This window comes from Emys orbicularis, chromosome 5 (genome assembly GCF_028017835.1).
Source record: "Emys orbicularis isolate rEmyOrb1 chromosome 5, rEmyOrb1.hap1, whole genome shotgun sequence".
Classification (NCBI taxonomy): domain Eukaryota; kingdom Metazoa; phylum Chordata; order Testudines; family Emydidae; genus Emys; species Emys orbicularis.
Genome location: NC_088687.1, coordinates 84,621,110 through 84,909,467, shown reverse-complemented (window position 1 = coordinate 84,909,467; position 288,358 = coordinate 84,621,110). Strand labels below are relative to the sequence as shown.

The following is a 288,358-nucleotide window of genomic DNA, read 5'->3' as shown; positions in this document are numbered from 1 at the left end:
CTAATTTTCAAAAGGCTCTCCATCAGCTACCCCACCTGTGTCTCCAAACTCAATTTTCCCTACAGTTTTTCTCACTTGTTATGCCTCCCAACATCCTCTTTCTTAACCACTTCCTTACTATTGGCTTCTTCTGCATTGGGACCTTTTCATTTCTCCCTGTGGTTGATACTGATTCTACTATCTCTGTGTCCAGTGCCTTTCCTTTCCTTCGCTAATTTAGCCCTGTAACAAGACACGTGGCCTTTTATGAACAGACCACAGGTGTGCAGCGCTATTCTGTTTCACCCAAAACAATGGCATTCTGGAGGCTGTACATCCCAGAGGGACCATTGGATTCTAGGCTATGGGAAGAAATAACCTATTATCCCTAGCCTACTCTGCCACAGACTCCCTGTTTGGTCTTGGCTGCCCTAACCTTTGGTTTATAGAATGATTCTTGCTCTTACTCTCTGGCCCAATGAATCAGGCAGAGGAGGGATTTGACCAACAGCCTCCCACACGCTGGGTCAGTGGTACCACTTCTTCTGGTTGCGCTTTGTGCAGAGCCCAATCCGGTTGGCATGCTCTGAGACACCTACCAAACTGGGGGCCCCCAGGCAAGATAGGTGTGGGAATGCAGAGTTTCAGAATTCTGCTAGGGCTTGGGCATGAGCTATATGCTGGGCATCAGGACTGAGGCAGCACTCTTAATGCTCACCTGCAGAAAGTTAAGTGTCTAGGGAGTTTAGGCACCTACAGGGTTAGCAGAACCCTAGCAGGGGTTTTGAGGAGCTCACTTTTGGATTTAAGTGCCTTACATGGAAGTTAGGCACCTAAATCCCTTTGTGGATCTAGCCGTTAGCCTCTCTGTGCATCAGTCCCCATCCATAAAATGAGAATAGCAGTACTTTCCTGCTTCCCAGGGGTATGTGAGGATAAATAGATTAAAAGATTGTAAGGCACTCAGATACTATTGTAATGGGAGTTATACAAGTACCATAGATAAAAATGCTGGGAAACGGGGCCAGAATACAAATAAGCTCCTTTTTCGTCAGAACAAGGAGATACGTGGAAGGAGCAGGAGCTCTGCCTTGCTCCACTCACAGACAAAAGGATAAAGAACCCAAGAGAGGCACTGGGTGGCCCTGTGAAAGCCTAGGAAGAGAACTGTTGGATTTATTTATCAGTGGAAATATTGTTGACTGAGAATTTTGTATTGGAAGCCCAGTACGGGAGAAAGTTTGAACAAGGTGAAGGAACGGCCTTGGGCAAAGAGGCAGAGTGGGCTTGAGGCCCGGAATGGGCATCTGCATATTTAGCTGCCCAAGTTTCTTCCCATCGTGTCCAGTTCCACCATGAGGAGAAAAAAGCCTGTACCCTAGGTAAAGACTGAGAAAGATTTATTTTTTTACCTTGTTAACATGGAAGGGGTGGAGGTTTTGGTTTAGCTGGATGACTAAACTACCCAACCAGCAAGAGGGAAGCTGAGGCAATGGCTGCAAGCACTAAGCCACTGCAACACCTTTTTCTAGTTTACAAACCTTTGAATTGACTAAATGGAATTCTGTGTCACAGGTATTCAGTGAATAATTTCTGTGTACAAATTTCATCCCAAGCATTGTGCAATTTAGCTATTTACTGGTCTCTGTTTTTGGTGTGTGATTGGTCATATAAGCCATGCAGTATTGTTTCCTGTTCCTGACAGGGTGACTAAAACTTTTAAACATAAAATAATAAACAGTGTGAATAAAGTATTTCTGGCACAAATTTTTGAAAGAATGATGATTTGTGCTAAAAAACATTAAACTTTCAACTATTCAGATATTAACATTTTCACAAAACCTCAGCACCTGTCTGAATACAACAGCAAGCTGAACTTGCTATTTTTGTTCATGAAATTATTTACAAGCCACTTTTTGAATTATTCAACCAGCTCTAGGATGTGACCTCTGAATTTTATATTAGAAACAATTAATCTTCTCTGAGTCTTTCATGGACATCTTTCAATTCCTGGCTTGCACACCCATACACACAGTATGTATGTACTTGTATTTGCATTTCTCAAAGACATTTGTAATTAGAAAAATATTAAAAATCATTGCATTAACTGTCACAGTACAAACAGATTGAATATTTTGTTTTATTGATCTAGGGAGCAATGTAGCAAATTCAACATTTTATAAACAAATTCACAACACTGTAAGGCAACAACGTATTAAGTGTCCCTCTTTTGCATTTTTAATCTCTCCATTTTGTAACATCACCACTATGTTTTCACATGGAAACGTACACTGTGTAATATTTCTTCAGTTTAAAATATCTTTAATAAAAACTTTATTGAAAAATAATGTATATTGTGCAGATAGCTACAAATAGACCAAGGTTAGGTACATTAAATACATTACCAATATTTCCTATATGAAAGTATTGTAAGGTGGGGGATTCCAACAATTGGGAGAGGGGTCCCAGGTCCCAGCCACACACCTCTGCACAAACACCAACCCTCTCTCCTACAGGGATCTGAGTTAGCCCCTGGAATATGAACTACACTTAACAATAGAACAACACTTATCTAACCCAAGCAAACCAGGAGTAGAACTAGGTCAGGATCTCTAGCAGGGGTTATACAGACTTTCTTGCCCTGATAGAGCCACAGCTCCTCCCCCACTGGCTGGCTAGACACACACAGACTCTCAGCCCCATGCCAATGCACTCCCACCCCTTCCCCTTTGGGCCAGTCCAACCTGTGAGCTCAGAATAGTGGTCTCAACTGTCCTGTGAACTCCAGGCTGTGCATTTATGAAAGTCCCCTTTTGCAAGCAATTGGCTCCCCTTCAAGCAGCTCCAGGTTCAGTCTCTCTCTCTCTCTGCCCCAGCTCAGGGATACTGCTTGCTGGCCAGCTTCTTCTTTATTCTTTCTCTAAATCTTCCCAGGCTGATGAACCATCCCACTTCCTGTCTGCTCATTGGCTCAAACCCTTTCAGAGTTAATTCGGTGTCCTTGTTTTTGAGGAGCACTCCCCCCACAGCCAATCAGGTTTGTGCTGCATGGAGTTGGGGAGAGAAAGAAGAGCTTTCTGCCCAGCCCCACAGTACACAATCATCATAAACTGCCATGATATTTCACTTCTGTGTCAGCTCTTTGTCCACCCTGTGAGAATAGCAGCAATTTATGGCTGTGGGTCAAATTCTATTCTCAATTACTAGATGTAGCACCAACTGACTCAAGTAGGATTTGGACCAGGAGTTGGATCTCATAGCAGACTTTGACCCTGAATGTCAAATTGTTACAATTATTTGTGCTGGGAACCAAAATTCTCATTTTGTGCACAGGCCAGGCAAACACAGATCCACCTTGTGCTGGTGTAACTGCTCTATTAAGGGAGGTAGCTCAGCACCCAGGCTACCTCGATTTTCTTCTTCTCCTAAGGAAAGAAGCCCATCTACTGATTGCTTTTGTGAGCCAAGTGCCAGAAACTGAACAAAAAATCCATTCTAATAATTTATAACCATTTGTAAAGGACTTCAGTATCATTTAAAGTACAAAAACAACAAGGAGTCTGGTGGCACCTTAAAGACTAACACATTTATTTGGGCATAAGCTTTCGTGGGTAAAAACCTCACTTCTTCAGATGCATCGTTTTTACCCACGAAAGCTTATGCCCAAATAAATCTGTTAGTCTTTAAGGTGCCACCAGACTCCTTGTTGTTTTTGTAGATACAGACTAACACGGCTACCCCCTGATATTTAAAGTACAGAGGTTTACATAAATCTCAACCAGATTTGACTGTTAGCTGAATGTATTATATCATACTGTATAAGTTATGTTACAAATTAATCTAATCAATAACATTAAAAGATAACTGTGAAAAACACATGCATTGTGGAAAATATATTTTTCTCCCTTCAGTAGGCACACTGGAAGTCATTTGTGAAATTCTCCCCTCATTCACACAGAGATAACTCTATTGAAGCCAGTAAAACTGCTCTGCTTTAAGTGAGAGGAGAGTTTGGGACATGCCATAAATTGCAGAATGAACTCAATAACAACAAAAAACAATGTTGGATGAATAATCACTAAATATACTGAACCAGATCCTGAGCTGGTGAAAACTCACACAGCAACACTGTAGACCATAGAGCTAAGTTGATTCACACCAGCTGAGGATCTGGCTCATTCTTTTCAGGTAGCTCCAAATTCACATAAAGTTTTCTACATTTAGCCTGTCAAGGCTACAGTTCCATGCAAGAACTATAGTTGTCTGATTTCTCTCACATAAGCTATGGAGTTGTCCACCAAAAATATTCTAATGAAGACTGTAACAGTACCTTGTGTTGGCAATTAAGAGACTATGGATGGAAGACCACCTTCATACCCTCACCCTTGGGAGAGTGGAAGCTGGACATGTCCTGCAACTTTTCCTCAAGGGTGAGAAGTCAGTCAGCTGACCATTTCATGGAGCAACATGAATGGTGGTCTCAGAGAAAGTGATGTAAAGTGCCAAGACAATGGTTAGTAAGGATATAAGATGTTCAAATGTCAACGCTACTTTCTGAGACATCCTGCCATCTGAATGGGAGGGAAAGATCATATCCTGAGATAAATATTTATAGTACAAAAGGCCTAGAGATTCTGAAATATTTTGATATATTTACAATTCTGTTAAATCTTTTTGTGTCATCAAAGATCAGTGAACTACAGGATACTGCTGAGCACATGTTTTAGGATCTAAAATCATTGTGAGCTTTCTTCTTATAACACACACTCTCTTCTCCTCTTCAGTTGGATCCATATGCCCTTATTTGGACGAAGAATTAGTTCTGAGACCAAACCAAGTTCTTCTCTCTTTTGACTTGTCTCCACCCAAAAGCGCCGTAGGATGATGGCTAGAACAGCTTTCTCTTCCATCTGTGCAAAGCGCTGGCCTTCAGGTTATATTGGAACATAAACAATAGTAGTTTAGTACTAACAGCCATCATAATTACACTTAAAGATTTCCCACAAAATGCAGCAGGGAATAACTGTGTATCTGTAGTCAAAGATTATAAGCCAATATGGGCCAAATTCAGGATAGTACAAATGTTACCAAGAATGGGATTTGTGATAGATCTGTTTCCTTCCATATCTACAGCAGGAAAGAATCAGCTTTAAAATATTTATGGCCTCCAAGCAAGAGGAGCTTAAAGTTGGCCCTGTATCATGGAGGAAAAGCTAATATAAAATGTGACCCTGTTATGTCACATATAGGCCTAATGAGGAGGAGGAGGAGGAGGAGGAGAAGGGCTTAGCTCCAGGATCACAGCACATGGACGGCAGGAAGAGGAAGAGCACAGATAGAAGGAAAAAAGACAGAGCTTTGTTGATTTCATTTTATCCTAAAAGTAGAGTGTGCTGGTGAAATAGGGAGGGGAATAAATTAAACAAATAATCAAAGGTTTAAGAGAAAAGTGGAGGGGGGAGAAAATAGAAATAAAAAGGAAAAGGAACTAAGCAAATTGACAAGGGTCACAGACCAGACAGTTAGCCAAAGATTATATGGAAAGAGGCAGAGGATTTTAAAAGTTGTGTTGTGCTGTCTGTGAGAGATATGGCAGTTTCATGCAATATCTTTAGGAGATGTTACTGTATTAAGTGTATGTATCATTCTGGGCCAGGGATTGTATGTAATTCCACAGGAGAGGTAACCACAGGAACTAAGAACAGTTGCAAGGTGATAAGGAAAATTCACTCAGGCTTTGTCTTCACTACCCGCCGATCCGGCGGGTAGCAATCGGTCTATCAGGGATCGACTTACCGCGTCTAGTGAAGACGCGGTAAAATCGATCCCTGATCGCTCTGCCGTCGACTCCGGAAATCCACCTCGGCAGGAGGCGGCAGCGGAGTCGGCGGCAGCGGTCGACTTTCCCGCGTCCTCACCGCTAGGTAAGCCGACCTAAAATACGCAACTTCAGCTACGGTATTCACGTAGCTGAAGTTGCGTATCTTAGGTCGGACCCCCGCTGCAGTGTAGACCTAGCCTCAGATAGTAAAGCCTCCAGTGAGTTACCACCACCTGGAGAGGCCCACATATACTAGTTCAGACTGGGTTCTCCAGAGGCCAACAGACAAAGAAAGGACTTTTGGATAAATAGTCTGAATTTAAACTGACTCAGGACCTTCTTTCTGATCCAGCAAACAGACAGGACCTGCTGTCCACGGGAAGGGCCCCAATCCTTAGGGAATGGTTGGAAGGACTGACACCAACCAGAGCCCTTGAGGAGATGGGGATAATCTTTGATAAGTTTTTTAGCACATGTGTAGGTTCTTTTTTTGTTTTTAATATGTTTTCTCTGTAATGCTTTTACCTTAAGAAAAAGTGTGCTTGCTTAGAAATAGCTGTGTGATAACTTATAACAGTGGGTCATTTTGCTGTTTATAGTCTCTGAGGAGAAAATCAAAGCAGCTCTGCTTACGCAGTCCAAGTTGCTGGGAAATTCACAGTAGGCAGGGAACAATGCAACCTGGAAAAACCCTGGTCAGGAGGGAGAGAGTCATGAGTCGCCACCCCAGAGATGTGATGGCTGAGGAGCTGGCAGCCTAGAATAGGTCAGAAGGGGAAAAAACGTGTGCAGTTGCCCTGAACTCTGACAGTGTCTCTCTCCCTTCCCTCAACCCCTTCTCTGTACATTGTCTGTTCAGACTGCAAGCTGCCTAGGCAGGAATCTTTATGCCTGGAAAACACCTAAAACAATTTGGGTGCACTAGAAACAATAATTAGCCTGATTATGATAAGTTAGTTCCCTCTTTCAATGCGCAAAGATCTGATCAAGAATAAAGAGTAATCTTTGGCTTTGTTAGTTTGTTTTGGGTTTGTTTTTTTAAAATTAACTTCATTTGTATTTGGACTCCCGAGAATGTCGACTATAATTTTGCATTGCTGACAGAAGAGTCGCAACAGCTGTTGCCGAGAGCTTTGCCTACAATGGTGCTTCTGGCATGGAGACCAACCCATTCAAAATGGAATGAAATCCTGAAAATGAAATGAGCTCAGAACAACAGAAATTTGCCGCCTTCTCTAACTATGAATGGTGCAGAGTATTATGTGGTAGAATAGTGCCTCCGAACTAAGGATCCATAAAGGGACAGCTCCTTTGATGTCACACCAACTATATAACACATACAATTCTCCAAAAGTTGTTTATTTTTGAATATACACAACTGTGTTAGGTGCTTCAGAAAAACAAGTGCAGACACAGTCCCTTCCCTGAACAGCTTACAAGTTTTAGGAGCTCAGTGACCGCCCCAGCAGTTACTGCAGAAGACCGAAGGGGGGGTCTTAAATTTTCCCCTCCAGCCTGCAGTCCACCGGTGGTTGGGATCATAGTATCACCAGCAAATGTATCCCATGGGGAGGGAGAGAAAGAGTGGCTCATGCTGTTCCCTAGTGAGCTGTTGGGGTGTCTCTCGGTGACTCTGAAGTCTGACGGGAACCATGTCCAGCCCTTTTGAGCTAGAACTGATGTTAGCATGACACTGAGTTACATGTGGATCAAGTCCCAGTAAGGAGGAAACAAAGTGTACTCTGAAGAACCCCATGGGAAGAAAGAAAATGTAAATATGACATCAGTCTGAAGAATGAGGTACCAGTAAGAATTGCTCTGCCTCAGTTATTAAGCACACAGGATTGACATTGACATTTGAATGCATAAGCTCTGCTGTGGGTACTGCAGCAAAGGTAACTTCATCTAACCAGACTTAGTGATAAATTCAATAACCAAGTATGAAGGCTATCAAGGGGCAACCCTGCCTGGGGCACGCTACACAGCACCCTCCAGCAGCAGGCTACAGCATGACAGGTACCACTGCCTCTGTTTCCCCTTTTTGTTCACCCAGGAAACAGTCTCTCAGTGTCCAATACAAAGTCCGCCTCTCAGAGTAATTTATTCAAATATACCAGTGCATTCATTCCCCCAAAAGCCTTGTAGAAAAACATTCTTGACAAACCCACAGTAAACATATAAAGGTGCAACTATTTTTCCATTCCCCTCTTCATGGACAACACCTCCAGGTTACTCACCTGGGAGTCAACAGCAGCACTGTGTTCCCAGTCCCTTTGGCCCCTGATCCAGGGCCCGCTCTCCAGGCAATACACCAGAGAGTGACCAGTCTCATGATTCTTCCCATGGCTCCCCCACGTCAGGTGTCCCCAAGAGAGCTCCCCACAGCGTTCTATTCCCCAGGTCTCCCTGTCTGGGAGCCCCACCCCTGCTCAGGGAACATCCCTCCAGAGTCCACCCTCTTGCTTCCAGGCTCAGCTTCTCCTGTCCAAGCTGGATCTTTCCTTTTTGCCTTCTGCTTATCAGGATCCCAACTTCAGTCAGTTCTCACCAGCAGTTCTGTTCCAGCTGTCCTCAGAACTCAGCTGTATCTACCAGGTCTTCTGTAGTTCTCCCAAGCAATGCTTGACAGCTCTTTCCTGTTGCTTCCTGTCTCTGACTCCTCTCAAGCTCTGATACTCCATGTCTCTGGCTGACCAGGTCTCCTTCCCTCTAGGGCCCAAGTACCCTCTTTTAAGTCTAATGGGGAGGGGAGGTCAACTAACCAGTCTTAAGTGCACTAATCTCTTCCTTCGTTAAGGGTCAGTGTCACCCTCCCGACAGACGCCTATTACGCTTCGGCTTTTATCAACTACGTACCAATGCAGTTTCTGGATCCAGCAGAGAAGGGCACATATGCATATGGATGCCTTCCACTAGAATTCTCAGGGAAGAATCGCTCAGGCCTGAATTCCTCAGGGTCTGGGAAAACCTCTGGATCTCTGTGCAGTGCATAAGTAACAACGACTATCTGTGTACCTTTTGGTATCTTAAATCCTTCTGCAAAAAAAGAATCAACATGCCAGTGAAGTAAGTGGCTTCCTGTAAATGGATACAAAGCACAAAAACAGTTCTTTACTTGTGCAACACCTTGACAGCAGATACTTCTCATAGCTAAAAATGATGAATACAGACAAGGCTGAGATCTACTACCCGTAAACATCCACAAAACTAACTCATCGTCCTCCTTCAAAACTCTCTTTTGCAGCGAGCCTTTCAAAAACTTGACAATGTCTAGACTGCTGTTGTGCTGACATAAGAGCCTAACCTGCTAACCAATAGGGTCTTATTGCTTTCTTGTACTCCACATCTGCTCTCCCTTGTCTAATATGTAGATTGTAAGTCCTTTGGGACAAAGAACATCTTTTTGTACTTTCTTTGTACAGTACCTAGCCTAAATGGGTCCTGGTACATAGCAGGGGCTCCTACACACTGTGAAAATAAAAAATAATAATAAATAAATACTACTACTTACTAATATGGCAATCTACACTTGTGGTCCGGGCAAAGGATGGAACAGAAGGGAAGAGACGAAGGGCTTCTTTAACAACACACTCGAGATATCTGAGCTTCTTCAAGTCATCCATTGTGACAGGCTGGTCAGAGTTCCCTGATTAGAATCACAACAGGGGTGTGAGAAACAACTGTTCTAATCAGACTAAAGACACAAGCTTTGAGCACTAGCCTGCTAAACCCAGGGTTGTGAGTTCAATCCTTGAGGGAGCCATTTAGAGATTTAGTTGGGGATTGGTCCTGCTTTGAGCAGGGGGCTGGACTAGATGACCTCCTGAAGTCCCTTCTAACCCTGATATCCTATGATTCTATCTTAAGGGGCTGCCAACTCTCTTAAACGCTAACAAAACTACAGCTCAACCACTGGGCTTGTGTAACCTTTGAATGGGCTAGAGTTTACATCATTGCCCTTCTCCAGTGCCTAAAAGAACCCAACTCCCATAGAAAAGCACCTGGAGACCCAGAATTCAGTCACTGAGGATTTTCAGCAAGGATTGCACAAGATCAACCTCCCCACATTCAAGTCCAAAAAGAATAAAAGGAATTAACTTAATTCTTAAGTACCAACTTTATAAAGACAAAAACATAATAATAATAGTCATAATAACAACTTAATTTCTACAACATAACATGGCTCCTTTATAATCCACATACATGATCTTCACAGTTATACATAAACAAAAATAAAGAAAACAAATTAAATCTAAACAGGTCAGTCCCCACAGAAAGACAGTGATAAGAAACTCAAGAGTTCCAAAAGCTAAGGTTGAGTTCACCTGAGTCTCAGTTACAGTCTGCTGAGTTAGAAGCACTGCAGCAATAACTTCTTTCCTCTTGCTTGCAGAAACCTCCAACTGAAATCCATGCAGACTGTTCCTCTTCCTCTACTGCAATCACTCAGTTAGCTAGCATGGGCGTGGGTATAATAGGCCAGGGGAGGCTAAGACTCCCCTAAGCCAAGCCCTGGCCCTGCCCATGCTCTGCCCTTTCCCCAAACCGGTGTTGGAGGTGGCTGGGGCCCCTCCAGCTGTGGAGGTGGGGGAGCTCAGGGCTGTGGCGGACGGGAGGGTTGATAGGGGCGGGACCTCATGTGGAAGGGGCAGGGCTGCATGGCTAGCATCCCCGGGGGGGGGGGGGGGGGTCATATGCCGGCCATAACTAATTAACTGAGCACTCACTTTAAGTATACAGATTAAAAAAAACCTGCTGCAAAATACTTCAGAATTAATGAACATAGCCTGCTTTCAGCTCCTGTGGCTCAGCTTCTTCCAACCCACACAAGGCACATGGCCTTTTGTAAAGCAGCTGCCGTGACTACTAGCCCTCATGGAGTTTGAGTCTAGTAACAGGGAACCTATTGAGCATACCCAAAATTACCACCCCCAATTCCAGAAACTTCTGAGTGTGGAGAGTTAATTGTGCATCTGCCTAGCACCAATGACCCAGACACAACTCATTCCTCCCCTCTACAGATCTCTTAAAGAGATATCTCCCTTTTAGGGCTGTGGGTTACACTTATGGGTTTGAATTATTTGTCTAAATATTTATTCTTGTGATTTTCTTCAACTACCATTATTATTTATTATTAAGGCTACAATTTAATCCTGGGTATTTTTAGCAAAAGTCACGGACAGGTCACATGCAATAAACACAAATTCACGGTGTAACGCTTTGTACCTCGGGGAAACACCCAGCACCCCCATGTTCATCCTTGTAAAATGACTGTGTGGTATCCAATGCAAAGTTTGTCATGTTGGGTGTCTTTGGAAGGCTCATGATGCACTGAGCATTGTTGTTATAGTGACGTTATAGTAATTATTGTTATAGTAATGTTATAGGTTGTAATTTCATGTATATAGTTATGAGGCTGAAAATGTGTCTTCATGGCTTAAAATAAGCCCAGGCAAAAAGTTCATACCTCATCAGGGCATGTATGGGACAAACCCAGCCCAGCCTCACAGGAACAAAGGACACTGGCTTAGGCAACAACAAAGGATCTGTTGGACTCTCGAGTGAGTCACCCCCCCTTCCCGATTTGGTCAGTTTGGGACTGCGATGAGGTAATGCTCACCTGACTCTGAAGGGGGGGGAGGGCGCAAAGCCAAGAGAGAAGAAAGAACATGATAAAAGGGAGAGACGTTTGTCTTCCTCTCTCTTCTACCTACATCTACAGATACCACACCAAGCGACTGAAGTGCTGATCAAAGGGGAGAGCCGGGCTGAAGAGCAATCAGCCAGCCTGTGGTGAGAAGCATCTAAGTTTGTAAGGACACTGAAAGTGTTAAGATCAGCTTAGAATGCGTTTTGCTTTTATTTCATTTGACCAGATCTGACTTGTTATGCTTTGTTGGGGGCTACCAAGCTCCGGCTGCCCCGGGGCCACCCACCCACCTCGTCTCCCGCCACCTGCAGGACCACTGCTCAGGCAGTCCCCAGAGCCAGCTGCTCCGGCCACTGCTGGGGCGGGAGTGGCTGTCCCCAGGGCCGCCTGAGCAGTTGGCCCCAAAGCCAGCTGCCTGGGCGGCCCTGGGAGTCAGCCACACCAGCCGCTGCAGAAGTCATGGAGGTCGTGGAAAATCATGGAATCCGTGACTTCTGGGACAGATATGGAGCCCTATTGACTATTTGTATTGCAGTAGCACCTAGGAGCCCAAGTCATGGACCAGGATTCCATTGTGATAGGCACTGTACAAAGATACAACAAAGAGATGGTCCCTGCCCAAAAGACTTTGCAATCTAAGCGATCTGTCATAATTCCCTTAGCATCAAACCAACTACCACTGATATATCTTTATACACAGAAGAGTTACAGCATGTACAGTGGCAGGGCAGGTGTTTATTTTCCTTTATAAATCTCTAGATAGAAATGACTATCAAACCATACACTGTCAGTGCAAACTTACACCAACAAAGAAGCAAAGGATAGAAACTAACCAAACACTTCATCCAATTCTCTGTGAACTTTCTTCTGGGCTTCCGGATGACATCCAAGTAAGTAGATGGCCCAGTTCATAGCAGCAGCTGTTGTATCATGCCCCTAGAGGTACAGATTTACTCAGATGTTCAGATCTGCATTATACTCATGCATATGAAATTAAATATATTCAAGGAATTAGGGACATTTTAGTGATGTAGCCTAACTGTACAGATACAGAAGAAAAGCTAAGAATATATGAATCCATGTAAAAATCCGATACCTAAGACTGAACAGGAAATAACCAGTTGTGTAATATGATGGATGGAAACTAAAATGAGGGGGGGAATCATAATGTTAACAAGCAGAAGTCTTTTTGCCATTCCTCTTCTATTACTTAGCTAGTCTATGTTGACCGGGTGAAGGGTCTTCCTCTGCATTCAGATTCTGAGGAAGAGGTTTGCTATTGCTTCCTTTTAGACATTAGCTGGTTGACCCATTAAATCTCTCTGGACAGTCACAATATTTTAAACACTATATAGTAATCTTAAAGTCACTATTTTTCCCCACAGTCCATTGTTGGAGGGGCATTTACCTTTCTTCACTGCTTTACAATGAAATATAAGTATACAAAGTTACTCACTATCTTTTTCATCATGGGATTGTAAATACAGTATTACCATCAATTACCACAAGAGGGCATAGGAATATAATTTTCCTATAATTATATGTTATAAACATAAAACTGATCCAGTCAGGTACTGTAGGCTAACAAAAACAAGGGAATGTTCACTAGCAACAGATTTTGTCAATATCTTAATTTTAATCAAATTTGCTGTAATTGAGCCCCAGATTAATAGCGACCATGGTACAATTAATTCCACTGCCTCTGGGAGTAAAGAGTTACACCAGCAGAAAATGAGCAATACAGCAGTGAATCAGGCCCAGTGTGATCATTTCCAGTTATCCTGTGTCACAATGGATATAACAGTAATGGAAAGGGACTAAAGACAGCTAACAACGTGATTAGTAGCATGGAGAGATTTCAATGTGAGAAGAGATTAGGACCATTCATATCAGGTGCAACAATTGCTATATTTCTAGGTATATATCTATCTAGTCTAGGTAGGTATTATACAGCTTCCTCACTAAGAGCCTGATCCAAAGTCCATTCAAGTCAATGGAAAGACTCCCTTTGACTTGGATAGGCTTTGAATGAGGACCTACGGGTCCAGGCCTGCAAACCCTGGCCCGTGACAGAAGCTCCACAGTAGTCATTGGACTATTGGTGTGAGTGGGGACTGCTCAAATGTGCCATGGTTTGCAGGACTGGGCACATAGTTCTGCCAATGGACTTCAATCTTGATTGGAAATGTGCAACTTTCCACCACAACATTGCAACTCACAATATTGAAGATTTCTTGCTCTGGATATATTTTTTGTTCTGAAGAATGAGATTCTATACTGCAATGTGTGCATCAAGCTCTTCTTACATTGCTCCGACACTATTACAGTTATGACTGAATCATAAAAGTAAAGCTTCTGTTCCAGTAAGAGGAAAACTTCAGTTCTGTAACAGGTCTCAAGCTCTGAAAGTCTACAGCTCCTTGGGGTACCTCAAACATGAAAGTATCCACTTCCTCTCGAATATCCATGTAGCTCAGTCTGTTTCCTTTGTCATCAGTTGCATTCAGAAGCATATCAAGAAAAGCTCTTCTCTTTTTGGATCCACTTTGTTCACATTTTCCTTCAAAGTCAATTTTATGTTGTTCGTGTATCTTTATTTCATGGGATTTTTCTGCAATAACCTTTAATATAAAAATGTATATATAGTTCATGGCTTAAATTCCACAATCTAATGATGTGTGGCCCCTGTTTGTATGCACTTTAAAATAATTTTTATCCCACATTTAAAAATTCACTGTATCCCTGGCTGTATACCAGGGGTGGGCAAACTATGGCCCGCGAGCCAGATCTGGCCCCTCAGAGCTTTGGATCCAGCCTGCGGGCTTGCCTCCCATGGCACCGTGGGGCCCCACGCCGCTCTCAGAAGCAGCCAGCACCATGTCCCTGCGGCCCCCAGGTGGGGGGGCAGAAGGCTCCGTGCATTGTCCTTGCCTCCAGGCACCGCCCCCCGCAGCTCCCACTGGCCGGGAATGGGGAACTGCGGCCAATGGGAGCTTCAGGGGAGGTACCTGAAGGCGCAGCAAGGGAAGCACACGCGGAGCCCTCTGCCCCCCCTCCCCCAGGGGCCGCAGCGCTTCCTGGAGTGGCGCGGCATGGGGCCAGGGCAGGCATGCAGAGAACCTGCCCTGGCCCTGGTGCATGCCGCTGCCACCCCGGAGCCACTTTAGGTAAGCGGCGCTGGGCCGGAGCCCAAACCCCTCCTGCACCCCATCCCCCAACTCCCTGCCCTAAGCCCCCTGCCTGCACCTCGCACCCCTCCTGCACCCCAACTTCCTGCCCTGAGCCCCCTGCTGCACCCCATACCCCTCCTGAACCCTAACCCCTGACCTGAGCCCCCTCCTGCAGTCCGCACCCCTGCCCTGAGCCCCCTCCTGCACTCCGCACCCCTCCTGCACCCCAACCCCCTTCCCTGAGCCCCCTCATGCATTCCGCACCCCTCCTCTGCCCCAATCCCTTGCCCTGAGCCCCTTTCTGCACACTGCACCCCTGCCCCGGCCCTGCATACAATTTCCCCACCCAGATGTGGCCCTCGGCCCAAAAAGTTTGCCCAACCCTGCTTTATACTATGCATTGGTTGGTGGTAGAAAGGGACCTATCCCATCCCCTTAGTACTTGTTTCCCTATTGCATGCTGAGTTTGCACTCATCCATGCAGTGAATCATATATATTCTGAGGTTTTATGTCCTGCTTTTTCACAAACAGGCTACTTATGAGTATGCACCTAGTGCTACAGACAGGAACACTTTGTTGACTCCTTACTTTGATTGTTCTTCATTTCTGAGCCTCAGCACAGTGCTGCTGCCTTAGCAGGCAACACAATACTGTATAGTTATGTGGCATTGCACAGATGTGTAGAAAGAATAGTAAATATGGCAGGCGACCAGCTTGGCTAAACAGTGAAACAGTGAAACCAGCTTGGCTAAACAGTGAAATCCTTGCTGATCTTAAATGCAAAAAAGAAGCTTACAAGAAGTGGAAGATTGGACAAATGACCAGGGAGGAGTATAAAAATATTGCTCAGGCATGCAGGAGTGAAATCAGGAAGGCCAAATCACACTTGGAGTTGCAGCTAGCAAGAGATGTTAAGAGTAACAAGAAGGGTTTCTTCAGGTATGTTAGCAACAAGAAGAAAGTCAAGCAAAGTGTGGGCCCCTTACTGAATGAGGGAGGCAACCTAGTGACCGAGGATGTGGAAAAAGCTAATGTACTCCATGCTTTTTTTGCCTCTGTCTTCACGAACAAGGTCAGCTCCCAGACTGCTGCACTGGGCAGCACAGTATGGGGAGAACGTGACCAGCCCTCTGTGGAGAAAGAAGTGGTTCAGGACTATTTAGAAAAACTGGACGTGCACAAGTCCATGGGACCGGATGCGCTGCATCCGAGGGTGCTAAAGGAGTTGGCAGAGGAGATTGCAGAGCCATTAGCCATTATTTTTGAAAACTCATGGCGATCAGGGGAGGTCCCGGATGACTGGAAAAAGGCTAATGTAGTGCCCATCTTTAAAAAAGGGAAGAAGGAGGATCCGGGGAACTGCAGGCCAGTCAGCCTCACCTCAGTCCCTGGAAAAATCATGGAGCAGGTCCTCAAGGAATCAATTATGAAACACTTAGAGGAGAGGAAAGTGATCAGGAACAGTCAGCATGGATTCACCAAGGGGAAGTCGTGCCTGACTAACCTAATTGCCTTCTATGATGAGACAACTGGCTCTGTGGATGAGGGGAAAGCAGTGGATGTGTTATTCCTTGACTTTAGCAAAGCTTTTGATACGGTCTCCCACAGTATTCTTGCCGGCAAGTTAAAGAAGTATGGGCTGGATGAATGGACTGTAAGGTGGATAGAAAGCTGGCTAGATCGTCGGGCTCAACGGGTAGTGATCAATGGCTCCATGTCTAGTTGGCAGCCGGTTTCAAGCGGAGTGCCCCAAGAGTCGGTCCTGGGGCCGGTTTTGTTTAATATCTTTATTAATGATCTGGAGGATGGTGTGGACTGCACTCTCAGCAAGTTTGCAGATGACACTAAACTGGGAGGCATGGTAGATACACTAGAGGGTAGGGATCGGATACAGAGGGACCTAGACAAATTAGAGGATTGGGCCAAAAAAAACCTGATGAGGTTCAACAAGGACAAGAGCAGAGTCCTGCACTTAGGACGGAAGAATCCCATGCACTGCTACAGACTAGGGACCAAATGGCTAGTTAGCAGTTCTGCAGAAAAGGACCTAGGGGTCACAGTGGACGAGAAGCTGGATATGAGTCAACAGTGTGCTCTTGTTGCCAAGAAGGCTAACGGCATTTTGGGCTGTATAAGTAGGGGCATTGCCAGCAGATCGAGGAACGTGATCGTTCCCCTTTATTCGACATTGGTGAGGCCTCATCTGGAGCACTGTGTCCAGTTTTGGGCCCCACACTACAAGAAGGATGTGGAAAAATTTGAAAGAGTCCAGCGGAGGGCAACAAAAATGATTAGGGGTCTGGAGCACATGACTTATGAGGAGAAGCTGAGGCAACTGGGATTGTTTAGTCTCCAGTAGAGAAGAATGAGGGGGGATTTGATAGCTGCTTTCAACTACCTGAGGGGGGGTTCCAGAGAGGATGGAGCTCGGCTGTTCTCAGTGGTGGCAGATTACAGAACAAGGAGCAATGGTCTCAAGTTGCAGTGGGGGAGGTCTAGGTTGGATATTAGGAAACACTATTTCACTATGAGGGTGGTGAAGCACTGGAATGCGTTACCTAGGGAGGTGGTGGAGTCTCCTTCCTTGGAGGTTTTTAAGGCCCGGCTTGACAAAGCCCTGGCAGGGATGATTTAGTTGGGAATTGGTCCTGCTTTGAGCAGGGGGTTGGACTAGATGACCGCCTGAGGTCCCTTCCAACCCTGATATTCTATGATTCTATGATTCTATGAGAATGCAAATCAGCACCAAACGGATGAAGAATCCCATTCAGATGTGGTACCTAATTCTCCTTGTCTTTTCACTGGTGTATCTCCATTGACTGCCATGGAGCTACAGTGATTTAAGGGCTGATTCCTGCACCACTGGAGACAATGTGCATAGGGACTGGCTCTACATGAGAGGAAAATCAGGCCCTGTGACTTAACTTTCTTCTTTAAAGGGCAAATTCTGGTCTCAGAAATGGGTGCACAGTTTCCATTAACTCAACTTCCTGTCACCACAGAATCTGGTCTTTAGGTATTAATCAGTTTGTATTGCTTGATTAAAACAGATTTAAAAATAAAGGTAGGGCAGTTTTTAAACTCTTTATTTAAAGCATGGAATAATAAAGAGTGAGTCTTGGCATTTGCAACAGCTGTGATTTTTACAGCTGTTACAAGACTAATGGTGAAGTGCTAGATTATTTTAAACTGTTCATTAAGGGAATTAAGCTGTATGTTAAGGGAATTAAGAAAATTTTCTATGGCTTCCCCTCCTCCCCCAACTAAAGTATACTAGTATAAATGGTTATACTATTCCCATGTAAGGGTTACCCATTAGCTGAAAACAATAGATTCTAAGTTATTGCATCTTTCCCTTCAGAGCATTCCTTTATGGCCTGAATATCATAAACATTCTGTTTTCCTATCCCAGACACATCTCTCAGATAAGGTGATGTTTCCAATGGTTGAATGCCCAGCCACCAAATGCACAATCTGAAATCTCTATATTTACTATAGTATGTCTCTCCATTGACTGGGACACAATAAAAAAGGAATAACAGGTTACATTGTCAGTAAAACTGTGAAGAATCTTGAGACTTCTATTATGTTCCCTTCCTTCTTGGAACATATAGTACATAAAGTCAGGCCAAAGCCAAGGACACCTCTGTCTCTGATGAAGGACATCACTCATCCTAGGGTAACAAAAATAACATTAAATTATAGTTATTTCTGAAAAACATCCCCAACACATCCACAAGAGCCTAACAGTGTCTAAATTTCCTGAACACGATGATGTAAATACCATCTGATGTTGCAGACACAATCATTTTGTCTAGTCCTTAGGGATCCCATCAATCCACTTTTTATTATTAATTACAATGCTCAGTATCATCTATCTTATTTTTCATGTGTCTATGGACAGAAATGCTTCTATCAGGTTGTGACAGGAGTGGTTTGTCCCCTTAAGGGTAGTAGGGCCTAAGGATCATCCCACCCCGTTCCATGGTGGGGCCCTTTTAAGGTTTGGTACCCAAGGAAAGTGACATAAGGCAGATATAGGGAGAGAGGAAGTGGTTCAAGGAGAATAGTCTGTATGTGAGAAAAACCTGTGCTTCTATTCCTTTGAGGGGCCAGAACCAGGAGCCTTGCAGAGAAGGTGGGGCAAGGCTCCTCTCTCCCAACCATCCAGAACCAGCTCGGGGAAAGAGAGCTGTATCTATGCTGCTGCCTCCTCCCTCAGAAGAGGGAGACACCAGCAGGACAAGGTGACCTGCTGAACCCTTGGAGACTAGGGACTAACTGGAGAAAGGGACTAGGTGAAGGAGAAGCTGGTTGAAAGCAACAGCTGGGCTGTGCATATTTCTTCAGACCAATAAGGACACTGTGGGCCTCATGTGCCCCAAAGGTAGCAGCTTGATAGAAAACCTCAGCCGCAAGGGAGAGAGCTGTTAAGACCCCATAGCTTTTGGGGAAGCTATGTAAACTAAATAAATCTGAGCCCAGGTGAAAAGGAAATGTTTAAAGACGCCAGAGGCAAGTGAGTTTCTTCTGAACTCCTGTAGATGGAACTGAGGGAAGTGTGCCTGCAGGACCTCGCTGTGCCATAAGGGGAAGCACTGGCATTGCCCCCTGCCACACAAATGAAATCTATTCCCATCTAAAATCAGTATTAATCAAAGAAGTTTGTCACTATGAAAAAGGAATGTGTGCCCCCGTTTTCTCTCACCCAGGTATAATTCTGCAGTAACTCTGATGTCAGTGGGTATACTGAGAACAAAAGGTTGAGGAGGTTTTTAATTAAATCTAACAATTTACATGACCTTTCCTCTGATTTCAACCTCTCCACAATTCAGAAGCATAAGCAATGCCATCTGATAAACAAACTATGGAAAGAAATTCTGCCAGGACAATTTTTCAGTGAGACATTCACACAATTGTGACTAAATACAAATTATAGAACAGAAGTATTAGCCTTGCCCTATGAGGGGTTTGGACCATGCATTTGCAACATAGCTTCAAATATTTTAGAAAACCTAAGAGTCAGTCACAAAAGAAATCATTGTCATAGAATTTAAGGCCAGAAGGGACCACCATATCATTTAGACTGACCTCCTGTATATCACAGGCCACCTCCACCACTCACACACTAAACTCAGCAATGGAAATGAGACCAAAGTATTACAGCCCAGAGGAGACTAGACTATTATGCGCCATAGTGAATAGCAGGTATTGAGGTGTACCAGTGCCAAAGGCCCATGCAATAGCAGGGAAATGAATAAATGAGGAATACCCAGATAATCCTGGCATGTGACCTGCCCCCCACACACTGCAGAGGAAGGCAAAAACCATCCAAGGTCACTGCCAATCTGACTTGGGGAAAATTCCTTGCTGACCCCATATATGGTGATCAGTTAGACCCTGAGCATGTGAGCAAAAACCATTCAGCCAAGCACCTGCGAGACAGAATGCTGAGTGCCACCTCAGAGCACTGGCCCTCCCTGTCCAATATCCCATTTCTAGCTGTGGCCATCTCCGATGCTTCAGAATAAGGTGACCAATCATATCCTCTCCAAGCCTTCTTTTTGCTAAGCTAAACAAGACAAACTCTTCCTGTCTCCTCTCATAAAAGATAGACTTTCCATTCCCCTGATCATCCTATTAGCTCTTCTCTGCACCTGTTCCAGTCTGAAATAATCTTTCTTGAATATAGATTAACAGAACTGTACACACTATCCCAAATGAGATTTTACCAGTGCCTAGTCAATAGTATTAACATCTCTTTATCTCTAGTAGAAATGCCTTGCCCAATATATCCTAGTATTTGATTTGCCTTTTTCCACAGACACATCACATCACAGATGGCTCATAGCTATCATGTAACTGAGGGTTGTTCAAATGTAATCTTATATAACCTTTTAGGATTAATCTCTGGCAGCATTAAATCTCTGGCAGCATAAAGGAGCCTGGAAGCAAGAGTAAATTAAAGATGCACCCACTTTATGCTACTAGAGTAGTATAAAGGGACTTTAGTGCAAATGAGAATAAGGTACTTTAACTCCACATTAGGCCATATTTTATGTTGACATATGCAACATGCAACTCCACTGAAGTCATGCACTGTAGCACTGCACTTTGTGTAGGTTTTTTGGTTTTGTTTTTGTTTTTGGGTCTGGTTGATTTTTGTTTGTTTTGGGTGCAAAACATTACCATTCTAATCAGATAGCATTTCATTCCCACTTTGCACCAGTGGGAATGATTGTACAAGGTGCAAACCAACAGTGAATTGGGCCCAATGTGGGATTCAGTGTCCCACCCTCCAGAGAAGGCTCAAAAGAGCCATGGTGACTATTCCAGCCAACATTAGCCATGGAGAGGCTGAACTGCAACTGAAACCTGTTCACAGGTTGGAGCAGCTGGCCTTGTGCAGCCGTTATAGAGGTCTCATCTGTGCATGGACAGCTTACACAGGTTCTACCATCGTCCTGACACTCTACCTCCATATACAGCCTCCCTCATCCCCACAGATAAGCAAGGGAGGACTTAGGTGGCACAGAAGGCCTTGTGCAGGTCTACACTTACTTATAAACAGCACGGACATATTCAGAATCCCTATTGTTCTGTGCACCCACATTCTTGCCCATCGCAGTGTCTAGAAAAAAAGAAAAGAGAAATTTACTAAAGTTAACTGGGTGAAAAGTCAAATTCATTGACAATATACTGACAGGTGTTGCATGAAAGCATTGCAGCCATTTACATCCTCATCTTATGGGATTTCGCTTTTTTTAGAATGTGTACTCTCTTTGTGAGTCTAGTCCTATTACCCCTATTCCTTTAATTCTCCCTCAGTTTACATTCCATATCCCTGTTTTACCCCATGGACAAAGGATTCTTATAACACAATATTTGATTGTTCAGACAGATACGAAAATAATTAAAATAGAAAAGATGCATTCAGGGTAGATAATACAGAAGTATTGTTACAAGACAGGCAGGGCCTTTTTTTGTCAATTATCTCAACTAATTAAATTTCAGCATTGTAACTTCTCTACTTTTAAATCTCCTTATCATTTACATCATGTTTATAGCAACTGTTGAATCATCACCAGGACTTACCACAGATTATATCCAGGGCACAGAGAGTAATGTCTAGAAAGCAATCAAAGGGCTCTTTGTCAACGTGCTTTTCAAGTTTATCAACCAAAATATTGGCTTGTTCATTCATAACTTCTAGAAAATCAGCTAAGATTGTGAAATGGAATGTGGGAGTTATCATTTTCCTTCTGGAATGCCACTTATCTCCAGTGCTACAAAATAAAGCATTGCAAATTAAGTATAAACAACTCATCAAAAAGGAAATAATGAAACTCTTGAATAGTTACAACTTGTAGATAGATTCTTAAAACTAAAATTTTAGAAGGTTGCCAATGGCCAATCATAGAATATCAGGGTTGGAAGGGACCCTCAGGAGGTCATCTAGTCCAAACCCCTGCTCAAAGCAGGACTAATCCCCAACTCTTTTTTTTGTCCCAGATCCCTAAATGGCCCCCTCAAGGATTGAACTCACAACCCTGAATTTAGCAGGCCAATGCTCAAACCACTGAGCTATCCCTCCCCCTCTCTTGGTAAGCCCATCTTCATTAATGACATTGATGACTAGCTCTAATGATTTGTAACATTTTTCATACATAAATTAATGTCAATAGTTGCAGCCAGCACCACACAACATAACGGGCAAAGTGGAAGTACGTTTTGCTACAAAACTCTTCTAACCATACAGTGCTACTGACAGCTTGCTGCTAACTGTAGCTGCTTCAAGACAAATACTGTGAACAAAGTTACATTAAGGCAAGGGCTGACTGAGAAGGCACTTGGGGTGGAAGTGGGTGAGGAGAAGGGTAAATAAAAAGCCCTTTATTAAATATTTGGCATCCCAGCCTGGCTAAGCCCATCTTCATTGATAATCATAAATGGTGGCTCCCCTCATTTTTCCACTGTGTAGAAAAGTGAGGGTTAGGGATAGTTATAGCCTTATATGGGTCTAGTTTTTGGCATCAGTATCATCTACCAGCTATTACTCAGAGAAGTGGATTCATCTCCCAAAGAGCTGTTAAGGTGGTGGGACAGATGCTGGGCAAGTATATGTTTCTGTGGTCCCTCCCCCCTGCAGGGACCAGGGTGCCCCAAACAGCCCTGTCTGCAGAAAGAATCAGCACACAAGTAGCTGTTTCCATTGAAGTGAGTCCAAATAGTTTCTCCTCTTTCCACTGAGCTCTTTTGGGATACTTGATCCCAGCCTCCCAAGCCATCCAGTTCACTCTAGAGTGAACCAGGTCTACTCCACTGCCCTGTTTGCTAGAGTGTCTAATGATGCTTCTCCAGTCCCCTCCTTGCTGGAGTTTGAGCTATGGATGTGCTTGATCTTGTCTGATCATAACAATAGGCTGGCCAAAGGAGCCAGTGGGACTTCTCCATTTAGCTACTCAGCAGCCTGTCTGCTCATTTTGCAATCTTAAGAGTAGACCTAGGCTGTGTCTCAGATAGCATCAGTACAGCACATTCTTGTTTTTAGCAGAACTCCCAGAACCCCCTAAACTTCTTTCCAATTTTTAAGTGATCCCAAACAGAGTATTTCCTTGAACCTGACCCTCCCTTTTCTATAGTGGAAATCAGGAACACACCATTGCTATGAGATCATTCTCATGCTATGTGATCCAGCCGCAGTGTTAGTTCATTCCAAGTTTCTAAAACAGCAAAAAAATATGAACAAAATCATCAAAATAATTAGAAAATATCTGAAATGGCAGATGCATGTTAGACAGGTGCTTGCAAAAGCAGTGTAAGCAAGTACTGTCACAAAAGAAGCAAGTGTTATTCTGGGATTTATTAACACGTGTCATATGTAAGACATGGGAAATAATTGTTCTGCTCTACTTGGCATTGGTGAGGCCTCAGCTGGAGCACTGTGTCCAGTTTTGGGCACTACACATATGGACAAATTGTAGAGAGCCCAGAGAAGAGCAACAAAACTGATAAAATGTTTAGAAGCATGATCTATGCAGAAAGGTTGAAAGAACTGGCCATGTTTAGACTAGAAAAGAGAAGGCTGAGGGAGGACTTAATAACACTCTTCAAATATGTAATAGGTTGTTATAATAAGGACAGTGATCATGTTTCCTCCATATCCACCAAGGGTCGGACAAGAAGTAATCAGCTTAGTTTGCAGAAAAGGAGATTTAGACTGGATATTAGCAAAAAGCTTTCTAGCTATAAGGATAGTTAAGTAGAGAATAGGTTACCTAGGGAGGTTGTTGAATCCCCATCACTGGAGGTTTTTAAGAATACAGTAGATGAACACCTGTCAGGGACAGTCCCTAGATATACTTAATCCTTCCTTAGTGTAGGAGGAAGGGCTAGATGACCTCTTGAGGTCGCTTTGAGCCCTACATTTCTCTGATTCTATGCGCAGTAGGATAGAGAGGGGGGAAATGGGGCCCATCCAGGCTCCTCCCTCACCCAGGCACCCAAGAACTCTCCAGATGTAGAATTGTGTAAAAGAGACACCTCCCTAATTTTGGGGTCACCAGGACTAATGGTGTCTCCCCTCCCTCCAGCCACGTGTCCTCTGAGAAAGAAACTGCAAGTCGGAACCAGCCAGAGAATGAATCTGACAGAGCACCTGCAAAAGCAGTTTAACAGGGATCCATAACACTGATAATATTTTCCACAGCTTTGACTGGACTTTCTCTGACCTGTGTTGACTGGCTGTTTGCGCCAATCATCTCCTCCTCCTCTCACGGTCTCTTCACTTCAAGCTCACGCCACATCTGCCCCTCATGTTACTTCTTTCCCTCTTCCCCTCACCTTTCTCCCTTCTCTTATCTTCCCATTTAGCACATATATCATTAACCACCACCACCATCCCACACACACTCACCCCAAAATAGGAAACTAACATGATAGTGTGTGTTATATCCCTTTCCCTGTGTCTGTCTTGTCCATGTAGGGTATGCTACACTTTGAGCTGGCGGTGTGAATTCCAGCTCAAGGAGATATCCCCACACTAGCTCTGATCGAGCTACCACAATAAAAATAGCATAGCCATGGCAGTGCAAGTGGTTAGTGTTGCCTGATTCTTTAGTGGTTATCAATTATTATTGATTTCCAATTAATTCTGATGTAAAGAGCTGGGGGACTGTAGGGTTCTAGTCCCAGAATCAGGCACAATAGAATCAAGGTTATTAAGTTCAGTACCTGGTTGGGAATCCCAGTATGCACAATGGAGACACTCACACTAAGGGCAGAGCAAAACTTTAACCACTTTTATTAGCACAATTAGTAAAGACAGAAAAGCTCCAAACCACATAAAAAGATAGCAAAAATTCAGACTTAAGGTGATATCTTGCACCCATTCTTCACCCATATGTTCATATAGTCACAACCTTCCTTGGGAATTTGGTAGTAAGTGACAAAGGTCCAGCCCTGTCCCTGGCATGCCAAACTTGTCCGATGGTCCAGATCTCCCTCTTACATGGTGGTCTGGCCTCTTATAGAGTCTTGGGGCAGTCACAAATATTCATTCAAATGCCCAGCCTCCCTTGTCCATATTTAACTTCCTCACCCTAATAATGTTGGGGTATCTTTATCCTGTAGGTTAGTATATTAATGATTTCAACTAATTATCATATACATCAGTTCATTGCCAAGGCAAATTCGTAGTTAAACATTTGCCAACATTTTATCCTAAAATATCAAAACCTAGTATCAATTCAATGTTCTTGTGGTTACCTGGTATAAACTTCCCCTTTAAACATACCTTTCCCAGTTCCCCAAAACTCAGGGTGATCTGTGCCAGAGTTCACAGGCCTCAAAGCCTTATGCTAAAAGTTTAAGCTCATGTCTTACAGAATACGGGCCTTTAGATTCCTTTGTGTAACTTCTGAGTAAAATAAAATGCTAAAGCTAGCTCCACTGGCTACACTAGCCACCCCAGGTATGTACCTAGCATCTTGGATGGATACATACTTGGTGCAGCTAACCCCTCCCATCATTCAGAAACACTGTGGCTACACTTGAAATAGCATGGGTATGTCTCCTCAAGCTAGAATTTACACCTACAGTTTGCAGTGTAGACACTGCAAGCTCTTCAGGGCAGGGCACCAACGTCTGACTGAATTCAGACATCTTCTTCAGAAGGTAGGTCTAGTTGGCTGAAAAGTACACAGGGCCTTATTAATAATTAATGTAATGCTACCATATTAGCTAAGGAGCTGCTCTGCAGCTCCAAAGGCTTGGGGAGGATTCCTACTACTCCACTCCCATGCAGCAGAGTGCGCAACATGTGCACTGTTGTCCTGGATTTGGGCATCAGAGGTTGAGAATGAGCTGCCCGTTTGGTGCTACCTGCTCTGAATCTAAGCCACTCTGCAAACCTGAAGGTAGGCAGTGTTATTCAGCACTTTGGGCAAGGAGACAGGAGCAATGGATTCTGTTCCGGGGTTGGCCACTGACCTGCTCAATGACCTTGGGAAAGTCACATCATCTCTCTATACCTCAGTTTCCTAGTCTGTAAAATGAGGATAATAAAATGTATCCTCCTTTATAAAGGCACTTGAAAATTGACATATAAGAGACAAGTGATTATTATTATGTATATGAATTGAAGCTATATATTTGTTGAGGAATATATAGTGTCTGTTAAGTGTTTGTATGCTCACCTGATACAATCAAAAGAAATGGACCCTCTGACATAGGCGTGGGAACTAGAGGTGCAGGGGGTGCTGCAGCACCCCCAGGTTTTACGCAGAGCTCCGCTCCCAGCCCCACATGCGAGGTTCTGGCCCCATGCCCGGGGCTCCGCTTCTGGCCCCCCCATGCGGGATCTGGCTGCTGGCCCCACTCCTGGGGCTGTGCTCCCAGACCCGCATGCAGGCTCCCAGCTCCGTGCCCAGGGCTCCTCTGCTGCTGGCCCCGCGTCCGCCCCCAGCTGTGGTCCCAGCCTTGGCCCCCTTACCCCTGTCTGGGTCCCCCCTCTAAGAGACACGGCTCTGCTCCTGGCCCCAGCTCTGGGGGGGCAGACAGGGGTAAAGGAGCTGGCTTTCAGCACCCCCACTATTAAAAAAGTGTTCCAGCATCACTGCCCTGTGACTATTATTATTACTAGCAATATTATCATAATGCCAAGGAGCCCTAGTCATAGACCATTGTTCTAGATACTGAACAAAGGCAGAACAAAAATATGGTCCCTGCCCCAAGAATCTTACAATCTACATATAAGACATGAGAGAACCGATGGAGACAGATAGATGGGGGGACACAAAGAAACAATGAGGCAAATGGGTATGAGTTCTCAGAAACATCAGCCTTAAACGCTTTCACCTTATTGTGTTCCCTTTGACAGACTGTTCCATGTCCCAGCAACATTTTGAGCAAGCCACACTCGTCCTAATCTAAGCCCTATGGACAGAAACTCCAGAGAGCAAAGAGTTCTCCACTCTCTCTATTGGTGAAAGGTGGGGGGCGGGGGGGAAGTGTGCTCTCATAGAAGAGCTTCATTTGCACCCAAAATCCCTCTAGTGACACTTGGAAAGTGTGATGGGGTATGTATCCCACACAGACCCAGAAAGGATTAACCTGGGCCTGAGAGGCCAGCCATCCTATCTGGCTATACCTAGAGATTGGGCCAGGTTTAACTGATTAGGAAGCCCAGATAGGGAGGGGTGAGTGCTTAATATAAAGGAAGAAGTTTAAAGCAGAAGAGGACTGCTGGGAGGAAGTCTGTAGTCACTCTCTGGGAATACACAGCTTGTGAGGGGAAAACCAAGGGGTGGGAAAGTTAGCCTTGAGATCTTTGCATCAAGGGAGAAGGCTGGCAAGCAGCCAAGAGAGATGAAGCAACCACTAGGAGTGGAGCAGGCTCCAGTGGTAAAAAAAGGAGAAAGGTTGGCTGAGAGAAGGCCTAAGAACAGTCATGGTAACAAGAAGCCTAAGGAAGCAGAAGCAAGTAGTCTGAAGGAGCAGACCTTGGTGACTGGTTATATGATCCCTGGGATGGAACCCTAGTGTACTGGGAGGGCCTGGGTTCCCCTACCAGCCACTGTAGAAGGTGGCACTGCGATGTCCTGTTCCTTTAAATATTTGGGTGCTCTGCACTTGTTCTTCCCAGTGCTGAGCCTCACTTCAGTTTTGATTTCTTGTTTGCTGCCAGAACAATGAAGCCATCACAGCAGGCATGTGTTTAAATCAGCTCCCCCTGTGTCTATGTCCTCTGCTGGGGCCAAAGATAATGGACATGAGTCCAGAGAAGGGGACAAGGATTACAGAGCCCTGAGAGAAAGGTGTGAGGATAACAGGGTCCAAAGGTGGGGCTGAAGGCCTTGTTATAAGGGTATTGGGTTTATCTGGGCAGCGTGGGCAGCGCAGCTGGCTCTGGCCGGGTGTCGCGGCTGCGAGCTCCTGCTGCTGGTAAGGGGGCGGGGAGTGGGGGGGTTGGGTAAGGGAGCGGGGGATTCTGGGGGGCAGTCAGGGGATGGGGAACGGGGAGGGTTGGGAGTGAGAGTCCCGGGGGGCCTGTCAGGGGGTGGGGATGTGGATAGGGGTCAGGAGGGCAGGCAGGGAGCAGGGAGGGTTGGATAAGGGGGTGGGATCCCAGGGGGCAGTTAGGGACAGGGGATCCCGGGAGGGGGTGGTCAGGGCACGAGGAGCAGAGCGCGGTTGGATAGGGGGTGGGAGTCCCGGGGGGGCTGTCAGGGGGTGGGGGTGTGGATAGGGGTCTGGGCAGTCAGGGGACAGGGAGCAGGGGGGTTGGATGGGGGTGGGGGCCCAGGGAGGGGGTGGTTAGGGGACAAGGAGCAGGGGGGTTTGGATGGGTTGAGGGTTCTGAGGGGGGCAGTCAGGGGGCGGGAAGTGGAAGGGAGTGGATAGGGGGCAAGGGCCAGGCTGTTTGGGGAGGCACAGCCTTCCCTACCCAGCCCTCCATACAGTTGCGCAACCCCGATGTGGCCCTCGGGCCAAAAAGTTTGCCCACTCCTGTGCTAAAGGGTCCTAAATCGAGAAGTTTTGACAGAACCATATTCTGTCAGAATCTGCAGTTCGTCAAAATTGAAACAATTTGCAAAACTGGGTGGATTTCACCAGAATTTTGTTTCAAAATAAAACCGGGGGGGAAGTTCTGACCTAGCTGAAATGTTCCATTTTGACACTCTCCGAATGAAATATTTTGATTTTTTTTGTTTTGAAATGACAAGTGATCTCTACCAAAATACAGTCAGTTAACAATGCCACTTACAAACATTTACTTTCAAATACCGTGGGAGTTTTTGCTGATTAATATTGTTCATGTATGTAGCTATATTGAGAAATTATACCACATATAGCGTTGACTTGCACCTCACTGATTTCAATGGAAATAAGGGAATTTGGCTCATGACCATAAGAGGATAAACCAATTTATGAAAGAGCACTTTCCAGGAGGTAGTATGTATTACCCCTTATACTGCACATGTAGATAGGACAATCTCTTCTGATTAATTAGCAGTAAACAAGGGGTATAGTCCACACTCATTCTGGGCATGAATTACCTCTGATAAAATATAAAAAAAAATTGTTGAGAGTCTTTCTAGGGGTTTTCAATATCATAGATCTTGAGGGTTAGAGCTAGGAGGGTTAGTTCAGCTGCGTCAGTTTTAAATATGAATCCTTTAATCTAAGGCAGTAACCAGCAGGGGTGTCCCAAGAAGTTCTTTGCATGGTATGCACAACTGAATTACTGTCACTTTAACTTAGCATGGTGTCTACACATACACTTTTTTAGGTTACATTTAGCAGCAAAACAGGCAACTAATACAAATAAAATTTCAATGAGTGGCAGTGCAACCCAATCATGGGGGTGCAGCACGGCTTAGGTTTGGCCCGGCAGCCCCTTCTTGAGGGGTGCAAACAGAGGGCACATGGCTCCCATTGAAGTTCATGAAGGTGAGTCTGAGCACAGCTGGGAGCTGGATCACTAAGAGTACTTGTATCATTTGTGTGGGGATACTAACTGATTTTGCTGGATTATAATTGGCTGATATTCTTTTGTTGAAGAATTGAAAGTTGTTTCTATCAATTATGAAAACTCGAGCTCTGTACATGGTCTTGCTACATCATTTGCTCTAAAGTCCCATTCACATTCTTCACATCACATGACCTTTTCAAGAACTGCTGTTTTTTCTGGGCTCCTGATTGTGGCAGAGAGACCCCATTTTAGAACACTACAGGACACACATGGCTCTTTGGGCATCTGTTCTTTTTATTCCAATATTTATACCATAACTAAGTTATTATTCTGCCTATTTGCAAATAAAATGTAACATTATAGTCTTAAGGCAGTCCATATACATTATAACTTAAAATTAAACTTTGCATAACTTTAAAGGGACATGACTCTATTTGTATATTACTATACCTTGTTAGAAGTCCTGTGCCAAGCCATGGATGCAGAAATTTGTATAGATAGGATTTTTCTATGTGTTTCGAACTGCTTAGAATAACCTACCAAAAGAAGAAAAGAGGGAGGGGAAATCTCTCTTTAGAAGAAGTTAGTTAAATTGTTCACTCATTCTATTTTGTAAGAGGACACTTGCAAGGTATGGCCAAAACTATGACACACATGGCTCAGTCAATAAAGCTAGTCTGAAAACTTTGATGGAACCATTTTCTGTTCAAAAATGCAGTTCCAGCACAACTGAAATGCTTCAGAAAATCATGTTGATTTCACTGAAATATTATTCTGGAGGGGAAAATGTATTAAACAAGTTCTGACAATGTCAAAACGTCCTGTTTTGACATTTGGAGTGTAATATTTCAGATTTTCATTTTGAAATGATTATTATAGTACAAAATAAAGAAAATTGGACATGAACATATATTGTAATAGCAGTTAAAAGGTCAGAGGAATGAAATGTTAGCCCCATTTTTTGGCTGGATTGTCATTAATGTAACTGCAAAATTGCAAGAGTGGCTCTAGAGGCAGTTTTACTCCTGTCCATGGCACAGGGCAGAATGGGATCCTATGGGTAGCTTTGTATTAGCTTGAAATTTTGGTATGTATGCTTGGAGACTGAATTGCATACATACCTAGAGGCTGATGGTAGTGGGTACATTTTATACACTGAAATACATAAACAAGTGTCCTGATAGTGACAGAAGAGATACCTGAACAAGAGAGCTCCCTTAAGGCTGGTTTAATTACACACCCTCCTTTACAAAATAATGCCTATTGTTTTAATTAAACACGTTTTTTTCAGTTTTAATTTGATTGATGTGTAAATTACATTATTTCCATGAGATAGACCAGGGGTTCTCAATCTTTTTCTTTCTGAGCCCCCACCCCCCCCCACAACATGCTATAAAAACTCCAGGGTCCAGCGGGGAAGTGGGGGACTTGGGGCTCTGGGCCGGGGTGGGTGGTCAGGCATAAGAGTAGTTTGACTTCTATTTTGGGTGGGCAGGGGCCAGCGGGGCTTGAGCCAGCTCTGCATGGCGGGGTCCATGGAGGGAGCGCCACGTCCACCTCGACTCATCTCAGCAGGCCACCTAGCCTGTCTGGGTTGTGCGGGAATGGGGGTGTGACGGTGCCCCCCCATAAGGCTTTATGGAAATATGCTTGTGAATATATATATGACATAACTGGAATATGTTTTATGCTACATATGCCATGTAACATATCTATGTAAAGGTTATGATCTACTGAATATATTCATCCTATTTGTATGCATGTGTCATTTTTGTATTCAAAGTTATGAATATTGGGTGTGTACTTGCTTGATTTTTAAGTAGCCTTAGTAAAGCATTTGGTCAGCTTCTTGAGAAAGGAATGTGCAAGTTAAGTGCCCAATCAAGAACCAATTAATGGACAATGGATCTTGGAAGGCTCCAATCCACATAAGAAGTCTACATGAGGACGTTCAAGCTAGCATGTGAGCCATGGCTGCTACCTGTAAGTTCTGAAGTATCAGAGGGGTAGCCGTGTTAGGCCTTGGCTACACTGGCAATTCACAGCGCTGCACTTGCTGTGCTCAGGGGTGTGAAAAAACACCCCCCCTGAGCGCTGCGAGTGCAGCGCTGTAAAGCGCCAGTGTAATCAGCGCCTGCAGCGCTGCACGCTCCCTCGTAGCGCTGCAAGCTATTCCCTAGTCTGGATCTGTAAAAAGCGCATGTAAGTTCTGAGTCATGCATGGACATGTGACTTGCCCATGTGACTCCAAAACTCCATCTTGTAGCTGGAGTTTGCATAGGAGAGAGGAGGGGGTCTCCACCCACAAGAGAAAGTCTATTTAAGCCCTGTGGGAGACCCCTCCATTTTGTCTTCAGCTGGCTAAAAAGATAGCCTCTCCACCCCCAAGGATACCTGAAAGAAACTGGAACAAAGGACAGTAACTACAGGGGGTGTGAGTGATTGCTGGACCCAGACTAGAAGGAGACTAGTCTGTAAAAAGAAGCTTACTGGAATTCCTCTAAGGGTGAGGTTAACCACTTAAATCCTACTTTCTGTATTTAATAAAATCACTTTTTACTTATTAATTAAGCCAGAGTATGTATTAATACCTGGGGGGGGGGCAAACAGCTGTGCATACCTCTTTATCAGTGTTATAGAGGGCAAACAATTTATGAGTTTATCCTGTACAAGCTTTATACAGGGTAAAACAGATTTATTTGGGGGTTTGGACCTCATTGGGAGTTGGGCATCTGAGTGTTAAAGACAGGAACACTTCTTAATTGGCTTTCAGTTAAGTCTGCAGCTTTGGAGCATGTGGTTCAGACCCTGGGTCTGTGTTGGAGCAGACTGGTGTGGCTGGCTCAACAAGGCAGGGTGCTGGAGTCCCAAGCTGGCAGGGAAAGCAGGGGCAGAAGTAGTCTTGGCACATCAGTTGGCAGTTCCCAAAGGGGTTTCTGTGATCCACCCCATCACAGGAGGGGTGCAACCAAAAATTATAACTCAAAGGTGTTCGAAAACAGCTCAGGGTGCAGGGAAAGGGATACCTAAGGGCTGTGTGCAGGCAGAGGAGTAGCTCAGGTGCAGGCAGGGGGGTAGCTAGGGGTTGTGTGCTGGGAGGGCTCCCCTGGAGCTTCTCTGTTCCCCGAGGGCTCTGCCAGCCATGTAGCTGGGTCCCCCAACCCGGGTGACTCTTACTGGCTGCGTGAGCAAAGCGGGCTGGGAGCAGAGGAGCAGCTTCAACCCCCTGCACCAGCAGGAGACGAGGGAATGCCATGGCTGCCTGCTCCATGGCACCAGCCACAGCAGCAGGTGTCCCGCACTGCCCGGCTCTGGCTTCCCACCTCTGACCTGGCCAGGGGATGAGGAGAGAAGGAGGTGGAGGGGGTGTGTGAAGCTGCTCTGGGACTGCGCTGCTCTTGCAGTGTAGTTTGGGGGGGAGGAGCAACACCCCTGTGCCTCCCAACTCTGCCCAGGGGCTCAGGGCTTCTGCCCCATGGGGAGCACCGTGGGGCAGGGCTCTGGGATTTAGCCCCACTGATCCTGGCTTCAGCCCCGCGGAGGGTACCGGGGATTGGGGCTTCAACCCTGTGGGTCCTGGCTTCAGCCCTGTGGGGCGTGCTGGGGCTTGGACTCTCGGTTTTAGTCGCAGGACCCCACAGCCCCCTTGAAAGGGTTCGCGGACCCCCTGTTGAGAATTGCTGAGATAGACTGTCCATACTCAAGTCCTGTAGAGAGATTTCTTTGTATGCACTTTATTAAATAAATAAAATAAAATATATCTCACCCATATATCACTTGCTAATAAGAACAACTGTACATCAAAGATGATAGCACAACACTGACATTTGAAAACTAGTGGATCCTTAACACAGTTCTGCATTCAGAACCTGTTATGTTGATAATGCAAAGTGAAGTTCAAGGTTTTCCACAGTCCAAAACCTGGATAAATATTTCCTCTCACTTAGTCAAGAATAATAGAATATCAGGGTTGGAAGGGACCTCAGTCCAACCCCCTGCTCAAAGCAGGATCAATCCCCAACTAAATCACAGAATCACAGAAGTATTTTTAATCAATGTAAAGACATAGAAGAAGAAATTTTGCATTTATCTCCAAGCAAACTACAAACCATTCAGGGCTAGACTGCACTATTTGCATGCTGCCATAGTAAAGGGGATGGTACTGACACTCCTGCAGTGAGAACACCAGGAGTATTGTGTCTCAGTTGCACTGACAGGGAGTGATTTGTGTCATCCCTTTAGCTCACGCAACATACTCCTAGGAGGAGCATCTGGCATGCAGTCCCTGTGCTCCACTACCTGCCTACGTAACACGGACAGACCCCGGTCGTTGGTGGGCGGGATCGTATCTGGGACCTCTGGAGTTTGGTGCATGAGCCTCTGCTGCATGAGCTAAAAGCCATATGGCTCTTAGCTAAGGCTGTAGAGCAGACTTATTAATATCTCTCTCTAAGTGGTCTCAGTGCCACTAAATGGGACAGAACACCACACCCAAGAGGTGTGTGGGTTACACCTAGAGTTATAATGCCCCTGTGTAAAGGGGAGCTGGGGGGGACCAGCATGAAGCCTAGACTCTAGACCCATCAAGAAGTTTTTAAGACTGGTGTCAGTGCTGCATGGCCAGCTATTTGCAATCTTTTCTGTAAATTCTGGAGATAAAGCAACTTAAAATTTTAAATTCGGGAATAACTATAATGATTAGTTAAATCCCTGAATGTGCTCATATTTGCTCACTCAAGCAAAGAGGAAACAAAACAAAAAAAAGTGAAACAAGATTATCTCAGTATTGCAGTTTACATTTTAGGGGTCCTGTCTTCCACTGACATGTACATAAGCTTCAGTCAGCGGCACATACAGTACACATAGAAATAAAGGGGAAAGAGACCCACTCATGGCAAAAACATTAAATATATTTCTTAAATTTTTATACTGGAATTTTCCTTGGCAATTTGCTCTTTATATTGAAAATGTATTAGCACCGGTTCACAAATTGTTGCCTTTGAACCTTGAAATTACATCAGTTCAAATATTTTGACACTCCTGATTGATAAATTACACAGAGGGAATTTCTGACATGTTTTGTGCTACAATTGCATGACTTGTACAAACAGATTTATTAAAAATGAGACAGGAATACTCACCTCGACAGTATCTGGGTGATATAAAAACAGAAAAGGCAATGGTCCTAACCAAAGTTTTAACAGTGGTTGATTCCTGAAATCTTCATAGTATTGCATCATTTGTTTAAAGAAATCTGGAAGAGAAAATCTGTTTGAATGGGCCAAAACCAGAACTTCTGTGATTAACTGATTATAAATTCACTGTAGTATTACATTTGCTACTGTAACAAAGCTGGTTTGTTTGCACTTATTTATTATTTTGATTACAGTAGCATTTAGGAGTCCCAACAGAAATCATGGACTTAATCTGAAAAGCACTCTACAGACACAAAGGAAGAGCCACTCCCCTGCTTGCAATCTAAACAGAAAGGATATATCCTTTTCAGTATCCAGAAAGATAATGGAGCAAATAATTAAGCAATCATAGAATATCAGGGTTGGAAGGGACCTCAGGAGGTCATCTAGTCCAACCCCCTGCTCAAAGGGGGACCAATCCCCAGACAGATTTTTGCCCCAGATCCCTAAATGGCCCCCTCAAGAATTTAACTCATAATCCTGGGTTTAGCAGGCCAATGCTCAAACCACTGAGCTATCCCTCCCCCAATTTGCAGACACCTAAAAGATAAGAAGGTTATAAGTTTCAGAGTGGTAGCTGTGTTAGTCTGGGTACGTCCAGACTACCCGCCGTATCAGCGGGTAGTGATCGATTTATCGGGAATTGATATATTGCGTCTCGTTAAGACGCGATATATCGATCCCCGAACGCGCTCCCCGTCGACTCCGGAACTCCACCAGAACGAGCGGCGGTAGCGGAGTCGACGGGGGAGCTGCAGCCGTCGATCCTGCGCCGTGAGGACGGGAGGTAAGTCGGAATAAGATATGTCGACTTCAGCTACGGTATTCCCATAGCTGAAGTTGCGTATCTTACATCGACACCCCCTCCCCAGTGTAGACCAGGCCTCTGTATCAGCAAAAACAACAAGGAGTCCATGTGGCACCTTAGAGACTAACAAATTTATTTGGGCATAAGCTTTCGTGGGATAAAAAACTTCATCAGATGCATGGAGTGAAACATACAGAAGCAGTATATATATTACAGCACATGAAAAGATGTGAGTTGTCTTACCAAGTTGAGGGTCAGTGCTAACGAGGCCAATTAAATTAAGGTGGAAGTGGCCTATTCTCAACAGTTGACAAGAAGGGGTGAATATCAAGAGAGGGGAAATTACTTTTGTAGTGCTAACGAGGCCAATGCAATCAAGGTGGACGTCACCCATTTCCAAGAGTTGACAAGAAGATGTGAGTATCAGCAGAAGAAAATTACTTTTTGTAGTGACCCATCTACTCCCAGTCTTTATTCAGGCCTAATTTGATGGTTTCCAGTTTGCAAATTAATTCCAGTTCTGCAGTTTCTCATTGAAGTCTGTTTTTGAAGTTTTTTTGTTGAAGAATTGCCACTTTTAAGTCTGTTATTGAGTGTCCAGGGAGATTGAAGTGTTCTCCGACTGGTTTTTGAATGTTACAATTCTTGATGTCTGATTTGTATCCATTTATTCTTTTGCTTAGAGACTGTCCGGTTTGACCAATGTACATGGCAGCACTTGGGAAGGAACAATCAATTGCACACATACAAAATGGGAAAGGAATGCCTAGGAAGGAGTACTGCGGAAAGGGATGTAGGGGTCATAGTAGATCACAAGCTAAATATGAGTCCACACTGTAAAACTGTTGCAAAAAAAAAAAAAAGCAATCATTCTGGGCTGCACTAGCAAGAGTGCTATAAGCAAGACAAAATAATTATTCTGCTCTACTCCACGCTGATTAGGCCTTAACTGGAGAACTGTGTCCAGTTCTGGGCACCACATTTCAGGGAAGATGTGGACAAATTGGAGCTAATGGACACCACCCAGAGGAACTCTGCCCAGAGACGTAAACAAATAAGTGATCAGAAATGGGCACCACAGTCGCAATCACAAAGAACGTTCCAATTTCAACCTCCTCCTCAACTGATAAATGGCCATTTTGGTTGGGACTAGGAGGAGACCCCAGGATATTGTGGGGGCCAAAAATAGGATGTGAATAAATGAAAAAAATGCGTGGAAAAGTTCGGCCAGAACCTCAACAAGAGAAGAAGGCAGAAAAGGGGCTTAAACTTGCAGATATGCATGCGCCAGGGTCTCCTTCTGTCACTGTGAGGCTAACGAACAATGATTTATTAGAAGGGGGGTTGTCCAGCACCAGCTTGTCATGGCAGGACTGCATTGTTTTATTTGAGGAATGGGGACCAGCATTAATAGATTGGGCATGGGGCCCAATATTAACAGATTGCCATGCTATGTGCAGTGACGGTAGCATTAGCTGGGGGCTCAGAGTTCAGCCAGCAGTAGATCAGTGTCTTCAGATCCAAGAAGTGAGATATACTGAGTCATCAGGAGAGACGGCAGGACGGGTTTGTGACTCAGTGTACCAATGTACTGCAGCTTGCGGAGTAGGTTTAGTCCTTGAGCTAGTAGGTGGTGAGTGTTTTCAAGCCCTACCCTAATCTATAAAATATACTCGGTGGAGCACAGTCAAATAAAATCAGAAACAATCTCTTTTCATATTATCATAATGTAAACGAATAGTTGCCAAGACTAAATTACAACCTTGAATTGCACAGGATCAAAGAGGGATGTTACTGGGTGTAGCCAGCAAATTGAGGTCCTATGACTCCTGTTAATGAGGGTGTATGCTCCCTAACAGTGCAATGGCTGTACAAAAAAGTGTGCAAAGTATCAGTTTCAGGGTAACTGCATCTGTATTCCCCCCCCCTTTGTGGTCCATTTCAGGCATGACCAGTCAGGTCTCAGGTCCTCTGCTGTCACCTGTCTCTGGGTAGGAACCTGTGGCCCACTCCATTCTGACCAGGGGCTTTAAGGTTGCACAGTTCCCTGCCTCACACTGTGGATGTTCAAAGAAATCCAGCCTGCCTAACAGTCAGCGCCTTTTTCTCCAAGGGCTATGAACAATGTATTCCCAGCAGCTAGAAGTTACCACACAGCTCTTTCTAAGCAAGCACCTTTATTCCGAATGTAAAAGCATTATAGAGAACACATAAAAAACAATGAAGTTCCTATACACATGCCAGAAGCTTACCAGAGGTCACCCATCAGTCTTATGGGGCCCTAGTAGGCCAAAGTCTTTCCAACCCTTCTGCAAGGGTTGGTGGCCCTCCTTGGAAAGAAGGTCCAGTCTGTTTGCTCCATCAGAAAAAAGGTCCTTTGTCAGTTCAAATTCATCCTTTTATACCAAAAGACTTTTCTTTGTACCCTAGTCTCTGGAAAACCCAACTGGAACCAGTATATAAAAAACACTCCAGAGGGTGGCACCTCTTTAGAGTTGTTTAGTCTCAGTGTTTCACCTTAATCACCTCCTTCTGTTCTAGTTCCTGAAGGAGCAATGGTAAACCTCCCCTGTGGAGTGGAATACAATCATACATACAATTCCTGGCCCACAGTGATACATCACTGAACACAATTCATCCTCCCAAATATACTACACGTGGTTACATTATCTATCATGTCTCCCCTAGAAATAAATGGGTGTCTCTAGGGTTTCCGACCAATGTCCTAGGAGCACTCGTGGGGAAATTTCTTCCATTACCTTTCATAATTTCACATTTTAACTATTCATATAATAAACATTCTTACAATCAAGCACACATCATTCAAAAATCCATACAGAGTAATTTGACAACCCTCCTGTGTAATTTCTCTCTTTAGGCCTGTAAGGGGATCTCAATCACCCTCTCTTACCCTTGTCACACCAAAGTTTTTGGATGTGAACTTGATACCTGGTGCTCCCACACCCACCTCCCATCCGACTTCTAGGGAATGTGTGTGGCGTCCTTTTGTACCTCAAGATACTGGCTGCCCTGAAGATGGGTGAAGTTTCTTCACCCCCCTTTGGAATATTCCAGGAAGTAAGTCTTTGGACAAAAGCGAGAAAGAAGGCAGGGCTGGCTCCCTGGAAAGCAAATCTTAACCATTCTTTTAACAGCGGGGGGTGGGGAGGTGGGCAAGGGAAATTCCTCAAACCTCCCCCATAGCCAAATTCTTTTCTCTGTGCCACCTCCTCAGAGATTGAGGCATGAGGACCTAAAATTTGACCTTATCTCAGCGAGGGGAATGAGTATTGATCCCCATACACTGAGTCAAGGTGAGCAACTGTTCTTCCCCAACCAGATTCAAGGTCCTTTACATTTTCACAGAGCACCAGGCAGCTCCCTACCTTACACTGTTGATAGCCCTTGGAGAGAAAGCAAAGCACAGGCCTTCATGCACATTGGCTTGCTGAGGATATCAGTGTAAGACAGGGAGCTTTATAGCTTTAAAACCTCCAGTCAGAAAGGAATGGGACAAGGGACCCTACCCAGAGCCAGGTGATGGCTGGAGACCTGAGACCAAACTGGGAACTCCTGAAGTGGACCAGACCATAGTGGGTGACCAAGTGGGGAGGAGGGAAGTAATGGTGCAGTTACCCTCAAACTGACACAGAGTATTTGTGACAATCAGGGTAAATAATTCCAACAATGGCCAATGCCAAGTGCTTCAGAGAGAATGAATAGAACAGGTAATCATCAAGGGCTAGTCTACACTGGCAATGCTAAAGCGCTGCCGCGGCAACGCTTTAACGTGCCTTGTGTGGTCGCAGCGCAGTGCTGGGAGAGAACTCTCCCAGTGCTCTTAAAAAACCACGTCAATGAGGGGCACGGCTCCCAGGACTGGGGCACTGTTTACACTGGTGCTTTACAATGCTGCAACTTGTTGCGCTCAGGGGGGTGTTTTTTCACACCCGTTAGCGAGAAAGTTGCAGCACTGTTAATTGCCAGTGTAGACAAGCCCCAAGTGTTCCATCCCATTGCCAATTCCCAGCATCTGTTTGTTTCCAAACAACTCTTATCCCTATGAGGGAAGCAATTAAATTGGTAATTATCCAACAATTTTAGTATGACTCCTTTGTTTTCGCAAGAGATTCTAAGACATGTATCCTGGCAGTTGTTTTTAAGCATATAAACCAAGAAAGTAGACGTTTCAGGTCTATCTCATTTTAATTAGATGCATGGTTCCATGCATCTGAAGAAGTGGGGTTTTTTACCCACAAAAGCTTATGCCCAAATAAATCTGTTAGTCTTTAAGGTGTCACCAGACTCCTTGTGTTTTTGTGGATACAGCCTAACACGGCTACCCTTCTGATACTCATTTTGACAAAGCCCTGGCTGGGATGATTTAGTTGGGAATTGGTCCTGCTTTGAGCAGGGGGTTGGACTAGATGACCTCCTGAGGTCCCTTCCAACCCTAATATTCTATGATTCTATAATTGTGTTACTGACCTGACTGCCCATTTGACAAATCATCTCTCCTGTATGTCTTAATTTGTACTGATGATATGGGCCATTATATATATTTAAACTATAAATGTGTGAAAAAGTAGCCTCTGAAAAAGGCTAACTTCTATGTCTTCTTGAACACCCAAAACAAAAAATAACAAATACATTAGGGAAAACTAGGCAAAGATCAAAACAAATAATTTGTCCACAGTTAAGAGCTTATTTACATATTCTAACAATAAACTCCTTAGAAATAGGGATAAACTGCCACCACACACTGAACCATAAAGCCATGTCAGCGGTTTCTGGGGGAGGTTTTGGTTGGTTGACGTAGAGTCTCGGTAATACTGCCTGGCTGTTTTGCCTGGATCTAGAACTGCAGCAGGATGCTGAGTATTGAACTGTTTTGTTTTTGTTTTCAGCTTGGAAAAAAAGTCTTTCACATAAGAACAGCTCACTCCTACTCTGTTATTCTACAAGAATTAGTGATGGAGCCAGTCCAGCTCCACTGCTGCAAATAAGCTCCTACTTATACAACCCTCGGAAATCCCCAGCCACTTCCCGAGCACGTTACACATGTCTATACCGCTGTACACCCTACTGCTGGGACTCATGCCCAGAGCATTGCAGTCACCCTGGAGAGAGGGTGCTTCAGGCAGCAGCTCCAAGAGGGAGAGGCGTTTGCAGGCAGTTACCGCTACGTCTCTGGGCGGCCGTTACCTTCCCCTTTGCGCTCGAAGAGCAGAGCATTTCCCAGCAGAGGGTAACAGGGGCTGACCCCCGGAATCGGCTTCAGCGCCGTCCACTTCCCCAGGTAATCTAGCAGCAGGCGGAACGTGAAGGCTGCCAGCAGCGTGAAGAGCAGAGTGACGACTCCGGCCCCCCAGTAGAGCAGCCGGTCCCCCTCCAGAGCCAGCTGCAGAGCGCCCATCGCTGCCCCGAGCCCGGCCACTGGGCGTGCACTGAGCCGCAGTCCCGGGGTGCTGCACCGAGCGTAGAACCCGGCCTCTGCCTCGGCTCCAGCCGAGGGAAGCGGAGCCCAGGGATGGGGTGTGCAGGGGTGGGGGAGAGGCCTGGGAACAAAGGAGTGGGAGGGAAGGAGAGATCCCCAGAGGCTGCATGAGGAGGGAGCAGAGCAGCAGAAGGCGTAGGTGCTGGGAGAGATGCTGCATCCCATGGCTTGAAGTGGTTTCCTTCATATAGAGTTAACAGTTTGGTTCAATGGCTCTCAGCACCTCCACTGTACAAATTGCTCCAGCACTCCTGGGGAAGGAAACACTGCTGTGATCTGTGGCTGCCCTTTTTCTCAGGGTATGTCTACACTGTGCAGTTGTCACCAAACTTTTGTCTTTTGCAGGTAGTTAAAAAAGTCCCCCGCGAAAGACAAAAGTTTTGCCGAAGCAAGTGGCAGTGTGAACGGGGCTTTGTCGGCAGGAGCGCTCTCCTGCTGACAGAGCTTATGCCACTCACAGGGCTGGAAGTATTTTGTCGGCAAAATTGCCGACAAAATACTGCAAAAGAGCGGTCACACTTGTCGCTAAAAGCTCCGTAGTGTAGACAAGCCCTCATTGTGTAACTTGGGATCTGCAGGAGAGTTTGACTAAGCAGCCTAGGATCTGAACTTGGAGGGTGAGGTGAGGTCTCCCTGTAGTTGTCAGTGACCCTAACTACTGCTGCTCATAGTTAGAGGGGTCAAACCATCTTTCACTCAGCTACTGCAGGGCTCAGGGCACAACTCCCAGCCTTGTGGGCAACACTGAGAAGAGGAGGTTACTCACCCTGTGCAGTAACTGACGTTCTTCGAGATGAGTGTCCCTGTGGGTGCTCCACTCCAGGTGTTGGTGCGTCCCTGCGCCTTCGCTCGGAGATTTTTCGTAGCAGTACTCGTACTGGCCACGCATGCGCAGAGGCTGCCCCCCGCTGTGAGTCTAGGATAATAGTACGCATGCGTGGCCAATCTCCTCAGTTCCTTCTCTACAACGGAGGCTACCCCAACTCCGAAGTAGAGGGGAGGAGGGTGGGTAGTGGAGCACCCACAGGGACACTCATCTCGAAGAACGTCAGTTACTGCACAGGGTGAGTAACCTCCTCTTCTTCGAGAGATGTCCCTGTGGGTGCTCCACTCCAGGTGACTTAAAAGCCATATATCTTAAGGAGGTAGGGACTTCGGATCTGATAGGAACGCCGTTGATAGTACAGCCCTGCCCAAACGTATATCAGATAGAGGGCCTTGAGTAAGGGCATAGTGTTTAACAAATGTGTGCTCAGAGGACCAGGTGGCTGCTTTACAGATATCAGCCAGGGGAACTTTGCGTAAGAATGCTACAGAGGCAGCCATAGATCTAGTGGAGTGTGTTCTGATGCCGTCTGGAGGTGTAGCTTTCTTTATCTGATAGCACAACCGGATGCACTGGGAAATCCAGTTCGAAAGTCTCTGGGTAGAAATAGGCGTACCTTTGGAACGCTCCGCGATGGAGACAAAAAGTCTGGAAGAATTTCTAAAAGGTTTGGTTCTATCCAAATAGAAGGACAAGGCCCTACGTACGTCTAGTGTATGCATTGAGGCTTCGAATGAGTTTGCATGTGGCTTCGGGAAAAAGGTTGGTAAGTGTATCGGCTCATTAATGTGGAATGACGAGTGTACCTTAGGAAGAAAATTGGGGTGTAACCTGAGGGTAACCTTGTCTTTGAAAAATAGCGTATATGGTGGGTCTGCCATAAGAGCTGCTATTTCTCCTGCCCGCCTGGCGGAGGTAATTGCCACTAAAAATGCTGTTTTCATCGAAAGGTGTAAAAGGGAGCACGTGGCTAGGGGTTCAAATGGTTGCTGAGTTAGGCAAGATAGAACTAGATGAAGGTCCCACGGAGTGGTGGGTGGTTTTATGTCTGGGTATAGGGTTTGTAGTCCCTTGAGGAAGCGCTTGGTGATCGGATGAGCAAATACAGAAGTATCATCGATTTTGTCATGAAAAGTTGTAATAGCAGCTAAATGGACCCTGATGGAACTGGAAGAAAGGCCGGATTGCTTAAGGTCCAATAGGTATTCAATTATGAGCGGAAGAGATGCTGACGTGGGACTAAGTTGTTTAGTTGAACACCAGTGTGTGAATCGTTTCCACTTACATAGATAGGTGGTGCGAGTAGATTGTGTTCTGCTATGTAGGAGCACTCTTTGAACTTGTTCAGAGCAATCTAGTTCGTTTTGGGAGAACCATGGAGGAACCATGCTTTGAGGTGGAGCATGGGTAGGTTGAGGTGGAGAAAACGGCCGTGTTGTTGTGATAGGAGGTTCGGAATGAGAGGCAAGGGGATTGGTGGTCGAATCGACATTTTGGTGAGAAACGGAAACCAGGGCTGTCTGGGCCATGATGGGGCAATTAGGAGCACCTTGGCCCCATCTGTTCGTATTTTTATCAGGACCCTGTTCAGAACCGGTATCGGGGGAAACGCATAGAGTAAGTTTTGGTTCCATGGGATCATGAATGCGTCTCCCAAGGAATGTTTGCCTAGCCCTGCTCTGGAGCAAAAATTGGGACATTTCTTGTTTTTTGCAGTTGCAAAGAGGTCTATTTCTGGGTAGCCCCAAATGCGGAATATGTTGCGAATGGTGTGCTCGTTTAATTCCCATTCGTGATCCCACGGGAAACGTCTGCTTAGATCGTGCGCTGTGGTATTCATCACTCCGGGAAGATAGGCCGCTGATACCCGGATGTTGTTTGCAATGCACCAGTTCCAGAGCTTCAGAGCCTCTGTGCACAGAGAGTGGGATCGAGCTCCCCCTTGCCTGTTCACGTAGAACATGCATGCAATATTGTCTGTCATTATGCGTACGTGTTGGTTCTTGATCAGTGGCAGGAATTGACGGCACGCATTGCGAATGGCTCGAAGTTCTAGGACGTTTATATGGAGAGAGGACTCGGTTGAAGACCAAAGCCCCTGGGCTGTGTGGTGAGACATGTGTGCACCCCATCCTGTCAGAGATGCATCGGTCGTCAGTATGAGGGATGGAGCCTGCTGAAGAAAGGGGACTCCAGAGCAGAGGTTGGAGTGAATTGTCCACCACTGTAGAGAGTCTTTGACTCGGATAAGTATGGAGAGAGTCTTGTTTAAAAGGTGCACATTTGGTCTGTACACTGTGGCCAACCACGCTTGGAAGCACCTCATGTGTAGACGTGCATTTTGGACGACGGAGGTGCACGAGGCCATGTGACCTAGTATTTGTAGGCAGTCCCGGACAGTCACCTGGGGACTGTTGCGAATCGTTGTGGCCAGTTGACTTATAGAATTGAAGCGGGCTGGTGGGAGAAATGCCAACCACGTCCGGGAGTCTAGGTATGCCCCTATGAACTCCAGATGTTGGGTGGGGTATAATGTGGATTTGTTTTTGTTTACTTGCAGGCCTAAAGATAGGAAGCAATCGATGGTAAGTCGTATGGATCGGAGAGCTTCGTCGAACGTTGAAGCTTTGAGGAGGCAATCGTCTAGGTAAGGAAATATTACGACCCCTTGTTTTCTGAGGTAGGCTGTAACTACGGCTAGGATTTTGGAAAAAACACGGGGGGCCGTGGACAGTCCGAAGGGGAGAACCCGGTATTGGAAATGTGTGGAGCCGAGAGTAAAGCGTAGGAATCGTCTGTGGGACGGGTGTATAGTCACATGAAAATAGGCGTCCTGTAGGTCGAGGGCTGAAAACCAGTCGCCCTGCTCCAGCGCTGGGATTATAGTGGTGAGAGTGACCATCTTGAACTTTTGCTTTTTGACAAATTTGTTGAGCCGCCTGAGGTCGAGGATTGGTCGCCATCCCCCATTTTTCTTCTCTGTTAAGAAATAATGGGAATAAAACCCCTTCCCTCTGTGTCGTTCTGGCACAGTTTCTGCTGCTCCCAGTTGAAGGAGATGCTGCACTTCTTGGAAGAGTAGTTGCTCGTGAGATGGGTCCCTGAAGAGGGACGGGGAGGGTGAGTGGGTGGGAGGGAGGGAGAGGAAGGGGATGGCGTATCCAATTGTAACTACCTCTATGACCCATTTGTCGGATGTAATTTTTTGCCATTGATGAGAGAATGGTCGTAGGCGGTGTCCAAAGATAGGCGGGGTAGCGTGGACGTTGATAAGGTTGGTATCTAAATTGTCGTCTTCTGGTCGCAGGTGGCTGGAGACCTAGGGACCGGAGGGTTGCTCTTGCGTCCTTCATCGAATGAAGCATGTCGTTTGTGGTGGAGGCAAAAAGTTTTTCCCCGTCGAAGGGAAGATCTTCAATGGTGCTCTGGACCTCTCGAGGGAAGAAGGAGGAAGAGAGCCATGAACCCCGTCGCATGACCACTGCTGTGGCGGTCGACCTTGCTGCAGTGTTAGCTACATCGAGGGCCGCTTGGAGAGCGGTGCGTGATATGGTTTGTCCCTCGGAAACCAGAGCTGTGAATTGTTGTTTCTTCTACTCTGGGATGTGATCAATAAAATCCATGAACTTACTATAGTTTTTGTGGTCATATTTTGCAAGGACTGCAGTATAATTAGCTATGCGAAAATGTAGCGTCGAGGATGCATAGACTTTACGGCCGAAGAGGTCCAGGCGTTTACTATCTTTGTTGGCTGGGGTGGAGCGGGCGTACTGTTGTTTGGCCCTCTGGTTCGCAGCGTCCACTACCAATGAGTTTGGCGCCGGATGGGTAAAAAGGAATTCAGAGCCCTTTGACGGGATGAAGTACTTCCTGTCCGCTTGTTTACAGGTAGGTAGGCTTGTGGCTGGATTCTGCCAGATGGATTTAGCGGGTTCTAAAAGGGCTACGTTGATTGGCAATGCCACTCTAGAGGAAGAAGAGGGCTGCAGGATGTCTGTTAGCTCATGCTGTTGTTCAGTGACTTCCTCCAAGTTAATTTTTAAGTCACCGGCAGCTCTTTTAAAGAGGTCTTGGAATTTTGCATAGTCATCCGACGGTGTTGGAGGAAGGGGAAGTAAGGCTTCCTCAGGCGTTACGTCGGGCTCTGCTGGAATAGGAGCAGGACTCAGTTGCTCCTGGGAGTGTGACTGTGCTGCCTGGTATCTTATGTCACCGGCGGATCCGTCACGTGGCGGTGCTAAACCGGCGTTGCGCCTGGTCGAAGTGCCGTAGCGCATGCGTTCTCGGGGGTACGATACCCATGGTGCCCAACATTGCCATGGTGGTGGGTAGGGCATAGGTGGTGCCATCCAAGGGTTCACTCCCCATGGGGCAGGATCCTGATAACAGGCCGAGGTGATTTGTTTGTAACCCCTGTTGATTGGGGTGTGGGAGTCTTGATCAGGAGAAAAAACTGCCTGTGGATCAGTTTCCTCCTCACTGGAGGAAGGTTGTTCTGATCCTGAGTCATGCACTGGAGAAAAACAGGCAGTCATCAGGGGAGACTGCAGAGTAGGTGACAGCGATAGATCTGCTGTCTGAGTAAATTGAAGAGGTGAGGCTCCTGCATGAGGTGAAAACTGCGGAGGAGGAAGTTGCCCTGAGGGAACATTCCTCTGAGCAGGGGTTTTGCCTTTGATCTCCCTGTCAGTCTGTGCCGCGGTTGCCGGTGCCGTGGTAGGTGCCGGGGGGGGCAACATCAGCCCGCTGAGGGTCAGCCAGGGCGGGAAATGTCGGCACCGCGTCCATCTCGGTGCCGAACGGTGCCATAAACGAGGCAGGCAACTGAAAGCCTGTAGCCTCGGCACCGGAGCCTCGCGCCGCCGCCGCAACCTGAGGCGGCTTTCGTGCGGTGCCTGAGGAGCCCGGCTCTTCAAAAGGGCTGAGGCGAGGAAACGCAGGCAGGGAAACTGTTGACCTGCCTGAGGCGCTTTTGTGCCTCACCAACTTCCTTGTTGGAGAGGGCTGCCCCTTCTTTGAAGTTTGCTTCAGGTTTTTTGAAGCAGGGGGGCTGTGTCGGGCAGTAGAGCCGGAGTCGGCGCCTGGGTCTGAAACTGACCCGATAGACTTCTGCAGGAGGAGCAGTTTCAATTTGAGCTCCCTGTCCTTTCGTGCCCTGGAACTGAGTTTGGTACAGTGGGCACATTTTTGGGGAATGTGTGTTTCCCCCAGGCATTTTATACAAAGAGAATGGCCATCAGAGAGTGGGATAGCATCCTTGCACGTAGAGCAGCGCTTAAAGCCTGTGGAGCCAGGCATGGTAGAAGCGGCTGCGGCTGAGAGAATTTTTTTTTTTTTTTTTTTTTTTTTTACAGATAAAGAACTAATAAACTAGACTAACAAGAACTGACAACAAACTAACTACTATAACAGGTAATTGTAAGAAAGTGAAGGATTTCCTAACGAGTCTGCTGAGCTCCGTCTCAGGCCGGGGAGGGTAGAGAAGGAACTGAGGAGATTGGCCACGCATGCGTACTATTATCCTAGACTCACAGCGGGGGGCAGCCTCTGCGCATGCGTGGCCAGTACGAGTACTGCTACGAAAAATCTCCGAGCGAAGGCGCAGGGACGCACCAACACCTGGAGTGGAGCACCCACAGGGACATCTCTCGAAGAAGAATTAGGGTGACCAGACAGCAAGAGGGAAAAATCAGGACAGGGGGTGGAGGGTAATAGGAGCCTATATAATAAAAAGACCCAAAAATCAGGACCGTCCCTATAAAATCAGGACATCTGGTCACCCTACTGAGAATACCTTCAGGACACAGGCAATATTACAGAGGGGAGCAGGGACAAACCACAACAACCAACAAGAATCAGGACAAGTATGAAAAGCTGGGATACACATTCTAGAAGGAACAACACACAACCACACTGAATTGGATCCATGGGCATGGAGGAGACTATCCCTAGCCATCTGTGTAGCGGGGTGGACACCCTGAAGGGCTTGAAACCAGCCCTGAAAGAGAGCTGCAGGGATTAAAGGCAGCCCTGCAGAGGGCTGCAGCTCTAAAAGCTGGGCTGATTGGGGAAGCGGCTGCAGCTGGGCCACGCCCCATCAGACCACAGCTGGACTGTATATAAAGGCTGGGAGCCAGGAGCTCAGAAGTCTCTCTCTGTGTTCAGAAAGAGAAGGGCCTGGCTGGGGAGCTCCAGATGGGAAAGCCCCAGGCTGTGGCCTAGTAGAAGGCCAAGGAGTACTAGGGGTTGTAGAGGGCAGCCCAGGGTAGGCCAAGGCAGCAGGTCCAAACCCAACCTTGCCTGTGATGAGTGGCTGATACTGCAGTCTGTCCCAGGGCGGGGGGCTAGACGATGACTGGCAGTAGCCTTATACTGAAGTGAGGTGGGGGTTCCCCAGGGAGGGGAGACCCTAAGACTGAAGGGTTACTGCTAGGGGACAGCACCCCAGGTACAAGGGCACTGGGGTACAGGGAGGGACAAGTGATGGAAAAGGCCTAAAGACCTAAGTAGAACTAAGGATATGCATTTAACCATGTATTTAATCATGTTAGCTATTTGCCAATCAATTTAATTGGCTCACTTGGCTCACAAGTATATGCAGCTGATTCCCCATATCTCCTCAAGGTTTTTAGTGCAAAGGGTCAGCAAATGTACCTTGTTTTCCCTTCTTAATGACAAATGTATCCGCCACAGATGTCTCTTGTATCCCCCTCCCCAAATAGTAATATATGTATCCTGTGTAACCTATTATCTATAGGTCAGCGTAATGACGCAAAAGGATGAAGGCTAAGTTGTTTGTTACTGATTATAAAAAGGGCCTGTTCGGCCATGAAAGGTGTGTCTCTCCTCTGGCATGAGCCGATGAGAGCGCCCACTCAGCTGGTCGATCAATAAAGAACTTGGTACCCGTCTTCCTGTCTCTCCGTGCCTCCTTGGTGTAATTGGGTAGGCTCTGGGGAGAACGGGCCCTATTTGGCCAACAAATTGGCGACTCCGCCGGGACTTCTCTTCCTGTAGGGGACGCTGACCGCCGGTCGAGGACGACTCCGGAGAGTGGCCACCTTGAGCTGTTGGTTTGCTCAAGCTCCGGGTCGCCACAATCGACCGGGACGGCTGCGCCCCCTCTATAGAGAACTCCAAAGGACACGGAAGCGAGACGGTACCAGAAGAAGGGGAAGTCCGACTGCTGGACGCAGCCACTCCGGGCCGTAAGTGCGTTTACCTCCTGGGTTTTGAGGAATAACGCCCCCGAAGTGTGGGTTGGACAGTGGAAGCCCCTTAGGCAGCCTGTGCACAGGAAGGGTGTATGAGTGTTAAAAGCTGTGACAGTGTTATGAATGTCTTGTTACTGTGTTGTTAAATGAATGAGTAACGTCCAATGAACAAATGTTTTGTGGTCATGATAACTAAACCAGGCAACGGCTTATGAATAATTTCACTAACTTCACTAGTCCGTGGGCCGTACTGGACAATTCCTGGGACATAGAAAAGCTCCAGGGCTTGCTTTTATTCCTGGTAGGGGTACTGTTCTTTTTCATTTTAATGATATGCTGGAAGCCAAAATTGTGATAACCAGGTCTAGGACTTAAACCGACTCTAGCCACACCGAGACTCCTGCGAGGGGAAACCCCATGACCAGGATATCTTGATCGCAAGGGGGGTCGGTCGAACCCGTGACCAGGTTTAATTAAACACGAGCATAATGGGGTCCGGACAAGGCAGATATGCTGGGACACCCTTGGAATGTATGTTAAATAATTGGAAGGCGTTTAAACGCCAGGCTGATTATGGAATGGTATTATGTAAAGATGATCTGATAATGGAGAAGTTAATTATGATTATGACCATGAGCTGTCTTTGGAAATGAAACGTCAAAAGATTCAGAGAGAACTCATGAAGCTGGAACAGGAAAAATATAGAGGAGCTCTTGGAGATTGCGTTAAAGGTTTATGATCGCAGAGACGATGAGGAACGGAAAAAGGGGGCCCGCATGCTGGCGATGGCCCTGAGGGAGGGAAGTGAGGAAAAGGGGGGCAAGACTAAGGGGCGAATAGGACCACAGGGGAAGGGAAAGGGCCCCCGTTTGGGACGAAATCAATGTGCTATCTGTAAAGAGGAGGGACACTGGAAGAACGAATGCCCCCAGCGACATACCATGGGGGAAGGATATAGAAACAAAATCCCACCAATTCGTTTGTAGCCCTTCCTGTCCCATTGCGCTGCTAGGACGGGATGTCCTTACCAAATTACAGGCGGAAATCTCGTTCAATAATAATGGGACTATGGAAGTTAGGCTCCCTAAACAACAAACCTCTAATTATCAAATGGCCCTTTTGAGTGCTGAAAATCCCCCCCCCCCCCCCCGGCGCAGTCTCAGAGTGAGAGGGACCAGCTGCCGGGGGTTAACTCTAAGGTCTGGGCTGAGAAGGGAGGCTTTGCTCGGGCTCGAAACGCTCTACCAGTGCATATTTCCCTTAAGGAAGGAAGCCGCCCAGTCCGAATTCGACAATACCCCCTTAAGTTAACCACTCAGATCGGGTTGAAGCCTCTGATTCAAAAGTTTTTGCAGTACGGCTGGCTAAGGGAAGGCACTTCCCCGTACAATACTCCGATAATGGGAGTGCCTAAGCCTAATGGGCAGTATCGATTGGTCCAGGACCTAAGACAGGTTAATAAGTTAATAGAGGCCCCTTATCCAGTTGTCCCAAACCCTCATACCATCTTGGGCCAAGTCCCCAAGAGCCACAGCTGGTTCTCTGTGATAGATTTAAAAGATACTTTCTTCTCTATACCCCTTGATCAGGAGTCTTAGAAACTGTTTGCCTTTGAATGGGAGGACCCAGATACCCATTACAAGGCTCAGTATCTCTGGACTGTTGTCCCTCAGGGACTTACCTGTGCACCCGAGATTTTTGGCAGCCAGCTAAAAAGAGATCTTGCCCCGTTCCTGGCTAGACACCCCTCGTGCAACATAGTTCAGTATTGTGATGATCTGCTCTTAAGTACTGAGACGGAAACAGCTTGTAGAGAGCAGACTATAGAACTTATTAATTTTCTTGGGGCTCAGGGGTACAAGGTTTCCAGGGAAAAAGCCCAATTGGTTAGACAACAGGTCACTTTTCTCGGGTATCATCTTTGTCAGGGACGTCGTAGCCTGGGTAAAGACAGGATCCAAGTTATACTCGAGAGTCCTCAGCCCCGAAGTCCCAGAGAGTTGAGAGCTTTCCTGGGACTAACCGGTTTTTGCCGGCTTTGGATCCCTGACTACGGAGGGAAAGCCAGACCACTATATGAGTCCCTTACTAAAGAGGGTCTGCTCCATTGGTCATGGACCAAGGAAAAAGAAAAAGCATTTCAAGAGCTTAAAAAAAAAAAAAAAAAAAAAAAAAAGCCTTAGTTCAGCCTCCCGCTTTAGCTCTCCCGGGTTCCCGGAAGCCGTTCACCCTATACGTTCACGAGAGGGGAGGGGTGGCATCTGGAGTCCTGTGCCAAAGGTCGGGACCGACCTGGTGACCTGTAGGTTACTACTCAAAGGTATTGGACCCGGTTGCCAAAGGCTGGCCGGCTTGTTTACGAGCCGTGGCTGCGACCGCTCTCCTTGTGCAGGAGGCTGAAAAATTAACCTTGAGTGGGGATACTGAGAGTGTGGTAGCCCGTCCAAAAACACAAGAACGGGCAGCACAGATAGTATCTGTATTTTCGCATGTACCTTTTAACCCTGTACATTTGGCTGCTTTTCAAGGCAGAGGCAGGAGAATTCTCAACAAATCCAAGCAAGTTCATTTCTATCTTTGAAGGTTGTCTAGCTAGCCATAAGCCTGACTGGGATGACTGTAATATACTTATGAGAACCTTGTTGTCTGAAGTGAAGCGGATTCAGGTTATAGCCAAGGCTAAGAAGGAAGACGGGGAAGGCATTTAAGGTTTAAAAGGGAAAGCTATTGGACACCAGAGGTTGTACAGAGTGGAATCCTCAGAAGTGAGTGTGCTCGTCCTGGTTTGTTGCTTCAAGGCTCTGTACAGAAGTTATGTTACTGGAAAGGATGGATAATGGCAATGTGTATGTGTTGATGGTTGGAGAAAAGGTGTATGAGTGAAGAGTGGAAGGTTCCTTTGGAAGTTAGAAGAAGCCGAGAAAGGGAGAAGAGGAAAAAGCATGGAATGAGTTAACTGAGAGGAAAATACAGCTAGCAGGCTCATCCAAGGACCGTGTTCACAGCTAAGACTTGGCTGACCACCAAGAGAAAGGGGGGCCTGAATGTGCCCAAGCAACTCTGAGATCTGCAAAATACTGCAAGGCATAATGAGGACAACAGAAGGGTTAAGAAGCAGCTTGGCTAAATAGTATTGGCCCAGGGATTTAAAATTCCCCCACTCTGTTCGGCCAGGTTTTGGCCAGAGACTTGGAGGAGTGGGATAATTCAGACAGAGCCCTCCTGCTGCAATATGTAGATGACTTGTTGATTGCTGCTGTGGGTCTAATCCCTTGTCTCAGAGCTACTGTGAGTTTCCTGAACTTTATTGGACTGCGAGGATACAGGGTATCTCAAAGCAAAGCCCAAATTGCTCTTTCAGAGGTTCAATATCTGGGATTTCACATCAGGCAGGGAGAGAGACAGCTCTCAAACGAAAGGAAGGAGGCTATCTGCCAAGTTCCCATCCCCAGCAACCGTAAACGGCTTAGAGCATTCCTGGGCATGGCAGGTTTTTGCAGAATATGGATTCCAGAGTTTGGACGGTGGGCTAAACCTCTGTATGAATGTGTTAAGGGAGCGGAACATGACTGTTTAGAAATCATAGATGTTCAGTATTCTAGCCGCCCAGATCTAAAAGATCAGCCACTCCCAAATGCTGACTTGGAATGGTATACAGGTGGAAGTAGTACTGTTGTGGATGGGCAAAGGAGGGACATTTGGGATCAGGAGCTATGGTCGATTTGGCTACACGGTCCCTTAGGGGATTGGGTATACATATGGAAGCCCAAAGAATTGTTAATAACTGTTCTGTTTGCCAGCAAACAAACCAAAAGGGGTGCGGCCCCTCCGCCCCAATGGGAGGCCGGCTCTGGGCTGCCTATCCTTTTCAAAGGTGGCAGGTGGACTTTGCTGAAGTCCCCCCTTGTAGGGGCTATAAGTATTTGCTTGTTTTTATTGACCAACTTACTGGGTGGGTAGAGTGTTACCCTACACGGCATTGTCAGGCACGGGCAGTCACCAAAGCCCTGTTATATGAAATACTTCCCCGCTTCCATCTCCCCGAAGTAATTGAGTTGGACTGGGGAAGCCATTTTATCTCCCAGGTGGTTTAGCAGGTGTCGCGGGCCCTCGGTATCCAATGGAAATTGCATACACCTTGGAGACCGCAGAGCTCGGGCCAAGTAGAGAGAATGAATAGAACTCTCAAAGATACTCTCACTAAACTATGTATGGAGTCCGGTTTAAAGTGGCCTGATGCTCTGCCACTCGCCCTTACCCGCATTCGAAGGGCCCCGCGTAAGGGCCTGAAACTTTCACCCTTTGAGCTGGTCTTTGGGTTCCCTCCCCGAGTACTCATCCCGGGGTACCAAGAGGATGTAAACTGGGAAGTAGGGAATGACTCCTTGTGGAAGCAGGTTTCTGCGCTACAATCTGTTTTGTTACAGCTACATCGATACGCGGCGCCTTTCCAGACCCTTCCCTTGGATCAACCCGTGCATTCATTCCAGATCGGTGATCAAGTCCTTATCAAAAAGTGGAAGCGTGATCCTCTCACGCCATGGTGGGATGGCCCGCACACTGTATCGCTCATCAGCCAAGCCGCTGTGAAGGTTCTCGGGAGCAACAAGTGGACACATCATACACGGGTAAAGCGGTTTCTGAATCCAAACCCGGAGAGCAACACAACCAAAGAGAACAACAGCCCTCTGTCCACTCCGGCTCCGGAAGCCCGGGGTGGCACAGGTGAAGACTCCACCTGGGAGTACCAAGGACTAGAGGGACTAAAGGGATTGTTTAAGAGAAAGGGACAATGAAGCTATCCTTTGTGTTTCTGTTATGCATATTCAGTTATTCATATGGTTGGGAAAAACAGGTTTTTGCAATTAGGGGAAATAATAGCAGATTCCTTTAACCTTACCAATTGTTGGGTATGTGGCGGTCCAGGAGAGTTAAATGAGTGGCCCTGGGTAGCCCAGCCAGTACAGACCTGGGGTGGGTGGGACACAGATTGGTTTACCTCCTGGCTGCCACAATTGGGATGGCTACGAAAAGGTTTTCTCCTTTTTATATTCTTTGTTACCACCCTATTAACTCTCGCTTGCTTTACCCCTTGCTTGGTTGCGACAGTCCGAAGACTGGCTAATCAGGTTACATATCAACAAATGATGATATTATACCAGCCAGTAGGAACTGAGGAACAAGGGCCATGAGGCTCTTAAAATGCTTTTAAGGGGGGAGATCTAATGGAAAAGGCCTAAAGACCTAAGTAGAACTAAGGATATGCATTTAACCATGTATTTAATCATGTTAGCTATTTGCCAATCAATTTAATTGGCTCACTTGGCTCACAAGTATATGCAGCTGATTCCCCATATCTCCTCAAGTTTTTTAGTGCAAAGGGTCAGCAAATGTACCTTGTTTTCCCTTCTTAATGACAAATGTATCCGCCACAGATGTCTCTTGTATCCCCCTCCCCAAATAGTAATATATGTATCCTGTGTAACCTATTATCCATAGGTCAGCGTAATGACGCAAAAGGATGAAGGCTAAGTTGTTTGTTACTGATTATAAAAAGGGCCTGTTCGGCCATGAAAGGTGTGTCTCTCCTCTGGAATGAGCCGATGAGAGCGCCCGCTCAGCTGATCGATCAATAAAGAACTTGGTACCCGTCTTCCTGTCTCTCCGTGCCTCCTTGGTGTAATTGGGTAAGCTCCGGGGAGAACGGGCCCTATTTGGCCAACACAAGGGGGTCAGAGGACAGGCGGATCACTGGCCTGCAGAGGGCGCTCCGGAGCTGGAATGAGCTAATTTCCAGAAGTCACCAGCAGGAGGCTCAGCAGGGGTGAGTCCGCTCCTCTACAGTCTGTCACACAGAGCCACCAACATGGCCAACAAACACTGGCTGTAAACAAACAAATGCATCACCTGTAGAATCCACTGCATACCCTACATAGCCCAGACATACACATGTAAAGAGCTGTACATATTAAGTGCGACTATGCCAATAAGCTCAGTCCCACAACTGTGAATGCCCAGGGCCTTGTTACAGAAATGGCTGAATCAAGAGGACTGTAGTGATGGTGCACAGGGAGAGAGAGTGTGCAGGTTGCCACCATTATTGACCAAATTCTCTGGTAGTGAAATGTGATGCTGTGACAGTTTACACCAATAAAGACTTTGGCCAGATACCTGTACCAAATGGGTCACTGACCCCAGCTTGGTTTCTCTGGATCCAGAATCCATTGTTCAATGTCTAGTCGTGACTCATGGATCTACACAGCCAAAGGAGCCACCACAGGAAGCATAGACGAGCATAGGTACATGAGCCAAACAGGACAGTGGGCAGCCATGCATTGCCTGAGCACCTCAAAGTACACCAGCACACATCTGTGTGTATGAGTATTAACTGTATTACAGCAGTGCCTACACACCCCAGGTGAGAGTGGGCCCAGTGTGCTAGGCTCTGTGCAAACATACTGCCTGTCTGGAACAGCTGGGAGTGAATTTCACAGGGACTGGGGAAGAAGCAGGACCGGCTCCAGGCACCAGGCAACCAAGCACATGCTTGGGGTAGCACCTGGTAAGGGGCGGCCAATCTTGGGGTGGCGGGGGGCAGCGCGGTGCGGCGCGGCATTCCGCGGGGGGGGGCGCTCCGGCGGGGGGGCGGCGCGGGGCGCGGTGCTCGGGGGGGGAGGGGTTGCGGCGGGGGGGGGCTCTGCGGGGGGGGGGGCTCGGCGGGGCGGCGGTTTTTTTTTGCTGCTTGGGGCAGCAAAAAAGTTAGAGCCGGCCCTGGGAAGAAGGCTCTGGTGATTGAAGGCAGCTCATGTGAGAAAGGAGCAGTCAGTCAGCTGGGAGCTGTTGGATCAGACTGAGAAGAGCAGGTGTGAACTACTGCCACATAACTCACTTGTGCTGTTGCCTTTGCTGCCTGAGGAGGTTTCAGAGCTGTCTGCCACTGCACCATTTGGGAGGGCTGGTGAGTGTTTGTTGCTCCTGATTCCCCATAGGGTTTGCCAAGTCAGACTCGTGTGAGACACCAGTGTAAAGTCAGACAACTCAGACAGAAAGAGGAAAGAAATCTTCCTGAATGAAATAATGCAGCCATATCCTTTAGGTGTGTAGCAACTATTGCTTATTTACAAGAAGATGGGGAAAGCTAGGCAGCTTGCTGCCAGCTCACCAAGTCAACTGTTCCAACCTTTCATCTTCCAGTCACCACATGTACTTCCCCTGTACGTCCCCTTGAACCACATTATTCCAAAATCATCCCTTGTGTAACTCCACTGACACCTATGGAGTTAAACCTATGAATTTGGCCCATTAACTTTTGTTGTTGTCGCTTGGTACCTGTAGACATTCCTCTGAGTTGTAGGGCTAGATCCACAAGGGGGACTTAGGTGCCTAAATGCCCATTGAGGGTATTTCTACACTGCAATGACAAACCCGCGATTGGCCCAGGCCATCTGACTTGGGGGACTCGGGATAGTGCAGCAGCGATGGATTCTTCCTAAAAGTGGGGGGGGGGCCACGAGGCCCCACCACCTCCATGTCCCCATCCCTGCCCCTCTGCTTCCCCTGGATGTCCGACCCAAGCCAGAAGCTGGAGCCAGGCCGGGGAACCCGGGCTCCTCCACCTGACTGGGGTGGGGGGTACACAAGAGCAGCCCCCGACCTGTGTCCCTGCCCCTCCCCCCCCCAGCCCAGGGCAGGTGGAGGGTCCATGGCTACCCACAGCTGCCCATGTGGCTCTTACACCAACCCAGTTCTGGCTTCCTGGGGGTGTTGCTTTGGGGACCAAGGCAGCAGACCTGGACTGTGACAGAAAGTGGGAGGGCCATTGCCCACCCCCCCCCCCCATTCCTGTGCCCCGGCTCTGGGACCCTCTCATCTCAGAGAGTCCTAGAGCCCAGGCTCCAGCCCAAGCCTGAATATCTACATGGCAATTAAACAGACCCTTAGCCTGTCAGATGGCACAGGCCAGCCTCAGGTTTTTAATTGCAGTATAGGCATAGCCTTAGGTGCCTGAGTCTAACATCTAGGCACCACTGGCATTCATGAAACCACTGCCTAGCTGCTGCTTGACCCTGTAGGTGCCTGAAACCACTAGGTACCTAAGTTTCTGCTGGTAAAGTCCCTTACATTTCTGTCAGTGGGCATGCGCAAATCTAAGCCCTGACACCACCAAACTGCTCAGCAACTAATTCACCCCTAAGCCCTAGTAGGATTTACACACTGATTTCCTCAGCTTGGCCTGATCCAATAAGTGTGCTCTGTGCACACTCAACCACACAAAAAGGGGTAGAGGGGTGTGCTACTTCCCTTACAGTCAGTGTCCTGCCTAAATTTCCTGGAAGGCATGGAAATTATTAAAATGCTCCCAAACTGATTTTTCTTTGTTTTTTTTTCCCTTCTCCTTTAAGAAAAATGGCTAAAAAGTCTTTAATACAATAATTATTTTAGCTAGTTAATTTTAAGGATGGAATGAATTTTACAAGTAACTAGTCAAAATTGACTACGGTTACTTCTAAATTTAATTCCGTCCTAGAAATTCAGTAGCAGTACTTGTAAAAATAATTCCATGCAAAATCCGTGAAATTCAATACTTTATCATTTACACTGTCATGAATTTTCTAAAAAAAATAATATGAAAAACATGATGTATACAAGGCCCTACTAATACTGAATAAGGAATAGTTTGAGTACTTGGCTGGGATGTGGAAGACACAAGTTCAAATCCCCACTCTGCCTGATTTGGGGCAGGGATTGGAAGCCAGGTCTCCTACTTCCCAGGCGAGTGCCCTAACAAGTGCGCTAACAGTTCAGCAGGCCTCCCGTTGGCATAAGTAGCATCTTCATTAAGTGCTACAGCACAGTAATTGTAGACAAACCCTGGGAAGCTGCCAGGAGCAGAAGTGCCAGGCCCAGAGATGCTTGGGAGGGGCAGCCTGGAGCCAAAGAATGAGTTAAGATGATTTTTCTGATTGTCTGTTCACTAACTTCTCTTTAGAAAAATAAACAGCCTTGCAAAAGATTGGGTGTGGCAGTGCACGCTTTGGACATGGGACAAAGCCTGGCCCAATGACAGGGATTGACAAAGAAGACAAACTACATGGATCACATGGTAAATTAGGTGTCAGCAAACAATGTTTGTGTCAATACAGCTAAATATGAAATCACATCTAGGAACAAAGAATGCAGGTCAGATGTACAAAATGGGGGGGGGGGACTTTATCCTGGGAAACAGTAATTCTGAAAAAGACTGAGGTCATGGTGGATAATCAGCTGAACACAAGCCCTCAGTGCGATGCTGCAGCCAAAAAGGCTAATGCCATCCTTAAATGCATAAACAGGGGAAGATGGAGTAGGAGTGAAAAAGTTCTAGTACCTTTGTATTTGGAACTGGTACAATGGCTACTGTGTCCAATTCTGGTGTCACTGTTCAGGAAAGATGCTGATAAATTGGAGAGGGTTCAGAGAAGGGCCACAAGATTGCTTAACAGATCAAAAAATCTGCCTTATAGTGAAACATTCAAGAAGTTCAATCTATTTAGCTTATCAAAGAGAAGGTTAAAGGTTGGGTTGCTGGAACAATTTGTATAGAGGTGATATAGATATGCTCTCGTTCAAACAGGAATTAATTCAAAGAACTCTTATAGCCTGTATTGTGCAGGAGGTTAAAACTAAATGATCAAAATGGCCCTGTAACAAGGTGGCTTGCCTATGCCCAGCAGAGCCTGGGCCTAAGCCAGCCCTCATTACGAGATGAGCCCCACCTGAGACGAATCAGGTGCTTCCAATATAAAAGACAGCAGGGAACTGCAGCTGGGGTGTGATTGAGAGAATAGTTATGTGTGCCAAAGGTAGACAGTCTTGTAAGCTGGGGCAGATGGTAGCTATGAGGAGCAAGTGTGGCTCCTGCAGGGCCCCAGCTAGCTAACGCCTCTGAATAGGAGGGAAGATGAGCTGAAAACTTTGTGTTTTTTTGGACTTTTGAGTTCTATTTTTGATAAACTCTGTTACCAGCCTGAGGCGAACCGGTGAAGAGTGAATTAAAGGATTGAGTTTGGAAGATCAGTGGGGACAATGAGTTCTTATGGGGGTCTGCACGAAGGGGAAATAGAGGTTTGATGGCCACCGAGGCAACTCCACCCACAAAGGGGTGCTTGGGAGGCAGAAAAAGGCCACTGTGCTACAGGTCCCCTCTGGTGTTACAATCTGTTAAATCAATGTACTATTTCTTAAGGGGCCGTAAAGACCATAAAGTGGGCATATTATGCTCACAGTTGCTCAAAACAGTGAACAAACAAACTTTTAGAATGCAGTAGTAACAGGGATCCAATGTCACAAGCCCTGCTAAAAGAGAATGACAGTGATGGAACCTGGGCATGGTCATGACACCATGTGTTGCTAATTCAAGGTCCTAGTCTGCACCCATTCTGCCACTGAAAGTACAGAGATAAAGGGATGCCAGGATCCTTAACCTGACTCTACCTGCATTTCAGTACCTTCAGTAAGGATGACAATAAGGGAAGAGTTTGTCTGATTTTTTTGAGAAGGCTATAACAGTAATACATGTAATGGTGACAGCACAGAGCTAATAATATTCACTACGTATTTCTCTAGCACAGACAGTGAATTTGCAGGCTCCACAGATAAGAGATGTGTAATTGTATACAATTAGTATCTTTGTGCTATTTCTGATCACATTTCTAAACAACTGTAAGCAACGTGTACTTCTGTAATAGGCAGTCAACCATACTGCAAAGTTATGAACAATATCTGAGTGACAGTGTATAAATTGTATCTTGTGGCAGACCTGTCAGTTTTTCTCAGCAGCTGCTGGTCCAGAGAAGCACATTTCATTTTGGAAACACCACCTGGCAGTGTTTCTGAAACACATTTTTTTTTTCTTATTGAAGTGAGAACTTGAAAAGCTGCAGTTTCACCCAGCCTTAATTTTTGTTCTTAGCTTTTCCATTTGGTCCCTGAACATAAGAACATCACATTAATCATGAAACACCCAAAAATTCCCAACCTATAAACATTTCCCACCGGACAGATGACCGTGGAGCATTGATTAAACACAGTATCACTCTCTGACATAAGAGCAACTTTTAGTGGCTCCTGTAAGACACAGTTCTGATATCACTATATAATAAGAATAGTTTGATCATACTACAACTCAGGTACATAATTTAGTGCTGTTCCAAAGGTTATTCAGTGTGGGGAAATAGAACAGGGGGGCCTTCTTTTTAATAGCCAAAGCTTAGAGTCTGAAGGCCCCGAAATAAACCCTCTAACAGAGGACTGTTATGCTGACTGCCTTTACAAAAAGTAGTACAGGCCAGGGCCTGAACAAGACTGAACTGCACAGTTCTCTGCCAAATTCGGTCAAGGGTTATGACCAGAGGAGGGAGGGGGAAGGAACAATGCAAACTGCTTTAGCAATATAATAACCGCAAGTTTATGAAATACATTAAGAAATTGCTTTTGCAAAAGGCTGATCACTCTTGCAGTTGCAGCTATCTGCAAACTTTCCAATTCCAGCTATCTGCAAAATTAGCCAATCATAGATCTTCTTTAGGTGTCCCATGGAAACCCCCCCTAATCTTTAACCGAAACCCCCCCCCCAGAAAATAACATGTGTCTTAAGAAATGTACCCAAATTGGTGCCAAGTACCACCCCTGGGGAAAAACCACCGAGAGCCCCTCTACCCAAATAAACACCCAATTCTCGGAAAATAATGAGGAAGGTACCAGGGGCGATGGGGGGGGGAACTGACCCCAACCCCAATTTCTTAACTCATGACGTATTGTTTGTACTGTGCTTGCGGTTTAACGAAATAAAGGCAGCCTGCGTGCTGACCTAGGGGTGTCAGTCTTTGGACTGCACCCCAGTGCACTGGTATGTATGTCAATAAACTGGCCTCAGGCTTGAGTCTGTAAACTAAAATCAATGCGTGGGTGTCTTTGACCACAACAATTTGGGGGCTCGTCCGGGATCACTCGACGTCCCACCGGACCAGAGGACCGTGGACCACTTCCACACCGATCCCAGGCACCAGGTAAGAGACCCTTGTCTCTATTTGGGCTTCGGTGGGGAGCTGCCCATAGGCTCTGTGTTCAGGTAAGGACGCGCTGTGATCTGAACCTTTTGAGGTTAGACTCATTTGCCTGACACCTGTTCGTTTTGTGTGTGTCCGTTTTGTAACTTGTCTGTTTAATGTCTTGCATCATGCTGTGCTATCTCTTTCATTGTTTACTTAGGCTATAAGCTGGGGGGGGGTAGGGAACTGTCTGTTTTGTGGTGTGTACACGAGGGTCTTAGACCCAACGGTTTCCTTGGGACAGCCTCGTGAAATTACTGGGACATCCGTCTAGCAGTTAAACACTTTTAGAGTGCCAGCCCAGTATAAAAATAAGTTTCGGATGACAGGAGATTATTCAGGCAGGAACAGAGGCTAAATAGACTATGTGGTCTCTCCGGAACATAAAGGAAACCGTTACTAACCACGAGAACAAGGAGTACGCCAAGCTCCTATGCTTTGCTTTTTAAGCTTTCTACTTTGTCTTAGTCAGCTTTGTGGCTCACGCCTTTGGGGAGTGGTTCCCCCGGAGGGTGAAGGACCGGCTGCTGAGGAACCCCGGGAAGGTGGACCCCATAGTGAGTAGGGGACGGAATCCACCCCCTGGAATCTACTGCAGGCGGGGTAAGGGACCGAGGATAGCGGAGACCCCCGCCTTGTTGGAGCTTAAGCAGTAGGGTGAGGCCAGGGCACCCTGGAACCGACTGCGAGTGGGGTAAGGGACTGGGAATACCGGAGACCCCCATTGCGTAAGTGGACAGGGAATCCCGGAGCAGCCGAAGGGGCAGGCAGGGCTCCCACCAGCAATAGGCTGTGTGGCCGGGTTGGTCCTGCGGCCCGGGGATTGGCAGGACTCCCACCAGTATTAGGCTGTGTGGCCGGGTAGGACTGTCATAGTAAAGATCCCCCGGTTTAGGTGTGGTGTGATTGTGGGTCATAAGGTGGTCCCGGGACCTGCTACGGGTGGGGTAAGGGACCGAGAATAGCGGAGACCCCCGCTTTGTGTGAGTAGTAGGTCCCCATCCTTTTCTGCCCATTAAGTGACGATTGCGATTGCGTCCCTCCTTGCTCGGAGAGTGTGGAGGCCCCGGGAAACCGCCCGCGTACTCCGAGGTAGTAGAGTAACCCATCCCGTTCTCTTGAAGGCGGGCCGATGCTCTCTGCTGGGGGAGGGGTGTGCGGGGACCAGGACTTTCCTAACCTTTCTATGTGGTTGACCTACGACCGAAACCTTACCCCAAATCTTCCCCTGGAGCATGGACTCGCGTATGGAGTGAGCTCCAGCCCCTGGAAATCGCTTGCCAAAACCTGGGGCAACCGGGCATCCTACCTCGTTCCTCTCAGAGGCAGATTGGTAACTCGTTGCCGGACAGGGTGCATGCGAGGACCTCCCTTTGTAAATCCTCCCCAGTGGCGTGCATGTTGGGGGATTGGCCTCACCGGAGTTATAGAGGCTAGGAAAATAGCTCTCGCCTGGAAAGGAGACTAAGGCTTACTGCAGTGTTCTAGTGTTGTTGTGTTGTTTAACCACTCTTTATGTATAATAGCACTTGCTTTGTTAAATAATTAATCCTCTCTTACAAGAGGGGGTTAGCCAAAAAGCCCACCCTCCTTGCTGAATTGATAGTAAAACAATGCCTGTGCCCATGAAAAAAAGGATTGGGCCCAAACGGGCAGGCAACCACAGTTTAAGGAAGTTAAAAGAAAGAAAGTAAGAAGTTAACTCTGTAATTACTGGTGGAAATTAAGCAGTGAAACTATGAATAAATGTTAAAAGAAAAATTCTTGGTTTCTTTGCAGCCATTCCTTTGGGAGTGTCTGTAAATAATCCAGGCAAAAGGTTATATGGGTAAAATCATTTAACTATAAAAATGTTAGTTAAATTTGTTAAGAAACACTCCTGGTGTGTATAATTTTTTGTTTTATAAGTTTAAGATAAATTAATGTTGTTTTGGGGTTATAGAACCAAAAAAATACTTTTGCCAAACAAAGTAAACTAGTGTTGTTTAATTTTGGTATTTAGCATTTAATCCTTAAAGTAACTTAATGCTTTACAAAATTTAAATTGTTTTAAATAAACCAAAGTTGTGGCTGCAGCAGGGTAGTCAAAGCCAGGAGAATGGAAAATTTTAAATCTGTTTTGGTAACAAATAGCAAATAAAAGCTAATATCAACTAAAAAGCCACAAATTGTTCTTGAAGTGTTGCTGGGTACACCTTATACCCTGAACACCTTTGGCGCTCCCTGAACGGTTGCGCCTCAGGTGCTCTGGCCCTGTTTGCTCGCGTACATCACCGGATGACCGTGCACCGTTGATTGCTGCAGTTAAATAGGACTTTTCCTCTGTGGCCCAGCACTACTGCCAGCAACATAATGATTAGGCAGGCAGCACTTTTCCCTCTTTGGGAACTTTTTCTAAATATTTGGATTAATTTTATTCAAATGTTTAAATGTTATAATTATAAGTATGTGTTAGTTTTAGTAATGTATTTTCTTGTAAAAAGGGCAAATGCAGGATCTTGGGCCGAGGTTTTACAACAGTTTTTGCATTGGTAGAATATGTCATGCGGGGGCTGTTGTGAAGCTTTTGCTTAAGAATTTTGTATCACAATCTGGCATATCTAAACTAATTATAAAAGAGCTATGTGCAGCTTCACAAATCCAGTATGGCCAAATGCCCTTTAAAGGCCACTCCCAATCAAAAGACCAGATTCAGCCCTCATAAAAATTTTTACCAGGGCACCCAATGCAACTACCAGCAGTGCCCTGCTGGCCCTGGCTCAAATAAACAGTCATTTAATAAATTATACAATAGTCAGGCGCTAACGAAATGTGTTAGGTCTTTTTATATACCGCAGTCCTGCCACTCACTGAAACCAGAAGACTGGGTCTATATAGAGGTCCATCAGCAAAGAACTGTTGCCGAACAGCTAAGTGAACTAAGACTACGAAATCTGGAAGAATAGCTTGCGGAAGCTAGCCAAAACTACCTGAAGATAAAACTTTTAATATTCCTCAGCCTCTCCTCCTTAACGAACTTGGGGTGTGTTGCGGTACAGGCTAAATTGGATCAGTGGCCTCCGGTTTGGCCTGTGTCATATTGCAGTGTACCCCGGCTCTACATGGTTGCCCATCGTTGTAGTCCCCGCTCCCCAGCTACTCCCCCTCGTGTCTTCTCCAATTCCCATACAAATCTGTCTGGCCATAGCCTCGGAGAAAAATTCAAGTCTAGGACCAACAAATGTGGTATAGCTCACACTACCGCCGAGATAATCGATTTCAGTGGTGGATGGTACTAAATGCTACTATAGAAACAATCACCTTCTCACTCCCCCTCTCTGCTTTCCAAATAACTACCCAGTACCCTAATTGTTCTCAGGGAGCGGCCATTCGGCTGGCCCAGCTTGTGCAGTGGGAAAGTTTTTATCGAGGGAAAAGAGGCTTAATAGAAGGGGCCTTACATGGCCTAACTGGAATAGCCGCTATTTGGACAATAGATAAAGCCCAGGATCATAAAGAACACCTGGGAAATTTGGAAAGGGCATCAGGCCTCCTTACTGAGGCAGGGCTAACCGGCACCTATACCAATATAAAGGCCCTCCATGCCCTGTCAGGACTGGGAACCACAACCCAAACCCTCCTACAAAAATTAATAAACACCCTTGCCCTAGTGGGAAAGAACACTGGCTGGGATTCAGCTTGTAGCCAAATGCAGGATTTCTTTAACAGTCTCTTAGCAGAAATGCAAGGCGATGTCCTAAGTCAGCGATGGCCCAAAACCCTTACCACTACTGTGGGAGTGCCACCCAAGCTGTGGAAGTGGAGACATACGTGGACATTGTCACAATGGAGCTGTGACTCCGTCGCATGTACCTTCCAAGCTTCGGGGCCTATTAATGGCACCTGGGCTCCAGTGCAATTGCTTGTGCCTGGGCCATGGGCAAACTGTCTATGGGACTGGGTCATCAATCGGCAGGTATGGGAAGTCAAACCACCCCAGGGACCTAGCCGTTTTATCACCACTCCCCATAATTTCGCTGCGCAACACGTCTGGGTGGGAATCGGAACCTTGTGGTCCTTGTGGCCCTTAGAACCCCCACAGTTGTCCTGCCTCTGCAAGCTGCATCCCGGGGAAGTATTCAATGTCTTAGATATGGCCTGTTGGGAAGGGGAAGCAATAGGGAAAGACCCAGAAAAAAATTGTTATTTAATAAAAAGGATGGGTGCGCCCTGCCATCCAGTCCCCAACTCCCTCTTCCTTTCCACCTTAACTTAACCACTGCACAAGGTAGCCGCTTCATCACCTGGCCTGGTATGCCCCAAATCTATGTGTCCCTTCACCCAGCCATCCCCCTTACTTTTGATTGGACTTCCCTTATCTCTAACCGTTTCTTAAACTTAACCTCTCTATTCTCCCTCCTCTCTAACATGTCTTACCTTCAAACCCAAATCCATGTAATAGAAATCGAATATAATAAGACAGCCAAAGCATTTCAGGCTGTTTACCGATTAGGTGCCTCAGTCTTAAAAATTCTGCTTGGTGTTATCCTTGCAATCTGTTGCGGGTTGTTAATTGCCGTTCTCTGTTGCTTATGTAAAATATGTCATTTGCCCCAGCTACAGCCTCAACCACCACCCAAAGCCCCATTCTTTCCACAGATGTCACCAATCCCACACTCTATTGTCCCACAGACCCGGAAATTAACCACCTTAGTATTAATTCTGAATCCAAATACTGTCCTATGGTCTCTTTGCTAAACAAGAATAGTGATGCCTGTATGGCATCAGAGGAGGGAAATTGTGGGGAAATAGAACAGGGGGGCCTTCTTTTTAATAGCCAAAGCTTAGAGTCTGAAGGCCCCGAAATAAACCCTCTAAAAGAGGACTGTTATGCTGACTGCCTTTACAAAAAGTAGTACAGGCCAGGGCCTGAACAAGACTGAACTGCACAGTTCTCTGCCAAATTCGGTCAAGGGTTATGACCAGAGGAGGGAGGGGGAAGGAACAATGCAAACTGCTTTAGCAATATAATAACCGCAAGTTTATGAAATACATTAAGAAATTGCTTTTGCAAAGAGCTGATCACTCTTGCAGTTGCAGCTATCTGCAAAATTAGCCAATCATAGATCTTCTTTAGGCGTCCCATGGAAACCCCCCCTAATCTTTAACCAACCCCCCCCCCCCGGAAAATAACATGTGTCTTAAGAAATGTACCCAAATTGGTGCCAAGTACCACCCCTGGGGAAAAACCACCGAGAGCCCCTCTACCCAAATAAACACCCAATTCTCGGAAAATAATGAGGAAGGTACCAGGGGGGATGGCGGGGGGAACTGACCCCAACCCCAATTTCTTAACTCATGACGTATTGTTTGTACTGTGCTTGCGGTTTAACGAAATAAAGGCAGCCTGCGTGCTGACCTAGGGGTGTCAGTCTTTGGACTGCACCCCAGTGCACTGGTATGTATGTCAATAAACTGGCCTCAGGCTTGAGTCTGTAAACTAAAATCAATGCGTGGGTGTCTTTGACCACAACAATTTGGGGGCTCGTCCGGGATCACTCGACGTCCCACCGGACCGGAGGACCGTGGACCGCTTCCACACCGATCCCAGGCGCCAGGTAAGAGACCCTTGTCTCTATTTGGGCTTCGGTGGGGAGCTGCCCATAGGCTCTTGGTTCAGGTAAGGACGCGCTGTGATCCGAACCTTTTGAGGTTAGACTCATTTGCCTGACGCCTGTTCGTTTTGTGTGTCAATGCGTGGGTGTCTTTGACCACAACATCAGTCATCCATAAAAGGCACAAACACACAGCAACAAAGGTTAAGCAAGGCAAATTGCTTCACCTGGTTACTTTATCCCAGTATGGTAAGGCATTAACACACTGCAGTCTAGTTGTCTGCATTCCACAGCCATGTGATCTGCTAATGCATAGTAGTGAATACATGGGACATATTCCAAGTCAACCTGTCATTCGTGTTATCACATGCTAACTTCACAGATCCCTACATGGGACAGCCTGCAGCATTCTATAGGGAAAGATGGTGCAACAGACCGTCAAAGATGGTGACCCAGTTACACAATATTTTCCTTTTTGCATAATCTTGCCTGCTTCAGCATAATACTCCTTTTATGGGTGTACGTAGGCCCAGCATTACCCAAGGGATTATGGCTACTTGGATTCCAAACATATATTTTTCTTTTCCTCCTTCTGTGAGGTGTGGTATCGATTGCTTTTGAGTAAGATAGACAGCCAAGATTTCTAAGAGACTAATGATTGTAGGTACCTCTATAAAGTATGCAGATCACTATAGAGTATCTGTACTCAAAAGTGCATCCGTTTTTGTCTCATTACTATTGCACACTCCTTACCATTGGATAAAGAAACCACTGCACGTTAGCGAGCTCAATAAAAGATAAGTGACAAAAAAAGACATTTTAAACTGCTATGGATGTTCTCTTTTTTGTGGATTCCCTACACCGACCAAATCCTGCAACTGGCATTAAGCAGAAATCAGTGAAAGCTACGGGTACTCAGCACTTAAGGCCTGATCCTGCACCATTAAAGTCAGTGAAAGGTTTGCCATTGACTTCAATCTGCACAGGATCAAGCCCTTATAGAACTAGGTGCCTAACTCTAGGCCACCCAGTTTGAAAAGTTTTGTCTAGGTAACTCGATCGGGGTCGCAGGGGGAGGTGGTGTCAAAAATGGAATGAGCCCCTTGCACAGAGAACGTGCTTCCTCACATGATAGTGAGCTTCCTCTCAATGGATATTAACAATTAAACCTACTGAAACAGTGTATTGTAAAACAACATGTTATAACATGCCTGAATAGTCATCAGAATTTTGGACCCTATTGTGAGAACTGAAGGGCTCAAACCTGGCTACAGTTTTCCAACCTTGTTGGAACCTATTATTATGTTAACCAAAAAATTTAAACTTTTTGCATGTCAAAGCCATTCAAAATCCCTTAAAATTTATTGACACACACTCTTGACCTTTTGGCGGCAGCCACTTGCTCCAGGAGTTCAGTACATCTGAAAATCTGATCCAAGCTCTTCTCTGCATTCCACTTCTGTAAATAAACAATGTGCATGGTGACACTGTCCTGAAAAACTACATGAGTAATTAGCACTTACCCTTACCAGATTCATTTTGGTGGGGTTCCTTTCAACGATATACTTTGATGTACCACATGTACTACCAACAGGCAGAGGAGAAACTAGGGTGCTTAGGTGATGCTAATGATTAAGTTAGTGGCTTGGTTTCACTGCACAGCTAAGCCCAGAAGATACAAGATGCTTATTGGGATCCTCATCAAAGCATACTTCTTATAGTTCTCCATAGGAGGAAATTGTTAGTGCAAGCCAAATGTAAATGCATACACACAAAGGTAAGGAGACCAGATTAGTAACTTAAAAAAAATCAGGGGTCTAAATGCAAAAAGAATGGGGCAACGAGAGCTGCGGGAAGAGAAAGTCCTAAATATGGGGCCGAAAAGGTCAGAATCATAAGAAAAGCACCTTTCCAAATAAGCTTGCCTTCTTTGTATTTATTATAAAGTGGGAAGGGATGGGCTGAGACCCATGCCAAGGAGAGCAAGTTTCATTCCCTAGGTCCCACTGAAGCAAAGTCATGATTGCCTCAATATTTTGGTGCTCAGCAGGAGACACTTTAAATGGGGCTTGACTCTCATCGACTGCTGAGCACGCTGAAAATCATGCCCCGAAAACTGAGGCAACCAAAATCATAAGTTGCTTTGGAAAATCTTGGCCAATATAGAGTTTAAGGCCAGAAGGGACTACCAGATCATCTAGATTCGGTGTTACAATGCCCGAGGTTTAGGTGCCCTGCCACCTAATGCCTGGGGAGAGTTAAGTGGCTAAGAAGGGGATTCATAAAATCCAGCAAGCTGAGCAGGGAGCCACATAAGCAAGCCAGTGGGAAATGCCTAAGCCCCCAGCCCTTAAAGGGATATTGGGCCTGAAAGATAGTGAGAATGACTCTATAGCCCATGGGCTAGAGCACTCACCTGGGTGACCCCAGCTACAGTCCCACTCCAATGAATACTTAAGTATGTTATACAAGTGGAACAGCTTCATCAGGAGACACTGAAAGACAACCTCACCAGAATACCCTACCCTGTAGCCTGGTGCTTTGGGCACTCACCTACAAGATGAGAAAACGGGGGGGTGGAGGGGGGAGTTTCAGATCTCTGTTTTGAAGCAGGCAAACTGGGGATATGAATCCATATCTTGCCCATCCCAAGTGAGTGCTCTAACTCTTAGGGTATGGGGTGGGGGCAGCAGGACCTCCCTCAGCTGTGTTTTGTGCGGGGTACAATCTGGTAGAGAGCTAGTAAGCAAGCCTACCAGATCAGATAAGATAGGAGGGAGACCGCCTAGATTGAGGCTCCTGCTGGGGTTTAGATGTCCAGCTACTCGGCTGTGTCAAGACAGAGGTTGCAATTCCTAGTCATTCATGATGACAATGGATAATCATGGGCTAGAGAAAAGCCAGACAATGACTCCGTAGCCCAAACCCTGCACCAAAATATGCCATAACTCAGAAGCTAGGACACTTTCTTGAATGTGGAGAGTATTTGTGAAGTTCAAATACATTGTCTATATCAGCGAGGGAGAGAAATGAATCTGAGTCTCCCACATCCTAGGAAAGTACCCAACCCCCTCGGCTAAAGGTTACTAGGAAGCTCTTTCCCCCACCCCCTCTCATGAATCCAGCCTTTGTTTTTATAAAAATGCCCAAAACTAGAATGAAAAATTTCAGCTCAAAACATTGTGTTTTGACCCAATTTAAAATTTGTTGATTGTTCAATACTCTGAATAATTTCATTAATGGTTCAATCCAAAACAAAATGTTTTGTTATTTTTTTGAATTGCCAGCAAACTTACAAATCCATTATTCATGCAGCTCTAAGTATGATACAGTCTTCAATTACATGATCAACATACTTGTTTTTCCACAGGACCTGGGTATCGCAACAGATTTTGGCCCTGGGTGCTAAATTGTTAGAATTATTTGTGCTGGCAACCAAACTTCTCATTTTATGCACAGACTAGGCAGATACAGAATCCCCACCTTGTCCTCCAGTACCTGCTCTGTTAAGGGAGGGTGGTTATGCTCGACACTACCTCCGTTTTCATTGTATCCTAAGGAAAGAAGCTCATGTGGTGAGAATTATTGTGTGAACAAAGTGCCAGAAACAGAAACTGAACAACAAGAAAAACCCCTTCTAATAATTTGATACTTAGTTCCTTTATAAATGGTTACAATAATTTAAAATGCAGAGATTTACATAAATGTCAACGAGAATCAACTGCTAGCTGAGCTTATTTTATCATACTATAAATTACATGTTATTCTCCGACACATGACAAATTAATCCAACAATCAAGGGCACAATAACATTTAAAGATAACTGTAAAGAACACACACATGTTGGAAAATATTTCTTTTCCTTCAATAGGCACACTTGAAGTCATTTGACAAATTCTCCTCTTATGGTAGTTTTCAAAGTAGCAGCCGTGTTAGTCTGTATCCGCAAAAAGAACAGGAGTACTTGTGGCACCTTAGAGACTAACAAATTTATTTCAGGTCATGTCGATTATCACTTCAAAGTTTTTTCTTCTGCTGATACTGATAGCTCATCTCAATTGATTGGCCTCTTACAATTGGTATGCGTACTTCCACCTTTTCATGTTCTCTGTATGTATAAATATCTTCTGTGTGTTTCACTCTATGCATCTGAAGAAGTGAGCTGTAGCCCACGAAAGCTTATGCTGAAATAAATTTGTTAGTCTCTAAGGTGCCACAAGTACTCCTGTTCTTCTTATGGTAGTGAAACCCTACTGAAGCTAGGAGGGCTACAGTGCTGTAAGTGAGAGTGGAGTTTATTTAACACATGACAAATTACTGAATGAATTCACCAAAAACTCCCAAACATAATAACTAAATATATACTGGTCCAGATCCTCAGCTGGTGTAAACTCACCCAGCTCCATTGAAGTCCCCAGAGATAAGCTGATTCACACCAGCCAAGGATCTGGTTCATTGTTTGCAAATAGCTCCAAATTCACATAAAGTCATCTACATTTAGCCTGCCACAGTTCCATGCGAGAACTACAGTTGTCTAATTTCCCTCACATAAGGGAACTCATCCATCAAAAATATTCTAATGGAGACTATAACAGCACTTTGTGTTGGCAATTAAGAGACTATGGTTAGAAGGCAACCTCCATAACCCTACTCTTGGAGAGTGGAAACTGGGCATGTCCTAAACCTTATTAACTTTTCCTCAAGGGTGAGAAGTCAGTCAACTGACCATTTCAAGGAGCGACATGAATGGTCATCTCAGAGAAGATGATGGAATATGCCAGGACAATGGATCATAAGGATACAAGATGTATCAACTGTCAATGCTACTTTCTGAGACATCCTGCCATCTGAATGGGAGGGAAAGATCATATCCTGAGTTAAATGTTTATAGTACAAAAGGCCTAGAGATTCTGAAATATTTTGATATATTTACAATTCTGTAAAAAGATTTTGTGATCAGAGTGCACTACATTGTACTGCTGAGCACATGTTTTAGGATCTAAAATCCTTGTGAGCTTTCTTCTTCTGACATACACTCTCTTCTCTTCAGTTGGATCCAGATGCCCTTATTTGGGCGAAGTATTAGTTCTCCCACGAGGCCAAGCCCTTCTCGCTCTTGACTAGTTTCCACCCAAAAGCGTCGTAGGATGATGGCTAGAACAGCTTTCTCTTCCATCTGTGCAAAGCGCTGGCCTTCAGGTTAAATTGGAACAGAAACAGTAGTAGTTTAGTACTCGTAATTACACGGCAAAGGTTTCCCACAAAATCCAGCATGGGAATAACTGTGCATCTGGTGTCATAGATTATAAACCAATATGGGCCAAATTCAGGGTTGAATGGATGTGCACGCACAAGAGGAAGGACAGAATTATGTCAATTTTTTATCCTAAAAGTGGAGTGTGCTGGTGTGGTAGGGAGGCGGAGGAATTAGGCAGACGATCAAAGGTTTACAAGGAAAGAGGAGGGGCGAAAAAATAGAAATAAAAAAAAGAACTAAGCAAATTGATAAGGGTCACGGACCAACCTATTCGCCCTGGTCTACACTAGAAATTTACATCAGTATAGCTTCATCTCTCAGGAGCGTGAAAAATCCACTTCCCTGAGAGACGCAGCTATACCAACCTAACCCCCGGGGTAGACAGTGCTAGGTCGACAGTGTTTCAAGTGCAGACAAGCCCTTAGCCAAAGATTTAACTCAAAAGAGGTGTGGATTTTAAAAAGTTGTCTTGTGCTGTATCTCACCCTTCCCTCAACCCCTTTTCTGTACATTGTCTATTCAGACTGCCATCTATCTATGCAGGAATCTTTATGTCTGCAAAGCGTCCAGACTTCTTTGGGTGCTCTAGAAACAATAATTAATTAGCCTGGGTATAATAAATTAGATCATCTTTCAACACATGAAGATCTGATCAAGAACAAAAGAGTAATCTTTGATGGGGCAGGTTAATTTTTGCTTCACTAAATATTTGGACTCCTGAGAATGTCTACTATAACTTCGCACTGCTGACAGAAGAATCTCAGCACCTGCTGCTGAGAGCATTGCCAATTGTGGTGCTTCTGTCATTGGGACTGACCCATACAAAATGGAATGAAATCCTGAAAATGAAATGAGATCAGACTAATGGAAATTTACCTTCCTTTCAGTATTTTGACCCATTTGAGGTAGAATAGTGCTTCTAGATGAAGGATCAATAGAGGGACAGCTTCTCTGATGTCACAACAACTATAGAATATACACAATACTCCAAAAGTTGTTTATTTTTTAATACCCATAGCTCTGTTAGGTGCTTCAGAGAAACAATTACAAACACAATCCATACCCTGAACAGCTTACAAGTTTAGGAATTCAGTGAACACCTCAGCAATAAGTACAGAAGACAGAGGAGGGTTCTTAAACTTTCCCCTCCAGCCTGCTGGTTGAGATCATTGTGTAGCCAGCAAACATATCCCAAGGGAAAGGAGAGAAAGACAGTGGCTCATGTTGTTCCCTAGTGAGTTGTCAGGGTGTCTTTGACGGGTACTGGAGTCTTGAGGATGTGTCCAGGCCTCTTGAGCAGAACTAAAGTTAGCATGATACAGTGCTACATATGGAGCACGTCCCAGTAAGGAGGAAAACAATAAAGTGGGTGTAATGTGGACTCTGACGAACCCCACGGGAAGAAAGAAAATGTTGTGACAATAATAATGTGAGATACTGGTAAAAATTGCTCTGCTGCAGTTATCAGCCACAGAGACCTGAAATCTCCATTCAAATTCATAGGCTCTGTTGTGGGTACTACAGCAAAGGCAACTTCACCCAAGTGGTAAGAAAATAAACATATATGGGACCTATTACACGTTACTACGTACCAATACAGTTTCTGGGTCCAGCAGAGAAGGGCACATATGCATATGAGTGCCTTCCCTTAGAATTCTCAGGGAAGAATCGCTCAGGCCTAAATTCTTCCGGGTCTGGAAAAATTTCCGGTTCTCTGTGCAGCACATAAGGAACGACAATTACCTCTGTTGCTTTTGGTATCTTAAATCCTCCTGCAAAAACAGTATCAACATGCCAGTGAAGTAAGTGGCTTTCTCTAAATGGATACAAAGCTCAAAACAAATTCTTGACGCAGGCAGCACCTTGATGGAGCAGGTATTTATCATACCTAAAATGATGAATACAGACAAAAGGCTGAGAACTACTTACTAATATGGCAATCTTCACTTGTGGTGCGGGCGAAGAATGGAACAGAAGGGAAGAGACGAAGGGCTTCTTTAACAACACACTCAAGATATCGGAGCTTCTTCAAGTCATCCATTGTGACAGGCCGGTCACAGTTCCCTGATCAGAATCACAACAGGGGTGTGAGAGACAACTGTCCTAATCAGATTAAACACACAAGCTATTTTAAGAGGCCCACAGCTATCTTAAATGATGACCAAACTACAACTGCGCCACTGTGCTTATGAGTTTGAATCATTTATCTCAATTTTCATTCTTGTGATGTCCTTAAACTATTATTATTTATTATTTGTATTGAGATAGCATTGAAGAGCCCTAGTCATGGACTAGGACCCCATTGTGCTAGGCACTGTACAAATATAGAAGAGATGGTTCTTCCCCAAAAAAGCTTACAATCTAAGTATTAAAACCTGTCACGACTCCCTTAGCATCCAACCAACTCCTAGTGACATCGATTTCTCCACAGAAGAGTTACAGCACATACAGTGGCAGTACTGTGGTTTATTTGCCTTTTTAAACCTCTACACAGAAATGAATATGTAAACTATATACTGTACCATGCAAACTTACACGCACATCCAAGGAAAGAGTAGAAACTTACCAAACACTTCATCCAATTCTCTGTGAACTTTCTTCTGGGCTTCAGGATGGCATCCAAGTAAGTAGATGGCCCAGTTCATAGCAGCAGCTGTTGTATCATGCCCCTAAGAGTACAGATTTACTAAGATGTTCAGATCTCCATTATCCTCATGCATATGAAGATAAATATATACAAAGAATTAGGGACATTATAGTGGTGTAGTCTAACTGTATAGATACAGAAGAAAAGGTATGACTATATGAATCATGTAACAATTTGGTACCCAAGACTGAACAAGAAATAACCAGTTATGTAATAGAATGGATGGAGACTAAGATAAGAAAAAAACTGAAGTAAATCATAATATTTAATAAGCAGAAGTCCCTTTGCCAGCCCTCTTCTATTACTTAGCTTTTCTATGTTGGCTGGGTGAAGGGTCTACCTCCGCATTCAGTCTCTGTGAGGAAGAGGTTTGCTATTGCTTCCTTGTAGACATAAACTTGTTGACCCACTAAATCTCTCTCGACAGTCACAATAATTTAAACACTATATAGCAATCTTAAAGTCACTATTTTTTCCTCAGTCAACTGTTGGAAGGGCATTTGCCCTTCTTCACCGCTTTATAATGAAATGTAAGTATACCTGACTTTTTAGTTACTCACTATCTTTACTATCCCATGATAAAATATACAGTATTACCATCAATTACCAGAAGAGGGCAAAGCAATTTAATTTTGCTAAGATTATATATTACAAACATAAAACTCAGCCATTTCGGTACTATATGCTAAAGAAAACAAGAGAATGTTCACTAGCAACAGATTTTAGTACAAGTTTAATTTTAATCAAATGTACTCTAATTATGCCATAGAGTAATAGCAACCACAGTACAATTAATTCCATTGCCTCCGGGAATACAGAGTTACAGCAGCAAAAAACTGGAGCAGTACGGCAGGGAACCACACCCAGTGTGATCATTTCCAGTCATCCTGTATCACAACCGATATAAGTGTAATGGAAAGGGTCCAAAGACAGCTGACAAAAGCGATCAGAAGTATAAAGAGATTCATTGTGGGAAGAGATTGGGACCATTCCATTTAGTTGGAGTACCTCAAACATGAAAGTATCCACTTCCTCTCGAATATCCATGTAGCTCAGTTTGTTCCCTTCATCATCAGTTGTACTGAGAAGCATATCAAGAAAAGCCCTTCTCCTTTTGGGCGCACTTTGTTCGCAGTTGTCATCAAAGTCATCTTTCTGTTGTGTGTCATTCTCTATTTCACGGGCTTTTTCTGCAATAACCTTAGATATAAATATATCAATATATTATTTTTTCCACAGTTTAGATTCCACAATCTAAGTGTGTGGCCACTGCTTTAAATACACGTACTTTAAAATAACTTTTATCCCAGATATTTAAAGACTGACTCTACCGCTGACTCCATACTATGCACTGGTTGGTGATATTAAGCGACATCTATACCCACCCCCTTAGTATTTCCCTTAGTATTTGTTTTCCTATTGTACACTGAGTTTGCACAGGTCAGGGTTGTGAATCATGTAGAATCTGAATTTTTAAGTCCATGCTGGCTCTTTGCTTTGATTGTCCTTCATTTCTGAGTCTTCAACGCCGTGTCTGTAGTAAGCAATATTATAATACTGTACAGTGATAGTGCATCACACAGAATGCAAATCAGCATCAAGTTGTTATAGAAAGAAAGACAGGATTTGAATGGTTACCCATGTTAAGCACACCATTGTAGCTGGAGAAAATGAATTAAAATCAGATGTTACTTCTATGGATTTAAAATTAAGAGAAAATAGTGGACTTTTATAAAAAATAGGTCGTCTCCATGTATTTTTTCCTTGCTGAAGTGTATTCATTGAGGTTTTTATTTTTAAGTTTTCCATGCAGTCTACATTTCTATCATTTCCTCAAAATTCAGATCTGAACTGAAATATTTAAGTACTGGACAAAGCACCAGAACAAAGCAGAATGCCATTTTAAAATATTTTAGCTGTTACAGGCCTTAGGGTGTAGAGATCTGATTATTGTAAAATGTTCAGAATATTACATGTTAAAGCAATTAGGATGATTCTATGTGATTTTTTTTTTTTTTTTTTTTTTACCACCAGTTACAACTAAGTTATACTATTACCATGTGAGGGTGACCCATTGGCTAAAACCAACGCTCAAACAACAAGTTCTAAGTCACATTCTCTCCTCTTCAGAGGATTTCTTTAGGGACTGAATATCATAAACATTCAGTTCTCCTATTATATATGTACCACAGATAAGGTGATGTTCCCAATGGCTAATTCTCTGTCACCACATTCACAATTTGGAATCTCTATATTTACTACATTATTTCTCCTCATTGATGGGAACACAATATAAAAAGGAATAACGGGTTACATTGTCAGTAAAACTGTGAAGGATCTTGAGGTTTCTAGTTTGTTCCCTTCCTTCTTGGAACATAGGGTACATCAAGTTAGACCAAAGCCAAGGAGACTTCTGTCTATGATGAATGAGGTCACTCATCCTAGGGTAACAAAAATAGCATTATAATATTTATTTCTAAAAACATATTCACAACATGTCCACAAGAGCCTAATAGAGTCTAAATTTCCTGGTCCTGGACAGGATGATGCAAGTACCACTTGATGTAGCAGACACAAACCATTTTGCCTAATCTTTAGGGATGCCCTCAATCCACTTTTAATTAATTATAATGCTCAGTACCGGCTATAATACTTTTCACATTTTTATTTATAGAAATGTTTCTGTCCAGTGAAATCTATTTTCCCATACAAATCAGTATTAATCCAAGAAGTTTGCCACTATGAAAAAAAAACCTAGGGCCAACTTTTTCTCTTGGTCACACTTATGTAAACCTGGAATAACTCTACTGAAGTCCACAATATTAATCTGCGTTTGCAATAGGATCAGTCACAAAACAAATCATTGTATTACCAATGCAATGCTTGTTCTAATATAATCTGATGGAGACCGGTATGGTCTGATTCTATGGTCACTAAGGCGCTTTTATACTTCTGTGGCAATAAAAAGGGGCCTTGGAATTAGAATAAATTACACTTACACTCAATGTAAGGTCACTTTACACTGCTAGGGTGTGACTCTAATTTATTCTTACTTCACTATTGTGTTGCACCTCCTGTAGTCTTTTACACTAACACACGACGAGTGAAAAACATTACCATTCTAACCTGACACCATTTCACTCACTTTGCACTGTGTAAATGTGTATACAAGGTGCAAATCAACAGTGAGTTGGGCCCAATGTGCTATGTAGATTCAGTGTCCCCCCTCCTCCGCCTCCGCCCCAAAGAAGGCTCAAAGGAGCTGTGGTGACTAGTCCAGCCAATATTAGCTATGGAAGGGCTGATTTGCAACTGCAACATGTTCACACATTACGGCAGCTAGCCTTGTGGAGCCATTACAGAGGTCTCTTCTGTGCACGTACAGCTTGCATAGGTTCTACCATCATCCTGCCACTCTACCTCTATATACACTCCCCCATCCCCACACATGGGCAATGAAAGACCTAACTTGCACAGCGGGCCTTGTGCATAGGTGAACTGTTGCTCTTGTGCAGGCCTGGTTGTCCTACCAGATTTTGCTTTAGAAAGATTTGAGGTGCTATAGCTGGCATTGGCATTCTCAATCCTACACCAACAAAACTATAAGACAGACTTGAAAGATTTACACTTACTTATAAATAGCACGGACATATTCAGAATCCCTATTATTCTGCGCACCGACATTCTTGCCCATCGCAGTTTCTAGAAAGAGAAAAGAGAAACTTATTAAGAATACGTTAGCTGGGTGGAAAGCCAGAAGTACATTGAGAACAAATGGCCAGGTGTTGCATGAAAGCATTGCTGCCATTTACATCCTCATCTCATGGCATTTCTCTTTTTTTAGAATGTGTACTCTCTTTGTGAGTCTAGTCCTAATATTCCTGTTCCTTTAACTCTCCCTCAGATTAGATTCCATATTCCTGTTCCACCCCATAACACAATGTTTGATTGTTCAGATAGACACAAACATAATTAAAACAGAAAAGATGTGTTCATTATTGATAATACAAAAGTAGTGGTACAAGACCAGCAGGGCTTTTTTGTCAATTATCTCAACAAATGAAACTGTAGCATTGTGGACAGCTGTAGTCTCCTCATCATTTACAGCACTTTTATAGCAACTGTTGAATCATCACCAGGACTTACCACAGATTATATCCAGGGCACAGAGAGTGATGTCTAGAAAGCAATCAAAGGGCTCTTTGTCAACGTGCTTTTCAAGATTATCAACCAAAATATTGGCTTGTTCATTCATAACTTCTAGAAAATCAGCTAAGATTGTGAAGTGGAACGTGGGAGTTATCATTTTCCTTCTGGAACGCCACTTATCTCCAGTGCTACAAAATAAAGAGTTGGAAATTAAGTATAAAAAAACCTCACCAAAAAAGAAACAATAAATTGTTTGTGGAACTGCTCAGTGAATATACAATTACTTTCACTAGAGTAGTTAAAACTGGTAGATAGATTCTTAGAGCTCATCTTTTCAAATGTTGCCAGTGGACAATGTAGTCTTTGTCAGTCCATCTTCACTGATGACAGTAAAGAGTGGCTCTAATGACTTGTAACATTTTTCATACATAAATTAATGTCGATAGTTGCAGCCAGCACCACTCACCATAAGAGGTAAAGTGGAAGTACATTTTGCTACAAAACTCTTCTAATCACACAGTGCTCCTAACAGCTTGGTGCTAACTGTAGCTGCTGCAAGACAAATACTGTGAACAAAAAGTTATCCTAAGGCAAGGGCTGACTGAGAAGGCACTTGAGGTGTAAGTGGATGAGGAGAAGGGTAAATAAAAAGCCCTTTGTTAAATATTTAGCAACCCAGCTCCAGCTAAGCCCACCTTCACTGAGAATTGTAAATGGTGGCTGCCCTCATTTTTCCACTATGTAGAAAAGTGAGGGTTAGGGATAGTTACTGCCTAATGTCCAATTTATTACATCAGTATCATTTACCAAACATTTATCAGAGAAGAGGATTCATCTCCCACAGAGCTGTTAAGGTAATGGGATGGAGACTGGCCAAGTATACATTTCTGTGGTCCCTGTCCCCTGCAAATAGCTGTTTCTATTGCAGTGAGACCAACTACTCTCCCTCCTCCCATAAAGCTCTTTCAGGGTGCTTGATCCCAGCCTCCCAAGCCATCTGGCTCATTCTGGGGTGGGCCAAGTCTACTCCACCTTCCCCTCTGCTAGGGTGTCTAGTGGGGTGTCACTGATGCTTCTCCAGTCCCCTCTCCCAACTACTGCTAGTCTTTGAGGTATGGATGTGCTTGATCTTGCACCATCACAACACAGCCTGGCCAAAGGAGCCAGTGGGCCTTCTCTCCTTAGCTACTCTAGCCTGTCTGCTCCTTATGCTGAATCCCTGCTGCAATCTTAAGAGGAGTCCTAGCCTGTGTCTCAGGGTATGTCTACACTACGGGATTAATCCGAATTTATATAATTCGAATTTTGGAAACAGATTGTATAAAGTCGAATGTATGCAGCCACACTAAGCACATTAATTTGGCGGTGTGCGTCCATGTACCGGGGCTAGCGTCGATTTCCAGAGCGTTGCACTGTGGGTAGCTATCCCATAGCTATCCCATAGTTCCTGCAGTCTCCTCCGCCCATTGGAATTCTGGGTTGAGATCCCAATGCCTGATGGGGCCAAAAACATTGTCGCGGGTGGTTCTGGGTACATCCTCCCCCCTCTCCAGGGAAGCAACGGCAGACAACCGTTTTGCGCCTTTTTCCTGGGTGAACAGTGCAGACGCCATACCACGGCAAGCATGGAGCTCGCTCAGCTCAAGACAGCAGTCATGAACATTGTAAACACTTTGCGCGTTATCGTGCAGTTTATGCTGAACCAGAACCTGCAAAACCAGGCGGCGAGGAGTAGGCTACGGCAGCGCGGCAGCGAGAGTGATGAGGACATGGACATGGAATTCTATCAAACCGCGGGCCCCGGTGCTTTGGAGATCATGCTGTTTATGGGGCAGGTTGTAGCCGTGGAACATCGATTCTGGGCCCGGGAAACAAGCACAGACTGGTGGGACCGCATAGTGTTGCAGGTGTGGGACGATTCCCAGTGGCTGCGAAACTTTCACATGTGTAAGGGCACTTTCATGGAACTTTGTGACTTGCTTTCCCCTGCCCTGAAGCGCCAGAATACCAAGATGAGAGCAGCCCTCATAGTTGAGAAGCGAGTGGCGATAGCCCTGTGGAAGCTTGCAACGCCAGACAGCTACTGGTCAGTCGGGAAACAATTTGGAGTGTGCAAATCTACTGTGGGGGCTGCGGTGATGCAAGTAGCCAAAGCAATCACTGAGGTGCTGCTACGAAAGGTAGTGACTCTGGGAAATGTGCAGGTCATAGTGGATGGCTTTGCTGCAATGGGATTCCCTAACTGTGGTGGGGCGATAGATGGAACCCGTATCCCTATCTTGGCACCGGAGCACCAGGGTACCCAGTACATAAACCGCAAGGGGTACTTTTCAATGGTGCTGCAAGCACTTGTGGATCACAAGGGACGTTTCACCAACATCAACGTGGGCTGGCCGGGAAGGGTTCATGACGCTCGCGTCTTCAGGAACACTAATCTGTTTAAACGGCTGCAGCAAGGGACTTACTTCCCGGACCAGAAAATAACCGTTGGGGATGTTGAAATGCCAGTAGTTATTTTTGGGGACCCAGCCTACCCCTTAATGCCATGGCTCATGAAGCCATACACAGGCAGCCTGGACAGGAGTCAGGAGCTGTTCAACTACAGGCTGAGCAAGTGCAGAATGGTGGTAGAATGTGCATTTGGCCGTTTAAAAGGTCGCTGGCGCTCGTTACTGACTCGCTCAGACCTCAGCCAAACTAATATCCCCATTGTTATTGCTGCTTGCTGTGTGCTCCACAATCTCTGTGAGAGTAAGGGGGAGACCTTTATGGTGCGATGGGAGGCTGAGGCAAATCGCCTGGCTGCTGATTATGCGCAGCCAGACACCAGGGCGATTAGAAGAGCACACCAGGAAGCGCTGCGCATCAGAGAAGCTTTGAAAACCAGTTTCATGACTGGCCAGGCTACGGTGTGAAAGTTCTGTTTGTTGAAAACCCGCCCCCTTGATTGACTCATTCCCTGTAAGCAAACCACCCTCCCCCCTTAAATCACAGCTTGCCTTTAAAGGAAATAAAGTCACTATCGTTTAAAAATCATGTATTCTTTATTAATTGATTATAAACATAGGGAGAGAACCGACAAGGTAACCCGGGTGAGGTTTGGGAGGAGGATAGGAGGGAAGTAAAAGGCCACTGAAAAAATTCAATATAATGACAGCCTTTTGGTTGGGCTGTCCACTGGGGTGGAGTGGGAGGGAGCACGGAGCCTCTCCCCCCCCCCCCCCCCGCGTTCTTACACGTCTGGGTGAGGAGGCTATGAAACATAGTGAGGGGGGAGGGAGGTTATACAGCGGCTGCAGCGGCACTCTGTTATCCTGCTGCCGTTCCTGAAGCTCCACCAGACGCCGGACCATGTCCGTTTGATCATGCAGCAGCCCCAGCGTTGCATGCAGCCTGCCACCTCTCATCTCGAGCGTCCCTCATGACCTCACGTTCACTGGCATCTTTCCTGTACTTAGATACCGTGTCCTTCCACTCATTCAAATGAGCTCTTTCATTGCGGGTGCATTCCATTATTTCCGAGAACATCTCGTCTCGCGTCCTCTTTTTCCGCCGCCTTATCTGAGATAGCCTTCGGACGGAGGAGGGAGGCTTGAAAAATTTGCAGCTGCTGGAGGGATGGAAAAAAGGAGAGAAGTTTTTAAAAAGATACATTTTACAGAACAATGCTTATACTCTTTCATGGTGAACAACACTATTCACATTACATAGCACATGTGATTTCAGAACAAGGTCGCATTTTCCATCTTAATATTGAGTGCCTGTGGCTTTGGTATTAGAGATCACAGACGCAGGTCCGGGCAACAGAATTCGGCTTGCATGCGTCCATGGTAAGCCATTGTCTTTCGGCTTCTGCGCCCTCCTTTCCCACATACCAAGCAAAGCCCGTTGACTGCTGCGGTTTTCCTGTTAACCTTCAGCAGCAGAAAACAAACTAACCCCCTCCCATCCAATTATCTGGGATGATCGCTGTACCCCTCCCCCCACCACGTGGCTGGTATCAGGGAAGATCCCTGCTAGCCAAAGGCGAAAAGCTCAGCGCCAATTCCCCGCCCCTCCGCGCTTGGCTAACTGCAGGGAAGGATTTCTTTTCAGCCACAGGCAAACAGCCCAGTAGGAATGGCCACCTCTGTCCCCTTAATTAAATTCCCGTATTTCAACCAGGTTACCATGAGCGATATCACTCTCCTGAGGATTACACAGCGAGATAAAGAACGGATGTTGCTTGAATGCCAGCAAACACCGGGACCATACGCTGCCAGGCTTTGTCATGCAATGATACCAGATTACTTGCTCCATCCCCAGACACGTTAACAGACTTTTCCAGTAGCTGTACTGGCCGCGAATGCATCCCAAGTTCTCAGGGCAAATTAATCATTAAAAAACACTTGCTTTTAAACCATGTTTTATATTTTAAAAGGTAAACTCACCTGAGGTCCCTTCCATGGGGTCATGGTCTTGGGTACTGGCTTGGGAGGCTTGGGAGGGTACTTCAGTCAGGCTGAGAAAAAGATCCTGGCTGTTGCGGAGAACGGAGTGCTGGGTGCTCTCCGCAAGCTCGTCCTCCTCCTCCTCCTCCTCCTCTTCCTCCTCTTCCCCGTCCGCAGAATCCTCAGGTGTGGCTGATGAGATTACCCCCGCCTCGGAATCCACGGTCAAAGGTGGGGTAGTGGTGGCGGCCCCGCCTAGAATTGCATGCAGCTCAGCGTAGAAGCGGCATGTCTGCGGCTCTGACCCGGAGCGACCATTTGCCTCCTTTGTTTTCTGTTAGGCTTGTCTGAGCTCCTTGACTTTCACGCGGCACTGCTCTGAGTCCCTATTGTGGCCTCTCTCCATCATGCCCTTGGAGATTTTTTCAAAAGTTTTGGCATTTCGTCTTTTCGAACGAAGTTCTGCTAGCACTGAATCCTCTCCCCATATAGCGATCAGATCCAGTACCTCCCGTACGGTCCATGCTGGTGCTCTTTTTCGATTATCGGCCTGCATGGTTATCTATGCTGATGAGCTCTCTGTGGTCACCTATGCTCTCCTGTGCTGGGCAAACAGGAAATGAAATTCAAATGTTCGCGGGGCTTTTCCTGTCTACCTGGCCAGTGCATCTGAGTTCAGATTGCTGTCCAGAGCGGTCACAATGGTGCACTGTGGGATAGCTCCCGGAGGCCAATACCATCGAATTGCGGCCACACTAACCCTAATTCGAAATGACAATATCGATTTTGGCGCTACTCCGCTCATCGGGGAGGAGTACAGAAATCGATTTTAAGAGCCCTTTATTTCGAAATAAATGGCTTCGTTGTGTGGACGGGTGCAGGGTTAATTCGATTTAACGCTGCTAAATTCGAATTAAACTCATAGTGTAGACCAGGCCTCAGATGGTTTCAGCTGGGAACACAGCATCTTCCTGTTTTGAGCAGGGGAGCTCACAACTGCACCTCCCCCCAAAATCTCCTATTTTTAAATGTCCCCAAACTGATCATTTTCTTGAACTGACCCTCCTTTGTCTATAGAGTAAAAGTCAGGAATGCAGCTTGCTGAGATCCAGCCACAGTGTTAGTTCATTCTGAGTCTAAATAGCAAAAAATTATGGGGAAAAATCACCAAAATATTTACAAAAGATCAGAAATGGCAGATATCTATATTAGACTTGTGCTTCCAGAATAGCATAAGTAGGTACTATTGCACTGGGGGAGGAGTAAAGTGGGGCCTAGCCAGGGCCGCCCAGAGGATTCAGGGGGCCTGGGGCAAAGCGGGAGAGCAGACATACTAACCGGGCAGCACTCCGAGTCTGCGGCGGCAGGTCCTTCAGTCACTCCGCGTCTTTGGCAGTGTAAAAGTTACTAGTAACCCCCCTTAACAGCTAGCAGCCGTTATGTTAGCCAGCGGCCATTGGGGGAAGCAAACACCTTAAGTACACAGTAGCCTAAATTTTTCAACTGTCTTCCCTTTCAAGGCCTTAAGGTAGTTAAAGCTGGTCCCAAGCCGGTTTTCACTAACCAGATAGCAAAAGCACGGGTCTGACAACCACCAGTCAAGTGTTAACATGGCAAGGGCCTTTGTCTGAATGTGTATAAAGGATCTGTAAAATGTGTGTAAGACAAAGTCTTTGTACCAAGGTGCAAAGTTCTCCTTTCTTCTGCAAAATAAAGCAACTCCTCCTTATCCCTGTCTGGCTGTTATTGGCTCTCAGCTAGGTGGACCCGATATTTCGGTGACAGTTACTGGCGACTCTGCCGGGACTCTCCTAGCTCTCCGGATGGCTGCGGCGAACTGGGAACGACGCCAACGGGGTGTTTCGCCCCTTTTCTCTGCTTCACCGCGGCCCCTTGGGTTCGTGTTCCGATAAGGTGAGTCCTAATAGGATAAGGAGACACTATCTGGTTCTGGTTCTGGTCTGGTTCTGGTCTGGTTAACCGGTTAATAAATTTCTGTCTTATAAATTTGGGCGTTAAGTGTGTGGACGGATCTGAGCCTCTCATTCGTAATTCCTCAGAGTGAAAGCCATCGCGTGCGATGAAGATCTGAGGTCGAATTGGGATCCTTCTGTCCCATCCCCTGTAGCGGTCAATATTAGAAAAAATTCCTGTAATAGGATCCTATTAGGCCATAATTCCCTCTGTTCTCTGTGTAATTCTCTGTTAGGGTGTCAGCAAGCAGATGGGTGGGTCTCTGGTAAAACCCTCTAAGAATAGTCCTTTGAATTATATGTTAAGCAAATGGCCCTTACCCGGTGTTCAAAAAGGGATGTCAAAAAAGCGTTTTTTTACAACTTTGTACCCAGGATTGGCCAGCCCTGGGGACTGCATGGCCCGAGTATGGCTCCTTTAATATTCCTACCCATTTAACCCCCTTGCGCCTGACATTGGAAAACCAAGCGCCGGGGCAAATGGACTATTGGTTTTTCTGGGACGATAAGGCTCATCGTTGCTTAAAGAAGGTACAAATTCAGGCCCCTCTATTCCCAAAAGCTTCTGCCCCTCACTAGGCTGATTATTGGGAGGATATCCCCCCCATGTATTGCCCTAAACCACGGCTACCCCCGGCGGCAGCATTACCAATTGCGGCAAACCCGGTACCTTTCAGTAACAGCAGCACTGAAGGACCCGCCGCCGAAATGCCACCGAAGACCCGGAGAGACTGAAGGGCCCCCCGCCGCCAAAATGCCGCCGAAGACCCGGACCGCTACCGGGTAAGTAAAAAGGCGCCTCTAGCCAGGAAAGGGATTCTTGGTCAGGGCTCGTGGGGCCCCTGCGGGGCCTGGGGCAAATTGCCCCACTTGCCCCCCACTCTGAGCGGCCCTGGGCTTAGCCAGGGCCAGCCCTCCCTCATGAATGACATCCCCAGAACTGTACAGGGGAGACATCCATGGTGGACATTAGGTGCCTTCCCTCCCCAGGCACATGTGCTCTGGGGCAAAAAACAGCAGAGAGGAGCCAGCCAGAGACCGAAGCCAGCAGAGCAGCAGTAGAAGCAGCTGAAGCAGGCACCCATGAACACTGATAATATTTTCCACAGCTTTGACTGGACTTTCTTTGCCTTGTGCTGACTGGGGGAAGGGACTGGAGCAAACAGCCAAAGTCTCTATACCTCAGCTTCCCTCCACATCTGACCTGCCCCATATACGTTCCTCCCTTCCCTCTTCTCATCTGCTCTATCCCTCTCATCGCTCTCCTTTCCTGCCTTTTCTGTTGTGTGAATCTCCTCCTAGCCCCCTTCAGAAAAAATCATAGCACTACTATGACATTTGTGCTTCCACATTATTCACTTCACTTGTGGTTCATATCCCTTTCCCTCACCCTGTGTCTGTCTTGTATACTTATACTGTAAGCTCTTCAGGGAAGGGAGTATCTACATGCTGTGAATGTGTATGGTGCCTAGCAAAAAGGGGCCCTGATATTGGTTGGTCCCTTGGCATTACCCTAATAATCATGATTCATAATAATAGGAGACTATCCCTTCAGCAGAGGTGATAAGTGTGCATAATTGATAAAGGTGGTGTGTTTATGTATTTGATATAGCACACAAATCCAAGCTGACTATGATTTAAAGGGCCAGGGGCTCTGGCTACTGCCTGGAGCCCAGGGCCCTTTTAAATTGCCAGGCGGGAAAGCTGCCCCCTGCCGGTACGGTCGGCTGTGTACGCAGTACCGGACCGGCTTACTTTCATGTCTGGGGTTCACCTTCCTCTGAAACATTAAAGATTGGCCACTACTGGAGACAGCACACCAGACAGGGTGGACCACTGCTCTGAGTGGTACAGAAAATCCTCTCTTTCAGACAATGGCTGGTGTGTCTTGCACACAGGCTCAGGGTCAAATTGATCACCAGATTTGGGGTCAGGAAAGAATCACCAAGTCAGATGGGAAGGGTACTTGGGCATTTTTTGCCATCCTCAACAGCACAGTGTGTGGATCACCAACCAAGATCATTTGTGCGTAGCTTACCTAATCAATTCCCTGCCATTGCAAGGGCCTTGGGTATTGGTAGCACCTTAGTCTTTCTTGTTCTCTGCCTGTAGCACACAACAGTTTAGTCTCCTGAGGACTGAAATACTTTAGTTTAACCCCAGTGTGACAGATATGGCAATTTCCCGCAATATACTTGGGAGACCTTATTGAATTAAGTTTACATATCTTTAGGGTCCATTGCATTAAATGAATGGTTGTGGGCTTGGATGATCAAATGACTATATTGAACAAAGTGGCAGACAAAAATGGATTTTTGGGATAATACCAGTGAAATGGATTTCCTGGGAAATATCTAGGGGGAAGTGAAAGCAAATTTCACACCCACCCCTACCCCACCCATGGTTATGCAACTGCACCCTAAGGACAGGACAATCATTAGCTGATTCCCTAATCCCGGAATCCCAAGATCAAAGGACCAAGCTGTGTAAAGGAAAGATGAACCTATGCATGGGTGTGCTTGTTCTGAGCAAAAGCTGTAATGAACTTGTAACTACAGAAAAACCTTTTGGTGGGATTGGAAGGACTGACTCATACCAAAGCCCCTGCTGGAGTAGGGCGTGGTGGCTGTCATCTTTGGTAAGCTTTTCAGCATGTGTGTAGGTTCTTTCATTCTTTTTAATGTTTTCCCTGTAATCCTTTCACCTTAAAAATAAATGTGCCTGCTTAGAAAGAGCTGTGTGGGAACTTATAACTGTGTGCAATTAAACTGTCTATAGCCTTTGGAGAAAAAGCAAAATACAGACACTGGCCTGTTCAGACAGTCTGGCTTGCTGGGAATATCACAGAATAGGCAGGGAATTTTGCAGCCTAGAAAAACCCCATCAGGAAGGAGAGAGACACGAAAAGGTGATGGGAGAGGAGTTGGGAGCCTCGAGTGGGTGCCCTTGCACATGGCTTGCCTTGAAGTTCATGAAGCTGAGTCTGAGGACAGCTGAGGGCTACATCAATAAGACTAAATGTGTCATTTGTGTGGGGAGAATATTTGATATTGCTGGATTATAATTGACTGGTATTCTTTTGCTGAAGAATTAAAAGTTGTTTCTATCAATTATGAAAACTCGAGCTCGGTGCATCCGAGTGAGGTCTTGCTACATCGTTTGCTCTGAAGTCCCATTCACATTCCTCACATAACATGATCCTTTCAAGAACTTTCTTGAAAGTTCCTCATTCCTCACATAACAAGATCCTTTCTAGACTCCAGATGGTGGCAGGAGGACCCCATTTTATGGCCCTGCAGGTGATACATGGGTCTAACGCTGCTCTTTGGGCATCTGTACTTTACATTCTAATATTCAGACCATAATTATGCTTTTATTCTGCCTATTAGCAAATAAAATATAACACATTCTAGTCTTCAGGCAGTAAATATACATTATATCTTAGAATTTAACTTTTCATAACTTTAAAGGTACATGACTATTTATATATTACGATACCTTGTTAGAAGTCCTGTGCCAAGCCATGGATGTAGAAATTTGTACGGAAAAGATTTTTCTATGTGCTTTGAACTGTTTAGAACAACCTACCAGCAGGAGAAAAGACAGAGGGGAAATATCTCTTTAAAAGAAGAAGTTGGTAACACTGTATACTCATTCTATTTTTTAGGAGGAGGGTATTTGCAAAATATATTCAAAGCTATGACTGCTCTCCTATAAACTTGAACACCCATTTACAATCAGAGATAGCTTTGCATTGCTCAGTCAACTTTACAAACCCTGGAGGTACAGGAGAGATCATTAACAAGGAAATATTTATCACAATAAAAATACATCAATTTGATACTACACTGTAAGAGCAGGAAAATGTTCCAATGGATTGTAATAGTCAATAGTATAAATGTGACATTCCTTTTTAATATATTGCAATATCTCCCAGGCCAAAGTAAGCTGGATATTTGGACTGACAACCTGAACTGCAACAGAGGTTCTGTCTCTCTCATGTAACTGGTAAAAGTACATCTACCTAACAGTAATATTAAACATGAGACACAGAATATAATTATTTATGTAATACATCTACAAACTTTGCCCAACTAGAGTAGGAGTCTTTCTTGGGTGAATGAAACCATCTTGTGCAGAATTTAAGCTTTCATTTTTAAAGTTAAGTTTCTAGACCTTCAGGTTGTGAAGATAACTTGATTTCTGGTTGGACTGTTTACACCAAGGCAGCGATGTCTTCCCAAACCCCAGGGTAGGTCAGTCTCCGAAGCAGAGCTGAGAGCGATAACCACAAGTTTGTGAAGAAGAGTCTTTTCAGAGGCAAAAAATGGATTGTTTTCTTGGGAAAGGGTGGGGGACAAACTCAGACTCTTATTACCAGTAGGGTAAGTCATTTTGTCAGCCTCCTGGATTTTTAGTTGGACTAGTAGATTTTTATAGGAATTCTGCAGGTTTAAGCCGGTGCTGTGCTTCCAGGGGCTCCCCCAGCAGCTTATTCAACTACCCCTCTTAACTCCACAGAACTGATATATCCCCAGAGGCGTTTCCATGAGGGGTCAGGAGGAATGGGGGAGCATACTGAAGAGGCAGATTTACTCCAGTCCATGGCATAGGGTAGAAGGGGCTCCTAGGGGTGACATTGGGTCAACCTGAATTTCTTGGGCATATATTTAAAGACTGAATTACATACACACCTAGAGGCTGATGGTAGTGGGCAGATTTTATACACTGAAATACATAAACAAGTGTCCTGATAACACTGGTCTACAATTTTTGAGAAGTCGTCTGCTTCAGAGATAAAATGTGCTATTTATTATGTATTTTGATGTGCTGAATTCAAATATGACAATTAAAACAACTGATTGGCTACTGTTTCTAAGATATTTAAGTTTTTACATTTTATGTTTATGTATATTGTGTAGATAGTAGAGTTTTAATCATAAATTGTAAACCTAGGTCTTTTCATGTGTTTATGGTTCCTTTACATAATAATATTTCACCTGTCCTGTTTATGTAACACTTTAAAAATCAGCAAAAGGGTTATATAAATAAAATTTATTATGAAACAAAAGGCAAAAAACTATTCTGTACATAGTTTAGTCCTATTCAGTGTCTACTCGGCGCTTCTTGGCTTGTCTCTTGTCTTCATTAAATGGAGCGTCTCTTGTCACTGTCCAGCAATAGTCTGCAAGCATTGATGGGCTCCATTTGCCCTGATAGCGTTTCTCCATTGTTGCAATGTCCTGGTGAAATTGCTCGCCGTGCTCGTCGCTCACTGCTACGCAGTTTGGTGGAAAAAAATCTAGATGAGAGTGCAAAAAATGTATCTTTAGTGACATGTTGCAACCAAGGCTTTTGTATGCCTTGAGGAGGTTTTCCACCAACAACCTGTAGTTGTCTGCCTTGTTGTTTCCGAGAAAATTTATTTCCACTAACTGGAAGGCTTTCCATGCCGTCTTTTCCTTGCCACGCAGTGCATGGTCAAATGCATCATCTCGAAGAAGTTCACAAATCTGAGGACCAACAAAAACACCTTCCTTTATCTTAGCTTCACTTAACCTTGGAAATTTTCCACGGAGGTACTTGAAAGCTGCTTGTGTTTTGTCAATGGCCTTGACAAAGTTCTTCATCAGACCCAGCTTGATGTGTAAGGGTGGTAACAAAATCTTCCTTGATTCAACAAGTGGTGGATGCTGAACACTTTTCCTCCCAGGCTCCAATGACTGTCGGAGTGGCCAATCTTTCTTGATGTAGTGGGAATCTCTTGCACGACTATCCCATTCGTAGAGAAAACAGCAGGACTTTGTGTATCCAGTCTGCAGACCAAGCAAGAGAGCAACAACCTTCAAATCGCCACAAAGCTGCCACTGATGTTGGTCATAGTTTATGCACCTCAAAAGTTGTTTCATGTTGTCATAGGTTTCCTTCCTATGGACTGCATGACCAACTGGAATTGATGGCAAAACATTGCCATTATGCAGTAAAACAGCTTTAAGACTCGTCTTCGATGAATCAATGAACATTCTCCACTCATCTGGATCGTGAACGATTTTGAGGGCTGCCATCACACCATCGATGTTGTTGCAGGCTACAAGATCACCTTCCATGAAGAAGAATGGGACAAGATCCTTTTGACGGTCACAGAACATGGAAACCCTAACATCACCTGCCAGGAGATTCCACTGCTGTAGTCTGGAGCCCAACAGCTCTGCCTTACTCTTGGGTAGTTCCAAATCCCTGACAAGGTCATTCAGTTCACCTTGTGTTATGAGGTGTGGTTCAGAGGAGGAGGATGGGAGAAAATGTGGGTCCTGTGACATTGATGGTTCAGGACCAGAAGTTTCATCCTCTTCCTCGTCTGCCTCAAGTGAGAATGATTCTGGTGCATCAGGAACCGGCAGTCCTTCTCCGTGGGGTACTGGGCGTACAGCTGATGGAATGTTTGGATAATGCACAGTCCACTTTTTCTTCTTTGACACACCTTTCCCAACTGGAGGCACCATGCAGAAGTAACAATTGCTGGTATGATCTGTTGGCTCTCTCCAAATCATTGGCACTGCAAAAGGCATAGATGTCCTTTTCCTGTTCAACCACTGGCGAAGATTTGTTGCACAAGTGTTGCAGCATATGTGTGGGGCCCACCTCTTGTCCTGATCTCCAATTTTGCAGCCAAAATAAAGGTGATAGGCTTTCTTAACCATAGTGGTTATACTGCACTTTTGTGATGCAAAAGTCACTTCACCACAAACATAGCAGAAGTTATCTGCACTGTTCACACAAGTACGAGGCATCTCTGCTCACTTTGGCTAAACAGAAATGTGTCCCTTTGCAAAATCAAACACTTACAAATAAGAGAGCATGACACTGTATGCTTTCTAGAGCTGATATAGGGCAATTTGTTCAGCAGAGTGATGTAAGCTTCGTTATGATTGCATCATCCATGACTTCTAGGAATAACATGATGCAATTCATATCATGAATGACGCAATACCAGCTTCAGATTGCATCATTCATTGTTTTGCCTAAAAAGCAAGTACTGTCCAAACCCAGTCATAGATTTATTCATAGATCCAGTCAAAGATGTATTTTAGTCATTTCTGGTTTAAATTGAGATCCCTTCCCTTTATAACTCACTTATCCTCCGCCATTCCCAAGTCAAGGGTCGTATATACTGACCCAATAGCATATCTTGAAAACTAGAGCCAATCAACAATTTTAAGCATCATTTTCGTTCTCAGTGACCCAGAATTAGTAAAGTTTGACTACATTTATTTCAGAAGCATTTTGGCTGTAGAGCAGTGTAATCAGTGGCAGAAGAGATACCTGAACAACAGAGTTGCCTTAAGGCTACTCTAAATAATGCATCCTCCTTTATAAAATAATGCCTATGGTTTTAATTAAAACACTTTTTTCAGTTTTAATCTGATTGATGCAAGTTATATCATTTCCATCAGTCCTCAAGTCCTGTTGAGAGATTTCTTTGTATGCACTTTATTTAATAAATACAATAAAATGTATCTCACCCGTATATCACTTGCTAATAAAAAAACAACTGTACCTTGAAGATAATAGCACAACACTGATGTTTTAAACTAGTGGATCATTAACACAGTATCTGCATTCAGAACCTGTTATGTTGATAATGCGAAGTGAAGTTCAAGGTTTTCCACAGTCCAAAACCTGGATAAACATTTCCTCTCACTTAGTCGAGATCACAGAAGTATTTTTAATCAATGTAAAGTCACAGAAGAAGAAATTTTGCATTTATCTCTAAGCGAACTACAAACCATTCAGGGCTAGACTGCACTATTTAGGCTTGATACGTTTATGGAGGGAATGGTTTGATGGGATAACGTGATTTTAGTCAATTAGGCATTAACGTGCTATCGCTGGTAAAATGAGGGTCCGGCTGTAGAATCTTGCCTGTATGCTCGGGGTTCTACTGATCGCCATATTTGGGGTCAGGAAGGAATTTTCCTCCAGGGTAGATTGGCAGAGGCCCTGGAGGTTTTTCGCCTTCCTCCGCAGCATAGGGCAGGGGTCGCAGGCTGGAGGATTCTGTTGTGGGTGGGTCAGCTTTTGTGGCCTGCATCATGCGGGAGGTCAGACTAGATGACCATATTGGTCCCTTCTGACCTTAAAGTCTATGAGTCTATGAGTCTATGCACCTGCCAGAGCAAAGGGGATGGTACTCACACCCCTGCAGAGAGAACACCACCGGTATTGTGTCTCAGTTGCACTGACAGGGAGTGATTTGTGTCATCCCTTTAGCTCATGCAACATACCACTGGGAGGAGCATCTGGCATGCAGTCCCTGTGCTCCCCTGAGTGCCTAGAGTTATAAAACACCTGCACAGAAGTAGGGAGGGAGGGCAGGCAGGGAGGAGGAGGAGACCAGCATGAAGCCTAAGCTCTAGATGTAACAAGAAGTTTGGTGATTGGCATGTGTCCTTCATGACCAGCCATTTTTAATGTTTACTGTAAACTCTGGAGATGAAACAAACACAAAATTTCAAATTAGGGAATAACTGTCATAAATTCTATGACTTATACAAACAAATCTATTAAACATGAGATAGGAACACTCACCTCCACAGCATCTGGATGATATAAAATCACAAAAGGCAATGGTCCTATCCAAAGTTTTAGCAGGGGTAGATTCCTGTATTCTTTGAAGATGTGTACTACTTGCTTAAAGAAATCTGTGGGGTGGAAAAAAGCAATTTGAATAGGCCAAAACTAGAACTTCTGTAATCATGTAATTGATCATGAGTTCACTGCAGTGTTAGTTTTGCTACTGTGACAAACCACGTATGTTTTGCACTTATTTATTATTTTGATTATAGTAGCACTTAGGGGTCCCAGTCGAGATTGCGATAAGCACTGTACAGACACAGGAACCTTGCAACCTAAATAGAAAGGACAAATGAAAGAGTATAAAGGAAATATTTTTATCCCCCTTTTATAGATGGGGATCTGACACACAAAGAGATTATGTGACTTGACCAAGGTCACATAGGAAGTCTATGGCAAAGCTAGGAATTTAATTCATTTCTCCGGATTTCCAGCCCAGTGCATTAGCACAAGCCCATCCTCACACTGATTAATTTTTCTGAACAACATGATAGATGGAATATAAATCCTTGGGGGGTAAGGATCATCTATTAAATACAAGAGAACCTCTACTGATTGACTTTAAAGACCTTAACTGACACTCTCTAAAATGGCACCAAGAGCATCTGAGATAAAAGGGGAAATGAGATTGTGCAGATTAATAAAGCATTCCACAATAATGCTAGAGTCCACATTCAAGAGAAATTTCTACACAAAAGACCAGAGGGTCGCCACCTATTATTAACGTTGCCTAACACTTTCCACTATACGGCCTCATTTTTAGTTGCTTATAACGTTGCCAAACTTTAACAGTTTGGGTTGCAATTTTCCATGCCAGGTGCTCACCACAAGCCAAATTTCAGCCAAAACCATTCAGTTGTTTTCAGGAACAAGGCTAAGTAAAAATATGTTTCAGAGTAGCAGCCGTGTTAGTCTGTATCCACAAAAAGAACAGGAGTACTTGTGGCACCTTAGAGACTAACAAATTTATTAGAGCATAAGCCTTCGTGGGCTACATCTGAAGAAGTGGGCTGTAGCCCACGAAAGCTTATGCTCTAATAAATTTGTTAGTCTCTAAGGTACCACAAGTACTCCTGTTCTTTTTTTAAAAATATGTTGTTGTTTTGCTCATGTTAAAAAAATTCTTGAGACCTTTACTTTTAAATGCCTTAACACCTCCATGCAGGGGAATGGACTGTGTGTCAGGAATGTACCTTGTGCCCAGGACCGGCTCTAGGCACCAGCAAAGCAAGCACGTGCTTGGGGCACACATTTCCAGGGGCGGCATTCCGGCAGACGTCTTCAAAAATTCCAACATCAAGCCCCAGCTCTCCTCGGGCAACAAAGTGTCAAACAACTGCCTGGACGTGGCGGGCAGTGGCCCTCCGGGCTACTGCTACAAAGCCTGCCTGGCCCCGGAGTCCACCAAGAGCGACTTCACGTTCCTAAAGCCCTACCGCCCGAGTCCCCCGAGGAACAACGAGAAAACCGCCGAGAACTTACCAGGGCCGGGCAGGAAGCCCCCAGTGGCCAATAACACCGTCAGTGCTGCCAACCAGGTAACCCTGCGCTGCAGTACAGCCGGTGGGGCTCAGGGAGACGGACCGGGAGAGAGTGCCATGAAATACCCCTTCAAGGGTTAGCCCGGCTTTCCCCTTCTTCTCTCCCTCCCCTGCCCCCTTGGAAACGAATCTGAGCCGGGAGAAATCCTTTCATTCAGGGACAACTTTTTAAAGATAATGACCCGACCCTTTGATCAAGTGGCAGTGTCAGAATTAGCACCCGTCGGACAGCAGGCAATTCTCCAGCACGCTCCTTACCCATTTCAGTTAATGATTTGGGGAACGTCAGGCTCATTTTAAATGAGCGAAAGTAGCAGAAAGCGCTCAGAAGCGGCAGCCCAGCTCCTAGTAAGACTGAAATATGGAGCGTGCCCAGGAAAGCCAAGGGCTCTCTCCGATCGGGGCTGTACAACCCCGTAGCCTTCCTTCAAGAGATCCAGACGTGACACCGGGGCAGCAAAGCATGCGGTGATTTAAGCCTCTTGAAATGTCATCTCTATTCTGTTTTTCCCCTCCACACATATTACAAGCGGCACGAATTACTCATGCGCTCTAGTGGCCCATGGGGCTTTTCAGCTCCTCTGTCTCAATAAGAAATTCAGGCAGATACACCCGGCTCAAGCAGATTCAGATGCAGTCGTTGCCCAATGCTGCATCAGTACCGCACCCAGTCAAAAAAACCAAACCAAACCAAACCAAACCAAAACAACAAAAACATTGCGAAATGCAAACATGTGTAAAAGCCACCAAAAGGGGGGGAGGGGCAGCCTTTTTTTTTTTTTTTTTGCTTGGGGGGGCAAAAAACCTAGAGCCGGTCCTGCTTGTGCCATCCCACTAATTTGATCATTTTTAGCCTTAGAAAAAAAACATTTTGTACTTGTTCGGTAGAGACTTGCTAGATCTTAACAGCTAAAAATCTCTGAAGATTCCTTCTTCACTGAGCATGCTTGAGTCTCTCACAGCTCCTGTGTGCGACCGGACCAGCCTCTTCCATCCCCTCACAGCTCCTTTGTGTGACCACACTGTGTATGTGCCATCCTTACAGATTTATTTGGACATAAGCTTTCGTGGGCTAAAACCCAGTTCATCAGATGCGAAAGCTTATGCCCAAATAAATTTGTTAGTCTCTAAGGTGCCACAAGTACTCCTCATTGTTTTCAAAGTAGCAGCCATGTTAGTCTGTATTCGCAAAAAGATCAGGAGTATTTGTGGCACCTTAGGGCTTGTCTTCACTACCAGCCAGGATTGGCGGGTAGAAATCGATCTCTTGGGGATCGATTTATCGCGTCTCGTCGGGATGCGATAATCGATCCCCGAATCTACGTGTGTACTCCACCAGCCCAGGTAGCAGTAAGCGCCGTCGACGGGGGAGCCGAGGCGGTCGATTTGCCGCCGTCCTCACAGCGGGGTAAGTCGGATCAGATACGTTGAATTCAGCTACACTGTTCCCGTAGCTGAATTTGCGTATCTGAAATCGATTCCCCCCCCCCCCCCGGTAGTGTAGACATAGCCTTAGAGACTAATAAATTTATTTGAGCATAAGCTTTCGTGGACTACAGCCTACTTCTTCAGATGCATAGAATGGATCATAGAATGTATAGAATGTTTTGTATCTACAAACAGCCCTCTGTCACAATCATGCCTGTTCTTCCAAAAATAGTTGACTGTTTCTAAGTTTTATGACAGAAACTGGCCCTGTACATTTATCTTCAGCACAACCACCACACCCACCCTGCAGCAAAGTTAAAGCAACTAAATAACCCTTTTCCTTCATTCCACTTCAGGTATAACTTACCTGAAAGATCCCTTTTGTTAAAAAATCAAGGCTCAATAATACAGCACAAAAGCCCATATTTGCACAGGTACAATAAGCACAGAAATCCATGCACATTGATATTTTTACTATCTCACTGTGGAGAAAGGCACAATAACTTGAGCACCTTACCAAGGCCTGGTCTACACTAACCCCCAAATTCGAACTAAGGTACGCAACTTCAGCTACGTGAATAACGTAGCTGAAGTCGACATACCTTAGTTCGAACTTACCGCGGTTCAGACGCGGTCCACACGCGGCAGGCAGGCTCCCCGTCGACTCCGCGGTACTCCTCTCGCCGAGCTGGAGTACCGCAGTCGACGGCGAGCGCTTCCGGGATCGATTTATCGCGTCCAGACCAGACGCGATAAATGAAACCCGGAACTTCGATTGCCAGCCGTCGAACTACCGCGGTAGTGTAGACCTGGCCTAAGACTCATAGGAATATAGAAAAATCTCACAGTAGAAAAAGAACTAGTAATGTCTGATTTGTCTTGAAAATCAGAGGAGCATAATGAATGGACTCAGAACACCTAATGTGGAACTGTTCCAGTTTTGAGTAAATACTGCTACACTTTGAAAGTTTGTTCTGAAACAATAATTCTTACGAACATAACAGGCTCATCTAATTATGTAATTATCCAGCGCTTTAGCATGACTCCTTTACCTTAGAATCTAGTGGGGAAACATGTACCATGGCAGTTGTTTTTAAATGTATTAACCATGAAGAGGCTGACCAAGGGTATCTAAAGTTTCACGGAAAGACAAGAAATGGATTTCAAAGCATACGGGGTGGAACGGTAGCTTCTGAAAATGGCAAACTTCAAAATGCAACAGAGGGTCCTGTGGCACCTTTAAGACTAACAGAAGTATTGGGAGCATAAGCTTTCGTGGGTAAGAACCTCACTTCTTCAGATGCAAGACTTGCATCACTTGCTCACTCCTACTCTGTTATTCTACAACAAGAATTAGTGATGGGGCCAGTCCAGCTCCACTGCTTCAAATCAGCTCCTACTTATACAGCCCCCGGAAATCCCCAGCCACTTCCCGAGCACCTAACAAGTGTCTACACCGCTGTACGCCCTACTGCTGGAACTGATCCCCGGGGCATTGCGGTCACCCTGGAGAGAGGGTGCTTCAGGCAGCAGCTCCAGGAGGGAGAGGGGTTTGCACTGCAGGCAGCTACCGCTACGTCTCTGGACGGCCGTTACCTTCCCCTTTGCGCTCCAAAAACACAGTATTTCCCAGCAGAGGGTAACAGGGGCTGACCCCTGGAATCGGCTTCAGCGCTTTCCACTTCCCCAGGTAATCTAGCAGCAGGCGGAACGTGAAGGCTGCCAGCAGCGTGAAGAGCAGAGTGACGACTCCGGCCCCCCAGTAGAGCAGCAGGTCCCCCTCCTGAGCCAGCTGCAGAGCGCCCATCGCTGCCCGGAGCCCGGCCGCAGGGTGTGCACTGAGCCGCAGTCCCGGGGTGCTGCACCGAGCGTAGAACCCGGGCTTGGGCTCCGGCTCCAGCCGAGGGAAGCGGAGCCCGGAGGTGGGGCGCGCGGGGGTGGGGGAGAGGCTGGGGAACAAAGGAGTGGGAGGGAAGGAGGGATCCCCAGAGGCTGCATGAGGAGGGAGCAGAGCAGCAGAAGACGTAGGTGCTGCGGGAGCTGCTGCACCCCCTGGCTTGAAGTGGTTTCCTTCATATACAGTTTGGTTCAATGGCTCTCAGCACCCCTGGGGAAGGAAACGCTGCTGTGATCTGTGGCTGCCCTTATTCTCACTGTGTAATGTGGGATCTGCAGGAGAGTTTGACTAAGCAGCCTAGGATCTGAACTTGGAGAGTCAAGTAAGGTCTCCCGGTAGTTGTCAGTGACCCTAACTACCGCTGCTCATAGTGAGAGGGGTCAAATCATCTTTCACTCAGCTACTGCAGTGTCCAAGGCACAACTCCCAGCCTTGTGGGCAACACTGAGAATAGGTTCAGGACACAGGCAATATTACAGAGGGGAGCAGGGACCAATAGGGTTACCATATTTCAACACTGAAAAAAGAGGACGTTCCATGGGGGCCCTGGCCCTGCCCCAACTCCGCCCCTTCCCCACCCCTGGCCCCACCCCAACCCCGCCTCTTCCCCACCCCCCTTCCAACCCCTTCCCCAAAGCCCCCTCCTCTGAGCACCCCGCATTCCCCCTCTGATCTTGGTTGGGGATTGCTAAGTGCTTCCCTGCTCCCCACTCACCCTGCAGCCCCTGCACCCCCCCACCCCTGCAGCCTCTGTGACCCCTGCTCCCCACTCGCCCTGCACCCCCCGCCTGCCCTGCCCCTGCGCCCCCTTGCCCCTGCAGCCTCTACACCCCTGCCTGCCCTGCTCCTCCTCGCCCTGCAGCCCCTGCGCCCCCCGCCTGCCCTGCTCCCCGCTCACCCGGCACCCTCTGCCTGGCGGGGGCTTCGGACGCTCAGCGGTGACCGGGGCGGCGCGGGTCCCTGCAGCCCCGGCACACGCCGCACTCCCCGCCCCGCGTCGCAGCCTCCTTCCTGCCGCCGCCGAGCACGTTCCCCGGCCTGTCTGTCCCTGCTGGAAACAGTTCCCGCAGCGCCGGGTTCCGAGCCGCGCGGGGTGACAGGGCCGCAGGAAGGGTCCCCCAGTGGCTGGGGGGTCCCCACCCGCGGGGGAAGCCTGAGCCGCTGGCTGGGCCCGGCCTCCCCATGGTCCTGCGGGCTCGGCTGGGGCGTGCGGTCCACCCGGCCTGCGGGGGCAGCAGCGGCCCCTCCGCCGCCTTCTGCGGCTGCGCCCCCCCACCCCCGCCCGAGCTCGCTACAATGTAGCCGGGGCGGCTGGGCTGCGCTGCGGACCCGGCGGGTCGTGCTGGGGCTGGGCGGACCCCGGCTTATGCCTCCTTATTTTCCCAGACATGTTCGGCTTTTTGGAAATTCCCCCCAGACAGGGATTTGAGGACCAAAAAGCCGGACATGTCTGGGGAAATCCGGACGTATGGTAACCCTAGGGACCAACCACAACAACCAAGAAGAACCAAGTATGAAAAGCTGGGATACACATTCTAAAAGGAACAACACACAACCACATTGAATTGGATCCATGGGCATGGAGGAGACTACCCCTAGCCATCTGTCACACAGAGCCACCAGCATGGCCAACAAACACTGGCTGTAACCAAACGAATGCATCACCTGTAGAATCCACTGCATACCCCACATAGCCCAGACAGACACATGTAAAGAGCTGTACATATAAAGTGCTACTGTTACCAGTAAGCTCAATCCCACAACTCTGACTGCCCAGGATCTCGTTACAGAAATGGCTGAATCAAGAGGACTGTAGTGATGGTGCACAGGGAGAGAGAGTGTGCAGGTTGCCACAGTTACTGGCCAAATTCTCTGGTGGTGAAATGTGATGCAGTGACACTTTACACCAGTAAAGACTTTGGCCCTATACCTGTACCAAATGAGTCACTGACCCCAGCTTGGTTTCTCTAGACCCAGCATCCATTGTGACTCATGGATCCACGCAGCCAAAAGAGCCACCACAGGAAGCATAGACAAGCATAGGTACATGAGCCAAACAGGGCAGTGGGCAGCCATGCATTGCCTGAGCATCTCAAAGTACACCAGCACACATCTATGTGTATGAGTATTAACTGTATTACAGCAGTGCCTACACACCCCAGGTGAGAGTGGGCCCAGTGTGCTAGGCTCTGTGTAAACATACCTAGTAGCACAACCCTATGTAAGAGGCAGACTGCCTGTCTGGAACAGCTGGGAGTGAAGTCACAGGGACTGGGGAAGAAGGCTCTGGTGACTAAGGCAGCTCATGTGAGAAAGGAGCAGTCAGTCAGTTGGGAGCTGTTGGATCAGACTGGGAAGAGCAGGTGTGAACTGCTGCCACATAACTCACTTGTGCTGCTGCCTTTGCTGCCTGAGGAGGTTTCAGAGCTGTCTGCCACTGCACCATTTGGGAGGGCTGGTGAGTGTTTGTTGCTCCTGATTCCCCATAGGGTTTGCCAAGTCAGACTCATGTGAGACACCAGTGTAAAGTCAGACAACTCAGACAGAAAAAGGAAAGAAATCTTCCTGAATGAAATAATGCAGCCATATCCTGTAGGTATGTAGCAACTATTGCTTATTTACAAGAAGATGGGGAAAGCTAGGCAGCTTGCTGCCAGCTCAGCCAAGTCAACTGTTCCAACCTTTCATCTTTCAGTCACCACATGTACTTCCCCTGTACGACCCCTTGAACCACGTTATTCCAAAATCATCCCTTGTGTAACTACACTGACACCTATGGAGTTAAACCTATGAATTTGGCCCATTAACTTTTGTTGTTGTCGCTTGGTACCTGTAGACATTCCTCTGAGTTGTAGGGCTAGATCCACAAGGGGGACTTAGGTGCCTAAATGCCCATTGAGGGTATTTCTACACTGCAATGACAAACCCGCGATTGGCCCAGGCCATCTGACTTGGGGGACTTGGGATAGTGCAGCAGCGATGGATTCTTCCTAAAAGTGTGGGGGGGGGGCCCACGAGGCTCCACCACCTCCATGTCCCCATCCCTGCCCCTCTGCTTCCCCTGGATGTCCGACCCAAGCCAGAAGCTGGAGCCAGGCCGGGGAACCCGGGCTCCTCCACCTGACAGGGGTGGGGGTACGCAAGAGCAGCCCCCGACCTGTGTCCCTGCCCCCCCCCCAGCCCAGGGCAGGTGGGGGGTCCATGGCTACCCACAGCTGCCCATGTGGCTCTAACACCAACCCAGTTCTGGCTTCCTGGGGGTGTTGCTTTGGGGACCAAGGCAACGGACCAGGACTGTGACACAAAGTGGGAGGGCCATTGCCCACCCCCCACCCCCACCCCCATTCCAGTGCCCCTGCTCTGGGACCCTCTCACCTCAGAGAGTCCTAGAGCCCAGGCTCCAGCCCAAGCCTGAATATCTACATGGCAATTAAACAGACCCTTAGCCTGTCAGATGGCACAGGCCAGCCTCAGGTTTTTAATTGCAGTATAGGCATAGCCTTAGGTGCCTGAGTCTAACATCTAGGCACCACTGGCATTCATGAAACCACTGCCTGGCTGCTGCTTGACCCTGTAGATGCCTACCTTTCTGCTGGTAAAGTCCCCTACATTTCTGTCAGTGGGCATGGGCAAATCTAGATCCTGAAACCACCAAGCTGCTCATCAACTAATTCACACCTAAGCCCTAGTGGGATTCACATACTGATTTCCTCATCTGGGCCTGATCCAGTACGTGTGCTGTGTGCACACTCAACCACACAAAAAGGGGGAGAGGGGTGTGCTACTTCCTTTACAATCAGTGCCCTGTCTAAATTTCTGGAAGGCATGGAAACTATGAAAATGCCCCCAAACTGTGATCTTTTCTTTGTTTTTTCCCTCCTCCTTTAAGAAAAATGGCTACAAAGTCTTTAATACAATAATTATTTTAGCTAGTCAATTTTAAGGATGGAATGAATTTTACAAGTAACTAGTCAAAATTGACTACGGTTACTTCTAAATTTAATTCCGTCCTAGAAATTCAGTAGCAGTACTTGTAAAAATAATTCCATGCAAAATCCGTGAAATTCAATACTTTATCATTTACACTGTCATGAATTTTCTAAAAAAAATATGAAAAACATGATGTATACAAGGCCCTACTAATACTGAATAAGGAATAGTTTGAGTACTTGGCTGGGATGTGGAAGACACAAGTTCAAATCCCCACTCTGCCTGATTTGGGGCAGGAATTGGAAGCCAGGTCTCCTACTTCCGAGGTGAGTGCCCTAACAAGTGCGCTAACAGTTCAGCAGGCCTCCCGTTGGCATAAGTAGCATCTTCATTAAGTGCTACAGCACAGTAATTGTAGACAAACCCTGGGAAGCTGCCAGGAGCAGAAGTGCCAGGCCCAGAGATGCTTGGGAGGGGCAGCCTGGAGCCAAAGAATGAGTTAAGATGATTTTTCTGATTGTCTGTTCACTAACTTCTCTTTAGAAAAATAAACAGCCTTGCAAAAGATTGGGTGTGGCAGTGCATGCTTTGGACATGGGACAAAGCCTGGCCCAATGACAGGGATTGACAAAGAAGACAAACTACATGGATCACATGGTAAATTAGGTGTCAGCAAACAATGTTTGTGTCAATACAGCTAAATATGAAATCACATCTAGGGCCTGGTCTACACTAACCCCCAAATTCGAACTAAGGTACGCAACTTCAGCTACGTGAATAACGTAGCTGAAGTCGACATACCTTAGTTCGAACTTACCGCGGTTCAGACACGGTCCACACGCGGCAGGCAGGCTCCCCGTCGACTCCGCGGTACTCCTCTCGCCGAGCTGGAGTACCGCAGTCGACGGCGAGCGCTTCCGGGATCAATTTATCGCGTCCAGACCAGACGCGATAAATCGAACCCGGAAGTTCGATTGCCAGCTGTCGAACTACCGCGGTAGTGTAGACCTGGCCTAGGAATAAAGAATGCAGGCCAGATTTACAGAATGGGGGGGGGGCTTTATCCTGGGAAACAGTAATTCTGAAAAAGACTGAGGTCATGGTGGATAATCAGCTGAACACAAGCCCTCAGTGCAATGCTGCAGCCAAAAGGCTAATGCCATCCTTAAATGCATAAACAGGGGAAGATGGAGTAGGAGTGAAAAAGTTCTAGTACCTTTGTATTTGGAACTGGTACAATGGCTACTGTGTCCAATTCTGGTGTCACTGTTCAGGAAAGATGCTGATAAATTGGAGAGGGTTCAGAGAAGGGCCACAAGATTGCTTAACAGATCAAAAAATCTGCCTTATAGTGAAAAATTCAAGAAGTTCAATCTATTTAGCTTATCAAAGAGAAGGTTAAGGGCTGGCTTGTTGGAACAATTTGTATAGAGGTGATATAGATATGCTCTCGTTCAAACAGGAATTAATTCAAGGAACTCCTATAGCCTGTATTGTGCAGGAAGTTAAAACTAAATGATCAAAATGGCCCTGTAACAAGGTGGCTTGCCTATGCCCAGCAGAGCCCAGGCCTAAGCCAGCCCTCATTACGAGATGAGCGCCACCTGAGAAAACTCAGGTGCTTCCAATATAAAAGACAGCAGGGAGCTGCAGATGGGATGTGATTGAGAGAATAGTTATTTCTGCCAAAGGTAGACAGTCTTGTAAGCTGGGGGCAGATGGAAGGGGCAGCTATGAGGAGCATAGGGCCCTAGCTAGCTAAAGCCTCTGAATAGGAGGGAAGATGAACTGAAAACTTTGTGTTGTTTTGGACTTTTGAGTTCTATTTTTGATAAATTCTGTTACCAGCCTGAGGCGAACTGGTGAAGGGTGAATTAAAGGATTGAGTTGGGAGGATCAGTGGGGACAATGAGTTTTATGGGGGTCTGCACGAAGGGGAAATAGAGGTTTGATGGCCACCGAGGCAACTCCACCCACAAAGGGGTGCTTGGGAGGCAGAAAAAGGCCGCTGTGCTACAGGTCCCCTCTGGCGTTACAATCTGTTAAATCAATGTACTACTTCTTAAGGGGCCGTAAAGACCATAAAGTGGGCATATTATGCTCACTGTTGCTCAAAACAGTGAACAAACAAACTTTTAGAATTCAGTAGTAACAGGGATCCAATGTCACAAGCCCTGCTAAGGGAGAATGACAATGATGGAACCTGGGCATGGTCATGACACCATGTGTTGCTAATGCAAGGTCCTAGTCTGCCACTGAAAGTACAGAAATAAAGGGATGCCAGGATCCTTAACCTGACTCTACCTGCATTTCAGTACCTTCAGTAAGCATGACAATAAGGGAAGAGTTTGTCTGATTATTCTGAGAAGGCTATAACAGTAATACATGTAATGGTGACAGCACAGAACTAATAATATTCACTGAGGGTATGTCTACACTACGGGATTAATCCGAATTTATATAATTCGAATTTTGGAAACAGGTTGTATAAAGTCGAATGTATGCGGCCACACTAAGCACATTAATTCGTTGGTGTGTGTCCATGTACCGGGGCTAGCGTCGATTTCTGGAGCATTGCACTGTGGGTAGCTATACCATAGCTATCCCATAGTTCCCGCAGTCTCCTCCGCCCATTGGAATTCTGGGATGAGATCCCAATGCCTGATGGGGCCAAAAACATTGTCGCGGGTGGTTCTGGGTATATCCTCCCCCCTCTCCAGGGAAGCAACGGCAGACAACCGTTTCGTGCCTTTTTCCTGGGTGAACAGTGCAGACGCCATACCACGGCAAGCATGGAGCCCGCTCAGCTCAAGACAGCAGTCATGAACATTGTAAACACCTCGTGCGTTATCGTGCAGTTTATGCTGAACCAGAACCTGCAAAACCAGGTGGCGAGGAGTAGGCTACGGCAGCGCGGCGGCGAGAGTGATGAGGACATGGACATGGAATTCTATCAAACTGTGGGCCCCAGTGCTTTGGAGATCATGCTGTTAATGGGGCAGGTTATAGCCATGGAACGCCGATTCTGGGCCCGGGAAACAAGCACAGACTGGTGGGACCGAATAGTGTTGCAGGTGTGGGACGATTCCCAGTGGCTGCGAAACTTTTGCATGCGTAAGGGCACTTTCTTGGAACTTTGTGACTTGCTTTCTCCTGCCCTGAAGCGCCAGAATACCAATATGAGAGCAGCCCTCACAGTTGAGAAGTGAGTGGCGATAGCCCTGTGGAAGCTTGCAACGCCAGACAGCTACCGGTCAGTCGGGAATCAATTTGGAGTGGGCAAATCTACTGTGGGGGCTGCTGTGATGCAAGTAGCCAAAGCAATCACTGAGGTGCTGCTACGAAAAGTAGTGACTCTGGGAAATGTGCAGGTCATAGTGGATGGCTTTGCTGCAATGGGATTCCCTAACTGTGGTGGGGCGATAGATGGAACCCATATCCCTATCTTGGCACCGGAGCACCAGGGTACCCAGTACATAAACCGCAAGGGGTACTTTTCAATGGTGCTGCAAGCACTTGTGGATCACAAGGGACGTTTCACCAACATCAACGTGGGCTGGCCGGGAAGGGTTCATGACGCTCGCGTCTTCAGGAACACTAATCTGTTTAAATGGCTGCAGCAAGGGACTTACTTCCCGGACCAGAAAATAACCGTTGGGGATGTTGAAATGCCAATAGTTATTCTTGGGGACCCAGCCTACCCCTTAATGCCATGGCTCATGAAGCTATACACAGGCAGCCTGGATACGAGTCAGGAGCTGTTCAACTACAGGCTGAGCAAGTGCAGAATGGTGGTAGAATGTGCATTTGGCCGTTTAAAAGGTCGCTGGCGATCGTTACTGACTCGCCTCAGCCAAACCAATATCCCCATTGTTATTTCTGCTTGCTGTGTGCTCCACAATCTCTGTGAGAGTAAGGGGGAGACCTTTATGGCGGGGTGGGAGGCTGAGGCAAATCGCCTGGCTGCTGATTACGCACAGCCAGACACCAGGGCGATTAGAAGAGCACACCAGGAAGCGCTGTGCATCAGAGAAGCTTTGAAAACCAGTTTCATGACTGGCCAGGCTACAGTGTGAAATTTCTGTTTGTTTCTCCTTCATGAAAACCCGCCCCCTTTATTGACTCATTCTCTGTAAGGAACCCACCCTCCCCCTTCCCCCAGCTTGCTTTCAAAGGAAATAAAGTCACTATCGTTTAAAAATCATGTATTCTTTATTAATTGATTATAAACATAGGGAGAGAACCGACAAGGTAATCTGGGTGAGGTTTGGGAGGAGGATAGGAGGGAAGTAAAAGGCCAGTGAAAAAATTCAATATAATGACAGCCTTTTGGTTGGGCTGTCCACTGGGGTGGAGTGGGAGGGTGCATCTTAATATTGAGTGCCTGTGGCTTTGGTGTTAGAGATCACAGACGCAGGTCCGGGCAACAGAATTCAGCTTGCATGCGGCCATGGTAAGCCATTGTCTTTCGGCTTCTGCGCCCTCCTTTCCCACATACCAAGCAAAGCCCATTGACTGCTGCGGTTTTCCTGTTAACCTTCAGCAGCAGAAAACAAACTAAACCTCCCCCATCCAATTCTCTGGGATGATCACTTTATCCCTCCCCCCACCGCGTGGCTGGTATCAGGGAAGATCCCTGCAGAAACCAAACTACCCCCCCCCTACCGCCATGAATTATCTGGGATGATCGCTGTACCCCTCCCCCCACCGTGTGGCTGGTAACAGGGAAGATCCCTGCTAGCCAAACGTGAAAAGCTCAGGGCCAATTCCGCCCCTGCTGCACTTGGCTAACTGCAGGGAAGGATTTCTTTTCAGCCACAAGCAAACAGCCCAGTAGGAACGGCCACCTCTGTCCCCTTAATTAAATTCCTGTATTTCAACCAGGTTACCATGAGCGATATCACTCTCCTGAGGATTACACAGCGAGATAAAGAACGGATGTTGCTTGAATGCCAGCAAACACTGGGACCATACGCTGCCAGGCTTTGTCATGCAATGATACCAGATTACTTGCTACTAGCATGGCGTGGTCAAGTGTCCTACCATGGAGGACGGAATAAGGCTGCACTGCCCAGAAACCTTCTGCAAAGGTTTTTGGAGTACCTCCAGGAGAGCTTCATGGAGATGTCCCTGGAGGATTTCCGCTCCATCCCCAGACAAGTTAACAGACTTTTCCAGTAGCTGTGCTGGCCACGAATGCATCCCAAGTCCTCAGGGCAAAGTAATCATTAAAAAGCGCTTGCTTTTAAAACTAGTTTTATATTTTAAAAGGTAAACTCACATGAGGTCCCTTCCATGGGGTTATGGTCTTGGATACTGGCTTGGGAGGGCTGGGAGGGTACTTCAGTCAGGCTGAGAAAAAGATCCTGGCTGTTGGGGAGAACGGAGTGCTGGGTGCTCTCCGCAAGCTCGTCCTCCTCCTCCTCCTCCTCTTCCCCGTCCGCAGAATCCTCAGGTGTAGCTGATGAGATTATCCCCGCCTCGGAATCCACGGTCAGAGGTCGGGTAGTGGTGGCGGCCCCCCTAGAACTGCATGCAGCTCGGCGTAGAAGCGGCACGTCCGCGGCTCTGACCCGGAGCGACCGTTTGCCTCCTTTGTTTTTTGATAGGCTTGTCTGAGCTTCTTGACTTTCACGCGGCACTGATCTGAGTCCCTATTGTGGCCTCTCTCCATCATGCCCTTGGAGATTTTTTCAAAAGTTTTGGCATTTCGTCTTTTCGAACGAAGTTCTGCTAGCACTGAATCCTCTCCCCATATAGCGATCAGATCCAGTACCTCCCGTACGGTCCATGCTGGTGCTCTTTTTCGATTATCGGCCTGCATGGTTACCTGTGCTGATGAGCTGAGCTATCTGTGGTCACCTGTGCTCTCCACGCTGGGCAAACAGGAAATGAAATTCAAATGTTCGTGGGGCTTTTCCTGTCTACCTGGCCAGTGCATCCGAGTTCAGATTGCTGTCCAGAGCGGTCACAATGGTGCACTGTGGGACAGCTCCCGGAGGCCAATACCATCGAATTGCGGCCACACTAACCCTAATCCGAAATGACAATATCGATTTTGGCGCTACTCCGCTCGTCGGGGTGGAGTACAGAAATCGATTTTAAGAGCCCTTTATTTCGAAATAAATGGCTTCGTTGTGTGGACGGGTGCAGGGTTAATTCGATTTAACGCTGCTAAATCCGAATTAAAGTCATAGTGTAGACCAGGCCTAAGTATTTCTCTAGCACAGACAGTGAATTTGCAGGCTCCACAGATAAGAGATGTGTAATTGTATACGGTCAGTATCTTTGTGCTATTTCTGATCACATTTCTAAACAACTGTAAGCAACGTGTACTTCTGTAATAGGCAGTCAACCATACTGCAAAGTTATGAACAATATCTGAGTGACAGTGTATAAATTGTATCTTGTGGCAGACCTGTCAGTTTTTCTCAGCAGCTGCTGGTCCAGAGAAGCACATTTCATTTTGGAAACACCACCTGGCAGTGTTTCTGAAACACATTTTTTTTTTCTTATTGAAGTGAGAACCTGAAAAGCTGCAGTTTCACCCAACCTTAATTTTTGTTCTTAGCTTTTCCGTTTGGTCCCTGAACATAAGAACATCACATTAATCATGAAACACCCAAAAATTCCCAACCTATAAACATTTCCCACCGGACAGGTAACTGTGGAGCATTGATTAAACACAGTATCACTCTCTGACATAAGAGCAACTTTTAGTGGCTCCTGTATGTACAAGGCTTCCATATCAACTATTTTTATGCAGTTAGCGGCATTACCCGAATGTTAAGACACAGTTCTGATATCACTATATGATGTTAATAATTTGATCATACTACAACTCAGGCTGTCCGAAGGTTATTCAGTCATCCATAAAAGGCACAAACACACAACAAAAGATCAGCAAGGCAAATTGCTTCACCTGGTTACTTTATCCCAGTATGGTAAGGCATTAACACACTGCAGTCTAGTTGTCTGCATTCCACAGCAATGCGATCTGCTAATGCATAGTAGTGAGTACATAGACATACTCCAAGTCATCCTGTCATTCGTGTTATCACATGCTAACTTCACAGATCCCTACATGGGACAGCCTGCAGCATTCTATAGGGAAAGATGGTGCAACAGACCATCAAAGATGGTGACCCAGTTACACAATATTTTCCTTTTTGCATAATCTTGCCTGCTTCAGCATAATACTCCTTTTATGGGTGTACGTAGGCCCAGCATTACCCAAGGGATTATGGCTACTTGGATTCCAAACATATATTTTTCTTTTCCACCTTCTGTGAGGTGTGGTATCGATTGCTTTTGAGTAAGATAGACAGCCAAGATTTCTAAGAGACTAATGATTGTAGGTACCACTATAAAGTATGCAGATCACTATAGAGTATCTGTACTCAAAAGTGCATCCGTTTTTGTCTCATTACTATTGCACACTCCTTACCATTGGATAAAGAAACCACTGCACGTTAGCGAGCTCAATAAAAGATAAGTGACAAAAAAAGGCATTTTAAACTGCTATGGATGTTCTCTTTTTTGTGGATTCCCTGCACCGACCAAATCCTGCAACTGGCATTAAGCAGAAATCAGTGAAAGCTACGGGTACTCAGCACTTAAGGCCTGATCCTGCACCATTAAAGTCAGTGAAAGGTTTGCCATTGACTTCAATCTGCACAGGATCAAGCCCTTATAGAACTAGGTGCCTAACTCTAGGCCACCCAGTTTGAAAAGTTTTTTCTAGGTAACTCAATCGGGGTCGCAGGGGGAGGTGATGTCAAAAATTGAATGAGCCCCTTGCACAGGGAACGTGCTTCCTCACATGATAGTGAGCTTCCTCTCAATTAAATCTACTGAAACAGTGTATTGTAAAACAACATGTTATAAAATATCCCTGAATAGTCATCAGAATTTTGGACCCTATTGTGGGAACTGAAGGGCTCAAACGTGGCTACAGTTTTCCAACCTTGTTGGAACCTATTATTATGTTAACCAAAAAATTTAAACTTTTTGCATGTCAAGGCCATTCACAATCCCTTAAAATTTGTTGACACACACTCTTGACCTTTTGGCAGCAGCCACTTGCTCCAGGAGTTCAGTACATCTGAAAATCTGGTCCAAGCTCTTCTCTGCATTCCACTTCTGTAAATAAACTATGTGCATGGTGGCACTGGCCTGAAAGACTACATGGGTAATTTACACTTACCCTTACCAGATTCATTTTGGTGGGTTTCCTTTCAACAATACACTTTGATGTACTACCAACAGGCAGAGAAGAGACTAGGGTGCTTAGGTTAGTGGCTTGGTTTCACTGCACAGCTGAGCCCAGAAGATACAAGATGCTTATTGGGATCCTCATCAAAGCATACTTCTTATAGTTCTCCATAGGAGGAAATTGTTAGTGCAAGCCAAATGTAAATGCATACACACAAAGGTAAGGAGACCAGAATAGTAATTTTTAAAAAAATCATGGGTCTAAATGCAAAAAGAATATATAAATCGAGATGGGATGGGCTGAGACCCATTCCATAGGTCCCACTGAAACAAAGTCATGATTGCCTCAACTTTTTGGTGCTCACCTGGAGACACTTTAAATGGGGCTTGACTGTCATAGACTGCTGAGCACTCTGAAAATCATGCCTCAAAAACGGAGGCCACCAAAATCATAAATTGCTTTGGAAAATCTTGGCCAAGATAGCGTTTAAGCCCAGATCATCTAGTCTGACCTCTTGCATATCACAGGCTACCAACACCACATGGCACCCACACACTAAACCCAACAAGGGAAATTAGACCAAAGTATTATAGCCCACAGGAGACTAGACTACAATGCATCACAGGCAGAGAAAGCAGGGACCAAGTACACTAGTGCTCTGTACTCCTGCAGAGATAGGGAAATGATTAAGTGAGATCTACCCAGATAATCCTGGCCAGTGATCCACACCCACATGCTGCAGAGGAAGGTGAAACACCCCAAAGGTCACTGCCAATTTGACATTGGGAAAAATTCCTTCCCAACCCCACAGCTGTGGATCAGTTAGACCCTGAGTGTGAACCAGCCAGCCAAGCACCTCAGAGAGAGAATGCTTGGTGCCACCTCACAGACCTGGCCCTCCCTGTCTGGTGTCCCATCTTCAGCTCTGGCCAGAGGAAGGACATTAAAAAAAACCCAAAGGATATGTTGGAGAGTTAGGGGGAAATCCCAATTAGGTGACCAGCAAAAATCCTGAAGCATGAGCTTTTAGGCATATAATGACAAAAAGTGGAAGTGAGCCTGAGCCCTACACCCTAACATCACAAGCAACCCTGTCAGACAATTGGACTCTTAAATTTGTCCAGTTCTCTCTTAAAACTGTTTGCCCCCACAACTAGTACTGGGAGGCTGTTTCAGAGCCTCACCCCTCTGATAGTTAAAAACATTCTTCTAATTCCCAGCCTGAATTTGTTCTTGGTCAGATTATACCCATTTATTCTTGTGCCAACATGTCCTTTTCTTAAATAGCTCTTTACCCTCACTAGTATTTATCCCTAATATATTTATAGACAGCAATCACATCATCCTGCTGACTTAGCCTTACAATGGTGATCTTCTCTTCATTCTGTCTGTCCCCACTTTTGTTCATGGCCCTTATTTATCTGTATAATTTAAGGCTGGATTATAACTTTAGAATCTGCTCTGAAAAAGGGTGTCACGTATAGTTGTGCTGCTCCAGGAAAGGAACAGCTAGGGAAGCAGACTGTACCTCTGAGCTATTCTCTGCTCCAGGGAAGTAGAAAACTATGACAGGCCTCAACTGGTGCAGTGTTCATTAACAAACACTCTGGCCAGTGCATTGAGGGTGCAGAGCCAAGTCCCTGACCTTTTCCCACCTCCTCCTGCTTCCCTCTTGGGCTGCAACTAGTGGAATAAGTATCCCATGCAAGAGAACAAGATGATGTCTTACACTCCCTTCCACTTAGAGCTAGTGACAATCTAGCCCTTAGCTCTGTAAGTTACTGGGAGGTGGAATCATGTCTTCTTACATGTTTTTAAAGCAGCTTGTACACCTCCGATTCTATGTAATTGATTTATAAAACAATGGTTATTGCCAGCTGCTCATTATACAGAATAGTACACAGCAGCCAATGGAACGTATTTGGGATAAAATGCTACAGTGTGCTCACTGGGCTTGATCCAAAGCCTACTGAAGTCAACAGAAGGAATGACCTATAGAATATAATGTGCCCATATCTATAGCTTCCTCCTCCTTTAGATACAACTCTCTTTGTCCTTGTTGAAACCATTGTCCAGAGTTATGTGGGACGCATGAGTCCCTGAGACGCAGCGTAGTTTAGAGAAGAGCTGGTCAAATAGTAAAAAAAAATGGATTTGGGTATATTTTCATGAATACAAATGCCAAGTGAACATTGTTACTGTGATTTGTGGGATGATGTTATTCATTATATGTGAATATTTTGACAACTGCTGGTATCTGAGAAAATGTTTGTGTATCCCAAGTTACACACATTTTTATTTTAAAATTTAATTCTAGAAGTTTGATTCTCCTGTTTAAAAACACCTGTCATCCTAACCATCACCCTAACATAAATACCATATAATTTAACATAGCACCAGGAACAAATAGCAAACATGGAATGGTCAAAGTGAAGGGGGGGCAAACAACTCCGATTCTAAAATTTAGTCTTCCGAACTATTCACCCAATGTGTAAGAATAATGAATACATTCAAAGAGAATCAGGATGGGTTCACAAATGATTCCCTAGCCAAAAAGTGGGGCTAATTCATAATGAATTTTTGTTAAGTACTGGTAACAAACAATTTAACCAATTGTAGTTTGGAGGAATGAGGGAAAGAGTTGAAGTCAGGAACTCCCGGAATACTAATCCAATCACCCTGTGCCATTGGGCGACTCTCTTGACCACTCTGTTTCTCCATCTGTACAATGGGGATATTTACTTGCCTACCTCAAATGGGTGGAGGAAGGTTTAACTGAGTCATTTGTTAATGTTTGTAAAGTGTTGGCTAAGTGCTAGGCTGTAGTACTAATTTATGGGTATGCGCACAGCCTATGTGCTGTGACGCTCCAGTAATTATGTATTGTTTCCAAATCTCCAGATGCAATCACCCACTTCTGATATTGTGAACAACATGTGACAAGTCATAGTCACGATGCTTAATGCAGTACTGGCAGGTGCTCGGATACTACAGTGATGAGGGTGACATGAGAACCTATATAGAATGGAACAGAATAGAACATAATACTAATATATATGTGGTTCCTTGTGCTAATATTTGTCATGAATCAGATACACACTCATCCAGCCACCCCATATGTGTAAGCCTACTCCTAGCAATTACACATTCATGACATGTATAATCTATAATTAAGTAAATATTCCAGATAGCCCTGATAATCTGAAGACAGCATCCACCCTAATTTACATGTCACGATTACTTCTTTTCTCCCACTGTGACAGCCTAACCTGCTTCATCCATGTCTTAACCTGAGTCACCCAGGACCCAAAAACAGGATATGAGAAGGGATCCTTTTCACTGGGAAAACTGCTTCATTTGCACTTGTAGAGATGCAACCCAATTCATGTCTCTCCATCCTATCACCTATGACAACCCAGTGATGGGTTCTTGGGCCAATACTATTCAGTATTTTTATCAATGATGTAGACGATGATATAAAATCTTTGCTGGTAAAGTTTACAGGTGACACAAACATTGGTGGGGTCGTAAATAACAAGGAGGCTAGGTTACCGTTACAGAACAATCTGAATCACCTATTTAAATTATCACAATCCAACAAAATGTGTTTTAATATAGCCAAATGCAAGATAATACATCTGGGAACAAGGAATGCAGGCTATACCTACAGGATGGAAGAGACTGTCTTTGAAAGCAGTGACTCAGAGAAGGACTTATTGGTCATGGTAGAAAATTGCCTCCAGATGAGCTCTCGGTGCAATGTTGAGGCAAAAAGGGCTAATGCATTCTTTGGGTGTATAAAAATGGGAATAGCAAACAGAAATAGGGAAGTGCTCTTGCCTCCATACACAGCACTGGTAAGATCACTACTAGACTATGGCATCAAGTTCTGGTGTCCACACTTCAAGAATAACATGGAAATACTGGTGAGAGCTCAGAAGATGACAATAAAAGTGATTCAGGGGCTGGAAAATGAGCCTTACCATGTGAGGTTTAAGGGGCTTACCATATTCAGCTTTGTGCTGGAGCACACCACCCATCCCAATCAGGAGAAGGCTAACCAGTGCCTCTGGGCTCAGTCCCTGCCAAAGAGCCAGACCTGCAGAGCCTGCTCCAGCTGGAGGAAGCAAGCTTAAAAAGGAGAGCTGGTTCCAGGAAACGGTGGCAACCAGGAGCAGGGGCGGCCCTAGACTAGCTGCCAGCAACTGGCACCCTAGGCGAAACATGCAATCGGCGCCCCCACCCCCAAGGGCAGATCTAGGCTGAGGTTTCTGATAAACTGAGAAACATTTTGCCCCCTTTTTCCTTTTAAGTTTTTTTAAGCGTTTTTTTTTTTTTAAAAACAGAGGCTTAATTATTCGGTTTGTCCATCCGTCCATCTGTCCAACCAATGTTTCTGAGATCAGATAAAATAGAGACATGAAATTTTCAGAATAGATTTGTACACAACAGCTAGATATTTCAGTCTGATTTCAAATAAAAATGCATTAAAAATGTTAATTATAATTTTTATTACAAATCCAAAATCATCCATTACGCTATCCTGCTTTAACTGCCATTACCACCACATCCAATATAGAAAGAAATAAGAAAACTCTTCAATGAACTTTAACCTGTATTTACAAAATACTCCGAATAAAAAACACTCTGTGCTCTTAAAACATGACTTTTCTTGCTTTAAGTTTTGAAAATTCAGTCACTAGTTCTTTTAGAACCAGTTTTCCAGCTATTTCATGCTCTATTGACATTATGGCAAGTCCAACAAGTCTCTCTTGCACCATTGTTGAACGCAGATATGTTTTTATCAATTTTAACTTTGAGAAGCTACATTCCCCACTAGCTACAGAAACTAGCAAAGTTAAAAAAATGCATAGAGCTATAAAAACGTTTGGAAAACTGTCTGAGAGTTTATTTTCAAAAACAAACTTTAGTACTTCTTCAGGAGTGGAATGTTTCTTAAGTCATCTTGAAAAAGCCTGAAGCTCACTACACAAAGCTGTAGCATCAATGTCTTTTGAATTTTCATGAGTCAATGCCAACTCCATTTTTATACAAAATTCTCTTATCTGTTTTGCTGTTTTCTTTTGCAAGCAATGGATATCATATAGAAAGCCAAATACTGACTCTAGCTGCTGAATCTGTTGAAATCTTTCATCAACTGAGTGAATAGCAGTATCAAGGACCGCAAAGTAGAAATTCACTGTGAACCTTTGTTTTGGGTTCTGAATGGCTCTGTCTCATCCTTCATACGAAAACTGCTATTTCTTTTGCTGAGTGCGAACTGGCTCTGGTTCAAATTCTGTCGGAAAGTCTATTTCTTTAGCAAGCTCGAGAGAATCTACCAGTGTTCTTTTGAACCCTTCATCACTTCTGAATTCCTCCAGAATGTTTTTAGTTTGCTGCAGTTTTTGAATAGCAGAATGTATGTTCAAGTTCTTTTCCTGAAGCTGCTTACTAGTGAGGTTAATCTCGAAAAGGATATTATACCACAAAATGAGTGAAGTCACAAATTTGAACTTGGAAAGGCCATTTGCGAGAGCTTCTGCATCTGAACGTGCCGTATTGCCAGACGATCCAATAAAGGTAGTATCATTAGAAATTTCAATTAGGGCATCATAAATGTTTCGAAGTTCATAGCAAAGAGGCTTCGAAGCATCAATGCGACTCTCCCATCTTGTCTGACTAAGTGGTTTCACAGTTGGAGAATTCACATGGCGAGTCAGAATCTCCCAACGGTGTGTTGAGCCTGAGAAAAACACATAAACACGTTGCACCAGGTCAGAGAAACTGCTTGCCTCCAAGCAGCATCTAGCAGCATCATTGACAACCAAATTTAGAGAATGCGCACTGCAAGGAACAAAAAAGGCCCTAGGATTGATTTCCATCATTCTGCTTTGCACACCATTGTCTTTACCCTTCCTATTACTCCCATTATCATAACTTGGGCCACGTAAGTTTTCAACAGATAATGACATTGTTTCAAGCTCTTGTAGAATAGTTTCAGTCATAAATGCTCCAGTCGTCTCCTTGGGCGGTCTCCTTCACAAAAATGTTCCTTTATGAGCACTTCAACATTATCTTCACCTGCAGACTTTTCCATATCCACAAAACAAATGATCATCGTCATTTGTTCAACATGACTCACATCTGGTGTACAGTCCAGTATTATTGAAAAGTATTTTGCAGAATGGGCAGCTTCTACAATTTTCTTTTTAATGGGATTTGCTAGGATTTCAATCAGTTCATTCTGCATATTTTTTCCTAAGTAATGAACCTGTGTTTCATGATCAGTTATTTTACGTAGATGCTCCTTCATGACTGGATCAAACAAAGCTAGGTATTAAACAAATTTTAAAAAGTTTCCATTACCTGGAGTGTATAATTTTTCATTTCTACCGTGGCCGCAGAATGCTAAATTTTGCCCACCAAGAACTCTCACTAAGTGGGTTGTAGTCCACGAAAGCTTATGCTCTAATAAATTTGTTAGTCTCTAAGGTGCCACAAGTACTCCTGTTCTTAAAGCAATCAGATGCTCTAATATTTGTTGCCAATATTCTTCTTTTTCCTTGATCACACAAATTATCTTCTTCAATAGATTTTCCTTTTTTCAATCGTAATTCAAGTTCTTTCCAATTTTGAAAACATTCCAATGTTCTGTACTTCTTTCATGTGAAGAGAGAATTGAAGATATGCTTTTCCAGTCCTTCGAAACATTTTCAGTAAGTGATGTACCAAAAACTGTGCTCCCGACTGCAAGCATTATAGCATTAAGGATGGCTGACACACCCACCACATGGTTGGCTATTTAAACCACATTGCAGGCATCCCAACACGTCTTTTTACTGCTTAAAGGTTCAATGATTATTAACATACACTCACTTACCTATTTAAAACAGTTAGTTACAGCGTTTACACGGAAACAAAATGACCTTTTTCAAAGTTATAACCCGGCACTAGTTGTTTGGAAAGTAATCCCCTTCCTCATGGTTACCCGCTTGGAGTGTGACGTCATCACTTTCGTAGTCCATTAAGCGTTAACGCTGTTACTTTTCTTTTATGGACCTTATTTATTACATGTGAACCAGTTATAACAAAGAAAAGTTCATAATTATACAGCCCGATAATAACACTAAGGTTTAATAACACTTAAAGTTACTCACATTTTGGATTTATAATGCTGAAAGACGTTATTCTTTATTCTTTGGCACCAAGAAACACAATTTTCCACAGTATTCGCTCGATTCTTAACCATTTACCTGCGATGTGTGTTAAAATGTATCAACTTGCAATATCTCCCCTCTACATGAATTTCTGGCTATGCAACCTTGACGTATATTCGAATTAGATGTCACTAGCATTGCAGCTCTTGCTGCTGGCAGATGTGTTTCATTGTGGCTGAGTTATTGCTTATCAAAATTACAGAGTGGGTCATCTTGAACCTACATTGCAAATTTAAAAAAAAATCGCTAAAATATTTATTTTTGCAGTAAATAAAAGATTTGACATATTAATAAATTCTCAGAAATGTAGAAATATGAATTATAATTCATATTCCTCCGTTTGCGCACAGGAATTGAAATAATGACATTTTCGTTATTATATTTGTATTTTTTTTCATCTTTTTCTTTTTTTTTAAATTTGATTTTTTCCCTCGAATTTGGCGCCCCATTTAACTTGACACCCTAGGCGACCAACTAGTTCGCCTATATGGACAGGTCGCCCCAACCAGGACGAAAGAAACTGTGCCTTAGAAGCAGCTGACTCTCATTACAGAGTAGCTGGGAGGGAAATAGCTGGCAAGCCTTTGCCACCCACACAGATTTACCAAAAAGACAGCTGTGTTTTGTGTGTGGTACAATCTGGAAGACAGCTACTAAGCACGCCTACCAGATCAGATAAGATGGGAGGGAGACCTCCTAGACTGAGGCTCCTGCTGGGGTTTAGATGTCCAGCTGCTCAGCTGTGTCAAGACAGAGGTTGTAATTCCTAGTCATTCATGATGACAATGGATAATCATGGGCTAGAGAAAAGCCAGACAATGACTCCACAGCCCAAACCCTGCACCACAGCTCAGAAGCAAGGCACTTTCCTGAATGTGGAGAGTATCTGTGAAGTTCAAATACATCATCTATATCAATAACTGGCTCTGTGGATGAGGGGAAAGCAGTGGACGTGTTATTTCTTGACTTTATCAAAGCTTTTGATACGGTCTCCCACAGTATTCTTGCCAGCAAGTTAAAGAGGTATAGGCTGGATGAATGGACTATAAGGTGGATAGAAAGCTGTCTAGATCGTCGGGCTCAAGGGTAGTGGCTCCATGTCTAGTTGGCAGCTGGTATCAAGCGGAGTGCCCTAAGGGTCGGTCCTGGGGCCGGTTTTGTTCAATATCTTCATTAATGATCTAGAGGATGGTGTGGACTGCACCCTCAGCAAGTTTACAGATGACACTAAATTGGGAGGAGTGGTAGATACGCTGGAGGGTAGGGATAGGATACAGAGGGACCTAGACAAATTAGAGGATTGGGCCAAAAGAAATCTGAGAGGTTCAACAAGGACAAGTGCAGAGTCCTCCACTTGGGGCGGAAGAATCCCATGCACTGCTACAGACTAGGGACCGAATGGCTAGGCAGCAGTTCTGCAGAAAAGGACCTAGGGGTTACAGTGGACAAGAAGCTGGATATGAGTCAACAGTGTGCCCTTTTTACCAAGAAGGCTAACGGCATTTGGGGCTGTATAAGTAGGGGCACTGCCAGCAGATCGAGGGACGTGATCATTCCCCTCTATTCGACATTGGTGAGGCCTCATCTGGAGTACTGTGTTCAGTTTTGGGCCCCACACTACAAGAAGGATGTGGAAAAATTGGAAAGAGTCCAGCGGAGGGCAACAAAAATGATTAGGTGGCTGGAGCACATGACTTATGAGGAGAGGCTGAGGGAACTGGGATTGTTTAGTCTGCAGAAGAGAAGAATGAGGGGGGATTTGATAGCTGCTTTCAACTACCTGAAAGGGGGTTCCAAAGAGGATGGATCTAGACTGTTCTCAGTGGTACCAGATGACAGAACAAGGAGTAATAGTCTCAAGTTGCAGTGGGGGAGGTTTAGGTTGGATATTAGGAAAAACATTTTCACTAGGAGGGTGGTGAAGCATTGGAATGGGTTACCTAGGGAGGTGGTGGAATCTCCTTCCTTAGAGGTTTTTAAGGTCAGGCTTGACAAAGCCCTGGCTGGGATGATTTAGTTGGGATTGGTCCTGCTTCGAGCAGGGGGTTGGACTAGATGACTTCCAACCCTGATATTCTATGATTCTATGATCAGGGAGGGAGAGAAATGAATCCGAGTCTCCCACATCCTACAAAAGTACCCAAACCCCTCGTCTAAAGGTTTCTAGGAAGCTCTTTCCCCCACCCCCTCTCGTGAATCCAGCCTTTGTTTTTATAAAAATGCCCAAAACTAGAACGAAAAATTTCAGCTCAAAACATTGTATTTTGACCCAACTTAAAATCTGTTGACTGTTCAATAAGCTGAATAATTTCATTAATGGTTCAATCCAAAACAAAATGTTTTTTAAAAAGAACAGGAGTACTTGTGGCACCTTAGAGACTAACAAATTTATTTCAGCGTAAGCTGAAGAAGTGAGCTGTAGCCCACGAAAGCTTATGCTGAAATAAATTTGTTAGTCTCTAAGGTGCCACAAGTACTCCTGTTCTTTTTGCGGATACAGACTAACACGGCTGCTACTTTGTAACCTGTCAAAATGTTTTTTGTTATTTTTTTTTAATTGCCAGCAAACTTACAAATCCATTATTCATGCAGCTCTAAGTATGATACAGGCTTTAATTACATGATCAACATACTTGTTTTTCCACAGGACCTGGGTATATCAACAGATTTTGGCCCTGCGTGCTAAATTGTTAGAATTATTTGTGCTGGCAACCAAACTTCTCATTTTGTGCACAGGCCAGGCAGATACAGAATCCCTACCTTGTTCTCCAGTACCTGCTCTATTAAGGGAGGGAGATTACGCTCAACACTACCTCCATTTTTATTGTATCCTAAGGAAAGAAGCTCATGTGGTGAGGATTGCTGTGTGAACAAAGTGCCAGAAACAGAAATTGAACAAGAAAAACCCCTTCTAGTAATTTGATACTGAGTTCCTTTATAAATGGTTACAATCATTTAAAATGCAGAGATTTACATAAATCTCAATGAGAATCAACTGCTAGCTGAGATTATTATAGCACATTTTAAGATCTAAAATCCTTGAGAGCTCTCTTCTTTTGACACACACTCTCTTCTCTTCAGTTGGATCCAGATACCCTTATTTGGGCGAAGTATTAGTTCTCCCACGAGGCCAAGCCCTTCTCGCTCTTGACTAGTTTCCACCCAAAAGCGTCGTAGGATGATGGCTAGAACAGCTTTCTCTTCCATCTGTGCAAAGCGCTGGCCTTCAGGTTAAATTGGAACAGAAACAGTAGTAGTTTAGTACTCGTAATTACACAGCAAAGGTTTCCCACAAAATGCAGCATGGGGATAACTGTGTATCTGGTGTCACAGATTATAAACCAATATGGGCCAAATTCAGGATGGAATGGATGTGCACGCACAGGAGGAAGGACAGAATTATGTCTATTTATTTATCCTAAAAGTAGAGTGTGCTGCTGTGATAGAGGGGGGAGGAATTAGGCAGATGATCAATGGTTTACGAGAAAAGAGGAGGGGTGAAAAAATAGAAATAAAAAAAAGAACTAAGCAAATTGACAAGGGTCACGGACCAGACAATTTGCCTGAGTCTACACTAGAAATTTACATCAGTATAGCTATGTCTCTCAGGGCGTGAAAAATCCACTTCCCTGAGAGACGCAGCTATACCAACCTAACCCCCGGGGTAGACAGTGCTAGGTCGACGGAAGAATTCTTCCGTCGCCCTCGCTACCCCCTCTCGGGGACATGGATTACCTACGCTGAGGGGAGAATCCGTCCCGTCAGCATACGCAGTGTATACACAGAATGCTGCAGCTATGCTGCTGTAGTGTTTCAAGTGCAGACAAGCCCTTAGCCAAAGATTTAACTCTAAAGAGGTGTGGATTTAAAAAAGTTGTCTTATCCTGTATCTCACCCTTCCTTCAACCCCTTCTCTGTACATTATCTATTCAGACTGCCATCTATCTAGGCTGGAATCTTTATGTCTGCAAAGCGTCCAGACTTCTTTGGGTGCTCTAGAAACAATAATTAATTAGCCTGGGTATGAGAAATTAGATCATCTGAAGAACCCCACGGAAAGAAAGAAAATGTTGTGTCAATAATAATGTGAGATACTGGTAAAAATTGCTCTGCTGCAGTTATCAACCACAGAGACCTGAAATCTCCATTCAAATTCATAGACTCTGTTATGGGTACTACAGCAAAGGCATCTTCACCTAAGTGGTAAGAAAATAAACACGTATGGGACCTATTACACTTTACCACCTACCAATACAGTTTCTGGGTCCAGCAGAGAAGGGCACATATGCATATGGGTGCCTTCCCTTAGAATTCTCAGGGAAGAATCGCTCAGGCCTAAATTCTTCTGGGTCTGGGAAAATCTCCGGTTCTCTGTGCAGCACATAAGGAACCACGACTACCTCTGTTGCTTTTGGTATCTTAAACCCTCCTGCAAAAACAGTATCAACATGCCAATGAAGTAAGTGGCTTTCTCTAAATGGATACAAAGCTCAAAACCAATTCTTGACGCGGGCACCACCTTGATGGAGCAGATATTTATCATACCTAACATGATGAATACAGACAAAAGGCTGAGAACTACTTACTAATATGGCAATCTTCACTTGTGGTGCGGGCGAAGAATGGAACAGAAGGGAAGAGACGAAGGGCTTCTTTAACAACACACTCAAGATATCGGAACTTCTTCAAGTCATCCATTGTGACAGGACGGTCAGAGTTCCCTGATCAGAATCACAACAGGGGTGTGAGAGACAACTGTCCTAATCAGACTAAACACACAGCTATCTTAAGAGGCTCACAGCTATCTTAAATGATGACCAAACTACAACTGCACCACTGTGCTTATGGGTTTGAATCATTTATCTCAATTTTCATTCTTGTGATGTCCTTAAACTATTATTAGTATTGAGATAGCATTGAAGAGCCCCAGTCATGGACTAGGACCCCATTGTGCTAGGCACTGTACAAATATTGAAGAGATGGTTCTTGCCCAAAAAAGTTTACAATCTAAGTACTGAAATCTGTCACAACTCCCTTAGCATCCAACCAACTCCTAGTGACATTGATATCGCCACAAAAGAGTTACAGCACATACAGTGGCAGTACTGTGGTTTATTTGACTTTTTAAACCTCTACACAGAAATGAATATGTAAACCATATACTGTACCATGCAAACTTACACGCACATCCAAGGAAAGAGTAGAAACTTACCAAACACTTCATCCAATTCTCTGTGAACTTTCTTCTGGGCTTCAGGATGGCATCCAAGTAAGTAGATGGCCCAGTTCATAGCAGCAGCTGTTGTATCATGCCCCTAGAGGTACAGATTTACTCAGATGTTCAGATCTGCATTGTCCTCATGCATATGAAGATAAATATATACAAAGAATTAGGGACATTATAGTGGTGTAGCCTAACTGTACAGATACAGAAGAAAAGTTAAGACTATATGAATCATGTAACAATTTGGTACCCAAGACTGAACAAGACATAACCAGTTATGTAATAGGATGGATGGAGACTAAGATAAGAAAAAAACTGAAGTAAATCATAATATTTAATAAGCAGAAGTCCCTTTGCCAGCCCTCTTCTATTACTTAGCTTTTCTATGTTGGCTGGGTGAAGGGTCTTCCTCCGCGTTCAGTCTCTGTGAGGAAGAGATTTGCTATTGCTTCCTTGTTGACCCATAAACTTGTTGACCCACTAAATCTCTCTCGACAGTCACAATAATTTAAACACTATATAGCAATCTTAAAGTCACTATTTTTTCCTCAGTCAACTGTTGGAAGGGCATTTGCCCTTCTTCACCGCTTTATAATGAAATGTAAATATACCTGACTTTTTAGTTACTCACTATCTTTACTATCCCATGATAAAATATACAGTATTACCATCAATTACCAGAAGAGGGCAAAGCAATTTAATTTTGCTAAGATTATATATTACAAACATAAAACTCAGCCATTTCGGTACTATATGCTAAAGAAAACAAGAGAATGTTCACTAGCAACAGATTTTAGTAGAAGTTTAATTTTAATCAAATGTACTCTAATTATGCCATAGAGTAATAGCAACCACAGTACAATTAATTCCATTGCCTCCGGGAGTATGGAGTTACAGCAGCAAAAAACTGGAGCAGTACGGCAGGGAACCACACCCAGTGTGATCATTTCCAGTCATCCTGTATCACAACCGATATAAGTGTAATGGAAAGGGTCCAAAGACAGCTGACAAAAGCGATCAGAAGTATAAAGAGATTCATTGTGGGAAGAGATTGGGACCATTCCATTTAGTTGGAGTACCTCAAACATGAAAGTATCCACTTCCTCTCGAATATCCATGTAGCTCAGTTTGTTCCCTTCATCATCAGTTGTACTGAGAAGCATATCAAGAAAAGCCCTTCTCCTTTTGGGCACACTTTGTTCGCAGTTGTCATCAAAGTCATCTTTCTGTTGTGTGTCATTCTCTACTTCACGGGCTTTTTCTGCAATAACCTTAGATATAAATAAATCAATATATTATTTTTTCCACAGTTTAGATTCCACAAGCTAAGTGTGTGGCCACTGCTTTAAATACAGGTACTTTAAAATACACGTACTTTAAAATAATTTTTATCCCAGATATTTAAAGACTGACTCTACCGCTGACTCCATACTATGCACTGGTTGGTGATATTAAGCGACATCTATACCCACCCCCTTAGTATTTCCCTTAGTATTTGTTTTCCTATTGTACACTGAGTTTGCACAGGTCAGGGTTGTGAATCGTGTAGAATCTGAGTTTTTAAGTCCATGCTGGCTCTTTGCTTTGATTGTCCTTCATTTCTGAGTCTTCAATACCATGTCTGTAGTAGAAAGACAGGATTTGAATGGTAACCCATGTTAAGCACACCATTGTAGCTGGAGAAAATGAATTAAAATCAGATGTTACTTCTATGGATTTAAAATTAAGAGAAAATAGTGGACTTTTATAAAAAAATAGGTCATCTCCATGTATTTTTTCCTTGCTGAAGTGTATTCATTGGGGTTTTTATATTTAAGTTTTCCATGCAGTACTCTCAAATTTCTATCATTTTCTCAAAATTCAGATCTGAACTGAAATATTTAAGTACTGGACAAAGCACCAGAACAAAGCAGAATGCCATTTTAAAATATTTTAGCTGTTACAAACCTTAGGGTGAAGTGCTCCGATTATTTTAAAATGTTCAGAACATTGCATGCTAAAGCAATTAGGATGATTCTATGTGATTTTTTTTTTTTACCACCAGTTACAACTAAGTTATACTATTACCATGTGAGGGTGACCCATTGGCTAAAACCGACACTCAAGCAACAAGTTCTAAGTCACATTATCTCTCCTCTTCAGAGGATTTCTTTAGAGACTGAATATCATAAACATTCAGTTCTCCTATTACTTATGTACCACAGATAAGGTGATGTTCCCAATGGCTGATTCTCTGTCACCACATTCACAATCTGGAATCTCTATATTTACTACATTATTTCTCTTCATTGATGGGAACACAGTAGAAAAAGGAATAACAGGTTACATTGTCAGTAAAACTGTGAAGGATCTTGAGGCTTCTAGTATGTTCCCTTCCTTCTTGGAACATAGGGTACATCAAGTTAGACCAAAGCCAAGGAGACTTCTGTCTATGATGAATGAGGTCACTCATCCTAGGGTAACAAAAATAGCATTATAATATTTATTTCTAAAAACATATTCACAACATGTCCACAAGACCCCTAACAGGGTCAAAATTCCTGGTCCTGGACAGGATGATGCACTTGATGTTGCAGACACAAACCATTTTGTCTAATCTTTAGGGATGCCCTCAATCCACTTTTAATTAATTATAATGCTCAGTACCGGCTATAATACTTTTCACATTTTTATTTATAGAAACGCTTCTGTCCAGTGAAATCTATTTTCCCATAAAATCAGTATTAATCCAAGAAGTTTGCCACTATGAAAAAAAACCCTAGGGCCAGCCTTTTCTCTTGGTCACACTAATGTAAATCTGGAATAACACTACTGAAGTCCACAATATTAATCTGCATTTGCAATAGGATCAGTCACAAAACAAATCATTATATTACCAATGCAATGCTTGTTCTAATATAATCTGATGTAGACCTGTATGGTCTGATTCTTATGGTCACTAAGGGACCTTTATACTGCTGTGGCAATAAAAAGGGGCCTTGGAATTAGAATAAATTACACTTGCACCCACTGTAAGGTCACTTTACACTGCTACGGTGTGACTCTAAATTATTTTCACTTCACTGTTGTGTTGCACCTCCTGTAGTCTTTTACACTAATGCACAACGAGTGAAAAACATTACCATTCTAACCTGACACCATTTCACACTCACTTTGCACTGTGTAAATGTTTATACAAGGTGCAAATCAACAGTGAGTTGGGCTCAATGTGCTATATAGATTCAGTGTCCCCCCTCCTTCCCTTTCCCCCCCAAAGAAGGCTCAAAGGAGCTGTGCTGACTAGTCCAGCCAATGTTAGCTATGGAAGGGCTGATTTTCAACTGCAACCTGTTCACACGTTATAACAGCTGGCCTTGTGGAGCCATTACAGAGGTCTCTTCTGTGCATGTACCGCTTGCATAGGTTCTACCATCGTCCTGCCACTCTACCTCTATATACACTCCCCCATCCCCACACATGGGTAATGAAAGACCTAACTTGCACAGCGGGCCTTGTGCGTGAGTCAATTGTTGCTCTTGTTCAGGGCTGGTTGTCCTACCAGATTTTGCTTTAGAAAGATTTGAGGTGCTATAGCTGGCATTGGCATTCTCAATCCTACACCAACAAAACTATAAGACAGACTTGAAAGATCTACACTTACTTATAAATAGCACGGACATATTCAGAATCCCTATTGTTCTGCGCACCGACATTCTTGCCCATCGCAGTTTCTAGAAAGAGAAAAGAGAAACTTATTAAGAATACGTTAGCTGGGTGGAAAGCCAGAAGTACATTGAGAACATACGGCCAGGTGCTGCATGAAAGCATTGCAGCCATTTACATCCTCATCTCATGGCGTTTCTCTTTTTTTAGAATGTGTACTCTCTTTGTGAGTCTAGTCCTAATATTCCTGTTCCTTTAACTCTCCCTCAGGTTAGATTCCATATTCCTGTTCCGCCCCATAACACAATGTTTGATTGTTCAGATAGACACAAACATAATTAAAACAGAAAAGATGTGTTCATTATTGATAATACAAAAGTAGTGGTACAAGACCAGCAGGGCTTTTTTGTCAATTATCTCAACAAATGAAACTGTAGCATTGTGGACAGCTGTAGTCTCCTCATCATTTACAGCACTTTTATAGCAACTGTTGAATCATCACCAGGACTTACCACAGATTATATCCAGGGCACAGAGAGTGATGTCTAGAAAGCAATCAAAGGGCTCTTTGTCAACGTGCTTTTCAAGATTATCAACCAAAATATTGGCTTGTTCGTTCATAACTTCTAGAAAATCAGCTAAGATTGTGAAGTGGAACGTGGGAGTTATCATTTTCCTTCTGGAACGCCACTTATCTCCAGTGCTACAAAATAAATAGTTGGAAATTAAATATAAAAAAAACTCATCGAAAAGGAAACAATTAATTGCTTGTGGAAGTGCTCAGTGGATATACAATTTCTGGCACTAGAGTAGCTACAACTGGTAGATAGATTCTTAGAGCTAATCTTTTCAAATGTTGCCAGTAGACCATGTAGTCTTTGTCAGTCCATCTTTGCTGATGACGGTAAAGAGTGGCTCTAATGACTTGTAACATTTTTCATACATAAATTAATGTCGGTAGTTGCAGCCAGCACCACTCACTATAAGGGGCAAAGTGGAAGTACATTTTGCTACAAAACTCTTCTAATCATACAGTGCTACTAACAGTTTGATGCTAACTGTAGCTGCTGCAAGACAAATATGGTGAACAAAAAGTTACCCTAAGGCAAGGGCTCACATTGAGAAGGCACTTGGGGTGTAAGTGGGTGAGGAGAAGAGTAAATAAGAAGTCCCTTGTTAAATATTTAGCAACCCAGCTCCAGCTAAGCCCATCTTTACTGATAATCGTAAATGGTGGCTGCCCTCCTGTTACGGGGTGGTCACCCGCTCCGGCCCTGAAAGGGTTACAGCCAGCCCTGGGAGAGGGCTAGGGCTGTGAGCCAATACTAGGCTGATGGGGGAGGCAGCCACAGCTGAGGCCAAGCCTCAATCAGGCCACAGCTGGCCCTATAAAATGTTGTGGGCCAGGAGCTCAGAGAGTCTCTCTGTAGCTGTGGAGAGACGGGCCTGGCTGCTTGGGAGCTCAGCAGGGTACCTAGAGTGAAGCAGGGCTGGGGAAAGGCCAGAGGAGCTGCGGAGCTCCAGGCTGGAAAACCCCCAGGCTGCAGGCCTTGTTAAGGGCCGGGAAGGGTAGTGGGGTTGCAGAGGTGCAGCCCAGGGTATGCAAAGGCAGCAGGTCCAAACCCCGCCTTGCTGATGGTGAGTGGTTTACAGACTGCAGTCTGTCCCAGTGTGCGGGGGCTAGATGGTGACTGGCAGTAGCCACTGAGGCAAGGTTGGGATAGAGGGTTGGGGGTTCCCCTGCGTGGGGAGACCCAGAGAGTGGGGGTACTGCCAGGGGTCAGCACCCATGATAAAGGGGCACTGGGGTCTGGGAGGGACACGGGGGTCTGAAGCATGTGGGATACTGGCCGGCAGAGGGCGTTCCAAGGCTGGAAAAGTTAATTCCCTGAATGGTGAGTTGTCGCCTGCTACACGGTGGTGGAGAATGCAGGCAAGTTGGGGCGGCTAGCAGAGGGGCAGCGGGCCCTGGGGAAACTCCTGCAGAGACTGGTGGGAGAAACCCAGCGCTGGGGCCAGGAGGCCCGGGGTAGATTGCCAGGCGTGTTACACCTGTGGGCAGTGCGGAAATGTAAGGGTAACTTGTCCCTACTGGGATGGGGGCAGAGAGCCGCACCCGTGCTACACCTCCTTTTTCCACTATATAGAAAAGTGAGGTTTAGGGATAGTTACTGCCTAATGTCCAGTTTATTACATCAGTATCATCTACCAAACGTTTCTCAAAGAAGATGATTCATCTCCCACAGAGCTTTTAAGGTGATGGGACAGAGACTAAAGGATTGCGGATAAACTAAATGAATTCTTTGCTTCAGTCTTCACGTCTGAGGATGTTAGAGAGATTCCCAAACCTGAGCCGTCCTTTGTAGGAGACAAATCTGAGGAATTGTCACAGATTGAAGTGTCACTAGAGGAGGTTTTAGAATTAACTGATAAACTTAACAGTAACAAGTCACCAGGACCAGATGGCATTCACCCAAGAGTTCTGAAAGAACTCAAATGTGAAATTGAGGAACTATTAACTATGGTTTGTAACCTGTCCTTTAAATTGGCTTCTGTACCCAAAGACTGGAAGATAACTAATGTAACGCCAATATTTAAAAAGGGCTCTAGAGGTGATCCCGGCAATTACAGACCGGTAAGTCTAACGTCAGTATCAGGCAAATTAGTTGAAACAATAGTAAAGAATAAAATTGTCAGACACATTGAAGAACATAACTTGGGCAAAAGTTGGATCAACAAACATGTGGACAAAGGGGATCCAGTGGACATAGTGTACTTAGATTTCCAGAAAGCCTTTGACAAGGTCCCTCACCAAAGGCTCTTATGTAAATTAAGTTTTCATGGGATAAGAGGGAAGATCCTTTCATGGTTGAGAACTGGTTAAAAGACAGGGAACAAAGGGTAGGAATAAATGGTAAATTTTCAGAATGGAGAGGGGTAACTAGTGGTGTTCCCCAAGGGTAAGTCCTAGCACCAATCGTATTCGACTTATTCATAAATGATCTGGAGAAAGGGGTAAACAATGAGGTGGCAAAGTTTGCAGATAATACTAAACTGCTCAAGATAGTTAAGACCAAAGCAGACTGTGAAGAACTTCAAAAAGATCTCACAAAACTAAGTGATTGGGCAACAAAATGGCAAATGAAATTTAATGTGGATAAATGTAAAGTAATGCACGTTGGAAAAAATAATCCCAACTATACATACAATATGATAGGGGCTAATTTAGCTACAACTAATCAGGAAAGAGATCTTGGAGTCATTGTGGATAGTTCTCTGAAGATGTCCACACAGTGTGCAGCGGCAGTCAAAAAAGCAAACAGGATGTTAGGAATCATTCAAAAAGGGATAGAAAATAAGACGGAGAATACTGTATCTTATTGCCCTTATATAAATCCATGGTATGCCTACATCTTGAATACTGCGTACAGATGTGGTCTCCTCATCTCAAAAAAGATATACTGGCATTAGAAAAGGTTCAGAAAAGGGCAACTAAAATGATTAGGGGTTTGGAACGGGTCCCATATGAGGAGAGATTAAAGAGGCTTTTCAGCTGGAAAAGAGGAGACTAAGGGGAGATATGATAGAGATATATAAAATCATGAGTGGTGTGGAGAAAGTGAATAAGGAAAAGCTATTTACTTGTTCCCATAATATAAGAACTAGGGGCCACCAAATGAAATTAATGGGCAGCAGGCTTAAAACAAATAAAAGGAAGATCTTCTTCACACAGCGCACAGTCAACCTGTGGAACTCCTTGCCTGAGGAGGTTGTGAAGGCTAGGACTATAACAGGGTTTAAAAGAGAACTAGATAAATTCATATAGGTTAAATCCATTAATGGCTATTAGCCAGGATGGGTAAGTAATGGTGTCCCTAGTCTCTGTTTGTCAGAGGGTGGAGATGGATGGCAGGCGAGAGATCACTTGATCATTACCTGTTAGGTTCACTCCCTCTGGGGCACCTGGCATTGGCCACTGTCGGTAGATGGATGGATGGACCTTTGGTCTGACCCAGTATGGTCGTTCTTATGTTCTTATGACTGTCCAAATATATGTTCCTGTGGTCCCTGTCCCCTGCAAGTAGCTGTTTCTATTGCAGTGAGACCAACTACTCTCCCTCCTCCCATAAAGCTCTTTCAGGGTGCTTGATACCAGCCTCCCCAAGCCATCTGGCTCATTCTGGGGTGGGCCAAGTCTACTCCACCTTCCCCTCTGCTGGGGTGTCTAGTGGGGTGTCACTGATGCTTCTCCAGTCCCCTCTCCCAACTACTGCTAGTCTTTGAGATATGGATGTGCTTGATGTTGCACCATCACAACACAGCCTGGCCAAAGGAGCCAGTGGGCCTTCTCTCCTTAGCTACTCTAGCCCAGGGGTAGGCAACCTATGGCACGCGTGCCAAAGGTGGCACATGAGCTGATTTTCAGTGGCACTCACACTGCCCGGGTCCTGTCCACTGGTCCGGGGGGCTCTGTATTTTAATTTAATTTTAAATGAAGTTTCTTAAACATTTTTAAAACCTTATTTACTTTACATACAACAATAGTTTAGTTATATATATTATAGACTTATAGAAAGAGACCTTCTAAAAACATTAAAATGTATTACTGGCATGTGAAACCTTAAATTAGAGTGAATAAATGAAGACTCGACACACCACTTCTGAAAGGTTGCCGACCCCTGCTCTAGCCTTTCTGCTCCTTATGCTGAATTCCTGCTGCAATCTTAAGAGGAGTCCTAGCCTGTGTCTCAGGGTATGTCTACACTGCGAAATTAGGTCGAATTTATAGAAGCCGGTTTTATAGAAATCGGTTGTATACAGCCGATTGTGTGCGTCCCCACATAAAATGCTCTAAGTGCTCTAGTCGGCGGACCGCGTCCACAGTACCGAGGCTAGCATCGACTTCCGGAGCATTGCACTATGGGTAGCTATCCCACAGTTCCCGCAGTCTCCGCCGCCCATTGGAATTCTGGGTTGAGATCCCAATGCCCGAATGATGCAAAACAGTGTCGCGGGGGGTTCTGGGTACATGTCGTCAGGCCCCTCCCCCTCCGTCAGAGCAATGGCAGACAATAGATTCGCGCCTTTTTACCTGGGTTACCTGTGCAGACAACATACCATGGCAAGCATGGAGCCCGCTCAGCTCAGCTCACCGTCACCATATGTCATCTGGGTGCCGGCAGACGTGGGACTGCATTGCTACACAGCAGCAGCAGCTAACTGCCTTTTGGCGGTAGACAGTGCAGCATGACTGGTAGCTGTGGGGCTGGCAGCCGTAGGGCTGCATTGCACCAGCCCCTTGCCTTTTGGTAGAAGATGGTATATTACGATTGGTATCCATCGTCATCGTACTGCAGTGGCTGTCAATCATGGGCACCTGGGCAGACATGCTCAGTCCTATTGAACTGTCTTGACGATGATGGCTATCAGTCGTAGTATGCTATTTTCTGCCAAGCACCCAGTATTTTCTGCTAAGCACCCAGAAGAGGCCGAGGGCGATCTGGGTGCTGGTAGACGTGGGGCTGGCAGACATGGGGCTGCATTGCTACACAGCAGCAGCCCCTTGCCTTTTGGTAGAAGATGGTATATTACGACTGGTATCCATCGTCATCATACTGCAGTGGCTATCAGTCATGCTGCACCGTCGGCTGCCAGCTTAAGATGTAAAAAATAGATTTGTTCTGTATTCATTAGCTTCCCCCTCCCTCCGTGAAATCAACGGCCTGCTAAACCCAGGGTTTTGAGTTCAATCTTTGGGGCGGGGCCATTCTGTGTGACAGTTGTTTGTGTTTCTCCCTGATGCACAGCCACCTTTGTTGATTTTAATTCCCTGTACCTGTACGCCATGTCGTCACTCGCCCCTCCCTCCCTCCCTCCTTCCCCTGGTCCGTCAGATACTAGTTTCGCGCCTTTTTTCAGACCAGGCGCCATAGCTAGCACTGGGATCATGGAGCCCGCTCAGATCACCGCGGCAATTATGAGCACTATGAACACCACGCGCATTGTCCTGGAGTATATGCGGAGCCAGTACTTGCCAAAACAAAACCAGGACCAGCCGAGGAGGCGATTGCAGCGCGGTGACGAGAGTGATGAGGAAATTGACATGGACATAGACCTCTCACAAGGCACAGGCCCCAGCAATGTGGAAATCATGGTTTTACTGGGGCAGGTTCATGCCGTGGAACGCCGATTCTGGGCCCGGGAAACAAGCACAGACTGGTGGGACCGCATCGTGCTGCAGGTGTGGGACGATTCCCAGTGGCTGCGAAACTTTCGCATGCGTAAGGGCACTTTCATGGAACTTTGTGACTTGCTTTCCCCTGCCCTGAAGCGCCAGAATACCAGGATGAGAGCAGCCCTCACAGTTGAGAAGCGAGTGGCGATAGCCCTGTGGAAGCTTGCAATGCCAGACAGCTACCGGTCAGTCGGGAATCAATTTGGAGTGGGCAAATCTACTGTGGGGGCTGCTGTGATCCAAGTTGCCAGGGCAATGAAAGACCTGGTGATATCAAGGGTAGTGACTCTGGGAAATGTGCAGGCCATAGTGGATGGCTTTGCTGCAATGGGATTCCCAAACTGTGGTGGGGCCATAGACGGAACCCATATCCCTATCTTGGCACCGGAGCACCAAGCCACCGAGTACATAAACCGCAAGGGGTACTTTTCAATGCTGCTGCAAGCCCTGGTGGATCACAAGGGACGTTTCACCAACATCAACGTGGGATGGCCGGGAAAGGTACATGATGCTCGCATCTTCAGGCACTCTGCTCTGTTTTGAAAGCTGGAGGAAGGGACTTTCTTCCTGGACCAGAAAGTAACCGTTGGGGATGTTGAAATGCCTATCGTGATCCTTGGGGACCCAGCCTACCCCTTAATGCCATGGCTCATGAAGCCGTACACAGGCAGCCTGGACAGGAGTCAGGACCTGTTCAACTACAGGCTGAGCAAGTGCCGAATGGTGGTGGAATGTGCATTTGGACGTTTAAAAGCGCGCTGGCGCAGCTTACTGACTCGCTCAGACCTCAGCGAAAAGAATATCCCCATTGTAATTGCTGCTTGCTGTGCGCTCCACAATATCTGTGAGAGTAAGGGGGAGACATTTATGGCGGGGTGGGAGGTTGAGGCAAATCGCCTGGCCGCTGATTACGCGCAGCCAGACACCAGGGCGGTTAGAGGAGCACAGCAGGGCGCGGTGCGCATCAGAGAAGCTTTGAAAACAAGTTTTGTGACTGGCCAGGCTACGGTGTGAAACTTCTGTTTGTTACTCCTTGATGAACCCTCCGCCCCCCCCCACCCGGTTCACTCTACTTCCCTGTAAGCCAACCACCCCACCCTCCCCTCCCCCCTTCGAGCACCACTTGCAGAGGCAATAAAGTCATTGTTACTTCACATTCATGCATTCTTTATTAATTCATCACACAACTAGGGGGATAATTGCCAAGGTAGCCCGGGATGGGTGGGGGAGGAGGGAAGGAAAAGGTCACACTGCAGTTTAAAACTTTAACTCTTATTGAAGGCCAGCCTTCTGATGCTAGGGCAATCATCTGGGGTGGAGTGACTGGGTGGCCGGAGGTCCCCCCACCGTGTTCTTGGGCGTCTGGGTGAGGAGGCTATGAAACTTGGGGAGAGGGCTGTTGGTTACACAGGGGCTGTAGCGGCGGTCTCTGCTCCTGCTGCCTTTCCTGCAGCTCAACCATACGCTGGAGCATATCAGTTTGATGCTCCCGCAGCCGGAGCATCGACTCTTGCCTTCTGTCTGCAAGCTGACGCCACCTATCATCTTCAGCCCGCAACTTGCTCTGTTCATCCCACGATTCAGCCCGCCACCTCTCCTCTTGTTCATATTGTGCTTTTCTGTAGTCTGACATTGACTGCCTCCACGCATTCTGCTGTGCTCTGTCAGCGTGGGAGGACATCTGGAGTTCCGTGAACATATCATCCCGCGTCCTCCGTTTTCTCTTTCTAATCTTCACTAGCCTCTGTGAAGGAGAAACATTTGCAGCTGGTGGAGGAGAAGGGAGAGGTGGTTAAAAAAGACACATTTTAGAGAACAATGGGTACACTCTTTCACGTTAAATTTTGCTGTTCACATTACACAGCACATGTGCTTTCGTTACAAGGTCGCATTTTTCCTCTTATATTGAGGGCCTGCCGGTTTGGTGTGAGAGATCACTCACGCAGTGCCAGGCCACAGATTTCGGCTTGCAGGCAGCCATGGTAAGACACAGTCTTTTGGCTTTTTTAACCTTCTTAACATGTGGGAATGGTTTCAAACAGTAGCGCTCTCATTTCCCATACCAAGCACCCGTTGGGTTGGCCATTTAAAATGGGTTTGCAATGTAAAAGGAGGGGCTGCGGTTTCCGGGTTAACATGCAGCACATACCCAACTAACTCCCCTCCCCCCCCCCCCCCCAATTCTCTGGGATGATCACTTCACCCCTCCCCCCACTGCGTGGCTAACAGCGGGGAATATTTCTGTTCAGCAGAGCAGGAACGGGCACCTCTGAATGTCCCCCCTTAATAAAATTGCCCCATTTCATCCAGGTGACCGTGAATGATATCACTCTCCTGAGGATAACAAAGAGCGATAAGGAATGGATGTTGTCTGCATGCCAGCAAACACCGGGACCATACGCTGCCATGCTTTGTTATGCAATGATTCCAGACTACGTGCTATTGGCCTGGTGTGGTAAAGTGTCCTACCATGGCGGACGAGATAAGGCAGCCCTCCCCAGAAACCTTTTGCAAAGGCTTTGGGAGTACATGAAGGAGAGTTTTCTGGAGATGTCCCTGGAGGATTTCCGCTCCATCCCCATACACGTTAACAGACTTTTCCAGTAGCTGTACTGGCCGCGATTGCCAGGGCAAATTAATCATTAATCATTAAACACGCTTGCTTTTAACACATGTGTAATATTTACGAAGGTACACTCACCAGAGGTCCCCTGTGCGCCCTCAGAGTCTGGGAGCACGCCTTAGGTGAGTTCGGGGGTTATTGGTTCCAGGTCCAGGGTGATAAACATATCCTGGCTGTTGGGGAAACCGGTTTCTCCGCTTCCTTGCTGCTGTGAGCTATCTACATTATCTCCATCCTCATCTTCCTCGTACCCCGAACCCGCTTCCCTGTGTGTTTCTCCAGTGAGGGAGTCATAGCACACGGTTGGGGTAGTGGTGGCTGCACCCCCTAGAATGGCATGCAGCTCCGCGTAGAAGCGGCATGTTTGCGGCTCTGCCCCGGACCTTCCGTTTGCTTCTCTGGCTTTGTGGTAGGCTTGCCTTAGCTCCTTAATTTTCACGCGGCACTGCTGTGCGTCCCTGTTATGGCCTCTGTCCTTCATGGCCTTGGAGACCTTTTCTAATATTTTGCCATTTCGTTTACTGCTACGGAGTTCAGCTAGCACTGATTCGTCTCCCCATATGGTGAGCAGATCCCATACCTCCCGTTCTGTCCATGCTGGAGCTCTTTTGCGATCCTGGGACTCCATCACGGTTACCTGTGCTGATGAGCTCTGCATGGTCACCTGTGCTCTCCACGCTGAGCAAACAGGAAATGAAATTCAAACGTTCGCGGGGCTTTTCCTGTCTACCTGGTCAGTGCATCTGAGTTGAGAGTGCTGTCCAGAGCGGTCACAATGAAGCACTGTGGGATAGCTCCCGGAGGCCAATAACGTCGAATTCCGTCCACACTACCCCAATTCCAACCGACCCGCTAAGGCCGATTTTATCGCTAATCCCCTTGTCGAGGTGGAGTAAAGAAACCGGTTTAAAGGGCCCTTTAAGTCGAAAGAAAGGGCTTCGTCGTGTGAACGTGTCCAGGCTTAATTCAATTTAACGCTGCTAAAGTCGACCTAAACTCATAGTGTAGACCAGGCCTCAGATTGTTTCAGCAGGGAACACAGCATCTTCCTGTTTTGAGCAGGGGAGCTCACAACCACACCCCCACTCCCCATGCCCGAAATCTCTTATTTTTTAAATGTCCCCGAACTGACCCTCCTTTGTCTGTAGAGTGAAAGTCAGGAATGCAGCATTGCTGAGATCCAGCCACAGTGTTAGTTCATTCTGAGTTTCTAAACAGCAAAAAATTATGTGGGAAATAATCACCAAAATATTTACAAAAGATCAGAAATGGCAGATACCTATATTAGACTTGTGCTTCCAGAATAGCATAAGTAGGTACTATTGCATTGGGGGAGGAGTAAAGTGGGGCCTAGCCAGGGCCACCCCTCCCTCATGAATGGCATCCCCAGAACTGTACAGGGGAGATATCCACAGTGGACATTAGGTGCCTTCCCACCCCAGGCACATGTCCTCTGTGGATAAAAACAGCAGAGAGGAGCCAGCCAAAGGCCAAAGCCAGCAGAGCAGCAGTAGAAGCAGCTGAAGCAGGCACCCATGAACGCTGATAATATTTTCCACAGCTTTGACTGGACTTTCTTTGCCTTGTGCTGACTGGGGGAAGGGACTGGAGCAAACAGCCAAAGTCTCTATACCTCAGCTTCCCTCCACATCTGACCTGCCCCATATACGTTCCTCCCTTCCCTCTTCTCACTGCTCTATCCCTCTCATCACTCTCCTTTCCTGCCCTTTCTGTTGTGTGAATCTCCTCCTAGCCCCCTTCAGAAAAAATCATAGCACTACTATGACATTTGTGCTTCCACATTATTCACTTCGCTTGTGGGTCATATCCCTTTCCCTCACCCTGTGTCTATCTTGTCTACTTATACTGTAAGCTCTTCAGGGAAGGGAGTATCTATTGCTGTGAATGTGTATGATGCCTAGCAAAAAGGGGCCCTGATATTGGTTAGTCCCTTGGCATTACCCTAATAATCATGATTCATAATAATAGGAGACTATCCCTTCAGCAGAGGTGATAAGTGCATATAATTGATAAAGCTGGTGTGTTTATGTATTTGATATAGCACATAAATCCAAGCTGACTGTGAGTCAGATTCTGTCTGTAAACTTGCTTTTCATTACACCCCAGCAGCCGCACTTAAGTTCTAAGAACAATAAAGTTCTAAAAGCATAAATGAAGGCAGAATTTAATAATTCTGAATCAGATAACTGGCAAGGTGCTCAGGGTGTGCTTCCCAAGGGGGAGTTAGGTGCTGAATTCAGATACCTTGTGCAGAATTTAGGTCTTCTCCAAGGGTAAGTCCTAGCACCAATCCTATTCAACTTATTCATAAATGATCTGGAGAAAGGGGTTTAACAAATCTTAGAAAACAGGGGAAATACCAAAGGATTGGAGCATTGCCAACGTAGTTCTAGTATTCAGAAAGGGAAAAAGGGATGACCCATGGGTCTATACACTGGATAGCCTGATGCTGATCCCAGATAAAATGATGGAATGGTTAATTTGGGACTCTTATTAAAAAAAGAATTAGAGGCTACAAATATAATTAATGGCAGTCAACATGGTTTCATCAAATTAACCTGCTGTCTTTTTTTTTTTTTTTTTTTTAAGAGCACAGTTCTGGTTAACAAAGGCAACTATGTTAATATAGTATACTTGGATTTCTCCAAGGCATCTGACTTAATGCCACGTGACATTCTGATTAAAAAGATCACATTATATGGTATTAACAGGGCATACTTTAAATAGATTAAAAACTGACTCACTGACATCTCAAAATGTAGTTGCTAATGGGGATATATTAGTGAGTGAGACCATTTCTAGCTGAGACCCCTGAGATTGGTTCTGGGTCAACAGCTATTCAATATTTTTATCAGTGATGTAGATGATAATATCAAATCTTTGCTGGTAAAGTTTGCAGATGACACAAACATTGGTGGGGTCATCGATAATCAGGCAGACAGGTTACTGTTACAGAGTAATCTGAATCATCTGATTAAATGGTCACAATCCAACTAAATGTGTTTTAAGAGAGCCAAATGAAAGATAATACTTCTGGGAACAAGGAATGCAGACTATACCTACAGGAGGGTCACCTGGAGAGCAGTGACTCTGAGAAGGACTTTTCAGTCATCATAGAAAATCACCTCCAGATGAGCTCTTGGTGCAATGCTGTGGTAACAAGGACTAGTATGATCCTTGGATGTCAAGAAGGGGGAATAGCAAGTAGAAGTAAGGAAGTGATCTTGCCTCTGTACACAGCATGGGTAAGATCAGTACTACAATACCGTGACCAGTTCTGGTGAACATTTGGAGCAGGGGCTGTCTTTTTATTTTATGTTTGCACAGCACTTAGCACAATGGGGTTCTGGTCCATGACTGGGGCTCCTGGGCACTATGATAATACAAGTGGAGGAAAAGGACAGTTTGAAGGAGGGCCACAAAAATAAACCAGAGGCTGGAAAAGAAGACTTACAATGTGAAGCTTTATGAGCTCAATTTGTTCAGCTTATCAAAGAGAAGGATGAGAGGTGACTTGATCACTGTGCACAGGTACTTACACATGGAAAAGATATCTGATAGAGGGGAGCCTTTTCAGCCTTGCTGACAAAGGCAGAACACAATCCAATAGCTGGAAGTTAGACAAATTCAACCTTGAAATAAGATGCCATTTCCTAGCAGTGAGGGTAATTAGACTTTGGAACAATTTACCAACATAGGTGGTAGACTCACCGTTGCCTGGAGTCTTTAAAATGAGATTATATAGCTCTCTAAAAAATATGTTTTAATCTACCTTCAGGCTGGATGGTCATTGTGGGCTCTTTTGGCTCAGAATCTGTGAATTTATGAATCCCACCCTTCGTCCCTTTTTTTCATGGACGATGGGGAGAACAGGTGTGTCTGCATTGCCCTCAGCATGCTCATTTACACTTGCAGCTCTGTATTAAGACAATGATTATAATCAAATCTCATTTTCAGGGTTTCACCAGTCACCTGTAAACATCAGGGAGGAATTTTTTCCCCAATGCACAATTGGCCAGATTTCTTGTGAGGTATGGTGGGGGGTTCACCTTTCTCTGAAACATCAAGGATTGGCCACTACTGGAGACAGCACACCAGACAGGGTGGACCACTGCTCTGAGTGGTACAGAAAATCCTCTCTTTCAGACAATGGCTGGTGTGTCTTGCACACAGGCTCAGGGTCAAATTGATCACCAGATTTGGGGTCAGGAAAGAATCACCAAGTCAGATGGGAAGGGTACTTGGGCATTTTTGCCATCCTCAAGAGCACAGTGTGTGGATCACCAACCAAGATCATTTGTGCGTAGCTTACCTAATCAATTCCCTGCCATTGCAAGGGCCTTGGGTATTGGTCAGTCTTTCTTGTTCTCTGCCTCTGGCACACAACAGTCTCCTCAGGACTGAAATACTTTAGTTTAACCCAAGTGTGACAGATGGCAATTTCCCACAATATACTTGGGAGACCTTATTGAATTAAGTTTACATATCTTTAGGGTCCATTGCATTAAATGAATGGTTGTGGGCTTGGATGATCAAATGACTATATTGAACAAAGTGGCAGACAAAAATGGATTTTTGGGATAATACCAGTGAAATGGATTTCCTGGGAAATATCTAGGGGGAAGTGAAAGCAAATTTCACACCCACCCCCACCCCACTTATGGTTATGCAACTGCACCCTAAGGACAGGACAACCATCAGCTGATTCCCTAATCCCGGAATCCCAAGATCAAAGGACCAAGCTGTGTAAAGGAAAGATGAACCTATGCATGGGTGTGCTTGTTCTGAGCAAAAGCTGTAATGAACTTGTAACTACAGAAAAACCCTTTGGTGGGATTGGAAGGACTGACTCATACCAAAGCCCCTGCTGGAGTAGGGCGTGGTGGCTGTCATCTTTGGTAAACTTTTCAGCATGTGTGTAGGTTCTTTTATTCTTTTTAATGTTTTCCCTGTAATCCTTTCACCTTAAAAATAAATGTGCCTGCTTAGAAAGAGCTGTGTGGGAACTTATAACTGTGTGCAATTAAACTGTCTATAGCCTTTGGAGAAAAAGCAAAATACAGACACTGGCCTGTTCAGACAGTCTGGCTTGCTGGGAATATCACAGTATAGGCAGGGAAATGTGCAGCCTAGAAAAACCCCATCAGGAAGGAGAGAGACACGAAAAGGTGATGGGAGAGGAGTTGGGAGCCTCGAGTGGGTGCCCTTGCACATGGCTCGCCTTGAAGTTCATGAAGCTGAGTCTGAGGACAGCTGAGGGCTACATCAATAAGACTAAATGTGTCATTTGTGTGGGGAGAATATTTGATATTGCTGGATTATAATTGACTGATATTCTTTTGCTGAAGAATTAAAAGTTGTTTCTATCAATTATGAAAACTCGAGCTCGGTGCATCCGAGTGAGGTCTTGCTACATCGTTTGCTCTAAAGTCTCATTTACAGTCCTCACAGCGCACAATCTTTTCAAGAACTGATCCTTTCTAGACTCCAGATGGTGGCAGGAGGACCCCATTTTATGGCCCTGCCGGCAATACGGGCCTAAAGCTGCTTTTGGGGCATCTGTACTTTAGATTCTAATATTCAGACCATAATTATGCTTTTATTCTGCTTATTAGCAAATAAAATATAACACATTCTAATCTAGGCAGTAAATATATATAATATCTTAGAATTAAACTTTGCATAACTTTAAAGGTACATGACTCTATTTATATATTATGATACCTTGTTAGAAGTCCTGTGCCAAGCCATGGATGTAGAAATTTGTACGGAAAAGATTTTTCTATGTGCTTTGAACTGTTTAGAACAACCTACCAGCAGGAGAAAAGACAGAGGGGAAATATCTCTTTAAAAGAAGAAGTTGGTAACACTGTATACTCATTCTATTTTTTAGGAGGAGGGTATTTGCAAAATATATTCAAAGCTATGACTGCTCTCCTATAAACTTGAACACCCATTTACAATCAGAGATAGCTTTGCATTGCTCAGTCAACTTTACAAACCCTGGAGGTACAGGAGAGATCATTAACAAGGAAATATTTATCACAATAAAAATACATCAATTTGATACTACACTCTAAGAGCAGGAAAATGTTCCAATGGATTGTAATAGTCAATAGTATAAATGTGACATTCCTTTTTAATATATTGCAATATCTCCCAGGCCAAAGTAAGCTGGATATTTGGACTGACAACCTGAACTGCAACAGAGGTTCTGTCTCTCTCATGTAACTGGTAAAAGTACATCTGCCTAACAGTAATATTAAACATGAGACACAGAATATAATTATTTATGTAATACAGCTACAATCTTTGCCCAACTAGAGTAGAAGTCTTTCTTGGGGAATGACACCATCTTGTGAAGAATCTAAGCTTTCATTTTTAAAGTTAAGTTTCTAGCCCTTCGGGTTGTGAAGATAACTTGATTTCTGGTTGGATGGTTTACACCAAGGCAGCGACATCTTCCCAGACAAGGGAGGTCAGTCTCTGAAGCGGAGCTGAGAGTGATAACCACAATTTGTGAAGAAGAGTCTTTTCAGAGGCAAAAAATAGTTGTTTTCTTGGGAAAGGGCGGGGGTCATTTTGCCAGCCTCCTGGATTTTTAGTTGGGCTAGTAGATTTTTATAGGAATTCTGCAGCTTTAAGCTGTTGCAAGTGAGAGCAAAATCAGGCCTTAGTCACTCCTTTTGGGTCCATTTCCTCAGCAGTCTTTCTTTTTGAGCAGGTTATAAAGGCTATCTGTTTACCATGCTTTTTACTGAGGGTCTGAACGGGGAGGGTCTCAGGGCTCCATCCTCCTCTATGTGGGACACAACTCATGTAAGGTATTTGAAACTCCATGGATTTCAACTCATGGAGTTTCCTGTGAGACCTCACCATCTCGCAAAAGGCATTAGGGTACTGCTTTCTTAACCTATGGATCATTCAAATCTAGTCAGTTGTTGGCAACCTACAAGAGACAAGTGACACCTGTTTGGAAGCCTCTCCAGTTCTTGCTGGCATCTGAAAAACCTGGTCACTGTGGGTGTGTCTACACTGCAGCTGGGAGCGTGCCTCCCAGCCTGAGTAGGGCACACACTAGCTCTACTCTGGGTTGCCAACCCTCCACGATTGTCCTGGAGCCTGCAGGAATTAAAGATTAATCTTTAATTAAAGATTATGTCATGTGAAACCTCCAGGAATATGTCCAACCAAAATCGACAACCCTATACATGCTAAAAATAGCAGTGGGGATGTTAAGGCCCAGGTGGCAGCATGAGCTTGCAGCCAGAGTACAAGCCTGCCCGACCCCCTGGGTCTGAGCTTGGGTGGCTAGCAGTGTCCACGCTGCTATTTTTAGCAAACTAGCTCAAGCAGAGCTAACACGTGTCTCTCTACCCAGCTGGGAGGCTCTCTAAAGGTGCTGTGTTTCCAGGGGCTCCCCCAAACCTGGATACATTTTGAATCCTGCATAAAGGGTTGATCTCAACAGGGAGAAAATAAAGCACAAGTTAATACAAACTCAGGGTGTTTCCCAAACCAGTATAGGAGAAGGAGAGTCCACGGAAGCCCAGCAGCTCATTCGACTGCCCCTCTTAACTCCACAGAACTGATATATCCCCAGAGGCGTTTCCATGAGGGGTCAGGAGGAATGGGGGAGCATACTGAAGAGGCAGATTTACTCCAGTCCATGGCATAGGGTAGAAGGGGTTCCTAGGGGTGACACTGGGTCAACCTGAATTTCTTGGGCATATATTTAAAGACTAAATTACATACACACCTAGAGGCTGATGGTAGTGGGCAGATTTTATACACTGAAATACATAAACAAGTGTCCTGATAATCAGTGGCAGAAGAGATACCTGAACAACAGAGTTGCCTTAAGGCTACTCTAAATAATGCATCCTCCTTTATAAAATAATGCCTATGGTTTTAATTAAAACACTTTTTTCAGTTTTAATCTGATTGATGCAAGTTATATCATTTCCATCAGTCCTCAAGTCCTGTTGAGAGATTTCTTTGTATGCACTTTATTTAATAAATACAATAAAATGTATCTCACCCGTATATCACTTGCTAATAAAAAAACAACTGTACCTCGAAGATAATAGCACAACACTGATGTTTTAAACTAGTGGATCATTAACACAGTATCTGTATTCAGAACCTGTTATGTTGATAATGCGAAGTGAAGTTCAAGGTTTTCCACAGTCCAAAACCTGGATAAACATTTCCTCTCACTTAGTCCAGAATCACAGAAAATAACAGAACACCACTAGCTGTCACCTTCAGCCCCCAACTAAAACCTCTCCAGTGCATCATCAGAGATCTACAACCTATCCTGAAAGATGATCCTTTACTCTCACAGATCTTGGGAGACAGACCTGTCCTCGCTTACAGACAACCCCCCAACCTAAAGCAAATACTCACCAGCAACCACACATCACTGAACAAAAACACTGACCCAGGAACCTATCCTTGTAACAAAGCCCGATGCCAACTCTGTCCACATATCTATTCAAGTGACATCATCACAGGGCCTAATCTCATCAGCCGTACCATCAGGGGCTCGTTCACCTGCATATCTACCAATGTGATATATGCCATCATGTGCCAGCAATGCCCCTCTGCCATGTACATTGGCCAAACCGGACAGTCTCTACGCAAAAGAATTAATGGACACAAATCTGACATCAGGAATCATAATACTCAAAAACCAGTGGGAGAACACTTTAACCTGTCTGGCCATTCAATGACAGACCTGCGGGTGGCTATTTTACAACAGAAAAACTTCAAAAACAGACTCCAACAAGAGACTGCTGAGCTGGAATTGATATGCAAACTAGACACAATCAACTCAGGATTGAATAAGGACTGGGAATGGCTGAGCCATTACAAACATTGAATCTATCTCCCCTTGTAAGTATTCTCACACTTCTTATCAAACTGTCTGTACTGAGCTATCTTGATTATCACTTCAAAAGTTTTTTTCTCTTACTTAATTGGCCTCTCAGAGTTGGTAAGACAACTCCCACCTGTTCATGCTCTCTGTATGTGTGTATATATATCTCCTCAATATATGTTTCACTCTATATGCATCCGAAGAAGTGGGCTGTAGCCCACGAAAGCTTATGCTCTAATAAATTTGTTAGTCTCTAAGGTGCCACAAGTACTCCTGTTCTTTTTGCGATACAGACTAACACGGCTGCTACTCTGAAACCTAGAAATATTTTTAATCAATGTAAAGACAGAAGAAGAAATTTTGCATTTATCTCCAAGCGAACTACAAACCATTCAGGGCTAGACTGTGTCATCCCTTTAGCTCATGCAACATACCACTGGGAGGAGCATCTGGCATGCAGTCCCTGTGCTCCCCTGAGTGCCTAGAGTTAAAAGCACCTGCACAAAAGTAGGAAGGGAGGGAGGGAAAGCAGGCAGGGAGAAGAAGAGACCAGCATGAAGCCTAAGCTCTAGACCAGTGGTTCTCAAAGCCGGTCCGCCGCTTGTTCAGGAAAAGCCCCTGGCAGGCCGGGACAGTTTGTTTATCTGCCGCGTCTGCAGGTTCGGCCAATTGCGGCTCCCACTGGCTGCAGTTCGCTGCTCCAGGCCAATGGGAGCTGCAGGAAGTGGCAACCAGCACATCCCTCGGCCCGTGCCGCTTCTCGCAGCCCCCATTGGCCTGGAGCGGCGAACCGCGGCCAGTGGGAGCCGCGATCGGCCGGACCTGCGGACACGGCAGGTAAACAAACTGGCCAAGGGCTTTCCCTGAACAAGCGGCGGACCGGCTTTGAGAACCACTGCTCTAGACGTAACAAGAAGTTTGGTGACTGGCATCTGTCCTTCATGACCAGCCATTTTCAATGTTTACTGTAAACTCTGGAGATGAAACAACACAAAATTTCAAATTAGGGAATAACTGTCATAAATTGTATGACTTGTACAAACAAATCTATTAAACATGAGATAGGAACACTCACCTCCACAGTATCTGGATGATATAAAATCACAAAAGGCAATGGTCCTATCCAAAGTTTTAGCAGGGGTAGATTCCTGTATTCTTCTAAGTTGTTTACTATTTGTTTAAAGAAATCTGTGGGGGGAAAAATCAATTTGAATGGGCCAAAACCAGAATGTCTGTAATCATGTAATTGATCATGAGTTCACTGTAGTGTTAGTTTTGCTACTGTGACAAACCACGTATGTTTTGCACTTATTTATTATTTTGATTATAGTAGCACTTAGGGGTCCCAGTCGAGATTGCGATAAGCACTGTACAGACACAGGAACCTTGCAACCTAAATAGAAAGGACAAATGAAAGAGAGTATAAAAGAAATATTTTATCCCCTTTTTACAGATGGGGATCTGACACAAAGAGATTATGTGACTTGCCCAAGGTCTAATAGGAAGTCTATGGCAAAGCTAGAAATTAAATACATTTCTCCGGATTCCCAGCTCAGTGCATTAGCACAAGCCCATCCTCACACTGATTAATTTTTCTGAACAACATGATAGATGGAATATAAATCCTTGGGGGGTAAGGATCATCTATTAAATACAAGAGAACCTCTACTGATTGACTTTAAAGACCTTAACTGAGTCCCTCTAAAATGGCACCAAGAGCATCTGAGATAAAAGGGGAAATGAGATTGTGCAGATTAATAAATCATTCCACAATAATGCTAGAGTCCACATTCGAGAGAAATTTCTACACAAAAGACCAGAGGGTCACCACCTATTATTAACATTGCCTGACACTTTCCACTATACGGCCTCATTTTTAGTTGCTTATAACTTTGCCAAACTTTAACAGTTTGGGTTGCAATTTTCCATGCCAGGTGCTCACCACAAGCCAAATTTCAGCCAAAACCATTCAGTTGTTTTCAAGAACACGGCTAAGTAAAAATATGTTGTTGTTTTGCTCATGTTAAAAAAATTCTTGAGATCTTTACTTTTAAATGCCTTAACACCTCCATGCAAGGGAGTGGACTGTGTGTCAGGAATGTACCTTGTGCCATCTCACTAAAAATCCACCCAAATTTGATCATATTTAGCCTTTGAAAAATCACATTTTGTATTTGTTCAGTAAAGACTTGCTGGATCTTAACAGCTAAAAATCTCTGAAGATTCCTTCTTCACTGAACAAGCTTGAGTCTCTCACAGCTCGTGTGTGTGACCGGACCAACCACAGTGTATGCGCCATCCCTACAGAGCAACTGAGCCTCCTCCCCCCACCCTCACAGCTCCTACATGTGACAGGACTGCACATGTGCCTTCCCCACAGAGCAACTGGCTATGCTGCATCCCCTCCCTGCCCTCACATGTGACCACACTATGCATGTGCCATCCTCACAGTGACTGAGCTGCCTCCATCCCCTCAACAGCTCCTGCATGGGACTGGACTGCACATGCCCTCTCCAGCCACGGGTTAGGAGGCTAAGAAGAACTTTACCCATAATGGCTGCTTCAGCCCAGGGTGCAACTGGGCACCATAACTCAGAGCAGGGAGCCTCTCTCTTCTGTGCTCTCCATGACCCTACTGCTGGTACTCAGGCAGCATAGAGGAGGAAGCTGCAGACGGGACAAAAGTCAGACCGGTGGGGGGGGGGGGGGGGGGGAAGGAAAGGAGTAGATTGGGACAAGAGATCTCATGAAACTGGGACTGTGGGGGGAGAGAAACTCTGACTAGGTTTGGACAGGGAAGACTGGGCTGACTGGGCAAGGAGACTGGGAGCTAGAGAAGGAAGGCCATGTTGGGATTTGTTGGGTGGGGAGGCTAAGACTGGTTAGGTGGGGAGACAGGGACTAATTGGGCAAGGAGACAAGGAATCATTGAGAGAAATGGGAAGATAGGGGACTAGGATACAGTTAGCTGGAGGATTGGGTGGAGGGAGGGAAACTGGGACTGTCTGGCCACAAGACCGATACAAGGAACCAGGGGGAAATGGGAGCAGGTGAGAGAAGAGACAGATCTGACAAGGAACTGGGGTGGGTGGAAAGAAATGAGACTGGCTGAGAAAAGAGACTGAGACGAGGAGCTAGGGAGGGAAGGGAGGGACACTGAGACTGGATGAAGAATCCTGAGAGGGAGACTGGGACCGATAGACAGTACAAGAGGGAGGGAAAAGGCAAATCAGATGAGGAGCCAAATGGGAAAACTGAGAGTTGCTGGGCAAAGAGATGACAACTGGATGTGGGGATGGGGAGAGACTTGGAAACATGGGGATATTTGAATTCAGGCAGCGAGACCGGTGGGGAAGACAAAGACTGGCTGGGTAAGACTGGGACGGAGACAAAAAGCCTGATATGAGGTGACTGGGTAGGCAAGGAGGCCAGGGCTGGAACAGGAACCCAGGAGTGAGGAAGATATAGGACTAGAACAGAGATAGGAACAGGTTGGAGGGGACAGGGACGAAAGGGATCAAAGCTTGGGGAAAACAGGCAGAAGAGTTTGTGGAGAACATGACCCTCCAGAGTCTGGAATAAAAGCCAAGATTCCTTAATCTCATCATTCCTTTGCTGCCAACAAATATCTGTGAAACTAACTAGAAAAGTCTGTGTCTCATCCCTCTCTAGTGCTGGCCCACAAAGAGATGATATTGTACTATTGCTATCAGATAATCCATTAGTTTAAGTGGCAGAGGTCTGTGTGGTGGATTTAATGGTCTCAACCTTGCTGATGAACCATGTGGGTGTCAATACAATGCCATATGATGGAATTTCTGTTTTTTCAGCTTGCTTTTTTAAAAATTCAGAAAATTACACACACACAAACTATGTTTAAAAACATTGTTCAGGTTACAAAATAATCACTCAAAAGTTAGGAAATGCCAGAGTTAAGGTTCCCTGTGCATCCTTAAGAATATATATTATGACACAGTCTTTAACTACCTGATCACATATTTTTTCCATGGGCTCCGTGCCTGATTCAGTGCATGGGATGGACCTGCTCTGAGGATTAATCAGGGCCACGTAAGTGAAGGAATCTGCTGTCTATAGGATCCGTGCTTCATTTGTTATAGAAGTTGGAAGGCGCATAGTTAGGGCCATACCAAATTCACAGTCCACTTTGGTCAATTTCACGCTGAGTATTTTTAAAATAATTAATTTCATTATTTCAGTTATTTAAATCTGAAATTTCACAGTGTTGTAATTGTAGGGGTCCTGACCCAAAAAGGAGTTGGCGGCGGCGGGGGGGTGTCACCAGTTTATTGTAGGGAGGTTTGCAATACTGCTACCCTTACTTCTGCCCTGCTGCTGGTGGGGCACTGCCTTCGAAGCTGGGCATCTGGCCAACAGCTGCTGCTCTCTGGCCGCCCAGCTCTGAAGGCAGTGCAGAAGTAATGGTGGCAATACCGCGACCCCCCACCTCCCTAAAATAACCTTGCGACCCTCCTGCAAGTCCCTTTTGGATCAGGACCCCCAATTTGAGAAACACTGGTCCCCCCTGTGAAATCTGTACACTATAGGCTAAAAGCACACAAAAGACGAGAGTTTGTGGGGGGAGACCAGATTTCACAGTCTGTGACGCGTTTTTCATGGCCGTGAATTTGGTAGGGCCCTATGCATAGTGAATGAGGGCAGGGAGTTGCAGGAAGAGAAAGGAGGATCTGGTGGTTAAGATAGTGGAATTCTGCGCTGGAGAACTGGCTTCTATCCCTGCCTCTGCCACAGAGTGTGATGCTTTGCAGGTCACTTAACCCAAATTTTCCACAGGTAGTCACTAATTGTGTGTTCCTCATTTTCTGGGTGCCCAAGTGAGGCCTGCTCAGGAGAAGTGCTGAGGGCTCATAATTGCAGCTGAAGTCAGCGGGAGCTGTGCTTGAATATATAAAGGGTGATACATTGTTAAGTACTATAAAAAAATCACGTCTTCAGCATCTCAGATTGGACACCTAAAATTAGTGGATTTTTTTTACCTTAATCTCTCTGTGCCTCACTTCCCCATAATAATACCCCCTCACCTCACAGTGGTGATACAAAAATTAATTAATTAATGTTTGGGAAGCAGATGAATACTACTGTGATCAGTATCATAGAAGAGCCCCTTCATATCACAGTTTGAGTAGCATGCAGTAAATACGGCCTATGGCAACATACTGAACTGTGTGGTTAAAATAAAACATTGAATAGCTGCTCATTAATTGAGCACTGTCCATCCTACAGCAGAATGAGCCTGGGATCCTATGGAAAATATAGTATGTGATCATGTAACTAAAGTCTATATCATAATCCATACACACAAAGGAGCTCTTTTAAGTTTGTATAGCCAACCTTAATGCTGGCATTTTCTAACTTTTGAGAGCTTGACTTGGAAACCTTCATAATGTTCTTTTAAAAGAAATGTGTGTGTGCGATAGATATAAATGTAGCAAATGCTGTCTTAGGCCCTGAACTTGCAAGGAATTCCACACAGGCAGCCCCCTGCACTTGTACAGAGCAAATGGCAGGATTGTGGCCCTCGTGTATGGTTTTTTAACCCACTTATGTCATAGAACAAAGTCAGAAATGACATGTAAAATGACAGTTCAGCCAACTAGATCTTCATCAGAATGTATGATGCAAAATAAACATATTTAAACAACCCAGAGCCTTGAAAATTTCCCTGGCACTGGCAAGACATTCCTACAGAAGCATTATTTATGCTTACCCTGATCAAAACAAAATTCTGCTTTTAAAGACACTCATTGGCTTTCCAAATAAAATACTATAACATTTCCAAAACTGAGACCTGTCTGCTCTGTAACTGGTTTCCAGGCCCGCCCTGGGCCAGGAATTCAAACAGGAAGACCTGGAATCTTCCCTAAGTGAGAGCTATTGGTTTCCGTAGAATCTATGCTTTCTGCTCCTTGTGGTTGTGGAGATAACCTTCCAAACATGACCCAAGTATGATTTGATGCAGCATTGCCTGGTCTTTCTAAATCAACAGAGAGACTGTGCCAGTTAGGCTTTTGGAAGGGGGACAGCTGCTACCATTAGGAGCAGGGTTCTGTGTGTATGAGTATGTAGGAGGGCTGCACTTCCCACCTACTGGAACAGAGGCTTGAGTGCGGTCTTACCTCCTGAAGCAAAAGTCCATGGGAGCATTCAACCACCCAAGTAGAAGGCTCTTTGTGTGTAGGTGGGGACATCAACAACACCCCATCGCCCCTTAGAGACAGCTCTGTGGAGAAGAGTGTCTCTTGCCACAGCAACAGAGGATTCAGGGAGGAGGATGCCAAGTCCACCAACCACAACCTACCCCAAGCAGAGGTTCATCTAAAGGGGCCCAACACGGGGCTCTGTGCTGGAATGTCTGCTCATGGTTTTAATTGGCTCTCACAGGAGTTTGATTAAAGGATAAAGGGCCCCTGGGTCTTTGAGGCCTCTTGAGGGGCTGCTGCTTCAAAGCTCCACCCCCAGACAACCTGTGCTGGCCTAGTGGCTAATAGAAGCTGCTCTTTGTGAGTTGTTGTGTACCAACTGGGACCCAGAGTCTCTAGATGGGTTCCCTGCCCAAGTGTAAAGGTCCAGGCCATTGTAGTTTCTCATGGTAGCTGTGCTGCGGCAAAGAGCTCTGGGGCAGCTTGGAACTTTAAAGCTCCACATCTAGAAGGCCTGTGCTGGCAGCTGTTGGGGCCATGGAGTGGGAGGTGCTGAGAGGAGCCAATGTGCCGGCTGCATTTGCCTTAGCTCCAGCAGGTAGGGAAGGGTCCAAGAGGTTACATAACAGTTATTTATAATGTGCTATAAATGGACTTTGTGTTGTTTCTCTAGGAAGAGAGTTGTGGCAGATGTATGTTAATTACACATAAAATAATTACATAAGATACTAAGTCCAGGAGTTATTTAGTTCTATAAAATGTGGACTTCATATTTTGCAGATAGAAGAACACAACGTGAAATACAGCTCACAGTTTATAACATTATTTATTAATATCTCTTTAGAACCATATTAGTTTTGGAAACTAAGTTATTCTATCCCTCTTATTTCTATATCATCTAAAGAAAGCAGAGAGCCATTCAGAGTCTGTCTAGGAGATCGGCTTGCAGCTCATGGTCCAGTATATGCAACTGTTGGCAATACAGCCAAATGGAAAATTCTCTCTTACCTATAGTACATCTACTATAGTTCTGTTTTGCCACAGAAGCATTTTGCAGATGCAAGACTATATCTTAATCTATACTTTAATGAAAATTCTACAAGTGTGAGAAGGTCAGGACTGAGCCTGTATATTTAGCAAAAAGCTAACAATAAACCAGATCAGCTACCTTTTGGGATATCCAGACACCAGATAAAATTCACCAGGTTAGATGTTCAGTTGGTGTAAATCAGCAGCGCTCCATTGAATACACTGGATTTACACCAGCTGCAGATCTGGCGTACTGTTTTCCCAAATGACATCAACAAGAAAAAACTTCACCAGCAGGAGCATTAAACCCACAAAATTTTGCAACACACCTAGAATACTTTGAACAGTTATTAATAAGCTGATGTTAACAGAACAATATATTAATAATGTCATAATGTAAACAACAATTTGACAAGACTAAAATACAACCTTGATTTGCTTTTCTAGGATTACACAGGATAAAGGGATGACTGGGCATATTAATAATTATTATTATTATTTGTATTACCATAGCACCCAGGTGCCCTAATCATGGACCTAGACCCCACTGTGCTAGGCGCTGTACACAAACAGAGCTAAAAGGCAGTCCCTGCCCCTCAGAGCCTACAATCTGAAGCCAAGGGATGAGGTCTTGTGACTTATCTTAATGTGGGTGTGCAACTTCCTGACAATGCAAGGGTATCTACAAACAGCCCTCTGTCACAATCATGCCGGTTCTGCCAAAAATAGTTGCCTGTTTCTAAGTTTGTGACAGAAATTGGCCCTGTACATTTATAGTATTGTCTTCTCCAGCACAACCACCACACCCACCCTGCAGCAAAGTTAAAGCAACTAAATAACCCTTTTTCTTCATTCCACTTCAGGTATAATTTAACTGAAAGATCCCTTTTGTTAAAAAAATCAAGGCTCAATAATACAGCACAAAAGCCCATATTTCACAGGTACAATAAGCACAGAAATCCATGCACATTGATATTTTTACTATCTCACTGTGGAGAAAGGCACAATAACTTCAGCACCTTACTAAGACTCATAGGAATATAGAAAAATCTCACAGTAGAAAAAGAACTAGTAATGTCTGATTTGTCTTGAAAATCAGAGGAGCATAATGAATGGACTCAGAACACCTAATGTGGAACTGTTCCAGTTTTGAGTAAATACTGCTACACTTTGAAAGTTTGTTCTGAAACAATAATTCTTACGAACATAACCGGCTCATCTAATTATGTAATTATCCAGCACTTTAGCATGACTTATTTACCTTATAATCTAGTGGGGAAACATGTACCATGGCAGTTGTTTTTAAATGCATTAACCATAAAGAGGCTGACCAAGGGTATCTAAAGTTTCACGGAAAGACAAGAAATGGATTTCAAAGCATACGGGGTGGAACGGTAGCTTCTGAAAAAGGCAAACTTCAAAATGTCCTTTTGAACTCTTGAATGTTAAAAAATATTTGACATCAGTTAGGAAATATTTGGTAAAAATCAAAACAAACAATTCGTCCAAGTGTAATGTTACGTTTGGACCAAGACATAGGGGGAGCTGAAAGCAACACAGCTGTCTGCCGTAGTAACTATTATTACGGCTGCAAAAGAGAAACTAACACAGAAGGGAGGCTTTGCAATGGGGTGAGGAGGGGGGAGTGCTCAAACAGTTAAAGGGACAGGACATCACAATTAAGAGCTTGTTTTCAAGAAACAAATTATAATCAAATTATAAACTCTTTGGAAATAGCGGGGGTGGGGGGAATACCCCAGGAACCATAAAGCCATGTCAGCGGTTTCTGGGGGAGGTTTTGGTTGGTTGAAGTAGAGTCTCGGTAATACTGCCTGGCTGTTTTGCCTGGATCTAGAAATGCAGCAGGATGCTGAGTATTGAACTGTTTTGTTTTTGTTTTCAGCTTGGGGGGAAAGCCTTTAACATAAGAACAGCTCACTCCTACTCTGTTATTCTACAACAACAATTAGTGATGGGGCCAGTCCAGCTCCACTGCTTCAAATCAGCTCCTACTTATACAGCCCCCGGAAATCCCCAGCCACTTCCCGAGCACCTAACAAATGTCTACACCGCTGTACGCCCTGTTGCCGGGGCTGATCCCCAAGGCATTGCGGTCACCCTGGAGAGAGGGTGCTTCAGGCAGCAGCTCCAGGAGGGAGAGGGATTTGCACTGCAGGCAGCTACCGCTACGTCTCTGGACGGCCGTTACCTTCCCCTTTGCGCTCGAAGAGCAGAGCATTTCCCAGCAGAGGGTAACAGGGGCTGACCCCCGGAATCGGCTTCAGCGCTTTCCACTTCCCCAGGTAATCCAGCAGCAGGCGGAACGTGAAGGCTGCCAGCAGCGTGAAGAGCAGAGTGACGACTCCGGCCCCCCAGTAGAGCAGCCGGTCCCCCTCCTGAGCCAGCTGCAGAGCCCCCATCGCTGCCCCGAGCCCGGCCGCTGGGCGTGCACTGAGCCGCAGTCCCGGGAACAGTTCCGCTCTCCCCTCCGCCGGGCTGGGGTGCTGCGCCAGGGGACTCCACGAGGCGGAGCCCGAGCCCCGAGGCTGGGCAGGAGGGGAAGAGGCTGGGGAACAAAGGAGTGGCAGGGAAGGAGGGATCCCCAGAGAAGTTTGCAAGAGGGAGAAGAGCAGCCACTGTAGCAGAAGAGGAAGGAAACGCTGCTGTGATCTATGGCTGCTCTTGTTCTCACTGTGTGACCTGGGATCGGCAGTGGAAAGACCACGAAGGTGGGAAGCATCAGAGAGGACAGACTCAGCGAAAGCACAGACTCCATGCAACTCCCTCAACTTCAGTTAGGCCACATGCCTGCAGCAAAGGGCAAAGTGTGGCCCTAGGAGTAAATACTTCAGCTTTCAGCAGCCATGGACCAGGAGCCCCACTCTGAATGTGAGACCCCTGAGCCTGTGCAGCTGGGATCTGAACTTGGAGGGTCAGGTGAGGTCTCCCTGTAGTTGTCAGTGACCCTAATTACTACTGCTCATAGTTAGAGGGGTGAAACCATTTTTCACCAAGCTATTGCAGGGCGCCGGGCACAACTCCCAGCCTTGTGGGCAACACTGAGAATACATTCAGGACACAGGCAATATTACAGAGGGGAGCAGGGAGAGGGACAAACTACAACAACCAAGTATAATCATGAGTTGATACCCTGTGAGGTGGAGGGTCCCAGAGCTCGGTCCTCCAGCCCAAGCTAGGAAGTCTACACAGCAATGAAACAGCCCTGCCGCTCAACCTGTGAGCCCAAGTCCACTGGCTCCCCTCTTAAGTCAGTGGAAGCACTCCTGGTGAAGACGCGCACCATTGACCCAAGGAGGGTAGCTGGATGTGAATCACTGCAGAAATTACTGCGGTGGCTGTTGTAGTAATGTAAAATGTAGTTAGATGAGGCCCTGAAACATAAACCCTTGTATCAGAGGCCCGGTATGAGGCCTAAGGCCTGAACTAAACTAATGGTCAAGACTTTAACATAAAGCAAAGTTAAGCTGTGAGCAAGAGACAGGCCCTGCTCAGCCGGTCCGTTGTCAGGGAGCACATATGTACTAGCAGAACTGTAGGCATCTGATCCGGGGAGCTAGAGACTGTGTTTCATTTGGCAATAAACCTTGCCTTGTGCCTTTGTACCTTATCGGAGTCTGTGGTCCTTGGGGGTTTCTCTCGGGGTCTTCTGTGCCAGCTATCTGCACAGAGCCGGGGCAGCACGCAGAGGGAACACATGCACGCAACTGACTTATCAACATCGATAGCTGTTGGATAAAGCAGACCACCACATTGGTGACACTTGATGACAGCTGTAAGTCAGCCGAATATAGGTCAACTTTCTAGTGTAGACATACCCTAAATCAGTGCTTCTCAAACATTGCAGGTTGGCAACCCTTTATTTGAAGTCAACATTTTTCACAACTCCATTACATTTACTATAAAAGGCAAGAGTAAAAATGTATAGATGGTAACAATCATAACCCTATGTAATTTATAATTTATTTGGGTGCGTGGTTTAAGAGGTTGCCATAGAATACTTGACCTTGTATGGTAAGGATGTGTGGGGAGTGAGATTTTCTTTACTATAGATTGTAATAAAAATTGTTATGCTTTGTGACCCCCCACAAGGGGATCACAAGCCACTGGCTTAGAAAACACTAACCTAAATTGTGTAGGAAGTCAGACTAGAGATGATCATAATGACCCCTTGTGGACTTAAAAATCTATAACTTCTCAAAGTTACTGATTTTCTTTCTGATCTTAATCTAGTCCTTGTTGTTGAGGTACACAGCTTCTGGCATATCCAAGTAACTTAACAATATTTTAGTACATTAGGTAAAGAGCGATCCCTCCTTCAATGCCCTTAGTGAAGCCAACTCTGCTGCATTTCCTCCATGATGAAAACTTGTCTCTTTCCATCCAAACGCACATTTAAGCCTGTCTTTCTGACATCTCCTTGTGGATGCCCAGCTAGCAATTTATCTTCAGCATGGCCAAAATTGAGCTTACAATCTTCACTCACAAATTTTCCATCACAGTGGATCACACCACCATTCTCCCAGTCACTCATGTCCATAATCTGGATGTCATTTTTGACTCAGCCCTCTCTCTAGACACACACGCATCCAGGGTATCTCCAAGTATCACCACTTCTATCTGCATAATATTTCAAAGTTTTAGCCTTTTTCTGTCTCTCCGGATTGCCAAGGCTGTTGTTCAGACCTTCATCAGCTCATGCTTTTGTAACATGTTTTTGTATATGAAATAAGTTATATAAATATATAAGTTGTTTTGTGCTTTAGAATAAGTTGTACTTTATGCCTTTACATTTGGTTAAGGTAGTTGACCATGTATTAGATATGGAGTCTGAAATTCAAAATGGTGTGTCTGCCAAACAACAGCTCGACTCCATCTTTGTTTAGCTTCTTGTTGAAGTTTTCGCACCCTTTTGGAACTTAGGCGGGAAAGGCAGTTAATGGTTAGCACAGAACTGGTTCAAACAGGTTCCAGCAGGGGAGCTGCCAGTTTTACTTCAGAACTTTGGTGCGCTTGTTCCTATATAAACTCTGAGTGCCCGCGGCCTAGTTGCTGTCTGTCCTAGAGGCAGCCACGGTACCGTTGTATTTGTGTGGCTACGTGGACCAGAGATCAGAAGACCAGCATCTGAAGACATCAGCGTTAAAAACTAACTGTGCTACCAATCTATAAACCCCACATTATTTTCAGAGAAAGGTACAGAGGTCCTGTTGATTGCTCACCCTTCCGTGATCGCAGAGCCAGGCCTCTCTTCAGCATCAGCAGATCCTGTTGATCTCCCACTAAGAAGTGGTTGAGACCCAGGGTCCATCAGTTGACTGTGACAATGGTGTCGTACCATCTACTGCCTATCAACACCTAGAAATGGAGTATCTTGGGTATTTTTGTTTTAGGTTTGTTTGTTTATTGCCAGGGTATCTGTTTGGTCGGGCCTGGATTTTAAATCCAAATTGTCAAACCACATCTCGCTGTTGTTTCTTATTAAGTTATCTGTTCTAAATAAAAGCTGTTATCTGTTTACTTTATTCTTCTCTCTTTTTTATCCATTTGCATCACTGAATAGGGAGGTACACTATCTTTCCCTATACCGCATAAGGGGCCAAGATCCTGCTAATTAGCTGCAAGGCCTATACCATCCTCACCATCATAGTTAACGTTGCACGGTTAACACTTTCACTACTATAATCTACTTTTCTCTGGCTTTGAGGCAAGACAAATTGCCATTTTAAAGACATTTAGTGTTCCAGCTAGGATTATCTTCCTGGCTCATCACACTCAAAACTTCTGGGCTGCTACTGATACAGTTCTAAAAATTTCTTCTATTTTAAGGGTCTAACTGAGCATTTCAACACTCTGCTGCATGACCGAACTGCCACTTTTGAAAATCACCATGCCTGTGGCTTGCTGAAGGTCTCACATCAAGTCAGTAATACAGCTCGTGTGGCCCAGGAATACAAGTCAAGAGATACGAATTCTAGTTACAGCTCTGCCATTGATTTGTCTTGTGACTCTTGGCAAATCACATACCCTTTCTGTGCCTTTGGGATTTAAGAATACCAGTGAAGGAACAGGAATAATCTGAGAGACTGATAGCTAGCTAGAGGGATTAGAGACAAGAACAAAAACTAAAATGAGATTCAGCTTGGTAAAAGGTATGTTGATGCCACAGTTAACTCTGATTACGTCTGAGTATTAAACTGAGGCTATGGCCTAACTTCCTCAATCCCTGTAACTCTGTTTCAAGGGCAGTCACAGTAATTATCTTCCTCCTTACTTAATTGCTGTCCTGAATAACAGTGGGGGAGGTCTGGATATTAGGAAAAACTATTTTACTAGGAGGGTGGTGAAGCACTGGAATGGGTTACCTAGGGAGGTGGTGGAATCTCCATCCTTAGAGGTTTTTAAGGCCCAGCTTGACAAAGCTCTGGCTGGGATGATTTAGTTGGGGTTGGTCCTGCTTTGAGCAGGGGCTTTGACTAGATGACTTCCTGAGGTCTCTTCCAACCCTAATCTTCTATGATTCTTACATAACATGAGGGAAAATGGAACAACCAAACAGGAATACAGGATTAAGTCTGTCATAAAACTATTGGCCACATAATTGTGCCTCTAGCCTGCTTCATGCATAATAAAAAGCCCTACCCTTACAGTGAGCTGCAGTAGCAAAGGGGAGGGAGAGTCTCTCTCTCTCTCTCTCTCTCTCTCTCACACACACACACTTGTTGGCATGCATGTACACTCAGCCCCAGCCCCCCCTCCCCTGTCTCAGAGGCTGCTCCAGGCACACTGGAACAGACGTGCTTCCAAGGAAGAGGCGCGTGTCCCCCGGCAGAGTTTTATTGCATTTTTCTACACGGGGGTCACAGAAACATGCGAGCCATATGAATTCTGCACCCCCACATTGGCGCAGAATCGCCCCACGAGTAACATATGTATAAGAAACATAGGGGATTAGGAAAGTAGATGTGAACTCTATACACCACAATCGTAGTGAATAGTTTGTAGATATATGCAAATATGTCCCCATTTTATTAAACAGCTATTTTATATTATTATTATTAATAGAGATGCTATTTGTGATTTTCATGTATTTTACTATCCAGCTCTTATTCAGTATTGAACCCAGAAGGAAGCCTCTAACAGACTGAATAATTTTCCTTCTCTTACCCCTTTATGCATCATAAAGGATAGAATCCAGTAAAGGTTCCTACTTATATTAGACTGTTTAGGAATCCTTATTTCTTTCTTATTCTTCACTAGGATTTCTACCATCTTAAAGTTAGAGACTCACTGCCCCTCACAAACACAATCTTCATGTGTGGCTTCCTATTTCTGAACTCCCAGAGTTCATCACTCCTTAAAGTCTCATTTGCTTTGGCCTGTGTCTATTCTCTACATGAAGTGGAAACAATTACCAAGGCCTCCTTAAAGAAGCTACCTAGGATATTATTTCTCCTTTTCCTCAGAATACTTGTCAGGATTCTTAACTAAGTTCTACAATAGCTATACTGGGACTCTCCTATATCACTCTGTGACACAAAGACTCCTTGCCAATGGGTCCCTCGGTCTTTGCAAACAACTCTCACCCCAGACCTGACAAACACTACACCAAACACTTCTTAGAGGATATTTATCCATAAAGAGTAAAATGTAAGGTATCTACAGAAAGCTCATAACTTCTCAAGATTCATAATCATTGCAAGATGTATGTACAGGTAATATTTAAGGCATAATGTATTTATACAGAAAGTATGCTTTATAGACTTGGAGTAAAAGTTAGTCATCAAAGGATAATATGTCTCTGTGATGACCCATTCAAGAATGAGGGAGTTGCCACCTTGCCCTGGTTAGCCAGTGATGCAATACCAGGCTCAATTTTCTAGCCTTGCTCCATCCCTAGACTATCAATGGAAAACATCAGAGACAACCACAAACAGTCGAAACCACTTGGATGTAAAAAAGGAACATTGCAACAGACAGGGGTTTGCCATGGCTGTGAATAAAGACAAAAAAGACTGATTCAGAATAACGGGTAGTGAAGAAAGACCCTCTGCATCCTTTCACTGAAGAGACATCTTGGGGATCAGGGATGTTCTCAAGAAAAATTGGATCCCGGTTCCTGTGAAGCCAGCCAAGTCTGCAAGAGACTGAACTTGGGGGGGGGGGGGAATGACCCACTTGTACTTTATTAGATAGGAAAGGTAACTGTTAATAAGTATAGACCCAGGTTTGCATTTTACTGTTTTGTATTACCACCATTTATGTACATCACTCTCTTTTTTCTAATTAACTCTCCATTCTTTCTTACAATAAAACAGAGTAGGTTTATTTAAGTGCTCACAAGCGCTGTATGTTACACCAGAGTTGGGGGGTGGGAGAGGATGAGGGTGTTTAAGGTAAAACTGGTAAAGGGATACACAACACTGTTAGGTGCACAGGATCTGGGATTTCTGTGAATAGCCACTGTCAGGGACTGGATATCACAGGAGAAAGATTCAAGGGACTGGTTTGCATATATTGTTAGCCTGCAAGTCAAAGTCAGGGCTGGCGCAGCACAGAGAGTGCTTGAGTAGCTGGTGGTGTTAGGCTGCTGACACCCAGCTAGGGGCAGGCAGGACTCCCTCAGGCTGGAGGCAAGGAGAACAAGATGACTCACAGGCCGGGGTGCCCTGAGAATCATCACACACACCTCTTATACAATAAAGTTGGGGGTCTTTTTCACCTCTATGTTCCACTATTCTATGTCTCATACAGGGAAGCAATACTATATAATACTAACTAAGGCTAAGATTATGTCACAGAGGTCACGGATTCTATGATTGTCAGAGACCTCCATGACATTTTCCAGCCCCAGGGTGGCAGGCCAGAGCTGTCAGCTGGTGGGAGCCCCACAGCTCTCAGACGCAGTAGGTGGCGGGGGGACCCAGCACTCTGAGCCACTAAGGGTGGCAGAGGGACATCGGTGCTCCCAGTCACTGCAGTTCTGACCCACTGTGGGTGGACCCCAGAGCTCCCAGCCACCCCAGGCAGTGGGTGCTGGACACCCCCTCCCTTCTAAAGTGGGGCTCAGGCCTCCTCCCATCAGTCCCATTTTGTCGGTTATTTTTCTTCCATTAATATTTTTAATTGCTCGTGACCGGTCCCTGACTTTTGCTAAAAATAACTGGGACAAAATCTTAATACTAACTAATCTATATTTTTGTGAGACATGGCCTCTTCTATCAATAATCTGGGTTCTTGTGTTTCCATCTCACTTGGAGGTGATGCCTTGTGACCTTTAGAGCAAGACCTAGACAAATTTCTCCGTTTGACCTGTCTCCAAGGCTTCAGACACTAGGAAAGAACAAAAAGTATTAAGGAGCTTATGGCTAATTGCTTGCTAGTCTGTTTGGAAATGTTTATCCAATCTTGAATCCAACAGAAAACATATTTAACTTGAAGTAGACTACTCAAGAAGTGTCTTAATTTAACACAGGCATAATATTGAGTTTGACACTCAAACATCATATCCAAGATAAACACAACACTCCTCTTATGAGTTAAATATCATCACATATTTCCCTTAGACTATTGTAATACTTAGAAATACTCATTAAAAAGGTTAAGGATAGCTCAGTGGTTTGAGCATTGGCTTGCTAAACCCAGGGTTGTGAGTTCAATCCTTGAGGGGGCCACTTAAGGATCTGGGGCAAAATCAATACTTGGTCCTGCTAGTGAAGGCAGGGGGCTGGACTCTATGACCTCTTGGGGTCCCTTCCAGTTCTATGATATAGGTATAATTATTTTCCTGTAAAACTTGCTACTTTAAAAGGCACTGTAACTGTAGACACTCTTTTAATTGTAACAGATTGTACTATAGACTCTACCCTCAGCTAGACTTGCTCAATTTTTTATTTTTGGGGGGGTCAAATTTTTGAAAGACTCCTACCCATTCTACTTTCCACCCAATTTCAAAAATGGTTTAATAAAATAGCACTAGTTCTGTTAGCATAGTATTGTTTCCCTAAATCATGTATAGTCTCTGTCTCAGGAGAAGTTTTGTTCCCCCACGCTGTTCACCCTCTACAGCTGTGACTAGTGTTGCTTCACCCAACCAGTGGTGTTCATGCTGTGTCAGTAAGATGGCCATTTTGTTGAACAAATTTTGCTTTTGCTGTCAAAAAATATATACCAACTCAGCTTCCTCTCCACTGTTTTTTTCCATCAGCCACCTAATTCCTTCCATACTGGCTTTTCACCAGTTGCCTGGCCCATTCCATTATTTCTCATCCCAGACACTATAGTGATCCCTACACGGCATAGTGATCCCAGGCTCAGACTCAGGGTTAAGCCAAAACTCCCCTACTGTCCACACACAAAGCCTTATGACCTGTGCCAGAAACCTCTCAGGCCTGTAGCCTCACTCAGGCATATGGGTCCAAGCCAGAGTCCCACTGTGGCATGGGTAAAAGCCAGTCATTTTATAATGTGGACACAGCTGATGCCTGGGTCACCAAGCTCACATCCAGAGAGTCCACCAGCACTATCTCACAATCCCCTAGGCCTGTGTCCCCCAACCCTTCTACCCCAAACTTACCACTTGATTCCCAGGAACCGGAAGCACTCTCCTGGTTCAAACACAACTCTCTGTGTTTAACCCTTCCTTTCCATGCAGACTGCTCAACTGTAAACACCGTTAATCTACTGTGTGTTAGCTATGTCCATCACTAAGAAGAAACCCTACATCAAGCACATTGCTAGCTGACCAGAGGAACACAACCAGATTCTGGTAAAACTGCAGTGGAAGGGGAGCAAGACATTTGACTTCACCAGAACACAAGAAATGATCATGGATACAAAAGTATCTTGGAAAACCTGGGAGCATTGGGGAACCACCAGCATGTGATCAATACCAGGAGCAAGTTAAGCAGCTGAAGACCATTTATTGCCAAACCACAGGTGCTAACCACACCTCAGAGCACTCCCATCAGTATCCCCTACCTCTTCTACAAGCAATCAGATTGGCTGCTGGGAACTGTGCCAAGCAAAGAGCTCACAGTGCTGCATGACAATTTCCTGAGCAGGGATGGCTGATAAGAAGTAGTGTTGTTCCATGAACAGGGGACAGGACTGGGACTCAGGAGACCTGGATTCTATTCTCACCTCTGCTACTGACCTGCTGGGTGATTTGGGAAAGTCACTAAATTTCTCTGTGCCCATTTCCCCTACAACTTTTAGTCTGTCTTGTCTAATTAATTAACTATTAATTAATTAAACTATTTAGACTGTAGACTCTCTGGGGCAGGGATTGTTACCTATTGTGTATATGTACAGGGCTAACACACTGGAGTCCTGATCCTGACAGTGCCCTCTAGGCACTACTGCACTACATATAATGAATAACAAAAACATTTAAGTTACTTTTTGGTTTTTTTGTATGGTCTAAAAAGATGCAAGGACTATGAAATGCTGCCTCTATTCATTAAGTAAATATTGTAATGTTAAAATAAATCTGCTGAAGGATTAGATACAGGAATTTTTATTAGGTTTTACATTAGTATGTGACATTAAAAAACTTCAATAATAACTGGGTTGGTAAGTGAGAACTGTCTTATTCACAGGTCAGCGAGCAGGTTCAAATCTTGAGAATGTATGGAATAATTCAGCCTAACAAGACAACTGATGTTTCCTGAGACCAATTCCATTTGAGCTACAGAACACTTAACATATTGAACAGCTTAATTACTAATAATGAATGAAATACAGCTCTCTAATCACTGTTCAGATGAAGATAAATTAAACAAGGAAGAAAGGCTTTGCAATTTTTACAAAGAGCAACAGGAAAAGTCTGACACTAGAAAAGAGAAAGGGCATAATAGGGATAAACACTGGGTAGTACAAATTCTTATTTAAAAAGACATTAACTTTGTAAATAATCAGTGCAGGGACAATCCAAAATGCCTGTAACACTGGAGAGGGGAAGGGGAATACAGCTACAGGGATTTAAGCAGGTTGTTACTTGCTTCTGCCAACAGAGAAGCAAAACTATGAAGTTGCTTCCCAAATGAAGGACTAAATCAGTGTACGTGTGTGAAAGAGACAGTGGCCTCATCTTTATCCTGGAAAGACACCAAATTCCTACAGTCCAGATTTAAACCATTGGTTTTATTTTCTTTTTCTTTCATTTTGTTCCAGTCTCTGCTGATGCTACTTTTGAACAAGGCCATACACATATGCCCAGGACTGGAAGACGAAGCAGCACACAGTATGCTGCAATACTCTTTCTTTATTCTTTGTGACGGTAGCTAGTAGGCCGAGAAGTATAGTCCTCCATTTACTGCCATGGATTTTCTATCTCTTTCAAAGTTGTATTAAGAGGCTACTTGAAATCTCTTCCTGGAAGTGGATGGATTTCTTTGAAAGGATTTGGAGTAATGTTGTGACCCTGAAAATACAAAACATTATTTGGTAAGTGTACCATAACCAAAAGTCACACCAATCCTGTATTTGGGTTGCTTCTGTAGGCCTCCTTTAGAAGAACATTTATTAGCTTCATTGTATTCTCACACGTCACCTTTTTTTATCCATGTAGTTCCTTTGGTTTGTATTAGTTTCTCTGCACAATGCTTTAACTAAAGAATTATCCAAAACTCAGGAAAACCTACAATTCTCAGAAATGAGAATGGACACACAATGTGTGGAATGGCAGACTTTCATTGGCTGAATGGAACCTAACATAAAAAGTACTGCTTTATCCCAGAAGTTAGAGAGCCCCATATGAATACTGAATTCCACATCCAGTACCTGCTTGTTTTGCTGGTACAGCAAAAGAAAGACCTTAGCTGAAATCCAACAATGATTTAATTTAATTTAAGATTTGATTTAAAGAACATTATAAACAAAAAATTTCCATTTTCTTTTTCACATTAAAATTACTTGTTTATGTTGAATACACTAATAATGAATGAGGGACTTGTACACTTCGTAGCTCATGTAAGCCAAGCTTATCGCACACTTCAGGGGCTCCTTGCATCCCTCCATTTCCCCCCACCTCCAGCTTCTTATGTGTCACCGTACCATCCCCCTCTTTTTCAGGGACTCCCTGCAACTCCCCCCCAATCTCCTCGCTGCCAGGGGTTCTGTGTGCCCCCATTTTCCCTTTCCTCCCATGTAAGGGCCAACCCTTTCTACCCGCTAATGCCAGTGGCTCTGTGTCTCCTTATTCCCACTTCATCCCATGCACTCCTCACCCCATCTCCCTATACCAAAGGGTTTGTCTCCCTCCTTCCCCCCATGCAAGGGGCTTCCAAATATCCCCCCACACCAGGTTTCCCCCACTCTCCCCATCCCCCTTGGCAGGGACTCTGCTTGCAAATCTTTCACCTTTTCCCCCATGCCACCCATACCAATTGCCACCCATTCCCTCTCTTGCCCGATACCAGGGTCCCCTATTCTCCCCTGAGTGGCAGGAGCTCTGTGTGAACACCCACATTCCCCAAACCATTATTATCTGTCTGGGTGATAAGTCATTCACGTGTCAAACTCTCTTGGGAGGATGAGCAGGAGTACTGTGATGCGGGAAGGTACCAATGGGGGCCATCAACCAGATGTTTGATCTACAGACAACTGCAGAGGTGCTTGAAGCTGTGTCTGTGCTAGGCAAATGGCAGTGCCCCCACTTCCTCCCTTTCAGTGTTTTTCCCCCCAAAAAACAATAGGGTTCTGGCCACTGATGCTTAGAAGGGACCCTGATATTTTGGAATTGATTAGATGCAGTGTTCAAAAGTTTTCTCATTACATAGACAGACAAACAGAGAAATGCCATCAAGTTGGGTGTAAAGCTTTTGCAACCTCAGCCAATGAAAAAGCATAATTATATGGAGTATATTTAGACATTTTATAATCTAGTGTGGAATGTCATGTGCAATACACATCTATGAGTGTCTGAAAAAATTTATAAACAAACACTGCCACTGTTGCCATTTATATGGAACCTACAATGAGGGGGTTGCACACTTCATAGCTTTTGTAGGCCGAGCTTATTATACACACCAGGGGCTCCTTGCATTCCTCCATGCCCCCCCTTCCCACCCCACAAAAGCTCCCTGCATGCTGCCCTCCCATTCCCCTCTATTTCAGGAACTCCACCAATCTTCTCCCTGCCAGGGGCTCTGTGTGCCTCCCCATTTCCCTCTCCACCCATACCAGGGTCCCCATTATCCCCACCATTCCCACTTCTTCCATGCCCTCCTTTCTCCTCTTCCCCCCATGTCAGAGGCTTTGTGTGCTCCACACCAGGTTCCCCCAATTTCCCCCTCACCAGGAGTTCTGTGCAGTACAGCTTTTTTTATATTAATCTTTTGGTTTTGCTTACCTGTTAAAAAGCCTTGACCTGTCCATGTATTGTTAGCAAAATCCATGGGCGTCAATGACCTTTTATGAGGGGTGTCTGACTGTAAAAAGGGGGGAAATATTTTTGTTCATTATGGTCCTCTCACAGATTAAGGATCTGATTGTGACTTTCGCACCATAGCCTAGCACAGAGGTCAGTGGCGGAGTTGCACTGCTCTAGAAGGAGTATAAGAGAAATTGTGCCTCCACAGGCATCTTTCTTGCATATGGAGGTGGTGCAATCTGCTTCATTCATTAGGATGCAGCAGATCTCTCTTCCCAGCACACTAACCCCACTCTTCAGACCAGTGTAGATAGGGTGCAGGAACGTGGTCCCACCCTCTTTTAGACATCCTGCTCTCTGGAGGGAGTAGGAGTAAGCAGTCCCTGGGCTCCTGAGATCACAAGGTCTGCTATTGTGGGAGGCTGTTTTGCAGTCATACAAAGGTGGTGGTGGCAGCGGCGGGGAGGCAGGTGTCCTGCATCTCTCTCTGCCCCAGCCTTCCACAGATGTCTGGCCCAACATCTCTAATCACACAAAAACCCACCCTGAATGTGTGAGTTGTGTTGGGTCTTGAAAACTGATCAATAATGACAGTTCGTTCTCTAAGTGGTCGTCGCTCTGTACTGTCAGGTACTGCGCTTGACACTCTACTATGAGGATATCGCCCTCTATGCTGAAAGAGAAAAAGAAAATTGAGCATTGAAATAAATGCAAATATTGGCATGGAGAAAATAAGAATCCTTTTGACCTTCGCTTAAATTAAAAGAAAAAAAAAAGCAAAGAGCTAATTCTCCACTAAGTAAAAGGCTCAAGTTAAGAGTTTTTAAAATTACTAGGTTGGGCTTTTCAATTGGATTTCAAGTGTCTAAAAATTAAGGTAACATGTTTTATAGAGAGTAGGAGGGGGTAAGTGTAATTGCAAGAGGTTCTATTTAAGACTAAGAATGATAGCTGTGTTAATAGCATGTGTCTATGTCTCATGTTCTATATAATTTGAGAGGGTTATGCTAGACCCTACTGTACCTATGATAAAAGATGGCTAGGAGGGTCTCCCACCTCCCAAGTGAGTCCTCTAAAGTAGAAGGAGTGGGGGTGCAGGACCACCACTTTTCATGAGAAAGGACTGCCTTGGCTACAACTAATTCCAGGAAAGAGGTTACAGCTAGGAATCCTGAGCAGAGGGAAGCACCTCCCTCCCAGCACAGAGTTAGGCACCTAGCATCCTTTGAGGGGCAGCGCTTAGACCTCACCCCTCTCCTCAACATTTCTACTGGCTAGGTTATGCAGCTCCTGCTCAGTTTGCTGGCTTCTGTGAATCCTTTTTTAGGCATCTAACTCTCTCCATGCATTGTATAGGGAATCTGGGCACCTAATTTAGGGTTGCAATTTCCACTAGGCGAGAGGATGCCAAGTGCTAGGTGCTGCTACCTCACAATCTTTAACATATCTATCCTCACAACACCCCTGTGAGATAGAGCAGTGCTATTATTTCCATTTTAGAGATGGGGAAGTGAGACACAGTGAAGCTAAGTGACATGCTCACAGTCACACAGGAAGTCTTTGCCAGAGTAGGGACTTAAACCAGGGTCTTCTAAGTTCTAGGATAGTGCCCCAACTGCTACACCATCCTTCCTCTCATAAAGGAGCATAAAAACATACAAAACCATAAAGGTTATGGGTTTCTTCATGTATGTCCATATTTATAATTTTAAAAATATTGGGAAGTACATTATTCAAACTGAAATAATTTCAAAATTCTAGTTTACTTTTCATCATTTTTCTCTTTTCTTGTACTTCATGCTTCTTGGACAATGAAAATGGAACAGTTTCACTTTTATTTATATTCACTTTTAGTCAATTTCATTTTCTACTTCTCACACACTAGCACAATGTAACAAAACACCGCAAGGCAATATATAAATCTAAAACACAAATATAAAATTCATTTATATCTGCTCTTTAGAAATTCAAGAAAAAATTATTTAATTTTTAAAAAATGTCTTTAAAATGACCTACATTTGGGGCCTAAAATACCTCCCAATATCCCTTCAAATGTAACTATAAACTCTCACATATGTTAAGGCCTTGTATCACAATAAAATATGATTGAATGCAATTCTCCCCAAAGTACTAATTTCAACTAGTGATGCAAACTGGGTTTGGGGAATTTTTTTTGTTTTTATTTTTTTGTTCAAGTTACTGATGTTCTTTAACAATATTAACAAGTACACATCTTACAAAGCCTTGCCGTGATCCAGGTACTGAAAGATACTGTTCAACAGCCTCTGTGTTTATTGGTGGTAACTTGTTCCGGGCTGTATGTACAAGTGGAGAGGACAAGCGATCTAAGCCAGTATACCTGTAGGATTCAGATTAAACAGATTTCATATTCCATCTAATACACCGGGGACAACATTTCTTAATACGTTTAAGTTACTGTAAATAGCAGAACACTTAATGCAGTGGCAGCTCTCAGAACAATGCTTTATGTATGCTTCATTTTTCTGTATGAAGTGTGGAATCTTTCAGAAATCTCAGAGCTAGTTCCCAAATCTTTTACAATACTTCACTAAGCCCTGTAACAATTAATGCTCTTGTTCAAGTTCAGCAAGGTCTTGACCTCAGGGAAGAAGAAAGTGAAACTAAAAACTCACAGTTTAGTTCCCCTAAGGACTTCATCACTGTACACATTAGGAGACTTTGAACATAGTGGGTCTGAAGTGAGAGACGGTAGCCTACGATGGGTTGGCATTTTCCTAGAAGATGCCAGCAGTACCCGAGATGATGAGAGAATACTGTTATCAGTAATTCGCCCCCGCCGATTCCGCACTGAGTTGAGAACACTGGAGCCTATGCTATGTTGTTTGTCTTCTTGTTCATTCCTAGAGAGAAAACAAAACAAACACACACTTTTTAGAAGAATATAATTGTTACTTATACAAATTAAAACTCAGTCATATCTATTATTAACAGAAAGATGTCTGCATTTTTAATTACATTTTTGAAATCCCAAAGCATATTTTATATGACCAAAATAACAAAGTACAGCATAAAAAAGTATACTATTTTCATATCAATATTTACTGTATCTTGTCTGCCAAGCCTGCATGCCTCTGTTGGAGTGGTTTAGCTTGAATTGTCATGACACCATTCAAATCACTATAAAAATTGCTGGAGAAACGGTGAACCTAAAGAGAGCAAAACAATAAATATATTTAACCTTTCAGTCTCATTACCTTCTTCAAAGCAAGGCTTCAAAAACCCCAAAACTCACATAGTTAGGTCAAAAGATGCTTAAAAACTATGCAAGAGAAATCCCACTTCAGATCATAATGGAACATTTCTCCCCTATATAAGATAAAATGCAAACAAATAAGGGTCAGTACTCCACAAAACAAAGCTTGAAAACTAAGACTAACAATACATATTACAAGAAATAATTACTTAATATTATCACTGCAAACATAAGCAATATGTACCCCACTATTTATTTCTATTATAGGCAGAGTTGGCAGCAATGACTATAATTAAGGTTGCTTTTCCATTCTATTGTAAGTAACTGAAAACAGGGCCCTATAACTTTGCCTAAAGTTTTTTCTTCAGGCTAATAATTTTTTTTATTATGTGTCCACTTCAGGCTATTATATATAATTTATTTGGTTACTTTTTGAAATGTTTCAGATAAAATGGTTCAGCCATTTCTGAGAATGAGGTTAGTGAAAAATATGTTTTGTTAATATTAAAAAATTCTTACAACCACTTTACAGAGACGCTCTACCATGCTTTGGAGTAGGGACTCAAAAATTTAGCAGAGGAGTCACTGTGGGGACAGAGAGGTGACTTGAAATGCCCCCATGAAAATCCATCCAAATTTGGCCACATTATAAACCTCTGACCATTGCTGTCTGCACTTGCTTCAGTAAAGGTTTGTTAGAGGATGGCAGCTAAATTCTCAAAATATTACTCAAGCTCAAGGCTGCAGGGGCTGAACAGGACTTTTTTTTGGTTGCAATTTACTCCTGGCTCCTGGGCCACTACAGTACCAAGCACTGGAACTACACTACAGGGGAAATTCGATCTAAGCTACGCAATTTGAGTTACGTGAATAGTGTAACTCAAATTGACGTTGCTTAGATCTACTTATTGCGGGGTCGACACTATGCGATGTCGATGGGAGACGCTCTCCTGTCAACTCCCCCTACTCTTCTCAATCCGGTGGAGTACAGGAGTCAACAGGAGAGTGATCTGCGGTCGATTTAGTGGGTCTTCACTAGTGCACCACCGGTGCATCGATCGCCACTCATTGATCCCCCATTAAGTGTAGACAAGCCCTAAGAGCAGAGAGGCTGTCTCTCCTATGTTCTCAAAGCTCCCCCGGTGGCCGCCTAGGAAGCATGGAGGAGAAGAAGAAAGCTGCTTGAATGCAGGGGCAGGGGCAGGGACATGCTGGATGGAATAGGGATAGGCTATGGGAAAGAGAAGCATAGGGGACAGAGTCAGAAAGGGACAGGCTAGAGGAAAGAGGCAGAAGAGTATGTAACTGCTAGAGCATACTCACCTCCAGAAACTCAAATAGAACCCAAGATTCCCAAGTTCCAACACTGAGGCAGACTCTGAACAAGTCTCTTTGTCCACCAACCCATAATGCAGTGGGGAGCAGAGAGAGAAGAGGATCAACTAAGACAATCTGATGTTAGGGGTTTCGAATGAGGGGAGTTAGGCTGGAACTTCACATGCACCTTGCAGGGAAGAGTTCTTTCATGGTTCTATTGAAAGGGAAGGGTTGTCTCTCAATATAAAGGGTATGATTTTCTGGGAGTGAATAGGAAATATTGCTATCTGTTTTTATAGCACCTAACACAATAAGGTCTCAATTCTAATTGGGGTCTTTGGGCTCTAATTGGGGTCCAAATAAAAAGTGGTTATAACAATGATATAGACTTGTGTTTTTTTAAAAAACAAACTCAAAGGTGGAAAGTCAAACTAAATACCTTAAATATGCATAATCAATAAAATGGAAACTTTTCTGATCTAAGTTAGAAAAGGCCTAGGCCAACTGAAAACAGAATTCTGTTTTGTGGAACAATATTTTACCTGAGATGGAACAAAATGCGAACCAAAAGATGTGCTTCGTGCCTCAGAGCCTCTTGATGGGGGGACACTTGCTGTATCTGCTGTAATACGGGAGACTAGTAGATGTGGCAATTTACTTGTAATAGCTTTCAATTTCTCCACCTGCTTATCATTCTCTGCACCAGTGTAGAATATACAAGTGATTAAGAAACAAAATTTTCTGCAGTTATACAAACTGATGATGGTAGGAAAATATCAGTGACTCAGATTTGACATATTATCTGCTAGATAAACAGTATTCAACATTTATTATAAATGTTATGACATTTTGTCTTAGATTAGTTTTAATTTAAATCTTTATGACATTTAAAAATAAACTAGTTGTCAGAATAAAAGCATTTATTTCTAAAAACATTTTCAAAATGACTGTATTTTCTCTGTCCGTGATAAATCAGTTGGGCCATGTATGTGGAAGAAATGTAATTTGTTTTTATTTTTTAGAAAACACTGGTAAAACAGCTGAACATTATTGAAACATTCTCATGTAAGGTGTGTTAGAAACAGAAAAACGTATGAACAGAAGCAACCAAATGTCCTCTTAGTCCATTCCTGCCTGCCAAAAGCTGTATTGCTACTTTTTCAGTGAGTATAAGCCATTATTTCTATCATACCCTTAAATTTCTCAATGGTCCTAGCCCACATACTTTGCTTAGCAGCCTATTCTCCACATGTGGATGTCCTTCTTAGAGGAAAAGGTAGCAAACCTAAATCTCCTCCTCTTTAATTCATAATATTGAGCTAAACAATTCACTTGAGGCCTGAACAATTCTTGTGTAGTCTGGCAATAACACATGCAACACTCAGTTCTACCAGCATAGAATACTGCAAATATTTAACTTCTTCTACTTAGACCGTGTCTACACTACAGGGGCTATAGTGGCATAGTTACAGCACTGTAGCTATGCCAGCATAACTCTATAGTGTAGACACAGCTTAGAGCAATGGAATGGGTTTCTACATTGCTTAGGGAGGAGATGTTCCTCCTGAAATAGTAACTAGGTCAACAGAAGCATTCTTCTGTAAACCTAGCTGTGTCTATGCCAGTGGTTAGGTTGCATAGCTACACCACTCAGGGCTGTGAATATTTAAGTGTAGACCAGCTATAGTTTTAAAATGAATTTGAAGTTGATTATTTTCTAGTTTCCATTGATATATTTTTCCTTTTTATTTAAGATTGATTTTATGTATGTTTTTCTGGCATTGTTTCTTCAGTTAATATACATTTTAAGAAACAATGCAGAGCCCATTAGCTTCTAAAGGCAACCCCATGCACATGCCAAAGCACAAAATTTCACCAAGAGTTAGTTCTTTACCTTCTGCTTTTCTGTGCAATAGTCTGTTAAAAACACCAGGAAGAATTAAATTTAATCACAGTGAACTATGTTCTTTCATCCTGTGTTAATCTTTGCATAAACCACAGTCAGCGTGGCTCTCTCTCCCCCTCTAGTGGCTGGACCACACAAAGTTTGATGAGTCTATACTGTGATTTTGCTAACAAACTCGGGTCTTTTAGCGTAAACACTAGATGCTAATGCTTTTAGATACCCAGGCCCCAGATTCAATCTCTACTGCTGAAGAGCTTCCAAGGGGCATCATGTTACATATTGCACCAAGGATCTCTTTGCGTCTACTTGCACTGAAGCACTTCTTGTGAGAGACCTCCTCTCTTTATGGGCCTGATCCAAAGCCCACTGAAATCAGTAAGAATCTTTTCATTGGATGTGCATGCATTTTATAAAGTGCCATGCAAACACACAGTGATATTTATGGAGACGAATAAAGATTTTGCTAAGCCATATTTAATTAATATTAAATTACTGTTCCAAGTACAATTCTATAAGTGCCATCTACAAAAACTCTGAGTACCTGTGATAGCAGTTTCCCAGTTTTTTCTAATCAGCTCCTCCAATATTTCAACTATATTGCTCCAGACACCATCAAACACTTCAGCAGCCACTGCATCTTTGATACAGGCATTGGGAGAAACAGGAGGAATGCCACGTTTATTCCTCTTTCGAGCAAGCTGGGCTTTCTTTTGTTCCAAACTCTCATCATCACTAATGATTGAAGCAAATTCAGCTTTATTACCAAGTTCTACATGTTTTTGTTAACAAAAACAGTTAATCTAACATACTTTCTTATGGATCCAGAAAAGCATAAAATAGATTTATATTTAAAAGATCAAGTTTCATATTATACATGATCCAAGTTCTGTCGGAAGAAAACAGAACTGCTCCAAACTGAAATTATGAATTGGTTTTACTTTGTGTTTTTGCCTCTTGCTGATTGAATGGCGGTGGTAGCAACATGAAAAATTAAACTGGGGCATTATAGCAAGAAGTTTTTGAGGCTCTTGATATAGCAGCCATAGACATAGATAGTATTGCAGGAATGAGACAAAACTGATGGACTTGGGCATTTGGGGCTAGAACCCCACACCCCCTTACCTCACCACCACCTAAGGAAAATACCATTCCACCAGCTTTGAAGGGGGGAATATTATGTAGAGTAGATTCTTAGCTCCACATCCTGCTCATCCAGACACATTTGCCATGACCATGTGGAGTGACTTGGAGGGATTTCTGCAGCTTTGCAGGAGCAGGGAACCATGAAACCTCATGTGCCACACCACCCTTCCATTATTATATGGACATTTTCACCCCTCTTTATTTCTCTCTCTTCCTCTCTGGACTGGGGAACAGGTGTATCACAGAACCCTTACTCACTGCCTCATGATACACTTAGTATGAAAAGAGCTTTCTGGAACTAAATTTTATTCTATGCTTGTTCTAACATTAACTATATCATATTACAATTTAACAAAATGGAAAATGATATTAAAAACAACCTCTATAATCTCAATTCAGAAAGGCCCCATCCTTGGCTGCATTCTAGATGTGCCGGTGGAAAGTGACGCTAAAGATGGTGTAGCTGGCCCCAGAAGAATCAAACTAGTTCAGGAACAGGGGATCCTCTCTTGTGCAGAGGGCACAATGGTTCCTTTACCATAACTTCCCAACCCTACAGCCAGCGCTGGGGATGTGGTTTCCCTGCACTCTCACAACCCTCTTCAGGCTGCTTTAACTTATGCTGGGGGACACATAGGTAGCCCAGGGTTGGGGGGAACAGAGAGGGGGCTTAAAATCACTTTTGCATCCCCCCTTTTTGAGCTATACGGTGTACTTCTGAACCACAGCTGAGAGTGAGGACTAAGGAATTTTCTAAATTAATTGGAAGTAGGTTTAGAGAAAAGCAAAGCACAGGTTTTAAGCAATTTCATGATAGTTTCTCATTACATTCTTCAAAAAATATATAATTTATTTACAGCTCCTTGTTGTCAAAAGCAAGATACTCTTCAATTTTTCCATCCACCTCATAGATTTCTTCTTCCAGGAATGAATACTCAGATGAGTCAGAGACAGAAATCCTTGAGGAACCACAGTCTAATGATTTGTGTACTGGGGATGCTATTGGAACTAGTTTAGATCCCGAAATGCACAGCCTGAAACAAAAGAATTAGAATTAAATATACATGGAAAGAAGTGTAAATAGGCAGCCGCTGCATTATACTAAGCTGTTTTAAGGTTATTAAAATTATATGCGTATAAACTTATGAAAAGATATGATAGATCAAAGTGAAGTGCTTTTGACTAAGTAAATTTTATTTCCACTACACAAAGACAATATACTGAAATGATATCCTAATAAGATCTTAAAAGCCCACAGTACAATTGCTGCACAATCAAGGAAACTCTTTGATATAGCATACAAACTTTTCACTTATTTGATCATCTATAAGAGATAATGTTTATGTATTTGTGACTGAGGTTTTTTTATGTTAATGTGGCTACAGTTTAGTTGCTGTAAATATTAGGAATATATGAAAAAAATGTAATGTCAATAGAAATGCTTAAAAAGTAACATATATGAAAATGTTAACATACTCTTTTGTGTTGCTAGTGCTTTCACAGAGACCAAGTAAAGATTTGGTGTACACCGAGCAAGTCGTTCTGCTCTGAAAATGCTGAAAGCCTTCATCTCTAGGAAAAAGGAGCTGTTTTCCTAAAATCCTGCAAAATATAAAATGTGAAGTAGTTACACGTAATCAAATCTGAATAACAGGAAGTGCAACAATGTGAAAAACACAGACACATGCAATACAAACAAACAAACAAACAGGTAGCAATAATTTAATAATAGCTCCCATACATTTATTCTGAGTAATTAATAGATATAAGGGGCCAGATCCTCAGCTAATGTAAAGTGGTGTAGCTGCACTGATGCCAGTAGAGATATGCTAATTTAAACCAGTTGAGGATCTGGCCTATACGCTTTAAAAATAGCCAGACATTTAATGAAAGGACAACCGATAACACCCACACTAGCTAAATGAACTATGTTATAAAAGTTGATTTGCATACAGAACATAAAACTCTCTCTCATATCAATAGTCCATCAGATAACATAGAAAGAGAAAATTTTAAAATAGATGGAGAACACAATCCCAATAGGGTTACTTTAACATCACTCTGCACAACTCTAGTAAAACAAAAGTGACCTCCATGGGGACAAAGGATCTGACCCAAAATGTTTATAAAGGTGGCTGCTAATGTATGTTATTGAAATTGAGACCAGATAAGGCTTCAATGTGTAGGTTGTAATTGGGGGGGAAAGTTTATTTTTCTTTTAATGTATACACAGTCACTTTGTGAAATAGAAAATTTCAGATCATTATTTATCTGAGTAATGCTCATTACTTATTGCATTGCTTTCCACTAAACATTTGCAAGGGCTCTTGAGGGGAGTCTACAGGTAATAAGCAGGAACTTGTATATTTCAATCTGAGATTCTCAGGTTCTTTCAAATACTTGGAAACTTTTCCTTGAGAAACTCCTACTTTTTCACTGAATGGCACTGTAAATAAGAAAGTTCTGAGTCATGTTCATTAGTCACTAAAATAACAGGAGTACTTGTGGCACCTTAGAGACTAACAAATTTATTAGAGCATAAGCTTTCGTGGGCTACAACCCACTTCTTCGGATGCATATAGAGTGAAACATATATTGAGGAGATATATATACACACATACAGAGAGCATGAACAGGTGGGAGTTGTCTTACCAAGTCTGAGAGGCCTCCCACCTGTTCATGCTCTCTGTATGTGTGTATATATATCTCCTCAATATATGTTTCACTCTATATGCATCCGAAGAAGTGGGTTGTAGCCCACGAAAGCTTATGCTCTAATAAATTTGTTAGTCTCTAAGGTGCCACAAGTACTCCTGTTATTTTTGCGGATACAGACTAACACGGCTGCTACTCTGAAACCTGTCATTAGTCACTAACTCATTAATCATTAAAAATTCTCTACTTTATAAACTGACTCAGTAAGAAAAGGCCTTTTCTTTTAATAGGTTTGATCCCATGCCTATTGAAATCAATGGCAATGTTCAGACACAGTCTGAGCAACTAAATATGTTTTTACCTGTTCAAATGGAGACCAGTATGACTTACCTATTTTACAGAAAATGGAAGGACTGATTGTGAACCTCTTACTCACATTGGGGAACAATTACTCACAGCAGCAGTACCACTAGAGTCAATGGAGAAACTCCAGTAATTGCTCAACAATGTGAGTAAAGGTGTTCACAATCTAACCCTGACTAAGAACTAAGGGGTGTTTTTTTAACCTCAGAGTTAATTATTTTTGTACATGGCACACCATGCATTTTTCAATATCAGGTGGTACAAAATTACCTAAAATAAACTCGCTTAGCACCTGTAATTCAGCACTGGAATGTTCACATAACTTCTCGTACCTGGAAATATTTCTTCTAGAGCTGACATTCATGTCAGACAGGCTTTTTCTATATCACTAGAATTTTTCCATACCTTTCCAGTAATTCATAGATTCCAAGGCCAGAAGAGATCACTGTGATTATCTAGTCTGATCTCCTGTATTACACAGGCCATAGAACTTCCACAAAATAATTCCTAGAGCAGATATTTGAGAAAAACATCCAAACTCGATTTAAAAAATGATCTGTGTGTGTGGAGGGGAGATATAGCTCTGAAAAATCTACATGACAGGATTTGCAAGAATGTTCCACTCAAGGGACAAGGACAAGGGGATATGAACTTGGAAGCCCAAAGATCCACAGAGAATTGAAGGGCCAATGCAATGGACTCTCAAGAATCTAAAACGACAGTGCTGTGTGGCTCTTTTGCTAACACCTCCCCTAGTAGGATGGCTCCTTCAGAAATCATGTGGCTATAGTGCTAGAACTGTGCACTATTCCTCATTTGACAGGGTAGAAGGTTGCAGAGGCAAAGTTACTGTTGGTTCACTCATTAACTTGTACACATTTCCAAGCAGAAATCTACCAAGTTCCCAAGGGAGCCAGTCACTCAGAACAACTGCTTCCAACCTCCATCCCCAGTCCTGACAAACACTTGCAATCCTTAACAAGAGGCTTTGGCAGATGACTGGAAAAGAAATGGAGCATACAGAAACAACCCAGACTAGAGAAGAACATGAGGAGCACTGTATCAAGCTTTCTTTTCTACTATACTCATCTTTTTTTCAAAATAACTTAACAAAATAGTTAATGACACTCACATTCCATATCTAGTCTACCCAGTGTTGTTGTAGCTATGTCGGTCCCAGGATATTAGAGAAACAGAGTGGGTGAGGTAATATCTTTTATTGAACCAACTTGTCCCTCTCACCAACAAAAGTTGATCCAATAAAAGATATTACCTCATCCATCTTGTCTCTCTACTATCTAGTCAAAAATCTTTAAATTAAGTTAATATATTTCCCTCCTGAATCATGTACCATAGACAGGTTCAATCTACCTATTTCCTGGAGCTCATTAATAAGTTCCATTTACTTTTTACCATCATTATCAGAGCTAAGCCAGGAAATCATAAGTACCCAACTTTCATATGAAATCTAGTCCAGTGAAAATACTGTAAAAATGTAATCAGCTGAGAATGAATATATTGAATTAGCTACACTTCTACACAACAGCAGGATTTCTGCATATCCTGTGAATTGTTATAGCATTTAAAGAAAGGAAAGATTTTGTATAACAATATGGAAATGTTGCTTCAAGTTTATGTATTTAACATTTCCTGATTCACATAAAGGGTTGTAGTATTTATTAGTTATTATTATTGTCAACCTTAACAACACATTCTAAATCTTTTTTCATTGACATTTGGTAATTATGATTCTCTGGAATCTTAAAACTAAAATCCTTTTAAAGATTAAGGGCTAGATTGTCCAGATACACATAGGCTCACATTAGAATGGTATGGAGCCACCCTAAGACAGTAAGAGTGTGCATATGTGCGCACACAAAGCAGTACCACTTTAATGGTGTTGTGTGACCCTCTGAGCACATAACAGGGCATCGTCCCATGGCTAATTCTCTTCCCTGCCCTTGTTGGGTGGTTTGCTGTGCTAGGGATCGAAGGAAAGAGCAGTCCCTGTGTTCCGCGGGCACCTTGCACCACCATGAAAGAGCCAAGGACACTTTTTCCCTAAGTACATATCTCTCCATTTATAGAACTACTTACTGCTTTGCTAACATTTCACTTTGGTTCATATTGGTTTACATGACCCAGGATGGTGACATCACCATGGCCAAACACTGTTCCTGCAGCCTATGGACACTCTTTTCTCACTACTCCTAAAGAAGACAGCATTCAAAGGGCAGAATTGACAGCATGAGTGTCTTTGTATTGACTTCAGGGCAGTTAGGATTTTGCTGCATGTCTTCACTGAGGTTAGTTTTTATAAATATAGTATTAATTGCACTATTAGATGTATTCTGTAAATATTAAAAGTCACTACTGAAATATGTTTCTTCTTTTCTCATATTAATTTTCACACACATGACTATTCTCATGATACTGCATTAATATAAAACCTTTTGCAATGATTACATTACTTAGGATGAATATCATGAGCAGGTAGAGCACTGAGAGCCCATGCATGGCCAAGGACTAACACACAGTTTGACCACTGAACTGCAGATGAATTTGAACACAATTCTGAAAATAATACTACAAATATAAGCCAATAAGAACAGCTCAGATTGAGATACCTAGAAAATAAATAAATTAATCAAACAAAATTCTGATAGCTTAGAACTAATTCTAGTAAGCAATTCCCTTACCTCAGATGAAGAGAACGTTTGGTCCATTCTTTACATTCTGCCTGCAGACTCTGGGTTTGAGAACTCACTTTTCCTTCAAACAACATTTCATCCACATCCCAGAATGACTGATGCACTCTTTGTGTATTAGCTTTGTCAAATTCCTACAAATTATAAGACTATATTGAGGAAATACATTTAAAATGAGAACCATATCAAATATACAACCTTTTTACATTTTTTATTATTAGTCACTGGAGATACAGTTGAGTTAACAAATGACCTAGTTACTAATTTGGTTTTCTTTACTACTATAGCAGCTGTCCTGCACTGGAAAAAAGTAACTTTTCGATCACAAGTCATGTGCTATATGACAATTCAAAAACTTAGTTTTCTGTAAAACAGTTTGATCTTTCATCAATAAATTAGATAAAAAGTACTATTAATAAAAATTTCTGTGACATACATCATCCCTCCAAGAGTAAATTGAGCTTCTTTCAGTGGACAAGCCAGTAGTATAGCTTTGTATTCCAGACCAAGAATTATTCAAGTCTGTTGGTGTTATAGGACTGCTAGAAGACAGTGACGAAACAGTTTCACTGTGGAAAGAAACAAAATAATAATAATCAAATATATTTTACACAAACATACTAAAAGTAACATTGCACATATTCATACCATATATATGGTAGTGATGTATGACTGTGTGTGACACATGTGACTTTCAGAACATGCTGTGAAATCCATCTGTTAGATAAGGTGATGAGATGGGTATTGGCTTTTAGGCAGAGTGGGATGGATGTATGCTGCAATCATACCTATCATCCAAAGGCTGATAGGTAGGGCCCTACCAAATTCACAGACCATTTTGATCAAATTCACGGTCATAGGAATTTAAAAATCGCTAATTTCATGATTTCAGCTATTTAAATCTAAAATTTCATGGTGTTGTAATTTTAGGGGTCCTGACACAAAAAGGAGTTGGTGGGGAGGGAGGGTTTGCGGTACTGCTGCCCTTACTTTTGCATTGCTGCTGGTGGCAGCGTTGCCTTCAGAGCTGGGCAGCTGGAGAGCGACGTCTGCTGGCCACGAGCCCAGCTCTGGAGGCAGAACCGCCTCCCGCAGCAGTGCAGAAGTAAGGATGGCATGGCATAGTATTGCCACCTTTCCTTCTGTGCTGCTGCTGTAGAGCTGGCCCCTCAGTCAGCAGCTGCTGCTCTCCAGCCACACAGCTCTGAAGGCAGCACAGAAGTAAGTAAGGGTGGCAATACCGCGACCGCCCTAAAATAACCCTGTGACACCCCTGCAACTCTCTTTTGGATCAGGACCCCCAATTTGAGAAACTGTGGTCTCCCCCGTGAAATCTGCACAGGATAGGGTAAAAGCACACAAAAGACCAGATTTCACATTGGGAGACCACATTTCACGGTCCATGACGTGTTTTTCATGGCTGTTAATTTGGTAGGGCTCTATTGATAGGTTAACTTTTCTACCATATTACACTGCTGGGTGATTATCATTTTAACTATTACCAGGACACCCAGAACATGTGTATAGGCATTTACTTTACACATGCACCCATGTACATGCAGACATCCTCAATATGTGAAAGGTGCTGAAAGAATGTGTGTCCTTCTGCACAGTAAAGTCAGTGCAGCCAAAACTGTACAAGTTATAGACAAGTAAACCTTTCGAAATCTATTAGAAACTGCATTATTTCTTATAGTAAAGTGTTTAAAACTATAAAAGTTTCAATTAGTATTGCTTTATTATATTTACTGCTATGGATTACATTTTACACATACAGAGAGTGGGCTTGTGATGGTTTGGGCCCTTTGGGGTGTCACCTGATGTGTTGCGGTGCCAGAGTCAGCCTATTCTGCCAGCCTGGGTCCCCTTTACCTGGCCTTGCCGGGCTAGGCTCACAAGCCTCTTCCAGGCAAACACACAGGCAGGGCAACACCCAGCTGCATAGAGAGACAGAGATCCGTTCTGCTGCACACTCCCTTTAAGGGGTACAAACCCAAAGGTTTTATGAAATCCGCCCCCTCCCTCAATGTGGAGGGAGATATGCACAACTTCTTGCCCAACCCCCAGTTAGCAATTACATAAACTGGGTTATATTATAAGCAAGAAATAAGTTTATTAACTATAAAAGGTGAATTTTAAGTGAATATAAGAGATAACAGACAGAACAAAGCAGATTACTGATCAAATAAAACAAAGTACACAAGCGACGCTCAATATACTTAAGAAACATTACAAAATGTAAATTCTCACACTAAATGTTATTTTAGGCAGGTTGCAAAGTTTCTGTGGTTCAGAGTTCCAGTTATATTTCCTTTTCAGACTGGACCCCGTCTTAGTCTGGACTCCCCCTTGCCTTCCCTTCAGGTGGCTTTAGCAGTCTTTCTTCTTGGGCAGATAGGCCATGGAGAGGAGGAGTCTCATTTGCCTTCCTCCACACCCTTAAATAGGATTTACATAAGGCAGGAATCCTTTGTTTCCCAAACTGATTCCCCTTCCCTTCCAATGGAAAGTTACAAGAGGTCCCAGGTAATGTTTAGTATCAAGTGACAAGACCACCTGACTCTGTAGTATTACAGTGTCCATGAGTCAGTGGCAGTATGGATTGTCCGCAAGAAGGCCAAGCCTTTTCACAGTCCACTGTCCTCGCTGATGGGTCATCACCCTGTCTGGCTTTTTCATTGTTGTACCTGAAGTGTTAGCAATGGGCGTCACCCAAAGTAGCATAGTTGAAATACAGATACATAGTCAATATTCCTAACTTCAGATACAGAAATGATACTGGCATACAAATTGAATAATCACATTCAGTAAATCATAACCTTTCCAATGACACCGTACAAGACCCATCTTGCATAAAGTACATCTCAGTTATGTCACATTCATATCATAAGCATATTTTCATAAAGAATATGGAGTGAAACATCACAGAGCCAATTGCAAACTTTCAGTTATGGGTTTTTAGTTTGTCAGAAGGCTTTTAAATGACTATACTCTGGATCCTCCAACACTGGAATGCAGTGAAGATCCTGGCAGTCATCTTTGCAGACCAGACAACTTCTAGGCAGCGGTAGTTGGAGTGAGGCCTCTTTAAAGTTAGCTGATCTACAAAAACAGTTAGCTTTCTCTTCACTGAACTCTGAAGTTTGAACCTGGACTCTCCATGCTGGCTGGTGCCTCTTCATTTTGCTCTGAGGTTGTGGAGCCCAGGAGCGTAGTTCAAACTCAGAGATATTTACAGGAGATCTGATTAACAAGAACTTGGGTAAATTAGGGTTATTTGTATTTTATGCAGTACAGAGCCTGTGTGTTTCTGTTCCTAGATTAAATGCTTTGAGATTCAATAATAATAGTTTTATAAAAAAAAAAGAAGAATGTGGGATTATGTTACTCAGCAAGTGGGGGCAGAGGTGGGGAAAGGAAAAATAAACTCTGAGAAGCAAAGAATCATGGTTGTACAAAATATTAAGTACATTGGAGAAAATGAAGACCATAGGAAATGTTATCAGCCTGAAATGCAGAGAAGACAAACTTTGAGTTAAGCAGACTAATACATAAAAAGGTGAATTTACTTGCTATCTCAGCTAGTTAAACTGCTGCTTCCCTTGCACGGCATAATGTTTATTTGGAAAGTTGAAGTCCACACTTACCACCTGTCATCCATGAAAATGACCTGGAAATGACCAATGAAATCCAAGAAGTAATCTGAAAATAATCACTTGAATTAAGAGATGATGTTTCTTGATCCATTACTCCTGCAGGAAAAGCTTACCGAAAAATGATTGATGACATTCATTTTAACTATGTTAGAGAATGTACTTTAGTGAAAAGAAACCGCACTACATTTGTGTAAAAGCATAGTATTAAATGTAGCCGCTTTTTTCCAAAATAATAAAGCAACCTGTTAATTGTCCAGATTTGCTGTAGACACATTGTAATATTTAGTTATAATGGATTATATTACCATACTTAGCCCATTGTTCTATTATTAATAAGTACTATTTCAAAAGTTAATGCATACCAGGTAAAATTGTCAATGGCGTCCTGCACATTTCTCATAAAAATTGCTGGAAGATCTCCACTCTTCCCTGGGAAACAATGATCTGTAGATCCTTTGGACAGCCCCTTTCTGAAAACACCACAAGAAAACAATATTAATTCTATTGTCTGTACATAATCAAAACTCATGTCTCACAATCAAAAACAAAGGGTAGAAACTAACTACTGGTACAGCAGACTACTGTATAGCCAAATGAAAAGAGCGGATCTGATTTAAAAGAGGGTCAGAGCAAATGATTTTCACACTGGAATTGATACTGTAAATTCCAGTCACAAGTGAAAGAAGAGAACTCTGGATTCCTGTACAATACTCAAGAATGTGCACTTATGGTGAGAATGGTAATACAGCGCTGTAAGACAGAATGAATTTACTCCCAAACTGGCAAATAAGAAGGCTTCTGCCTAGGAACTAGTACTATAATCAGGGATCGGAGGGAAGATCCTACAAACCTTTTGCACACAATCATCAGAGTCAATGGGATTATTCGTTTAAAGGATGGGAGGACTGGGTGCCAAGGTAGCAATGAAAAAAAGAAAATAAATTAGCTTTGCATTTAGTCCATTTATAGAAAAAAAGAGTATTATTTTCCATCTTCCTGCAACCTGTTTTTCTTTATGGACTCAAACAACTTATTTGCAGGATCTGGACTGATGACTGTATGATTGCAGAATAAAGCATCTCTCACCACTAGACAGGAACACTGGCTGAAAAGTATCTGGTCTATGAATTCAGAACAATTACTTGAATTTCCGCCTCGGCCAACTCCTTAAAAGTGTTAATTAACAAAAATGTTTGCTCAAACAATTTTAAGATATAGTAAGTCAATTTACAAGAGCTTTCCTGAGAAAAAAAAATCGGAGTGTACTTTTAATGGAATTAAAGGCTTATTTTAAGATTGGTATTAATCTGTACAGAAATCTACATGTTATTCTTCAAACATTTCTTTACCCTTTATTTTGCAGTTCAGAAACCACAGGAAAAGCACTCATGCAGTATTCCCTCCCAGCACCAGAGGTACTTCAAAAGTACAAAACAGTAATTGTTCAGACAGTACTTAGTTAAATAAATGTTGTTGTTCAATCATTAACCTGCAGCTGGTTTCACTGCCTGTAAAGTCTGCAGGAAAAGAAGTTACAAATATGCTACTAAGTGGAATAGGGCCTTTTCAAAGAGTCTTTAAACAGTCAACTTAACATTTTCATTAGGAAATCTGAGATGCTAGTTAAATATCAAGATACGTGCACATATCAAAATCTTCATGAGTTGCTAAAGCACCATTACTTCAGTTCTGAAGAAATTTGGATAATTTGCATTAGGGAATAGGCCATACAAATTTTCATTACTCTGCCCTTTCCAATGTAACAAATGTTAGTACTGATCTTCTGACTCATTTTGATTGCTACTTATAAAATGTAGTTCTATGTCGCCACCCTCAATAACTTAAAAAGTCTATAAACCTTAAACTACATACTTTAAAATACACAGATGAGGAAAACTCTACTGTTGCTTTATTGCTATTTCTATTTCTACTACAATATCTTACTGTGGAGAGAAAAGTTAGTATTTTTTAACTGGAGTAGTTGTTAGTTTACAATCCTAAACGGCTATAATCTAACTCAGTTGTGCAATTAATAAATTAAACTGATCCGTTTAGAACATACAACACTGAGAACTCCCATATAATAGCTCTAAGAGTACCCTAACAATCATTAGACTTATGACAATCACCCAGCGACCTTAATGCTAATATACAAATAACATTACACTGCCAGCTAGCAGCCCTAAATAGTCAAATTCATGAAACAATTTACCTCAGCCAGCAGACAATAAAACCAGAAATACTCCAGAAAAGCCTCTCACCCTTAGATCACACGCAGTAATATAACCTCATCTCTCTCCAAAAACCCTATCAAACACAATATTAATTTTTTTCCAATATTGCCATAATAATATAATCTCAGATAACATCTTAATTTTTTATACTTAGTTTTAGTTAAATTTGAACACACAATTTCTATTGAATATAGTATTGTTAAATCATTATATAGCAGTTTATGAAGTATAAATATATCTTCAGAACACATACAATACTTTGCACAGACACAGGAGTGGGTTCAAAACACTATTTGAATGGTAGCTTGATGGGACACCTGTGTTCTATTTTGATGCAGATACTTCTTAGGCATTTTTCTTAGATAATAAAAATAAATGAGCTAAATAAATATATACAAATAACTAAACTCTGATATTTATTAGGATCTGCTATGATGTTTTCATGAGCTCCCCAACATAAATTATTCCCTAAACTCCTAACTCTAACACTGCATGTAATACTACAAAATAGTTTTCTTTAAAGAAATCATCTTGCTCAGAAAAAAACTGAAATCTCTTTAGGAGAAATATACGCGTTTGTAAACACACTATATAGGCTCAGTCCTGCAACCTTTTCTGAGATGAATAATTCCTTACTTAAGTAATACCCATGTAAAGACTGTATGATCAGCCATACTATTTTCCAATTTGTCTTAATGTTGACTGGGATTGAATGCAATGCATAAAGACACTGTCTATGGTTATGAGAAGAGTTCTGTGAAGAATGACATGAGCAATTAAAGCCTTAAATTAAAGCCAAAACAGTCACTTTGAGCTATATTCTACCCTTGTTCCAAATGTGGGCCTTCCACTGATTTCAATTGTACATATTTGTTTATTTCTAAAGAACAAAGGTCAAATACAGCATTAAGTCACTACTCAGACATCAAAATTATTATTACATACATGTACACTCCTATTTAATCCTGCATCTATCATGCACCTTTGACTGCCTCAGCTGCACTCTGCCCTCTAATCCGTCTCCCCAGCGAATTCTAAAATTCCAAACTTCTCAACAGCTTCAAAACAGACACCATTATTTTAATTAAATCCACTGGCCACAGAAATGTTTCCTTTTTTTTCTCTTCCCAGATGTGAAACTCACACCTCACAAGCCTGATTAAAATGACCTGAGGCCCCAGTTGGACAACAGTCAGTCTACAATGGCGATGGTTTTCATGGTCAGATATCTTGTGCCTCCTGAATGCTAGAAAAAGAACCTCATACTTTTCAAAAGGAGAGATTCCCAAAAGGTGCTGAGATACTGAACTGGAAATCATGACATTTGTATTAATAAACAAAATCTATTTGTACAGAATTTTTAATGTAAGAGATTTTCTCGCTCCCCCGAGTTGTTCTCCTGACACTGGGAGAGCCTGGAGCTACAGGCTGAGGTATGAAAAAGTAACAAGAATAAAAAAAAAATGCAAGTGCTCTAAAACAGGCTTTTTGGCCAGGAAAAACACTTGATGGTATGGTATAAAGGTTTTACCGGTGATCCTTTGGAATGACTTATTGTTAGTAATACAGTCATGCCAAATTTACACCAATACATCTTGCTGCCACCCCACCCCATCATGTATTTTATACACCATTCACATACCCTATTCATAATAAGCTGTACACACTATCCATATTTGCATACATGTGTCCACACACTCCATATTCACACACACTGGACACGTGTAACACAGCCCCGCACACGCACTGCCCCCGAGAATTCTGACCTCCGCCTGCACACGCGCGGAGGCTGAGGCTGGTGCCTCTGAAGGGAGGGAGCCCCGAGGCGCGCGCGCAGCCCCCCGTGTTTTCCAGCCTTACCCTATGACCACCAGCTCTGGATCTCGGGCACGGCGCGGCGGGTCGGAAGTCACGGGCGGGGGGCAGGGGCGCCGCACCCCGCTAGCCACGCGCATGAAAGGCGCAGAGAAGAGCGGCGCCCGGGCTCGCAGCAGCCCAGCAGGGTCCCTGTCCCTCCTGGCGGCCCCAGCGCGGACGCGGCTGCAAGCCGCGCCCCCCTGTCATTTCTCATTGTGACCCTCCATCTCCCGTCAGGAGAGAGGCCGGGGGCGGGTGGGAAAGGGGTCTGCGGGGTCGGGCTGCTTCGGAGCCGCTGCAGCTTCACCCTCCGCTCGCTGCGGGCTCTTAGCGCCCCTTCCCGACGGCCGCAGGTGGCGGGGAGCGGAATTCCACAACAGCTGCAGTGAGCGGGCCGGGCGGCTCTTTCTCTCCAGGGCGCAGCTCTCCCCTGGGCAGATACTGTGCCGCGCGGGCCCACGCTCCAGGAAACCCCACTCTAGCCAGCCGCCTTCATTGCCCGAACAACCCTCGCCACACCACACAAGTGACCGACCCATCCAGCTGCCAGACCCCGCCCTACTTTCTCACCCGCTAGGGAGAGCCCTGACCACTACCCCATCACACCCACCCACACACCCACCCACCCACACACGCCCCTTCCCTCCTACCAATTATTCCCTTCCTTCCAGGAACAAGAGCCTTAGTGCCCTAATGCCAATGCCCCCTAAACCCAACAAAGCCCTAGCCATTCCCCGGTGCTGGAGCAATTTGTATAGTGGGGGTGCTGAGAGCCATTGAACCAAACTGTTAATCCTGTATATAATGGAAATCACTTCAAACCAGGGGTGCTGAAGCTCCCCCAGTTCCAGCACCTATGCCCCCCCCACCTTCGTGTTAGCCAATAAGAAAAGCCATACCCACCATCCTAACACACACCTGCCAAGTCCTTCCACTCCACAGGACATCTGAATAGGTTCCCACTCCCCTTCCCATCCCAGGGACAGGATTTTCAGAGCAAGGCTGCTGCTGGACTGCTCACCGGGGTCCAGATTCTGCCAGCAATGAGTAGCACTTTACTGCCCTCCTAACCCTATTGAAATGACAGGATGACTCACAAAAAAAAGTACTACTCACTGAATACTAGTGGTTGAATCTGGCCCACCTTATTTGGAGGGGGGAAATGCAAAAATAAAACAAAAAGCAACAGAGGTAGGGACAACTGCTACCAGAAACAGTGGTTAAAAATACTCCTGTTCTGGAACTTGTACCAGGCATAGGGTTGGAGTGAGCTACAGCATCAGTCCAGGCAACAAGAATGCATGCACACCCTCAATGCACAGTAAACCATAAACATATGGAGAAAAGAAGATCATTAGTGTCACTCTGGGGAATGATGGTGATTCCTCCTTTGTGCAGGTGTTAGAATTTTTATTTCAAAAGCACCATTTAATAAAGAAATTCCAAGGGAGATTTCCACCAATTGACTTTAAATGAAGGTTTATTTCAGAAATGAGTTTCTAACGCAATTTATTCACTACAAAATTCCTGTGCTTGCCCATGGTACTGGCAGGTGTAGCCTACTGAGTATTTCCAAAATGTACCATTTAAAAATTTCTCTGTACCTAATGATATGCCTTATTAAATAATTCCACACACTCCCACTCCTACCCTCATTTCCCCAGCTGTTTCTGAAACAATTCCTGTATGCTTGGTTTGATGCAAGAGAAAGGTGAAGCACCAGATAACACCTACATCAGGCCTTGGCTTTCCTTTGCAGGGGTTAATGAATTTGGGAAAACAAGTCAATCCAGAGCAAAGAGTTGGCTAGCAGCCTCTCCCTCAAAATCCTGCTGTGGGGGCAGGAGGAAGGCCATCTCAGATAAACTGGTAGGGATTAATTTTCCCCTCCACTATCCCCGTTTTAAATATAGCTAATCTTCATGCTACAGGCAATGGGAGAACGTGTGTGACTGCATATTTACTCCAGAGCACTTCCCACTGCTACCAATATACAGGTTCCAACTAAACATGTACATCTCAGATAAATACTGTACATCTCTCCATAAACAAATACTACCAGGAAAGGGAGCGGTCTCAGGGGAGCTAAAAATAAACTGCTAAAATAGCAGGAATATATAACAATTTGCTAAGCTATATTAAAATAATATTTAAATCTTGAAAATGTAATATTTAGATTATAGGGTTTTTTATTTTGGTTTGTTTTAAAAGAGGAATGAAAAGGAAAGTATGCAGAAATATTTCTAATGTTTACAAATACAGCTATCCTCACATACAAGATTGAAAAACATTTACTTTACACATTCTTCTGAACCACTACAACACTAAATAATAATAAACACATTACACAATCCAGACAATAAGCACAAAAGAGCATTGCAACATAATTTTAATTGTAAGCCACTATGAATAAAGACACTAACAAAATGCAACTTATGAATTGCACACCATATATCTGAGTATAAATGAGAAATATTTGCTTTGTTCTAAACTATAATGTAGTTTTATACTGCCACTAGCTGGCTATTTTGTTTATCAGAGTGTTACACTAACAACACAATACAGCAGCCCTTATGGACAAGTCACTTCAGTTATAAGACCCTAATTTACAGATGCTTATGACAGTCTTTAAAAAAAAACACCTGAGGCTGACATTTTTCATATTTGGTCACAGTCTAGTGATGAATTTTATGAGGAAAATTTGACAAAAATTCCATTTGGTTGCCTGAGATATTGGGGACAGGGGGATTTTCACCAGGTAAAACTCATTATTTTTTCCTCTACTTGGATATCACAAATACTGAGGGGAACCAGGGAAGCTGAATCAGATGGATCACAAAGGGAGGAACCACTAAAGCCATAATTCCCCTGTGGAGCTCCACTTGTGGTAGCAATTGTGAAAGCTGCAATTAGGACATGGTTACCATGGTATCTTAAAACACTTATGGAATGGACTAGGAAGAGGACAGGATTGTGGCTAAAAGGGGGCCAAATTTTCATCCCCTACATGGAGTTCAAGTAAAAGGGTTTTGCACAGGAGACTTATACAGTGGCTTGGAGGACAAAAATCCCCTCACCCAAAGAGGAAGGCAGGGCATGGAGCACCTGCACAGGTTGGAGTGCAGTGAATTTCCCAAGAAGGGATGAGATGTTAAATTTCCTAAACTAGGCGAGAGAGAGAGAGAGAGAGAACGCATGATCTTGAGGCCTCTACAGAGTGTTCTGGGCCCTTCTCATTGCTTCCTAGCCACTCACCAAGCAGCATCTCTTTCATGACCTGTACTGTCATTAGAGTTTCTACCAATCCCTCCAAGTGGAAGGAGTTTGGTGTGGAAGTCAATGCAGATTGAAGCATCATTAACTTCTGTCTCAATATCCTTCACTGTTGGAGTAGAGTGTTCTGCATAGAGTGATTGCTTCCCCTCCACTCCATCCTCAGTATGTATCCTGAATGCCAGCTGAAGCCCAGCTGTGTGGAGTTGGTGCAGAGTGCCTTTTGCTGGCTCGGAGAAAATGAAGAGTGCATGCTGTGTAGGCTCCACTATACCTTTCCATGGGCTTAGAACCCCTCCATGTTCTTTTTTACTCTGTTTTGTTTCAACACCTTGATGTAGAGGAGAATATAGAGGGCCTCAAATGAGAGAGCAGCATATGGTAGTGCATAATGCCAAAGAAGTTGCACAGAGGGTGCTGAAGTACTCATGGAAGAATCTACGGGCGGGAGAGAAGGAAAGAATACTGGGCTCTCTATAGGAAGGGTGCAAGAGAGCACCAGAGGTTTATATAAAAGAGTACAGAACTGCTGTGTTTTACATAGAGTTCAGGAGTGCATGAGGGTATTTTAGATTATTAAGTCCTGAAGGCAAGGACTGTCTCCTTTTGTGTTTGTACAATGGGGTCCTAGTCTATGACTGAGCTCTCTAGGTGCTACAAATGCAATACAATAATATCTATGAAATAGGTCTGGGAACAGATAAGGGAACACTTTAGGGCAGGGGTCCCCAATACGGTGCCCGCGGGTGCCTACTGGCCGCCGGACAAGCAGCCGCCAAAATGCCACCGAGAAGCGGCAACGTCAAGAAGTGCTACTGCCGAAATTTCGGTGGCAACGCCTCTTGATGACGCTGCATGACAGCGGCATTTCGGCGGCGACACCTCTTGACATTGCCGCTTCACGGCGGCATTTCGGCGGCTGCTTGTCCAGCGGCCACAGTCCTCAGCAGCTAGTTGTCCGGCGCCCACCCCACGGGAAAGGTTGGGGACCACTGCTTTAGGGGAGTGTGGGAATATCTCAAAAGTCTCTAAAAGAGGTCGGCAACTTTTGAGAAGTGGTGTGCCAAGTCTTCATTAATTTAAGGTTTCGCATGACAGTAAAAGGTTTTGTGTGCCAGACCGGCAGTGCGGGCAGCAGACAAAACCCCAGACCGGCAGTGGACGGGGTCCCAGCCGCCGGCCCCGCTCAGCCCGGGTCCCGGCCGCCGGCCCCGCTCAGCCCGGGTCCCGGCCGGGTTCCGTCCATCTAGACCGGCAGCGGGCTGAGCGGGGCCGGCAGCTGGGACCCTGGTTGGCAGCAGCATGCCACTAAAAATCAGCCCGCGTGCCGCAGGTTGCCGATCCCTGCTCTAAAAGGAGGTTTGTGAGCATAATAGGAACCTTAGGAAATGGACAGATTCAGGGAAACACTGAGGAGCATCTACAAAGCTGGAGCACTTAAATGAAGTATTAAACAGGAGGGGTGCAGAAGAGATATTCACAGGGGATGTTCAGTTACATGAGGGAACTCTGAAAATGTGGCTGAAGTGCACAGGAAGGCTTCTAAATGGTGTGCAAAAAGCATCAAGAATTTAAAAAGAAATGGAGGAACATAGGGTATCTCTATAAGAGAGGTGTGGTAAAAGTTTCTAGGGGAAAGTTGCGGAGCACTTCAAGGTCTCTAAACAGGAAAACAGACAAATGAAATTTTCAAATGAGTTAACAGAAGTGTATGGCTGTGATACAGAATTGGGGTCATTAGAGGAAGGGTACAAAAAGTACTTGGAACTTCTATGGTGAGCATATATGGAAGTGTACGGGTGATCTCCAAGAGAAATGGATACTCAGAGCAAAGGAAAGTAAACAAAGGAGCACAAAATCTTTAAAATTAGGGTTTTCTTGGATATATCAGGAACTACAGTGCTTCAAGCAATCTTTAGAGTAGTAACAAAGCACATTGGAGAGAAATAGGGTGTGGCAACATGAGGTCTTTACAGGTGAATTCAGGAGCACACTGACTGTCCTTAAAGGGCAAGGCAACCACATGCAACTTTGTCTCTTTCTTCCTTTTCTGACCCATTTCTCTCTTCCACTACAGCATACTAAGCAACAGAAGAAAATTAACAATCAACATGAATTTGCCTACTGCAGTTTTGAGCAATATTTTCCCAGAAGCACTGGCTACAGTAGTGTAAATTAAACTAGCTTTGACTAATCATCTTCAAGCTGCTGCTGCTGCAAGCACATCTGAGGAAATAATACTCTGCAGCAGGACAAATACAATGTTGCTGATGGGAAAATCCTGTGGAAATAACTATTTGTGGGGGGAATGTGATGGGGAGAGAAACTGCAGATGCGGCAAATGTAGGATAACTGCAATATCGTATCTTGTTTAAACTCCTGTATCCTCAGAGAGTATGCTAGATAACTAACTATGCTACAAAATGAAACCCTAAGAAGAAATGAGTGGCAAGCTTCCGTGCCTGAAATGACAACTGCAGTCACCTCAACTTCCTTTTTTTCCTCCTCTCTTAAGTTATATCTTGTGCCTTAAAATATGCATTTTATAGTGGTTTGCAAAGTTCTAAAGAAAATATATTTCTAGAATGAAGATGGTAAAATTACAAATCTGTTACATCAAGAAATAAATAAAAAGAATAAGATTATGGAAATGATAGACTATCATATCAGCTGAACAAGTGGGTGCCAAAGAAAACAAAATATTAGAAGAAAAATATTTAGTGACTCTAATGTGATTTATTGCAGGCTGTAACATACATGCTCTAGTTTGCCAAAGGCAATAAAACCCAAAGGAAGTTCAAGATATGGAGAATTACAGTTGGAAAAGGGAAGTGAAAAAAGGCTGTCTGTAAAGCTACCATGTGAAAACTTAAAAAACCAAAACAAAACAAAACTGCAGATGCCAATTCCTTTTATTTCTCTAAAGCCATGCAGTTTGTTGAATGGCCATTTTACCACATTTATTAACAAAGAACAGTATGACCTAGATTGCACGTGGTAACAAACAGTTCAACAAAGCTTCCTTTAAAAAAAAGGGGGGGGCATATTGCACAAAATCACTATCATCACTCCAAAATAATAATGCAAATGGGAATGCCACTTGAATTTACAGTCCCAACAGAGATACAAAACCTTCACAACTGTATTTAAAACTTAAGTTAGGCTCAGTACATTATAATTTACACAATAAATGTTTGCAGTGCAATACAGGGGACAAAAGAGTCCCTCCCCTGAAAAGCTTGCTACCTATGTTAAGAAGAAAATGACCAGCACAGGTACAGATACATAAAATCATAGAAGTGTAAAACTGGAAGGGACCTCAGTAGGTCATCTAATCCAATCCCTTACACTCAAGGCCGAACTACGTAATAACTTGACCATTCTTGATAGGTGTTTGTCTAATCTGTTCTTAAAAACATGCAAGTATGAAGATTCCACAACCTTTCTAGGTAATTTGTTCCAGTGCTTAACAACCCTGACAGTTAGGACGTTTTTCCTAATGTCCAACCTAACCCTCCCTTGCTGCAATTTAAGCCAGTTGCTTCTTGTCTTATCCTTAGAGGTTAAAGAGAACAATTTTTCACCCTCCTGTTTGTAACAACCTTTTATGCACTTGAAAACTGTTATAATGTTCCCTCTCAGTCTTCTCTTTTCCAGACTAAACAAACCCAATTTTTTCAATCTTGCCTCATAGGTCATGTTTTCTAGACTTTTAATAATTTTTGTTGCTCTCCTCTGGACTTTCTCCAATTTGTCCACATCTTTCCTGAAATGTGGCACCCAGAACTGGACACAATACTCCAGTTGAGGCAATATCGGCATGGAGAAGAGTGGAAGAACTACTTCTCGTGACTTGCTTACAACACTCCTGCTAATAAATCCCAGAATGATGTTTGCTTTTTTTGCAACAGTGTTACACTGTTGACTCAGATTTAGCTTGTGATTCACTGTAATCCTCAGACTGCTTTCCTCTGAATTCCTTCCTAGGCAGTGAGGGGAAGGAGAGAGAACAGGAAGAGAGAACGAGGGTGATTACAGTAAGATCACATTATTAATATTTTAGGGATTAATGCATATAGCATTGAGAGTTTCATGATTCCCCTTCAACGTCTCTACTTAGCAGGGGAAACTAAGGTTGATAGATCTCACAATATGTGAGGGACTTGACAGAGTGGACAGATGGCAGAGAGGGTCAAGAAAGGAGTTCCAGACTTAGGAGTCACATAAAAGAAAGTGAGAAGAACATGTGAGGAAGAAATGAAGGAGGTTGTTAGAACTGTGGCTTAAGCTGAATGAAGAGGTGAGGGGAAGAGTGAAGAGGATGGGGAGGAGCATCAAAATAAATGTGAACGGAGAGAGATGCAAAAACTAAGACTGTCTCTACTACAGACTTCTGCCAGTATAGATATACACCTCTACCTCGATATCTTACCGTGTTATAGGTGAAACCATGTTATATTGAACTTGCTTTGATCCACCGGAGTGCGCAGCCCCCCCCCCCCCCGGAGCACTGCTTTACCGCATTATATCCGAATTCGTGTTATATCGGGTTGTGTTATATCGAGGTAGAGGTGTATGTTGATTGGGGTGTGAAGAGGTGTGATCACTGACTGACACAGCTATGCTGACAGACATCTGTAGCGTAGACACAGTTATACTGGTAAATCTGTGCTTTTACTGGTGTAGCTTGCTTCACTTGTAAAGGGTGGTTTTACTATACTGGTACAAATCACATCTTTGCTAATATAGCTGTAGCCATAGTAGGAGTGCTTCGTCAGTGTAGTATACCGGTATTCCTAACCAGTAAAGTGCTGCTAGTGCAGACTTAGCTTGAGTTGTGCATGGCCTTAAATGAGTTTGAATTTGTTACAAAAAAAGCAAGAGAAAGCCAGGGACTGAGCATAATAAGAGAGATAGGTGTCAGATCATTTTCACATCTAATTTTGGACAAACTAAAGAGGAAGAATAATCAGGGAGACCAGAAAGGAGGAAGTACTTTAAATTCAAGAAAAAAGATTGGAATAGATAAGAATGGCTTGAGGTGGACAGCATCACAATAGCAACCATTTTATTTGATTTGGACAATGTGGAGAGGGTGACGTAGGGTACCACACTTCGGCAATATTAAGAGTATGGTCACTGGCACTGTCTAACTCAAAGTTCCCCCAACCCAATGGTTCATTGGGCTGACACAGTGAAGGCAGGTCGGTTTCATAGTCAACAGTACACAGGGGAGTGACATGGCCAGCATTATGTCTGACTGTAAGGGATCAGGGCATAGGCAGTCTTGCCTAGCAGTCACAGCTGGGCCAACCCACCTGTCAAGGATGGCTATAAGGCAGAAGTCAGCAAGCAGGGATCAGAATAATCACTAGAGCCAAGATCAATAAGCAAGAGTCAGGGTCAGAGGCCAGAGATCAGAGGTAGTTAGGCTGGAATCAGGACACAAGAAGAGTGAGAGTCAGGCAGGGGTTGGAGACTGGAGATCAGAAAGATAGGTGAGGTCTGGAGTCGCAGCAGGCCAGAAAGCTGTGTAGTTGCCCAAACAAATTCCTGTTGTACCCTCTAGGGTTAAATAGCGAGTATGGGCCAATCAGAGGGTCGTAGGTTGCTGTCACTCTGGACAGTACTTCCTGCAGCACCTAATCTCCATAGAGCCCCTTCGATGTGGCAGTGCATGGTCTCCTGGTGGCAACATCACCTGTCCCAGGCTCTGCAGACCTGGGTTCTAGTCACATGGATCAATACATTACACACACACACACACACACACACACACACACACACACCCCACTTCCTCTGGGTTGGCCTCAGGCCTGTTTTATACAGCTGGTGTTGAGGAAACCTTTTTACCAGGTCAGGTCATGACATGGGCAGCAGCAATGCTCTTCAGGATCATAGCCCTCCCAGTCACTGAGATAGTACTGTCTCCCATTCTGCAATTTAGAGTATGGGATAGTATGGACTATCCTCATGCCCTTGGACCTGGAGTGGTGGGGGTGGCTGTTTGGACTGGTCAGGAAAAGAGTCCTCCATGTAAGGCTTCAGGAGGGATACATTGAAAACATGATATGTCTTAAGGGATTGAGGGAGCTGCAATTTGAAGGTTACAGGGTTGATTTGCTGATAAATCCAGAATGGTCCAAGTAACTGGTGGTCTAGCTTGCAGATCAGCCTTTTCATACAGAGATGTTTTGCTGCAAGCCAGACTATTTGGCCCACTGCGAGAGCTGGGCCTTCCTGGCATCAACAGTCCACATACCACTTGTAGTCCTTTTTCGTGTCTTCATGATGGTCTTTAAGCTTTAAGTCCTTTTTCGTGTCTTCATGATGGTCTTTAAGCTCCTCCTGGATATGATTAATTCATTGGATCCAGTCTGTGGCTGCTGGGTTTGGGCAGGCTGCCAGCAAAGCTGGGTGGAAGTGAGGGTGAAACCCATAATTTGCAAAAAAGGGACTCTGCCCCATGGAGGCATGGTCAGCATTGTTGTATGAGAACTCAGCATAAGGCAAGAGGGAGAACAGTTATCAGAATGGTAGTTGACAAAGCACGTTAGATATTGCTCTAGTACTTGATCCACCTTCTCTGTCTGCCCATCTGTCTGAAGGTGGTACGTAGAGGAGGTAAAAGTGCAAATGTTCAGTAACCGGAGCATTTCACGCCAAAAGTGTGAGACAAACTGCTGACCTTGGTCCAAGATAATACAGTTCAAAAGCCCATGAAGATGGATTAACATGCACCACCAGCAGTTGAGCCATTGCTTCAGCAAAGGACAGGGCGCCAAAGGAGATTAAATGCATCATTTTGCTCACTTAGTCCACAATGGTCAAGACTACCGTGTGGCCATCAGAGTCAGGGGGTTCCTGGAAATCCAGGGTGATTGAGGCCCAGGTTATAGATGAGAATGCCAATGGGCTTAGCGTGGGGTATCTTGGTGTGTGCACCCAAGTCACAAGAATCAAACATAATCCCAGACTTCAACTTGTATATGGGGTCACCAGAAGAAATGGAAAGCCACGCGGGAAGTCTTAAGGCAGCGAAAATAGCCCAACAATGGAATGACATGGCACATATGACACACTTCTAGCCTGGGATGCCCTGGTGGAATGTAAATACGCACATTGAGTTATGTGATTGTATTCCATGTGGATCATTGCATTTTGGTTCTGGCTCTCATTTGTTCAGGCTGTTCCGTCACCTCCTGGGTTTATAGATTACCCCACAAAGCAGATCAGATTAGACCAATCAGGTCTTGGTGTATTGCAACACTAAGGAAATTGCGAGTTTTTAGGAAATAGGGTGTTTTTGGTTAGTCTCCTCGTCCTCTTGGTAGTGTTCACCCTTTTGGGATAAGGCATTGTCTTTCCCATTCCTGGCTTCTGGATAATAGGTAATGATGAAATCAAACCAACAATGCCTATCTGAGCTGTCTTTGGTTCAAGGTTCAAGCCTTATGCGGCTAATCAAGGTTATTATGGTCAGAAAAGACTTGCATCAGGTGTCAGATTCCCTTGAGGTCATGGCACCACTCTTCAAAGGCTGATTTAATCGCAAGCAGTTCTTGTATAATATTTCATAATTCCATTCAGCAAAGGTGAGTCTTTGGGAGGATTTTGAGCAGCGGTACAGCACTTGCTGTAGCCTGCACCTCTGAATGAGTATGGCCTCAATGACAACAGCCTCCACTATGAATGCCTGGGACAGGTCCATATGTGCTAGATCAGGAGCAGTCATAAAAGTGGCTTGGGCTATTCAAAGGCACGGCGAGCTTCAGGCTTCTAAACAAATTTGATGGCTTTCCAGAGGAGGTTTGTCATGGTGGGTATTTGCCCTGAGAAGCCTGGAATGAACCTTCGGTTAAAAATTTGCAAAGTCCAGAAAGCTCTGTAACTCCCAGGGGGACCTGGGAATTGCCCAGCTGCAGATGGCCTCCACCTTTTGTGGGTCCATTTTTGGGTTATATCCTTTGCCCTCTGGGGAAAGGATATAACCCAAAAATTCTGAGGAGGATTGGTCAAAGGTACATTTTTCCAGTTTCACGTATACTCTGTGCTTCCGTAGTCTTTTCAGAATGGACCGAACATGGTAACAATGTTGATCAGGGTTCTTCGAAAACACAAGTATGACACCAAGATAGTTGACTACATACTGGCCCAGAATGAAGTGTTGAAAGGTTATGGGAGCATTGGTCAGACTAAATTGCATTACTAAATATTCGTAGTGCCTATAGCAGGTTCAAAAGGCCGTCTTCCATTCGTCTCCTGCTCTAAGGTACACTAGGTTGTAAGCCCTCTAGAGATCCAGTTTGGTGAAAATTCAGGCAGACCATACATGATCTAATAATTCTGAGATTAGGGGCAGGGGATACTGGTGTCAGACCATCACCTGTCTTAGGGCCCAACAGTCTATGCAGAGGCGTAGCATTCCATCCTTTTTCTTAACAAAAAGGACCGGAGCCCCTGGCAGGGAGGTGGAGTACCAGGTGAAACCCTAGGCCAGATTTTCCTGGATGTATGAACAAAAGGCTGCCAGTTCTGGCTCAGACATTGCATAGATCCATCCGTAAAGGACCTTCATCACAGGATGCAGGTCTAAGGGGTAGTCATAGTCCCAATGCAGATGTAGCATGTCTGCATTTTTCTTGGGAAGCTCGGGAGCAATTCCTTCTGGCTAGCCAATGCCAGAAATCTGTATGATTGCCCAGACAACTTCTTGGAACACTCTCCAGGGTTAAATAGTGATCATGGGCCAATCAGAGGGCCACAGGGTACTTTCACTGTGGACCTTTTGTGTGGTATTTCCTGTGGCGCATAAGCTTCACAGTGTTCCTTGGATGAGGCTCTGCATGGTCTCCCTCTGGTGATGTGGAAACATCTGCTATCCCAGACTCTGCAGACCTAGATTCTAGTCCCACATATCCTTACACTTGCCTTTGACTGCCCTAACCCAATGGATCAGGTATTCATTTTGCAACTGGGTGAACTGGAGCTGGCCGTTCAGTGTAATATCAAGAGAGACTTGAACACATGATCTTCAGGCTTCTAGTCAAGCACCTTAACCACTCAGCCACCAACAATTTTGTTTGTTTTAAACTTAACTGGGTTTTTATTCCCCCTCACAAGCCTTCTCTCAATAGTGAGGATTTAAGAATTTAGCATAATTCCTGATACATATATAAAATTAAACTCTACATAATAGCATCTGAATAAAGGAGAGATGGAGAGCGGAGTCCCTTACATATGAAATTTACTGTTTTTTAAATGAGTATTTGGCACTTACATCCCACAGTGATAAGCAGATTAGAAATACATAGACCGAGAAAGAAAAAGGAAAGTTATCTTGCCGTTGAACATTTCATGAGTTTTCTCTCTGAGTCTGGATATCATATCAGGGTTCTAAAAGAAGGGAAAACTCAGGGGAAGTGTAATTGCATTTGTAAAAAGAGGTTTATTACTTTAAATAACAGGAAAGCACATGGCTGATGCCCGATGCCAGTTTTCAAACTGTATGCAGACTCAATATGAAGATACTGGGTCAGATTCTCAGCTGGTTTAAGTCAGCACAGCTCTACTGAAGTTAATGCAACTACACCAATTTGCACTAGCTGAAAACTAGCTCTGTTTATGTGTAGAATACAGCACTGTATAATAAATTTGTTAGTCTCTAAAGTGCCACAAGTACTCCTCATTCTTCTTGCTGATACAGACTAACATGGCTACCACTCCAAAATCTAGCACTGTTATAGTTACAAAACTAGATGGTCACTAGATGTCACTCTTGTTCCATAAAAGTGAAACAGTATGCACTGACATTTCACTGGAGAAATTCATGGGTGTCTTCCATAGTAACATCTACATGGCTAAAAGGAAGCTTTAATACAATGATCGTATTTACCTTGTCACAGAACAATGTGATGAAACTAAAATGCTTGAAATATTAATTCTCCACTAGAGATGGACCTGCATCCAAACCCAGGATCTGACCCCCCTTCCCACAAAATTTCAGTGGGGGGGCGGGGTGAAAGGGGGATTCAAAATCCAGATCTGAATTTTGCAGCTTTCAGGCCTATCATGTGCCTCTACATTATAGCAGGGGGACTAGAGGTCAGTACCATGGAGTGTTATTCTGAGCTCTTTTACTGTCCTGCTATGTAAGTTTGGGAAAGTCACTGACCCTTTCTGTGCTTCATTTTATCCACATACTAAATGAGTATATTAATATTACTTGCCTCATGGACTTTTTTTTAATAGAGAGCTTTGAGATCCATGAATGAAAGCCACACTATCAGAGGCTCGTTCACCTGCACATCTACCAATGTGATACATGCCATCATGTGCCAGCAATGCCCCTCTGCCATGTACATTGGCCAAACCGGACAATCTCTACGCAAAAGAATAAATGGATGCAAATCAGACGTCAAGAATTATAACATTCAAAAACCAGTCAGAGAACACTTCAACCTCCCTGGTCACTCAATTACAGACCTCAAAGTCGCAATACTCCAACAAAAAAACTTCAAAAACAGACTCCAACGAGAAACTGCAGAATTGGAATTAATTTGCAAACTGGACACCATTAAATTAGGCTTGAATAAAAACTAGGAGTGGATGGGTCATTACACGAAGTAAAAACTATTTCCCCATGCTAATTTTTTCCCCTACTGTTACTCACACCTTCTTGTCAACTGTTGGAAATGGGTCATCCTGATTATCACTACAAAAGTTTTTTTTCTCCTTGCTCCTCCACCTTAATTGATTACTCTCGTTACAGTTGGTATGGTATGGCATTTTTTCATGTTCTCTGTGTATATATATCTTCCTACTGTATTTTCCACTGCATGCATCCGATGAAGTGGGTTTTAGCCCACGAAAGCTTATGCTCAAATAAATTTGTTAGTCTCTAAGGTGCCACAAGTATTCCCCGTTCTTTTTGCTGATACAGACTAACACGGCTACCACTCTGAAACCTGTCACTATAACCTTTGTCATCTTGCTGAACAAATGAACCACAAGATGTCTTTAACATAAAAGCAATATATACAATCTATCTGAGGAAACTAAATATAGAAAAAAATCCTTTGACACTATTTTGGGAGAATAAATATTGATACCTAGCTTTTGTTTGTTTGTTTTTGTTTACCTGATTAAAAGTACGTTTGTTATTTCACAGAATCACTTTGCTAAGTGTAATGCTCACTATGAGTAGTCTCAAGGAAGTTAATAAGACTACTCATGGTAATGAGTGGCATACCTGATAGTAAGTGCTTACAGATCACTTCCTCAAGCAGAAGCACTAGTTCTTGGGGCCTGTAATGTAAACTTAAGTTCCTTCCTTTCTAGTGCATAGCAACAACTAATACATCTGATTTTAGCTTATACTTTTGAACTATTTTTATTGTCTTTTGTTTTACTGTCAGTAGTGCACTAGCCTTTCACAATTATGGCCTAATCCTGCATGCCCTCATTCTTATTCTATGCAAATGGTGTCTGAAAACTTTCTCGCAGTTGAATGATTGCCAAATTTTGGACATCATCCTGAAGTACTGTACATGGTTTGAATCTAACATTACCCCGAAAATAGAAATTGGGAAACAAAAAACTTGGTAACAAAACTGCCTGAAAGCAAATATTAAACTTTAACATGCAATAACCTGAGCATTTGCTGAGTATTAACTCATGCATTTTTTATCCTGATTTGGTGCAAAAAATTTGTGTTTCCCAAAGCAACAGGGCCATCTGTCAGATGATGTATTATATACGTTATTTCTTAGACTGAGCTTCTGAAAGCTACTGAGATAAGACATACATACTTAGGAGTTCATTTATCTTTGGAGGCAAATCTGACATTTTACATATTTTTACATAAATTATTAATTAATGTCAAGAAAATGCAATCATCTTGATTAACTACAATAATAAAGACAGCTAATTAGTGTTTTGGTAGAGGTGTTTTATTTCTTTTGGATCTGATAGGAAGCATTTACTGCAGCAGGATCAAGTGTCCCTGGAACAGAAGGGGGAAGGGGGAAAAAAAGGTTGAATAAAATTCTTGGAAATGGTCCATAAGGCTTTCAAAGCACATCAGTAATAAGAATACAATGATAAAATAGAGGGAAAACACAATTACTATTCTTTTCACATACAAAGGATTACTTTTATCAACATAATGATTATATCAAAGTGGTCAGTAAATCTTTCTTTTCTCTTTCTTAACCCAAAAAAGCCTTGATCAAACAGCCATCATCAGACCTATTTGATCTACTGTATATCAGGCACTATTGAGCAGCTAAGATAAGGGTGTACTTTAGAGTTTGCATTGTTTCAAATAAACCTTCACCACTCACAGGAGGTCTGAGCACAGCAGGAATGCTCAAGCTATGTTTGGAGCAGGCCAGAGAAAGAGTCTGCTCTAACTTGTGCAAGGAGCCAGACTAGCCCCTGGCAGCCAAGGCACAGGAAGGCCCATACCTTGGTCACTGTACCAGGCTCACCAACAGCACCTGGGGTAATTTGGTCCAACATGTGTGCAACACTAGACCAGACAAAAACTTGGTTTAATCTGGATGGGTGTTCAGAGGTGCAACAGGACGGCCTGTGCCCCAGAGCGACAGCTATCCCAAGACATGCACACAAGGTGAGTATACTCCAACAAATCAATATTTAACGTGTGATGCCTCAGACATTTGATGTCCCTGACCTTCTCGCAACTCATATATTACCAAATACCGGACTGAAAACTATCCCCACAGGCATACTACTGTATATTTGCCTATTTTGGGGATTGACACCTTCTTTCAAAGAATCTGGGCGCTTTAGAAAGGGCCAATTTCACAAAGCTGAAAACAATTATGAGCCAAATCAGCTGGGGAGGTGGGAGAATTTAAAGAGAAAAATGCAAATATCTGTGAATGGTTTATTAGATGCTCAAAAAGCAACAATAAAGAAAGAAGTCTGCACTGGTTAAAAAAACAACCTGGCTTAGAGGGGAAGTGGAGGCAGCTATAAAAAATGAAATATATGTAACAAATTAAGGAAACCAAAGATACTAATGAATATAAATCAGAAGCTAGGAATTGCAGAAAGTTGGTAAGGGAAACAAAGGACACACGGGAAAAAAGATCTATGGCCAGCAGAGTTGAGGATAATAAGGAAGAATTTTTAAATATATTAGGAACAAAAAGAATCCTGAAAATGGTATTGGTCTATTACTAGATGGAAATGGTAGCATTATCAGTAATAATGCAGAAAAGTCAGATGTGTTCAATAAATATTGTTGTTCTATATACGGGGGGGAAACAGTGATGTAGTCATTTTATGATGATAAAACTCTTCCCATTCCACTATTATCTCAGCTTAGGTGGTCGGTGTGCAAACGCAGCCCCTGGCTTGAAGGGGTTTCCATCATATACAGGGGTTACAGTTCGGTTCAACAGCTCTCAGCACCCCCACTGTATAGATTGTTCCAGCCCCCCGTCTCAGCAGCTACCACATTTAGAGATTTTTAAATCAGCAGGTCCAGATAACCTGCATCCAAGAGTTTAAAAACAACTGGCCCCAGAGCTCATTGGACAATTAATGTTGCTTTCCACTAATTCTTGGAACACTGAGGAAGTTCCAGAAGATTGGAAGAAGGCTAATGTTTTGCCAATATTTAAAAAGGGTAATCAGGATAACTTGGGTAACTACAAGCCTGTCAGTCTGACATCGATCCCAGGCAAAATAATGGAGTAGGTGATACGGGACTCAATTAATAAAGAATTAAAGGAGGGTAATACAATTAATGCCAATCAACATGGGTTTAAATAGATCCTGTCAAACTTTCTTGATGAGATTACAAGTTTGGTTGATAAAGGCAATAGTGTTGATGTAATATATTTAGACTTCTGTAAGGCATTTGACTTGGTACCGTATTATATTTTGATTAAAAAATTAAACAAACAAAAATCAACATGCTTCACATTAAATGTATTAAAAACTAGCTAAATACAAGGTCTCAAAATGTAATTGTAAATGGGGAATCACCATGGAGCATGTATGTTTCTAGTGGAGTCCCATAGGGATTGATTTTTGACCCTGTGCTATTTAAAATGTTTATCAATTACTTGGAAGAAAACAAAATAATCACCGATAAAGTTTTAAGAGAACAAGAAGATTTGGGGAGTGGTAAATAATGAAGGGGACAGGTCACTGATACAGAGCAAACTGATACAAAGCAAACAAACGTGTTTCGATATGGCTAAATATCAATGTACACATCTAGGTACAAAGAAAATAGGCCACACTTACATGATGGGAGACTCTATCCTGGGAAGCAGTGGCTCTGAAAGTGACTTGGGGGTCATGGTGGATAATCAGCTGAACATGAGCTCCCAGTGTGACACTGTGGCCAAAAGGGCTATTGTGATCCTCAGATGCATAAAACAGAGGAATCTCAAGTAGGAGCAAGGAGGTATTATTACTTTTGTATTTGGCACTGGTGCAATCATTACTGGAATATCATTTCTAGTCCAGACATCTGCAGATAAAGAAGGATGTTGATAAACTGGAGAGGGTTCAGAGAAAAGCTTTGAGAATGATTAAAGGATTGGAAAACATGCCTCAATGATAGACTCAATGATTTTGTATCTATTTAGCTTAACACAAAGAAGGCTGAGGAGCAATTTGATCACAGACTAGAACTACCTACATGAAGAGCAAATATTTGATAATGAACTCTTTAATCTAGCAACATAGGTATAAAGAAGAGCCAATGGCTAGAAGATGAAACTAACAAATTCTGACTGGAAATAAGGTGTAGAAATGTACAAGTGAGCATAATTAGTCACGGGGACAATTTCCCTAGCGTCATAGTGGATGCTCCATCACTAGCAATTTTAAAATCAAGATTGTATGTTTTTCTAAAAGAAATCCTGTTTCAAACTGGAATTATTTTGGAGAAGTTGCCTGCCTGTGTTACGCAGAAGATCAAACTAGATTATCAGAATGGTCCTTTACAATCTATAAATCTAGTAGTGACCAGTGCTGGAGACAGGGCACTAGTTTAGCTGCATCATTGATCTGATCCAGTGTGACGGTTCTTATTTTCCTCTGAAGAAAGCCAATATAACAAATTGCTAATGACTTCACTTGTTCAGCTCTCAATTTTACATATAAAGTCTGTGGTCACTTCCCTGATCTAGTTATGGATGGATAAAATTTTACTGGTCACAAACATTGCATTAAATTGCATAAACACAAGAATACAGTCACTGTTAGCAGATATCCACTTTGCTTTCATACATAAACAGGGCCGGCTCCAGGGTTTTTGCCGCCCCAAGCAGCAAAAAAAAAAAAAGCCGCGATCGCGATCTGCAGCACTTCGGAGGCAGCTCTACCGCCGCCACTTCATTCTTCAGCGGCAATTCGGCGGCAGTTGTTTCGCTCAGAGAGGGAGTGAGAGACCCACCGCCGAAGAGCCGGATGTGCCACCCCTCTCCATTGGCTGCCCCAAGCATCTACTTGCTGAGCTGGTGCCTGGAGCCAGCCCTGTACATAAACACTTGAAAATAACTCACCCAAACATAATATGCTACCCACGCCCCATACCAAGATTAATAATCTTCTGCTATCAGGATGGCATGCCTGCCATGTTTGAATGTTTATTTATTAATTTTTATGGGAAAGTTGGGTGTTTGGGCTCTGCTGTCTAGCATGGATTTAGTGGCAGGAGGGCCACGGGCTTCAGTTATTGTTCCAGTACAGCGGTCTCTAATTGTAGTGAGTAGAGGGACCAGGAAGAATCTCAATGGCTATCATCCTGAAAAGTGCTTGGATTTCAAAGTCTCTTCTCTACCACTCTAGAGCTAGGTCCTGTTAGTGAATGGTGGAGCAGAGGCCATATTTACAGAGAAAGCCATGCATGAGTCTCTCAACTTACCACCATTCTTTACAAAGGCCCAAGACACAAGATAGCAGCAGCATACCCTGAGAAGTCCAGGGAATGCCTGTTGTTATGTCTCCTTAATCAGCCATTAAAAAAAAAAAAAAAGAGCCCATGAAGGAGATCCCATGGTACACTCCACAATCATCAACCAGGTCTCAGGGAGTCCTGCTGGTAGGCCTGACGGAAATAACTCATATATAGACCCACCAGAAAGTATATGGGGTTCCCAGGACAGGGCCACAGAAGCAAAATGTTAAGAACACTATTCTCTATGCAAGTTGCAGAGTCAGCTGCCGAGGAAAGTCCTCTCTGCTCTAGGGCAGCTGAATTTCAGAATAGCTCCCCCATCCCACAAGGAACATGGCAAAGGTGTCTGTGAGGGAAGTACTAGTTATTTAGTTATTTCTCTTTTTAACCTTTTCTACAGTGAGTGGTGCCGGAACATTAACATTCCAATCCTTTCTGAGTCAAATATCCAAGTGCACTCTTGTCACCAGCCAATTCCAAATAGAACACAAGATGACCTATCACAGAGAGGCAAAAATTTTCATTCAGTAAACTTCTTCAACTTGTTGCTACCCAGTAATATGAGGTAGTGGGAAAACTATAATTTGGTGATAAAGGCTTCAATTCTGTTTTCTTCTTGGCAGTTTGCTAGAGCCCTCATTCTTAGAAAACACATAAAAAACAACAAAACGACAGTTAAGACAAATAATTTTCAATTGAAAAATTGCTAAAGGTTACAAACTACATCCTGACTTGTCTCTCTCTTTTCTTAAAAATTATGTACTGAAACTCCTGGATTTCACAGCACTCATGTACTCATTTTCAAAAACACCATTCAGTATTATGGTCTGTCGGCTTACAAAGTAATAATTTTCTTTCAAGTGGTAAACTTGTTCAATAACTTTATGTCTAGTAGAATATTGAGGCATCTAACAAATGGAAATATAAAACACTGATAGAGATTGGGCCTTGATACAGTTGTCATCTTTTAAGAAGCATATCCTTGCTTTCGTTTACTGTAGGCTACTATATAGAATCATAGAATCATAGAATATCAGGTTGGAAGGGACCTCAGGAGGTCATCTAGTCCAACCCCCTGCTCAAAGCAGGACCAATTCCCAACTAAATCATCCCAGCCAGGGCTTTGTCAAGCCTGACCTTAAAAACCTCTAAGGAAGGAGATTCCACCACCTCCCTAGGTAACTCATTCCAGTGCTTCACCACCCTATAAAATAATATTCTGTCTGCTGAGTTGACAAGTACTTTTAATATCAAGCTTCAATGAATGTAAAATTCCTCTTCCACAATATTACATTTTATGAAGGAGCACAAGCACATCTCCCTAATCCTCCCATCTCTGGAACAATTACTACTAAAACTAAGAATCCAATTTAAATCCTGCAATTGCCATGGACATAATACAGGCCTGAATATATTTTGAAATTGATGTTAAGAGGTACTCTTCTTCCAGAGCCTCTTAACTCAATTCTAATCATAGAGCAAGTTCTCTTCTTGGATTTACTTGACAAATCTTTACTCCAATATTCTGCTCTCCCTTTGTGTAAGGAAACATCTCTCCTTCACAAGCACTGCATCAAAAACACATACATTTTTTTAAATCAGATCTGTTTGATAGTTAATTTCATTATGGTGAAATGGAATCGTCTCAGCCAGAGTGAAGGGAAGATGTACACTTACTGACTGTAAATGTACAATCATTTTGCAGTTATTTAATTCCCTGCACAATGGTTGATGTGAGTCTAATCTGCATAATCTTTGCATGGTTATTGAGAAATAATCACTTGTGATTATGCAAATCCCTCGCTCTCACTGGATGCAGCCTTCACCACTCTGTATCCAGAAGCCAAAAACAAAGCCACATCAATATCTGACCCCATTCCCACCTATTGTCAGCACTTAAATACTACAAAAACAACAAGGAGTCCAGTGGCACCCTAAAGACTAATAGATTTATTTGGGCATAAACTTTCGTGGGTAAAAAAAAACCACTTCTTCAGATGCATGGAGTGAAAATTACAGATACAGGCATAAATATACTGGCACATGAAGAGAAGGGAGTTACCTTACAAGTGGAGAACCAGTGTTGACAAGGCCAATTCAGTCAGGGTGGATGTGGTCCACTCCCAATAGTTGACAAGGAGATGTCAATACCACATTCTACAGGCCACTATCCTCTGATCCCACTGAGGAGTACCAAAAGAAACTACACCATCTGCTCAAGAAACTCCCTGCTACAGCACAGGAACAAAGCTACACAGACACACCCCTAGAGCCCCAACCAGGGGTATTCTGCTACCCAAGATCCATAAACCTGGAAATCCTGAACGCCCCATCATCTCAGGCATTGGCACTCTTACAGCAGGATTATCTGGCTATTTGGACTCTCTCCTCAGACCCTACGCTACCAGTACTCCCAGCTATCTTTAAGACACCACCAACTTCCTGAGGAAACTACAATGCATTGGTGTTCTTCCTGAAAACACCATCTTGGCCACCATGTAGAAGCTCTTTATACCAATATTCCAAATGAGGATGGACTACAAGCTGTCAGGAAAGTATCCCTGATGCGGTCACGGCACACCTGGTGGCTGAACTTTGTGACTTTGTCCTCACGCACAACCATTTCAGATTTGGGGACAACTTATACCTTCAAGTCAGCGGCACTGCTATGGGTATCCGCATTGCCCCACAGTATGCCAACATTTTCATGGCTGATTTAGAACACCACTTCCTCAGCTCTCGTCCCCTAGTGCCTCTCCTCTACTTGCGCTACATGGATGACATCTTCATCATATGGACCCACAGGAACGAGGCCCTTGAAGAATTCCACCTTGATTTTAACAATTCCATCAACCTCAGCCTGGACCAGTCCACAAAAGAGATCCACTTTCCTGGACACTACAGTGCAAATAAGTGATGGTCACATAAACACCACCCTATACCAGAAACCTACTGACTGCTATACTTACCTACACACCTCCAGCTTCCATCCAGGACACATCACATGATGCATTGTCTACAGCCAAGCCCTAAAATACAACTGCATTTGCGCCAGTCCCTCAGACAGAGACAAACACCTACAAGATCTTTATCAAGTATTCTTAAAACTACAATACCCACCTGGGGAAGTGAGGAAACAGATTGACAGAGCGACACGGGTACCCAGAAGTCACCTGCTACAGGACATGCCCAACAAGGAAAATAACAGAACACCACTGGCCATCACGTACAGCTCCCAGCTTAAACCTCTCCAGCACATCATCAACTAGCTACAACCTATCGTCACTTTGACAGACCTTGGGAGGCAGGACAGTCTTCACTTACAGACAGCCCCCCAACCTGAAGCAAATACTCACCAGCAACTACACACCACACCACAGAAACACTAACCCAGGAACCAATCCCTGTAACAAACCCCGTTGCCTACTCTGTCCCCATATCTACTCTAGCCACACCATCAGAGGACCCAACCACATCAGCCAGACCATCAAGGGCTCATTCACCTGCACATCTACTAATGTAATATATGCCATCGTGTGCCAGCAAAGCCCCTCTGCCATATACATTGGCCAAACCAGACAGTCTCTACGTAAAAGAATAAATGGACACAAATCAGACATCAGGAATGGTCATATACAAAAGCCAGTAGGAGAACACTTAATCTCCCTGGACATTCAATAACAGATTTAAAAGTAGCCATTCTTCAATAAAAAAACTTCAGAAACAGACTTCAAAGAGAAACTGCAGTGCTACAATTCATTTGCAAACTTAACACTATTAATTTGGGCTTGAATAGGGACGGGAAATGGCTGGCTCACTACAAAAGCAATTTTCCCTCTCTTGGTATTGATACCTCCTAATCAATTATTGGGAGTGGACAACATCCACCCTGACTAAATTGGCCTTGTCAGTACTGGTTCTCCACTTGTAAGGTAACTCCCTTCTCTTCATGTGCCAGTATATTTATGCCTGTATCTTAAATTTTCACTCCATGCATCTGAAGAAGTGGGTTTTTTACCCACGAAAGCTTATGCCCAAATAAATCTGTTAGACTTTAAGGTGCCACCAGACTCCTCATTGTTTTTGTGGATACAGACTAACACGGCTACTCCTCTGACATTTAAATACTGTAAAAGTTGCATCAGAAATAATGAAGCTATATTCCCAGCTATTAAATGCAACATGATTAACAAAGGAATTTCTCTTACTGAGTAGAAGAAAGGGGATGTTTACACAGCAACTAGACATCCATGGCTGGTCCATGCCAGCTGACTTGGGCTCACGGGACTTGGACTGTGGGGCTGTTTCATTGCTGTGTAGACTTCTGGGCTCGGGCTGGAGCCTGGGCTCTAGGACTGTGGGAGGGTTGCAGAGCTCAGGCTCCAGCCCAAGTCCGGAAGTCTACACAGCAATGAAACAGCCCCGAAGCCTGAGCCCCACAGACCCAGCCGGCTGGCTCAGGCCAGCTGTGGGTATCTAGGTGCAGTGTAGACATATCATCCTGAGGCTATCTTAGAGTAAAGAGGGCAATGAAAGATGGTGACAGGTTGGAGAGTCTATCAGAAGCTATGGGGACCACGTTTATTAAGATGAGATGTTCTGAGGCTAGCAGCCAATCAAAGTAGAGGTAGCTGTTTTAGGGTTCTCTGTTCAGTTTCTTAAGGTGAAAAGTTTAAACAAGCCCAGAACAGAAGGCCTGGAAGGGAAACAGTAAGGGTTAAAGGACTTAGTGGCCAAGGTACAGATGGTTGGGAAAGGCTATAGGGGAAAGGATGGTTAAAGGGGAAAAATAAAAGAAAACTGGGTATTATATTATAGCCATTGTGGTAAATAGATTTTTAATAGAGAGCAAGAGATAGTAGTAAATATCTTTTCTTCCCCTCCAGTTTCTTATATTTTTACCCATATGTGATTAATTGGGGCTATATCTACACCACTTATGAATTCTAATGGATATTGTCAAGTTGTATTATGAAAAAAAATGCTCTATTGTGAATGCCTATATGTATGTGAATCCATCTTTTGCTGACAGTGCCTTTAGCATGTACATCCCAGACAGATACAAAGAGAAACACTTAAGGTTAACAGTACTTAGACCGCACAAGGTTATGTGGGGGGGGCGGGGGGAAGAGCATCTGCATCCTTCAAGAAACCTGTTTAGCTGATTCCTCTGAAGAGAAGGGGGCAGGTGAGCAGTGGAAGTTACCCTGAGGAGAACAAAAGAGGCCAGGAGGCCAGACAGGGTTTAAAATATATGAACACACACAGAAACGGAACAAGCAGCATGCGGCAGGAGAAAGCAAGGTCACGGATGCTGGATAAAGGGTTTCATGAGGGAGAGAGGCAAGCTAACATGCAGCAGACTGAAGGAGGAGGGGACATTCTACTTATCTGCCTTCTGGGACACTAATGGTTCCCCAAGGACTCACAAGGGACAGATAAGCTAGAAAGTGAGGGACATTTGCAGTTTGAGATGTTCATTATTTTTTATCTGTATTCTCCTGTGCTTTACATGATTACGTATAAACGAGAATAAAGGTTTTACACCATACAAAGTGTGTGTGTGTGTGTGTGTATATATATATGCTTCACAACTACTGGGTGCCCCAAGAGAGTTAAAGTGTAAACCAGAAGCTTGACACCTTTGGGATGGAGTGTTGGTCCATTTAAGTAAGTGAGATATTTCAGGGTCAGCATTGGTCCCGGGGCCTAGGCAGCGCCGGTGCAACCCATTAGGCGACCTAGGCAGTCGCCTAGGGCACTAGCATTTGGGGGGCGGCATTTTGGGTCCTTTGGCGGCAATCGCGGCGGCCGGATCTTTGGCCACCCTGGTCGTCGTCGGCATATAGGCGGAGGGAGCTGGGGCAGGGGGGCACGGGGAGGGCCGCCTGCAGCAAGTAAGGGGGGGGTGGCACGCAGGGGAACTCCCGGCCCCAGCTCACCTCTGCTCCGCCTCCTCCCCTGAGCACGCTGCCCCACTCTGCTTCTCTCCCTCCCAGGCTTGCGGCGCCAAACAGCTGATTGACGCCGCAAGCCTGGGAGGTGGGAGAAGTGGAGCAGCGACGGCGTGCTCGGGGAGGAGGCGGAGCAGAGGTGAGCTGGAGTGGGGAGCTGCTGCCCGGCTCCCCGGGCCAGGGGGAGCTGCCGCGGGGGGGGGGGGCGCCTCAGGGTGGAGGGGGGAGTGGGGAGCTGCCTTGGGGGGGCTCCTTAGGGCGGAGGGGGGGCAGAGAGCTGCCACAGGGCTCGGGGGGCGGGGGGCGCAAGATGGAAGTTTTGCCTAGGGCACGAAACATCCTTGCACCCGCCCTGGGCCTAGGGCACGTAGACTAAGGAGACCTATTTCCAAGAAGTAATAACAGACTGAGAGCCAGTGCCCAGGAAATGTGCCAGAGAGACCAAGGGAAAGGCTAGTGCTGCAATCTGTTGAGGCTCTAGAAGCTTAACGCACCCCAAGAGAGCCACAGCACAGAGACCCAGATTGTTCTCACAGCAGTCCTAAGTGGATGCCAGGAGTGAGAGCTTGCTAGAGCTGCAGGTATTTATTTTGAGGGAGAGAGGGATGAAATCCTAGTTATGTTCTATTGGGAGTTGGTGCATGGTTGTGCCATCACCAAAAAGGCCTAAGCAGCCTAAACAAACCCATGGCTTTGAACAACTAGTGTCTCCAACCATACGCTAATAAAACTCATTTCCCAGTCACGAACTAGGTGTACTTTTTAATTGTCTGCTGAACTGCAAACATGTATTCTCTCAAACCCTACACATGACCTGTTTTTACTGCACCTCAGTATTTATGCATTATTTAATGTTTTCTTTCTGCATCACATAGGTAGTTGAACATGTTCCAGAGAATGACTAGTGCAAGTTATTGTAGCTCTGCTGGTAAAATAAACTAGAACTTGTTCAGCCCTGACCTATGTAACCAGATACTTTTAAACAATTAAAATTTTAAAACATTTTTATATGGGCTTCTTTGTCTTATTTACCATATAAGTGAAGGCTATATCTAACTTTTGTCTCACGATGAAGGTTTCAGTCTGGATGGAAACACCACAACAATATTCTCTGAAATAGTTAAACCGGTTCATTGCAAGATATTTCATTGTGCTGTTCAAAGTATTGTATTTAAGATTCCACTCTTAAAGCTTACAGAATATAAGCTTTTACAAGAAACACTTTAAGCTCTATCCAAATAATGTGCATGATATTTAGTTATTCAATTATTAATATAGCTTGATCTAGCTCATGCAAAAATTTAGTGTTGATTCTAACAGTTCCATGTTTTTTTAATAAAATTTGTTTCATTTTTACAAACATGTGAAGCAGTCATTAATAAATATGCATTCCATATTTGAATTTTATTGCAAATTTCTCTTTCAGAAGAGAAATCAGTTTGACTTCACAAAGCTTTAAAACATTGTAAATAAAGGGCCTGATTATCAACATCATTTCCAACCTAGCTTTTCTCTGTGCACATGCAACTTTGTGCGCAAGCATGCACATACATTGTTTCTACACTATCACCAGAGTATTCTAGTGAAAGTTATAAAATAATGCACATGAAGATGTGTGCACCTACGATATGGCTCATACACAAATGAAAGTCACCTTTAAAAAAGAATTCCCTAAGTGTTTTTTGTTGTGGTGGTAATGGTAGTATAGTTGGTTCTATTTTGTTTACATGCCTGGTACTATGGGAACATCTTATCACAGTTTATCAAAACCTTAGTTGGTTACTCAATATGTTTTATTTTTATGAATAGCAAGCTAAAGCCACAAACACTACACATTGATCAGCAACTGAAAATACATTATAGGCTTTATAAAGTGAAACATACTTCTTACGCACTAACTCACATATCTTAGAGGAAATCATGATCAAGGTATCTTTCATAATACCATCTACAAATAGATTAACTGCTTGATGGTTCTCCAACATTCCAGATATACTCCAGGTAGACAGCACCTGCTATGCAAAGTTTCAGGTTTAGCAAAATATTCTAGTTACTTTAAAAGAATGTTAATAGAAAGAAAGGGATTAATCATTTTTATAATACAGTTAATAAAATCAAAGGAGCTGTTGCTTTGTTAAGAACTGTTTCACAGTTTATTATGAGGTAATCTAATAGTAGAGCTGGTCAAAAAAATATTCAGTTTTGAAATTTCAAACTTTTCCCACAAAAACAGGGACTCCCCCCCCAAAAAAGTGTCCTGTTTTTCAACCAGCTCTATGTAACACTTTTGAACAAATGTGCATCATTCAACAGATATGATTTATAATAAAGTGTAAGGCAATTACAGAAAGCATATTAAAAAGATAAGGGTTTGATTTAACCACACACAAGGCAAGTCTACACTATTAAATTAAATTGACCTAAGTTATGTCGACATTCAGCCATCGCAATAAGTGAATCGGTTTTACATGTCCACACTACGCTCCTTGTGTCAGCGGCGCGTGTCCTCACCAAGAGCACTTGTACTGATTTAACTGCCAGTATCGGTATTGTGGGATGGTTTCTGAAAGGCAGCAACAGTCCACGTAAGCAATGCAGTGTCTACACTAACTACATCAATTAAAGCGCTATGCCTCTCTCAGAGGTGGAGTTATTAAGTTGGTGTAGTGGATGAGTTACGTCGGTGGGAGCCACATTTTAGTGCAGATGCTTACAGTGTTAGCTGTATGTAAGCGATGTAAACTGCCTTATGTCGACCTAACTCTGTAGTGTAAACTTGGCCACAGTTAGAACATTGAGAAATTTCACATTTGCCATGTCCAAACACTGAAACACAAATAAGGGCAAATTCCTTTAAATCAGTGGGTTGCCCAGAAAATGAGGGAAGCAATGATATCTGTGATAGACCCAGACCAGTGGGGTACAGGAGTCTGGTAGAGGGCAAATATACTGGTCACTGGATGAGTAGTTTTCTGTTCCCTGAGTGACCAGACCTATTGGGATCCAGGAAGTGGGCGGGCAAAGCCCGCCCACTGCTAAAGGATCCCCCCCAGCCTAAGGGGGGTCCACAGGACCTGGAGACCAAAAAATTACGGGGGACAACTAATAAAAGAACAGGGACAGGAGTGAGGTCAAAGGGTCAAACGAAGCGAACCAGACGGGGACACCGAGCAGAGAACCCCGGACAGCGCCCACTGTTCCTCAAAGGCGTCAAGGGAGCCAGTGGACGCCGCCCAGAGGAACTCTGCCCGGATACGTGAAAGAACGGAGGACCTGAAATACGCCCCACAGTCACAGGAAACTCCATCGGCCAACCTCCTCACTCTGGTTTTATAGATGGCCAGTTTCGCTAGGGCCAGAAGGAGGTTGACCAGGAGGTCCCGTGACTTTGTGGGGCGACGGATAGGGAGTGCATAAATAAAAAGGTGAGGAGAAAAGTGCAACCAAAAACTTAACAAAATATCCGTGAGGAGCCGGAATAGGGGCTGCAGCCTGGTGCACTCCAGGTAAACATGCGCCAGGGTCTCCCTCACGCCGCAAAAGGGGCAGGTGTCTGGGATAGGGGTAAACCGCGCCAAGTACACGCCCGTGCTCACGGCTCCATGAAGGAGCCGCCAATTGATGTCCCCGATGGGCTTCGGGATCAGAGCAGAATAAAGGCTGGCCCACCGGGGCTCCTCACCCTCCAGAGGTGGCAGAAGGTCCCTCCACTTCGTATCGGGGCGGGACGCGAGGGTGAGGACATGAAGAACATGGAGCACGAGCGTGTATAGATGTTTCCTTGGCGCGGTCCGGAACAGAACCGGCTGCAGACGGTGCAGCCGGCTCATGGCGAATGGACGGGGAGGGGGCTAGTTGGGTCCACGGGGCAGGGGCCCGATGAAAAAGTCTGGAGGGCTCGGAGTGGAGGGTGGGCGGGGTGTGCCCTCTCGCAGGACCCGGTCGAGATAGTCCCGAGCAGCAGGCGGCAAAGCAGCCCTCACCTCCTGAAGTACCCGCCGGGGAGTACGAGGTCTGGAGAGCCCCATGTGCTGAGCGAGCGTCAGGGGATCCAGCCAGTCTCCCCGGTCGTAGTCCAGGAGGTCTCCGACTTTGGTGACTTCTGCTAGGACCAACCTCTGGTGCACCATGGGGGACTCCGCCACCTGCACACGAAGCTGGGGGTTGTGTAGCAGGGGCTCCGCGAGGAGATCTGCCCCCACGGTGGCCACCACGGACCTGGTCACTGAAAACAGTTTCCAGGTCCGGAGGAGGTCCCGGTAGAAGACCGGCAGCTCGGAGAGGCCTCGCGGAAGACCTCTCGGATGGAGACAAAGGAGCTGCCGGTCATATCGGAGCCCTCGGAAGCGGCGCAGGAAGGCGTGCGCCAATACGCTCCATGCCGGACTACCTGCACCATAAAGGAGCCTCTGCAGGGCCTGGAGGCGGAAGACGTGGACCTGAGCGTGCAAACACTTCAGGCCCTGCCCTCCCTCCTCCAGGGGTAGATGGAGAACCCCCACAGAGACCCAGTGCAGTCCTGACCAAAAGAACTCCAGAATCAACGTCCGGAGGGTGGTCAGGAAGCCCAGGGCCGGGACCAGGGTGTTGAGCCGATACCAGAGCATGGACAGGACTAGTTGATTGAGCACCAGTGCTCTCCCTCGAGGAGCACGTTGTCGGCGTACGCCAACAGGACCAGCCGCAGCTCCAGCTCCCGCAGCACCAACCCTGCCAACCTCCTACGGAGGAGACAGAGGAAGGGCTCGATCGCCAGAGCATACAGCTGGCCCGAGAGGGGGCACCCTTGACGTACTCCTCGCCCGAAGCTGACCGGTTCGGTCAGGGTCCAGTTGAGCCTGACCAAACACTCTGCGGAGGCGTACAGCACCTGGAGAAAGCCCACAAACTGGGACCCGAAGCCAAACGCTCGCAGAGTGCCCAGGAGATACCCGTGGTCCACCCTGTCGAACGCCTTCTTCTGATCCAGGGACAGGAGGGCGAACGACAGACCATCCCTACACCCGAGTTCCAAGAGGTCCCGGACCAGATACAAGTTGTCGAAGATGGTGCGGCCCAGGATGGTGTAGGTCTGGTCTGGGTGGATCACGTCCGCCAGCACGGACCCTAGCCGCAGCGAGATGGCTTTCGCTACGATTTTATAGTCCGTGCTGAGGAGCGAGATGGGACGCCAATTCCGTAAATCGCGGAGGTCCCCCTTCTTCAGCAATAAGGTGAGCACGGCTCGCCTGCACGAAAGAGGGAGGACCCCGCCCTGCAAGGACTCGGCCCAGACGGTGACAAGGTCTGGGCCGAGGACATCCCAAAACACGCGGTAGAACTCCACGGTCAGCCCGTCCATTCCTGGAGATTTATTGGTGGGCATGCGACGGAGGGCTTCCGAGAACTCGGCCAGAGTGAGAGGTAGCTCCAGCCGGTCTCGGTCGCCCGCGCTGACCGTCGGGAGTTCATCCCAAAGCATTTTGCAAGCGTTAGGATCGGTCGGATCCGGGGAGAAAAGGCCTGCGTAGAAGGCCCTGGCCCTCCCGCACATTTCCGCCGGATCCGTGAGGGGGGTGCCGTCCTCTGCTAAAAGGCAGGTGACGTGCTTCTTGGCCCCCCTCTTTTTCTCCAGGGCATAGAAGAAGCGGGAGCCGCGATCCATCTCCCGAAGGAGGCGGATGCGGGATCGAACAAAGGCACCTCGGGCCCGATGGTCCTCGAGGGTCCGGAGCTCTTCCCGCTTCTCCCGGCACGCTCCGCAGATGGTTGGATCACCGGGGCTGGCGGCCAGACGCCTCTCCAGCTCTAAGACCTCCCGTTCCAACTGCCCTATCGTCGCATCCCTCCGTCGGCTGGCGCCCCGGGTGTAGTCACGGCAGAAGAGCCGGGCGCGCACCTTCCCCAGGTCCCACCACCGCCGCGCCGAGGGAAAGGCACGCCGCTGCCCTCGCCAGGCCAGCCAGAACTCCCGGAAGGACGCCACAAAGCCCACATCCTCCAACAAGCTATTATTAAAGTGCCAATAGGCCGGCCCCGGCCTCTCCGCGTAAAGAGAGGCTGTCACGGTGCCTAGATGGTGATCTGAAAAAGGGGCCGGCCGGACGCTGGAGGAGTGGGCCCGGGAAAGATGGAAGCGTGACATATAGATGCGGTCCAACCGGGAGTGGTACGACCGATGGACCTCCACCCGGACAAAAGTGAATGTAGAAACGTCATCCAGGTGGTGGTCGCGCCAGACGTCCACCAGGGAGTGATGTTCGACGATCTCCCGAAGGACATCCGCGGCGGCCTGGTGCTGCTCGGTCCCCGAGCGGTCCCATTCCTCAAGGGTGGCGTTAAAGTCCCCGCCCAGAACCAGGCACTCGCGAGGATCCAAGGTGCTGAGGAAGGCGGACGCCTGCTGATAAAAACACAACCTCTCCGGGCCCAATGTCGGGGCGTAAACGTTGACGAGATTAACCACAAGCCTCTCCATGCGGACCCGGAGCTGCAGCAGGCGGCCTGGCACAGCCTCGGCGACCCCCAGCACCTCGGGCCGTAGGTCGGGGGAGAACAGGGTCGCCACTCCAGCCGTACGAACTGTGAGGTGGCTAAAATAGACCCTGTCCCCCCACTCCAGCCGCCAGCTAGCTTCAGCGGCTGGATCCGTATGGGTCTCCTGCAGGAAAATCACAGAGTCCCCCCCTCCCGAAGGAAGGAGAGCACCTGGCTCCTGCGGAGACCCATCCTACAGCCCCGGGTGTTTAATGTTGCAAAGATGATCGGTGCCATAAGGAGGGCTGGGGGGGATCCTCGCCGGCAGAGACGCTCACGGCCTCCGTCGGGCCGCGCAACAATCCGTGACCTACCCCGTGGGCGATTAAGGAGTCACGGAAGAGGAGGACCCGTTGGTAGGCCGCAGCGGCCTGCCTCCCGGTCCTCTTACCCTCCCCCATGAGGGCCCTCGCGGCCCGGAGGATTTGATGAAAATCCCCCCCATCACTGGAGTGCAAGCTGTACCTTGTTGCAGGAGCCACGGACGTCCTCAAGGAACTCCCGTAGCTCCTCTCTCAGCGTATGGGGGGGTGGGGTCACTGATCTATGGCTTTCCCCCAGTGGGGCCCCTGTCACAGCCCCGTGGCCCACCAAGACGGGCAAGCAGGGGGCAGACCCTCGACGTGGCGTCCGATGGGCCGACGCCACGTGGCTCGCCTCAGATCCTGGCTCAATGGGGGGTGGCGGAAGGAAAATAGCAGCCCCTGGTGGGTCGGGACAGGGAAAAACAAAGGCCGCTCCTTGGGGGTCATCCTCTGGGATATAGAAGGAGACAGCCCCAGGGGCGGCAAAAGCATCACGGGAAGTGGAGGGGACAGGGACGGGGTCGGTGTCAGGGGTAGGGCTGGAATCAGGAATAGGGACAGGGGAAGGGGCGATATTGGGATCGGGGGTCCCAGCAGCCAGGCCACTGGGTGGGGGGGGTAACACCCCGCAAATGGGCTCAGGGATTTGCGGGGAGGGAGGTGGGCCCTCGGCGATGCCGGACACGTGCTCCAAGGCAGATGGTAAGGCCATGGCATCCGTAGGTGGAGAATCAACGATGGGGCCCCCACCCGGAAAGGAGGTCGGCTGCCCCTCAGCCATGAGGGAGTCCCCTGGCGACTCGGGTCCCGGTTGCATGGCACTGGCTGTCACCTCAAGAGGCTCGGCGGCCACTAGCGGGGTGCCATCTGCAGCCGGGTTGGTGGAAGAGTCCAGGGGCTCCTCGGAGGCGGGAGGGGAAGCAGTGGGTAAGGGGACGGAACATGGGGAAAGGGGGGCTGACGCGAGGTCGCTCAGATCGAGGCCCGCTGGTAGAGGGTCGTCCTCCCCCTGGGTAACCGGGGTCAGACCCAGGGCCTCGATCTCCTCATAAATGGAAGGGAGATCACCTTCCACCACCCCAGGGCTCTCCCTGCCTGCACCCGAAGCGACGCTCGCCTTGGTGCTTGCAGGGGCTTCAGATTGTAAGGGGGCGAGAGGGGCTCCATCAGGGGTTTCCATAGGAAGGGACTCCGGAGGAGGGGCAGTGCTATCCTCCGATGCTGCCACGTCTTCCCCAGCCGGCAACGGTGGACAAAACCCACCCGGGGGCAAAGCGGAAGGCTCAGCATCGGTGCCCCCCTTCCTGGTCTTCTGGGGGGCTACCGCATCAGATGGAAGGAGCGGAGCTCGAGCCTTCCGCTTGCCCCGCTTCCCCTGTACTAAGGACCAGCCCTCCATGGCAGCATCCGGGGGCTGGCTAACAGGAGTCGGGTCAGGGAGCAAGGGCGAAGGCTTAGGGACTCGGGGAGGCAATGGTGGGGTAGCATGTAGGAGGGAGGATTCTCCCTGGGGCATGCCCTCTTCTATGCCCGGCGATATCCCTACCTCACCCTCCTCCACAGGCCCCGCCACATCGCAGGCGGCAGAGGCGGGGCCCTCCCGCTCGTCTAGGCGCACTGGGGGAGATACCCCTTGGGCCCGAGCGGGAGCGTTGGTGGGCCGGAAAGGAGGAGGGGCGGCTTCGGGCGCCGGGCAGCTAGGGGCGCCGGCGATGACGAGGCCGGCGCCCTGCTGGGCCTCGAGGGTCCCGGATGTCCCTCCGTGCCGGGCCAAGGGGCAGTCCCTCCGGACGTGTCCCATCGCCCGGCAGAGGTAGCACCGGGCCTCCCCCGTTGAATAATGCACCTGGTAGCGGGCCCCCTGGTAGGGGACCAAGAAGGACCCCTCGAGTGCCTCACCGTCACGTGCCGCCGGTGGCAGTTGTAACTGTACCTGCCAGCGGAACGAGAGGACATGACGGAGGGCGTGGTCTTTGCAGCCCAATGGGAGAGGGCTGACCACAGAGATCGGCCTCCCCAGGGTAGAGAGGGCGGGTAACAGGGCGGCATTTGGAAGGAAGGGAGGGACAGAAGTCAGGACCAGTCGGGCACCCAGGTCTTCTAGCGGCTCCAGGGGGACGTACACGCCCCCCACCGCCAGGCCCTTCTCCACTGCCTCCTGGGCGGCGGCCTCCGATGCTAGGAAGAAGACAACCTTTCCGTACATCTTGGAGGCCGCCACAATGGCCGTGGGCCCCACCACCCTCGCCAACGCCCGCACGTAGGTCTCCACGTGGGGCGAGGTGGGTACCAGGAGGCAACGGACGCCGTGCTTCCTGGTCAAGGTGGGGAAGGGGCCCCGGCCGCTATAGATGGTAGCGGAGGTGGTGGATGGGGGAGATGACGTAGCGGCAGGCGGGGGGGCCGCCGCCACCTGGGCGTATGCTCTGGGGGCTGGGGGAGGGACACCCACAGAGCTGGTGGAGGGAACAACAGGGAGGGATGCCGCGGCCGGTTGCGGGGCCGCGTCAGTGGGGGCACCCCCTGCCATGGAGGGTCTGGCTTTTTTAGCGGGGCCTTTACCCTTCTTTGTGCCCTGGCCCTTCCTGCCGGCTGGGGGGACTCCCCCAGAGTCAGAGGGGGCGAGGGACGTGGCAGCAGCGGAGGTCACCTTGTTACCCGCCGCTGCCGGTGTTCCAGTAGGGGTGGTAGTAGGTGGCGGTTGAGGTAGAGGCTAGGGGGGACGATGGTGGGGCGGGTGGAGGAGGGGCAGCAGGGTCTGCCCGAGGGGTCTCACTCTCCTCGTCCCCTGCCATAATGAGGACGGGGGGAGAGCAAACACTGGGGGGGGGTAGGGAAAGGGGAAGCAGGTCGACCACTCCTCCCCGCTAGGCTGTAGGCAGGGGAGGAGGGCGCCAAAAAAAAAAGGGGGGGTGGATGGGGGGGCTATCAAGGGCTAGGGGTCAGTCACCGACTCAGGGAAGGTTTCCGGCTCCTCTTGTTGCACCAAGGAAGGGAGGATATAACAGCATTGGGGGGGGGTGCAGTGAGACAGAATCAAACTAAAACGGGGAGGGGTACAAGCGCATAGGAGGGGACATGGGCGCATGAGGGGAGGGGCTAATCAGGGCAAGGGGACCGCAGGGGGAAGGGAGCAACCAGGCGGGAAATGGGGCAGAGGAACCACGGGGCTAGCTTCAGAGGCTGGGGCGGGTCAAACAAAGGCTGCAGAGGGAAAGGGCGGGGCAGGCAAACAAACTGGAGCTAGCGAGGGGCTGGGGCAAGGGGGAGGGGCAAAAGGCAACAAGGGGCAAATGGGTAGGCAGCAGGGGCAAAGCTGGGGGCTTGCTGCAGGGGGGAGGGGGTCAGTCCAAAACGGGGGGGTACGTGCACCCACATGCGCTTGTAACAAAAAGAAAGTCTTTGGAAGCTGGCTGCTGTATCAGGCCCAATGGTGGCAACAGGGCGTAGCAAGCCTCGGTGAGCAGCTGAAATCCCAGAGGCAGGAGCTCAAGGTAGATGGTAAGTAGCCAGTGGGGATGGTGGAGGGGGCAACGATGATGGTGGTGGTGGGGATTGGGGGGGGGACACAGATGGACCAGGGGGCAGGCTCCACACCACACCCCCTGTGTCTCCACAAACACAATCTAGATCCCCACCACAAGAGCACAGTTCAAAAGTTACTCAGTCCGGGAGGGCCCCCTCCACGGTGGTCTGTAGAATTCCTACGCGCTCCCCCACTGGCAGATGGTCCTCTTCTTCTCCTCGGGGCTTCAGCAGCTCCCAGCAGCAAACACAGCAGCTCCAGGCAGCAGTCTGGTGGCCAGCAGGAAGGACCCTGCTCAGGTGGTGGAGGTGGTGGTGGCATCCCCAGCAGCAGGAGCAATGGCTGGGGTCTCTCCCTCCCCTCCTCTGGGGAGTGGGCCAGCAGGCCCCCCCCAAGGGGCTATAGCTGGAGCAGCAGCAACCAAGGGTGTGGGTGGGTCTAGCAGCCAGCCAGCAAGCAGGTAGCAGAGAAAGAAGAGGAGGAGGAGGAGCAGTCCCCTCCCTCCAGGCCGGAGGGCTACAGAAGAGTGATCTATTAGTCCCAGGTCAGACAGGATTTCTGTTCCCTGAGTGACCAGACCTATTGGGATCCAGGAAGTGGGCGGGCGAAGCCCGCCCACTGCTAAAGGATCCCCCCCAGCCTAAGGGGGGGGTCCACAGGACCTGGAGACCAAAAAATTACGGGGGACAACTAATAAAAGAACAGGGACAGGAGTGAGGTCAAAGGGTCAAAAGAAGCGAACCAGACGGGGACACCGAGCAGAGAACCCCGGACAGCGCCCACTGCTCCTCGAAGGCGTCAAGGGAGCCAGTGGACGTCGCCCAGAGGAACTCTGCCCGGATACGTGAAAGAACGGAGGACCTGAAATACGCCCCACAGTCACAGGAAACTCCATCGGCCAACCTCCTCACTCTGGTTTTATAGATGGCCAGTTTTGCTAAGGCCAGAAGGAGGTTGACCAGGAGGTCCCGCAACTTTGTGGGGCGACGGATAGGGAGTGCATAAATAAAAAGGTGTGGAGAAAAGTGCAACCAAAATCTTAACAAAATATCTGTGAGGAGCCGGAATAGGGGCTGCAGCCTGGTGCACTCTAGGTAAACATGCGCCAGGGTCTCCCTCACGCCGCAAAAGGGGCAGGTGTCTGGGATAGGGGTAAACCGCGCCAAGTACACGCCCGTGCTTACGGCTCCGTGAAGGAGCCGCCAACTGATGTCCCCGGTGGGCTTCGGGATCAGAGCAGAATAAAGGCTGGCCCACCGGGGCTCCTCACCCTCTAGAGGTGGCAGAAGGTCCCGCCACTTTGTATCGGGGCGGGACGCGAGGGTGAGGACATGAAGAACATGTAGCACGAGCGTGTATAGATGTTTCCTTGGCGCGGTCCGGAACAGAACCGGCTGCAAATGGTGCAGCCGGCTCATGGCGAATGGACGGGGAGGGGGCTGGTTGGGTCCACGGGGCAAGGGCCCGATGAAAAAGTCTGGAGGGCTCGGAGTGGAGGGTGGGCGGGGCGTGCCCTCTCGCAGGACCCGGTCGAGACAGTCCCGAGCAGCGGGCGGCAAAGCGGCCCTCACCTCCTGAAGCACGCGCCGGGGAGTACGAGGTCTGGAGAGTCCCATGCGCTGAGCGAGCGTCAGGGGATCCAGCCAGTCTCCTCGGTCGTAGTCCAGGAGGTCTCCGACTTTGGTGACTTCTGCTAGGACCAACCTCTGGCGCACCATGGGGGACTCCGCCACCTGCACACGAAGCTGGGGGTTGTGTAGCAGGGGCTCCGCGAGGAGATCTGCCCCCACGGTGGCCGCCACGGACCTGGTCACTGAAAACAGTTTCCAGGTCCGGAGGAGGTCCTGGTAGAAGACCGGCAGCTCGGAGAGGCCTCGCGGAAGACCTCTCGGATGGAGACAAAGGAGCTGCCGGTCATATCGGAGCCCTCGGAAGCGGCGCAGGAAGGCGTGCGCCAATACGCTCCATGCCGGACTACCTGCACCATAAAGGAGCCTCTGCAGGGCCTGGAGGCGGAAGACGTGGACCTGAGCATGCAGACACTTCAGGCCCTGCCCTCCCTCCTCCAGGGGTAGATGGAGAACCCCCGCAGAGACCCAGTGCAGTCCTGACCAAAAGAACTCCAGAATCAACGTCCGGAGGGTGGTCAGGAAGCCCGGGGCCGGGACCAGGGTGTTGAGCCGGTACCAGAGCATGGACAGGACTAGTTGATTGAGCACCAGTGCTCTCCCTCGAAGGGAGAGACACCGGAGCAGTCCTTTCCATTTCCGGAGCCGCTCCGACACCCTGCCCTCTAAACCTAGCCAGTTCTCCGGCGGAGACGGATGTGTGGCAGAAAGGTAAACGCCGAGATAGAGCAGCGGACCCGCGCTCCACCGGATGGCCTGAAGCGCGGGTGGGAGGGAGCTCGCCTGCCACCCGTCCCCTACCACCAGGCCAGAGCTCTTGACCCAGTTGACCCGGGCGGAGGAGGCCGCCGAATAGATGGTCTGGCAAGCCTCCACCCGCACCAAGTCGCCCGGGTCCTGGACCACGAGGAGCACGTCGTCGGCGTACGCCGACAGGACCAGCCGCAGCTCCGGCTCCCGCAGCACCAACCCTGCCAACCTCCTACGGAGGAGACAGAGGAAGGGCTCGATCGCCAGAGCATACAGCTGGCCTGAGAGGGGGCACCCTTGACGTACTCCTCGCCCGAAGCTGACCGGTTCGGTCAGGGTCCAGTTGAGCCTGACCAAACACTCTGCGGAGGCGTACAGCACCTGGAGAAAACTCACAAACTGGGGCCCGAAGCCAAACGCTCGCAGAGTGCCCAGGAGATACCCGTGGTCCACCCTGTCGAACGCCTTCTCCTGATCCAGGGACAGGAGGGCGAACGACAGACCATCCCTACACCCGAGTTCCAAGAGGTCCCGGACCAGATACAAGTTGTCGAAGATGGTGCGGCCCGGGACGGTGTAGGTCTGGTCTGGGTGGATCACGTCCGCCAGCACGGACCCTAGCCGCAGCGAGATGGCCTTTGCTACGATTTTATAGTCCGTGCTGAGGAGCGAGATGGGACGCCAATTCCGTAAATCGCGGAGGTCCCCCTTCTTCGGCAATAAGGCGAGCACGGCTCGCCTGCACGAAAGAGGGAGGACCCCGCCCTGCAAGGACTCGGCCCAGACGGTGACAAGGTCTGGGCCGAGGACATCCCAAAACACGCGGTAGAACTCCACGGTCAGCCCGTCCATGCCTGGAGATTTATTGGTGGGCATGCGACGGAGGGCTTCCGAGAACTCGGCCAGAGTGAGAGGTAGCTCCAGCCAGTCTCGGTCGCCCGCGCTGACCGTCGGGAGTTCATCCCAGAGCATTCTGCAAGCGTTAGGATCGGTCGGATCCGGGGAGAAAAGGCCCGCGTAGAAGGCCCTGGCCCTCCCGCACATTTCCGCCGGATCCGTGAGGGGGGTGCCGTCCTCTGCTAAAAGGCAGGTGACGTGCTTCTTGGCCCCCCTCTTTTTCTCCAGGGCGTAGAAGAAGCGGGAGCCGCAATCCATCTCCCGAAGGAGGCGGATGCGGGATCGAACAAAGGCACCTCGGGCCCGATGGTCCTCGAGGGTCCGGAGCTCTTCCCGCTTCTCCCGGCACGCTCCGCAGAGGGATGGATCACCGGGGCTGGCAGCCAGACGCCTCTCCAGCTCTAAGACCTCCCGTTCCAACTGCCCTATCGTCGCATCCCTCCGTCGGCTGGCGCCCCGGGTGTAGTCACGGCAGAAGAGCCGGGCGCGCACCTTCCCCAGGTCCCACCACCGCCGCGCCGAGGGAAAGGCACGCCGCTGCCCTCGCCAGGCCAGCCAGAACTCCCGGAAGGACGCCACAAAGCCCACATCCTCCAACAAGCTATTATTAAAATGCCAATAGGCCGGCCCCGGCCTCTCCGCGCAAAGAGAGGCTGTCACGGTGGCTAGATGGTGATCTGAAAAAGGGGCCGGCCGGACGCTGGAGGAGTGGGCCCGGGAAAGATGGAAGCGTGACATATAGATGCGGTCCAACCGGGAGTGGTACGACCGATGGACCTCCACCCGGACAAAAGTGAATGTTGAAACGTCATCCGGGTGGTGGTCGCGCCAGACGTCCACCAGGGAGTGATGTTCGACGATCTCCCGGAGGACATCCGCGGCGGCCTGGTGCTGCTCGGTCCCCGAGCGGTCCCATTCCTCAAGGGTGGCGTTAAAGTCCCCGCCCAGGACCAGGCACTCGCGAGGATCCAAGGTGCCGAGGAAGGCGGACGCCTGCTGATAAAAACACAACCTCTCCGGGCCCAATGTCGGGGCGTAAACGTTGACGAGATTAACCACAAGCCCCTCCATGCGGACCCGGAGGTGTAGCAGGCGGCCTGGCACAGCCTCGGCGACCCCCAGCACCTCGGGCCGTAGGTCGGGGGAGAACAGGGTCGCCACTCCAGCCGTACGAACTGTGAGGTGGCTAAAATAGACTCTGTCCCCCCACTCCAGCCGCCAGCTAGCTTCAGCGGCCGGATCCGTATGGGTCTCCTGCAGGAAAATCACAGAGTACCCCCCCTCCCGAAGAAAGGAGAGCACCTGGCTCCTGCGGAGACCCATCCTACAGCCCCGGGTGTTTAATGTTGCAAAGATGATCGGTGCCATGAGGAGGGCTGGGGGGGATCCTCGCCGGCAGAGACGCTCACGGCCTCCGTCGGGCCGCGCAACAATCCGTGACCTACCCCGTGGGCGATTAAGGAGTCACGGAAGAGGCGGACCCGTTGGTAGGCCGCAGCGGCCTGCCTCCCGGTCCTCTTACCCTCCCCCATGAGGGCCCTCGCGGCCCGGAGGATCTGATGAAAATCCCCCCATCGCTGGAGTGCAAGTTGTACCTTGTTGCGGGAGCCACGGACGTCCTCAAGGAACTCCCGTAGCTCCTCTCTCAGCGTATGGGGGGGTGGGGTTACTGATCTAAGGCTTTCCCCCAGTGGGGCCCCTGTCACAGCCCCGTGGCCCACCGAGACGGGCAAACAGGGGGCAGACCCTCGACGTGGCGTCCGATGGGCCGACGCCACGTGGCCTGCCTCAGATCCCGGCTCACTGGGGGGCGGTGGAGGGAAACTAGCAGCCCCTGGTGGGTCGGGACAGGGAAAAACAAAGGCCGCTCCTTGGGGGTCATCCTCTGGGATAAGGAAGGAGACAGTCCCAGGGGCGGCAAAAGCATCACGGGAAGTGGAGGGGACAGGGACAGGGTCGGTGTCAAGGGTAGGGCTGGAATCAGGAATAGGGACAGGGGAAGGGGTGATATTGGGATCGGGGGTCCCAGCAGCCAGGCCACTGGGTGGGGGGGGTAACACCCCGCAAATGGGCTCAGGAATTTGCGGGGAGGGAGGTGGGCCCTCTGCGATGCCAGGCTCGTGCTCCAAGGCAGATGGTAAGGCCACGGCATCTGTAGGTGGAGAAACAACGGTGGGGCCCCCACCCGGAAAGGAGGTCGGCTGCCCCTCAGCCATGAGGGAGTCCCCTTGTGACTCAGGTCCCGGTTGCATGGCACTGGCCGTCGCCTCAAGAGGCTCGGCGACCGCTAGCGGGGTGCCATCTGCAGCCGGGTTGGTGGAAGAGTCCAGGGGCTCCTCGGAGGCGGGAGCGGAAGCAGTGGGTAAGGGGACGGAACATGGGGAAAGGGGGGCTGAGGCGAGGTCGCTCAGATCGAGGCCCGCTGGCAGAGGGTCGTCCTCCCCCTGGGTAACCGGGGTCAGACCCAGGGCCTCGATCTCCTCATAAATGGAGGGGAGATCACCTTCCACCACCCCAGGGCTCTCCCCGTCTGTACCCAAAGCAACGCTCGCCTTGGTGCATACAGGGGCTACAGATTGTAAGGGGGCGAGAGGGGCTCCATCAGGGGCTTCCATAGGAAGGGACACCGGAGGAGGGGTAGTGCTTTCCTCCGATGCTGCCACGTCTTCCCTAGCCGGTAATGGTGGACAAAACCCACCCGGGAGCAAAGCGGAAGGCTCAGCATCGGTGTCCCCCTTCCTGGTCTTCCGGGGGGCTACCGCATCAGATGGGAGGAGCGGAGCTCGAGCCTTCCGCTTGCCCCGCTTCCCCTGTACTAAGGACCAGCCCTCCATGGCATCATCTGGGGGCTGGCTAACAGGTATTGGGTCAGGGAGCAAGGACGAAAGCTTAGGGACTCGGGGAGGTAATGGTGGGGTAACATGTAGGAGGGAGGATTCTCCCTGGGGCATGCCCTCTTCTATGCCCGGAGGTATCCCTACCTCACCCTCCTCTACAGGCCCTGCCAGAACGCAGGAGGCAGAGGCGTGGCCCTCCCGCTCGTCTAGGCGCACTGGGGGAGATACCCCTTGGGCCCGAGCGGGAGCTTTGGTGGGCCGGAAAGGAGGAGGGGCGGCTTCGGGCGCCGGGTAGCTAGGGGCACCGGCGATGACGGGGCCGGCGCCCTGCCGGGGCTCGGGGGTCTCGGATGTCCCTCCGTGCCGGGCCAAGGGGCAGTCCCTCCGGACGTGTCCCATCGCCCGGCAGAGGTAGCACCGGGCCTCCCCCGTTGAATAATGCACCCGGTAGCGGGCCCCCTGGTAGGGGACCAAGAAGGACCCCTCAAGCGCCGCTCCGTCACGTGCCGCCGGCGGCAGTTGTAACTGTACCTGCCGGCGGAATGAGAGGACATGACGGAGGGCGGGGTCTTTGCAGCCCAATGGGAGAGGGCTGACCACAGAGATCGGCCTTCCCAGGGTAGAGAGGGCGGGTAACAGGGCGGCATTTGGAAGGAATGGAGGGACAGAAGTCAGGACCAGTCGGGCGCCCAGGTCTTCTAGCGGCTCCAGGGGGACGTACACGCCCCCTACCGCCAGGCCCTTCTCCACTGCCTCCTGGGCGGCGGCCTCCGATGCTAGGAAGAAGACGACCTTTCCGTACATCTTGGAGGCCGCCACAATGGCCGTGGGCCCCACCACCCTTGCCAATGCCCGCACGTAGGTCTCCACGTGGGGCGAGGCGGGTACCAGGAGGCAACGGACGCCGTGCTTCCTAGTCAAGGTGGGGAAGGGGCCCCGGCCGCTATAGATGGTAGCAGAGGCGGTGGATGGGGGAGATGACGTAGCGGCTGGCGGGGGGGCCGCCGCCACCTGGGCGTATGCCCTGGGGGTCGAGGGAGGGACACCCACAGAGCTGGTGGAAGGAACAGCAGGGAGGGACGCCGCGGCCGGTTGCGGGGCCGTGGCAGTGGGGGCACCCCCTGCCATGGAGGGCCTGGCTTTTTTAGCGGGGCCTTTACCCTTCTTTGTGCCCTGGCCCTTCCTGCCGGTTGGAGGGACTCCCCCAGAGTCAGAGGGGGCGAGGGACGTGGCAGCAGCGGAGGTCACCTCGTTACCCACCGCTGCCGGCACTCCAGCAGGGGTGGTAGTAGGTGGCTCGGCAGCGGCGGTTGAGGTAGAGGCTAGGGAGGACGATGGTGGGGCGGGTGGAGGAGGGGCAGCAGGGTCCGCCCAAGGGGTCTCACTCTCCTCGTCCCCTGCCATAATGAGGATGGGGGGAGAGCAAACACTGGAGGGGGGGTAAGGAAGGGGGAAGCAGGTCGACCACTCCTCCCCGCTAGGCTGTAGGTAGGGGAGGAGGGCGCCGAAAAAGGAGGGGGTGGATGGGGGTGGGCTATCAAGGGCTAGGGGTCAGTCACCGACCCAGGGAAGGTTTCCGGCTCCTCTTGTTGCACCAAGGAAGGGAGGATAGAACAGCATTGGGGGGTGCAGTGAGACAGAATCAAACTAAAACGGGGAGGGGTACAAGCGCAAGGGAGGGGACATGGGCGCACGAGGGGAGGGGCTAATCAGGGCAAGGGGACCGCAGGGGGAAGGGAGCAACCAGGCGGGAAATGGGGCAGAGGAACCACGGGGCTAGCTTTAGAGGCTGGGGCGGGTCAAACAGACAAAGGCTGCAGAGGGAAAGGGCGGGGCAGGCAAACAAACTGGAGCTAGCAAGGGGCTGGGGCAAGGGGGAGGGGCAAAAGGCAGCAAGGGGCAAATGGGTAGGCAGCAGGGGTAAAGCTGGGGGCTTGCTGCAGGGGGGAGGAGGTCAGTCCAAAAGGGGGGGTACGTGCAGCCACGTGCGCTTGTAGCAAAAGAAAGTCTTTGGAAGCTGGCTGCTGTATCAGGCCCAATGGTGGCAACAGGGCGTAGCAAGCCTAGGTGAGCAGCTGAAATCCCAGAGGCAGGAGCTCAAGGTAGATGGTAAGTAGCCAGTGGGGGTGGTGGAGGGGGCAACGATGATGGTGGTGGTGGGGATCGGGGGGGGGGACACAGATGGACCAGGGGGCAGGCTCCACGCCACACCCCCTGTGTCCCCACAAACACAGTCTAGATCCCCACCACAAGAACACAGTTCAAAAGTTACTCAGTCCGGGAGGGCCCCCTCCACGGTGGTCTGTAGAATTCCTACGCGTTCCCCCACTGGCAGATGGTCCTCTTCTTCTCCTCAGGGCTCCAGCAGCTCCCCAGCAGCAAACGCAGCAGCTCCAGGCGGCAGTCTGGTGGCCAGCAGGAAAGACCCTTCTCAGGTGGTGGTCAATGATGGTGGCATGCCCAGCAGCAGGAGCAATGGCTGGGGTCTCTCCCTCCCCTCCTCTGGGGAGTGGGCCAGCAGGCCCCTCCCAAGGGGCTTTAGCTGGAGCAGCAGCAACCAAGGGTGTGGGTGGGTCTAGCAGCCAGCCAGCCAGCAAGTAGTAGAGAAAGAGGAGGAGCAGCCCCCTATCTCTCTTCCTCCAGGCCAGAGGACTACGGGAGAGTGATCTGTTAATCCCAGGTCAGACAGGGTTTCTGTTCCCTGAGTGACCAGACCTATTGGGATCCAGGAAGTGGGCGGGCGAAGCCCGCCCACTGCTAAAGGATCCCCCCCAGCCTAAGGGGGGGGTCCACAGGACCTGGAGACCAAAAAATTACGGGGGACAACTAATAAAAGAACAGGGACAGGAGTGAGGTCAAAGGGTCAAAAGAAGCGAACCAGACGGGGACACCGAGCAGAGAACCCCGGACAGCGCCCACTGCTCCTCGAAGGCGTCAAGGGAGCCAGTGGACGTCGCCCAGAGGAACTCTGCCCGGATACGTGAAAGAACGGAGGACCTGAAATACGCCCCACAGTCACAGGAAACTCCATCGGCCAACCTCCTCACTCTGGTTTTATAGATGGCCAGTTTTGCTAAGGCCAGAAGGAGGTTGACCAGGAGGTCCCGCAACTTTGTGGGGCGACGGATAGGGAGTGCATAAATAAAAAGGTGTGGAGAAAAGTGCAACCAAAATCTTAACAAAATATCTGTGAGGAGCCGGAATAGGGGCTGCAGCCTGGTGCACTCTAGGTAAACATGCGCCAGGGTCTCCCTCACGCCGCAAAAGGGGCAGGTGTCTGGGATAGGGGTAAACCGCGCCAAGTACACGCCCGTGCTTACGGCTCCGTGAAGGAGCCGCCAACTGATGTCCCCGGTGGGCTTCGGGATCAGAGCAGAATAAAGGCTGGCCCACCGGGGCTCCTCACCCTCTAGAGGTGGCAGAAGGTCCCGCCACTTTGTATCGGGGCGGGACGCGAGGGTGAGGACATGAAGAACATGTAGCACGAGCGTGTATAGATGTTTCCTTGGCGCGGTCCGGAACAGAACCGGCTGCAAATGGTGCAGCCGGCTCATGGCGAATGGACGGGGAGGGGGCTGGTTGGGTCCACGGGGCAAGGGCCCGATGAAAAAGTCTGGAGGGCTCGGAGTGGAGGGTGGGCGGGGCGTGCCCTCTCGCAGGACCCGGTCGAGACAGTCCCGAGCAGCGGGCGGCAAAGCGGCCCTCACCTCCTGAAGCACGCGCCGGGGAGTACGAGGTCTGGAGAGTCCCATGCGCTGAGCGAGCGTCAGGGGATCCAGCCAGTCTCCTCGGTCGTAGTCCAGGAGGTCTCCGACTTTGGTGACTTCTGCTAGGACCAACCTCTGGCGCACCATGGGGGACTCCGCCACCTGCACACGAAGCTGGGGGTTGTGTAGCAGGGGCTCCGCGAGGAGATCTGCCCCCACGGTGGCCGCCACGGACCTGGTCACTGAAAACAGTTTCCAGGTCCGGAGGAGGTCCTGGTAGAAGACCGGCAGCTCGGAGAGGCCTCGCGGAAGACCTCTCGGATGGAGACAAAGGAGCTGCCGGTCATATCGGAGCCCTCGGAAGCGGCGCAGGAAGGCGTGCGCCAATACGCTCCATGCCGGACTACCTGCACCATAAAGGAGCCTCTGCAGGGCCTGGAGGCGGAAGACGTGGACCTGAGCATGCAGACACTTCAGGCCCTGCCCTCCCTCCTCCAGGGGTAGATGGAGAACCCCCGCAGAGACCCAGTGCAGTCCTGACCAAAAGAACTCCAGAATCAACGTCCGGAGGGTGGTCAGGAAGCCCGGGGCCGGGACCAGGGTGTTGAGCCGGTACCAGAGCATGGACAGGACTAGTTGATTGAGCACCAGTGCTCTCCCTCGAAGGGAGAGACACCGGAGCAGTCCTTTCCATTTCCGGAGCCGCTCCGACACCCTGCCCTCTAAACCTAGCCAGTTCTCCGGCGGAGACGGATGTGTGGCAGAAAGGTAAACGCCGAGATAGAGCAGCGGACCCGCGCTCCACCGGATGGCCTGAAGCGCGGGTGGGAGGGAGCTCGCCTGCCACCCGTCCCCTACCACCAGGCCAGAGCTCTTGACCCAGTTGACCCGGGCGGAGGAGGCCGCCGAATAGATGGTCTGGCAAGCCTCCACCCGCACCAAGTCGCCCGGGTCCTGGACCACGAGGAGCACGTCGTCGGCGTACGCCGACAGGACCAGCCGCAGCTCCGGCTCCCGCAGCACCAACCCTGCCAACCTCCTACGGAGGAGACAGAGGAAGGGCTCGATCGCCAGAGCATACAGCTGGCCTGAGAGGGGGCACCCTTGACGTACTCCTCGCCCGAAGCTGACCGGTTCGGTCAGGGTCCAGTTGAGCCTGACCAAACACTCTGCGGAGGCGTACAGCACCTGGAGAAAACTCACAAACTGGGGCCCGAAGCCAAACGCTCGCAGAGTGCCCAGGAGATACCCGTGGTCCACCCTGTCGAACGCCTTCTCCTGATCCAGGGACAGGAGGGCGAACGACAGACCATCCCTACACCCGAGTTCCAAGAGGTCCCGGACCAGATACAAGTTGTCGAAGATGGTGCGGCCCGGGACGGTGTAGGTCTGGTCTGGGTGGATCACGTCCGCCAGCACGGACCCTAGCCGCAGCGAGATGGCCTTTGCTACGATTTTATAGTCCGTGCTGAGGAGCGAGATGGGACGCCAATTCCGTAAATCGCGGAGGTCCCCCTTCTTCGGCAATAAGGCGAGCACGGCTCGCCTGCACGAAAGAGGGAGGACCCCGCCCTGCAAGGACTCGGCCCAGACGGTGACAAGGTCTGGGCCGAGGACATCCCAAAACACGCGGTAGAACTCCACGGTCAGCCCGTCCATGCCTGGAGATTTATTGGTGGGCATGCGACGGAGGGCTTCCGAGAACTCGGCCAGAGTGAGAGGTAGCTCCAGCCAGTCTCGGTCGCCCGCGCTGACCGTCGGGAGTTCATCCCAGAGCATTCTGCAAGCGTTAGGATCGGTCGGATCCGGGGAGAAAAGGCCCGCGTAGAAGGCCCTGGCCCTCCCGCACATTTCCGCCGGATCCGTGAGGGGGGTGCCGTCCTCTGCTAAAAGGCAGGTGACGTGCTTCTTGGCCCCCCTCTTTTTCTCCAGGGCGTAGAAGAAGCGGGAGCCGCAATCCATCTCCCGAAGGAGGCGGATGCGGGATCGAACAAAGGCACCTCGGGCCCGATGGTCCTCGAGGGTCCGGAGCTCTTCCCGCTTCTCCCGGCACGCTCCGCAGAGGGATGGATCACCGGGGCTGGCAGCCAGACGCCTCTCCAGCTCTAAGACCTCCCGTTCCAACTGCCCTATCGTCGCATCCCTCCGTCGGCTGGCGCCCCGGGTGTAGTCACGGCAGAAGAGCCGGGCGCGCACCTTCCCCAGGTCCCACCACCGCCGCGCCGAGGGAAAGGCACGCCGCTGCCCTCGCCAGGCCAGCCAGAACTCCCGGAAGGACGCCACAAAGCCCACATCCTCCAACAAGCTATTATTAAAATGCCAATAGGCCGGCCCCGGCCTCTCCGCGCAAAGAGAGGCTGTCACGGTGGCTAGATGGTGATCTGAAAAAGGGGCCGGCCGGACGCTGGAGGAGTGGGCCCGGGAAAGATGGAAGCGTGACATATAGATGCGGTCCAACCGGGAGTGGTACGACCGATGGACCTCCACCCGGACAAAAGTGAATGTTGAAACGTCATCCGGGTGGTGGTCGCGCCAGACGTCCACCAGGGAGTGATGTTCGACGATCTCCCGGAGGACATCCGCGGCGGCCTGGTGCTGCTCGGTCCCCGAGCGGTCCCATTCCTCAAGGGTGGCGTTAAAGTCCCCGCCCAGGACCAGGCACTCGCGAGGATCCAAGGTGCCGAGGAAGGCGGACGCCTGCTGATAAAAACACAACCTCTCCGGGCCCAATGTCGGGGCGTAAACGTTGACGAGATTAACCACAAGCCCCTCCATGCGGACCCGGAGGTGTAGCAGGCGGCCTGGCACAGCCTCGGCGACCCCCAGCACCTCGGGCCGTAGGTCGGGGGAGAACAGGGTCGCCACTCCAGCCGTACGAACTGTGAGGTGGCTAAAATAGACTCTGTCCCCCCACTCCAGCCGCCAGCTAGCTTCAGCGGCCGGATCCGTATGGGTCTCCTGCAGGAAAATCACAGAGTACCCCCCCTCCCGAAGAAAGGAGAGCACCTGGCTCCTGCGGAGACCCATCCTACAGCCCCGGGTGTTTAATGTTGCAAAGATGATCGGTGCCATGAGGAGGGCTGGGGGGGATCCTCGCCGGCAGAGACGCTCACGGCCTCCGTCGGGCCGCGCAACAATCCGTGACCTACCCCGTGGGCGATTAAGGAGTCACGGAAGAGGCGGACCCGTTGGTAGGCCGCAGCGGCCTGCCTCCCGGTCCTCTTACCCTCCCCCATGAGGGCCCTCGCGGCCCGGAGGATCTGATGAAAATCCCCCCATCGCTGGAGTGCAAGTTGTACCTTGTTGCGGGAGCCACGGACGTCCTCAAGGAACTCCCGTAGCTCCTCTCTCAGCGTATGGGGGGGTGGGGTTACTGATCTAAGGCTTTCCCCCAGTGGGGCCCCTGTCACAGCCCCGTGGCCCACCGAGACGGGCAAACAGGGGGCAGACCCTCGACGTGGCGTCCGATGGGCCGACGCCACGTGGCCTGCCTCAGATCCCGGCTCACTGGGGGGCGGTGGAGGGAAACTAGCAGCCCCTGGTGGGTCGGGACAGGGAAAAACAAAGGCCGCTCCTTGGGGGTCATCCTCTGGGATAAGGAAGGAGACAGTCCCAGGGGCGGCAAAAGCATCACGGGAAGTGGAGGGGACAGGGACAGGGTCGGTGTCAAGGGTAGGGCTGGAATCAGGAATAGGGACAGGGGAAGGGGTGATATTGGGATCGGGGGTCCCAGCAGCCAGGCCACTGGGTGGGGGGGGTAACACCCCGCAAATGGGCTCAGGAATTTGCGGGGAGGGAGGTGGGCCCTCTGCGATGCCAGGCTCGTGCTCCAAGGCAGATGGTAAGGCCACGGCATCTGTAGGTGGAGAAACAACGGTGGGGCCCCCACCCGGAAAGGAGGTCGGCTGCCCCTCAGCCATGAGGGAGTCCCCTTGTGACTCAGGTCCCGGTTGCATGGCACTGGCCGTCGCCTCAAGAGGCTCGGCGACCGCTAGCGGGGTGCCATCTGCAGCCGGGTTGGTGGAAGAGTCCAGGGGCTCCTCGGAGGCGGGAGCGGAAGCAGTGGGTAAGGGGACGGAACATGGGGAAAGGGGGGCTGAGGCGAGGTCGCTCAGATCGAGGCCCGCTGGCAGAGGGTCGTCCTCCCCCTGGGTAACCGGGGTCAGACCCAGGGCCTCGATCTCCTCATAAATGGAGGGGAGATCACCTTCCACCACCCCAGGGCTCTCCCCGTCTGTACCCAAAGCAACGCTCGCCTTGGTGCATACAGGGGCTACAGATTGTAAGGGGGCGAGAGGGGCTCCATCAGGGGCTTCCATAGGAAGGGACACCGGAGGAGGGGTAGTGCTTTCCTCCGATGCTGCCACGTCTTCCCTAGCCGGTAATGGTGGACAAAACCCACCCGGGAGCAAAGCGGAAGGCTCAGCATCGGTGTCCCCCTTCCTGGTCTTCCGGGGGGCTACCGCATCAGATGGGAGGAGCGGAGCTCGAGCCTTCCGCTTGCCCCGCTTCCCCTGTACTAAGGACCAGCCCTCCATGGCATCATCTGGGGGCTGGCTAACAGGTATTGGGTCAGGGAGCAAGGACGAAAGCTTAGGGACTCGGGGAGGTAATGGTGGGGTAACATGTAGGAGGGAGGATTCTCCCTGGGGCATGCCCTCTTCTATGCCCGGAGGTATCCCTACCTCACCCTCCTCTACAGGCCCTGCCAGAACGCAGGAGGCAGAGGCGTGGCCCTCCCGCTCGTCTAGGCGCACTGGGGGAGATACCCCTTGGGCCCGAGCGGGAGCTTTGGTGGGCCGGAAAGGAGGAGGGGCGGCTTCGGGCGCCGGGTAGCTAGGGGCACCGGCGATGACGGGGCCGGCGCCCTGCCGGGGCTCGGGGGTCTCGGATGTCCCTCCGTGCCGGGCCAAGGGGCAGTCCCTCCGGACGTGTCCCATCGCCCGGCAGAGGTAGCACCGGGCCTCCCCCGTTGAATAATGCACCCGGTAGCGGGCCCCCTGGTAGGGGACCAAGAAGGACCCCTCAAGCGCCGCTCCGTCACGTGCCGCCGGCGGCAGTTGTAACTGTACCTGCCGGCGGAATGAGAGGACATGACGGAGGGCGGGGTCTTTGCAGCCCAATGGGAGAGGGCTGACCACAGAGATCGGCCTTCCCAGGGTAGAGAGGGCGGGTAACAGGGCGGCATTTGGAAGGAATGGAGGGACAGAAGTCAGGACCAGTCGGGCGCCCAGGTCTTCTAGCGGCTCCAGGGGGACGTACACGCCCCCTACCGCCAGGCCCTTCTCCACTGCCTCCTGGGCGGCGGCCTCCGATGCTAGGAAGAAGACGACCTTTCCGTACATCTTGGAGGCCGCCACAATGGCCGTGGGCCCCACCACCCTTGCCAATGCCCGCACGTAGGTCTCCACGTGGGGCGAGGCGGGTACCAGGAGGCAACGGACGCCGTGCTTCCTAGTCAAGGTGGGGAAGGGGCCCCGGCCGCTATAGATGGTAGCAGAGGCGGTGGATGGGGGAAGATGACGTAGCGGCTGGCGGGGGGGCCGCCGCCACCTGGGCGTATGCCCTGGGGGTCGAGGGAGGGACACCCACAGAGCTGGTGGAAGGAACAGCAGGGAGGGACGCCGCGGCCGGTTGCGGGGCCGTGGCAGTGGGGGCACCCCCTGCCATGGAGGGCCTGGCTTTTTTAGCGGGGCCTTTACCCTTCTTTGTGCCCTGGCCCTTCCTGCCGGTTGGAGGGACTCCCCCAGAGTCAGAGGGGGCGAGGGACGTGGCAGCAGCGGAGGTCACCTCGTTACCCACCGCTGCCGGCACTCCAGCAGGGGTGGTAGTAGGTGGCTCGGCAGCGGCGGTTGAGGTAGAGGCTAGGGAGGACGATGGTGGGGCGGGTGGAGGAGGGGCAGCAGGGTCCGCCCAAGGGGTCTCACTCTCCTCGTCCCCTGCCATAATGAGGATGGGGGGAGAGCAAACACTGGAGGGGGGGTAAGGAAGGGGGAAGCAGGTCGACCACTCCTCCCCGCTAGGCTGTAGGTAGGGGAGGAGGGCGCCGAAAAAGGAGGGGGTGGATGGGGGTGGGCTATCAAGGGCTAGGGGTCAGTCACCGACCCAGGGAAGGTTTCCGGCTCCTCTTGTTGCACCAAGGAAGGGAGGATAGAACAGCATTGGGGGGTGCAGTGAGACAGAATCAAACTAAAACGGGGAGGGGTACAAGCGCAAGGGAGGGGACATGGGCGCACGAGGGGAGGGGCTAATCAGGGCAAGGGGACCGCAGGGGGAAGGGAGCAACCAGGCGGGAAATGGGGCAGAGGAACCACGGGGCTAGCTTTAGAGGCTGGGGCGGGTCAAACAGACAAAGGCTGCAGAGGGAAAGGGCGGGGCAGGCAAACAAACTGGAGCTAGCAAGGGGCTGGGGCAAGGGGGAGGGGCAAAAGGCAGCAAGGGGCAAATGGGTAGGCAGCAGGGGTAAAGCTGGGGGCTTGCTGCAGGGGGGAGGAGGTCAGTCCAAAAGGGGGGGTACGTGCAGCCACGTGCGCTTGTAGCAAAAGAAAGTCTTTGGAAGCTGGCTGCTGTATCAGGCCCAATGGTGGCAACAGGGCGTAGCAAGCCTAGGTGAGCAGCTGAAATCCCAGAGGCAGGAGCTCAAGGTAGATGGTAAGTAGCCAGTGGGGGTGGTGGAGGGGGCAACGATGATGGTGGTGGTGGGGATCGGGGGGGGGGACACAGATGGACCAGGGGGCAGGCTCCACGCCACACCCCCTGTGTCCCCACAAACACAGTCTAGATCCCCACCACAAGAACACAGTTCAAAAGTTACTCAGTCCGGGAGGGCCCCCTCCACGGTGGTCTGTAGAATTCCTACGCGTTCCCCCACTGGCAGATGGTCCTCTTCTTCTCCTCAGGGCTCCAGCAGCTCCCCAGCAGCAAACGCAGCAGCTCCAGGCGGCAGTCTGGTGGCCAGCAGGAAAGACCCTTCTCAGGTGGTGGTCAATGATGGTGGCATGCCCAGCAGCAGGAGCAATGGCTGGGGTCTCTCCCTCCCCTCCTCTGGGGAGTGGGCCAGCAGGCCCCTCCCAAGGGGCTTTAGCTGGAGCAGCAGCAACCAAGGGTGTGGGTGGGTCTAGCAGCCAGCCAGCCAGCAAGTAGTAGAGAAAGAGGAGGAGCAGCCCCCTATCTCTCTTCCTCCAGGCCAGAGGGCTACGGGAGAGTGATCTGTTAATCCCAGGTCAGACAGGGTTTCTGTTCCCTGAGTGACCAGACCTATTGGGATCCAGGAAGTGGGCGGGCGAAGCCCGCCCACTGCTAAAGGATCCCCCCCAGCCTAAGGGGGGGGTCCACAGGACCTGGAGACCAAAAAATTACGGGGGACAACTAATAAAAGAACAGGGACAGGAGTGAGGTCAAAGGGTCAAAAGAAGCGAACCAGACGGGGACACCGAGCAGAGAACCCCGGACAGCGCCCACTGCTCCTCGAAGGCGTCAAGGGAGCCAGTGGACGTCGCCCAGAGGAACTCTGCCCGGATACGTGAAAGAACGGAGGACCTGAAATACGCCCCACAGTCACAGGAAACTCCATCGGCCAACCTCCTCACTCTGGTTTTATAGATGGCCAGTTTTGCTAAGGCCAGAAGGAGGTTGACCAGGAGGTCCCGCAACTTTGTGGGGCGACGGATAGGGAGTGCATAAATAAAAAGGTGTGGAGAAAAGTGCAACCAAAATCTTAACAAAATATCTGTGAGGAGCCGGAATAGGGGCTGCAGCCTGGTGCACTCTAGGTAAACATGCGCCAGGGTCTCCCTCACGCCGCAAAAGGGGCAGGTGTCTGGGATAGGGGTAAACCGCGCCAAGTACACGCCCGTGCTTACGGCTCCGTGAAGGAGCCGCCAACTGATGTCCCCGGTGGGCTTCGGGATCAGAGCAGAATAAAGGCTGGCCCACCGGGGCTCCTCACCCTCCAGAGGTGGCAGAAGGTCCCGCCACTTTGTATCGGGGCGGGACGCGAGGGTGAGGACATGAAGAACATGTAGCACGAGCGTGTATAGATGTTTCCTTGGCGCGGTCCGGAACAGAACCGGCTGCAAATGGTGCAGCCGGCTCATGGCGAATTGACGGGGAGGGGGCTGGTTGGGTCCACGGGGCAAGGGCCCGATGAAAAAGTCTGGAGGGCTCGGAGTGGAGGGTGGGCGGGGCGTGCCCTCTCGCAGGACCCGGTCGAGATAGTCCCGAGCAGCGGGCGGCAAAGCGGCCCTCACCTCCTGAAGCACGCGCCGGGGAGTACGAGGTCTGGAGAGTCCCATGCGCTGAGCGAGCGTCAGGGGATCCAGCCAGTCTCCTCGGTCGTAGTCCAGGAGGTCTCCGACTTTGGTGACTTCTGCTAGGACCAACCTCTGGCGCACCATGGGGGACTCCGCCACCTGCACACGAAGCTGGGGGTTGTGTAGCAGGGGCTCCGCGAGGAGATCTGCCCCCACGGTGGCCGCCACGGACCTGGTCACTGAAAACAGTTTCCAGGTCCGGAGGAGGTCCTGGTAGAAGACCGGCAGCTCGGAGAGGCCTCGCGGAAGACCTCTCGGATGGAGACAAAGGAGCTGCCGGTCATATCGGAGCCCTCGGAAGCGGCGCAGGAAGGCGTGCGCCAATACGCTCCATGCCGGACTACCTGCACCATAAAGGAGCCTCTGCAGGGCCTGGAGGCGGAAGACGTGGACCTGAGCATGCAGACACTTCAGGCCCTGCCCTCCCTCCTCCAGGGGTAGATGGAGAACCCCCGCAGAGACCCAGTGCAGTCCTGACCAAAAGAACTCCAGAATCAACGTCCGGAGGGTGGTCAGGAAGCCCGGGGCCGGGACCAGGGTGTTGAGCCGGTACCAGAGCATGGACAGGACTAGTTGATTGAGCACCAGTGCTCTCCCTCGAAGGGAGAGACACCGGAGCAGTCCTTTCCATTTCCGGAGCCGCTCCGACACCCTGCCCTCTAAACCTAGCCAGTTCTCCGGCGGAGACGGATGTGTGGCAGAAAGGTAAACGCCGAGATAGAGCAGCGGACCCGCGCTCCACCGGATGGCCTGAAGCGCGGGTGGGAGGGAGCTCGCCTGCCACCCGTCCCCTACCACCAGGCCAGAGCTCTTGACCCAGTTGACCCGGGCGGAGGAGGCCGCCGAATAGATGGTCTGGCAAGCCTCCACCCGCACCAAGTCGCCCGGGTCCTGGACCACGAGGAGCACGTCGTCGGCGTACGCCGACAGGACCAGCCGCAGCTCCGGCTCCCGCAGCACCAACCCTGCCAACCTCCTACGGAGGAGACAGAGGAAGGGCTCGATCGCCAGAGCATACAGCTGGCCCGAGAGGGGGCACCCTTGACGTACTCCTCGCCCGAAGCTGACCGGTTCGGTCAGGGTCCAGTTGAGCCTGACCAAACACTCTGCGGAGGCGTACAGCACCTGGAGAAAACTCACAAACTGGGGCCCGAAGCCAAACGCTCGCAGAGTGCCCAGGAGATACCCGTGGTCCACCCTGTCGAACGCCTTCTCCTGATCCAGGGACAGGAGGGCGAACGACAGACCATCCCTACACCCGAGTTCCAAGAGGTCCCGGACCAGATACAAGTTGTCGAAGATGGTGCGGCCCGGGACGGTGTAGGTCTGGTCTGGGTGGATCACGTCCACCAGCACGGACCCTAGCCGCAGCGAGATGGCCTTTGCTACGATTTTATAGTCCGTGCTGAGGAGCGAGATGGGACGCCAATTCCGTAAATCGCGGAGGTCCCCCTTCTTCGGCAATAAGGCGAGCACGGCTCGCCTGCACGAAAGAGGGAGGACCCCGCCCTGCAAGGACTCGGCCCAGACGGTGACAAGGTCTGGGCCGAGGACATCCCAAAACACGCGGTAGAACTCCACGGTCAGCCCGTCCATGCCTGGAGATTTATTGGTGGGCATGCGACGGAGGGCTTCCGAGAACTCGGCCAGAGTGAGAGGTAGCTCCAGCCAGTCTCGGTCGCCCGCGCTGACCGTCGGGAGTTCATCCCAGAGCATTCTGCAAGCGTTAGGATCGGTCGGATCCGGGGAGAAAAGGCCCGCGTAGAAGGCCCTGGCCCTCCCGCACATTTCCGCCGGATCCGTGAGGGGGGTGCCGTCCTCTGCTAAAAGGCAGGTGACGTGCTTCTTGGCCCCCCTCTTTTTCTCCAGGGCGTAGAAGAAGCGGGAGCCGCGATCCATCTCCCGAAGGAGGCGGATGCGGGATCGAACAAAGGCACCTCGGGCCCGATGGTCCTCGAGGGTCCGGAGCTCTTCCCGCTTCTCCCGGCACGCTCCGCAGAGGGATGGATCACCGGGACTGGCAGCCAGACGCCTCTCCAGCTCTAAGACCTCCCGTTCCAACTGCCCTATCGTCGCATCCCTCCGTCGGCTGGCGCCCCGGGTGTAGTCACGGCAGAAGAGCCGGGCGCGCACCTTCCCCAGGTCCCACCACCGCCGTGCCGAGGGAAAGGCACGCCGCTGCCCTCGCCAGGCCAGCCAGAACTCCCGGAAGGACGCCACAAAGCCCACATCCTCCAACAAGCTATTATTAAAATGCCAATAGGCCGGCCCCGGCCTCTCCGCGCAAAGAGAGGCTGTCACGGTGGCTAGATGGTGATCTGAAAAAGGGGCCGGCCGGACGCTGGAGGAGTGGGCCCGGGAAAGATGGAAGCGTGACATATAGATGCGGTCCAACCGGGAGTGGTACGACCGATGGACCTCCACCCGGACAAAAGTGAATGTTGAAACGTCATCCGGGTGGTGGTCGCGCCAGACGTCCACCAGGGAGTGATGTTCGACGATCTCCCGGAGGACATCCGCGGCGCCTTGGTGCTGCTCGGTCCCCGAGCGGTCCCGTTCCTCAAGGGTGGCGTTAAAGTCCCCGCCCAGGACCAGGCACTCGCGAGGATCCAAGGTGCCGAGGAAGGCGGACGCCTGCTGATAAAAACACAACCTCTCCGGGCCCAATGTCGGGGCGTAAACGTTGACGAGATTAACCACAAGCCCCTCCATGCGGACCCGGAGGTGTAGCAGGCGGCCTGGCACAGCCTCGGCAACCCCCAGCACCTCGGGCCGTAGGTCGGGGGAGAACAGGGTCGCCACTCCAGCCGTACGAACTGTGAGGTGGCTAAAATAGATTCTGTCCCCCCACTCCAGCCGCCAGCTAGCTTCAGCGGCCGGATCCGTATGGGTCTCCTGCAGGAAAATCACAGAGTACCCCCCCTCCCGAAGAAAGGAGAGCACCTGGCTCCTGCGGAGACCCATCCTACAGCCCCGGGTGTTTAATGTTGCAAAGATGATCGGTGCCATGAGGAGGGCTGGGGGGGATCCTCGCCGGCAGAGACGCTCACGGCCTCCGTCGGGCCGCGCAACAATCCGTGACCTACCCCGTGGGCGATTAAGGAGTCACGGAAGAGGCGGACCCGTTGGTAGGCCGCAGCGGCCTGCCTCCCGGTCCTCTTACCCTCCCCCATGAGGGCCCTCGCGGCCCGGAGGATCTGATGAAAATCCCCCCATCGCTGGAGTGCAAGCTGTACCTTGTTGCGGGAGCCACGGACGTCCTCAAGGAACTCCCGTAGCTCCTCTCTCAGCGTATGGGGGGGTGGGGTTACTGATCTAAGGCTTTCCCCCAGTGGGGCCCCTGTCACAGCCCCGTGGCCTACCGAGACGGGCAAACAGGGGGCAGACCCTCGACGTGGCGTCCGATGGGCCGACGCCACGTGGCCTGCCTCAGATCCCGGCTCACTGGGGGGCGGCGGAGGGAAACTAGCAGCCCCTGGTGGGTCGGGACAGGGAAAAACAAAGGCCGCTCCTTGGGGGTCATCCTCTGGGATAAGGAAGGAGACAGCCCCAGGGGCGGCAAAAGCATCACGGGAAGTGGAGGGGACAGGGACAGGGTCGGTGTCAAGGGTAGGGCTGGAATCAGGAATAGGGACAGGGGAAGGGGTGATATTGGGATCGGGGGTCCCAGCAGCCAGGCCACTGGGTGGGAGGGGTAACACCCCGCAAATGGGCTCAGGAATTTGCGGGGAGGGAGGTGGGCCCTCTGCGATGCCAGGCTCGTGCTCCAAGGCAGATGGTAAGGCCACGGCATCTGTAGGTGGAGAAACAACGGTGGGGCCCCCACCCGGGAAGGAGGTCGGCTGCCCCTCAGCCATGAGGGAGTCCCCTTGTGACTCAGGTCCCGGTTGCATGGCACTGGCCGTCGCCTCAAGAGGCTCGGCGACCGCTAGCGGGGTGCCATCTGCAGCCGGGTTGGTGGAAGAGTCCAGGGGCTCCTCGGAGGCGGGAGCGGAAGCAGTGGGTAAGAGGACGGAACATGGGGAAAGGGGGGCTGAGGCGAGGTCGCTCAGATCGAGGCCCGCTGGCAGAGGGTCGTCCTCCCCCTGGGTAACCGGGGTCAGACCCAGGGCCTCGATCTCCTCATAAATGGAGGGGAGATCACCTTCCACCACCCCAGGGCTCTCCCCGTCTGTACCCAAAGCAACGCTCGCCTTGGTGCATACAGGGGCTACAGATTGTAAGGGGGCGAGAGGGGCTCCATCAGGGGCTTCCATAGGAAGGGACACCGGAGGAGGGGTAGTGCTTTCCTCCGATGCTGCCACGTCTTCCCTAGCCGGTAATGGTGGCCAAAACCCACCCGGGGGCAAAGCGGAAGGCTCAGCATCGGTGCCCCCCTTCCTGGTCTTCCGGGGGGCTACCGCATCAGATGGGAGGAGCGGAGCTCGAGCCTTCCGCTTGCCCCGCTTCCCCTGTACTAAGGACCAGCCCTCCATGGCATCATCTGGGGGCTGGCTAACAGGTGTTGGGTCAGGGAGCAAGGACGAAAGCTTAGGGACTCGGGGAGGTAATGGTGGGGTAACATGTAGGAGGGAGGATTCTCCCTGGGGCATGCCCTCTTCTATGCCCGGAGGTATCCCTACCTCACCCTCCTCTACAGGCCCTGCCAGAACGCAGGAGGCAGAGGCGTGGCCCTCCCGCTCGTCTAGGCGCACTGGGGGAGATACCCCTTGGGCCCGAGCGGGAGCTTTGGTGGGCCGGAAAGGAGGAGGGGCGGCTTCGGGCGCCGGGTAGCTAGGGGCACCGGCGATGACGGGGCCGGCGCCCTGCCGGGGCTCGGGGGTCTCGGATGTCCCTCCGTGCCGGGCCAAGGGGCAGTCCCTCCGGACGTGTCCCATCGCCCGGCAGAGGTAGCACCGGGCCTCCCCCGTTGAATAATGCACCCGGTAGCGGGCCCCCTGGTAGGGGACCAAGAAGGACCCCTCAAGCGCCGCTCCGTCACGTGCCGCCGGCGGCAGTTGTAACTGTACCTGCCGGCGGAATGAGAGGACATGACGGAGGGCGGGGTCTTTGCAGCCCAATGGGAGAGGGCTGACCACAGAGATCGGCCTTCCCAGGGTAGAGAGGGCGGGTAACAGGGCGGTATTTGGAAGGAATGGAGGGACAGAAGTCAGGACCAGTCGGGCGCCCAGGTCTTCTAGCGGCTCCAGGGGGACGTACACGCCCCCTACCGCCAGGCCCTTCTCCACTGCCTCCTGGGCGGCGGCCTCCGATGCTAGGAAGAAGACGACCTTTCCGTACATCTTGGAGGCCGCCACAATGGCCGTGGGCCCCACCACCCTTGCCAACGCCCGCACGTAGGTCTCCACGTGGGGCGAGGCGGGTACCAGGAGGCAACGGACACCGTGCTTCCTAGTCAAGGTGGGGAAGGGGCCCCGGCCGCTATAGATGGTAGCAGAGGCGGTGGATGGGGGAGATGACGTAGCGGCTGGCGGGGGGGGCCGCCGCCACCTGGGCGTATGCCCTGGGGGTCGAGGGAGGGACACCCACAGAGCTGGTGGAAGGAACAGCAGGGAGGGATGCCGCGGCCGGTTGCGGGGCCGTGGCAGTGGGGGCACCCCCTGCCATGGAGGGCCTGGCTTTTTTAGCGGGGCCTTTACCCTTCTTTGTGCCCTGGCCCTTCCTGCCGGTTGGAGGGACTCCCCCAGAGTCAGAGGGGGCGAGGGACGTGGCAGCAGCGGAGGTCACCTCGTTACCCACCGCTGCCGGCACTCCAGCAGGGGTGGTAGTAGGTGGCTCGGCAGCGGCGGTTGAGGTAGAGGCTAGGGAGGACGATGGTGGGGCGGGTGGAGGAGGGGCAGCAGGGTCCGCCCGAGGGGTCTCACTCTCCTCGTCCCCTGCCATAATGAGGATGGGGGGAGAGCAAACACTGGAGGGGGGGTAGGGAAGGGGGAAGCAGGTCGACCACTCCTCCCCGCTAGGCTGTAGGTAGGGGAGGAGGGCGCCGAAAAAGGAGGGGGTGGATGGGGGTGGGCTATCAAGGGCTAGGGGTCAGTCACCGACCCAGGGAAGGTTTCCGGCTCCTCTTGTTGCACCAAGGAAGGGAGGATAGAACAGCATTGGGGGGTGCAGTGAGACAGAATCAAACTAAAACGGGGAGGGGTACAAGCGCAAGGGAGGGGACATGGGCGCACGAGGGGAGGGGCTAATCAGGGCAAGGGGACCGCAGGGGGAAGGGAGCAACCAGGCGGGAAATGGGGCAGAGGAACCACGGGGCTAGCTTTAGAGGCTGGGGCGGGTCAAACAGACAAAGGCTGCAGAGGGAAAGGGCGGGGCAGGCAAACAAACTGGAGCTAGCAAGGGGCTGGGGCAAGGGGGAGGGGCAAAAGGCAGCAAGGGGCAAATGGGTAGGCAGCAGGGGTAAAGCTGGGGGCTTGCTGCAGGGGGGAGGAGGTCAGTCCAAAAGGGGGGGGAACGTGCACCTACGTGCGCTTGTAACAAAAGGAAAAGCAGTTTAGGCTGGCTGCTGTATCAGGCCCAATGGTGGCAACAGGGCATGACAAGCTTAGGTGAGCAGCTGAGTCCCAGAGGCAGGAGCTCGAGGTAGATGGTGAGTAGCCGGTGGGGGTGGTGGAGGGGGCAATGATGATGGTGGTGGTGGGGGCCGGGGGGGGCACAGATGGACCAGGGGGCAGGCTCCACGCCACACCCCCTGTGTCCCCACAAACACAGTCTAGATCCCCACCACAAGAACACAGTTCAAAAGTTACTCAGTCCGGGAGGGCCCCCTCCACGGTGGTCTGTAGAATTCCTACGCGTTCCCCCACTGGCAGATGGTCCTCTTCTTCTCCTCAGGGCTCCAGCAGCTCCCCAGCAGCAAACGCAGCAGCTCCAGGCGGCAGTCTGGTGGCCAGCAGGAAAGACCCTTCTCAGGTGGTGGTCAATGATGGTGGCATGCCCAGCAGCAGGAGCAATGGCTGGGGTCTCTCCCTCCCCTCCTCTGGGGTGTGGGCCAGCAGGCCCCTCCCAAGGGGCTTTAGCTGGAGCAGCAGCAACCAAGGGTGTGGGTGGGTCTAGCAGTCAGCCAGCAAGCAGGTAGTAGAGAAAGAGGAGGAGCAGCCCCCTATCTCTCTTCCTCCAGGCCAGAGGGCTACAGGAGAGTGATCTGTTAATCCCAGGTCAGACAGGGTTTCTGTTCCCTGAGTGACCAGAGCAGGGGCTGCACTAGAGTAATCAGGAACCTGCTAGAACCAGTTAAGGCAGGCAGGCTAATTAGGACACCTGGAGCCAATTAAGAAGAAGCTGCTAGAATCAATTAAGGCAGGCTAATCAGGGCACCTGGGTTTTAAAAGGAGCTCACTTCAGTTTGTGATGCGAGTGTGAGGAGCTGGGAGCAAGAGGCGCAAGGAACGGAGAGGGAGAGCTGCTGGAGGACTGAGGAGCACAAGTGTTATCAGACACCAGGAGGAAGGTCTTGTGGTGAGAATAAGGAAGGTGTTTGGAGGAGGCCATGGGGAAGTAGCCCAGGGAGTTGTAGCTGTCATGCAGCTGTTACAGGAGGCACTATAGACAGCTGCAGTCCACAGGGCCCTGGGCGGGAACCTGGAGTAGAGGGCAGGCCCGGGTTCCCCCCAAACCTCCCAATTGACCTGGACTGTGGGTTCTTCCAGAGGGGAAGGTCTCTGGGCTGTTCCCCAATCCACATGGTGAATCTCTGAGGCAAGAAAATCCGCCAATAAGCGCAGGACCCACCAAGATAGAGGAGGAACTTTGTCACATATCCCTATAGCAGTTATATCCTTCCTTTAGCACTCTGATAGTTCTACTGTTTTCCAGGAGGAACTTTTAAAAAAATAATGTTTAAGAAATTGATTTTTTGTGAAATAAATCTGTTTCTTCACAATTCCCAATATTAATGAGAATTGTGTGCAAGGAACGAGTGTACAATTTGGCTCTATTTATTTTTTAAAGTTTGCTGGAATATGGGAATATTTGTACAGTACCAGCAATATGTTCAAAGATATTCTTAAGTATGCATTCCTTTTAATTCAATTTCACACTGTCGGAAACATTTTACAAGATTACTTAACACATCTGACTCTAGCAATATTAAGGAAATTTAGATAATTTTAGGTGATGAATGCTTACTACATTTATTTTATTTCTAGTAACTCATAATTTTGCTTAAGTTCACAGTTTTATCAGTTTGCTAAACTAAAAAGCCTGAATGCTCCAGTTTACTTCTGCTATTGTAAATTATGTAGATTTTGCCAACATGAATCTACACAGAACAGCAAAGCAAAACATGTTCACACACAATTTATTGGTAAGGAATTGTATATTCTACAAATTTGCCTCTATTACTGATTTTTAAAAACAACTCTTCTGTTCCACATTAAAATTGTTACTCTTGGATAATATTCAAGTCATATCAAATATATTTCCTACTGGTCCAGTACCCAAAACCACAGCAGCCAGGAGTTGCAATTGCAGGGAAAGTCCTGGTCAGCAACTACAGTCCTTGGTTGCAGTGAAATTCTGTACAGATTAATCTTTTGAGAATTTGGCTGCAAACTCTAACAAGTCTCCACTTAGAATTTGCAAATTGAGATTTTTCAAGGGTTTATCATTTGGATGCTGTTTCCAAAAGGCACAACTCTGACACAAACTCTGTTTCTGGTGAATGGAGAATCTCAAGAGTAGCATTACCAGTAGTAAATAAATACATTCCACTGTAATTATATCAGCTATTTGCATGATATTTATATAGTTCACCTCACTGCAGTATATTTTCAGCCAAATTAGTAAAGTATATCTTCATAATGCCCTTCTTGTAATCATTGAACTGAATTTTGTAACCCTGCCATTACCAACAAACTACCTCAGAGACTAGAAGGACTATATACTCTGTACTGTACTCTGCCATATCAAGGTCATAAATACAAGTGCATTACTGCTTTTCAGAATAGGCTATTAGATGAAACAATTAAAAATCTGTTTGTTGTACTTTAGTGACAAAAAGTCACTTTTTTACTCCTATTAACACTATGGAGTTCATCTAGCTATGGGAATTGAGCTGGATTCTCTTATGGCTCATGCATCATCAACATAATTGTTAACTAACTGCTAAATTACACAAATTTATTACTGATGTGTGAATATAGCTTGATTTACAGATCTTAGGAAGGATCCCAAATCATGTGGTCACTTTCTGTGCATGTGTAACGCCAGCAGACCCCTCGAACTGGGGACCTCTGGAGCTTAGTGCATGAGCCTCTACCGCATGAGCTAAAAGCTAACCGGCTGTTAGCTAAGGCTGTAGAGCAGACTCATTTTATCTCTCTAAGTGGTCTAGGTGCCACTAGATGGAACAGAACACCATACCCACAAGGTGTGTGGGTTACACATGGAGTGTCTAGAAACCACACATGTACTAGTTAAAGCCCCCTTGGTTGTCTAAAGGTTTGGCGCAAATTCTCTAAAATGGATGTTTTGGGCCAAAGTTCATAATCATTCAGTAGAGTAGGAGAAACCACATTTGTCCAGGGGATGATCAGTCTTATACTGCACAAATTGAAATTCATTTTCTGTTCCCTTTCATGTCCCCAAACCCTTTACCAAGGAGAAGATGCTGAACTGGCAATGAGGAAAACCATTCTTTTACTGTGAACTAGAGTTGTGAATAATTTTTACTTTTTTTTTTTTTTTTTTTGCAACCTCCCCCTCGCCCCACAAAAAACAAAAACAAACTTTTTTTGGCCAGCTCTACTGTAAACAAAAGTCACCTTTAAAAGTAAAAGAGAGGAGGTTAAAATAAAATAAAAATTCTACATCACAAACTGGGTAGGAGTTTTGAAACCATAAGATATTGACCACTCCTCTCAAGCATTTCCAAACTTTTTGATATCAGTATTTCAAGTGACATCACCTATGCAGTTATATATTATTGTTTTGTAATCAGCTTGCTGGCACAAAAGAAGATAAGAGGCAGAGGAGAATTGAAATACCATTCTTAAGGGTGTGTAAGTATTATTGCTAAAAAATATAACTATATGATCTGAAACAAAATTAGTAGCTAAGAATGAATGAAAAAGGGCTGTTTATTAGAAGGATTTAAAGTTTGCTATAGTTCTTAGCCACAATATTCAAAATGTTGTGAAGTACGTTCCCTCGCTCCCTACAACCTATGCATACCAATACACACACAAAACACCATCTCCTGGAAATTCATCTAATCCTGTCTTTTTTTTGTACAGAGAAGGAGTAAATTATACACTCGTGCCCACACTTTGAAATACCAGAGAAATTGCACGAAGATAAATGGAACACAGTCCTCTCAGTCCAACAAGGGACAGGTTCTGTGCTGCCCTTCCTGAGGGTACTTCTACACTACACCCTCTTTATGGTGGCTTTAGAGTACATACACTGCACACTTCCCAGCACAGGTATAAATATCAGTGTAGATGGTGAGACACTGCTTATGCGAATAAAGACACCCCTGTGGGTATGTACCCTACATGGCTCTCTACATACTCAAGCAGTGCCTCCCCTGTCTACATTGCTATTTTTAGCAATGTTGTGTCCCACTGCCAGTGCCTTTCCCCACCACAGGAGATGCCAGAACTTTTCCCCGCTGCTTCCTCAGCACCAGAGCCTTTTATTGACACATGTAATTAATGCCACAATGTGGGCATAGCTTGCTTTTCACTGCAGTGTGTTGCTACATACATCCTACACACAGCCGCCAGTGGTGTGCAGTGCAGACATATCTTAAGAGGCTCAGAAAGCACAGTTCAGGGGGAAAAGGAGAAAACGTGGCATTAAGCTTGTTTTCCACTGCCCAGATTCTGGCCTCTGTGACTTCTGAGGCAGGCAGTGTTGCTGACCCCAGGGCTGTCCAAGCAGCTGGCTCCGGGGCCAGCTGATCAGGTGGCCCTGGGGACAGCCATGCCGGCCGCTGCTGGAGCAGCCCCACAGCCAGCTGCACCAGCAGTCCCAAAGCCAGCTGGACCAGCGGCGGCTGGAGTGGCCCCGGGGCCAGCCAGACTGGCTGCTGCTTGGGTGGCCCTGGGCAGCAAGCCCCGGGGACCAAACCTTCTTTTCATGAAGAGCCCTATCCAAAGAACAGCTATATAGGAGCAAATCCTAGTCCCAGGCAAGTTAAAAGGAGAGTTCCCATTGATTTCAGAGGTGTTGTGTTAATTAGGATTTAGCACTAAAGGATTTAGCACTAAATATTTTGTTACTGATATATTTTCACTCAATGCCAAATCCAAAAATATCCTGCCAATGCACAAATTATTTTAAAGCTTTCTTCTAGTTACAGTATTTTTAAGTGACACTATAATATTATGTATAGGATACTACATATTAGAGTGAAAAAGATATGTTAATTGTCTAGCACTTGGAAAAGGAGACTGGGACTCAAGGGATTAGGATTCTATTTCCATCTCACTCTGTCACCTTCCGCAAGTCACTTATGCCCCCTTTTTCGAAGTGACCACTGATTTTGAACACTGAAGCCAAGACTCAGGGGAACAAACTGAAGGTGGAAGATGACATCATGGATAGAACCTGATCTTCTAAATTCTGACATATGAAAAGTTAAGTGCACAGTTAAACAGAACCTCCAGGGTTTAGTACCACTTTGACAAATGGGGGCAGATGCTTTTGATAGAAAAGGGGGAGGTTGGCTGTGACTCAATAAGTTCTTCAAAGTATTTCCCTCTTCCAACCAATATCACTCCGGTCTTGTCCACTTTAAGTTTGAGCCAGCTGCTCTTCATCCATATGCTGATCTCCTCTAGGCATTTTTCATCCTTAAGATGGCACTGGTTGCAACTCTGGAAGAAGACGTATACAGCTGGGTGTCACCAGTGTATTGCTGATGGTGGAGTCTATGGCATCTCATTTCCAAATGATTTCATACTGAATAGTGCAGAGCAGGATAGATTTTACAGAACTCTGCAGGGGAGGGTGCTTTGTTTTGGGGTTAGGAGGGTTTTTTTGGGGGGGTGGGGGAGACAAACAATTGCATATTAGCATTCTTGGGCCCTGTTGGAGAGGAATTCATTATATACCTAGCCAATCAGCCAGTGGGGATGGAAGGGTGGAATCCTTTTTGACCACACAGCAGTTTACACCTCTTCCAGTGCTTCAGACTGTTCTCTGATTATTATGGAATTGAAAGAATTTGAGTGATTGGCATATTCAATATTCAGCCTACGTAAATACAATAGGGCGAACTGAATTCCAGATTGTCTCTCTTTTGGGTATTTCAATTTATTCAGGATGCAATCATGCTAAAGTAGTGAGGAAAACGATGATGAAGTAGAACATGAATACTTATTTATCTGAATGATTACTTTTCAATAAATGTTTTTTTTTAAAGACCAATCACATTTTAACATTAAAAAAAACTCATGGAAAAGGATTTTATGTTTGGATGAGCAGAAAACTACCTCATCTGCTTAAATACTAAGCGAAAAAAATATACTTTGTAATTTAGACCAACTTAAATCTGAACTCAAGGTAAGGAGGACTATAGTTATCAATATTTAATTTGGGTGCTTCTAAAAGCTTAAGTGGAATCATCTAATTAAAAAAATGCTAATGTAGAGGTATAGACTTTCCTTCTCCAACTGCCATATCTTATTCCTTCTTCTGTGTATCTTCTTGGTATGTTTTTTTTCTTTTTAAGACAGACAATACATGTTTGTTACATGCCTTTTGGGTATGAATAAAATATTTTATTTGCTATTAAAAATACACAAAAGAACATAAATTATATCAAATAGAGGGGTCTGAACTCTGAAGGACATAGTTTAATAAAAGGAAGTAAGCATTTTGTAGTGCATGTCTATCTTGCATCTTAGCAAGAATACCCAACCAATTTTAAATGACAGAAAGTAGATTTCAAAGTGTTTACTGATCAGCCCTTGTAAGATAGGCATCAATTTCTTTTCAGCAATTAACTAACAATAATCTGATCCATCTTTTAATTTGTCTAATAAATTACATCCTCTACTTTTCACTAGGAAAACAAATTCAGATTGCATTATATTCTGCTTTATTTTTCTTACTCAAAAAAGAAAAAAAAGAAAAGGATAAGTTTAGTATTCATGAAATTAGACACACAGCATTGACCTGATTCAGGCATGATGTATGCAGGCACTGCACAGCCTTCCTCAGACAACTCTGCCGATGAACCTCAATTCTGACCTACAACAACTCTGCTATGCCAGTCCTGTACTTCTTTGAGCAGAGTGCAAGCAATTATTTTGAAACAAGACACAATGTAACAAAAAAGGAAGGGAAGTGGGCAGGGAGGATCAGACTTATAAAGATAGAACCATACAGTTATGTAGGTTAGTGTGAAGGGGCACACCCTCACTCTAGTATAGTGGAGACTAACAAGCTCTTCTGTGCTTCTTTAGCAAACTAGGCACACCTGTAAGGCTTGCTATGCTTGGAAGGGGAGCTTAAAAAGGGAAAACCTGCCACAGGAAGGGGTGGTGAACAAGAGGAAGACTGCTGTACCTCAGAGACAGATAAGCCAACAGAAAGACAGTTGCAGGCCTTACCACCCCTGAACTTACATGGACCAGCTATAAAGCAAGGTGCCCCCAGGAGGAGGGGTAGGAGGCAGACCCTAATTATAGACACTATACCTGCTGATAAACCAAGCCCTAGAGGGGTGACCCCCAAAAAAGGCTATCTAAGAGACAAACCACCTTTGGCTTTCTTTTCTTTTACTCTGATTCCCCTCTCTCTTAAGGGAGAGAGAGAGAGAGAGAATAAGACCTTTCTTTTGTTTGTGTTTATTTTGTTTGGAGAACTCCCTTGTGAAATTGTTAAGCAAAGAGGTTCTTTTCCCCAAAAATCAGGCAAGCACAGACAATACTGATGGGGGTATATTCACAGTACCGGGAAGACTGACAAGCAGCTTCAAAAATATGGTGCCATAGTGGCCAGTTGTATACATTCTCTTATTAATTCATTTGCATTTATCTGTACATACAGAGACAGACATTGTTACAAGTTGTCATAAACAGATAGTTAAGGGTTAATGCCTCTTTTACCTGTAAAGGGTTAAGAAGTTCACCTAGCCTAACTGACACCTGACCAGGGGAACCAATGGGGGGGACAAGGTGGTTCAAAAGGAAGGAGGGAAGTTCCCTTTGTTTAGTTTCAGTTTTAAGTTTTGACCAGTGTGGGAAAGCTCCAGAATTCAGCCTCTTATCAAGTAGTGAGTATTAGTGAAGGAAATAAATAGGTTTATATTTATTTCTTTGTAACTTATCTTGGGCATTAGGGAATAATCACATTGGGTATTTTTTGTGTAAATAAGTTTTTGCCCAGGGGGACATCCTCTGTGTTTTGAATCTGTTGTCTGTGAGAGTAGCTGGTATGCTAATCTCTCCCAGAGGGTTTTCTTTTACCTTTCTTTTCTTTAATTAAAAGCCTTCTTTTCAAGAACCTGACTGATTTTTCCTTGTTTTAAGATCCAAGGGGGTTGGATCTGGGCTTACCAGGAATTGGTGGGGGGAAAGGAGGGGGGATGGTTAAATTCTCCTTGTGTTAAGATCCAAGGGTTTGGATCGGTGTTCACCAGGAAATTGGTGAAGAAGTCTCTCAAGGCTACCCAGGGAAAGGAGTTAGAACTTGGGAGTGGTGGCAGCAAAACCAGATCTAAGTTGGTAATTCAGTTTAGAGGTTCACATGCAGGTCCCCATATCTGTACTCTAAAGTCCAGAGTGGGGGTGAAACCTATGACACAAGTCAAGAGTGAACCTTGAACAAAGATAAAAATAAGAACAGTACGTACATATAGAGGTCATCCTAATTGCATTAAAGTCTATGACTACCTTGCGGGGGAAGGAGGCGGGATGGGAGGGGGGTAAGGATGAGTGCTTACAGATATCCGGTGGGCTGTGAAGGGAGGGTTTATTCTGTTCGAAGAACTGAGTTACTGGGAGGGCATTGACCATATAAGCTTATTAATTGTTTACAGTCGTCAGTGCCTTTTGAGCTACTGAAATATTCTTGCTTGTTCTGCGGTTTTTGTCTTAGCTGTTAGCTAAATTATCATGTATTGACAGAAACTATATCCTCACTTCTTAGCAGCTTCTGTTTTTTCTGATGGCTAAATTTTAACTCCTTCCTGACAGTACAAACAGGGGAAGGACATCATTAACAACCCGAATTGGAATCTGGTGGGGACTCAAAGGAGCCCCAACCACCACCCCACCATTAGCTATTACGCAACTTGTATGTTCCAAATCATCTGTGTTGTTTTGGTTCTAATAAATAACTACGTAACTACCTAGCTATCTCCAATTACTGTATAATCAGCATTGGTTGTCCAATTTCTTGCAGGCATCACAGCAGAACTGGGTCTTGAGGCAGAATTAGAAAGATGAGAGGGCAGTGATCTAAAAATGGATTTGAACTTTATTCACAAAAATAAATGGCTAGTGCAGTATTTCCACTGCATTATATCTAAAAGATCTAAAAAGATCCCAGATATTTGTGCTTTGATTCTCTTTCATATTTTTAAACCGAACACTTCAGTTCAGAGCCCAAAACTGTTTGTTTTTGTTTGTTTGTTTTTTGGAACATATCTGCTAATGAAACAAATTGTTTGCTCAATAAGTGTTTATGGACATTTATTGTATCTGTTTTTCAAATTAACATTTTACACCGTGATGAGAAACACTGAAAGATAAAAATGTCCCCAGTCCTCTGCATTTTTTAAACTGTATTACCAATACTACAAGTGTTTCTTTTTATTAAATGTTTCCCATAAAACAAACAATTAGTTAAACACCTTAACTTAATTATTCTAACTTGTAGTATTATAAACCATTTAAATATCTAAGCTGAATTATTTTAGCTTGTAGTATTAAATACAGTTGGCTTTAGTATTCAACTGCAGATATTAATTTTGATGGGTTTTTTTATTTCAGAAGAGAAACATATGTTCTATATCTATTTTCTATTAAAATACAGGCAAACCCATTATCCAAATTTCATTTAGGTCCATCAGATCCAAAGTTTGCTGAAGAACATACCAAGTACACACTAAACTGTGTTCAGATCAAAATGTACAGCTCATTTTCTCAGCTAAATTTAAGTCCAAGTCCAACTGTTTTTCCTCCAAACGAAAAAATGTCCACCCTGTAACAAGGGGAACAAATACACTTAGAAGTGCCCTGTGTATGTGGAGAGCGCCCAATACACACTGAGGCACAAACTTGCATTTTGGATGAAAGAGTGGGAAAATGTGATCTTAGAGATGTCTCAATTGTTCAAAATTTGTTGACATTCTCCTAGTGCTCTTCTTCAATATGAATGCTTTTTAACTGGATTATGAAGCTACTGAGCATACGATATTGGCATTTTGATAATATGCATTTTTATACGACTCCTCTACATTTATCTGTGTTTGTGGATATATTTTAACTTTTTAATAGGAGCTTCAGTAATATCTATCATTTTGAAAGCTTACATTTATTTTTGCTTTGCCTCAATAGAGCTTAGTTTTATTTTGTATAGATATTAGACTTGGTAGGGATGAAAAGGTAGCTTAGCCTGAGTGTTTTTGCTGGCATTTCCCAAACCCTTGGCTTAAACTATGCCAGGTGAGATTTTAAACTATGCATTTAGTCGACAAATTAGCAAAGTCTTTTATTTTTAGGGTTTGTTCATATATGTTCTAGTGTTTTTCTATAATTTATTTCTAGCCCCAAGGGGTAATTCAGGAAATCTTTTGTTTACAGGGGCTATTACTATCAAAGGCCCCAACTCAGCAAGGTATTTCAGTAAGTGCTCGTTTTTAAGTATGCAAATAGTCCCACTGAATCAGGGCCTAAGATCATGAGGCAAAGTAACTGAAATCAATGAGAGTCTTTCAGCAGCTTCAGTGACTACTGAATCAGACACTAACTGAATCAAGTCCTCCGTGCTTAGTATCCTCACCTAATAAACTGCTCATTTAAGGGCCACAAATCCTTCCCTGTTTTCTTCTTCTAGTGTAACCCTTGAGCATCTAAAAAGCAAACAGCAAGTCTTTAATTATTATTTGCATTATGGTAGAATCTAGAGGCCTCAGTGAAGGATCAAGACCCCACCATAGTAGGCACTGTACATACATACATAAAATGGAAAAAAATGTCCCTACCAAAAGCTCTGAGATACTAAATGTCTTCATAATTATATTTGGTTATAATCTGTGTAATAATTCAATATATGTGTTACTTTTTCAACTTCTCAAAGAGAAGACTATGTTCAAGTTAATTAGTACAATCCAATGAAAGGATAATTAGTTGCAAGTCTTGTGTTTATAGTGCTGATCAGACTTTCTGCATTGCATAGTGCCCAAAACACTGAATTTGGATTTTGACAACTACATAACAATTTTGAAAAATCTAATCTTTGACACAAAGTTGAAAAGCTCATTAAAGTGTAAAGAAATAAATGTACACTGTTATAAGAAAATGTAAAAAAAAATTTTGCTGTGTACGTTAGGCCTGGTCTACACTGGGGGGGGAGGTCATTGTAAGATACGCAACTTCAGCTACGGGAATAGCGTAGCTGAAGTCAACGTATCTTATTTCGACTTACCACCCATCCTCACGGCGTGGGATCGACGGCCGCGGCTCCACTGTCGACTCTGCTACCGCCGCTCACCTTGGTGGAATTCCAGAGTCGACGGGAGCACGTTCGGGGATTGATGTATCGCGTCTAGACGAGATGCGATATATTGATCCCCGATAGATCGATCACTACCCGCCGATCTGGCGGGTAGTCTGGACGTACCCTTATTGACACAGCTTTCAAAGGTTGCATTAAAAAGCTAGAAAGTGAGTTTGTGTCTTTTCTACAGTGGATTCTTGGCCTATGTAGACAACAGGGCAAAGTGAAACAGACAATATGTAATTTACTAGCCAGATGCAAGGAAGAATGACTAGAGAGGATAAACACTGACTGGACAAAACTAATCAGCAACTCCAAGGCCATAAGAAGCACATAAGTAACAATAAGACAACTGTTGTAAGAAATAATGAAGAAATGAAAGCAATGAGTTTAAAAAGATAAAGAGCTACCAATTAGAGCATTAGCAGAATAAGTAAAAATGTATTAGAAAATATATTTAGAATGAACTATTTACAGATGAGGTAGTTTTAATAAATTGCACCTATACAATGTTACAAGACAAGGCAAAGGATGTGTGTGTTTAATGGGGAGGGGGATGGAACAATCCAGATCAGACCACCTTTATGATGACAAGTGGCTTACCTGTGCCACATTATGGTACCCTGCTCTATCTGCTTTACTTATATTTTATGCTTGACTAAGATGGTAATTTATTGTCCTAAAATATAAAATATTCTTATTAAAGCTATTATCTCACCAAGGCCTCTTTTTGTTCATGTAATGACCAAGTTTTGCAACACATGGTAATCAGACTACAGCCTTCTGTTACAGCAACAGCATTTATATGGGCGCTCAAGTCCAAACACAACCATTATGAACAGGAATTACAGGAGTTATGCCAGAGGAAATGTTCTAACACACAGCTAGTCATACAACTGTATAATACAGAGCACAGGCTATTCCAACTAAGGCCTTGTCTACACCCAGCCGCTAGTTCGGCGGCTGGGAATCGAAGTTCCGGGTTCGATTTATCGCGTCTGGTCTGGACGCGATAAATCTATCCCGGAAGCGCAAGCCGTCGACTGCAGTACTCCAGCTCGGCGAGAGGAGTACCGCGGAGTCGACAGGGAGCCTGCCTGCCGCGTGTGGACCGCGTCTGAACCACGGTAAGTTTGAACTAAGGTATGTCGACTTCAGCTACGTTATTCATGTAGCTGAAGCTGTGTACCTTAGTTCGAAGTTGGGGGTTAGTGTAGACCAGGCCTAAGAGTAGCTTTAATCTTGTTTTGGGCATTTGGCACTTAGGTCCCAAGTCCTCTCTAATTTCCTTTAAAGAAAAAATGAGCAAAGTGTAAGTCTCATTCTCATTGATCTTTCTGCTGCTTTTGCCTCTAATTCTTTTGCCCTTTTTCACTACCTCTCCTTTCTCAACTCAGGACTTCCCTCCGTCTCCTCTTACCTTACAACTTGTTCTTTCAATGTCTCTTTTGGTGGCTCCATCTCTTCTTCCACATCTGTTTGAGCCCAGTCTACTCTACAAACTTTTGCCAGCATAGCTACACTGGTCAGAGCTGGGTGACAGCTATGCCGGCAAAATCCCATACTACAGATGCAGTTATACTACCAAAACTGCACTTTTGCCAGGGCATGTGTCATAACTATAAAGGGAAGGGTAACAGCTCTCCTGTGTACAGTACTATAAAATCCCTCCTGGCCAGAGACTCCAAAATCCTTTTACCTGTAAAGGGTTAAGAAGCTCGGGTAACCTGGCTGACACCTGACCCAAAGGACCAATAAGGGGACAAGATACTTTCAAATCTTGGGGGGGGGGGGGGAGGAAGGCTTTGGTGTGCTCTTTGTTTAAGGTTGTTGTCCTCTCTTGGGACTGAGAGGGACCAGACATCAATCCAGGTTCTCCCCATCTTTCTAAACAAGTCTCTCATATTTCAAACTTGTAAGTAAAAAGCCAGGCAAGGCGTCTTAGTTTTACTTTGTTTTCTCAACTTGTAAATGTACCTTTTACTAGAGTGTTTATCTTTGTTTGCTGTACTTTGAACCTAAGACAGAGGGGGGTCCTCTGAGCTCTTTAAGTTTGATTACCCTGTAAAGTTATTTTCCATACTGATTTTACAGAGATGATTTTAACCTTTTTCTTTAATTAAAAGCCTTCTTTTTAAGAACCTGATTGATTTCTCCTTGTTTTAAGATCCAAGGGGGCTTGGATCTGTATTCACCAGGAGTTGGTGAAAGGAAGGAGGGGGGAAGGGTCAATTTCTCCTTGTTTAAGATCCAAGGAGTTTGGATCTGTATTCACCAGGGAATTGGTGAAAAGTTTCTAAAAGCTTCCCAAGGAAGGGAATGGTGGCAGCGGACCAGAACTAAGCTGGTAGTTAAGCTTAGAAGTCCTCATGCAGGCCCCCACACTTGTACCCTAAAGTTCAAAGTGGGGATACAGCCTTGACATGGTGGCACATGGAGTTCGTTTTAAACCCAAAAGCCAGTAAGATTTTTTTTCCTTCTAGCTGCTTGGAAAGCAGAGCTGAAGGTAGATGCATATCTTATCTCTCCTTGCCTGAAGGCAGAGGTGTTAAGTTTTTTTTAACAAGAGCCTTTGTTAAGAGAAGGGTTCAAAGTGAGAAAACTTTGACTGGTAAAAGGAATTTACAAGCTGAATTGTTTTTTTTTTCTTTTTACATCCTCCTGAGTAGCTAGTTAGAAAGTCTCTGTTAACTCAGCAGCAGCCAGAGCTGAGTACATCCCAGTTTCAGTAAACTGCAGAGGGGTGTGACCCAGCACAAGAAAACAGGAAAATGACTACCAAAGAAGTAGCTAACAAAATAGAACTGGCCAAACTAGAAGCAGAAGAAAATGAAAGAAAACATCAGAGACTGCTTCAAATTAAAAAACTTGAAACAGAGCAGAATGAAAGAGAAGAGAAAGCCAAAGAGGAGGCCCACGAAAGAGAAGAGAAAGCCAAAGAGGAGGCCCACGAAAGAGAGATGGAGCTGGAAAAAGCCAAAGAGGAGGCGAGAGAAAAAGAAAGGAAGCATGAACTGGAAGTAGCCAGGGCTAAGCAGGATGCATCAGACCATCCTAGCAACTCCTCTCCAGGTACCACTTCCCATCCCAGGAAATTCCCCACCTACAAGGCAGGCGATGATACTGAGGCCTTCTTAGAAAATTTTGAAAGGGCCTGCCTTGGATACAGCATCACTCCAACCCAGTACATGGTAGAGCTGAGGCCACAGCTCAGTGGACCCTTAGCAGAGGTGGCGGCTGAAATGCCTAAGGAACACATGAACAGTTATGAACTTTTTAAAAACAAGGCCAGACTCAGAATGGGGCTAACACCCGAGCATGCCTGTCGGCGGTTCAGCGCCCTAAGGTGGAAACCAGATGTGTCATTTACCCGGCATGCCTACCACATTGACAAAAATTGTGATGCCTGGGTATCAGGAGCAAATGTTAAATCTCTGGAAGATCTGCTTTCCCTAGTAAAAATGGAGCAGTTTTTAGAGGGTGTTCCTGAGGAAATAGAAAGGTACATCCTAGATAGGAAGCCCAAAACTGTAACCGAGGCGGGGGAGATTGGAGCCAAATGGGTGGAGGTGACAGAAAAGAAAAAAACTAGTAGCAGTTGGAGCGAATATCAGAAGGGGCAAGCCGAAACAAAACCTTATCACCGGGGACAACCCAAGGCCCCACCCACATCCCAAGGGAAACCCCAGACGCCTTCTCACCCCACCACACCAGTCTCCATCAACCAACATCGCCCCGGTGATACCTTAGCAGGGCGATGTTTTAAATGTAATGAACTGGGGCATATAAAGGCTCACTGCCCCAAGAACCCCAACCGATTACAGTTCATTACACCACAATCACACCAAAGATCCCCAGACCGAGATGCCTCTCTCATACCCTCGGAGCGAAGGGAAACCTTGAGAGTGGGCGGAAAGAAGGTTATCGCTTGGAGGGACACTGGGGCACAAGTGTCAACAATCCACCAATCCCTAGTGGACCCCAAACTCATCAATCCGGAGGCTACAGTGACAATTCAACCCTTCGTGTCACAGTCTGTAACCTTCCCTACAGCCAAGTTGCATGTCCAGTACAAGGGCTGGTCAGGAATGTGGACTTTTGCAGTCTGACAATTATCCCATCCCCTTGCTGCTGGGGGAAGACTTGGCCAACCATGTGAAGCTAGCCAAGAGGGTGGGAATAGTCACCCGCAGCCAGGCTAAGCAAGCTTTCACCCCCATCCCTGTTCCTGAGCCGTCCACCAGGGCCCCGTCTGTGTTACCGGAGACCCAAACACAGGTGGTGGAACCGGATCCCCTGCCAACGACTGCAACAGCCGTAGTGGATCCAATCCCAGAGACCCAGCCAAAGCCAGTCCCAGAACCGGAACTGGCAACACAACCAGCACCAGAACCATTGCCAGCACTGAGTCCAGCGCTTGCAAACCCGTCTACAACTCCAATGCCAGAGGGCACCAGCGAGCCTGAACTGGTAGAAGCAGCAGATAACCCTACCCAAGAGGCTCAGCCAGAGCCTGAAATACCACATAGTGCACCAGCGGACAGCAGTTCACAGTCAATGGAAACAGCCCCAGCACCTGCATCGCTTCCAGAGGGACCAAGCCCCAGTCCACAGTCCAAGGAGGAACTGATGTCTCCAGCATCAAGGGAACAGTTCCAGGCCGAGCAGGAAGCAGATGACAGCCTTCAGAAAGCTTGGGCGGCGGCACGGAGCACCCCACTGCCTCTCAGCTCTTCTAACCGATCCCGGTTTGTTGTAGAACAAGGACTTTTATACAAGGAGACTCTTTCTGGTGGGCACCAGGAAGACTGGCATCCTCAAAGACAGTTGGTAGTTCCCACTAAGTATCGGGTAAAGCTCTTGAGCTTAGCCCATGATCATCCCAGTGGCCATTCTGGGGTGAACAGAACCAAAGACCGGTTGGGGAAGTCCTTCCACTGGGAGGGAATGGGCAAGGACGTTGCTAATTATGTCCGGTCTTGTGAGGTGTGCCAACGAGTGGGAAAGCCCCAAGACCAGGTTAAAGCCCCTCTCCAGCCACTACCCATAATTGAGGTCCCATTCCAGCGAGTAGCTGTGGATATTCTGGGTCCTTTCCCAAAGAAGACACCCAGAGGAAAGCAGTACGTACTGACTTTCATGGATTTTGCTACCCGATGGCCGGAAGCTGTACCCTTAAGCAACACCAGGGCTACAAGTGAGTGCCAGGCATTAGCAGACATTTTTTCCAGGGTAGGGTGGCCCTCCGACATCCTTACAGATTCGGGAACTAATTTCCTGGCAGGGACCATGAAAAACCTGTGGGAAGCTCATGGGGTGAATCACTTGGTTGCCACCCCTCATCACCATCAAACCAATGGTCTGGTGGAAAGGTTTAATGGAACTTTGGGGGCCATGATACGTAAATTCATAAATGAACACTCCAATGATTGGGACCTAGCGTTGCAGCAGTTGCTTTTTGCCTACAGGGCTGTACCACATCCCAGTTTAGGGTTTTCACCATTTGAACTTGTGTATGGCCGCGAGGTTAAGGGGCCATTACAGTTGGTGAAGCAGCAATGGGAGGGGTTTACGCCTTCTCCAGGAACTAACATTCTAGACTTTGTAAGCAACCTACAAAGCACCCTCCAACACTCTTTAGCCCTTGCTAAAGAAAACCTAAAGGATGCTCAGGAAGAGCAAAAGGCCTGGTATGATAAACATTCCAGAGAACGGTCCTTCAAAGTAGGAGACCAAGTCATGGTCTTAAAGGCGCTCCAGGCCCATAAAATGGAAGCGTCGTAGGAAGGACCATTCACGGTCCAGGAGCGCCTAGGAGCTGTTAACTATCTCATAGCCTCCCCCACCTCCAACACAAAGCCTAAGGTATACCATGTTAATTCTCTTAAGCCCTTTTATTCCAGAGAATTAAACGTTTGCCAGTTTACAGCCCAGAAAACAGATGACGCAGAGTGGCCTGAAGGTGTCTACTACAAAGGAAAAAGGAATGGTGGCGTGGAAGAGGTGAACCTCTCCACGACCCTTGAACGTCTGCAGCGATAGCAGATCAAGGAGCTGTGCACAAGCTTTGCACTCTCCCGGGAAAGTTTCCCGGAGTCAACTGGTTAAAAATTGTTCTTGGACTGGAACATATTGTTAGTTTTTTAATAATCAGTAGTATGTCTAAAGGTACATGTGTCTTATTAACTCTGTTTTCTCCTAGAGCTCCAGGAAAAAATCACAGCCAGTGTGGAACCGAACGTCCAACACTATCTGTGATTTGGGGGGCGTGTCATAACTATAAAGGGAAGGGTAACAGCTCTCCTGTGTACAATACTATAAAATCCCTCCTGGCCAGAGACTCCAAAATCCTTTTACCTGTAAAGGGTTAAGAAGCTCGGGTAACCTGGCTGACACCTGACCCAAAGGACCAATAAGGGGACAAGATACTTTCAAATCTTGGGGGGGGGGAGGGGGAAAGGCTTTGGTATGCTCTTTGTTTAAGGTTGTTGTTCGCTCTTGGGACCGAGAGGGACCAGACATCAATCCAGGTTCTCCCCATCTTTCTAAACAACTCTCTCATATTTCAAACTTGTAAGTAAAAAGCCAGGCAAGGCGTCTTAGTTTTACTTTGTTTTCTCAACTTGTAAATGTACCTTTTACTAGAGTGTTTATCTTTGTTTGCTGTACTTTGAACCTAAGACAGAGGGGGGTCCTCTGAGCTCTTTAAGTTTGATTACCCTGTAAAGTTATTTTCCATACTGATTTTACAGAGATGATTTTTACCTTTTTCTTTAATTAAAAGCCTTCTTTTTAAGAACCTGATTGATTTCTCCTTGTTTTAAGATCCAAGGGGGCTTGGATCTGTATTCACCAGGAGTTGGTGAAAGGAAGGAGGGGGGGGAAGGGTCAAATTCTCCTTGTTTTAAGATCCAAGGGGGTTTGGATCTGTATTCACCAGGAGTTGGTGAAAGGAAGGAGGGGGGAAGGGTCAATTTCTCCTTGTTTTAAGATCCAAGGAGTTTGGATCTGTATTCACCAGGGAATTGGTGAAAAGTTTCTAAAAGCTTCCCAGGGAAGGGAATGGTGGCAGCGGACCAGAACTAAGCTGGTAGTTAAGCTTAGAAGTCCTCATGCAGGCCCCCACACTTGTACCCTAAAGTTCAAAGTGGGGATACAGCCTTGACAGCATGTCTATAGGAACACTTAGGGTACGTCTACCGATCGATCTATTGGGGATCGATTTATCGCATCCGATCCCCGATTGCTCTGCCGTCGACTCCGGAACTCCACCACGGCAAGAGGCAGAAGCAGAGTTGACGGGGGTGTGACAGCCGTCGATCCCGCGCCACGAGGACGCGAAGTAAGTGATTCTAAGTCCATCTAAGATACACAACTTCAGCTACGAGAATAGCGTAGCTGAAGTCGATGTATCTTAGATCGATTTTCCCCCCCAGTGTAGACCAGGCCTTAGTTGCAACAAGCTGGAGTGTAAATCTACCTGGCACTGGCCTGCCACATTCTATCTGTCCTTGCGGACCCTGCTGCACACTGTAAGTTCCCTAGTATACTTAAATCTTCTCCCATTTTAAAGCGGGGTAGATCGGTGTATATACATATACCAGCAAAGTGTCCCTAGTGCACACTCGGTCTGAGTCCTACAGGATCCATCCACTGTCGCTTCTTTTTTCATACTACACTGTTCAACTATGTGATCTCATTCATTCCCTTGACTTCAACCACTATGCTCATGACTCCCAAATCTACTTCTCCTTTCTTGACCTCCCATCTTATACTGCTGCCAGGGCCAGTGCTACCATTTAGGCCAACTAGGCGGTTGCCTGGGGCGCCAAAAATCAGCGCCCCCAATTTTTTTTTTTACAGCGTTCGAGCGGCCACTGCGCTGGGAGGGAGAGGGAGTCTGAGCCGCACACCATGTCAGCGCGCCGCCGGCAGCCCTCTGAGCTGGGCACCCTCCGACCCCATCCCCCCCACAGCCCTGACCCCCAGCTCCGAGCCCAGCCCCTCTGAGCTGGACACCCTCCTGACCCCATCTCCCCACAGCCCTGAACCCAGCCCCTGTGAGCCGGGCACCCCCCAACCCAGAGCCCAGCTCCCCACCCAGCCCTGGGCAACAGCAGCACCACCCCCAGGCAGCGACAGCCCATTGGTATCAACCATCACCATCACCCAGCAACAGCCCATTATGTAACTGCAAATGTATACATACCATTACAGCTTTTAATGTTTTTAAATAATGTATTTAGTGTATTTTCAAATTATTACAAATTAATTTTTGAATGTATTTCACTAGTTATTTTTTACATTTCCAAATACATGTTACTATAGTATTGCAACTTTTTTTTAATGTAAGGGGCCCCCGAAATTGCTTTGCTTTAATTCTAAATTATAACATGTTACTCTGTGACCGTGTATTGTGTATAATGTATGTGATTTATTTTGGGGGGAGGGGGGGCACAAGGTGGAAGTTTCACCTAGGGCGCAAAATATCCTTGCACCGGCCCTGACTCCTGCCTCTAACACTTCCCCCAGATCTCTCCCCAGAACCTCAACTCAATGAATCAAACTGATTTATCTTCACTCCTAAATCTTTTCCTCTATTTCTTTCTCCGTTTCTGTTGATTTTACCACTATATGTTATTACCAAGAGTCATAACCATGAGTCATCATCAACTCCCATGAAGTCCTCTTCAGCAGCCTCTCCTCCCCTTCTATCTAGGCCCTTACCAAGTCCTTTTGTTTCTTCCTCTACAATACCAAACTTTGCCACTTCTTTTATGATTACTGCCAACATACTAGCACATACCCTAGTTTTTCTCTCTTCTTGACTACTGTAGCCTTCAGCTCTCTTATCCAAAACTGTTCCCAAAAATCATAGAATCATAGAAATGTAGAGCTGGAAGGGACCTCAAGAAGTCAGCTAGTCTATCCTCCTGCACTAAGACAGGGCCAAGTATATTCTGACCTTTGTCTAACCTGTTCTTAAAAACCTCCAATGACAGGGATTCCACAACCTCCCTTGGAAGCCTATTCCAGATCTTAACTATCCTTACAGTTAGAAATGTTTTGCTAATACCTAACCTAAATCTCCTTGCTGCAGATTAAGCCCATTATTTCTTATCCTACCTTTAGTGAACATGTAGAATAATTGAACCTCTTCATAACAGCCCTTTAACACATTGCAAGATTTATCAGGCCCTGCTCAGTCTTCTTTTTCAAGATTAAACATGCCGAGTTTTTTAAGTTTTCCTCATAGGTCATGCTTTCTGAACCTTTTATCATTTTTGTTCTTCTCCACTGGATTCTACAAATTGTCCACATCTTTCTTAGTGTGTAGCACCCAAAACTGGACAAAGTACTCCAGCTGAGGCCTTACCAGTGCAAACTAGAGCAGACAACTACCTCCTGTGTCCCACTATATGACAATCCTGTTAATACACCCCAGAATGATATTTGCCTTTTTTGCAACTGCATCACATTGTTCACTCATATTCAATTTGTCATCCACTATAACCCCCAGATCCTTTTCAGCAGTACTTCCTTCTCGCCAGCTATCCCCATTTTGTAGTTGTGTATTTGTTTTTGTTTTTCCTTCCTAAGCGTAGAACTTTGAACTTGTCTTTATTGCCTTTCATATTGTTGACTTCATATCAATTTTCCAGTTTGTCAAAGTAGTTTTGAATTCTACCCCTGTCCTAAAGTGCTAGCAAACTCCCCCAACTTGGTGTCATCCACAAATTTTACAATCATACCCTCCACTCCATTCTCATGCCATATATTCTCATAACTTGCCATCCCTGAAAAATTGATCAAGCTGATAGAAAACATCTACAGCAAGTTGATGAGTGCAGTGAGGGTAGATAAGAAGCTGATGAAATGGTTCAGGATCACTGGAGGAGTGACAAAAGGATGAATGGTATCACAAGATTTGTTCAACTTGGTACTGGAAGCAGTAATAGCTGTAGCACTGATACATGAAATGGGAAGAGTCATGTTAATATGTAGAACGACAGTGCATAACCTTAGATTTGCAGAGGATATTGACCTCGTGGTACTGAGCAAGATTTACAGAGAATAACTGACAAGGTTGACAATAAAAGCAGAAAATTCATATTGAACATCAGCATGGAGAACACAAAAATTATGGCACTTGGAAGACAAGAGAAAGAGGTAAAGTTCAAATTCAGAGACAAAAAACTAGAACAAGTGGAAAAATGTGCATACCTTGCATGCCTCTATCAAAGAATGGGAATTGTGAAGATGACATAAAAAGAAAAATCAGACTGGCCACTACTGCATTTGCAAAACTCTGCAAGATCTGTAAGGCTAAAAACATTTCAATAAAAACAAAAATCAGCATATACCAGACAACTGTCATGACACTAATGCTCTATGGGGTCAGAATGCTGAAGTACGAGTATATCTGACGATGAAAGATTTTGACTGCAGAAATTAACGGGCTCGGGGGTAATGCTGACAGTTTCAAAACTGCAGAAAATAAAAAGATGGAGATAAGAAAATGGATAGAGCAAGAAATAATGCTATTACAGAAGATTCAGAAAAGACAACTGTGGTGGTTTGAAAATGTGTCAAGAATGCAGCTGAAAAGTATACCATACATGACAATACATACCAAAGTGCAAAGAACTGGAAATAAGAGGAAGACCAAGGATGTGTTGGATAGATATGATGAAGAATGACATAGAACAAAAAGATTTCAAGATGTACCAGCTTCACAGCTTTGATCAAGACAGAGTGGTGGACAGACTTCAATCGGGCCCATCGTTGCTTTTGAGCTGACAGACAGGAATCAAAGACGACAACAACTCCTCTCCACTTCATTATGCAAGTTTTCATTAATGGAATATTGAATATTATCAGACCCAGGACAGACCCTTGCAGGACCTCCTAGATGCACCCCCCTGGTTTGACAGCAAACCTTGGTAACTACTCTTGGAGTACGGTATTTCAACTAGTTGTGCACCAACCTTATAATTTCACCTAGACCACATTTCCCTTGTTTTCCTTATGAGAATGTCATGTGGCACTATCCCAAAAAGCTTACTAAAATCAAGATACATCACGTTTACATCTTTCCCCTATCTAGTAGGCCAGTAACCCTGTCAAAGAAGGAAAATAGATAGCTTTGGCATGATTTATTCTTGACAAATCCATGTTGGCGATTACTTATAACCCTATTACCCTCTGACACTCCTCTGCCTTTTCTACCAGTGTGACTTTCTGCACTTCCAGAATTCCTGTTTTCCTCACAAAGTTCAAGTTACTTTACTTTCAGAACACTGCACATTCTCCTCCTCCACATGCTCCCATCTTATATTTCATTACAAAAAGTTATGAATATTACTGTAGTATCACATTGATATATATTCAATTTTTATGCTGAGAAAGTCAAGAAAATTGAAATCATAAGTGACCTCAGCAATCAATGTTACAGCTTTGTCCAACATGATTTTCACATCAAAATAATAGTTGATTTCACATATCAATTTTATATTATATATTAAGGACTAAAAGAAATCCAGACACATATTTTGCAACACAACGCTGTTTTCAAATACCCCAATTAAAATATGTTCTCACTAGCAGCATTACCAAATATTTGTTTTTCTCTGATCATAACTGTGCTAACTTTAGCCACTACTGAAGCATGATATGGGCATAATATAATATCCATAACTTTATAATTTTAGCATGTATTTTTCTTTTATAACTTTAGCAAAGGTAATTAGCTGGTAAATTGGCTTCACTACACTTGATGTTATTGGAGCTATGCTGCTTTACATCAGCTGAGAAAGTGCCCTGTTTTCTAATGTGGTACAACTTTCTGTAAGCAGAACATCCCACAGTGGAATCACACAAAATCCACATTTAAGTGGTTGGATATGTGTAGTTGTCTTTAACTATAGTTGAAGTTAAGCATTTTCAAACTCAACGCTGGAAAAGTTCAGATACAAAGAAAGTTTCCAATCTGTTTTAAAGTATCTCTTTACATTATATTTATGAATATAATTCAAATGTGTACGTCAACACACAGCAGGCATGTTGAAGCAGCCTTTTACAATGAGCACAAGTGTAAAAATAATCCTATGGCAACACATCCTCATTTGAGCTGCCAGGCCCTTTTACCCTCTCCTTTGCCTTAGCTGGTTTCTCTGCTGAGCCCCATTTTTAACAGAATGATTTTACCCTACCAGGATAAAAAGAAATACGTGAAACTTCATTTAGGAGAGTATTACACATCCTGGGAGGACGGAATCTGATCTCAGCTACCCTGGCATAAATCCAGTCACCTTGTCGATGGTGGTAGAGTTGCTCTGGATTCATTATACCTGTGTAACCCAGTGCAGAATCCAGTCCTCTGTCCCCAGGAGCACAGCTGATTTGCACAGGAGCATTTTAAACCTTTTCTCCCAAACATGGGTCCTTCCCAGAGGGGAAAGTTCATTAGCGCTTTGGGCACCCCAGGGGCTCGCTGCATGATTGGGGCGGTTAGGTTACCCATTAGGTGGGCAGGACGCAAGCTCCAATATACCCCTTACCCTAGCCCTCCCAACACAAAGCTGAGCTTTTCCTCGACCAGAGAGCCAGACTCTCCCAACGCCCCCACCCCCTGGCTGCCTGGGCAGGGGGAAACCCTGCGCCATTTGGGACCCAGACACAGCCCCCCCAGCCATTCCCCACTCACGCTAGGTCGGCGGCGTTAGAGGCGCAGGCTCGGCCGTCGGGGTCGCTCTCGGCCACCCCCTCCTCGCCGATGTCGGGCAGGGTGACGAAGAGCAGCGGCTTGGCGCTGGGGGCTGCCCAGGCGCCGGGCTCTCTGTCCGCGGGAGCCGCTGCCTGGCGCGGGGAGCTGCCGCCTCCGCCCGGGGGCAGCGCCACCCCAGCCCCGCCACCGGGAGCCGCCCGCCCCGGGAAGCCCCCCGCTAGTGGGGGGAGCGGCCGGGGGCTGACGGGCAGGGAGCCGGGCACGGGAGCGCGGGGGAAGGACGGGGCGGGCAGGGGCTGGAGGGGAGACGGGGGAGGCAGCGCCCTGGACGCGGCAGGGCAGCCGGGAGCCGCCCCGGGCACGGGGGAACAGGAGGAGGCGGCGGGGCCCGGGGCTGGAGCCGCGGAGGGCTTGAAGAGCCTGGCGAAGATGGTGCCCAGGTCCAACACCGCCACCTTCATGGCTGCGCGCCCGGCCGCAGCCGCTCGCAGCACAGCGAGAGCAGAGCCCGGGGCGCGGAGCGGGCAGCGCCCGCCAGGCGGGGCAGGGGGGCTGAGCCTCCTCCCCCCACCTCCAGCCAGCCGAGCCCGGGGCCAAGGCGGGGTGTCCCCCCGTCACTGGCGAGCGGTGCTGGCCACGCTCGCTGCTAGGGGCTACGGGCTGGCAGGTTGCCGCAGGTGCCCGAGAGAGAAGCAGCAGCGAAGGGAGGGGGCGGGGGTTGCTAAGCTAAACAAAAACCGAGGAGCTGCGGTAATTGGGTGCTTGACTGCAGCTCCAGGGCCTGGGCCGTGCGTGGGAATTGACAGTATGCATCACGCACAGCTCCACCCGGCATAGCCCTTAACAGGGGACGTGTTGCTGAAGAAACAGACCTGTCCAAATTATACATCATCTAGGCTGGACAAAAACAGTCTGCTGGAGCTGAACAAACCCCCTTGGAACAATTCCTGGCTGGCCAAAGCAAGAGCTCTGTGGGAGGCGGGGGAGGGGAACGTGCAAAAGAAAATGGGACTATTTCTGCATGTCAAACAAAGCATGTTTCTGAAAAGGCTTTTGGTTTTAAATAATGTACTCTGTTTGGAATGAGGAACATAGTTCTTAAAGCTAAAATCCCAGCCAAATCAGCTCTTAGGTGAGTCTGTCAAACAAGGGTTTGTGGTAAAAGGTGTTAACTGTTCTGGCAAGTGACAAATCACTCCTGAGAAGAATGGATGAAAACTGGCTGCCTAGGCTCAATCCTGCTAAATCCGGCGATGTTGTTCGGTTAGGTGAAAGGGACTGGGGGAAACATCAGGAGTAATTTCCCCCCTTTGATTAAGATAGAATATCACTTTCCATTAACAAGGTTTGCAAACCAGGGTCCTGATACTGCCACTCCTAACACTTGGGTTAGGATAGCATTCAACATCCCTGTGGTGGGAAGAACACCTCAACTGCCCAACACTGTGGCCTTTAATTTCAAAAGGGGGAACTATACAAAAATGAGGGGGTTAGTTAGACAAAAGTTAAAAGGTACAGTGACTAAAGTGAAATCCCTGCAAGTTGCGTGGGCCCTTTGTAAAGACACCATAATAGAGTCCCAACTTCAATGTATACCCCAAATTAAGAAAAACAGTAAAAGAACTAAAAAAGAGCCACCGTGGCTTAACAACCATGTAAAAGAAGCAGTGAGAGATAAAAAGACTTCCTTTAAAAAGTGGAAGTCAAATCCTAGTGAGGCAAATAGAAAGGAGCACAAACGCTGCCAACTTAAGTGCAAGAGTGTAATAAGAAAAGCCAAAGAGGAGTTTGAAGAACGGCTAGCCAAAAACTCCAAAGGTAATAACAAAATGTTTTTTAAGTACATCAGAAGCAGGAAGCCTGCTAAACAACCAGTGGGGCCCCTTGACGATGAAAATACAAAAGGAGCGCTTAAAGATGATAAAGTCATTGCGGAGAAACTAAATGGATTCTTTGCTTCAGTCTTCACGGCTGAGGATGTTAGGGAGATTCCCAAACCTGAGCTGGCTTTTGTAGGTGACAAATCTGAGGAACTGTCACAGATTGAAGTATCACTAGAGGAGGTTTTGGAATTAATTGATAAACTCAACATTAACAAGTCACCGGGACCAGATGGAATTCACCCAAGAGTTCTGAAAGAACTCAAATGTGAAGTTGCGGAACTATTAACTAAGGTTTGTAACCTGTCCTTTAAATCGGCTTCGGTACCCAATGACTGGAAGTTAGCTAATGTAACGCCAATATTTAAAAAGGGCTCTAGGGGTGATCCCGGCAATTACAGACCGGTAAGTCTAACGTCAGTACCGGGCAAATTAGTTGAAACAATAGTAAAGAACAAAATTGTCAGACACATAGAAAAACATAAACTCTTGAGCAATAGTCAACATGGTTTCTGTAAAGGGAAATCGTGTCTTACTAATCTATTAGAGTTCTTTGAAGGGGTCAACAAACATGTGGACAAGGGGGATCCGGTGGACATAGTGTACTTAGATTTCCAGAAAGCCTTTGACAAGGTCCCTCACCAAAGGCTCTTACGTAAATTAAGCTGTCATGGGATAAAAGGGAAGGTCCTTTCATGGATTGAGAACTGGTTAAAGGACAGGGAACAAAGGGTAGGAATTAATGGTAAATTCTCAGAATGGAGAGGGGTAACTAGTGGTGTTCCCCAAGGGTCAGTCCTAGGACCAATCCTATTCAATTTATTCATAAATGATCTGGAGAAAGGGGTAAACAGTGAGGTGGCAAAGTTTGCAGATGATACTAAACTACTCAAGATAGTTAAGACCAAAGCAGATTGTGAAGAACTTCAAAAAGATCTCACAAAACTAAGTGATTGGGCAGCAAAATGGCAAATGAAGTTTAATGTGGATAAATGTAAAGTAATGCACATTGGAAAAAATAACCCCAACTATACATATAACATGATGGGGGCTAATTTAGCTACAACGAGTCAGGAAAAAGATCTTGGCGTCATCGTGGATAGTTCTCTAAAGATGTCCACGCAGTGTGCAGAGGCGGTCAAAAAAGCAAACAGGATGTTAGGAATCATTAAAAAGGGGATAGAGAACAAGACTGAGAATATATTATTGCCCTTATATAAATCCATGGTACGCCCACATCTCGAATACTGTGTACAGATGTGGTCACCTCACCTCAAAAAAGATATTCTAGCACTAGAAAAGGTTCAGAAAAGAGCAACTAAACTGATTAAGGGTTTAGAGAGGGTCCCATATGAGGAAAGATTAAAGAGGCTAGGACTCTTCAGTTTGGAAAAGAGAAGACTAAGGGGGGACATGATAGAGGTATATAAAATCATGAGTGATGTTGAGAAAGTGGATAAGGAAAAGTTATTTACTTATTCCCATAATACAAGAACTAGGGGTCACCAAATGAAATTAATAGGCAGCAGGTTTAAAACAAATAAAAGGAAGTTCTTCTTCACGCAGCGCACAGTCAACTTGTGGAACTCCTTACCTGAGGAGGTTGTGAAGGCTAGGACTATAACAATGTTTAAAAGGGGACTGGATAAATTCATGGTGGCTAAGTCCATAAATGGCTATTAGCCAGGATGGGTAAGAATGGTGTCCCTAGCCTCTGTTCGTCAGAGGATGGAGATGGATGGCAGGAGAGAGATCACTTGATCATTGCCTGTTAGGTTCACTCCCTCTGGGGCACCTGGCATTGGCCACTGTCGGTAGACAGATACTGGGCTAGATGGACCTTTGGTCTGACCCAGTACGGCCTTTCTTATGTTCTTATGTTCTTATGGGTGGATAACTGCATACTGAGGCTCTGCACAGGCACAGAAATCTGTGAGCTAAAAATTTCCAGAGTGAGGCCTAGAAGTCTAAATGGCTTCTCAGCTGTTTATGGATCTTTGGATAGCAATAATGAAGAGTTCAGTTTTACATTTGTGCTTGGTTGAGAGACATTGCAACTTTTCCTATAAGATGCAGACCTCACAACCACAGTTATCCATGCCATAGTTTCAGTTCGGCTTATTGCAGTGTGCTTTATTGGGCAGAACACCCAAAGACTACTATTTGAAGCTACAGCTAGTGCAGATTGCAAGTCACTATAGCTTGGAGATTCTAGGCTGTTGGAATGTTCCCCTTAAGACCTGCAGGCAACATAAGTTAGAGCAGCCTTCAGATCTGCACACTTTGCCCCAAGATGTGGGGCCACAAAGATATCTGGAAGCCACCTTTGCCCATTTTGTCAGCCACAGCCTGGTTGGACCAGAGAGTCTGGTCAGGTGTTTCACTATTGATTAGTGCCTCTCAAGGGGTATCACAAACTAAAATTATGAAAATTTTCTTCCATTTTGAGTGTGCGCACTCACACACTGGTTTAATACTGTTGCTTGTGCATAAAGATCTACCTTTTTTAAAGAAAAAACAAAAGTATTTAGTGAGATCATTTAGATTGTTACAGTTTACTCATCAGGGAGTCTCCTTGGTGAGGCTAAGTAGTCTATGTATATTATGATTAATTACCGGAAATCAAACTGCAATTGATTCCTATCTTAATGTTCTCCAATCAATTTTTAACAAAAGAAACATTTTGAAAATATGCATCTCTGAATAAAGTTTAGATATTGGGGGAAATATTACAAACAGGTTATTACTATTAATATTTATTACTATACAAATAAACAATCATAATAATCTTAATTACAATAAGAATTAGTAATACAACTACCATCCAGAGGATTCATTTAGGATAGGACCAAAGAGAGAGGTCAAAAAGGGTACAGTAGTCAAGACCAGAGATGAGCCTGCACAAGACTTTTGGCAGCCAAATAGGAAGAAAAATATGAAACTAGAGAGAAACTCTATGGCAAAAGAAGCAGCAGATTTGGACACAAAGTGGAGTGTGGGTGTAGTGAAGCAGAGTGGCTTCCCTCCCCTCCCCACTGGAGGGCAAGGGACTACTACACTTGGTGGAGAACACAGGTAGCGCCCCCTCCTCTGAGATAAGGGGACGAGCCAACGACAGCGGTAGACAGAACCCCTTCACCCTTCCTCAATTTAGGAAGGATGGAGGTCGAGAAGTTGATTAAATGGCTCGCCAAGAGCCAGCAGCAGCAGCAGCAGCAACAACTGCTGCAACAGCTCAGGAATCAGCAACAGCAACTGATTCGAGAACTGGGGGCCCAGAACTGTGAGCAACAACAATAGTGCTTGCAGCAGCTTGCAGCACTTCGGCCGACCCCCACGGGCCCCAACCCTAGGGGTGCCGCGGCCCCAGCTGACCGCACGGTGCCGGTGCACTTGGCAAAAATGGGCCCCAAGGATGATCCCGAAGCCTTCCTTATCATGTTTGGCAGGGTTGCCTACACAGGAGCAATGGGCCATCTTATTGGCTCTGTACTCGACGGCCTCAGCCTAGGCCATCTACTGGGAGGTCCCGGTAGGGAAGCCCAAGAGTATGGGTAGTTGAAGGCCGCCATCCTTGATGCACTTGAGATCACACCAGAGACATTCTGGCGGTGGCTCCAGGAGAAGAGCTACCCTCCCGGGGCCTGACCAAGGGTGGCAGCCCAGCAGCTGAAGGATGCCTGCTGGCGCTGGCTACAGCCCGAACGGGGGGCAAAGTCACTGAACAAGTTGTGCTCAAACAATTCATACATATCCTTCCAACTCGAGGCCCTGATGGATGACTTGTTGGTGGCAGAGGCCACTGTTGGGCCTGGGGCTCAGCCCATGAACCTGGTGATGGTTCCCCCTCCCCCTCCTGGGAAGAGAAGACCAGGGCCAAAAGGAGCGAACCCTGACCCGGCCCAAGACACCCTGAGAGATGGGAGGTCAGCAAGCCCCAACACCCACCCCCTACAGCGCCGCCATTACCTGAGGACATAGTCGTCATGGGGAAGCCCCAGACTGCAGGCAAGCCAATGCCCTCACCCAGCTCTACAGTCTGGCCCCGTCGCCCCAAGATCGGCCCTTGTTTCACTTGCAGCCAATTTGGACATCTCAAATGAGAATGTCCCATGATGGACTGCAGTTTTGGCCAAGTCTGTTCCGGGGAGGCCCCGGGCCCGTAAGCAGCCCTTGGATAAGCTGATAATCCCCCTTAGCATGAACATAGTCCAGGTATCCACTCTCCTTGATTCAAGGTGCAGGCAGGCTCTCATCCGCCAGGATCTCACCCCATGTCCAGACCCGCTGTTGGGTGTCATTCAGCTGCAGTGCATCCATGGGGATGTGAAGCCCTATCCCAAGACCCGGGTCACCCTGACTGTGAAAGGGGAGACACGGACCACGATGGTTGGGCTGGCACCAAGGCTGGCATACCCCATCATCTTGGGCTGTGACTGGTGGGGGTTCCCGGAGGTCCTGCATGAGATAACCACAGGGCTTCCCCAGCCTGAAGTAGCCAAACCCCTTGAGGAAGCTGACAGAATCTCTGAGGACCCTGACAGGGAGGACCAGCAGGCTAGCAACCCTGACCCCAGTCTCCCGAAGGAAGAGGTTGAGCCTGGACAACTCACTTGGGAAGAACCCACAAATTTGGGGGCCGACTTCAGCTGGGACCAATGAGAGGATCCCTCACTTAGCCAGGCCTATGAACAGCTGGCTCGCATTAATGGGACCCTGACAGAACCCCACCAGGCAACAGTGTACCCCCACTTTGAACTGACCGGTAACTGCCTGTACTGAATCACCCATGACCTAAATTCCCTGTAAGCTGCGTGGCCGCACAGCAGCCTATTTAGCACCATGGAGGTGCTTAGGGAACCCACCTGGGAACTTGCTGCTGCCGGGGGAGGGGTGCCCCACCCCCAACCCCAACTCACCCTGCGGCCCGGACTCAGCCATGGCCAGAGTGGTGCAGCCCCGGGCACGGCCCAGACCCAGCTGGGGCTGGGGGAGGGGCACCCATCCTGCAGCCCCAGAGCTCCTGCAGGGGGGACAAGCTCCTCTCCCCCCCAACCCAGGTACTGCTGTGGGTAAGAGAACACTGGGGGGAATCCTCTCTCCCCGCAGGAGCCCCAGAGCACCCTCCTGCACCACAAACCCCACATCCCTGGCCCCCCCCAGAGCCCGCACCCCCAGCCGAAGCCCTCACTCCCTGCCCCCAACCCTCTGCCCCAGCCCTGAGCCCCCTCCCACAAGAACCCCTCGGCCCCACCCTCACCACATGAATTTTGTTTTGTGCACCAATATGGAGATGATGTGTCACACATCACATAACAAAATTCATTTCGCACGTGGGTGGGAAAAATTAGACCACTGCCCGTGACCCTCAGACCCATGAAACTTGAGCCCAGCTGGTGGTACCCCGGTGCCACTGACATGCAGTTTTGTGTCTTGCCCATGATGTCCCAGTGGCTGGGCAGCTGGGCCATGAGAAAATCCTAGCATGAGTTCTGGCCTGATTCTTCTGGCCTGGAGTGCATAGGGAGGTGAAAGATTTTTGTGATTCCTGTCCTGAGTGCCAATGAGCAGCCCCGAGGGACGTACTGAGGGTGCCCCTCATCCCGTTGCCAGTGGTTGGCACCATTCGAGAGGATCACCATGGATCTCATGGGGCCCCTCCTGAAGAGTGTCACAAGATTCCAATACATTCTGGTGGTTCTAGATTATGCCACTCGGTTTCCAGAGGCGATCCCCCTTTGAACATCACTGCCCGGATGATTGCCATGGAGCTCCTGAAAGTCTTTGCCTGCGTAGGTCTCCCCCAAGAAGTTCTGACAGACTAGGGCACCAACTTCACATCAAAGCTCCTTCGCCAAGTCTGTAGCCTTCTAGTGAGGCGCACGCTGGGCCCCTCTGGTTTCAGCCCCTGTTGCCCTCTTCAGTCAGTCAGTCCAACCAGTCAGATGCAACACCAATGTTCTTTATTTACAGTTGTTTTCCCACCACCTATGTAAAGGTTTCGCAGCCAACTTTGCCAAGTGCAGGCTTGGCCAGCAACAGACCAGAAGGCTCCTGGCTTCCACCTCCATCTATGCTTGGCCATTCTCCATTCCCCCTTCTCTCTGGCTTTCTCCCAGCCTTTATAGCCCAGGCTAATGAGGCTGGCAAGTGCTGCCTGTTACCAGGCAGACATTGGGCTATCCAACCAGTCCCAATCTGTTCCCCTTGATTGGGGCTGGAGTGGCAGGGGCTGATTAAGTGCTTCTCACTCAGCACCCTGTCACAAGCCTACTGGGAATAAAAAAATTACAGACCTCTATATACCACCCACAGATGGACGGGCTGGTGGAATGTTTTAACCGAACACTGAAGGAAATGTTGTGGAAGTTCCCCCGGAAGATCTTAACCAGTGAGACCAACTTATCCCACCTCTGTTACTGGCCATCCGGGAGATCCCCCAGTCTTTGACCAGGTTCTCCCCCTTTGAGTTGTTATATGGCCAGCAGCCGAGGGGGCTACTAGACCTTATGCATGAAAACTGGGAGCAAATGCCATCTCCATTGCAGGGCCTCCTCCAGTATGTCCTGCAGCTTCAGGAGCAGTTAACCAGGGTGGGGGATCTGGCAAAGGAAAACCTACAGAATGCGCAGAAGGAACAAGAGCGAATGTATAACAAAGGAGCCCAGGGGAGGACCTTTGCGCCCAGTGAAAGGTACTGCTCCTACTACTTTCCGAAGAATCAAAGCTCCTCGCATGCTGGCAGGGGCATTATGGAATTATTAGCCAGGTCAGGCCGGTCACCTATGAGGTGTCCCAACCCAACCGAAAGAAAAAAATGACAGGTCTACCATGTCAATTTGTTAAAGGCATGGTGGGAGCAGGAGGGGCTGCTAATCACCCCGTATCATAGGCGCCGACTCCATGGGTGCTCTGGGGCTGGAGCAGCCACAGGGAAAAATTAGTGGGTGCTCTGCACCCACTGGCAGCCAAGCTCCGCCCCCCCCAGCACGTCACGTTCCCGCTCCTCCGCCTACCTACCTCCCAGTGCTTCCTGCCTGGCCGCCACCAAACAGCTGTTTGGCGGCATGCTGGGAGGGAGGGGGAGGAGCGGGAACATGGAGGGCTCAGGGGAGGAGGTGGGGAAGAGGCGGGGATTTGAGGAAGGAGTTGGAATAGGGTCAGGGAGGGGGTGGACTTGGGACGGGGCAGGGCCTTGTGGAAGGGGTGGAGTGGGGGCGGAGCTGGGAGCAGAGGGGGGTTGAGCACCTACCGGCGGGAGCAGAAGTCATCACCTATGCCCCGTACCTCCTGGAACTGGACCTAGGACCCAAATCCCCCTGGTTCCACCAACTCGGAGGAGCCGCAGCTGGGGGATACCCTGACTGAGGAGCAACTGAGGCAGGCCAGGAGCCTGTTGAAGTCATTCCCCAAAACCTTCATGGTGCAGCCATGGCACACCACGCTAGTTTAACATAGAATATTGATGAACCTGGAAGAAGTCATCTGAGAGACCACAAGGCTGTTGCCCGGCCACACCGGTGAAATAGTGGAGAAGGAGGTCCAGACCATGCTGGAGCTAGGTTTAATCGAGAAATCACAAAGTGACTGGCACAGCCCCATCATCCTGGTCCCAAAGCCGGATGGGACCCTTAGGTTTTGCATCGATTTTTGGAGAGTCAACACCATCTTGAAATTCAACGCGTACCCAATGCCACGGATTGATGAGCTACTAGACCGCCTCAGTGATTCCCAATACATCAGTACTCTGATTCTCACAAAGGGGTACTGGCAAATTCCCCTGGACCCGAGCTCCTGGGAGAAGACTTCCTTTGCCTCCCTGACCGGGTTGTACCAATTTTCCTGGGTGCCTTTTGGTCTCCACAGGGCCCCAGCCACCTTCCAGCGGCTGATGGACCGGATCCTACAGCCTCCCTGTGCCTACGCCACAGCCTACCTCGATGATGATTTACAGCAGCCCCAGGGAGGACCATCTCAACCATGTAGCCACTGTCCTTAGAGGCTTACGGGACGCCAGCCTGACTGCCAATCCCAGGAAGTGTAAAATTGGTTGGCAGGAAACCACCTATTTGGGGTACACCCTTGCCTGAGGCCAAGTACGACTCCTGGTAGTGAAGATCCAGGCGCTGCAAGCCTAATCGGCCCCTACCACAAAGAGACAGGTGTTGCAATTGCTTGGGCTAGCAGGCTACTATCGCTGCTTTGTCCCCGACTTTGTCTCAATTGCAGCACTGCTGACAGAGCTCCTGAAGAAGGACAGACCCTGACGCGAGTGTTGGACCGATGATTGCAGATGGGCCTTCCAAATCCTCAAAGACCAACTGTGCCGAGAGCCCATGTTCTTCAGCCTGGACTTTAACCGGGAGTTTCTGTTACAGATGGACGCATCGGCGATGGGCCTGGGAGCCGTCCTCTCCCAGGAGGTAAACGGAGATGAGCACCCCATATTATATATCAGCTGCAAGTTGTTACCCCAAGAACGGAACTACTCGGTTGTTGAGAAGGAAGCTCTGATGGTCAAGTGGGCTGTGGATGCCCTGAGATACTTCCTCCTAGGGGCACCCTTCATGCTAGTGACTGACCATGTCCCCCTTAAGTGGTTGAACACTGTTAAGGAAATGAACCTGCGACTAATGCGCTGGTATTTGGCCCTGCAGCTATATTTGCCTTCATGGTACGTCATCGAGCAGGTAGAGACCATACCAAGGCCGACTTCTTCTCTGGGTTGGGGGAAGGAGACGTTGCCATCTCCGGTTTCCTGGAGACAGACTTGAGGGGGAGGTGTAGTGAGGCAGAGTGGCCTCCCTCTGGACTGGAGAGCGAGAGACCACTACACTCGCATTGGTGGGCAGAGCCGAACCTGCCCCATCCCCCTCACGAGAAGTACCGGGGCAGGGGAGGAAGTATAAATGGAGGGCTCTGCAGCTCAGTTGAGTGGGAGCCAGCTAAGGAGACGGATGCCTCTGCCCTGCTGCGGCGTCTGGAAGCTGAATCTACACTCTGCTGCACACTGCCCCTGGAGGAGGAGAACCCAGACGAGATGTTGCTGGGACTACTGTTGGCTATCTACCCAGAGGAGCCCGAGGACCAGTGGATGCCAGAGATAGAAAGTAGCCCAGGGGCAGCCAATGACTGTCCAGCTACCGGGCTGATTGCTTCTAGGTCAGCGTGTTGCGGCTGGATCCCCGCCGTCCCAGTGGCAGACCAGTCTCTGCTAATGTTAGGGCCCTCGGCTGGGACGTAGTGGGGGAGTTGGGCGGGCCCGCATCCCCCTGCCACCCCAACCCTGGGGTGGCCAACTCCCCACCTTAGGCCAGGAGGCTGTGACTCTTGAATGTTCCTGTCAGCACCCTAGACTTGCTGCTGGGTGCTCAACCCCTTTGGAGCCCCTAGACTGTGTGGGTGCTCACCCCTATCTGAACCCTAAGTCTGTCCATGTTTGCTGGCTGCCTGAGCCCACAAGCTTAAGCTAAACCCTGCTCTGCCCTGCCCCAAAGGGCTAGAGCTTATTAAGTGTGTCTGCCTGCTGGCTGCCCTGAGCCCAAAAGCCTGCTAAAGCCTGCTCCCTGATCTGCCTGCCCAGAGGGCCAGAGCTATAGACTCTGTGTTTGCTGGCTGCTTAGGCCTGAAGGCCTATGCTATAGCCTGCTGCCGGCCCCGCCCCAAGGGCTGGGGCCCCAGACAGTTAATTGGTGTCAGTCCCAGCTGAGGGGCGGTAAACTAAAGACTAGATTGGGCGCTGCCCCGCCCAAGGGTGGGGACAAGAGCCCCAGACTATTGGTGTGTGTTTGCGTTCGTTAGCCAGGCCCAGAACCATAGACTGCATACGGCTTGGCCCCGCTGGTGCGGCCCGAGCCCAAAGACTACCTCCCCTTACAACAAGGCAGAGTGACCTCCCTCCCCACTGGAGAGCAAAGGACCACTACAGTGGGGCAAGAGAAAAAGGAGTCAAAGATGACTGAAGTTATGGGCCTTATTGTCAGTGAATATCAATGGTATTGTCACAAGTAACAATAGAGGGAGGGAAGAAGGTTTTATAGGAAAGATGCCTCCTTCTCCATATCTCTAACCATTGTTATGGGGCAGATATTTCTCAGCCTGATCCTTATGTGCCTGATCCTACAACACTTTACTCAAGTGAATATTCCTTGTGGGAATAGTCCATCAACTCAGGCCCTTTGTTCATAACTCTAAAAATAAAAAATATTCTAGGAATAAATAACATAACTAAATTTTTACTGTTATTTAAAACTGCTCTTGGTATTTTACCTCTCTCAATTTACAATAGTAATGAGTAAGACAGTAGAGCTTCACTCTAATAAAACTATCCTGAAAAATTTGGGCTTACAACCATGTGCAGGAAAATCACTACGTATGAGGCACATTGTGGTTCATCCTGTACACTTGCGCAGGGGAGTAGCTGCCCTGCATGAGTGTACAGGATGAACCACAAGTATATAAAAGGTTGTTACAAGGAGGGAGAAAAATTGTTCTCCTTAACCTCTGAGGACAGGACAAGAAGCAGTGGTCTTAAATTGCAACAAGGATGATTTAGGTTGGACATTAGGAAAAACTTCCTGTCAGGGTGGTTAAGCACTGGAATAAATTGACTTGGGAGGTTGTGGAATCTCCATCATTGGCAATTTTTAAGAGCAGATTAGACAAACATCTGTCAGGGACGGTCTAGATAATACTTAATCCTGCCATGAGTGCAGGGGACTGGACTAGATGACCTCTCGAGGTCCCCTCCAGTCCTATGATTCTATGATAATATAAAAACAGTATTAGTGTATTGATTATTTAAAATAATTTTACTCAGTCATTTCAGGCACATTATGTTTTCCTTGAAATCCCTTTTGTAGAACAAACAATTTTTGAAGAACTCAGTATGAAAAATTTAATTTGTAAATATTGAAGTACAGACAATATTTAGTCTTTGTTTCACAATTAATACCTTTATTACACATGTTAATAGCTAACATTTGTTAGACAGCATGTTATATTGAATTGGGATGAGAAGTCTAATTTTTGCTATTATTTTTCATTACAGTAAAGATTTAGAGAACACACAAGGAATGCTCCACAAGTTAATCTTTAAATAGAGGAAAGTGTAAGTGACATGGTGTAAACCTGGCACCACATCTTTAAAGCCTCGCCTCCTCAATTTTCATGGCTTAAACAAGAAGAGAGAATTTGTCGCTTGGACTGAAAAGACGATGAGAAAGATGAGATGAGAGCATCACAATGAGGATAATCCTGTTACTGTAATTAAGGAATCATCACATATCAGTTCATCTGTAAACAAAGCCCTTTATTTTCATGTTAGATCTTCTGTAATCAGCTGTATATATCCTTCAATCTCTACCAATGCACACAAAGGCTATTTGTTCTTTTTTGTTAATTTTTTCTCTTTAGCTAAACTTTATTATATGGCATCTGTTATCATAGAATAGGTGCATTTTTGAAAAGGCTGTTAAAACTGATGCTTTTACAAATTGACATGTACATTTTATAGACAAAACAGCTTTATTATTTACATAAAGAGGTACCACAGTGTCTGAAATTTGTTACTGTAAAACAAATGGTTAACTCAGAAGTCCACGAGTAGTCAAACAGTCTCCTTTGTGGGGACTTTGCCAATTCCCAACTCCCTCCAGAGTTATGCATCTGCCAGCGGCCCAGGTCGACAAATGGATTGGGACATTACAACATTCAGTGTTGCAACACCTAACTTTAGCTGCCTAGAAAATCAGTGGAACAATGGACTCTACAAACCTTGAGTTAGGCACCTAGGCTCCCTATACAATGCATAGGGAGAGATACGTTCCAAAGAATGGGATCTCCAAAAGCCAGTACACTAGTTGCAGAGCTGCCAATGGGAGAAGCGGACAAGAAAGGTGTGTCCAAAGCTCCATCCCTGTCTCTGAGTTCAGTACCTAGGTACAGGTTGCAGGGAGGTGCCTATGTCTGCTAGCAATCCACAACCAAGAAGAACTCGTCTCCTGCAGTCAGGTAAATTAGGCCACTAAACCACTTCTTGTGAGAAGGAGTTGGGTGCCTGCCTAAGTCCACATAAAATGACCAGGAGAGTGGTGGTGGTAGCCTTCCTCATAGCCTTTAGCCCAGTGTTTAGGGTATTCACCTAAGATGCCAGTATTCTTAGCTCAATTCCCCTCTCTACGTCATAAGAAGGGAGTTGAACAGTGATTTCCCACATCTCAGGTGCCTGCCCTAACTACTGAGCTTTAGAGGGGTTTTCATTCTTTCTTGGGCCCAATTAATATTTAATTATTCAATTAAAGCTTCAACAAGAGAAACTGGGAGAGCCCCCAAAACAGAATCTCCTAGAGATCAGTGAGAGTGTTTAAATCTTTTCTCTTCAAGCAGAAGGGGGAACTGAACCAAGGTTTCCCACACTCAGATAAGTACCCAAGGCTATACCTTGTAAGGGAATGGGTGTCCTCTGGCCCCTACACCTAAATCTGGGGTTCAAGTACCTATCTTCCTTTGAGGATTTGAGCCTGAATGCTTTGCTGAAGCTAGCTAACCCATATTTGTGTGGATTCTGTACATATACACCTCTACCCTGATATAATGCGACCTGATATAACACGAGTTCAGATAGAACGTGGTAAAGCAGCGCTCCGGGGGGGGGGGAGGGAGGGCTGCGCACTCCGGTGGATCAAAGCAAGTTCGATATAACGCGGTAAGATTTTTTGGCTCCCGAGGACAGCGTTATATCGGGGTAGCGGTGTAGTAAAAGTCATACAATTAAAGCAGAAATAAATGAGTTCAGTACACACCCAGTTGAATTATAGTATTATTTATAATTCTTCCCTTCCTTCTGCCAAAGGGAAAAAAAAAAAAAAAGATTATGGATCAAAAGAAAGAGATCCAAAGCAAAAATCAATAGAACAAACAACTGGATAGTTAATTTACTTTTAAGATTTTTCTCCCCACTCACATCTACAGCTCTATAGTCTTCAGCTACAATATTAACAAAATGTTTATATAGGCAACACAAATTACTATTTCTGCTGTTCTTCAAGGCAGCTATCCTGAATTCTTTCCTTTGCATGTTTCATTGGTAATAAAGATAATGGTGATGCGATTGTGCCCATTGTCAGAGAGATCCCACAGCAACCCCTGTCCAACTTCACTGCCTTCATTTGGTTTGTACAGATATAACTGATGGGCCTTGTAACTGCAATTTAGTGAACAATTCTTTTGATTTACAAGAAGGAATAAAACTCAGTTTATTCTTAGTTTTGCAGGTCTCCAGGAGTAAAACAAAACCCTCACTTTAGTCCCTAAACTAAGCAGTTATTACTTTGAATATATACACATACCCACAGAGTAATGCTAAAGTTTAATTGACTCTCCTAGTGTGCTCACATACTTCTATTGCAATATAATGACAATTATTTTTCAAATAGAAAAGATATTTATATTACAGATGAGAGAAAATGTTTGTCATATTTCAGTTATAAAATCAAATGTGATTTTGACTCATTAATTTTAAAAAACTTTCAGAATCTTTGGGAGATCCTAAATCCATGTTGAGCTCAAGTAGACTAGCAGAGGTGCCTCCCACAAAACATTTTATAGTACATTTTGTATATAGACAATTTATATTCATATACATTTTGGTATCAGAGTGGGAGGAAGTTCAACCAAGCAGGTTAATCCATAGAAATTATTAATTATGAGCATGAGAAAATATCCTTCCATATGCTTGCTTTGGGAGTTTGTTTTGCCCATGAATATCTTTTTTTCAGGAGAATATTTATGAGTTTCCTGCAGAGGTTACTAGAATAATTAGTTTGTGTACATTGTGCACCCATATGGTTTAGTTCTTGCTATCTGATATAGGCCACAATGCATTCATCCAGCTCTCTGTCTCAGTCATGAGTGATCCAGCCAAGTAGAAGTTACCCAGTGAATTACACAATATCTCAGGTGAAGTTAGGATGTGGATGAGAGAGAGTTGGCTGTGATTTAATCTAGACAAGGCACAGACAGGAGGGTGGGCTTGGGGAAACAGCCATATGGCTTAGCGGAATTTATATGAGCACCCCATCACTGAGGGAATGTGTAAAAGTGTTGATAAATCCTGAGCTGCTCTTGGATGTTCAGATAATGGTTGCAACCATGGGCACTTTTCTGTCTGAGCCTGGTGAGAAGAATGCAGCCTTTCCTCTCTGATGCTGCTATTCATGCCTTTGCCACCTCAAGATTAGATTGCTGTAATATGCGGTATGGGAGGCTACCTTAGGACCCAACAGAAGCTGAAGCTAATGCACAATGTGGTGGGCCACTTATTCAGTGGAGCTGCACCTTGAAAGCATATTAAATAGTACTCCAAGATCTCTGCTGCCTCACAATAATCTTCTAGGTGGAATTCTAGGTATTAGTTTTAACCTATAAAGTCTTAAATAGCTTGGGACACAGTTACCTGAGAAATCACCTCTCTTTCCCTGCCATAAGCCATTGTAGAGATCAACATGAATACTCATGTCTCAGCACCCTCAATGTAAATGAAAGGGAGCTGCTGTCAGGGTGTTCTCTGAAAAGGGTACTCCACTTTGGGACCCACTTTCCCTTTGGTCCACCAGATCCTGTATTTGGGAAGTCTGCAGACCCCATCCGTTCTCAGGTTATTGAAGAGGGGATGGGCTGAGGATTTGGTGGATGAATATGAGAAGCTTTCATTTGTATATTTCTAATTTATTGGAGAGGGCCGCAGAGCCAGACGTGGGTACCTATAGATATTTTTTAGGAACACTAAGAAATAATAGTAATATTGGTAAAATAGTACGATAGGGTTTTTTTCATTCTCCAACTAGATATTGATTTCTGGTAGGTAGTCTATTCAGCTGCTCACAGGAAATAGCAGCTATTTCTTATCTTGCTTGTAGAGTTTAATGCATATTAGAACAGTTTTCATTGAAGGAGGAAAACCTAAGTGAACAGTATATATAA

The 288,358-nt window shown here is 46.4% G+C and overlaps 4 protein-coding genes across 5 annotated transcripts; all 4 read right to left on the bottom strand.

Moving 5' to 3' along the window:
• Positions 1–4,733: 4,733 nt before the first annotated feature.
• Positions 4,734–41,014, bottom strand: LOC135879672 (cytochrome P450 4V2-like). The gene is made up of 11 exons (XM_065405722.1): positions 40,804–41,014; positions 34,737–34,849; positions 30,046–30,131; positions 21,717–21,907; positions 21,183–21,252; positions 18,169–18,295; positions 13,880–14,071; positions 12,284–12,386; positions 9,312–9,446; positions 8,657–8,836; positions 4,734–4,906 (listed from the first exon to the last, which is right to left on the bottom strand). Exons 1-11 carry the CDS (start codon positions 41,012–41,014, stop codon positions 4,734–4,736), a joined length of 1,581 nt encoding a protein of 526 aa, XP_065261794.1.
• Positions 41,015–71,817: 30,803 nt separating this feature from the next.
• Positions 71,818–98,684, bottom strand: LOC135879671 (cytochrome P450 4V2-like). Its single transcript, XM_065405721.1, is given in 12 exon segments — positions 71,818–72,011; positions 73,668–73,847; positions 74,005–74,139; positions 74,642–74,744; positions 75,731–75,922; positions 76,910–76,990; positions 76,992–77,163; positions 78,355–78,424; positions 78,869–79,059; positions 88,773–88,858; positions 93,864–93,976; positions 98,474–98,684. Coding segments are annotated over 12 exon segments (1,728 nt in total).
• A 22,393-nt stretch (positions 98,685–121,077) lies between these two features.
• Positions 121,078–154,393, bottom strand: LOC135879323 (cytochrome P450 4V2-like). 2 transcript variants are annotated; one of them, XM_065405269.1, is made up of 11 exons: positions 154,183–154,393; positions 145,841–145,953; positions 141,609–141,694; positions 127,518–127,708; positions 127,004–127,073; positions 125,690–125,816; positions 124,443–124,634; positions 123,352–123,454; positions 122,726–122,860; positions 122,389–122,568; positions 121,078–121,363 (listed from the first exon to the last, which is right to left on the bottom strand). In XM_065405269.1, exons 1-11 carry the CDS (start codon positions 154,391–154,393, stop codon positions 121,170–121,172), a joined length of 1,602 nt encoding a protein of 533 aa, XP_065261341.1. In that variant the 3' UTR covers positions 121,078–121,169. The 2 variants fall into 2 exon arrangements, with proteins under 2 accessions (XP_065261341.1, XP_065261342.1); XM_065405270.1 differs by lacking the exon at positions 145,841–145,953 and having other exon boundaries at positions 154,183–154,301.
• A 9,948-nt stretch (positions 154,394–164,341) lies between these two features.
• On the bottom strand, positions 164,342–271,957 carry FAM149A (family with sequence similarity 149 member A). Its single transcript, XM_065405467.1, has 14 exons — positions 271,476–271,957; positions 183,711–183,818; positions 180,129–180,261; positions 179,684–179,826; positions 175,443–175,568; positions 174,824–175,000; positions 173,365–173,555; positions 171,460–171,614; positions 169,450–169,553; positions 169,020–169,247; positions 168,604–168,724; positions 166,910–167,038; positions 166,345–166,423; positions 164,342–164,415 (listed from the first exon to the last, which is right to left on the bottom strand). The coding sequence occupies exons 1-14, from the start codon at positions 271,955–271,957 to the stop codon at positions 164,342–164,344; spliced, it is 2,250 nt and encodes a 749-aa protein (XP_065261539.1).
• Positions 271,958–288,358: the final 16,401 nt, after the last annotated feature.

Coding starts and splice junctions, on each gene's coding strand:
- LOC135879672 (XM_065405722.1), bottom strand. CDS start 41,014: ATGGGCGCTCTGCAGCTGGCTCTGGAGGGGGACCGGCTGCTCTACTGG. Junction 8,837..9,311: donor AAGTGTAGATTGCCATATTA/GTAAGTAGTAGT, acceptor CTTTTTTTGCAG/AAGGATTTAAGATACCAAAA. Junction 4,907..8,656: donor TGGATCCAGAAACTGCATTG/GTACGTAGTTGA, acceptor TATAACCTGAAG/GCCAGCGCTTTGCACAGATG.
- LOC135879323 (XM_065405269.1), bottom strand. CDS start 154,393: ATGGGGGCTCTGCAGCTGGCTCAGGAGGGGGACCGGCTGCTCTACTGG. Junction 122,861..123,351: donor AGAATTGGATGAAGTGTTTG/GTAAGTTTCTAC, acceptor GATTCTGATCAG/GGAACTCTGACCGTCCTGTC. Junction 121,364..122,388: donor TGGACCCAGAAACTGTATTG/GTAGGTGGTAAA, acceptor TTTAACCTGAAG/GCCAGCGCTTTGCACAGATG.
- FAM149A (XM_065405467.1), bottom strand. CDS start 271,957: ATGAAGGTGGCGGTGTTGGACCTGGGCACCATCTTCGCCAGGCTCTTC. Junction 175,569..179,683: donor AAACGTTCTCTTCATCTGAG/GTAAGGGAATTG, acceptor TATATTTTGCAG/GATTTTAGGAAAACAGCTCC. Junction 169,554..171,459: donor CGCATTTTGTTCCATCTCAG/GTAAAATATTGT, acceptor TGCTCTCTTTAG/GTTCACCGTTTCTCCAGCAA.